This window comes from Myxocyprinus asiaticus, chromosome 13, assembly GCF_019703515.2.
Source record: "Myxocyprinus asiaticus isolate MX2 ecotype Aquarium Trade chromosome 13, UBuf_Myxa_2, whole genome shotgun sequence".
NCBI classification, from domain to species: domain Eukaryota; kingdom Metazoa; phylum Chordata; class Actinopteri; order Cypriniformes; family Catostomidae; genus Myxocyprinus; species Myxocyprinus asiaticus.
The window spans coordinates 15,285,013-15,547,512 of NC_059356.1; the positions used below are offsets into that span (position 1 = coordinate 15,285,013).

General features: G+C 38.9%; 8 protein-coding genes across 11 annotated transcripts in view; 3 read left to right on the forward strand and 5 right to left on the reverse strand.

Annotated features, from left to right (window-relative positions):
- Positions 1-87,148: 87,148 nt before the first annotated feature.
- Positions 87,149-145,670, reverse strand: trip10a (thyroid hormone receptor interactor 10a). Of its 2 annotated transcripts, XM_051714859.1 has the most exons (15): positions 145,399-145,670; positions 123,064-123,179; positions 118,097-118,153; positions 115,343-115,490; positions 114,747-114,809; positions 112,380-112,484; positions 112,067-112,195; positions 108,748-108,894; positions 108,472-108,660; positions 101,597-101,761; positions 93,241-93,350; positions 92,900-93,032; positions 90,859-90,947; positions 88,651-88,775; positions 87,149-88,565 (listed from the first exon to the last, which is right to left on the reverse strand). In XM_051714859.1, the coding sequence occupies exons 1-15, from the start codon at positions 145,420-145,422 to the stop codon at positions 88,414-88,416; spliced, it is 1,752 nt and encodes a 583-aa protein (XP_051570819.1). In that variant the 5' UTR covers positions 145,423-145,670; the 3' UTR covers positions 87,149-88,413. The 2 variants fall into 2 exon arrangements, with proteins under 2 accessions (XP_051570819.1, XP_051570820.1); XM_051714860.1 differs by lacking the exon at positions 101,597-101,761 and having other exon boundaries at positions 145,399-145,667.
- Positions 145,671-145,749: 79 nt separating this feature from the next.
- Positions 145,750-153,144, reverse strand: LOC127450613 (hemicentin-2-like; the record flags this gene model as incomplete). The annotated part of the gene is made up of 10 exons (XM_051714849.1): positions 145,750-148,181; positions 148,417-148,677; positions 148,839-149,066; positions 150,420-150,659; positions 150,888-151,115; positions 151,231-151,470; positions 151,700-151,927; positions 152,043-152,282; positions 152,383-152,706; positions 152,802-153,144. Coding segments are annotated over 10 exons (2,484 nt in total), but the record flags the coding sequence as incomplete, so codon positions are not given.
- angptl6 (angiopoietin-like 6) lies at positions 153,005-173,380 on the reverse strand. Of its 3 annotated transcripts, none has more exons than XM_051713623.1 (9): positions 173,042-173,380; positions 170,197-170,716; positions 169,558-169,695; positions 169,229-169,436; positions 164,406-164,599; positions 158,294-158,564; positions 156,637-158,201; positions 155,365-155,505; positions 153,005-153,062 (listed from the first exon to the last, which is right to left on the reverse strand). In XM_051713623.1, the coding sequence occupies exons 2-7, from the start codon at positions 170,677-170,679 to the stop codon at positions 158,017-158,019; spliced, it is 1,479 nt and encodes a 492-aa protein (XP_051569583.1). In that variant the 5' UTR covers positions 170,680-170,716; positions 173,042-173,380; the 3' UTR covers positions 153,005-153,062; positions 155,365-155,505; positions 156,637-158,016. The 3 variants fall into 3 exon arrangements, with proteins under 3 accessions (XP_051569583.1, XP_051569582.1, XP_051569581.1); XM_051713622.1 differs by lacking the exon at positions 153,005-153,062 and adding an exon at positions 153,105-153,353; XM_051713621.1 differs by lacking the exon at positions 153,005-153,062 and having other exon boundaries at positions 153,105-155,505.
- Positions 173,381-175,297: 1,917 nt separating this feature from the next.
- LOC127449963 (suppressor of SWI4 1 homolog) lies at positions 175,298-194,935 on the forward strand. Its single transcript, XM_051713620.1, has 12 exons — positions 175,298-175,454; positions 175,749-175,919; positions 176,008-176,109; positions 182,767-182,817; positions 183,026-183,196; positions 184,219-184,295; positions 184,472-184,579; positions 184,793-184,916; positions 185,007-185,085; positions 185,188-185,317; positions 191,375-191,535; positions 191,630-194,935. The coding sequence occupies exons 1-12, from the start codon at positions 175,440-175,442 to the stop codon at positions 191,992-191,994; spliced, it is 1,554 nt and encodes a 517-aa protein (XP_051569580.1). The 5' UTR covers positions 175,298-175,439; the 3' UTR covers positions 191,995-194,935.
- On the forward strand, positions 191,892-196,973 carry LOC127449975 (P2Y purinoceptor 11-like). Its single transcript, XM_051713644.1, has 2 exons — positions 191,892-192,027; positions 195,236-196,973. The coding sequence occupies exon 2, from the start codon at positions 195,258-195,260 to the stop codon at positions 196,161-196,163; it is 906 nt and encodes a 301-aa protein (XP_051569604.1). The 5' UTR covers positions 191,892-192,027; positions 195,236-195,257; the 3' UTR covers positions 196,164-196,973.
- Positions 196,974-203,233: 6,260 nt separating this feature from the next.
- On the forward strand, positions 203,234-211,692 carry LOC127449976 (eukaryotic translation initiation factor 3 subunit G). The gene is made up of 10 exons (XM_051713645.1): positions 203,234-203,428; positions 203,522-203,568; positions 206,940-207,028; positions 207,111-207,170; positions 207,267-207,371; positions 210,519-210,708; positions 210,858-210,965; positions 211,070-211,206; positions 211,398-211,504; positions 211,587-211,692. The coding sequence occupies exons 1-10, from the start codon at positions 203,406-203,408 to the stop codon at positions 211,600-211,602; spliced, it is 882 nt and encodes a 293-aa protein (XP_051569605.1). The 5' UTR covers positions 203,234-203,405; the 3' UTR covers positions 211,603-211,692.
- A 1,582-nt stretch (positions 211,693-213,274) lies between these two features.
- On the reverse strand, positions 213,275-234,067 carry LOC127449946 (DNA (cytosine-5)-methyltransferase 1-like). Its single transcript, XM_051713588.1, has 34 exons — positions 233,849-234,067; positions 233,101-233,143; positions 232,616-232,723; positions 232,297-232,534; positions 232,101-232,173; positions 231,826-231,910; positions 231,706-231,740; positions 231,570-231,624; positions 231,412-231,495; positions 230,132-230,241; positions 229,931-230,049; positions 229,715-229,807; positions 229,235-229,386; positions 228,959-229,146; positions 227,864-228,047; positions 227,677-227,774; positions 225,940-226,093; positions 225,592-225,707; positions 225,316-225,514; positions 225,077-225,210; positions 223,821-224,000; positions 223,492-223,716; positions 223,150-223,342; positions 222,959-223,049; positions 222,745-222,876; positions 222,370-222,652; positions 222,134-222,279; positions 221,732-221,894; positions 221,431-221,608; positions 214,694-214,889; positions 214,451-214,614; positions 213,952-214,068; positions 213,755-213,845; positions 213,275-213,658 (listed from the first exon to the last, which is right to left on the reverse strand). The coding sequence occupies exons 1-34, from the start codon at positions 233,893-233,895 to the stop codon at positions 213,621-213,623; spliced, it is 4,512 nt and encodes a 1,503-aa protein (XP_051569548.1). The 5' UTR covers positions 233,896-234,067; the 3' UTR covers positions 213,275-213,620.
- An 11,008-nt stretch (positions 234,068-245,075) lies between these two features.
- The window catches only part of LOC127449968 (sphingosine 1-phosphate receptor 2-like), a 33,501-nt gene continuing 16,076 nt past the window's right edge, over positions 245,076-262,500 (reverse strand). Inside the window, exon 2 of the mRNA XM_051713627.1 lies at positions 245,076-247,346. Within this exon, the coding sequence (XP_051569587.1) occupies positions 246,128-247,240 (1,113 nt within the window). The 5' untranslated portion in view covers positions 247,241-247,346 and the 3' untranslated portion in view covers positions 245,076-246,127. The remainder of the gene's footprint in view (positions 247,347-262,500) is intronic.

Genomic DNA, 262,500 nt, shown 5'->3' on the forward strand with positions numbered 1-262,500 from the left:
TTGAATGTCAGTAACTGTAATCTGATTAAAATAATTTAAAATGTAATGTGTTACACTACTTTTGACTTTAAAAAAATTATTAGATTACAGTAACTAATTACTTTGTAATCGGATACACCCAACACTGTGTGTATATATACAGGTGCATCTCAATAAATTAGAATGTCGTGGAAAAGTTCATTTATTTCAGTAATTCAACTCAAATTGTGAAACTCGTGTATTAAATAAATTCAATGCACACAGACTGAAGTAGTTTAAGTCTTTGGTTCTTTTAATTGTGATGATTTTGGCTCACATTTAACAAAAACCCACCAATTCACTATCTCAAAAAATTAGTATATTTTGACATGCCAATCAGCTAATCAACTCAAAACACCTGCAAAGGTTTCCTGAGCCTTCAAAATGGTCTCTCAGTTTGGTTCACTAGGCTACACAATCATGGGGAAGACTGCTGATCTGACAGTTGTCCAGAAGACAATCACTGACACCCTTCACAAGGAGGGTAAGCCACAAACATTCATTGCCAAAGAAGCTGGCTGTTCACAGAGTGCTTTATCCAAGCATGTTAACAGAAAGTTGAGTGGAAGGAAAAAGTGTGGAAGAAAAAGATGCACAACCAACCGAGAGAACCGCAGCCTTATGATTGTCCAGCAAAATCGATTCAAGAATTTGGGTGAACTTCACAAGGAATGGACTGAGGCTGGGGTCAAGGCATCAAGAGCCACCACACACAGACATGTCAAGGAATTTGGCTACAGTTGTCGTATTCCTCTTGTTAAGCCACTCCTGAACCACAGACAATGTCAGAGGCGTCTTACCTGGGCTAAGGAGAAGAAGAACTGGACTGTTGCCCAGTGTTCCAAAGTCCTCTTTTCAGATGAGAGCAAGTTTTGTATTTCATTTGGAAACCAAGGTCCTAGAGTCTGGAGGAAGGGTGGAGAAGCTCATAGCCCAAGTTGCTTTAAGTCCAGTGTTAAGTTTCCACAGTCTGTGATGATTTGGGGTACAACGTCATCTGCTGGTGTTGGTCCATTGTGTTTTTTGAAAACCAAAGTCACTGCACCCGTTTACCAAGAAATTTTAGAGCACTTCATGCTTCCTTCTGCTGACCAGCTTTTTAAAGATGCTGATTTCATTTTCCAGCAGGATTTGGCACCTGCCCACACTGCCAAAAGCACCAAAAGTTGGTTAAATGACCATGGTGTTGGTGTGCTTGACTGGCCAGCAAACTCACCAGACCTGAACCCCATAGAGAATCTATGGGGTATTGTCAAGAGGAAAATGAGAAACAAGAGACCAAAAAATGCAGATGAGCTGAAGGCCACTGTCAAAGAAACCTGGGCTTCCATACCACCACAGCAGTGCCACAAACTGATCACCTCCATGCCACGCTGAATTGAGGCAGTAATTAAAGCAAAAGGAGCCCCTACCAAGTATTGAGTACATATACAGTAAATGAACATACTTTCCAGAAGGCCAACAATTCACTAAAAATGTTTTTTTTATTGGTCTTATGATGTATTCTAACTTTTTGAGATAGTGAATTGGTGGGTTTTTGTTAAATGTGAGCCAAAATCATCACAATTAAAAGAACCAAAGACTTAAACTACTTCAGTCTGTGTGCATTGAAATTATTTTATACACAAGTTTCACAATTTGAGTTGAATTACTGAAATAAATGAACTTTTCCACGACATTCTAATTTATTGAGATGCACCTGTATATATATATATATATATATATATATATATATATATATATACACACACGCGCTACCATTTTGAAACACGACTGAAATGTTTCTCATGATCTTAAAAATATTTTGATCTGAAGGCGTATGCTTAAATGTTTGAAATGAGTTTTGTAGACAAAAATATAATTGTGCCACCATATAAATTTATTTCATTTTAAAACTAAAATTTAATAAAAATAAAAAAAAGTTTTTGAAATTGATGACTTGGACCAAATAATAAAGAAAAGCAGCCAATAAGTGCCCAACATAGATAGGAACTCCTTCAATACTGTTTAAAAAGCATCCCAAGGTGATACCTCAAGAAGTTGGTTGAGAAAATGTCAGGAGTACATTTCTGCAAATTCTAGGCAAAGGATTTGCAGAAATGCATCTACTTTGAAGATGCTAAAATATAACACAATTTTGATTTATTTTGGATATTGTTTAGTCACAACATAATTCCCATAGTTCCATTTATGTTATTCCATAGTTTTGATGACTTTACTATTATTCTAAAATGTGAGAAAAAATTTTTTTTTAATAAAGAATAAGTGTTTCAAAACTTTTGACCGGTAGTGTATATATATACTGTATACATGTAGATAGATAGATAGATAGATAGATAGATAGATAGATAGATAATTTTTCACTTCTTACTTTTGACTTTACAGTGAAACAGGCGACAGGTTTCATGAGATTCATCTTTACACATTCTGACACACAAATCTTCCCCTGATCCATTACATTATTTTGCACTCGTTGCCAATGAACTAGGAAGCTCTGGTGCATTAAAGACAAAATATCTTCTTTCACAGCCTAAATGTCAATGGTGCACTGCAGTAAGCCCCGATGTACTGAAAGGGGGCTGAGAGAGTTAGAACACCAGAGAGAGGCAATAGATAAAGGTGATAAATGATGCAACTCCAGGGTTCTTCCCAGATACACCACACTAATATACAGTTCAGCAATCCTGAGACTACAAATATGAGACTAAATGCATTGTCACTTACATTTTTACTTTTAGCAGACACTTTTTACCAAAGCCACTCATAATAAAATACACAAGTTTTACTGTTCTTGTCATCCAATTATGAGCACATTAGTTTATAAGTGTGCACGTTATGAATTGACTTTTGATGTTTCCTGGAACTCCTTGTGCTACAAGGATCTACTCCAAAAAATTCTCATTAGCAAAACAACAGAAATCTCTTAACAAATGGCAAAATTAAGAATTAGCACTGGGTTGAAGAGGTTCAGACATATGTTTGAGGCAAGCTGAAAATGGAGAGCCAGCTGCTGCAACAAGGGCTGGTGGGTAACAGCCAACCAGCCAAAAGAAGAGTGTTTGTGCGCAATGCAAGAAAAGATTGACATTATCTGAAAGCAGGATGAGCAGATGAGAAATAACAAGTCCCTGCAGCCTCTCTTGTCTCTAGTCATGATATCAGACTGCCAAAGCTGATGACTCCATGTTTGGTCTCTGTCAAGTGCCTCTCCACCAGGTGCTGACATTTAATCTGAATGAATTAGTCAACACTTTACACAAATAGGTTCTTGTTAGAAAGTGTACAAACAGGTCATGGCCTGAAATGTACTCAAAATGTATGTGTGTGTGTGCAACAGTATATAATGTATTAGTTTCAGTGTTGGGGTTAGGGTTTCCTGTGTTGGGATTTCGGCATTCCATTTTTGCCGACCAGAGTCCGCCTGGGCCTGGCTTAAAAATAACAAATCACGTACCATACTGATTAAAAACGGGATGCATAATTTCATCTTTAAATATGGGACGATCCTGTATTTTATGAGACAGGTTGCAGTATATGATCTGATGTAAGCTATTGCCCCCTTAACTACAATGTAGTTAGCTACTTTTTTTTAGTAGCTTGTAGAAGATGACTATTTCTTCAAAAGGCTAACTTGACTGTAGTTTAAAGCTCATGTGTGTAATTGTTTAAATATTACAATTTTTAAATATTGTTTAAATATAAAAAAAAAAAAGTTTTTTAATTATATCCAGTGTTGGGTAAATTACTAAATTAGTAATCCACTGCAAATTACTGATTTCATCTCTAAAATTGTAATGAGAATACTTATTACTAAATAAAAAAGTAATCCCATAACTACTCACTTTACTTTTACTTGTTACTTTCTAAAACACTTTTCACTGAAACATTTTTGTTTTTCCACTTAACCAGTTCAAAATAATGTCTATATATCCTCGTTCATTGTTGCACACCCTTCAGCTATCAAAGAAACACAAACAGATATACATATGAACATATAAACTGATATTTTAAATGTATTATACATCAATTATTTGTACACATTATTTTATACTAAGGTCCAAAAGAGAGGGGAAGATCGCACACAATGTGTAGAAAGTTGTACAGTTTTTTTAGTTTATTAAGAGGCCCAAAAGTGCAAAAAGTACTCAGTGCAAAGACAAAACTTTATCAATTTACATAATCAACAGTGTCCCATTAACAACAGTACACTTGATTCCATTTATAAAGAGGGAGTATTTATCATATTTGTCCTAATAGAATAGACTTAAAAATATACAAATGTTTGCTAAATGTTATAGACATACTGTATATTGCCTCTTTATATGGTATACTGGCATTCACATATATTACTAAAGTAACAAAGACAAATTATCAAGAATCTACGTGTATATATCAGGAGATAGAGGAGGACACAAATTACATAGAAAATTACATATACAAAAATGATCCATTATATTATTATATCACAACCATATACCAATAATATTCATTATTCATTAAGAATTGTTGTATGCACACAAAACAGTGAGGAATTATATTTGTAGGAAGGTATATATATTGTCATATATAGCTACATTATACTTCAAGAAATGTCAGTTATGTCAATACAAATGTTGATCATGCATAATTCAAAAACATGGGCAAAGTACAACAATCACCCGATATTCAAAAATGTCAACACGTATTTCCAAATGTAAACTGTACATAGTTATATTTGCAAATATACCATGATTCAAATAATAGGCATGTGCAAATAGAGATGCGTCATAATAATCCTATAGAAAACAGCTGAGGGACAAATCTTCATTTATTCCCAGGGGATGTAAAGATTTTAAGTGAAATATCCATCAGGATACTTTCTGTAGGAGTATCCATTCTATATCCCACATATTGTTTGTTGCATGGACAATAAATTAGATAAATGACATTCTCAGAACTACAAATTACAAATTGTTTTATACTGTACACGCCGTCTGTTATACAGCTCCTAAACGAGCTGATTTTTCTGTTGTTATTCTTACAGGCGACGCAATTCAAACATGGGAAAAAACCAATGGATTCATCCAATCGCCCATCATCCTTATTATACCGCATGAAAGTGTCCGCTTTAACCAAAAAATCTCCCATATTCTTAGATCTATAATGTGCAAAGAGCAGAGGATCCTGAAAAAGACTGGAACAAATAGGGTCGCTCTTTAAATCATAGGCCCTACCAATGTTTTTTTTTAATTATTTCTTTCATTTCTTGCCTGTATCAAGAAAAGGTTGTTATACAAACCACAGAGATGTTTCTTCTATTGCTTTTGGGCAAAGGAGGAATGGTACAAACCCTGTAAAGGGCATCATCTAGCCACTTTTTAGCCCCTGAGGCGAAATTGCTTATACTTTTTTATTACCTCTGTCTCAAAATCTAAGTCCATCGTACAGATACGCTTTACTTCCAAAAACTGTGTGTATGGTAAACTCTTTTTCTAAATACGTTGGATGCGAACTCGATGCATGCAAAATACTGTTCTTGTCAGCGGGTTTTTAATGTCGTATATAGCGATCCTAAATGCAAACGGACTCTCGTTTCCAAAAAGGATACTGAATTTGGGTCTATTTCATCCTTAAATTTAATAGAATCAGTCATGTTATTTAGGAAGATCAAAAAGTCCTCAAAGTTTTCTTTAGAACCCCTGAAAATGCAAAAAAACGTCATCAATTTATCTTTTCCACATCATAATGTATTTGGTAAAGGGTTATTATTCCAAATATTTTTTCTTCTAGAAAACCCATAGACAGGCATAGTCTGGGGAGAATTTTGAACCCATCGCAGCTCCCTGTTTCTGGAGATAATAGCGATCCTCAAATAAGAAATAATTCTTAAAAAGAAGCATGGACATCATGTCAAGTATAAAATTAGACAGTGGATTTTTATCAATTCTTGATTCAAGAAAAAACTAGAGAGCTTCCAACCCCATTTCATGCGGGATGTTGGTATATAAAGAAACTACATCTAATGTGACCAGAAAGATATTTGCATCACAACTTTCAAAGTTAACATCTTTTAGCTGATGTATAAAATCACCCGTATCTTTCAAATAAGATGGAAGTTGTTCCACCAAAGGTTTAAGAATTCGATCGACATAATGAGATATGGGTTCCAAAAGACTTTCATTGGAAGCCACTATAGGGTGACCAGGAGGATGAATCAAAGATTTATTAACTTTAGGCAAGACATACATGACAGGAGTTACCGTAAAATCCTTAATAAGATACTTAAATTCCTCTGAGCTAATTAAACCACATGCATAATGCAAAAAAAAGCATCAATCTCTTTTTTGAAAAGTGAATTTGGATTTGAGTCCAAATTCGTGTAACAGATATCATTTGAAAGATATAGTCGTTTTTATCCGTTAGAACCAAACCCCCACCCTTATCGGCAGGTTTCCATATTACATCGTGTTTCTTTTGAAGCTGCATCAAAGTTTGTTGTTCTTTCAATCCACAATACTCGGGCTTGTGCATTAAATGTGCAGCTCACAGCTCATTTGTGTCAGCTGCCGTGCGGTCAACTAAATGTGCTGCTCCTCTGTCTGCCACTCACTGAATAGAGTAGATGCAGAGAGAGGTATTCCTGCGGCAGGAAAGCAAGACCTCGTGCTCGCACGGCAGTACTGGCGACTCTTCTATGGAAAGTAGCTAAGATTTGTCCAAAAAGTCGCTAGATTTGTCATTAGGTGCTTTTTAGAATAAAGTCGCTAAAGGGGACTGAAAAGTTGCTAAATCTTGCGACAAAGTCACTAAATTGGCAACACTCTGTCAGAATTCTCTTAGATCTCACATACTCACTGAGAGTCGCACCATGGAGTTGCAATTTAATTTCCTTGGAGCACAGATATTTTAATTCCCGAGTGAGATCATCCATAGTGGGAGCTGGCATTGTCATAGGTTCCGAATCAGGATTAAGCCCTTTCAGTATTTGGCGTGGATATCTACCGCTTTTGATCTGCTGTTGGTTGACTATACATTATTTTAGAAATTAGTGTAAACCGAGTAATGTACGTATTATTCTAAATTAAAATCAGTAACTGTAATCTGATTACAAGATTTTAAAATGTAATGCATTACACTACATTTTTGTCTAAAAAGAAATTAGATTACAGTAACTAATTACTTTGTAATCAGATTACACCCAACACTGATAACAGTTTATAGGGATAGTCAAAATTTTGAAGGTCCAAAAAGCACATAAAGGCATAATAAAAGTAATCCATAAGATTCCAGTGTTTTAATGCATGTTTTCAGAAGCGATATGATAAGTGTGGGTGAGAAAGAGATCAATTTTGAGTCCTTTTTTACTGTAAATCTCCACTTTCACATTTACTTTTACATTCTTCTTCTTGTGTTTTTGGCAATTCGCATTCTTTGTGCATATTGCCCCCTACTGGGTAGGGAGGAGAATATATCATCAAATCCCATCCAGCCTGACACAGCAACATTAGCTCAACCAATGCTGTGAGTTTTGAGCAGAACTATCCACGACAGACAAAGGGAGTTTTCAAGAATTTGTTTGAAATCTGATTATTTTTGCAATTCCATTTGGTGATACTAGTGGTGCAGAAATTACAGCTTTAACTTCTCTAAATTATGAGTAGCATGTAGCTTGAGATGCTACCGTTTCAAATTGGCTTCCCCAACACTGCATAGTTTCAAGACAACAAACCCATAAAAGAAGATAAAACAAAGACCCGTTTGGCCACTTAAGCTAGTAATATCTTATTCATTTATATTCCAAATTCAAAACTAAGAGGGAAGTCTGTGTACCCAACAGCAAGGTTAGGCATCTCTCAATTGCTTGCTTTTGGCAAAGACACATTGACTCCTGCAAAGCAGTGAGAACTAACAAGGCTGCAGGGTTGGAAAGGGTTCAGGAGTGGAGCTCCAATGCTGTCAGGCCTGATGTTTTCATAAAGCTCACCTCAAAGCCCCAGAAGCCGTTACTCCACCTCCTAAGATCACAAAAACTGGGACTGTATTAATTTTCTGTTAAACTGAATTGAGTCTTGCCTCATCAGAGATTGATTTTTGGTGCGTTCAAGGCAGTCGAGCAAACTACCATAGACTTTAAAAGAGTAAGATGTGTTAATTTTAGCCGTTTTCAGCTAAATTCTCCTTCTCTGTTGAGGTAAATAGAGAAAGAAGTGACCAGAATAGAGCTGTCACCCATTTTCACAGGGGGAACACATTGTTCCCTATCTGTCACTCACTCGATGTTGGTGTCGATGTAGTAACACTAGGGGTCACTCTTGGGAGCCCAAGACACCTCTGGTCTTTGATAAAAGGCCAATGAAAATTGGGGAGTGGTATTTGCATGCCACTCTCCTGGACATACGGGTATAAAAGGAGCTGGTATGCAACCACTCATTCAGATTTTCTCTTCGGAGCCGAGCGGTCATGCTCATTGAGCTGAATACTACTGTTCATTCACCTCTGCTGGATCTGACGGTGCATTTCAGCGGCTTCTCCCCCCTCTGCACTGGTGCACTGCAGAGAACGCCCCTGGGCGCTTCGGCAGAAAAACTAGAGAGTATATTTTCTGAAAGAGCATTTTTCCCGTCTAAAAGAGTATATATTTCTCTAAAAGAGCAAACACACGGAACGTCTTTTTAAAGACGCGTCTTTTTAAAGATGCTTTTCCGATTGTGTGTTATTCCTGGTTGTGCTCGTTAGCTCTCGCCTTCTAACGGTCACGATCACTGTCTTTCGTGTCTGGGCACTGCTCACGCGGAGGCAGCGTTCGTGGATGGTCATGTTCTCATTGCGAGAATATGTCCATGGCAACGTTGCGGTCGCGGCTCCCCTTTGTAAGAAAGCGAGCCACCCCAGAGGCTCCCGCCTCGGTCCTTTTACCCACGGGTATGAGGCCAGCGCGGCTAGCACTGGGGGCGATTTGGGGACACCAATGGGACCACCTCCGCTGGGTATCCCCCCGCGGTCATCCCATTCCCCAGCACGCTCGTCTGCCCCGATCGGGCTTCTGGGTGAGTCCGCCGGCTCGTCTCACGGCGAGTTCGACCTCTTATTCGGAGCCCGCGAAAGTGATGAGCTCTCGAGCGCAGCATTGGAGAGCGGGCTCGTCCATTCAGAAGCCTCAGCTGGGCTCCTCCCTTCGGGGTCGATTGCCTCGACATGCTTTCCCGGGCAGCCGCGAGCGTCGGTTAGAGTGGATTTCACCGCTGTTCCCTGAACCCTCACGGCTCGGCGATTGGTTCCTGGGCTTGTGGTGCCGCTCAAAGCCACGCCCTGCCCCCGTTCCTTTCTTCCCGGAAGTGCATGAAGAGCTGACAAGGTCGCGGGAGTCACTTTTTCCTGCCCGGTCCCGATCTTTTCAGCTTCCCCGCCCTCATTACCCTCGATGGTGTGGCGGCCAAGGGCTATTCGGCAATACCCCGGTGGATAAAGGTGCTCGCGGTGCACCTATGCCCGCAGAGTGCCGCCACCTGGTGCGGGTGCCCAAAGCCCTCTTCCAAGGCCTGTAGGTTTACGTCGTCTCTGACGGCCAAGGCCTACGGTGCCGCTGGACAAGCCGCCTCCGCCCTGCACGCCATGGCTCTCCTGCAAGTCCGCTAAGGCACTAAAGGAACTGCACGAGGGTAGTTCCACCCCGGGACTGATGCAGGAACTATGCTCGGTGACCGACCTCGCTCTCCGAGCGACGGAGGTCACGGCGCAGTCTCTCGGGCGGACGATGGCCACACTAGTGGTCCAGGAGCGCCACCTTTGGCTCAACCTGGTCGAGATGGGTGAGGCCGACAAGACATGGTTCCTTGCTGCCCCCATTTCCCAGGCAGGCCTATTTGGCGACACCGTCGAGAACTTTGCCCAGCAGTTCTCGATGGTAGAGCAGTAGAAGGATGCTAGCCGGCATATCCTGCCCCAGCGCTGCTCAAGATCCCACACCCCGTCTACTCATCGCCAAGGGCGTCCCCCTGCATTGACTGCACCGGCTCTGCCGCAGCCTGCCCCTGTGGCCCGGCCCCGGCGTGGAGCCCACCGCAGGAAGCAGACGCCACCCGTCTCGCGGCCGCCCAGAACCCGTGAAAGGCTTCAAAGCGCCCTTGAGATGGGCGACCCAGGGACAATGAAACCCGCTGCTCTGGAGCTGGTAAGCAGATCTTCATCTTTTTGTTACCTTTTGCATTTAATTGCGCTGCATGCCCAAGTGGCTGCAGTACTCAAGAGCTCAGCAAAAGCGGTTTCCTTGTTCCCTGGGTCACGTATCCGGTGTGTATGGCTGTCATCGCGATCACCGTCCACCACTCCATTTGGCAGGTTTGGCGCTCCAGCGGCGGTCTCCCGCCCCTGAGTGCCCAGCTGTGGCACAAATCCACCCCTGATGTGACAGTCTCCACGGGTCACGAGGACAGGCCTCTTCCTCCCCTGTCCCAGGCTGTTTCGGGGGTGGTCAAGGAGCCAGGTAAGTGCTTCGATGTCCTTAGACTCAGCACGGCCACGACATGGTGTGGCACCTCGAGCTCCGCCCCGCCGCGAGGCCCCACCTGCCGGTACATCCGATGACGTTGTCCCTTTGGTCCCCCTTGCGCGGAACTTGGACACATGGCTTGCGCTTTCCAATCCGTCACGAGGGCTGGTCCAGACTGTCCGACTTGGCTGCGCGATTCACTTCGCTGGGCATCCGCCCAGGTTCCACTTCACCTCGGTGAAAGACGAAAATGCTGCTACCTTGCGCGGAGATCACTACCCTCCTACGGAAGGGCGCGATAGAACCTGTCCCTCCAGCCGAGATGAAGAAGGGTTTTTTTTTCAGCCCCTACTTCATTGTACCGAAAAATGGCGGTGGGTTGAGGCCAATCTTGGACGTGTGAGTTCTGAACTAGGCTTTATACAGACGAAAATGCATTCTGGCTAGCACCCGGCATCAAGATTGGTTCGCGGCGGTAGACCTGAAGGATGCGTACTTCCACGCCTCGATACTTCCTTGACACAGACCCTTCCTGCGGTTCGTGTTCGAGGGTCAGGCGTATCAGTACAAAGTCCTCCCTTTCGGCCTGTCCCTGTCTCCTCGCATCTTTACGAAGGTCGCCGAGGCTGCCCTTGCCCCGTTAAGGAAGGTGAACATTTGCGTTCTCAACTATCTTGACGACTGGCTAATCCTAGCTCACTCTCGAGATGTGTTGTGTGTACACAGGGACCTGGTGCTCTCACACCTCAGCCGACCAGGGCTTCAGGTCAACTGGTAAAAGAGCAAGCTCCTCCCGGTTCAGAGCATCTCTTTTCTCGGTTTGGAGTTGGACTTAGTCTCCTTGACGGCATGCCTTACGAATGAGCGTGCCCAGTCAGTGCTGGCCTGTTTGAAGGTGTTCAAACAGGGAACAGCGGTTCCACTGAAACTCCCTCAGAGGCTCCTGGGGCATATGGCATCCTCGGCGGTGGCCACCCCACCTTCAGCACTGGCTCCAGACTCGAGTCCCGAGACGGCCATAGCACCATGGGACACACCGCGTGGCCATCACGTTGGTCTGTCACCGTCTTTTCAGCCCTTGGACTGACCTCTCGTTCCTACGGGCAGGTGTTCCTCTAGAACTGGTCCCCAGGTGCGTCGTGGTCACGACAGATGCCTCCAAAATGGGCTGAGGTGCCGTTTGCAATGGGCACGCAGCCGCCGGCCTCTGGACGGGTCCGCGACTGCATTGGCACATCAACTGCCTCGAGATGTTGGCAATTCTGCTCGCCCTGCGGAGGTTTCGGCCATTGATCCAGGGTAAGCACGTGTTAGTTCAGACAGACAACACGACAACGGTAGCATATGTCAACTGCCAAGGTGGTTTGCGCTCTCGTTGTATGTCAGTGGTGTTCTTCCCATCGGGAAGACCCCCAGAGATGCGCAGTTGGATCAGTGCTTTCCTTCCTGCAAGAGAGGTTGGAAGGGAGGCTGTCCCCTTCCACCTTGAAGGTGTACGTTGCTGCCATAGCAGCACATCACGATGCAGTCGACGGTAAGTCCTTAAGGAAGCACAACTTGATCATCAGGTTCCTAAGAGGCGCCAGGAGGCTGAATCCCTCCAGGCCGCGCCTCATTCCCTCATCGGACCTCTGTAGTTCTTCAGGGTCTACAGAGAGCCCTTTTTGAGCCTTTGCAGTCAGCCGAGCTTAAGGCACTCTCCTTGAAGACTGCCCTCCTGACTGCGCTCACTTCCATCAAGAGGGTAGGTGACCTGCAAGCGTTCTCTGTCAGCGAAATGTGCCTGGAGTTCGGTCCAGGTTACTCTCACGTGATCCTGAGACCCTGACCAGGCTATGTGCCCAAGGTTCCCACCACCCCTTTAGGGACTAGGTGGTGAACCTGCAAGTGCTGCCCCAGGAGGAGGCAGACCCAGCCCTGTCGTCACTGTGTCCGGTGCGCACTTTACGCATCTACTTGGATCGCACGCAGAGCTTTAGAATCTCTGAGCAGTTCTTTGTCTGCTTTTGGTGCACAGCGGAAAGGAAGCACTGTCTCCATGCAGAGGATCGCCCACTGGCTCGTTGACGCCATAGCTACGGCATATCTCGCCCAAAACATGCCGTCCCCGGTAGGGATACGAGCCCATTCTACGTGGTGTAGCGGCTTCTTAGGCCTTGGCCAGAGGTGCCTCTCTAACAGACATTTGCAGAGCAGCGGGCTGGGCAACACCCAACACCTTTGCAAGGTTCTACAACCTCCGGGTGGAACCGGTTTCGTCCCAGGTAGTGGCATGCAACGCTAGCGGATAAGCCCGGGATAGCCGGCCGGGTGTATCACTTGCACATAGCGCCTTCCACCTCCTTTTGAGCTGAAGATGTGTGCCGTTAATTCCCAGTAGTGTTCACAAAATTTGTTCCCTGGTTGACTTCCTCCGAGCCCTGTGGCAGTCGAGTTTTCGGAGAGACTCGCTGCCGGCCCAGTACACGCGCTAAGAGCCCGGTTCTGGGGTAGGTGCTCCGCATGTGGTGGTTCCCTGTAAGGCTAACCCCATGCGATCTATATCTTCTGCTAATTCGTTTCCCTGCTGGCAACTGCATCAGGGGTAGTTTGTAGTAACTCCTCCCCCATTGGGCAGGATCTACCTTGAAGGCTCTCCACATTGAAAAGTTGAAAAGACCATGTGACATATTCTTCCACTTAAATATCCCCCCTCTCTTGGGGCGAGGTGTGGTCTCCACGGTGTCCTCCCCTTGGGAGGGACACCCCCCGACTAGACCTGGCGGACCAGTCGGATAATCCCCCTTCTTTTTTAGGGAGTGGAAAAAGAGAAGGGGAAAAGAGGCCACGACTGGGTTAAGCCTGTCTCTATCTTTGGGTAGTCGACTTGTCCCCAAAAAGGGCCGTTCGACACTCATAACTGTGTTGGGGGAGGTTACGTGTCGACCTGGTGTGCTGGCTATGAGGCACACAGCAAGTCTGCCCACCACACACCGCCAGTTCACTTAACACAGTTCAGCTTTGTGGCGTTTTGTATAGGGACCCCTAATGTCACTACATTGACACCAATGTTGAGTGAGTGACAGATAGGGAACGTCATGGTTACTGGTGTAACCTCCATTCCCTGATGGAGGGAACGAGACGTTGGTCTCGGGCTCCCAAGAGTGACCCCTCTACATCGACACCAACGTCTCATTCCCTCCATCAGGGAACTGAGGTTACACCAGTAACCATGACAATTTAGATTTTGTTTGCTTTGTTGACAATGTGAAGCACCGAAACACAAACAAACAAGACAGATGAAAAGAGAATCTTGCATTACTGCCTGGACCACAGGCTGAAATAGAGCTGCAAAAAGAACGATCAGAGAGATGATCAGACAAACATAAGAACAGAATGAAAAACATTAGCTTCAACATGAACCTCCTGCCAAACAAGCTCACACAAACACACCAGAGTGTCCTACAAAAAATAAATAAATAAAATAAATAAATACAAGTCTTAAAATAAACATTTATTGGTATCACTGTAAAAACTAAAGGATACCCAAGGAACCTTTTGGGGTTCCTCAGCTTGCCACAATGGCGGAACTCTCTGGAAAACCTCGAGGCACCTTTTCAAAAAGGGCAGTTCTCTGAGGAACTTACAAGGCTTCTAGAGGAACCCTTTCATCAAGCATGGTCTGGAACACCATTTTTGAATTAAAATAGATTAGAGAGTAGAGATTCTCTGAGGAGCAGATTTATTTTTTCAATATTTATTTTAAAAGCCTTATTACTGCTACAATGGTTACTTGTGATTACTATGATTACTAATTTAATAAACAGACTGTAAAACAAAATCATATAAAATCATGTTTATTTTACATTCACATAAAGTAATGTATAACATATAAATGCACATTACATATAATATTACACATTCCATATACAGTTGAAGTCAGAAGTTTACATACACTTAAGTTGAAGTCATTAAAACTCATTTTTTAACCACTCCACAAATTTAACATTAGCAAAATGTAGTCGGTTAGGACATCTACTTTGTGCATCACATGAGTAATGTTTCCAACAATTGTTTACAGACAGATTGTTTCACTTTTAATTGACTATAATCACAATTCCAGTGGGTCAGAAGTTTACATACACTAAGTTAACTGTACCTTTAAGCAGCTTGGAAAATTCCAGAAAATGATGTCAAGCCAATTAGCCAATTAGCCAATTAGCTTCTGAAAGGAGGTGTACTGAATTGGAGGTGCCTCAAACTCAGTGCCTCTTTGCTTGACATCAGGGAAAAATCAAAATTAATCAGCCAAGGCCTCAGAAAACAAATTGTGGACCTCCACAAGTCTGGTTCATCCTTGGGAGCAATTTCCAAACACCTGAAGGTTCCGCGTTCAACTGTACAAACAATAGTACGCAAGTATAAACACCATGGGACCACGCAGCCATCATACCGCTCAGGAAGGAGATGCATTCTGTCTCCTAGAGATGAACGTAGTTTGGTGCTAAAAGTGCAAATCAATCCCAGAACAAAAGCAAAAGACATTGTGAAGATGCTGGATGAAACAGGTAGACAAGTGTCTATATCCACAGTAAAACAAGTCCTATATTGACATAACCTGAAAGGCTGCTCAGCAAGGAAGAAGCTACTGCTCCAAAACTGTCAAAAACCCCCCACCAGACTACAGTTTGCAAGTGCACATGGGGACAAAGATCTTACTTTTTGGAGAAATGCCCTCTGGTCTAATGGACCAAAAATTGAACTGTTTGGCCATAATGACCAATGTTATGTTCGGAGGAAAAAGGGTGAGGCTTGCAAGCTGAAGAACACCATCCCAGCTGTGAAGCATGGGGGTGGCAGCATCATGTTGTGGGGGTGCTTTGCTGCAGGAGGGACTGGTGCACTTCACAAAATAGATGGCATCATGAGGAAGGAAAATTATGTGGATATATTGAAGCAACATCTCAAGACATCAGCCAGGAAGTTAAAGCTCGGTCACAAATGGGTCTTCCAAATGGACAATGACCCCAAGCATACCTCCAAAGCTGTGGCAAAATGGCTTAAGGACAACAAATTCAAGGTATTGGAGTGGCCATCACAAAGCCCTGACATCAATCCGATAGCAAATTTGTAGGCAGAACTGAGAAAGTGTGTGCGAGCAAGGAAGCCTACAAACCTGACTCAGTTACATCAGTTCTGTCTGGAGGAATTGGCCAAAATTCCAGTAACTTATTGTGAGAAGCTTGTGGAAGGCTACCCAAAATATTTGACATAAGGTAAACAATTTAAAGGCAATGCTACCAAATACTAACAAAGTGTATGTAAACTTATGACCCACTGGGAATGATGAAAAAAATAAAAGCTGAAATAAATAATTCTCTACTAATATTCTGACATTTTTCATTCTTTTTTTTCTCCCCTTTTCTCCCCAATTTGGAATGCACAATTCCCAATGTGCTCTAAGTCCTCGTGGTAGCATAGTGACTCGCCTCAATCCGGGTGGCGGAGGATGAATCTCAGTTGCCTCCACATCTGAGACGGTCAATCCGCACATCTTATCATATGTCTTGCTGAGCGCATTACTGCGGAGACGTAGCGCATGTGGAGGCTTCACGCTATTCTCCGCGGCATCCACGCACAACTCACCATGCGCCCCACCGAGAGCGAGAACCATACATTATAGCGACTATAGCAAGGTTACCCCATGTGACTCTACCCTCCCTAGCAACCGGGACAATTTGGTTGCTTAGGAGATATGGATGGAGTCATTCAGCATGCCCTGGAATCGAACTTGCGACTCCAAGGGTGGTAGTCAGTGTCAATACTCGCCGAGCTACCCAGGCCCCGACATTTCACATTCTTAAAATAAAGTAGTGATCCTAACTGACCTAAGACAGAGAATGTTTTATGATTAAATATCAGAAATTGTGAAAAACTGAGTTTAAATGTATTTGGCTAAGATATATGTAAACTTCTGATACACAACGCAAGGTAAAGTAAATCCATCACAACACAAGGCAATAAAACATAACTTTGTACATAGAATACAAAATTTTGTTCATGTGCATGGACTACAGCATTTATAGAGGACACTTGAGGTAATTAAAGAGCCGCAAAACTGCTATAGGTAGCTTTAGGCTTTCCCCCTGAATTCCTAACAGAGACTACAGAAACGTTAATGTGCTTTTGATTGGTTTTCTGTACTTTATATCAAATAGGAAGTAGGCACTCATAATAATGCCTATACCCAGTGTTACGACTTCAAGTTTATCAGCAAGGAGCTTCTCACCATCAACAAAACAGCAATGGTGCTTTCATCCAATGAGTCTCCAGTAATTACCATAGTTGGTGTTGGGGTCTGTGCAGGCTGTTGGATACAAAAAAAGGGGTGGGTAAACATCTTAATGACTAAAATTTTCATTTTCAACTGCACAATATCTGTGACATAAATTGATAACTGGCTTGTTGCCACATAACACTGTTTCCTAACCAGGCGCGATGCAACAAGATTTCATTAACAAGTAGTACACATTCCTTTTTTTAATGACTTATAAGATGATCTGCAGTACAGATGGCATCCTCTTAACAGATATCTTTGTGGACTTGTGGTATTTGTCATATAATATCAATGCTTCTTAACTCCCACAATCATCCATTGTCACATCTCACCATGTTCAGTGTTTAATATACTGTATATAAGGAGCATCATTTTGGTTCAATGAGAAGGGACTAGCCAGTGCAGCATCCAGGGCCGGCCCATCCTACAGGTGATAAAGGCGACCGCCTAGGGCCCCAACGTGCCTGAGGGGGCACCACGAACACTGGCAAAGTAAATGAACAAGTCATAAGATTGAGAAACATTGATGATTTTTATTTTGAAATCCATTGGTTTCTAGAGCGCACACACGAAGAACAACGTGCAACACACTTGGACCTGATCATTTAACATACAAATCACAATAACTGTGAAAACTAAAAGCATCATATTACGTATAAAATGAGCTCTGAATAATCACAAAAAGGCAAATAACTGAAAGTTACAACAAAAAAAGTAATAGCAGTATATCTAAAATCATCAAGAAGTAAAGCTAAGCAGTACACACTAATCTCCATAATATATTCATAACGCAAAGCATTGCTGGGAACTAGAGCGCGTCTTCTTTTCACAGCATTATTAGATAGAAAGGAATTCAGAAACTGCCAATATAAAGACGCAAAAAACTCACATTGAGTGAAAATATGAAAAAAAAAAAAACAAGTGACCAACAAAGTGTGGTTTCGCACTTCGCAGCTGGATAAGACAGAAACTTTTCTCTTGTCGCATCAGATCTAGTTAAGAAACAGTGTAATACATCAATTCATTTAAAATTATTGTTTCAATTGCTTTTATGATTCAATGACAGTGAAAATATGACAATGAAAATATAGTGAATGTGTTCGAGTTTTTCAAAAATTTTGTTTTTCATCCCTAAACTTATCCAAGCATGATATCACTACTTAAAATAAACAAAAACAAAAACAAAATTACCCCATTAATCACATAGATTCCTGAAGGATCCTCATGTAAGAAGTGGAGTAGTAGGAGAATTCCTGCACTGACCATAAATCCTAAATGTGAAGGATCAGATTAAATAGTATAAAGTGTACTCATAAAAAAGTTTTTATCATTACTCTCCTACAGAGAGAGAAATAATTATTTTAGAAAATAAAGTTCTCAAGTAGACACAGTATGGTCCTTCAAATCACAAGACTGACAACAATACAAAAGTAACAACATAACAGGGATGCAAATCTCATGAGAGCACAGATACAAACAAAACAATTATCAAAATATAAATGCACATGCCCATATAGTGACAGCAATCACCCAATATTTTAATGAGGTTCACACATTAAATTTGTTTTTTATTATTATTACTTCACAAAAAGCTGAGTTAACATGTACAAGCTTACACTAACTGTGTAAGGAATGAGGGTTTAAAGGAACAGTTCAACTAAAAATGAAATGTCATATAATTTAGTCACATGACTTTTTGATGTGCATCTTGATTTTCCAATACATATAATAGGAGTTAAATGTGTTTCCATCATAGTTTATGTGCATTTCTTCTTATTAACTTCAAGCAAGCACATTTTTTATGCGCATTTTGGAGATTTTATGTGCATCTTGGTGTTTCTATCCAGCAGTTTTTATGCAATATCCCAAAATACATATTGTACATAACAATACGTTGATGGAAACATAGCTAGTGTAGTGAATTCACCTGAATGAATATTTGTTATATTAGCTCAATTAGCTCAGAAATTCTATGTTTACCAACGCATCCCTTAAGCTATCATGCAGGAGAAAAGCAAACATGACAGACAGGGTTGGGGAGTAACGGAATACATGTAACGGGATTACGTATTTAAAATACAAAATATAAGTAACTGTATTCCACTACAGTTACAATTTAAATAATTGGTATTTAGAATACAGTTACATTCAAAAAGTATTTTGATTACTGAAGAGATTACTTTGCATTTTATTGTCATTTGTTTCATTTAATATTTAGTCCTTTCAGATGGAAAACATTTATACATATAAATGATGTGATCCAAAGTGCATTTGAACAGCGGTGAAACACTTTCTTATGATGTGTTACATTCATACGAGTAGACAGAGAAGTAAGTTTGAAGTAAGTTTGGAGCAGAAGAAATAGAAATAAACCTTGTGTAAATTGTCAGCTTTACGCTAAGCTAAAATGCTATTTCTAGCCATTTTACATGCACGTTACTAGGCACAATCTTATTTTTTTATCAAGAAAATTCACGCTGGATCATAATTTCTTTTTTTCTAGTAAGACCTTTGATATTAGGGCAAAAATCATATTCTTGATAATAATTTTTGTATTGTTTTCCTGTAAAAATATCTAAAAATCCTTAAAACAAGATCAATTTGATTAATCTTGTTTTAGAAACAACACTGCATAAGATATTTAGGTTTTTCAGAGAATTTATTTTTTACATGTGTATTTTGTCTTACTGTACTGGCAGAGTTTTTATAGTCAAAACAAGTGAAAAAATCTACCAGTGTTGAAGAAGTAATCCAAAGTATTTAGAATCCATTACTGACCTTGAGTAATCTAACGGAATACGTTACAAATTAAATTTTACAGCATGTATTCTGTAATCTGTAGTGGAATACAGGTGCATCTCAATAAATTAGAATGTCGTGGAAAAGTTCATTTATTTCAGTAATTCAACTCAAATTGTGAAACTTGTGTATTAAATAAATTCAGTGCACACAGACTGAAGTAGTTTAAGTCTTTGGTTCTTTTAATTGTGATGATTTTTGCTCACATTTAACAAAAACCCACCAATTCACTATCTCAAAAAATTAGAATATGGTGACATGCCAATCAGCTAATCAACTCAAAACACCTGCAAAGGTTTCCTGAGCCTTCAAAATGGTCTCTCAGTTTGGTTCACTAGGCTACACAATCATGGGGAAGACTGCTGATCTGACAGTTGTCCAGAAGACAATAATTGACACCCTTCACAAGGAGGGTAAGCCACAAACATTCATTGCCAAAGAAGCTGGCTGTTCACAGAGTGTTGTATCCAAGCATGTTAACAGAAAGTTGAGTGGAAGGAAAAAGTGTGGAAGAAAAAGATGCACAACCAACCAAGAGAACCGCACCCTTATGAGGATTGTCAAGCAAAATCGATTCAAGAATTTGGGTGAACTTCACAAGGAATGGACTGAGGCTGGGGTCAAGGCATCAAGAGCCACCACACACAGACATGTCAAGGAATTTGGCTACAGTTGTCGTATTCCTCTTGTTAAGCCACTCCTGAACCACAGACAACGTCAGAGGCATCTTACCTGGGCTAAGGAGAAGAACTGGACTGTTGCCCAGTGGTCCAAAGTCCTCTTTTCAGATGAGAGCAAGTTTTGTATTTCATTTGGAAACCAAGGTCCTAGAGTCTGGAGGAAGGGTGGAGAAGCTCATAGCCCAAGTTGCTTGAAGTCCAGTGTTAAGTTTCCACAGTCTGTGATGATTTGGGGTGCAATGTCATCTGCTGGTGTTGGTCCATTGTGTTTTTTGAAAACCAAAGTCACTGCACCTGTTTACCAAGAAATTTTGGAGCACTTCATGCTTCCTTCTGCTGACCAGCTTTTTAAAGATGCTGATTTCATTTTCCAGCAGGATTTGGCACCTGCCCACACTGCCAAAAGCACCAAAAGTTGGTTAAATGACCATGGTGTTGGTGTGCTTGACTGGCCAGTAAACTCACCAGACCTGAACCCCATAGATAATCTATGGGGTATTGTCAAGAGGAAAATGAGAAACAAGAGACCAAAAAATGCAGATGAGCTGAAGGCCACTGTCAAAGAAACCTGGGCTTCCATACCACCTCAGCAGTGCCACAAACTTATCACCTCCATGCCACGCCGAATTGAGGCAGTAATTAAAGCAAAAGGAGCCCCTACCAAGTATTGAGTACATATACAGTAAATGAACATACTTTCCAGAAGGCCAACAATTCACTAAAAATGTTTTTTTTTATTGGTCTTATGATGTATTCTAATTTTTTGAGATAGTGAATTGGTGGGTTTTTGTTAAATGTGAGCCAAAATCATCACAATTAAAAGAACCAAAGACTTAAACTACTTCAGTCTGTGTGCACTGAATTTATTTAATACACAAGTTTCACAATTTGAGTTGAATTACTGAAATAAATGAACTTTTCCATGACATTCTAATTTATTGAGATGCACCTGTACATTTCAAAAGTAACCCTCCCAACCCTGATGACAGATCAACCTGTAATGTTTCACAGTAAGTGGTGTACCGCAAATCTGTTGCCCCCTTCACAAGCCATGTGAAGAGGGGGTTCCCCCTAAAAAATGTACACATGTGCTGAAAGTGCACTGTTGCACTTTGCCAATAGATCCTTAGCTACACCTCTTCTTTGTGCCTCAGCCAGTATTTTTCCACACTGGTCCCAAATGCTGTCAGAATTCTTCTGTCCACGTCAATATTATATTTTCTTTTCATTTCTGAAAAAATCTGTTTTTAACAAAAAAATCACCTTAATAGATTATTAGATTTCATTGGACACAAGATCATATTTGAATGAGCATTAAGTATATTGTTATTGCTCTTATATTATATTAAAATTTGTCGTTATCTCACTATTGCTGGTAATCTCAAGGCAGGGCACTGAGTCAGTATTTCGTGAGTGCCTCTTTCTTTTATAACGATATCTCGCTCTCTTGCAGTTCTCTACATCTTATCCTAGAGCACAGACATGTTAGGGTCGTTTTTCTCGCATTCTATCCTCATCTTTTAATGTGAAGACTTCGGCTAAACTCATCCTCAGCAGTATTCATCTAAGAAATGCAAAACAAAGCAATACTGGTTGGATCAAATGATCACAACTTTAATCACAGTTGATAGCCAGTTTATGCATTATGGTTTAACCCGTTCATCGCCTGAAATGTACATGTATTTGCATAAAATCTCTAAAATAAGGTCTCATTTGACAGAAACCCCCATAATTTTAAGAAATGATTCCAATAAATAACATTTTACATGTTTACAGTTTTATGAGATAACATAATCTTTCATGGGGATGTAATGTCTGTGTAAGATCAGTGATGGCTAATTACACTTTGTTTAAAAAAAAACCCTTTTAGCCTTTTGACATTTGCATATAAATTACTGACCTGGCCTCCGCGTTTACATTTATATGGGTGCTAAATTGCAGATGGTCTTTATCACTATCAAAAGGATGCTAAAACAGGTCTCCTCTGGAGTGTCTCCATCAAGCTTCAAACACATTCCACAGAAAGGGGGGTGACCCCCGTGCCAGGCACCAGAGCAGTTGTCTGTCTCCAGTAATTCCAATACACGTCACACACACACCTAAAGACATTTTCTCTATTTTAGGCCATAGTAAGCAGTTATAAATGTATCTGCTATATGCATGTGTTGTATGTATATTCCCCTATTATATTAACTTAGTTAAAACCCTTTACTTGTATTAGTTAGATGTTAAATGCCTATATTCAAGTGTATGAGTGTATCTCTGCTTTAATATCGTCTGGAGGTTACCTTCTTGGTATCAAAATGATCTTCCCTTTATTTCTCACACAATAATGTACACCATGTGATCGTGAAGTGCATCGAACAATTCTTACTATGTTTTGAATTAAAAGCTGCACTAGCGGTCCAGATCAGCAATAAAATGCGAATGGGCCATAAACGGAGACAAAGGATGTTTCTCCCGCTCAAAATGCATGCCTCTGATTGGCCACTCCACCCACAAAATGGGTGCGGCAATGAACTATCAAAACTCCAGAGCGCAAAGAAATCATCGCTCAAAACTCTTCTTCTTGAGACCAACCCACTCCAAAACTCTCTCTTGAGTTTAACCTTCTGGCAGTGTTTACCTTCAAGTAACTTTGTGGATTTCCTGTGGACTTCTTCAACTCACTCCTAAAGAAATCATCGAGAACCTTGTCTACCGCATCAAGACTCTTATTCAGCAACAAACCAATGCAAGTAACCATTTACAACTGATTAGATGCGCGTTTAAGTTTGAACCCCTTTTAAGGTGAATTGTGCCTCTGATGATTCTCATATAGGTTGTGGTTAACTGACGTGAAATATTGCCATTCTGTGCTCTTCTCTCTCTCTTTTTCTTACTATTCCTTCATTCTATATATGTATGTTTTGCTTAGTTTGTTTGTATGTTAGTTATAGTTTCATTTATTAAATCCCTTATATTCACGATTGATTGTCTCTGTGTTCCGCTCATAATTCAAAGTCACTGAATGTTGCTCCTTGCTACATGCTAAACTACTGCTAGCACTGTATAAGTAGGAAGGCTATTTTCCTTGGCCAGGAAAGTAATCTTCCTAGAATTGATAAATAATTATATTGTCTGCTCGCTGGACGGACAGATCAAGTAATTGTAATATCGATTCTGCTACAGTTAATTCTAAGATCTAATCTAAATATTTATTATTAATTATAACCAGTTATAATTAATTATAAATAATTCCCTTTTAAGCTAATTTGCTACATATATTAATGGTGGAGAACCGCGGGCACATTCAAACTTTGTCTGTGAGAAAACTCAGTATCAATTTATTTGTGTTTTTGTATTATGCGCGCTCAGAGTGAGACAAGCCGCAACGCGGACTCACTCTTTTGATCGGATGGTTAAAGCCACCTCCAGTACTGTATTTTTAACAGCCTCTATTTGTCTAACATTTAGTCACTGTTAATTGTAATTGTAAAAGTAAACTGCAGTTCCTAATATTAAAATCGTTCTGTAAAGACGAAGAAACCTCTTTGCAGTACATTTTAATATTATCAAAATCGCCTGTTGGAACGAAGAAAACTTCCTTCATTGCGATAAAGATGGATTTGAGTGATGCTCCTCTTATCATCTTTTAAAGGCCTTAGGTGATTGTATCGCTAGACTGAAGTTATTTGTGTTGCAAATTTCATTCAACTAGATGATCGTGACTCTCTGGGGTTAACCATTAACGTACGAATGGGTGCCTAATTCAAATCTAATCATATCTAATTGGTATGTAAATGAGAGTTTTAAAAACCTTGATCAAATGATAATTTGTGTAACAACAGCGAAGAAATCCTGTCGTTCATAATTGATAATTTGTGTAATAACAGCGAAGAAATCCTGTTATAATTGATCATTTGTGTAACAGCAGCGAAGAAATCCTGTCGTTCATAATTGATAATTTGTGTAATAACAGCGAAGAAATCCTGTTATAATTGATAACTTGTGTAATAACAGCGAAGAAATCCTGTCGTTCATAATTGATAATTTGTGTAATAACAGCGAAGAAATCCTGTTATAATTGATAACTTGTGTAATAACAGCGAAGAAATCCTGTTCGTTCATAATTGATAATTTGTGTAATAACAGCGAAGAAATCCTGTTATAATTGATAACTTGTGTAATAACAGCGAAGAAATCCTGTCGTTCATAATTGATAACTTGTGTAATAACAGCGAAGAAATCCTGTCGTTCATAATTGATAACTTGTGTAATAACAGCGAAGAAATCCTGTCGTTCATAATTGATAACTTGTGTAACAACAGCGAAGAAATCCTGTTCGTTCATAATTGATAACTTGTGTAATAACAGCGAAGAAATCCTGTTATTATAATTGTTATTGTGTAACAGGCAGCGAAGAAACCCTGCCACACACCTTTGTGCAGTTAATTTGCACAAACTAAAATTCGGTTCGGATCAAATTGCATTGTACTTGTGATCGTTGCAGTAAATCAGCCGCTAGAGCGAGAGCAATCACACTAGACGTGCTCAGATTTAATCACAGTACCTTTGATTAACACTAGAGGGCAGTTTAGTTAAGTGTCTAGCACTTCTCAAATTTCATCTCTACTCTTTTGTTTTCCTCTGAACCTTGGGTGGCTCACCCACGCCACCTTGTGGCCATTCTCAGTAGGTTGGTTTTCCTTGGTTAGCCCTGTCATTGCATTTGAAAAACTTATTCCAATTCTTCCTTGGTTTGTTTTAATTTATTTTATTATCATAACTTTTATTCTTCTCCTTTTATTTTCTTATTTTGATTTTTAAATTTTATTTTTTTTTATTTTATTTTAAAAAATAATGTTTTTATTTAAAAAAATGTTTTTTTTTTTTAATTTCTTGTAATTTTTTTAAATTTTTAATTTTTTTAATTTTTTATTTTTTTAAATTTTTTTTAATTATTGTTATCATTCTGTATTATACAGGCCTCTTTCTCTCTTGCCTTAGCCACCCACTTTAAAATTTAGTTCAAACAGTGTTTGAATTTAAATGTAAAATTAATCTCTGTATTCTAGCCATTTGTGTGCACCTATAGGTAACACTCCCTCTAGTGCTTAGTTGGTGAAGCGACGGTGGCCCCCACGGCGGATCACAGTGAGCTGCCACGGGATCCCGACTGGATCACCTCGATCCATCACTAAGCCTAACCCATAGAATACTGACCCTTCCAACTAGCGAGACCCCAAAATCAGGTTTTTCCTCAACCTTTAAGAGACCTAACCTTTGAGAATCATCAGAGAAAGCCGAGTAATAGATTGACGACCCAAGCTGCCAAAGTCTTTAGATGATCACGCCGTCAACAATCTTTTGTTAGATCCTTTCCGGTGCCCCACAACAATTAGACTCACCTTGCCATTCACGGCTGAGATAACAGGTGCCAAGTCTACCCTCCGTTAACTGTTTGTATCCATCAAACAGACCGAGCATAGAACATAAAAATTACTATAATTGTAGCCTGCTAACGCTATAAGAACTTGCATTGGCCTGTGTGCTGTCCCTCCCCCTCTCTCCCTCTCTCTCTCCCTCTCTCTCTTCACCAGTGAGCCAACATGTCTTGATCATCCAGCCCTGATGCCCACTGGGATCGACTAGAGACCTGGCTGAGTGCCCTGACTAGCACCCTTATTCCTGAAGCCGGCGGGGACCTGCAGAACATGAGCCGGGAACAGCCCGACGACAACCTGAGCACCTTGATGGCCCACGATCCGACACAGGACTACAGCCACAAAGAGCTGGCCAAGATCGTCGGGTCACTGGCCCATAACCTCCTCGGCCAGGCAAAGCTGAGTGAAGCAAGCATCTCCCGCCAGGAACAGGAAGCAGCAGCGCTGAAGCTCCAGGCTGAGGAAGCTCAGAGAAACTGGATGCGCGCTCAGAGTCAACTGGACCAGCTAACCTCGGAGACTCAGCACGAGCACAGGACAGCGGACGAAAAGGACACCAGAGAGGAGCTGAGTAAAAAACTCCAGCAAGCTGAGGCTCTCCTGAGGAGAGCAGAGACTGAACTTAAAGAAAGAGAAGCCAGGGCCAAGGCCTGTGAGGACCACCTGCAAAGTGCCCGGGCTGAAGTCAGTGCCCTGGCCCAACAAAGAGACTGTTTGAAAGAAGAACTTGACACAGTGCACCGAGAGCTTAAACATTCATATAGACTGCAAAGTGACTCTGAAAGGGAAATGCACACCACAGAATTTCCCCTAACCAGTAGACTGATACCTCCTAGACAAGAGAGCCCACTGCTCAAGACATCACCTGCCAGCATCCCAGAACCCCCAGCAGCAGAAAGGGGGTGGGAGCCTTTCCAAAGGCTGTCTTCCAGTCACGGTGTGTCACCTAAAGAATTGGATAAGCTGGCTAGAAACATTCCCACTTTCACTCCAAGCCCTGCAGGAGGCCACGATGTGCACGACTATTTAAAAGACATTGATTTTCACTTGCAAACTGTTGCCAATGTTACCACACGAGACAGACTGTACCTGCTCAGAATCACCGCCAGCCGTGAAGTCCGGAGCTTTCTAGACTGACAGCCAGAAACAGTCAAAGTGGATTACCAACAACTGCAGCAGGCTTTGATTAAAGAATTCTCTGACCCAGAATCAGAGCAAGGGCTGATTACGGCCATGGACCTTAAACAGGGCAGACAGGAAACCACGCAGTCTTTCTACAACAGGCTCAGACAAGCATACTTCGGAGCACGGAATGAGCCAGGAATGGAAGAAGAATTCAATTTCAAAACTCTGTTCCTCCGGAACCTGCACCCAACAGTGAGTCACCATTTGGGGGTTCTGGCTTGCCCACGGACTATGTCCACCCAACAGCTGCGAGACTTAAGCCATAAGGCCTATGCCAAACAAAGAACTGCTTCTGAAAAGATGGGAAAACCCCCCACAATCTATCCTGTCACTAATCAGAGTTCAGAACTTGCCCTAGAGGGCGCCGAGCCTCGCCACAGCAATTGGGTACACCCTGACACTCAGCCTTGCCTTTGTCCTGTTTAACAGAGTCAACGGGGTGCAAAGGTCCATGAACAGGTGCACTGCTGCCTTTTAACCTTCATGATCCACCTGCCATCTAACCATCAGGATCCACCTGCCATCCGGCCTTCACCACCCACCTGCCAATTAACCATCATGATCCACTGATGTCTGATGATGTCTCAATTCAGAGCATCTTCAGACAAAAAGGGGGAGTCTGTAACGTCTGTGTAAGATCAGTGATGGCTAATTACACTTTGTTTGAAAAAAACCTTTTAGCCTTTTGACATTTGCATATAAATTACTGACCTGGTCTCCACGTTTACATTTATATGGGTGCTAAATTGCAGATGGTCTTTATCACTATCAAAAGGATGCTAAAACAGGTCTCCTCTGAAGTGTCTCCATCAAGCTTCAAACACATTCCACAGAGAGGAGGGTGACTCCCCCCGTGCCAGGCACCAGAGCAGTTGTCTGTCTCCAGTAATTCCAATACACGTCACACACACACCTAAAGACATTTTCTCTATTTTAGGCCATAGTAAGCAGTTATAAATGTATCTGCTATATGCATGTGTTGTATGTATATTCCCCTATTATATTAACTTAGTTAAAACCCTTTACTTGTATTAGTTAGACGTTAAATGCCTATATTCAAGTGTATGAGTGTATCTCTGCTTTAATATCGTCTGGAGGTTACCTTCTTGGTATCAAAATGATCTTCCCTTTATTTCTCACACAATAATGTACACCATGTGATCGTGAAATGCATCGAACAATTCTTACTATGTTTTGAATTAAAAGCTGCACTAGCGGTCCAGATCAGCAATAAAATGCGAATGGGCCATAAACGGAGACAAAGGATGTTTCTCCCGCTCAAAATGCATGCCTCTGATTGGCCACTCCACCCACAAAATGGGTGCGGCAATGAACTATCAAAACTCCAGAGCGCAAAGAAATCATCGCTCAAAACTCTTCTTCTTGAGACCAACCCACTCCAAAACTCTCTCTTGAGTTTAACCTTCTGGCAGTGTTTACCTTCAAGTAACTTTGTGGATTTCCTGTGGACTTCTTCAACTCACTCCTAAAGAAATCATCGAGAACCTTGTCTACCGCATCAAGACTCTTATTCAGCAACAAACCAATGCAAGTAACCATTTACAACTGATTAGATGCGCGTTTAAGTTTGAACCCCTTTTAAGGTGAATTGTGCCTCTGATGATTCTCATATAGGTTGTGGTTAACTGACGTGAAATATTGCCATTCTGTGCTCTTCTCTCTCTCTTTTTCTTACTATTCCTTCATTCTATATATGTATGTTTTGCTTAGTTTGTTTGTATGTTAGTTATAGTTTCATTTATTAAATCCCTTATATTCACGATTGATTGTCTCTGTGTTCCGCTCATAATTCAAAGTCACTGAATGTTGCTCCTTGCTACATGCTAAACTACTGCTAGCACTGTATAAGTAGGAAGGCTATTTTCCTTGGCCAGGAAAGTAATCTTCCTAGAATTGATAAATAATTATATTGTCTGCTCGCTGGACGGACAGATCAAGTAATTGTAATATCGATTCTGCTACAGTTAATTCTAAGATCTAATCTAAATATTTATTATTAATTATAACCAGTTATAATTAATTATAAATAATTCCCTTTTAAGCTAATTTGCTACAGCAACTAACAATTATTTTGATAATTGACTAATCTAATGATTATTAGAACGATTATTCGACTATTCGAGTGATTATTGCAACGATTAATCATTAGCTCTTAACCGACTATTCAGCTTGTGCCCGATTTAAAAAGTTGTATTAAACATGCTTACTAACAATAAAGAGGACAAAATCATCTTTTAAAAATACCTTTAAATGACATTCACTGAATTAAAGGAAAAAAATTCTTTTTTTAATACTTGTTTAATTCAGTAAACTAATTCATTGCAAAAAAAGAAAATCCTATTATCATCAAGTGTTTTTGTCTTGTTTTCCATTTAAAATTGTCTAAAAATCCTTAAAACAAGAATCATTTACTTGAGAAGCAACATACAACATATAACATCATGATTATACATCATGATGGCGCTGCGGATGGCCGCCTCAGTGTGGAGCGCTCCTATTGTTTTGTTGTTTTTGTTTGTTTGTCCTGTGTTTAGTAATCTTTTTCCAGTCAGTTTTACCAGCATATACCAGACAATCTTTTCCTGGTTTTTGAATATTCAGATGTTTTGCTGGACATTTTAGTTGGAGGCGCAGCTGTGTTATTCAAGGGACGCAGGTGAGGGAGACAAGCAGGCATGCTGGTCAAGCTCCATAGGCACGGCTTTCAAACAACGCTGCTGAATATTCATCTTGCGAATCTCCGCTCTCTTCCTAACAAAACGGATGAACTACATCTCCTCACCTGCACAAACAAGGACTTTTCAACCTCTGCTGCCTTGTGCTTCACAGAAACCTGGCTGAGTGAAGCCATTCCGGACAGCGCGTTGGATCGCGGAGTTAACGGGGAAAACGAGAGGCGGTGGAACATGCTTTTACATCAGTGAAAGTTGGTGTACAGATGTAACAACGTTAAAGAGGATGTGCTGTCCTAATTTGGAAGTGCTCTTTATTAACTGTAAGACGTTCTACTTGCCGCGGGAGTTTTCCTTGTTTATTCTGGTGAGTGGTTACATCGCGCCAAATGCGTGTTTCAATGCCGCGCTGCAACAGCTGGCTGATCAAATCACAGACTGTAATGTTTAATGTGTGTGTTCATGTATATCATGTCTTTTATTTTGCATTCTAGTTCCTGTTTCATGTCATGTGTTCCCTAGTCATGTGATGTCCTGTTTTCCCTCCATGTTCGTGTCTTGTTTTCATTGGTTTATTGTTTGATTATCTTGTTTAGAGTTCTGTTTGTTCACTGGTTTATGTTCTCCCAAGTCCAAGTATTTAAGCCCTCATGTTTTCCATTGTCCTTTGTTAGGTATTGTTTGTTTGGTAACGGGTCATGCTAAGTTCAAGTCAGGTCAAGTTTATGTTCATGTTAGTTGTTTATATTTTGTTTAGTTCACGTTTATAGTTAGGGTTTTGGATATCACTTATGTAAATAAATTGCACTTGGGTTCATCTTTATCACATCTTCATCGTCTTCGTCATTGCCAGCGCCAGCCATCGTTACAGAAATACCTAACCGACAAATATGAACCCAGCAGTTTAACTCCTCCGCCTACGACAGGGGAACCATCCCCTGGAGGAATACAGTTGTGCTCAAAAGTTTGCATACCCTGGCAGAAATTGTGAAATTTTGGCATTGATTTTGAAAATAATGACTGATCATGCAAAAAAAACCTGTCTTTTATTTAAGGATAGTGATCATATGAAGCCATTTATTATCATATAGTTGTCTGGCTCCTTTTTAAATCATAATAACATAAATCATCAAAATGGCCCTGATCAAAAGTTTACATACCCTGCGACCTGCATAACAAGGTAATGGAACTTTATAAAGATGGAAATGGATATAAAAAGATATCCAAAGCCTTGAAAATGCCAGTCAGTACAGTTCAATCACTTATTAAGAGGTGGAAAATTCGGGGATCTCTTGATACCAAGCCAAGGTCAGGTAGACCAAGAAAGATTTCTGCCAATGTATCCTTGTTACATTGGTTCCGAAACCCAGGAAGGAGTAGGGATGCAAATGTAACAGGGTTTAAAATGGGCAAGGAGGAGGCAGGAACCAGCTGAACAGTCAAAGAAATATTTAATTTAAACAAAAAGACACAAACAAACACACACACGGCAGCTGCATTTGGCCCTCTCTCTCTCCAACTGCCGCATCCGGCTCGGCCTTAACCCTCTCCTCAGCTGATTAGCCTGATTGGGGGCCGGCCGTGCAGACTCACAGCCTGGCACCGCCCTCCTCCTCGTCACACTCCTCCCTCCTTTGCCTCAGGCCGGGGAATCCCTAGCATGACGTACATCCCCCCCTCCTTTCCGGGTGGGGGGTTGCCCTTCCAGCCGTGCCTGCCGGCAGACTTTCCCCGCCTTTCGAGACCTGGGAGAGAGACAAGGGGAGGGAAAAGGGGAGAGGGAAAGTGTGAGGCGGAGTGACAGTGAGAGAGAGAGGAGAGAGAAAAAAAATGCTCACCAGTTCCCCGACACGCCGTCGCCCGATCCTCGACCACTCCTCCACCCTCTGGCAGACGACAGCCGCTCTTCCCTGGGCGGACCGAAGTGATTCCTCCTACCCCTGGCGGATGGAACGCCCCTCTGCGTTCGGGCGGCCGGTAGCGAGCCCCTCCTCCCCTCGTGGATGGCCGCGGCTGCTCCTTTGGGCGGACGGCAGTGATGAAGACTCCACAACAGCGCATCCCTCCTCCTTCCAGGGCTTCGGCACCAATGTAATAATGGTATAAAATGGGTAAGGAGGAGGCGGGAACCGGCTGAACAGTCAAAGTAATATTTAATTTAAACAAAAAGACACAAACATAAACACACACACACATGATAGCTGCATGTGGCTCTCTCTCTCTCCAACTGCCGCATCCGGCTCAGCTTTATCCCTCTCCTCGGCTGATTAGCCCGATTTGGGGCCAGCCGTGCGGACTCACGGCCCGGCCCCGCCCTCCTCCTTGTCACAGTGGGTTCTAGGCAAACTGATTCATTAAGAAATGACATTTGAATCATTATTATTGCTAAAGAGGTACTGTCTTGCAGCTGTTTAAGTTGTCAAGTCATTTTTATTTGTATAGCGCCTTTCACAAGACACCGTTTCAAAGCAGCTTTACAGAAAATCATGCATTTACAGAAAATGAAACTGTAATATCTATAATGTCTTAGAATCATCATTGTGCAGTTTGATAAAATACGATTGTGAATTGTGTTTAAAAATAAGCAATTAAATAATAATTGTATTTAGAAACCCAGTTAGCAAGCTGAAGATGACTGTGGAAAGTAACATAAAACTCCATAAGATGTTGGTTAATGGAGAAAAATAACCTTGGGAGAAACCAGGCTCATGTGTGGGGCCAGTTCCCCTCTGGATAACATCATGAATATAAAATCAAAATCAAATCAAATCACTTTTATTGTCACACAACCATATACACAAGTGCAATAGTGTGTGAAATTCTTGGATGCAGTTCCGAGCAACATAGTAGTTGTGACAGTGATGGGACATATACCAGTTTACAATAAACATCAGATTTACAACACAATTTAAAATCTAATATACACATAATTACACATAACACAATATACAAATAATAACATACAATGTACAGTATACAATACACACAATACAGAATACACATTATACAATTAAAAAGTATATATAGTATATATAAAATGTACAGTAGGTTGTAATGTACTGTATTGACATTCAGGCTGTCGGTTGATAGTAAGTTGCCAGTGTGTTGTTAAGAGAGAATATAATATAATATAATAATAATATAATTTATGACAGTCCGGTGTGAGATATAAGAGTAAGAGTAATAAAGTGCAGTGCTAATCTATTTGATCGTGGGAGATCAAGAGTTCAAATGTCTGATTGCTTGGGGGAAGAAGCTATCATGAATTCGGCTGGTGCGGGTCCTGATGCTGCGATACCGCCTGCTGATGGTAGCAGTGAGAACAGCCCATGGCCCGGGTGGCTGGAGTCTCTGATGATCCTCTGAGCTTTTTTCACACACCGCCTGGTATATATGTCCTGGAGGGTGGGAAGCTCACCTCCAATGATGTGTCTGGCAGTTTGCACCACCCTTTGCAGTGCTTTGCGGATGTGGGCGGTGCTATTGCCGTAACAGGTGGAGATGCAGCCAGTCAGGATGTTCTCTACAGTGCAGGTGTAGAACCATGTGAGGATGTGGCGGTTCATTCCAAACTTCCTCAGCCGTCTCAGGAAGAAGAGGCGCTGATGAGCCTTCTTCACAACGGCCTCAGCGTGGATGGACCATGTGAGTTACTCAGTGATGTGGACACTCAGGAACTTGAAGCTCCACTGGTGTTCCATTGATGGTGATGGGACTGTGTTCTCTATCTCTTCTCCTGAAGTCCACAACAAGCTCCTTTGTCTTACTGATGTTGAGGGAGAGGTTGTGCTCCTGACACCAGTGTGTCAGAGTGTGCACCTCCTCTCTGTAGGCTGTTTCATCATTGTCAGTGATCAGACCTACCACCGTCGTATCATCAGCAAACTTAATGATGGCATTGGAGCTGTGTGTTGCCACACAGTCATGTGTGTACAGGGAATACAGGAGTGGGCTGAGAACACAGCCCTGTGGGGCTATAGTGTTGAGGGTCAGTGATGAGGAGATGTTGCTGCCCATTCTAACCACCTGGCGTCTGCTTGACAGGAAGTCCAGGATCCATCTGCACAGCGAGCTGTATAAGCCCAGAGCCTGCAGTTTCTCATCAAGCTTGGAGGGCACTATGGTGTTGAATGCTGAGCTGTAGTCTACAAACAACATTCTCACATAAGTGTTCTTTTTTCCAGGTAGGAGAGAGCAGTGTGTATTGTAGATGCTATGGCATCATCAGTGGAGCGGTTGTTGCGGTATGCAAATTGCAATGGGTCTAGTGATGGAGGCAGCACAGAGCAGATGTAATCTCTGATTAGTCTCTCAAAGCATATGCTGATGATGGGGGTCTGAGCAACAGGACACCAGTCATTTAAGCAAGTGATTTTGGATTGCTTTGGAACAGGCACAATGGTGGACGTTTTAAAGCATGTGGGAACTACAGACAAAGAGAGGGAAAGGTTGAAAATGTCTGTAAAAACACCAGCCAGTTGGTTCGCGCACACTCTGATGACGCGGCCCAGAATGCCGTCTGGACCCGCGGCTTTGCGGATATTCCGGGGAGGGATTTGTAGCCGTCCCGGAAGGGAGAGTAGCAATGGTCCAAAACCCAGTTCCCTCGTGTGTTAAAACTAATGTGTTGGTGGTATTTTGGTGCGACTGATTTGAAACTGGCTTTATTAAAAATCCCCAGTCACAATGAATGCGGCCTCAGGGTGCGTGGTTTCCTGCTTGCTTATAATCCCGTACAGTTCCTTGAGTGCCCGGTCTGTGTCGGCTTGTGGCGGGATGTACACAGCAGTGATAATGACCGTTGTGAATTCCCTCGGTAGCCAGAATGGTCGACACAGAAGCATGAGAAATTCCAGATCAGGAGGGCAGAAAGACTTGATAGAATGTATGTTCCTCTGATCACACCAGGATTTGTTGATCATAAAACATACACCACCACCTCTACTTTTACCTGAGAGGTCTTTTGCTCTGTCCGCTCGGTGCACAGAGAACCCCGCGGGTTCAATGGCTGAGTCTGGAATCTCAGCAGACATCCAATTTTCTGTAAGGCAGATAATGCAGCAGTCCCTCGTCTCTCGTTGGAAAGAGATCCGCGCTTTCAGCTCGCAGAGCTTGTTGTCCAGAGACTGAACATTTGCCAGTAGAATACTGGGTAGCGGGGTCGATTTGCACGACGTCTTACTCTGATGAGAACGCCGGCTCTGTTTCCCCTTTTCCTTTTGCGTTTTCACGGCCGGCTGCCCAGACAAAGGGCTCCGCTGGTGTGTTTGTAAACAGCGGGTCGGCATTGAGGAATTTGAAGTCCGGTTTACGGTGTGTAATTGCAGAACCAATGTCCAAAATTGTTTGTCTGTCGTAGACAATAAGGCAGACAACATCCAAGACAAAACAACATAAGAATTGTAAACAAAACAAACAAAACACTACAATGTTGTGTCGGAGCTCGCAACACAGCAACCATACTCGGCGCCATATTACTTAATTATGTATAGTGCAAGTCATGGTTTAAAATTATTAAACTAAGTACGTGTTAAGGCTCAGTGTTTAAACAAAGATTTTGTAAGAACTGTAAGATTAATGACTAATGTCTTTGAAGTTCATCTTGGATTAACTGCAGAAGTTCACATCGATGCATTGTCCTTTGTTAGTGGGCTGATGAAGGGTTTTTGTTGGCAATTAATTAATAGTCTATGTATTCCATTATAAATGTGTAGTCCATCGTTAGACCAAGGTGATGCAGGCAGAGATCAGTGAGGTGCATCGCAGTTCAACCGGTTGGTAATTTCGGTGAGGTCTATCCTAAGTCCAAGGTTCAGGCAATGGCATATGATGTATCCCATGTCTTATGGTTGGAGTTGGCATCAGTTCATCCTCTGAAGTCCATCGTAATAGACTGAAGTGATGTTAGGCTGGCACCTGCTGCATTTAGTCGTCATCACTCAGAGACACGTAGTAGCGGAGTTCAACACGAAGCAGGAATGGAGCTGGATCCAGACGTTTCTGACCTCAGGATAACCGGCTGGATCCAGCTCCATTCCTGCTTCATTTACCTCCCTACTTAAGCACACAACAGTCTTGCAGTCTAAAGAGACAATCTGGGATATTACAAACATACCCATGGACAAGAGTGACTAATCTTACAAGAGGAGTCATACACTGTTGTGCTTATTCAAGCATGTGAACCAGGGCAGGGTCAAAAATATTACATTGTAAGAGCAACATCAACAATCCATTTAACAACTGCTCATGGAAAGAAAGCACAGATTTTGTTTCACAGAGCATGAATAAGCAGCATGCTTCTGTGTAGGCATGATTGGTTTATATACAATATTGCCATAGCATTGATGTATAAAACAAAAGCAGTGACTGCAAAAAAAAAAAAACAAAAAAAAAAAAAAGAAACAGGTAGAAAGTTAGCCTCATTCACTATTCACTTTTATTGCATCTTTTATCCATACTGAGGTGATTTCTCCATTTTACTCTATTAATTAGAGTAAATGAGAAAGTGTGCCTCTGTCTCAGCATAACCATTGTCAGTGACCACATACTCTTCTTTCTTTGGATGCCATATTTGTTTCCATCTCCGCCAACAATACACCAGCCCTTCTGGGCTTGGAGTGGCCCGTGACCCATTGGGCCAGTATACAACTCAGAGGGGCCATCCATCACTGGGCCACGGCTGCAGCCTGGGGATAGATTTCCACTCCCACAGCTGAGTCATCAATCAGCACTGGCTCTCCTGCATACTCAAGCAGCCTGGAGAGGCCCAGCAAGGCCAGGCAATGTCACACAAAACTCTAAACCTGCCAAAAGCCTTCACATAAGAGCTATGTATCTATAGGAAGGCTACTGTTCTGTTTGTGTTAATGGGAGCTGTGAATAAAGGGATTATAATTTATATTCTATGGCAGAACAGATGTTGTGGGAAAATGACCAGGACAAACTTTTTGGCAAAAAAACAACATGGTCAAATGACAAAGGGATAGCCAAAAATGAACTCTCTGTTGTCATTTACTTCCTCTCACATTGTTCCTAAACAATAATGGTTTTCATCCATGGAACACAAAAAGGAGGTGTTAGGCAGAATGTTAGGGACTGACAGCTTCAGTCACTATTTACTTTCATTGTATGGGGGAAAAAAAGCAGCGTAAACATTCTTCAAAAATTCTACTCAACGTAACCTTTTATTCTACTGAATACAATGACATTCTAGAAAATTGTATGCTTTCAAAATTATTGTAAGAGTTTGCAGAGGGCCCTTTTCTATTCCAGTATGACAATGCCCTTGTGCACAAAGCAAGATCCATAAAGAAATGGTTTACTGAATCTGGCATGGAAGAACTTGACTGGCCTGCACAAAGCCCAGATCTGAACCCCACTGAACACCCGTTGCACCTTTGGAATGAATTGGAAGGACAACATCACTGATGCTTGTGTTGAGTGAAGAGTCAGCTTGAGCGTTGCCCCCCACGCAGCGGTGTGCTTCCGTCAAGTGTTGTAACTCCAGAATCCTTGTACCAAGGGCGAGCCTTCAAGGTTGGCAAAACAAAGTGTAACGATGCGGTACACTGGCGAGGAGACAAGAGGCAGTTCTTTTTTAATGGATGTCTATGGAGGGCTTCAGTACACTGAATAAACTGTTTTTGTGAGGAAACAGCTAATCACTTAATGAACTGACCACCTGTCCGCTAATCTTCAACATGTTTTACACTAAATTCTTTTGGAGTAAACTATGTGTGGGGTTTACTATGATAAAATTGCTGCTTTTAAGAGAAGACGCGGACAATTTAGCAACAAGTATGTGTCAGTTCTTTCCATTCATTTGTATGGCATCCGCAAACAGTGACTTAAGGCTGAAACATACTTCACACAAGTACACAAAAGCAAACGTGAGCGCTTGGCCATCGCATGGTCCAGTTGTACATACATTACGTGCGCACTTGCATTGCTCTGGCGGTTACAAACCTCAGACCACAAGGGGGCAATAGATTTTTTAGCTGTGACCACGAAACCAGATGTGTTAGATGAGTCGATAATGAGGAGTGGGAAGAGACACGGAGAAAAAACAAGTTCGTTTGAATGGACTGGGGACGAAAAGTTGTATACATATATATATTGAAAATATTAAACTCAAATTGCTGCCTGAGTCCGCCATGACTGTTGTTGATTGAAAGAAGAAAATCCGCTCTAGCGCCCCCTTGTGGCAATGCTGAGAATGCAGCGTGTACTTGCTTTGGGTTATGAATTGAGCGCTGACACATTTCACAATGCAACGACGCATGAAATTGAGTTTGTGTAGCAAGGTGCATCTGTGTTCATGTACTCGCGTAGAGTATGTTTGGGCCTTTACTGTCATAACAAGCTAGCTGACCGTTATGCTGTCTTCTATGGTAGAGTCGCAGAGGTTGGTATCTTAGTATAAAAGAATCTATGAGAACACACCATTAAATTAAAACTATTTCAACTTTGGCCCCGTTGTCGTTGACCTTTTGAAGCATCAGCCAATGATTACCGGGCAATTTGCATATTTGCAAAGTCTGACTTCTTGCACTAATTTAAATTCACCAAAAACACCCTAAGACTTTAACAGGTGCACTCAGTAATTATTTGCTCATTAGAAAAGTATGAAAATGAAATGATGTGTATATGTATGTGTATATAAATATATAAATATATATATATATATATATATATATATATATATATATATATATATATATATATATATATTATACACAAACATACATACATACACAGGCGGCTAAAAATTGGAATAATGTACAGATTTTGCTATTTTTGCTATAAGGAAATTGGTAATTTAATTCACCAAAGTAGCATTTAACTGATCACAAAGTATAGTCAGGACATTACTGATGTAAAAAACAGCACCATCATTATTTGAAAAAGTCATTTTTGATCAAATCTAGACAGGCACCATTTCCAGCAGATATCACTCCAACACCTTATCCTTGAGTAATCACACTAAATTGCTAATTTGGTACTAGAAAATCACTTGCCATTATATCAAACACAGTTGAAAGCTATTTGGTTTGTTAAATGAATCTTAACATTGTCTTTGTGTTTGTTTTTGAGTTGCCACAGTATGCAAGAGACTGGCATGTCTTAAGGTCAAGATTAGGCCTAAAAATGGCACAAAAAAAAGGAAATAGCTTTCTCTAAAAACTCGTCAGTCAATCATTGTTTTGAGGAATGAAGGCTATACAATGCTTGATATTGCCAAAAAACTGAAGATTTCATACAAAGGTGAACATTACAGTCTTCAAAGACAAAGGACAACTAACTCTAACAAGGACAGAAAGAGATGTGGAAGTCCAGATGTACAACTAAACAAGAGGATAAGTACATCAGAGTCGCTAGTTTGAGAAATAGACGCCTCACATGTCCTCAGCTGACAGCTTCATTGAATTCTACCTGATCAACACCAGTTTCATGCACAACAATAAAGAGAAGATTAAGGGGAGGATTTTTTTATGAGAAGTCTTTGAAGTAGTTTAAGAAGTTCTGATTTTTTTTTTTTTTTTTTTTTAAATTGTAATAGTAATTTTTCCAAGTTATTAATGTCCTGACTATACATTGTGAACAGCTGAATGCCCTTTTGGTGAATAAAATGACCAATTTCTTTTCATAAGAGCAAAATCTGTACATTGTTCCAAACTTTTGGCCACCAGTGTATATATATATATATTGAAGAGCAAATCATTTTCTTAAAAATTGTCCTCATATGGTAATTTTTAATAATACCAAGCTACATAGCAATTTTTGTCTGGCCCAGCTCCGGACCACATAATCTGTTTTCCCACGGCCCACATAAAGCAATGAATTACAGCCCTCTGGTGGCCCAGATCTGGATTTTCAGACAAGGGCCACACATGGGCCATAACTGGCCCAAATCTCAGCCGATCAGCAGCTCATAACCAGCCCTGCACTGGGCCAGAACATGTATAATATTAGTACCGAATCTCAGCCTTATGTATACCATATCAACACCAGCCTTTAACCAGAAACCCCATAACTGAGTCACACCTAAGCCTTATCTAACCCAATTTCTGCACAAAATCTCTTCTCAACCATAATATCCCAAAATCATATACATGTAGAATAAACCACAAAACATCTATTGTATGAAAAGTTTTATTTTTTTGTATAAAAAAAAAAAAAAAATCTGGTCTTTTAGACAAATTACAATTTTGTTAATTTTGTGTTTTTTTTTCAGTGCACATACACAAAACATTTACAGTGATCTTAACTAAAAGTAAAATAAACCAACTACATTTAACTAAAATAAATAAAATGAACACCTGCAGCAGGTATGCAATTAATTCAATGTTTTCCAGTTATCACAGCTATACATTTTGCAGAGGGGACAAAAGGAAAGCCTTGCATTAATGCAATAGACATGCACATTCTAACAAATTAAAGGGATCAAAAAACAAATAAAAAACAATACATTTGTATGATCACAGTAGTTATTTTATAGCTGCATTTGTTTCTCTGTGTGTGTGTGTGTGTGTGTGTGTGTGTGTGTGTCTGTGCGCGCGCGCATGCGTGAGAGAGAGAGTCTAGTCAGAATTGTCCTAAACAAGTAAGTTAAAAGTGCCCTGCCCTTCTTTTCTCCTCAACCGCTTCCTCCTTCCTCAATCTCTTTCGGGGGCAAACTGAAGCCATCTCTTTACATTAACTTCAGTCTCCGGTGGTGTTGCAGATCAGACGATTTTTTTTTTCTTCCTCAAAGCAGCTAAGGACACAAAATTAATAAATAAATAAAATACAAATCATTAAACACAGGCATTGATAGATACTATTAAGGGGTGCTTCAGCAGGGTCGAGTGCAGGACGAGCAAAGATCAGGATCTGCTGACCAACTGAACGAGAGGAGACGGCTTGTCATTCTTTTAGTTCAGAATCTTGTTTAACAAAAGAAAGGTGATGGATAAATTATGAGTAAAAGTAACTTATGATATTACAATGACATCAGGACGTAATTGAATTTCGATTAATTTTTGGGCCATATTGTTGTTGTTTTATTTATTTTTTTGTATAGTCATGCATGGCAGTTCACAAAATGAAAGATATGCTTTGTTTTGACTTGTGAGGAAAAACTCTTATAATGCTTACACTGCTAAATTCTCTTGGTAGATTTGTAGACATGCAAATATTAATAAAGTATAATTACACTTGTTTCAGTCATGAACAACTCAGTACGTTGTCAATGGTTTAAATGGAAAGTTAGAAAAATGAAAACGTTCTTATTATTTACTCACCCTCATGTAGTGTTGGGTTCGAGTCCTCCTTAGTCGAGTCCAAGTCAAGTCTGAGTCTTTAAACAATCCAAGTTGAGTCCGTGTCCAAAAAGGGTGGAGCTGAACTCAAGACCGAGTCCATACCAGGCCAAGTCTGAGTCGAGTCCAAATTAATCCGTTCAGGAATATGAATTAAAATTGTAACAGTACACTCAACATCAATATTTTAAGCTTATTTTAAACTTCACAACTAAGAAAAACTGTTTGTCAATATAAATGTAAAAAAAAAACAACTCTGTTGCATTTCATGGATACATTTTATTATTAGTATCCTGCTGAACAGACTTCAAAGTGGTTCCAGAATGAAAGCATATGCTTTAGGTGTATGAAGACAAAACTAAAGAAGGTGAAAGCTGCGTTAGTAATTACAACCAGTTATTACTATTTTGAATTTTAATTTAGTTTTTATTTCTGCTTCATTTTCAATTTGTCAATTCAATTTAATTTAGTTTTTAAAATTATCCCTATCTAAAGAAATAATAGTCTATACTGACATTTCTTTCTTAATCTTTTTATCTATCTGTTGACTGATTTGGGAAATACAGTACATACAAATGAGTCAACACAGTAGTAATTAGCACTCGCTGAGAAATTACGTCTCACAATTTGACAGCAGTTGCTACATCCAAAAATACTGGAAAATTCCCCTGATAATATTAGGGCCATGACGTCACGGACATGATTTTCTAGTTATTTTGCAGGAAACCACACAATGCAGGGCAGTTCTGCATGCTGCTCGTGTACCTAAATCCCTGATGCGTCCGTGTGCGTCTTGCAGCAGCTGCTGCAGAAGATTAAAAAAATAATAATAATTGATATTTGCTTGAGTGGCTGCTGCGTTGGTCTGCAATCAGTCTGAAATCTTTAAATACCAACCAAAGAAAATTTCATTGAGCTCTTCTTTAACCGCAAAAACATGGAGAATAATAATTTTGAGTCATAAATTTAACAGAATTGTACTTCAAAAGTGTCAGAGAAATAGGCTAAAAAAAAAAGACGTGCATAAGTTACCCGGTGGTTTACAATAAAAATTAAATAAACTTTTAAAATAAAAACGTCATAACCAACTAAATTCAACTCGTAACATGAAGTTTAGATGCATACACAAACTCTGTCATCGAATAATACATTTATTTTATAGTCTAGAATTAAATTCTAAACAAAACATTTCACTGCCCAAAATATCCTAATATTTTATTGTGCATGGTTGAATGTTGTAAATGGAGGACAAATGCTGTAAAAGAATGTATTTTAAGCAGCTCATCAATGCATTGAATATAGTCAGTCAATAATAAATAGGTGCTGTTTATCTGTTTAGAGTTGCTGTCTGCTTTAGCAATACCGCTTTTTTTCCTCGACTAATTAAAAAGTTACACAGTTAATTCGTCAAGCTATTATGGACCAGTTCAAGCTGACACAAGATACTACAGAAGCCTACATGTGTAGATACATTACGCCTAAAAAGACTTAATATCCAATATTAATACTATTTTTACGTATTTTTATTTCGATATGCTGTTTTTAGTATCCTGTGAAAGACATTATGTGGGTGATTTGACTCAGTGAAGTTCTTGATTTTAAGTTTTTAACCACAATGAAACCGTAATGTGAGCACCGTTTTGGCTGCACAAACGGCACACGCAATTTTACTAGTTGTCAGGTCCTGTGTCATGTGAAACTGCCTTGTTTAGTTTCTATTACACTGGCTACATGCTCTTCTTTATGTTTTCGTCATGCCAGCCACCTCGGTAGTCGATGTTATACAGTAGAATGTGTAGTAACATTCAAGTGTATTTTTTGACTGGTTGATGAGTGTGCTTGTGCATGTGCGTATGTGTGTGCGTGTGTGTTTGCTTTACCACAGTGAAACAACTCTGGTTACGTCTATGATTTCAGGGGCTAATACAGCTGCATGCAGACAGAGATGTGTTCATTAATTTCTGTTTTGTTATTAAAAAAAAAAAATTATTGCATCTCAAATGTCATGGACTCGGCTGGACTCGGAAAAAAATCCCGAGTCCCAAAGGCTCGAGTCCGAGTAAAAATGTATCCGAGTCCGTGACAAGTCCAAGTCCATAAAAATTGGACTCCAGTCCGAGTCCAAACTTGAGTACCCCAACTCTACCCTCATGCCATCCCAGATGTGTATGACTTACTTTCTTCTGCAGACCACGAATGAACAATTTTGGAAGATTATTTAATCTCTGTAGGTCCATACAATGCAAGTGAATGGTGACCAGAACTCAGAAGGTCTAAAAAGTACATAAAGGCAGCATAAAAGTAATCCATATGTCTCCAGTTGTTAAATCCATGTCTTCAGAAGTGATATGATAGGTATGGGTGAGAAAGATCAACATTTAATTCCTTTTTTACTATAAATCTCCACCTCTGATCAGCCCTGACCAGTATGTGGCTGAATGTGTGGAAGTCACTTCCACACCAGAATGTGAAAGTGTAGAGTTACAGTAAAAATGGACATAAACATTTATCTGTTTCTCACCCACACCTATCATATCGCTTCTGAAGATATGGATTTAACCACTGGAGTCATATGGATTACTTTTATGCTGCCTTCATATCCTTTTTGGACCTTCAAGGTTCTCATCACCATTCACTTGCATTGTATGGACCTAAAGAAAGGCATACACATCTGGGATGGCATGAACGTGAGTAAATAATGAGGGAATTGTAATTTTCAGGTAGACATTCCTTTTAAAGACTCCTTTTACAAAAACAGTCACTTAACGAATCAGTGAATCAATCTTTTTGGTGAATCGAGTCGCAAGTTAACGACAGACTAATCGACATTATCTAAAGTTATTTCACTCTAATAAATAAATGTGACTGGAGTGGTTTGCAGAACAAAGCATATCAGAACATTTTACAGGTTGAATAATTTATTAAATTAACAAATTCATACGTTTTCCTTGGTCTTGCCAAGACATTCTTCCCAGTGGTGACAGACCCTTGAGAGTTAGGAAGAGATGAGTGAAAAATCTGCTGTCCACTAGGCAGTTCTTCTAGTCCGCACACTAAACGAGAGAGAGAGAGAAATCTAATTGACAGTTTATAAACTGATTATAGAAAAACAAACTTATAGCAACTGAAACTTACGCTTTCCTTGGCTTTGGTTTCTTCTTAGCAAAGAAATCACCTTGGAAGTCAGGAACCAATGTGTGTAAGATCATCGGTACACTAGAAAGGTTTTCTGATCTGTATAGAAAGAGAGTGAGAGGCAAATATAATAGACATTTCATAAATTACTTGTAGTTCTTGTGATCTATATACAGAGAGAGAGATAAGCAAATATAATATCAATGTTTTTATATTGTTTACAGGAAATTTAACCCAGAAAAGCTACAGAAACCTACATTTTACTTTGATTAGCTTTTGAGAAGTAATTTTTGACTTCATCTTCCCCAGGAAAAAGGATGTTCTTTGGTCTAATGAAGCACTTTATTTAATTTTGGTTGCATATCATACATATACTCACACAGAAAAAAAAAAATAAAGATAACTTACATTCTTTTTCTTTTGACTTCTATTGGAGAATCCTCTGTCCCAGGGTCTGTGTGTTCAATATCTTTTGGTAGCTTTAACTTTGCTAACCTTGTAATTATTTACAAAAAGAGGACTGTCCCCATACAGTTCATTGTTTTGCACCAGCAACATTTCAGATTAATCAACTTGACAGAACTCTGACATGGCTTTATGATATGTCAAGGTGAGACTTTATTCTACATGTGTGGGACATGCCATGTTTACTAATGAATACACAGAGATATCGCTTGATTTGCTAAACATAAACAGAATCTACAAGACTGCACTAACCTGATGTGTATATTCTAGCATGGTGTGGGATCCATCCTTCTCCAGATTCTTCCTCATTTTTTATTGCCTTGACGAAATCTATTTTGTTTGGTGGACACGTACAGTACATTAATTTGTACATTACATTAAACATTGTTTAATTCTTGTCATCTCATGTTGCTCCTGTTATTATAAGTCCAATTACTCTCCATACCGAAGTCAATTTGTCTCAATTTCAATTTTCATTGACACCAAAAACAGCCCCTGCAGGGAAGTGAAATGAAAGATATACATTAAAAATCACTAAACTGTTTTGTTTTAAGACACTGATCCTTATGAATCATCATTATAATCACAATAACGTCTGGTGTATTACATAGATGCATACTAATCATTTATAAATTTCTGCACTTGTTATTTTTAAATCATGCTGCATTATCAGAACCTGCTAAAAATAAAATAAGCAACTGAACAATAAAGCACTGTAACAGATTACATCACTGGAGATGTGAGATAAAGTTACTCATGTTGAGTGTTGGGTGTAGCAGACTACCGATTACTGTTTCATTATGATTACCTATTGATTACTTTATATATCAGGCACCGCAATAAATTAGTTGCTAATTAATTTGTTTAGTAGGCCTTGTGTGATAGCGTTAAAACACTGAAAGTGGTCTCGTTCCTAATTTACTTAGATTACAGAAATAACAACTTACAAGAAGACACAAGGATAATATCACAGTGCAATGCAGTGTTATCATAGGAACATCTCTTAACTCATAGCACTCATGGAAGAAAAAAAGAGGCACACAGACAGACACACATGCCTGTGTGGTTTGATTCACATTCAGCAGGAACTGCAGTTTAAATGTAAACACCCACCTGCCAACGGTCCGGATAAAGAAAAGAAAGTTAAGTTAAGAAGATCCAATCACATTTTAGATTCAGACATCACCAGTCAGTCAACTCGTGTACGCGCATGCGCTTTAGCTGAACCAGTCAGAATTGTTTGTTTTGTTTTGTTATCTGAGCTAAAGAAGCACAATTTATAACTTTGCAGTCAGATAATACTGTTAATATTTAAATTTGTTCTTTGAATGTAATCTTGACCAACCTTTTCCTATTTTTAATAAATATCAAACATTTTCAATATTTAACAAATGTGAGGGAAAAAATAAATATACATACATGGGTCATGTAGGTGGCATACGAAAGACTTATAACAATGAACAATGTCTTGATTTTTTGATTATCAATTATTCTAACATTTATTAAATTATTATTTCTAAGAAGAAGAATAAAATCTAGGGATCCATTTCAAAAAATATATAAACTTTTCAAATGTGGCCTGATCTGGGTCACACACCTCCCACCAACAATCGGCCCTCATGTTGTTTGCCGTCACATATGCAGAACCGCCATTGCCAGACATGTCCCATCTTTGGCTGACAGGACGCAGGCCATTGCCGACATGAGGCCATCAGTGCCAGATTGAGGCCACACTCGGGCCAAGTCTGTCTGCTATGTGTCAGATTTTGTTTATCAAATTGTTTATTATATTTCCAGGAGTGTTGGTTATTCATGTTTTTTTTTGTTGTTGTTGTTGTTGTTGTTGTTGTTTTTGTTGTTGTTGTTGTTGTTTTTTTGAGACATTACAGACGTTACAGCAGATCTTCTGTAAAGAAATGTTAAAATAAAACGTAGCATTATAAATTCTGAATCTATGTACTGATTAGCATTGTCCCATGTCTGCCACACGTTGAGTGGTGCAAACATCATCTGCACTTTTGACTAGAAGTTTGGAGTGAATGCACTTGGCTGTATAGGAAAGATATAGGATGCTCTCTTGCTCCCTATTCAGTGAATGACTTAACCTCCAATGTGCTGTCTGTCTGCACTGGTCTCAGAACAGTTTGAAATGCACCTTATTTTCATCCTAAATGTATAAAACCTCTGAAAGCAATATTTACCATCTTTTGAATGCACCCTTTGACAGAGGTGTAAAAAAGAACTCAGAAATTATACTTAAGTAAAAGTATGGATACTGAGTGAAAATTGTACTTGAGTGAAATTAAAAATGTATGCACATTAAATTTTACTTAAGTATTAAAAAAGTAAAAATAACTTTTTTATTTTGCAACCTGGTCAATGAATCATGTTACAATTACTACATTTTTGCAAAATGATTTTAACGTGGCCTGTTGTATGTAACACAGCAATTTCCTGGTGAAATGAACACTAGAGGTGCTAAAACAACAATGACTTTTATCCCCTTTCACTCAAATCACGAGTAAAACAGCAGCTCATAAACACTTTTCGTCGTGTTCCACACACAGTGCTATCTTATGACATCTTAACACTTTTACTAGAGCCCATGACTTATTTTAACATTTGCATTACATAATCAACTACATTTACAAGCTTGTCCAAGTGTGATCAAATTGTGTGGTAGCTCAACTGATAGAGTGTTGCATTTGCGACAAAGGACAGGGGTACAAGTCCTGAAGAACATGCGAGTCAACACGTGAGCCCAAAGTGTCATAGAAGCACCACAAAATGACATTAATTGTGTTTTTCATCTCACATTTGCTTTTTATGACACTATCGGTTAGGTTTAAGGTTTAGGGTAGGGAAGTCGGTTTTGTTGATTTAAAACTTAATAGAACATTAACTTTAAAAACCTCTTCTGTTCGGGAGAATATTTCAGTCACTTTTAGTGCCACACAGTAGACAGGAACTGCCCTGAGACATGTAATGAACCACATAATTTTATTTTGCAAAAATGTTGCCACAGTCTGCAATGTTCGTTGCATGGTAAAAGGCACTCACAAATTCTGATGTCAGAGCACCCATCCTTGAGACATAGATAAAGATAAAAAAAATTCAAAGAAAGCTTTAAAGTAAGTTAGTAATGTTGTTGGTTTTGTGAATTGTTTTCTGATATTTGCTACCAAACCTTGCTGTTGAGCATATGGATGAATTCAATAAATTTCATAATCAATATTTACTTAGATTCCATTATTTTTCTGGTTTTATAGTTATTATTATAATTAATAGTTGCCTAACAACAACAACAATAATAATTCAGCAAATAGGGAGTAGAAATTCATAGATATTAGTTAAATATGAAGGCAAGTATCAGTGTATATATATATATATATATATATATATATATATATATATATATATGCAACGTGAATGATAATTTTTGACTTCATAACTGTCCAATCTGTTGAAGTAGCAGGTGTTTAGAATAAAGTTTAGGACAAAAACTGCCAGTGTTTCTCACTTCATGCTCATAGTTTTGAATGAATTCATCACATTCAGTTGGACAGTCACATACAGTCTAGTTGTACAAATATTTCAACGTATAAGAAGCTCAAATCAGATCCGAAATTCCACCTCTGCAGATGGTCAGAACTCCACACAGCCACCGTGCAACACTCCATTTGAAATGACTGACCTCTGGTCTGTCATCTGTCATTTGTCGGATGCAGTGAAATAGTGAATTTAGTCAAGTAAGACAAAAATAAAATTATCTGCGAAAATGTAGTGAGTACTTTTCAAGTTTAAATAAAATTGTAAGGAGTAAAAAGGACTATTTTTTAGTTGAATATGTAATTAAGTAAAAGTACAAATCCCAAAAAATCATACTTAAGTATAATACTTAAGTATTTTTACTCAATTACTTTACACCCCTGCCCATTGATTCAAAATATGATAATGCACAGTAAACATAGGATTTCTAAGGGGAAAATAGCCCATAGTCCTCATCTGCGTCATTGTTTAAAAGCATGCTGTTTCTCTATAAATCTATATAATTTTCAAAATGGCATATCGGATAAAACTAGAGACTCTAGTCTTTTTACTTAAATAGTTTTCAGTGTAAAAACTTTTAGATTTACCAGATGTTGTTTTGTTTTGTTTTCGTTTTACATAAAAGACAAATTCCAGTGTGATCAGCGCCATGTTATTCTGTCACATGACTTGGTGCTTCGAAAGTTTAACCCTTTAATGACAGCCCAGATTGTCCTGAACAGAGATCATTCGGTTTAAATGAAATGAAATTATGTCTAGTGTATAGCGAAGACTAAACATAATGTACGCGCATGAGGACGCGGGGTTGCATGAGGGTATAGTCCAGAGTGATGGTATGGTATTGATAAATAGAGTGTGATCCACCAGACAGTCTGAACAGAATCAGTGCAAGTGGAAATATATAATGTCCAAACAAGAGGGAGACATGAAACAAACCAGCAGTTCTTACGGCAGCTATCACAGATAAACGGTGCGAGATCAAACACATCAAATTTGACCCATAACAATAACCGTGTAATTTTGTACCATAATCATGTTATTTTTAACATGGGGGGGGGGGGGGGTGTGGTATTTTTTTCACCTTATTTACCTCTAAACTACACCATTAATTCTCACATAAACAATTCAGTGAAGATATACAGTTCTCAATGTCATTCATGGAGAAAATATGAAAAAGGTGTCATGCATTATGGGCAGATTGCTGCCATCTGCTGAGCAAAAAAAAAATAATTTTTTTAGTACCCTTCCCCATCTGTTTGACTGCTTCATTAATAGAACGTTGTATGGTCCCTCCTATTGGTCGCCTTTTACTTTTAATGATTTTATGTAGACCTACTGTCCTGGTACGTAATTATGTGCCATCGTGTTAGTTTGACCGGCCCTACCGCTTTAATATTGGGCCATTTGATGGCGATTTGCACGGCCTATACATAACCATAACTAACCACCCCCCTCTTGATCAGCTGTTTGACTGATGGTATGATACCATCTGTGGCTTCCTTGCTTGAGGTAATTTTTGTCTGATACCCATATCTGATCGTTGAGCTCATCAGGGTGATGGGCAGACCTTAGCGCTTGGATGTTCCATATCAGCGTGCCCATTTTGACCTCTATGGTAGAGGGAGTTTGAGTTAGTACATCTGGCCCACACTTGGATAGAATAAATTCATGGGCCAATCCCTAATTGTGTTGGGGATATTTTATGCATTGTCTCAGTGCCGGACGTAGCCCCTGACAAGTAACATATTTCACCAGTGGACTTTAAATGTCCCCATTCTCTTTTCGATAGCACAGTTATTTCAGCTCCCGTATATAGTAACTGACTTATTTCTTCTCCATCAGTGGTGGTGCTTACATAGAAACCGTCTGGTGTCTGTTCTAGCATTCCCCCAAGGGCCCTGAGGAGATGCTGATCTAAAACCTTCTCTTTTCCGGTCTCCTTGAGTCTGACAACGGCCCCTAGGAGAGCTCTCTGGGTGGTCGGCGACAATTTGCTAAACTGGGAGACTGGGCTAGGCTTGTTTGTTTTCTCAGAGTTAGAGGGGTTCTTCTGCTCTTGGTCCCATTCCTTTTTTTGACAGTCTTTTTCTCAATGCCCCTTTTTACCATAGTAACGGCACTTATCCTTATCTGGCCTACACCTATGCCGGGGTCCCTTCTGACCTGTGGATTGGACCCTCAATACTCTAAGGTTGTGCACTTGCGCTAATTGGTCAGCGCGGATATTATCGGTTACTGTTTACAGGTTTATCAGACTAGGGACGGATGCAGTGAGTGCCTTTCACACTTCGGGAAGCAGGTCATCCAGCCACATTCCCATGAATGGGCCCGACGTACCATTCAGAAACCACAGCGCATCAAGTTTGAATCCAACACCTTCGATGTCTGAGTGCTGAATGTACGTCACCCCTAACCTCTCAGAACAATCGGCCATGCCTTCGCATGGTTTTTGTTTGATGGTCTCCACTTTAGACCAGTCTACCTTTTTCTGCATTAAGTCTCTCAAAAAGCCCCATGTTATGCCCCACCTGAATTTTTCCACTTCCGCGGTATACCTGTATCTTCCTAAGTTGATGCTGGAGCAGGCGATCTCTCTGTCCAAAGCTCATCGAACAGTGGACTTCAGATTGTGAGTTAAAACTGCACGACCATCATGTAATGAGAGCAGATCTGGTTGGTACTTTTTTAACCACCAGACATGCTCGGCAGCTGCAGCGCACTCATTTTTAATCTCCTCCAAAAAGGGTGAGCACCCCTGGCCCTGGGCCATCTTTACTGTCCCTACACGATCGGGATCAGGGAGATTTCAGATGCTCAACGTGTCACTGCCCGACGAGTGATGACTCTTTTTCTCCTTCCTATCCTGCCGACTACGCCAAGAATGTTGTATTGTGAGTTAAAAGTAAAAATGACACACCATGAGCCAGGGGTGCAGAAAATGGTATTCGTCTTTATTAAGCTTCACAGACGGAGTGTGTTTCACAGAGTCAAAGTTAAAGTGGAGAGAAAGGGATTGAGCTTCAAGCTTTTCTATGACTACGTGTGTGCATCTTATCTATGGTGTGTTATGTGTGTGTGTGTGTGTGTGTGTGTGTGTGTGTGGGCGGGTTTGGGTGTTTTACGAGGAAATTGTTTTAGGTTACAAACTGGTAATTACAAGGGTATTATGCTATAAATGTGGTTTATGAGGACATTTCTAGTGTCCCCATAATTCAAATCGCTTACAAAACATACTAAACTATCATTTTTTGAAAATGTAAAAATGCAGAACGTTTTTTTTGTGAGGGTTAGGTTTAGGGGTAGGGGTAGGGGATAGAATCTATAGTTTGCACAGTATAAAGATCATTATGTCTATGGAGAGTCCTCATAAGGATAGCCGCACCAACACGTATGTGTGTGTGTGTGTGAGCAAGTGCATTCCGCATTGTGGATGTATTATAGTGTCACCCCTATTTTCCGGTGTGTGTGTGTGTGTTCTGCATTGTGGCTGATTTATTGATTTTATTTGTCAGATAAAATAAAAATGCTTGGTTTTATCATCTCACCCATTCATTTCCTTTGTGGGGTCCAATTTGACCCTGAACTCATGTTTTTGTCACACCAACACCACCACAATACAGCCCAATTTTTGTGTGTGTGCATAGATAGCAAATATAGGAAAAGTCACCAAACCTCATGCCACTGAGATGGAGGTAGCCATGATTTTTAAAGAAGCAAAATTTTGAATTTCTGAGGGGGGCCACATTTTGAGAATGAAATCCCATGCATTTCCCCCATGAATCTCTGTGAATCTATTTTAAAAGTAATTTAGTTCACCTCTCTTTATTGATAGAAACCATAAATCAGCCCCCAATGACAGCCATCAGAAAGCATATCTTGGACGGCCTTTGGACAACAATTAGCTTTTACCTCTGAAATAAATGTTGTCTGTCTTTTTCCTTTTGAAATTAACTTTGCCTTTGACTGTCTGTCCTGCTTCCCTGAGAAAACAAATGACAAATTATAACAAAAACGAGCAGTTAATATTAGCCATTTTGTTTGAAGATTATTTTTGTCTTTCCCCCTTCTGTTGTGTAAGCACTGCTTTTCTACCAAAAAATCAGGAAAATCAAAGACAAAGAGGATTGATACTAGAACATTTTTGGCTAAATACAGTGCATCCAGAAAGTATTCACAGCGCTTCACTTTTTCCACATTTTGTCATGTTACAGCCTTATTCTGAAATGGATTAAATTATTTTTCCTCAAAATTCTACAAACAATTTCCCATAATGACAACGTGAAAAAAGTTTGTTTGAAATCTTTGCAAATTTATTAAAAATAAAAAACCCAAAAAAATCACATGTACATAAGTATTCACAGCCTTTGCCATGACACTCAAAATTGAGCTCAGGTGCATCCTGTTTCCACTGATCATCCTTGAGATGTTTCTACAACTTGATTGGAGTCCACCTGTGGTAAATTCAGTTGATTGGACATGATTTGGAAAGGCACACACCTGTCTATATAAGGTCCCACAGTTAACAGTGCATGTCAGAGCACAAACCAAGCCATGAAGTCCAAGCAATTGTCTGTAGACCTCCGAGACAGGATTGTATCAAGGCACAGATCTGGGGAAGGGTACAGAAAAATTTCTGCAGCATTGAAGGTCCCAATGAGCACAGTGGCCTCCATCATCCAAAAATGGAAGAAGTTTGGAACCACCAGGACTCTTCCTAGAGCTGGCCACCTGGCCAAACTGAGCGATCGGGGGAGAAGGACCTTAGTCAGGGAGGTGACCAAGAACCCGATGGTCACTCTGACAGAGCTCCAGCATTTCTCTGTGGAGAGAGGAGAACCTTCTAGAAGAACAACCATCTCTGCAGCACTCCACCAATCAGGCCTGTATGGTAGAGTGGCCAGACGGAAGCCACTCTTCAGTAAAAGGCACATGACAGCCCGCCTGTAGTTTGCCAAAAGGCACCTGAAGGACTCTTAGACCATGAGAAACAAAGATTGAACTCTTTGGCCTGAATGGCACACGTCATGTCTGGAGGAAACCAGGCACCGCTCATCACCTGGCCAATATCATCCCTACAGTGAAGCATGGTGGTGTTAGCATCATGCTGTGGGGATGTTTTTCAGCTGCAGGAACTGGGAGACTAGTCAGGATTGAGGGAAAGATGAATGCAGCAATGTACAGAGACATCCTTGATGAAAACCTGCTCCAGAGCACTCTGGACCTCAGACTGGGGTGAAGGTTCATCTTCCAACAGGATAACGACCCTAAGCACACAGCCAAGATAACAAAGGAGTGGCTCTGGGACAACTCTGTGAATGTCCTTGAGTGGCCCAGCCAGAGCCCAGACTTGAACCCGATTGAACATCTCTGGAGAGATCTGAAAATGGCTGTGCACCGATGCTCCCCATCCAACCTGATGGAGCTTGAGAGGTCCTGCAAAGAAGAATGGGTGAAACTGCCCAAAAATAGGTGTGCCAAGCTTGTAGCATCATACTCAAAAAGTCTTGAGGCTCTAATTGGTGCCAAAGGTGCTTCAACAAAGTATTGAGCAAAGGCTGTGAATACTTATGTACATGTGATTTTTTTCCGTTTTTTATTTTTAATAAATTTGCAAAGATTTCAAACAAACTTCTTTCACATTGTCATTATGGGGTATTGTTTGTAGAATTTTGAGGAAAATAATGAATTTAATCCATTTTGGAATAAGGCTGTAACATAACAAAATGTGGAAAAAGTGAAGCGCTGTGAATACTTTCCGGATGCACTGTATAATAAACAAATAATTTACTTACATGACTTCTGCTGGTGTGAACTTTGCTACAGAGTGATGATGAGTCAAGTTCAAACATTCAAATGGCTTGCTATTTTCTTGTTTTTAGGAAAAAACTATAAGAAACTGTATGTCAGTTTATGTAGACTATGCACATGAGGCTAATCTCATTTTGTGATTTTATTATCTTGACCTATACTGTAGAGTGGTATTACCATCTGTTGTTCTTTTTTGGCTTTTAATAAAGAGACCTTTTCATAGGAAGTGTACCCACTGCGCTAAAACATCAGTGGTCAAAAATGTGGGGGGGGCACAGCCCCGAGGCTCCCCCGTAGGCCCGACACTTTCCCTAACCCTTACTAACCCCTAAAATTAGAGTTAGGTTCACAAGAGTTCCAAATACAAGCCCTTTAGCCTAGCCCTAAGCCTAAACTTGATCCTATAATCTGATTGGTTGATAGGAAAGTTTCTGCATGAACCAACAAGTATGTTGATCTAGGAACGTGTAGTAACAATAGGCAAAATTAGGGTCACCCATATGATGTTTCTGTACTGCTACAAAAGGCAGCAAAGAAATAGAGTCTCTAAAGCTACAGAGACACCTATCAATAGCTCCAGGAGGGCACCAGGAGCAAACTCTGATGCAATCAGCGTGAAAGAGGATGATCAGGATGCAGACAGTGAAGTTTGCATGTGGCTTTAACACAAATCCAGCCAATAGTAGTTAAATGAAGGAGCTGGTGGTATCACAAGATTAATGATGAAGCAAAACCATTATCACAGAGCTGCTCTGGGCTGCCATGGTGACAAAAGGCCTTTGAGTGTGTGTGTGTGTGTGTGTGTGTGTGTGTGTGTGTGTGTGTGTGTGTGTGTGTGTGTATTTATAATGTTGGCACGACACTGTGTCCCCAAGTGTCAACAGAGGAAATGTGAAAAGTATACAGTTGTCTTTGTCAGATGACACCTGTATACATAAGCCCCCCCCCAACCCAATGGACTGACGGCGAGCACTGCTAGCAATTAAAAAGTTTAATTAATCAGAGCTATTTAAAGACGCCCATTCATCCCCGTCGGCAGGTGCACAGACGAGAGAAAAAAAAACTCCCCCTCTTATTCTGATATTTGATTTCCTTCTGTTTTATACCTCTTTTTCATTCCTTCTTTCAGAGAACTGCAGAAAGCAAGTTTGCATGGCTACTGGTGTAAGCAAATTATGATCAAAATAGCCATCAAACTACTGCAATCCTATGGCTTTATAAAATAACTATGCTAATGATTGAGAGCTCAGTTGGATCACAGGGGATTTGTAATAAGTAGCGTTTTCTACATTTAAAAAACTGACCATCTGCCACTGATTTTCCCTTGAGATCAGTCTGAACACTAAGTGCAGTACCGTTTGTGTCACAGCACATAGTTTGTGCTGTGGACATGAATGATGTCTAAAATCATGTGTCTTGTTGAGGAGATGAGAGCTATTACTTTGTTAGTTGATCTGACTTAAAAAAAATAAAACAATCCGGGTGGTGTATAAAACTGGTGGAAAAAAACCACATACACTTCTATTCAAGGAGGGACCTGAGTCACATATAGAGACGAGAATATAATAAAGACTTTTGGATAAGTAAACAACCACTGTAGCAACCGCATAGCAATGCCAAAACAACTGCCCAGAACACCATAGCAATCACTTAGCAATGTGTTAATAACCACTCAAAACACCTTAGCAATCACACAGAAATGCCCTGGCAACCACCCTCAACACATTAATCTTGATAGCAACCGTTGCATGGGCACACATCACTCAGAATTTTTTCCACAAAAAAATAAATAAATAAATAAATAAATATGTAGAATAAAATGTAAAAATCAAGTTACTACCTCATTACAGGTAGTCAATATTACATAATTCAGTACATGTAGATCTGAATTTCTGCAAGCAACCTGTTGTCATGGAATGCAAAGCAGGACCCAATTGCAGAGTAAAAACAAAAACCAACATAAACTCCCACAAGGGGGAAAAATACACATAAACTACCCCAAAGGGGAAAAATAATCCACGCAGGGGAAACAGGCAACAGGACCAACCGGACTGGGCTACGAGATCCAGGGAAGGAGGAAACAGACAGACTGACAGAACCGACATGAGAGAACCAACAAGACAGGAAACAAGACGAACTGGCACTGGACAGCAAACATGAGGAGTCTAAAATAGGGAGAGAAATCAATAGGTTAACAACATGCTTATTTATATTATGCTCTTACCCAAACCCCATGTCTAAACCTAATCTATCAATAGAGTGTGTAAACATGACAGGAAGCTGTTGTGTGTGATAGAAGCAAGTAATTGTCGTGTATTAGATGAAAACAATGTCCAGTGATGTCATTGCCATTAGTGAAGGTCATAGAAGGTCGTGAAGTGCAGTCGTATGATATCATACGAATTAGCCAAATTTAGAAAAGTACGAATCTTTACAATTTCGCTGTGAGAGTGTGTTGCTCTCAGGTCAAAACAAAGAGTGTGAGTGGTTCATAATTTACTGACTTTCATGACTCTGGGAAGGACCCGTAGTGACTGATGCACTCAAAAGCTGATTTGCACTGTCCTGAGCCTGACACAGCTCACAGAGCGTCTACTTCTATCGCTGCACTCTTTTAACAGAGACTACATAATGAAACTAGTTTTTAAACTTTAATCAGCATTGCCAGGCAGTGAATTATTTGCTAGTTTTGTGGTAACATTCAGAAATGAAAAGAAGGGTGATATACTACAAACATGCAAACATTGGCACTGGAAGAGGCAGATTCACTGGCACTTTGTGCATCTGTTTCGCACAGCTATGTTAAAGGTTAGACATTAATTTATCCCTGATACAAAAACTGTGATTTTACCTTATTCTTTAACTAATTTGACCTAAACCCATGTGATAAACAAGAAGCCTCAATGAAACTTCCAAACCAGCTAAAATGCAAATGTGAAACTCACAAGAGGTCTGTTATCCCAGACAGACACTAGATAGATAGATAGACAGATAGATAGATAGATAGATAGATAGATAGATAGATAGATAGATAGATAGATAGATAAACAATCCACCAGTTTCTAAATTGGAATTAGCACTAGCAACATGAATTTTCTTAAATTTTCCAAACCCTTTACCTTAGCACAAAATTATTGTTAAAACAACTCCAACTCAATACTTCCCCCATTTTCCAACACCCCCCAACTATTTTTCCATTTAAACCCTCAGGAAATTTAGTTTGAAAGTGTTCTATCCACCCCCTCTCAACAGACTTATGTTGTAATGTCATCCACCTAAAACTAGATTGAAGACCTGCAACGTATAGGGCCTGTTCTCCATGTTCAATAAAATGTTCATAAAGTATCATGGAATGGCTTTCCTTTCTTATATTATAGATATGCTGTTTGATTCTATCTTGAAGTTGCTTCCCTGTTTCACCCACATACAACCTAAAACATTACCTACATTTAAGAACATAGGCTATGTTCCTGTCCTCAACTGTAAAATATTATCTAATCGGATAACCTATTTAAGAATATTGATTAAAAATATAATCAAACGTCCTAAAATATTCCTCAGTAGGAGAACTACTACTCTTAAACGTCGAATGGACCAGAAAATCTTTGAGATTTCTATTTCTCCTAAAAGCTGGTTTTACTCTAAATTCTTTATAATTTTCATTTTTCTGTTGTAACTTCTCAAAATGGTCTTATATATATATATACATATATATATATATATATATATATATATATATATATATATATATATATATATATATATATATATATATATATATATATATATATATATATATATATATATATATATATATATATATATATATATATATATATATATAGATTTCTTTTTTTTAATTTATATAAGTTTTGAGAATAAGTAGACACAAATGGAATTAAATTCTTATTAGTTTCCTTTTTCCTATTCAGGTCTAAGGGAGCCATATGCATCACCTCTGATTTTATTGTTCTTAAAAAACTCTTACTATAACCTCTCGGTCGAAGTGCCCTAAACAAAATTCCAATTGCTTCTAACATATGTTCCTCCTTTGAGCATTTGCATGTATACAGTAAATTTATTTTTGTAGCAATGTGTTACATGTAAACGGAAAATTCACATTTGCATGTCCATTTTTACAAATTTCTTACATGTAAAGTCATATATAGTGAACAGAAAATTGCCACAAAATGACATCCATGCAAAAAAATAAAAAAAAAACAGCAACAATGAAAAAACCTACGGAAGTTATGTAAAAAACAATAAATTGTATCTCCTCACATTACGTAACACTACAAGTTCCCATCTTCTTGGTGGACATCCTGTCGTTCTTGTTGGTCTGGCCAGAGATTTAGCAGACATCAAAAACTTTTCATGTCATAGATATTTATGGAATATACATGTATGTCTGACAGATTTTGATAATTGAATGGATAATTTTGCATGTTATGGCTCACACGATGAAAGAATGTTTAGAAGTTGTGAAGAGTATGACAAATTCACTGAGAATCAACTCATCAGTTTTGATCAGAAAGCCATGTGCATTTAGTTATTGTGCAAATTGTAGACAATTGTACTTACTCTTTTGCACACATATGCCAAAACACGTGCAATGCAATTTGCTATTTAATTTGCTTAAATGAATAAGAAATTCAAATCTGGTGTGAACAACAAACTACTTGTTCAGAGATTTGAACTTACTGTTTTGAAAAAATTATCCTCATTCGAGAATTGAGCCAAAGTGAGTGAGAAAAACGTCATGGTTACTGGTGTAACCTCCGTTCCCTGATGGAGGGAACGAGACGTTGGTGTCGATGTAGTGACACTAGGGGTCACTCTTGGGAGCCCGAGACACCTCTGGTCTTTGATAAAAGGCCAATGAAAATTGGCGAGTGGTATTTGCATGCCACTCCCCCGAACATACGGGTATAAAAGGAGCTGGTATGCAACCACTCATTCAGGTTTTACGCTGAGGAGCCGATATAAGGTCCGGCCATTTCAGCGGGTAGTTCAGCGTTGTGGCAGGAGGGACCAACGTCTCGTTCCCTCCATCAGGGAACGGAGGTTACACCAGTAACCATGACGTTCCCTATCTGTCACTCACTCGACGTTGGTGACGATGTAGTGACACTAGGGGTCCCTATACAAAACGCCACAAGGCTGAACTGTATTACGTGAACTGGCGGTGTGTGGTGGGCAGACTTGCTGTGTGCCTCATAGCCAGCACACCAGGTCGACACGTAACCTCCCCCAACACAGTTATGAGTGTCGAACGGCCCTTTTTGGGGACAAGTCGACTACCCAGAGATAGAGACAGGCTTAACCCAGTCATGGCCTCTTTCCCCTTCTCTTTTTCCACTCCCTAAAAAAGAAGGGGGATTATCCGACTGGGCCGCCAGGTCTAGTCGGGGGGTGTCCCTCCCAAGGGGAGGACACCGCGGAGACCACACCTCGCCCCAAGAGAGGGGGGGATATTTAAGAGGAAAAATACATCACATGGTCTTTCCAACCATGTGGAGAGCCTTCAAGGTAGATCCTACCCAATGGGGGAGGAGTTACTACAACATGGAGACTGAGGGGCTCTGCCCAAGGAAGACGCAGTTTGCCAGTAGGGAAACGAACTAGCGGAAGATATAGATCGCATGGGGTTAGCCTTACAGGGAACCGCCACATGCGGAGCACCTACCCCAGAACCGGGCTCTTAGTTAGCGCGTGTACTGGGCCGGCAGCGAGTCTCTCCGAAAACTCGACTGCCACAGGGCTCGGAGGAAGTCAACCAGGGAACAACTTTTGTGAACACTACTGGGAATTAACAGCGCACGTCTTCAGCTCAAAAGGAGGTGGAAGGCGCTATGTGCAAGCGATACACCCAGCCGGCTATCCCGGGCTTATCCGCTTGTGTTGCGTGCCACTACCTGGGACCAAACCGGTTCCACCCAGAGGTTGTAGAACCTTGCAAAGGTGTTGGGTGTTGCCCAGCCCGCTGCTCTGCAATGTCTGTTAGAGAGGCACCTCTGGCCAGGGCCCAAGAAGCTGCTACACCACGGGTAGAATTGGCTCGTAGCCCTACTGGGGGCGGCATGTTTTGGGCGAGACATGCCATAGTTATGGCGTCAATGAGCCAGTGGGCGATCCTCTGCTTGGAGACAGCGCTTCCTTTCTGCTGTGCACCAAAGCAGACAAAGAGCTGCTCAGAGATTCTAAAGCTCTGCATGCGATCCAAATAGATGCGTAAAGCGCGCACCGGACACAGCAACGACAGGGCTAGGTCTGCCTCCTCCTGGGGCAGCGCTTGCAGGTTCACCACCTGGTCTCTAAAAGGAGTGGTGGGAACCTTGGGCACATAGCCCGGTCGGGGGTCTCAGGATCACGTGAGAATAGCCCGGACCGAACTCCAGGCACGTTTCGCTGACAGAGAACGCTTGCAGGTCACCTACCCTCTTGATGGAAGTGAGCGCAGTCAGGAGGGCAGTCTTCAAGGAGAGTGCCTTAAGCCCGGCTGACTGCAAAACTCAAAGGGGGCTCTCTGTAGACCCTGAAAAACTACAGAGGTCCGATGAGGGAACAAGGCGTGGCCTGGAGGGATTCAGCCTCCTGGCGCCTCTTAGGAACCTGATGATCAGATCATGCTTCCCTAAGGACTCACCGTCGACTGCGTCATGGTGTGCTGCTATGGCAGCAATGTACACCTTCAAGGTGGAAGGGGACAGCCTCCCTTCCAACCTCTCTTGCAGGAAGGAAAGCACTGATCTGACTGCGCACCTCTGGGGGTCTTCCTGATGGGAAGAACACCACTTAGCGAACAGACACCACTTAAAGGCATACAGGTGCCTCATAGAGGGAGCCCTAGCCTGAGTGAACGTGTCTACCACCGCAGGTGGGAGACAGCTTAGGTCTTCCACGTCCCATCCAGGGGCCAGACATGGAGATTCCAGAGGTCTGGGCGCGGGTGCCGGATGATGCCCCTTCCCTGAGAAAGAAGGGCCTTTCTCAGGGGAATTTGCCCGGGGGAGCTGTCACGAGGAGCGTGAGGTCCGAGCACCACGTCTGGGCGGGCCAGTAGGGTGCTTACCAGGACGACCTTCTCCTCGTCCTCCCTGACCTTGCACAGGGTCTGTGCAAGCAGGCTCACTGGGGAAAACGCATATTTGCGAATGCCAGGGGACCAGCTGTGTGCCAGCGCGTCTATGCCGAGGAAGGCCTCGGTGAGGGCGTACCAGAGCGGGCAGTGGGAGGATTCTTGGGAGGCGAACAGGTGCACCTGTGCCTGACTGAATCGACTCCAAATCAGCTGGACCACCTGAAGGTGGAGTCTCCACTCTCCCTTGAGGGTAACCTGTTGTTACGGCGCGTCCGCCGAAGTGTTGAGGTTGCCCGGGATGTGAGTGGCTTGCAGCGACTTGGTGCTGCTAACTCCGTTGGAGGAGACGGCGGGCGAGTTATGACATACAGCGGGAGCGCAGACTGCCTTGGCGGTTGACATATGCTACCGCTGCCGTGCTGTCTGTCCGAACTAGCACGTGCTTGCCCTGGATCAACGGCCGGAACCTCCGCAGGGCGAGCAGAATTGCCAGTAACTCGAGGCAGTTGATGTGCCAACGCAGCTGCAGACCCGTCTAGAGGCCGGCGGCTGCGTGCCCGTTGCCAACAGCGCCCCAGCCCATTTTGGAGGCGTCTGTCGTGACCACGACACGCCTGGAGACCAGTTCTAGCGGAACACCTGCTCGTGGAAACGAGAGGTCGGTCCAAGGGCTGAAAAGATGGTGACAGACCAACGTAATGGCCACGCGGTGTGTCCCATGGCGCCATGCCCGTCTCGGGACTCGAGTCTGGAGCCAGTGCTGAAGCGGCCTCATATGCATCAACCCGAGCGGGGTGGCCACCGCCGAGGACGCCATATGCCCCAGGAGCCTCTGAAAATGTTTCAGTGGAACCGCTGTTTTCTGTTTGAACGCCTTCAAACAGGCCAGCACCGACTGGGCGCGCTCGTTCGTAAGGTGCGCCGTCAAGGAGACTGAGTCCAACTCCAAACCGAGAAAAGAGATGCTCTGAACCGGGAGGAGCTTGCTCTTTTCCCAGCTGACCCGAAGCCCTAGTCGGCTGAGGTGTGAGAGCACCAGGTCCCTGTGTGCGCATAACCCGTCTCGAGAGTGAGCTAGGATTAGCCAGTCGTCGAGATAGTTGAGAATGCGAATGCCCACCTCCCTTAACGGGGCAAGGGCAGCCTCTGCGATCTTCGTAAAGATGCAAGGAGACAGGGACAGGCCGAAAGGGAGGACTTGTACCGATACGCCTGACCCTCGAACGCAAACCGCAGGAAGGGTCTGTGTCGAGGAAGGATCGAGACGTGAAAGTACGTATCCTTCGGGTCTACCGCCGCGAACCAATCTTGATGCCGGACGCTCGCTAGAATGCGTCTTTGCGTCAGCATCTTGAACGGGAGTCTGTGTAAGGCCCGGTTCAGTACTCGCAGGTCCAAGATTGGCTGCAACCCACCGCCTTTTTTCGGTACAATGAAGTAGGGGCTGTAAAACCCCTTCTTCATCTCGGCTGGAGGGACAGGTTCTATCGCGTCCTTCCGTAGGAGGGTAGCGATCTCCGCGCAAGGTAGCAGCGTTTCCATCTTTCACCAAGGTGAAGTGGACACCGCTGGACCTGGGCGGATGCCCAGCGAAGTGAATTGTGCAGCCGAGTCGGACGGTCCGGACCAGCCCTCGTGACGGACTGGAAAGCGCAAGCCATGCACCCGAGTTCCGCGCAAGGGGGACCAAAGGGACAATGTCATCCGATGTACCGGCGGGTGGGGCCTCGCGGCGGGGCGGAGCTTGAGGTGCCACACCACATCGTGGCCGTGCTGAGTCCGAGGACATCGAAGCACTTACCTGGCTCCTTGTGACCACCCCCGGAACAGCCTGGGACGGGGGAGGAAGAGGCCTGTCCTCATAACCCGTGGAGACTGTCACATCGGGGGCGGATTTGTGCCACAGCTGGGCGCTGAGGGCGGGAGACCGCCGCTGGAGCGCCAACCTGCCAAATGGAGTGGTGGACGGTGGTCGTGATGCCAGCCGTACACACCGAATATGTGACCCAGGGAACAAGGAAACCACTCTTGCGGAGCTCTTGAGTACTGCAGCCACTTGGGCATGCAGCGCAATTAAATGCAAAAGGTAACAAAAAGAAGATCTGCTTACCAGCTCCAGAGCAGCGGGTTTCGTTGTCCCTGGGTCGCCCGTCTCAGGGGCGCTTCGAAGACCTCCGTGGGTTCTTCGGTGCCGGCTGTGAGGCGGGTGGCGTCGGCTTCCTGCGGTGGGCTCCACGCCGGGGCCGGGCCGGAGGGGCGGGCTGCGGCGGAGCCGGTGCAGTCACCGCAGGGGGACGCCCTCGGCGATGAGTAGATGGGGGGATCTTGAGCCACGCCGGGGCAGGACAAGCCGGCTAGCATCCATCTACTGCTCTACCATCGAGAACTGCTGGGCAAAGTCCTCGACAGTGTCGCCGAATAGGCCCGCCTGGAAAATGGGGGCAGCAAGGAATCGTGTCCTGTCGGCCTCACCCATCTCGACCAGGTTGAGCCAAAGGTGGCGCTCCTGGACCACTAGTGTGGCCATCGTCCGCCCGGGAGACCGCGCCGTGACCACCGTCGCTCGGAGAGCGAGGTCGGTCGCCGAGCGCAGTTCCTGCATCAATCCCGGGGCGGAACTACCCTCGTGCAGTTCCTTTAGCGCCTTGGCAGACTTGCAGGAGAGCCATGGCGTGCAGGGCGGAGGCGGCTTGTCCAGCAGCGCCGTAGGCTTTGACCGTCAGAGACGACGTAAACCTACAGGCCTTGGACGGGGGCTTTGGGCACCCGCGCCGGGTGGCGGCGCTCTGCGGGCATAGGTGCACCGCGCGTGCCTTTATCCACCGGGGGATTGCCGAATAACCCTTGGCCGCCCCACCATCGAGGGTAGTGAGAGCGGGGAAGCTGAAAAGATCGGGACCGGGCAGTAAAAGGTGCCTCCCGCGACCTTGTCAGCTCTTCATGCACTTCCGGGAAGAAAGGAACGGGGCGGGGCGTGGCTTTGAGCGGCGCCGCGAGCCCAGGAACCAATCACAGAGCCGCGAGGATTCAGGAAAGAGCGGTGAAATCCACTCTAACCAACGCTCGCGGCTGTCCGGGAAAGCATGTCGTCATCTCCGCGTCAGCCTGTGACTGGGCGATCGACCCCGAAGGGAGGAGCCCAGCCGAGGCTTCCGACTGGACGAGCCCGCTCTCCGATGCTGCGCTCGAGAGCTCATCACTTTCGCGGGCTCCGAATAAGAGGTCGAACTCGCCGTGAGACGAGCCGGCGGACTCACCCGGAAGCCCGATCGGGGCAGACGAGCGTGCTGGGGAATGGGAGGTCCGCGGGGGGATACCCGGCGGAGGCGGTCCCATTGGGGTCCCCAAATCGCCCCCAGTGCTAGCCGCGCTGGCCTCAAACCCGTGGGTAAAAGGACCGAGGCGGGAGCCTCTGGGGTGGCTCGCTTCCTTACGAAGGCGAGCCGCGACCGCAACGTTGCCATGGACACATTCGCGCAATGAGAATGTGACCATCCACGAACGCTGTCTCCGCGTGAGCAGTGCCCAGACACGAAAGACAGTGATCGTGACCGTTAGAAGGCGAGAGATAACGAGCACAACCAGGAATAACACACAATCGGAAAAGCATCTTTAAAAAGATGCGTCTTTAAAAGACGTTCCTTGTGTGCGCTCTTTTAGAGAAATATATACTCTTTTAGAGGGGAAAAATGCTCTTTCAGAAAATATACTCTCTAGTTTTTCTGCCGAAGCGCCCAGGGGCGTTCTCTGCAGTGCACCAGTGCAGAGGAGGGAGAAGCCGCTGAAATGCGCCGTCAGATCCAGCAGGTGAATGAACAGTAGTATTCAGCTCAATGAGCATGACCGTTCGGCTCCGAAGAGAAAATCTGAATGAGTGGTTGCATACCAGCTCCTTTTATACCCGTATGTTCGGGGGAGTGGCATGCAAATACCACTCGCCAATTTTCATTGGCCTTTTATCAAAGACCAGAGGTGTCTCGGGCTCCCAAGAGTGACCCCTAGTGTCACTACATCGACACCAACGTCGAGTGAGTGACAGATAGGGAACTGTAATTATACCTCTAAAAGTGTGCCTTGGATGGCAACTGCACTGTAAAATGTAACTGAGGATCTTGCTAATAAAATTAAGTGACTATAACTTATTTTGAATAAGTTTGTTGACCTTACTGAGTTTAACTAAGCAATGACAACTTTTTGGCATGGAAAGTTATTAAACTCAACAGATTCAATTAACCTCAGTTTAAAATAATGAGTATTTAGAAATTTTGCAAGTGGACATGTGCAGTTCTACCTGTAGGTGGAGTCGATTTGCATGCTGAGGGGAAAAGCACATGGAGAGGTGAGTTGGCGCTGGTTTGTCATATTTTGTAATTGCTTAATTGGTCATTTTACATTAATCAACCGTGTAACAATCAGATTAAATGATTTAGCGTTACACAGTGACATTGGATGTGGTAGTATTATAATCAACTTGTTGGATTGTGTTAATCGAAATTAGCAGTCTAACATTTGCTAGTCACGTATCTTTGGATACATGTGTTTTCAATCAAGGAACGTTTTTATGTTTTATTTATTGTTATTGTGTGTACAATGTAGACTGGGGAAAAACATTAACGGCACTTAAAATACTGATTTACATTTGAATGTTAGATTAGGTGTGTTGTACAGGGAAAGCTATAGTTTATATAATTTTTTTTTTTTTTTTAGATTACGTTAGATTAAAATGTTTGAACACTACACAATGATTTGAAAAGTATTAATCTATATTGTAAGAATTATGTAGGTTAATTTTATTTTCTTCATTTGCAGAGCTTGTTTTGTGGATTGAGACATGCAATGGAAATGTAAGTATTGTGTTTTTGCCTGTGAAAAGAGAGCTCTCCTATTGAAGCATTATCGTATAAAACATGGAAGCTACACCAGAACTACCCCAATTCCATGCCTCCACACATACTGTTTGTGTTCATTCAAGTCATTTAATGCGTTGAAGGTGCATTTAACAAGAACTCATTCCCAACATGTTGATACAGAACAAACAAGTGGATCAAAAGAAACACCTTTAATATTTCATTGTCCACTCTGTGAATTTAAGGAACCTTGTACAGAATCCCTGTTTTTCTCCCACGTGCGTCAACATCTAAAAAAGAATGAAAAGGTTCAGTGCCCATACAAAGACTGTAGTTTAGAGAGCAGAATTTATTCAACATTTAATGCTCACAAATGTAAAGAACACCAATTCAGCAGTCAGAGGAAGTTAAACCCAACAGTGCAGTTGAATTGAATTTAGCCGCAGATTTACCACAAGATGTTACACAAAATACCTCTTCTTACCATGAGTCAATAGATACTACTGAATTTGGCCAAGATGAATATGAAGAAGAGGACCAGACTCAAAATCTGGATCATTTACAGAATCAACTTTTTCTTATGATGCAAACCATTCTGCATATCTCTGATGCAGCAGTACAAGAAATAATTCAACAAATTAATCAGATCTCTCTTCTCACAAAGCCCCTTTTGTGTAATGCAATACAACAGATTCTAGATCAACATGGAGTCAGTGATAGTGATTCTGTTTTGAAAGATATTGTGAAAGCTGTCGCAGAGAATAATTTGATCTTGAAAATGACCGATTCTGGTGAGTTTCTCTCTACAGTAAATAAAAGAGCATCATATTTTCAGAAAGAATTTCCAATAGTTATGCCAATAGAATATAAACTTGAGAAAGACTCACAATCATTTGCATATGTGCCAATTCTGAATATGTTACTGTTTTTTTTAAACAGAACAGATGTCCTTGAGAAAGTTCTTGCTCCTGTTGACAATGCAAATGGAATCAACTCTTACATAGATAGCACTAACTACCGTGAGAATGATTTTTTGATGGCGGGGAACTTCAGGATATTACTTACCCTGTACACTGATGAGTTTGAGATTGTCAGTCCTCTTGGCACTTCAAAAAAGAAACACAAGATGTTCAGTGTGTATTGGGTTCTTGCTAATCTTCCATCTAAACACCGGTCTTCTCTTCAGGCAATTCAGCTGGCAGTCTTATGCAAAGCTAGTGCAGTAAAACACTATGGATATGAGAAAGTCCTGCACACTCTTGTACAAGATATTATAACTCTGGAGAAACATGGTGTCTTTGTGGAGCAGTTAGGGGAATGTGTAAGGGGAACTGTTCTCAATGTATCTGCTGATAACCTTGGTGCTCATTACTTGGCAGGATTTCAGGAGAGTTTCATTGTCGAACACCCTTGCTGCTTTTGCATGGTGTAAAGGAGTGAAATTCAGCAGAAAGAGGTACTGTCAGGAGGATTTGAACCCAAGAAAAAGTAGAATCATGACAGGCAAGTTGAAGAAGTTTTAAAAGATCAAAATTTGGTGAAACAGTATGGTGTAAAAGGCAGTTTTGTTAGGAATGAGCTAGACCATTTTCACACTGTCAGTGGTTTTCCACCTGACATCATGCATGATAATTTGGAGGGTGTCATACCCATTGAAATGGCAGTGTGCCTCAATGATTTGATCAACAAAAAGTACATCACCCTTGAGTATGTGAACAGAACAATCAAACAGTTTCCATACAAATTCATAGACAAGACTGATCAGCCACAGATCATTCCAGCTGCATTTGCCTCTAGAGGCACGATTGGTGGTAATGGCCATGAAAACTGGGCACTTTTAAGACTTAATTATTGGGTTTGATATCCCAGAGAATGATGCAACATGGGAGATTTTAATGCTTTTGAAAGACATTCTAGAACTGGTGACAACCTTCAGATTCACTGTCGATACTATTGATTTCCTTGGGGCTAAAATTTCAGAGCACAGAGATTTGCTTTTAAAAGAATTTCCACATTTTGTATTGCGTCCCAAGCACCAATACATTGAACACTATCCACAACTAATAAGGATGTTTGGGCCAACTGGGACAATGCATTTTGAAGGCAAGCATAAGTTCTTCAAATAAATCATTTGTGAGAAAAAAATTCAAAAACGTCTCTCAAACTCTGGCAGTCTGACATCAAAGAATGATAGCATACCACGTGGACTCATCTTATTTTTTTACACCTTCTGTCCAGATGGACAAAGTGACATCTACACTGATTTCATCTTTTCCTGAGAGTGTACAGAACTTACTTAAGCAGAATTTTGCTACCCAAAGCACTGTCCTTGTTACATCTTCAGTGTGCATTGATGGCACACAGTCATAAAACCTGACTGAGGCACACACAAAGTCATAAATCTTACTGATAAAACCGCGCCAAAATCAAACAAAGGGAGTCCAAAACAGACTACAAATCCCATGAAGCTTTGCTCACTAAAGGATCAAACTCTCAACTCCTATTGGATGAGGCACATGACAGAACGCCTCTCAAACATGATGTCATCAGGAGTAGAAATACCTCTGAGATTCCGGGATTTGCTTCCAGCAACTTTGCTCGCCGTGTGTAGACGCAGCTCATCGTGCTCTCAAGTGTAGCCTCGTGGCACAAGGAAGTAACATATGACTTGAAACTGTGGCCATACAATCTCCATCTCGCTGGACGGGTTGAGATTACTCTGTGTTCCACCAAATACTCTAAAAGATCTGAAGGAGACCACCGAGCAATCCGCATCTTCATCCGTTTGCCTGCAGAAGTGAAGAAAAAAGATTTCTCTTTCCTCTTCAATCAAGTCGACGTCGCTGATTTCTCCGCCAGCCCGCTGAGAATCAGCAGCCGTACCGCCCGCCAACAGAGCGAGGAAACGGCCTCCCATCATGACCCGAGCCTCGAGGAAACGAGTCGGAGTCAAACGACGGATGAACACACATTCTATCTGCATCCTCATGCGATTCAAGTAATAGGTTTACGTCTGGGCAGAGATAGAATATTATAGTGTGTTATTCTTGTGTATCAAGGTTATTGCTTGTACAGTTACGGACCGCCGAGTCCGCTCATTGCTGCTAATAATACTCCAGGTATTACTGTAATGTACTGTTATCACGAATGAGATCTGCTGTGTTGTAGTCCAACCACATTGGACTGTTGTGTATTTCCGCCATCGCGGGTGAGACCGGCAAACTGAGCTAATCCATTAAAGAACTAAAGACCGCGGGACGGTTTACGAGCCGTCCACTGCGTCTCTGAGTGATAAACTAACAGCTGCTTTCTCTCCCACGATCGCGAAACCGGCTTTGGTGCTGCCACTTTAATCTCTTTCTCTCTCGTACTAACCACACACACACACAACCCCTCACAAACATTCTCGCACACACTTTTGGTTAGTAGATAACTTTGTGATAAAGCTCAGCTTTGTCCGTAAGTTATCGTACAAGCGGAGACACGCGGTAAATGGGCAGACGCCATTGACCGGCTTCTCTCCATCCACATTCGCAGCCATATTCTCTGGCCGGAAATCTCGCGTAACGTACTCTCCACGAGAGTCAATTCCGCCATTTTGTGCACATCCCTCCTTACACACACATACACACCCATTCTCTCTCTCTCACACACACCCTCCTCTCATGTGTTATAGGATTATTTTGGTTACCATATCTAATCATGTCACTGTTTAGTTTGTAGTTGTAAGTCGGAAGTTTATTGACTACATTGTATTGATTATTAATTGATATTACTGCATAAATAAACTTTGTTATATTTCAAAGAGAAGTGTTTTGGTTTGTTTTGCACACACCTGTGTCAAATGCTGACAGGGGATGTCAGTGCTCGGATTCAAGCCTTCATTGTTTCTTTTCGATGGTCGATATTCTTCAGATGTCGATTTTCCTAAGAGAACAATCTAATATTGAGACTGTTATACTATCTGGTTATTAGTCCCTGATTCCAGGGTGGTGCCCCAGCGATATTAATCCTTATTAATATTCAATTGATTTTTGATAATTGATAATTATCTTTGATGATTGTTGAATTTGAAGGATCAATAAGCTAGTGTTAATTTTAATCAATGTTTCATCGATGTTAATAATTAATGATTATCTTTGATAATTGTTGATTTAAAGGATTAAAAAAGCTAACATTGATTCTCATCAATGTTCTATTGATTTTAATAACTGATAATTATCTTTGATAATTATTAATTATTGCTAATAACCAAACCCGCTCCTGAACGTGGTGCACTACATTTAATGGTGCGCCGTGTGAGGTTTCAATGAGTTAGATTCTATTATTTAATTTAAATATTAATTAATAACTAAATAAATAATTATTAATTATTTCTGATAGTAACACTGATCTAAACAACCAGTAGAACCTACACAAGCAACAGACAGCGTGGTACATAGAGCATCTACGTTCCTATGAACTGTACAGCGATGTACCAGAAATGTCAGTTACTAGGCTGTCTGATATGAATGACCCTTTTGCACTGGCAACCTACAAAATTCAGGGCAGGACATTTGTTGCAATGAAACATTTCATCTTGTGCTAAATTGAACATTTAGATGTCAAGTGTCAAATTAATTTATTTTCTCATTGTTAGGTCCACAGGACACAGTGGAGACAAGAATTATACTTAGAGTGATAGTGAATGAAAATGACATCCGAAAAATTATGCTTCATAGGAAACCACAAACCTTGGACTCATTGGTGGAACAACTTGAAGAGAAGCTAGGTCTTCCACACAAGTTTTCTCTTCAGTATGAATATGCTGATTTTAACAATGCACTAATCAACCTCACTGACATTGCAGATTTACCCGAGAGGCCCACCTTAAAGGAAATCTCTCTTATGACAGCTCCTATACCAAGCACAGCTGACACAGACATTAGATCTTTGTCCTCTGAAGAAGGGTCATCTCATGTACGCTAGGCTCAGTGGCCAGAGACATTTGAAATTCCAAATTGTCCGGTAGATACTGAGTACAGATTGCACCAAGGAAACCTTTTATATATGAAAGACAAGAATTTATGCAAGTTCCCAGGGACATGAAGCACAAAATTCTTAAAAAACTTGTTGAGTCTATGTACATCTTCAAAGCATATCCCCATGATGATGATTTCAATGATGTTGCATCTGCACTGGTCAAAAAATATCCATGCCTTACTGAACCAGTCTCCTCCACTGGATGGAACGGCTGGAAGAACAGCCTCAAGTTTAAAATGGGTAATTAGAATAGAACAAACTACGCTGAGCTGGATGCACAGATGTTCTTATAAATATAGGGAAAAGGGGAATCCAAAATACTTTGAGAAGTGTTAAAAGGCCTAAACGATTTTAAATAAATTTTCTACCCAATATTCCTGCTGGTGAGGTTGACTGCAGCATGGAATCTAAATGATTACAACTTGTGGAGGAGATGAAGAAATGTCATCCAAGTTTTACCCTGATATCACAGCACATGGACTCCACTTTTTTCTTGAGAATAAAAGAGTTTGTTGACAAGGAGCCTCCAGAGAAAGAGACTCTGCAAAGATGGCCATCACTCTTCACAGAAAGACAGGTAATTAACAATTAAATTAAAGCGATACTCCACCCAAAAAAGAGAATTCTCTCATCATTTACTCACCCTCATGCCATCCCAGATGTATATGACTTTCTCTCTTCAAATGAACGCAAACAAAGGTTTTTAGAAAAATAATCCATCTCTGTGTCCATATAATGCAAGTGAATGGGTGCCAGAAAGTTGAAGCTCCAAAAAACACATACAGCCACCATGATAGTAATCCATACGACCCCAGTGGATGAATCAATGTCTTCTGGAGTGAAACGATAGGTGTAAGAAAAATAGTAATATTTTAAACTTTTTTAACTATAAACCATCGCTTCCAACTGTCGTACGCGCGTTCACGAGACGATTTCAATTTCAAAGACAATTGAAGAGAAATAAATAATGTTTTGTCTGAGTTCAGTTGTCTTAATTTTTAGTTCAGCTTACTTGAAAAATTAAAGGCAGTCAGTTTCCTAATGTTTTCCTAGTAATGTGAACACTAATAAGAAGCTAACCTAAGTAATGATTTTGAGTCATCAGTACTTACTTATACTTGATTTAGTTAAGTTTTGCCAACTAAAAATTATTACACTACTTTACTTGGAAAGGTTAAGGCAATCTGTCACAGATCCACCTGACCTTCCCACCACAAACACTCAACCTTCCCACTCCCCCGAATACTGATCACCCGCACCTGTGTCCAATCACGGTGTCAATCAACTCCTCTATATAACACTCCACTCTCCCTTCAGTCTTCATCTGGTATCAAAGCAGTATACAGACTCACTTACCTTCTACTTACCTGACTCTTCAGATGCCATTCCAGTGTGCTCCCTCGACGATTCCTCTCCAGCGCTATTCCGCACTTTGTTCCAAGTCTCCTCTTCTGCATCTCTTCCCTTGGTGTTATCCTCCAACCTAAGTAATACTTCTACCGGCAAATACAATAACCTCCATCAAGTACTGTTGTCTGTTCCTCAACCAGTCTGCTCATTCACCACTCACCTGCCATTTGCTGTCTGTGTTTGTGTTTGTTCAAATAAATACCTGCTTTTGGGTTCACCACCATCTTCGAGTCTGGATTACTGTAACAGGATAACAGACCCTCAAGAATCATGAACCCAGCAGGTCCGGATCCCATCCAGTAACCACCTCATCTAACCCCAGTGCCCCGCCGATCTCGAAAAACACTTTCGCAATTTCTTCACTGGTCTATTTTGCCAGTCTCCGGATCGGTGGAGAACTGCAGCGGCTTTTTGCTTCATTGTTCACTCGCCCTAGAGGTGCAGCTGCATCTATTCCCCACAGAGCGGTCTAAGGTGGCATATATCATCAACTTGCTCTCTGGACGAGCACTGCAGTGGGCCCAACCACTTTGGGAGCAAAACAGTCCTGTTACTCAAACTTTTGAGAGCTTCGCTCGACACTTCAGAGAGGTTTTTGGACACCCTGTGGGTGATACTTCCGCTGGTGAACAACTCTGTAATCTTTATTAAGGTAAAGTCTCTGTCCAAGTTTACGCTCTCAAGTTCCGCACCCTAGCAGCCTCCAGTCGATGGAATGAGACTGCTGTATTCACCGCTTACCGTCAGGGTCTCGACCCAATGCTGCGGCTGCATCTCTCTTCATTTGATGACACCATGGGGCTCTAGCGCTTCATCCAAATTTCCGTCACCAACCGAATGAAGCCCTACCTCAATGAAGTGCCCACCTTGCAGTCTCCGCCTGTTCCTGCATGATCACCCTCAATCCAATCTTCAGAATCAGGCGGGGAGCCTATGCAGATGGATGCTTCCCGGCTATCATTGGCAGAGCGCCAACATCAGTTGACCCAGTGGTTGTGCCTGTACTGTGGTGGTAAGGGACACGTCATCTCGGTGTGTCACATTCGTCCTCTGCTGGTGAGTCATGTTACTTACTCTCACTCTAAAGTTTGTTCTTTCCCTTGTCTACCAGTGTGATGCTTACTGCTCCCAACTTTTCCCTTACAGTACTCACACTCCTCGACTCTGGGTCAGCCGGCAACTTCATCTCAGATGTGCTCTGTCACCAACTCCAGCTCTATCCGTGGCCATTTCAGCCCAACCTAAAGATCTACTCCATTATTGGCAAACCCATCGGCAGAGGTGTGATTCGTCATTGTGTGGGTCCCGTGACACTCCAAGTCGGGTGTCTGCACCACGAAACCTTCACCCTCCTGGTTTTGGAGAACTCCACTGCTGACATCGTGTTGGGATGCCCATGGCTCTAACTGCATTCCCCCATCATTTCCTGGTCTTCCGGCGACATCTTGAAGTGGGACTTCCAATGCTTTCCTACCTGTTTCCCCAATCTTCCCATTTGAAGGCACTCGACTATCTCCAAAAAATCTCCTCCTCTCTGTCTTAACTCAACCTCCATAGAGAGACCTATCCGCTCCACCTCTGTGGAAATCCCATCCCGTTACTCCCACTTCCAGGACGTCTTCTGCCCACTCCACGCCTCACAACTTCCTCCTCACCGACCTTGGGACTGTGTGATAGACCTTCTCCCTGGTGAGCCAGTGCCCCATGGCAAAATATGTCCTCTTTCCATCCCTGAACAGAAGGCCATGGAGGAGTACATCAAGGAAGCTCTCAACCAAGGGTATATCCGACCTTCCTCATCCTCTGCTGCTTCGAGTTTTTTCTTCGTGGTGAAGAAGGACAGAGGTCTCTGGCCCTGTATTGATTACCGCTCCCATAACAAGATAACGGTAAAATTCCGATATCCACTTATCCTGGCTGCCTGTTGAGAGGAGCTACCATCTTCACCAAGCTGGACCTGCGCAGCGCGTTTAACCTCATTCGAATCTGGAGGGGAGATGAATGGAAGACCGCCTTTGTAACTCCAACCGGCCACTACGAGTACCGGGTGATGCCATTTGGCCTGGTCAACACCCCCTCCGTGTTCCAGGGCTTCATGAATGAGGTGTTCCGCGAGTACCTCCATCGATTCATCCTCATTTACATCAACGACATTCTGGTGTACTCACGGAAGTTGCACTAGTGTTGGAAAAGCTGAGGGATTAACATCTGTACCTCAAGGCTGAGAAATGTTCCTTTCATCAGTCATCCCTCCAGTTCCTAGGTTACAACATCAGCCCTGAGGGTATCCAGATGGATGAGGGGAAGGTAGAGGCTGTGCGATCCTGGCCCACTCCTAGTACCATCAAGGAACTCCAGCGCTTATTGGGTTTCGCCAACTTCTATCGTCACTTTACCAGGAATTACAGCTCCCTCACAGCCCCCTTAACATCTCTTCTCCGATCCAAACCTAAATCTCTGACCTGGAACTTCGAGGCTCCACTTCTCATCCACCCCGATCCTAGTAAGCATTTTGTGGTTGAAGTAGATGCCTCCACTAACGGCGTAGGAGCCGTGCTTTCTCAGCAGCAGGGGAAACCATCTAAGCTCCATCCATGTGCCTTCTTCTCTCGAAAACTCTCCCCGGCGGAGCAAAATTATGACATCGGAAACCGGGAGCTCCTGGCTGTTAAGTTGGCCCTGGAAGAGTGGTTGCATTGGCTAGAGGGGGCCCAACACCCCTTCCAGGTACTAACAGACCACAAGAACTTCGAGTACCTTCGGGAGGCTCATCGTCTAAATCCTCGCCAAGCACGTTGGGCCCTCTTCTTCACACGCTTCAGTTTCACCATCTCCTATCGTCCGGGGAACAAGAACATCAAGGCAGATGCCCTTTCCCGACTTTATGCTCCAGAGGAATGCCCTGAGAAGTCAGACACCATCCTTCCTCCTCACATAATTGTAAGCCCTATCCAATGGTCCCTGGACGATAGAATCTCTGATGCCACCGCCACTGAACCTGCTCCGGATTTCTCCAGTAAAGCATGAGTATCAGTCAATTTTAAAAAATACTTTAGTAACCAAAGTTTTATTTACCTCATCCAAAAAGAAATCTGTATCCAAAAACTGCAATCTCTCCTCTTGTACCTCATATTTAATTTGAATTGAAGGATGATGACTGTTCAAAATAGATATAAATGTATGGAATTCTTCTATGAGATGATGCCATATACCAAAAATATCAAGATATCTAAGGTATATTAATGGTAAATATTGGCATTTCTGAAAAGCTGTTTCTTCCCACCTCCACATATAAATATATACATACACCGGGGCACGGTATATTTGTAAATAATATTTCCCATTAAATTTGAAATCATTACGAGTAAGACTAAGATATAGTAGGGTCAAAAGGGCCTCCTCCGGACATTTAGAATCCGGATACATTGCAAAAGCCTCCCTAACTGCATTTAATCCTAGTGTAGTATCGATATTTGTGTATAGACTATCTGTATCAATAGAGAAAAGGAGAGAGTTCATAAGTACTTCAATGTTTTTAAGTTGTTTACAAACTCAAATGTATCTTTAAAGTAGCTACTATGTTTTTGACAGACAGACAGAAAGACAGACAGATAGATAGACAGATAGATAGATAAAACAGAACAGAACAGAACAGAAAAAACAATTGATATAATCATTATTCCTTTGAATCAGCTTGATATAAAATGCAAATCCTGGCTAATCTCTATTAAATGTCTTAAATATATTTACAATAGCTGTTCTGGTTGAACTGCAGTACTGAAAGATAATGTTTGTGAAGTTCCTGTCATTAAGTGGGTGGCAAGCACATGTTCTAGGTAGGAGACTAATGTTCTGTGAAAAGAACATTCAAGAGCTCTCTGAAATGTTCAAATGGGCAATTCCATCCCGAGAATATTCCTTTATTGTGATATGAACACAAGGCAGAAATTGCTCCTTTGATAGGCTGTAAACAAACCACTCGCCCATATATACACTGTTGCTGTGTGACAACAGTGTGACACTGAAGTGTAGCCACCACTGTGTGACTTCAAATACATTAAACATTTACATATAAAACACATACACACACACCTCTTCACCACTAACAGCTCACTCAGTGAGTCACACATGCTGACAAGGAAAAGAACAAACAAATTGAATATGCAGAAACAATTTATCAGTTTCCCCCAGAACTGCCTCCGTCATGCACATATTTCTGCTCTATAATATTTGTCATGTTGAATTAAAATTGTTTGTGTTTTATTGAAGATAAAATCAATAGTTGTTTATAGATCATACTTACTAGCACAGTGGTTCTCAACCTTTTTGACTCCAAGGCCCCCATTTGTCAGAGAAAATATTCAAAGTGTGCTGAGGCCCCCTAGTGGGTCCTGACTCCCTGGTCGAGAACCACTGCACTAGCACACCAGAGTAATATATGAAACTCTCAGACTAGACATCTGAACATAATAAACCAAAAAACACCATTAATCAATCCATTAAAAGAATGCAGGTATTCCCTGTCACAGATTTAGCTGTTGAGCCACATTCAAAAACACAAACCTCAGGGCCATATTTAGTCTGCAGTGCAAATAATGTTGCTCCATAATTTACAAATATTGTCACACTGTGGCATCTTTCGCATCCTAATATGCACTGTGAAGTCTTGAAGAGTGGTAAGAAAATCAGATGTTCTGGTGTACGTTGTTTGCTAAGCACAGTATAATCCAGAAAGATGGAACTAATGTTTTATGTATTCTCTGTAAGAAAGTGCTGGTCTTGCTTAAGGGTGGAAGAATGATGGTACCTGTGGTGGGGCAGCCTATCTTAGAGAGGAGCCCATTCCCAAGAAATCCCTTTTTAACCAGAGACCTATCAGATTCAGCCAGGTTCCTGCAGTGTTATGGTAAAACTGACCTTTAATGTGTTTTAGAGAGCAATGTCAAAGCATACAAATTAGGTTGTACACCGCCTGAGGAGAAAACAAAAGAGAGACAACCACAGCATAGCACAACAAAATGAAAACCTAAAGGATATTGTACATATGTTGTAAATATGCTGCATAGCAAGCTGGAAGATCTGTTGCATTTGTACAATTGCACAAAAAACAGCCCATTTATGATGAATATCTTCATGATATCACAAATTATAAACACTAACTTAAAAGGGGTCATGACATGAGGAATCAAATTTTCATTTATATTTTGTCATATAAGAGGTCATTGTACTATAAAAACACACTAAGTTTTAGAAATCAAAGCTTCATCTCCAGTCCAAAAAGAGCATGTATTGTTTCCACCTTGCAAAAATGACTAATTTTAAAATCGGCTACGTTGTGACATCACAGTGTAGTGTCATTTGCATAGTCCTCGTCTCCACAACATACGTAATCGTCGCGGCCGGTCAGTTGACAGGGAGAGAAAGTGGCTGGAATAGTGCAAGTGGTACATTTGTAACTGTTGTTTGATTTTAACCAGCAAAAAGTGTAAAGTTAGGACCCCAGACATTGCTGTGTTACTGGTTGTGGAAAAACGGCTTCTTTGCATAGCCTTCAAAAGGATCCAATGTTTGGAATGACTGGCTAATTTAAATGAAGATCGGATTTGAATGTTTGAAATATTTGGATTCAAAGATTAAATTAATTCTTCTGAGAACCAAGGATTCAATCTTTGCAAAGAAACTTGGAGCATTGCCAACTATATTGGACACGACAGTAATGCCGGTGAGTAACAAGTGTAATTCTAATGTTTCATATGCCTGTGCTTGTTTGATACGTAAGGAATTGTATAGTCAGCCATTTTTAATCACAAAATAAATCAGGATCATGAGTCCAAAGGGGAGTGGATCATGCTTATTACATGGGTACTTACCAGATAAATACATAATTCCTCACAAAATATTGATTTGAGATTAAATGTTTTAAATATGTCAGAAGAACGCGAGCGCAACAAAAAACAATGAAGAAGCCTATATGGTAGTAAGGCTGTCTGCTTTCTCATCTGTCTCATTAATGCCATGATGTCCTGCATTTTGGCTGAAATGAACACATCGAAATGCCTATTTTCCCGTATTTAAGTCCAAATTTATCAGTGGATACCCCCTCCCCCGGTTGACTGGTGAATTATTCGAGGGATATTCCCCTGCCGCAAACACCACTTATTTCCTGGCACCGAAGCCGGGGGATCAAACAGGAATCCTCGGGCTGACCATCCCTTATTGACCTCATGTGCCAGAGAAACTAGTGTGCAGCCATCTTGAAAATGTTGTCTTTGAACTTCTGGTTCAGCGTTTGCTATATACAATAGATATCTATGGTTTTGATATCAAAGTTTTATTAGCTAGCGAAGTGGACTTACAGGTTATAGAGTTGCCAAAAGTTATCATGAGTATTTTAAAGTGTTCAGGGGATGTTATAAAAACTGGAAGCAGAGCAGGGAGATTTTAAAACAACACAACTTCATTCATAAATACACAAGATCTTACCTTCAGGCTGTGCATCTGTGCTCCTGAAAGTCTAACACAAAGTCATTAATAATACATCCGTAATACTGACCATCTTTTCGTGTGAATGAATGTATTTATGAACATTACATTTATATAGCGCTTTTCTGACACTACACTCTAAGCACTTTACACAGTGAACAGGGGACTCCCTCAACCACCACCAGTGTGCAGCATCCATCTGTATGTTGCAACAGCAGTCTGCCAGTACACTCACCAGCTGTTGGTGGAGAGGAAATAGAGTGATAGAGCCAATTAATGGCTGGGGATTATTAGGAGGCCATGATTGATAAGAACCAATGGCAAGAATCTGGCCAGGACACCACACACACCTACTCTTTTCAAGAAGTGTCCTGAGATTGTTAATGACCACAGAGAGTCAACCTCAGTTTAACATCACATCCAAAGGATGGTGCCTTTTTATAGTATAGTATCTCTGTTACTATATTGGAGCATTAGGACTCACACAGACCACAAGGTGAGCACCCCCTGCTAGCCTCCCTAATACCTCTTCCAGCAGCAACCTTAGTTTTCCCCAAGAGCTCTCCCATCCAGGTACTGACCAGGCTCAACCCTGCTTAGCATCAGTGGGCAACCAGTCTTGAGCTCCAGGGTGATATGGCTGCTGGCTGTCATTCACCCATCATGTTATAGTTCATGTAAGCAGATTTTATGAGTGTTAAACCAAAACAGGGGAAAGGGTGCCACTATATTCATACACAGATACACACACACACACACGTGTGTGTGTGTGTGTGTGTGTGTGTATATAGTGTGATGATTTTGTTCAGTTTTCTATTGTTATTTCAGTTGAACAACTGTTGTAGTTTGATTGTGTGCTTTATATAAATTGTGTTCATATCAGTAATTGCCTGGACTAAGTGCTTTAGGTTATTTTGTAAATCAGTTGCAAGTTTTCATTCTTTCATTCTTGGAAAATACAGTTCCACACTTGTAACAGCAAAAGGGCGTTTACTTTTCAGTGATGTTAGCCAATCATAACAGTGGGCATGTCTTAAAGGTGAAGTACACACAAAACAGTGCGCTTCAGATAAAGGGCCAAAGACAGGGTAGAAAAAAGTCATGTATTACAAAATTATGACTGTCTGTGTGCAAACAAACTTTACAAAATGTAAACTAGCTGCGAACTTGCTACAAATTTGCTACTTGTTATTTTCACATGCAAATGAGTTTTTTACATTTACATTTATGCATTTGGCAGATGCTTTTATACAAAGTGACTTACAGTGTGCTTATTACAGGGACAATACCCCTGGAGCAACCTGGAGTTAAGTGCCATGCTCAAGGACACAATGGTGGTAGCTGAGGGGACTGTACCAGTTATGTGCTTTAGCCCACTACACCACCCCCCACTTTTTGATTCACTGTAAATGTATGCCAGAAGTTTGCAGCTCTTCGCCAGTAGTGGTGAACCTCCGGCAAACCTTTGGCAACAATGGACAATTTGCCGCAAGTTTGCCACAAAGCTCACTTGCATGTGAAAATTATCAGTGCCGAATTTGCAGCAAGTTTGCGGCAAATTTGCCATGAGCTCTCGTTTTTCGTAAGGGCGCCTTTAATGGTCAGTAAGGGTTTTGCTCCCAGTAGGATGTGAAAGTCCATTAGTAAAGTTTTACTTCTCTGAAAGGATAAGTGTATATCTGATAAAAATGTATTTGTCTACTTTTAGGAGTACACTAGTGTATAGATAATCTCAAAGCTAACAGACTTGAACTAAAAGCCACATTACTCCCATTTTAATTTAATGGGGTTTTTAATATGAAAAATTCTGAGCCACTGTCTAGTTGTTCTAATTGATAGCACTGCATAGCAATGCAACTTACTGCATATTTCACATAAAAAGGATATAGTTCCAATGTGATGACAGTTATTTTTACTGCTAAATTTGTAAAATGTGAATCTACAAGATTGTTAACCTGACAGCATGTTAACAATGCTATTTGTAAGGGAGAGAAATGCATGTATCCTTGTTCATACATACATTTATTAACCAATACATTATGCCTGTCTCCCTTTATTATGGCTGATGAAAGTGAAATTGCTACAGTATAGTAGCCTTCCAGTCTCTTCCTGAACATAGGTTTTAATGTCAGCATGGTAACAACAGCTGCTTTATTCAATAAGCCAGCAATTATCTGCTTTTTAAAGTCTATAATGTGGAGACAAATTCCAATTAAGTGTGTTCTACCACATCATAAATGACAAAAGAGGTGCATAATTGGGTTAATTGCACAGAGCACCAATTAGCTCTAACTGAAGTAACCATAGTTATATTGAAGGTTACTGGTTTAGCGCTGTTAAATGTATCTATGGAGTGTATCTTTAACAATGTCTTCTTTCAATTAAATAGCTGGAGGTGTAATTGAACCTTAGTGCTAAAAATTTTAAACGTGCAATAGGTACCTCAAAAAATTATTTATTAAGGTATATCAAATATAAGGTTTTTGCCGATAGTGTGCAATTCCATGTAAGAAAAATTATATGTGAATGTCAGATGTCTAATGAAATATGCTGTTGGCATGTAAACTGGTCCTCAGGGTTGTGTCAACCAGAAAGTACAGAACTGAAGCAACAGGACCAAAAACCCAAGACACCAGTCCTCCACTGTGTTTTGCATCAATCTAAATTGGTCCACCCATAAAAGTTTTAGCTGTCACAAATCACATACATCTTCATTATTCTCTGCCACTTTGTAGTGTAAATAGTGTGAATAGTGTGTTTACACTGAAAAATGCAACGAGAAGAGGACTACAAGTACACAGATGATACTTCTTCAACTGAAATAACAGAGCGTGGAATGTTGGACACTTCATGCACTCAGCAGTTGAGGCTTCTCCTATGTAGTGGAAGGTACCTGACAAAACAATTAAATTAATGGTTAATGTGGCACCTACCAAAACCTTTGTAGACAGCACCTTGCAAATGTGAATTGAATGCATGACCATCCCCCCATGTTGTCAATATGTACATTATTTAATTGAGATATAACTGTTGGATTGAGGTTGGCTAACATGCTAAAGCAAGCAGCAACACGTCACATTTGTTTGAAATGTCACTTCCTTCATCTAACAAATTCATACACTACATAGCCAAGTGCACAGTGTGTGTTAAATAGTGTATAGTGCGTCAGTTGAGACACATCTCAATAGCATCATTTACACACCTAATGCACGGTATGCTCTTCATTTTGATGCTTTGGTGCTAAAAAAGCTTTGCCAAATAGGAATATCTGCAAATTCTGGAGATTTCCAAATGGTGGTGGAATCTCCAAATGAGGGCGCAGTAACTCCATAAGTGGACTGGGCCAGCTCCAAAAGGGGGCGAAACTCCCACACATGGTTAGGGTTAGGAAAAGGATAGGTTAGGCGCTCTGTATATCTTTGCTGGCAGTTTGGAGCTCCCACCCCTTTTTGGAGCTTGGCCTGCAGCTATATCCGTCTCTATTAAGTGAAAAATAGAGAAAGAAATATGAAATTGCAAAACGTGTCCGTTCTTTCCGACTTAAATCACTTGAACGCTTATCACATCGTATCCACAATCTCCGATCTCGTAAGTACAAACTTCCCAGGAGGACTTAAATGCATCATATGTCCCAAAACTACTGTACTTTCTTACTATCTACTCAAAAGTATGTACTGTCCAATCACCAGCCAAATACATACTTGTAGTGTGTAGCATAAGTATGTGAATTGGGAAGAAATCCTCATTTATGATCGGTCGCACACTGTGGCCAATTTACCTGATGATGTATTGCATTTATCCTTGATTACTTTTGTAGTACACTGTCAGGCCAAAAAAAAAAAAACGTTATGCTCAGCAACGTTATGCGGCAATAAAATAAAGTCAGCTGATCTGAATGTACTGAATGACCAGGTTATTCCATCAATGGATTTTTTCTTCACTGACAGCACGGGCATATTCCAGGATGACAATGCCAAGATTCATTGGGGTCAAATTGTGAAAGAGTGGTTCAGGAAGCATGAGGAATAATTTTCACACATGAATTGGCCACCACAGAGTCCTGACCTAAACCCCATTAAAAGTCTTTGGGATGTGATGGAGAAGACTTTACAGAGTGGTTCGACTCTCCCGTCGTCAATACCGCCTTTAGCTTTGATTATGGCGCGCATTCATTGTGGCATTGTTTCAACAACCTTATGCAACAATCACAACATTTATTTCAGTCCAGAGTTGCATTCAGTTTTGGCCGAGGTCTTGTATTGACAACGGGAGAGTCGAACCACTCCGTAAAGTCTTAATGTGGTTAAGGTCAGGACTTTACCACATGTGGTGACCAGTTCATATGTGAAAATTATTCCTCATGCTCCCTGAACCACTCTTACACAATTTGAGCCCGATGAATCTTGGCATTGTTGTCCTTGAATATGCATTTTTTTTTTTTATTTTTTTATTTTTTTGGCCAGACAATGTATATTGTGGTAGGGTAAGATGGGGGATTCACACTTATCTCTATTCATAGCATTGCTATTATGACATGCCTTCAATTAAAAATATGGGTGTCTTTATATGTTTATATTCATAGGCCTGCACAGTATGTAATTCATAGAATGTTTACCTTTCAGATGAATCTCTTTGACTGGGATTCTGTGATTTGATTTGCCAGTCATTCTTCAGTTATTCAATTATTCAACTTAATTGAGAAAATAAACAACTACATAAAATATTTGATTTTATATTTTACTTCAAACATCAAAATACATTACTAAAAATGATATCAGATATATATGATATATTTTATACATTCGGTAAAAATTGGATGACCCCTGGGGCAAGTTTATTCTGGGGGTGGGCCCTTGCCCCTTCATAATTTTTTTGTGTGTGTGCTATGACAACTAAATTAGCAAATGTTGCTATTTATTTCCCTTGATAATATATTTTGGATGATGCATAATCATCATGTACATGCTAAACGTTTACAGTTTAAAAGTAAATGCACAATGTTCTTTGTGGGGGGGGGGGGGGCATCTTACCCTATATTAAGCATTGTAGTAGGCTACTGGCTAAATATTTAGCACAAAATTCAGATTTACATTGTATATCTACATTTGTTGAGTCTCACGGGTATTCTTGTTATATTTATTTTCGACATATTTACTTAAAATGTACATTTAAAACAAAAATGATTTATGAAAATATTAGAGAGCTGCAGCTGGGAGAATTTGCTCCAGCTCGCTTCACATTTGCATCTGTTTAGATTTGGCGCCCTCTAGACAAGCGCAGATGCCGAACAGGTGGAAGCAGCTCAATGACTCTCTCATACAGCAGTAGTATAGTAAGAGAATTATTTATATAAAGCAAAATATTTCTCTTCCAAATAAGTAAATAAGTAGAACATTACTCAGAGCAGGTTTTGCTCTCTATCAATGAATGTTCAACCATCTAGACGCTTTAGATATTTCGACACAAATGTGCATTGAAAATGTATTGTTTCTGTCTGTTCGTTGATTCGTACATGTGTGTGTATAGTCGTATGCTTATTTTTAAAAGATTACAATTCACGCCATTTAATTAGAAACAGCAGTAAGCATGATTTTTCGCTTTTCTGATTGCGAACAGCAGGAGAGAGCTGAAGTGATGGAGTCACAGGCTACAAAATCAAAGCAGAGCCCTTAAGAATACTAATACAACAACTGGAGGGTTCTGTGAGTCTATTAAGAGTTTAATGTCAAATACAGATCATTTTGATTCGAGCATTTTACAATATGTGGCTTTTGTGCAGCTGTTTGCACTTCACACTTGGAAACTGGAGCGCCTTTCAAAAGACAACAATGCTGGTGGTTTGTCAGTTATCTCCAACATCTTTGGCTTGCTCTTTCTAGTTTGTCAGAAGAAAGACATGTATCGGTTTTTGCTGTTTTGTGAACGCAGACAGCAGCATTGTTCTTTCGAATCCGTTTCTATTGTTTGAGCGACAATACGTTCCAGTTTCCATTTGTTGTGCAATAGTGCCACCTGTTGGGTGTCTGGTTCATGCCTGGCCTAAAGCGGCTTTAACAACTGCGCCAAAAGCAAAGATAAAAAAATTAGAGAGTTTATTATTAATAACGATCAGAATAAAACATTATTCCACCAATAATAATATAGTTAATTAGCCTAACTGTAGGTCGTTTACGGCTGTCAATCAACGCAGCGACTTAATTCAAGATGATGTCCGGTCACAGGAGTGCGTACTAAAACGTCTTCTAGTACTCAGTCATCACATAAGAATTTAGAGTAGAAAACTATCGATTTTATATTCAATTTAAACCGTATTTTACATGGCATGGTTTCTGTCATTATTAGCACAAACTTTTACTTAATATATGTGCTCCAGAGAGATTGTTTTGTTATACTTTTTTAACTCTTTGAAATTAAATTCTATAAAGCAGAGATGACCATTTGTGCTCATTAAAAATGTGTTCCAATTTCAACCTATTACCAGCAGGTGGTACTTGTGAGCTGTGGAAACAGTTGTATAGTGATCATGTGATATTGATAGTAATATGAAATCAGTTTCAACTTAGTCTGGAAAAAACAAAAATGAAAATTCTCTCTTCATTTACTCACCCTCATGCCATCCCAGATGTGTATGACTTTCCTCCTGCTGAACACAAAGATTTTTAGAAGAATATTTAAGCTCTGTCGGTCCACACAATGCAAGTGAATGGTGACCAAAAACACAAAGGCAGCATAAAAGTGATCCATAAGACTCCAGTGGGTAAATCCATGTCTTCTAAAGCAATATAATAGGTGTGGGTAAGAAACAGATCAATAATTAATACAATTAAGCAATAATTTTTTACTATAAATCTCCAACTTTGAGCAGCCCTGACCAGTAGGTGGCAATATGCACGAAGAATGTTAATTGCATTTACATTAAAAAGGACTTAAATGTTGATCTGTTTCTCACCCACACATATTATATCACTTATGAAGACTTTAGGGCTTTTCACACTGTGCTTAACCCCAGGTTATCTTCATTCTAAACCCCACTTTTAACTCCGGGAAAAGCAACATTTCACACTTGTAATTTTGAAAGCGGGTTAGCACCGCTTTTTACCCAAGTTATGAAACCCTGCTCCTGAGCAGCGTTAGCCCCGCATTTGCATTTTTCTGGTAGAGATCAGAATTCACGCTTTCCTCAATTATTGCAAGTCGCCCTGGCCCTGAAGCAGCAAAGCATCCCCACACCATCACACTACCACTATCATACTTGACCGTAGGTATGATGTTCTTTTTGTGGAATTCTGCGTTTTATTTACGTCAAATGTAACGGGACTCCTGTCTTCCAAACAGTTCCACTTTCAACTCATCAGCCCACAGAACATTCTCCCAAAAGGTTTGAGGATCATCAATGTGTTTTGGCAAAATCCAGAGAAGCCTTAATGTTCTTCTGGGTTAGCAGTGGTTTTTGCCACACTTCCATGGATGCCATTTCTGGCCAGTGTCTTTCTGATAGTGGAGTCATGAACAGTGATCTTTATTGACGCGAGAGAGGCCTGCAGTTCCTTGGATGTTGTCCTTGGCTTTTTTGTGACATCCTGGATGAGTCGTCGCTGTGCTCTTGGAGGAATTTTGGAAGGTCGGCCACTTCTGGGAAGGATCACTACTGTGCCAAATTTTCTCCATTTGGAGATAATGACTCACTGTGGTTCTTTGGAATCCCAGAAATAGCTTTGTAACCCTTCCCAGACTGATGTGTTTTAATCACCTTTTTTCTCATAATTTCTGAAATTTCTTTCGACCTTGGCATAGTGTGCTACAGGCTGAGACCTTTTAGCCAACTTCATGCTGCTGAAAAAGTTATATTTAAGTGTTGATTTGATTGAAAAGGGCTGGCAGTAATCAGGCCTGGGTGTGTCTAGTCCAGCTGAACACCATTATGAATGCAGTTACATAGATTTGGGGATTTAGTAACTAAGGGGGCAAATACTTTTTTCACACAGGCCCAGTTGGTATTGGAAAACATTTTTATTTAATTTTATAATGAATTGTTTTATTAATTGTAATTAATTATAATTCATTTTATTTTTTTATCACACATTATATGTTTTGCACATTTACAGTGAAATTCTTTTTTTTTTTTTCATATATCCCAGCTAAGCTGGGGTCAGAGTGCAGGGTCAGCCATGATACGGCACCCCTGGAGCAGATAGGGTCAAGGGCCTTGCTCAAGGGCCCAACAGTGGCATCTTGGCAGTACTGGGGCTTGAACCCCCAACCTTCTGATCAGTAACCCAGAGCCTTAACCGCTGAGTGCCTTTGATTTATGTTAGATTTTGTTTGAATTTTTTAAACAATTTAGGATAAGATATACACAAAAACAGAAGACATCAGGATGGGGCAAATACTTTTCCACAGTACTGTATATCTCTTTCCATAGTAGAGTAGAACAAAACACACGAGAAAAGACATGACATCATGTCAACTTGAAAATGTGCTGGACATTTATTAAGACAATAAAATAGTGGGTTCTGAATATGGTACAAAAAACAAGATTGAAGGCACCTTGACTTAGCCAAATATTAACAGTTCTGCCTTAGGATCCATCAAAGACAAACACAATGGAGAACATAGAAGCTTGTTTCCTTAGAAATCTACTCTTAACTATACTATCTTTATTCCTCAAGAATAAAAAGCTAATAAGACAATAGTGGTGTTATGCTAAAATATATTATTTCATATATGAAAATCCTAACTTTGTTTCTGTTGTCTAAAATAATCTTGTCATTTTGTCTTAGTAACAAGTACATTGTGCATCTTGTTAATCTATATGAAATAGCAAACGTGTGCAGTTTACCTCTTATATAAATGTGATTATCAATTAATATACAAACGTATTTATATCCTCAATAAATTATATTCTTTCAACAAACTATTTATGTACTATATACTTTTAGATTTGAGAACTGTGGCTTTATTCTGTAGATTCTGAGAAGGTTCTGATTGTCATAATTTTGTACTGCTGAGTATGTCATCGTGTGTATTTGTGGAACAGTCTTATATGGAAAAAAAAAAGACAATTATGACAACTACTTAATATTACTTGGGTGGAATTGTTCATGATTTTCATTTCACAAAAATGTTAGGTCTTATCAACTCATAGATGTGGTATTCAAACCATTGTTACTGCACACATACGGAAGCATTTTCAAGACTTGCTGTCGTAAAATGTTTTTGGCCATTCCGAAAAAATACTTCGTTAAATTGCTGCTTTTTTGCTATATTTCTGTCAGCAGAGATGGTCGGGATTTTTGCTCCTGTACAGACCCGAAATCATGTTATCTAGGTGCAGATGGAAGATATTTGTGGAGGCCATATTGAGTGGATCATTCAGACAAAATATAAAAAAAGCAGTTTTTTGATCCACAGACAGAATGCTATCAAAAGTCACCATGTAGTTAGCCACCACAGGAACTGATGTGTCTGTTAAGCTATAGTTGCTCAAGTACATGGCACCCTGCTACATCTTTTCCATGCATGTTAAATAACAGCTCATTTACTCAAATAAAGCACACCCTGAGAAATTCGCTTATCCTTAGGGGAAGGGTGTAGTGCAGTATTTCCTCCTAAATTCTCGTTCTGAGAGCAGCAGCAAGCCATGTTGGGCCGTAATGAGTGGTAATGTGAAGCTACTCATAGTGTTTGGTATAGTGCATCTCTGCTGCAGTGAGTGAAGGTAAAGGAGGTCATTTATTTAGGGTGATGGTAGCATAAGAAGTCGGTATGTAGCCCTCGTCTCCGTTGTTCCTGCGCACTCGAGTCCATCCGTCACCCTTATCCTCCTCTACTACAGCGAGAACCTCCCCTTCCTGCATGGATATGGTCCCCTCACTGGAGCCTTTAGACAGAGAATGGAGGTGAGTGTAAGAGAAAATGGGGTGGGTACAATATTCATAAGTACATAAGGATCTGTATAACTATACCTGGGAAATTGTAGAGTGCTGTGCATTGACCAATAGGTATAGGAAGTTCATCTTCCTCAAAGTCGTCATCAAATTCTGTGTAGATGGCCTGGGAAGGGTCAGTGTCATCTGAGAGGGCTACCGGACTAAAAAGAAAGACCAGTAAACAGTGACCATATTTACATGCACATGAAAATTCAGATTAATATTGGAATTTGGTCATATTCTGACTATGCATGCATAAATGTAAAAAAAAAAAAGTTTTTTTTTTAAATGTATCCTATAATTCTTGTTTCTAGAATTCGGAGTTAGACAGCTGGCATAGTAATCAGAATTATGTGTCATGTAAACTCGTCGTTCGGATTATCCACACTGAAAATCCTAATCAGTTGACTACTTGATTGAGTAAACTCATTCCCTCTATTGAATTGAGTAATGGTGTCTCCAAAATTTGTTTAATTTAGTTCACTTAACTTGGTGATTAAATAGTATGAACTTAACTCTTTAAGTTAAAGTAACTAGATGCAAGTAGACCTAACTCAGATTTGCAATTTAAAATGTTGTTTCTACTTAATTTGAATTGAATGGACTCAAATTTAGTTAATAAAATAACACATCTTAAATAAAGATTAACTAATTATAGGTCAATCATTAAATAAACTTTTTATTAAATAAAAGGGATAGTTCACCCAAAAATGAAAATTCTCTCATAATTTATTCACCCTCATGCCATCCCAGATGTGTATGACTTTCTTCCATCTGCTGAATTCAAATGAAGATTTTTAGAAGATTTTCTCAGCTCTTCTGGTTCATACAATGCAAGTGAATGGGTGTCAAAACTGTGAAGCTCCAAAAATCACATAAGTCAGCATAAAAGTGAACCATAAGACTCCAGTGGTTAAATTAATGTCTTCTGAAGTGATATGATAGGTGTGGGTAAGAAACAGATCAATATTTAAGTCCTTTTTTAATATAAATTCTTCTCACTGCTCAGTCAATCTCCACTTTAACTTTCACGTTCTTCTTCTTCTGTTTTTGGTGATTTACATTCTTCCAGCATACCGCCCCCTAGTGGTCAGGGAGAAGAATTTCTAGCAAAAATAGGACTTAAATATTGATCTTTTTCTCACCAACACCTATCATATCACTTCTTAAGATATGGATTAAACCACTGGAGTCTTATGGATTACTTTTATGCTGCCTTTATGTGCTTTCTGGAGCATCAACATTTTGGTACCCATTCACTTGCATTGTATGGACATAAAGAGATATTAAGGTAATCTTCTTAATCTTCTTCTAAAAATCTTCATTTGTGTTCTGTAAAAGAAAGTCTTGCACATCTGGGATAGCACGAGGGTGAGTAAATGATGAGAATTTTAATTGTGGGTGAACTATCTCTGTAATTCTCCACAGAAATGCACAGACACATACTTTAGTTGCACATGCACATCGAGAACTAAGAACTGATCAAACACAGATCACCTTAATGGTAACATCACATGAAACAACTATTTGCAACAAAACAACATAATACTACAAAAGAGCTAAAACCTCTAAGAATTCTTAATAACAACTATTTAAATGCCCCCATACTGTATGTTCCCATTGACCAAAGAAAAATGACTAAATAATTCTAGCGCAAGGCATTATGGGTATTCCCCAAAGCCTCAACTTGTTGTACTCAACAGTTTGAGTTATTAAAACTTAAAATCTTAAGTCTATAGATTTTTAACAAAAACAAGTTCAAGGAACATAAGCTATTTGAGTTATGAGCCAAAAACTTGTCATTTCAAGTAATGTTTAATTAAGACAATTTGATTTTTTTTTTTTTTGATTTTAAGGTGAAAACATTCTTTTTTACAAACCAATACAAATCTTTATACAACAGGTGAAAGCAACTTAAGATTCTCATGACCTACATTTTGCAGTTCATTGCTCTCTTATGTGCTGTTGTCAAAGAGAGGAATGAGAATTATTGAGGTGTTTAGATTACTGTGCAGAATTACTAAAAATAGCGAGCATCTCCAGTATTTATTTCCACAAGACAAACAAGTGAAATGAGTGTGCATGTCTTATTGTATTTGGAATATTTGTATGTATACAGGAATGTTACAATGCCAGTAAAACATTTATACCTCTTTTAGGAACAAAGGATTTACCAGAACCCGGACCTTAATCAGAAAAAGATGTGCATGCAAATGTGGTTACTTTGTTTAAAAGAAAACTTACCTGTTGTGGTTAGGGGCACCGTTATTGTTCAGAGAGTGAGTCGAGTATCGTATTGAGTCTCCTCTGCCCCCTGCTTCTGTGAGCCAGGACTACAACAAACAAAGTTGTGTGTTGTGTTTACATGTACAGTTCTGCTGATATGGTTACATAACCATCAAATAAGCATAAAAAAAAAAAAAACACAAAAAAAACAAGAGCGACCTTAACATTGTTCATTTATTACCTTTTTTTTTTAGTAATGCCCTGATGAAGCATGATCTGACATAAGAGACATTTATTCCACAAGACAAAATAACTGAATTTACCACTACACACTACCACTACAAACCTGTTTGAAAGTTTACATATCCAGGATTTTTCCTGCACTGAAAATTTTTCGGCAGCCACCGAATCAAATTTTAAGAGATAAAGCACCAAGCAAGATGGATAAGTGCTAAATCAGTATGCTTCTCATGTGGTACGCGGATGTGCACGGGGTGATTGAAGACTGGTATCACTTGCATGTCACGCGATCCACCAAGAGTCTCTCGCGCAAGTGATGAGCTCTTCTCTATCCTACTGCTGTAAACTGGAGCACGTGTGCGCGTGTCATCCTGGCGTTCCTCAATATGCGACCTCCGGTAACAGGATAGCGCAGAGCAGATCACATATGTGAATAAACTGGGCTTCCCTCGATATCATAGCACATAACAAACCTCATGCGACCTATTTGAATTCTACATGAAAATTTACTATTTTAAAGCGCTATGGAGCAATTCAACCATTTAAAACAACTACAGCACTGACATTCTGAACAGCACTGATGAGGTGCACCAGCCTCAATTACAAGACTTTTCACATCTACACAACACCCTTACTAACATTTACCACAGTAAACCTTAATAGATTCTTTCATTACAACTGTGGTAGATGTATTAAAGTTTAGACACGTGTTTAGGCTATTGTTTTTTCATAACAGTTTATTTTTTAAGAAAGACTACCTAACTAACAACTGAGAAGCAATCCATGGTCTTAACTATGGTAAACACAAGGGCAAGTAGGTTACAATGTAGAATATAAATGATGAAGAAAGTCATGTGTATTGGAATATATTTCCTGTTCTGATGGTGTTTGATATTAGGAAACAAACTGGCCTGGTTTGGCTTCAAATATTCCTAGAATCACAAGGATTCCTAAATTATTAAGAGTCTGATAAAAAGAAAAACAATATCTGAACAAACATATTTACTATAGAAGCACAGTCCCAAATCAATAAAGTGGTTTACTCGTGAATTTTATAACTTGCCCTATAGAAATAAGGTAAGTTAGTTTGATTTCCCATTGCACCTTGAAATACAAAAAACTCTGTTGAGTTCAGAAGTTTCTAGATACTCAGATGATCAAAAATAAATAATATTCATTATAAACATGAAATGCAACAACTTCTTAAATATTCATTGCAATTAGAAAAAACTCAAAATGATCGCAAAATCGCAATGAACGTGTTCATCGACGACTCAAGCCGTGTTTATTTAAAAATCGCAGTTACAGTAAGGTACTTACAATGGAAGTGCCAGTCCAAAAACTACACACATTAAAAATACACACATTTTCAAGTACACAGGCACAGGACGTAAATATTATGTGTGTTAACATGACTATAGTGTGATAAAATCTTTATTCTACATGATTATAGTGTGAGAAATCTGCTTGTTGCTTATGCCACAAATGGGGTCGAGCTTAACTTGTATTGAACCTATAATATTCCTTGAACATCATGTGTTACATCCGAGCATAAATGACTGTTTGCATCCTTTTTTTGTGATAGTTTTAACCAGATATTTTGTGTAATTTCAATTATTATATTTATATTATGGAATGTATTAAAATACTTGTTATGCAGCTTCTTATTTAGGGCAGTACTAAATAAAAAAAACTATTAAGTCTTAATTTAAAAAAATATCAGATTATGCAAGGTGCATGTAAACTTATGAGAAAAGGGGTATGTAAACTTAAGAGCACAACTGTATATAAAGATTTACAGAGACTGTGAAACTGAAACCTCATATTTGCCGAGTTCTCCTCTCAGTCTCTCCATGTTTTGTGATGTCTGAGTGATCTGAGGGGCCAAACTGGCAGGATCACCCATCTGAGGGTTTTTTTCATACACATCTTTCATCTTTCCCAGAGCCTCACTGCATGGAAAAATAAATATATTCAAGACAGAGAGAGATAAAGACAAACAGACTGAGACAGTTACACATGACACTCAACACCACTGATTGCTCAAAGACCTGAAGAGATCAGTAAACAAAGCCCAGACACTCCAGTAACCCTGAGGATTCAGCTGTGGCTGGTTGTCATAGTGATGGCTGTCGGAGAGATGGTAGCTGTGTGGCTCACCTCTGATCCATTTCCTTCTGCAGCTCTTTGCTGATGTCATCGATCTTCTGCTGCAAGCGTTTCCTGCGCTGCTCAGGTGGGAGATGGGTAAAGCCCTCAGAGTCCACAGGCTGAGGAGATGGGCAAAGAGATGATGTCATTCACATAAAACACACTCAGACACACCTCCAACACCACAAGCTAAGCAGACATAGACGTGAACCTGAGAACCCATGGTGCAAGAGCTCAGTTCTGCAGTAGGAAAAGCTGCAATGAAGCAACTGATCACCAAGGTAATTATACTGCCAGTTACAATTGTTCTACTTAAACACAACAAGCATGTTACATAGCTGCATAGTTTAAAGATTTCTTGAGAGGTACAGTACCAGTCAAAAGTGAATGCATGTTTCTCATGATCTTCAAGGAATGTTCTGGGTTCAATACAAGTTAAGCTCAATCAACAGCATTTCAAAATGTTAAAAGGTGCTGTAAGTGATATTATCATGGAAAAGTATGCAAAAAAAGTCCTACTCCCTTAAAGATTTGAGTGAAATAAGTGTCCTGAGATATCTCAGATATCTCTGTGACAGCTGTAGACTATGTAAACAGCGGACACTGACGCTTTTCACCGGTCAATCACTGTGCTCGTTCTCATAGTGTTGTATATAAAATTATCTTTGGAGGGCGGGGATTTGGAATAAGGGGGCATGGCTAATTCAATGGCTCAGTCATGTGAAGCTTCAGAATGGCAAAATCGCTTACAGCACCTTCAATTACCAAAAAATTATTAACTCATTACAGTAATCACAGTAAGGCACTTATAATGGAACTGAATGGGGCCAGTCCATAAATGTTCAAATACATACAGTTTCAAAAGTATTGCCACAAGTAGGGCTGCAACTAACAATTATTTTAATAATTGATTAATCTAACGATTACTGGAACGATTATTCAACTATTCGGCAATTATTGCAAAGATTAATAATTAGCTCTTAACCGATTATTCAGCTTGTGCCCTGACTTAAAAGGTTGTATTAAACATGCTTACTCACAATAAAGAGGACAAAATCATCTTTTAAACATACCTATAAATGACATTCACTGAATTAAAGGGGGAAAAATACTTTTTATGAAGTTTAATTCAGTAAAGAAATTCACTGCACAAAATCCTATTGTTATCAAGTGTTTGTCTTGTTTTCCATTTAAAATTGTCTAAAAATCCTTAACAAGATACACTTACTTGAGAAGCAACATATAAGATATTTAGACTTGCTTAAAGAGAATGTATCTTAAATATAAGTGGATTTTGTATATAAGTGGATTTTTTCACTTTGTTATAATTCTGCAAGTGCAGTAAAGACAAAATATACTTATTCAAGATCTATTCTCTAAAAGCAAGTCTAAATATCGTATATGCTGCTTCTCAGCTGAATGCATCTTTTTTTTTTAAAGGATTTTTAGATATTTTAAAATATTTGTATTTTTAATATTATATTCAGCATTCTCGGATAACAGTTTTTTCTTCTGCAGTGTTGCTCCTAAAGTAAATGTACATTGTTTTAAAGGAGTTTTAGATATTTATTTTGGAAAACAAGCCAAAACAAAAACAAATCAAAAACGTATTTTATTGCAGTGTATAATGGGGCGAAGACTCTCACCTTTCTGTTCACTTCAATCCAACTTTAACTCACAAAAAACAAAACTCTCTCATTAATAAAGCTGTGTATTGCCAATTTTTTTTTCACAATAAAAAAGCACAGTCACACATATATTATGATTAAATAAGTCGTGAGCCATCACGTTATAATCCAGCTGCAGCAAGCGTGCAGAGATGAGCGTCCCCGTGACAGAGTGTGCATCAGCCGGGTGCAGTTTCAATCTCTCCCCCTTAGATCGGGACACTTCGCACAACTCATAGAAGAGGTGCTTACCGCACAGAGAAATGCCAATTTGGGAGTTTGTAGTTATTTACATGACCTGCTTCTGTATTATTTGAACTTTATTAAAGCTATAACACATTAAATATAACTGCATTAAAGATGTAACGCTGTTTCTTTAATGATGCTCAACATGCAAGTCTTGCTTCAACGGAGCGGCAGCTCCAGCTCCACTTATTCCACAATGAGAGTGCTTCTGTATTTACTTATTTTGTGTTTTTGTATTATAATTCCCTCATACTTTGCGATCTACATCACCTAAAGCTGTCTGGAAAGTTTAGAGTGCATCTGGACTGTGAACTGTGTAATTCTTCCTCTCCTCAGTCAGGTGTGATCTGCAGTGCTTCTCTCACGTGTCATCATTAGAGTTTAATATGATCTCATGTTCATGACATCAAACGACTATTCGACAACTAAAATTATTGTCGATAACGTCGACTAAAATGATATATGTGTTAAAATGATTTTTGTGTTATAAAATCACTTACTCTCCTTATCTTCGTTGTCATGACAATGAAAAGCCAGTGAACCCTGGAATCTGGTAAACGCCGTAACGCTAGTCATTCTCTGATTTTATCACACTAAAAATCATGTTGCTGATGACTGAGCTTAAGTAGTACTGAACCTGAAACATTCTTTCAAAAACATAAAAACCTTTTGATCTAAAGGCTTATGCTTAAAACACTTTTATGCTGAAATTAGGTTATTGAGGGCTGAGTATACTTCGGTTTTCAGCGTTGCTGATCGTTCCTCGCACAGTATGCATGACGCAAATTTCGGCACCAGCACAGTCTGCAGGGCCTGACCGCATGCGGCCAAGATTTTCTCGACTCGTGGACGTGGTCCTCGTCTGTGCGGATCGTCAGTGCCGGCCATCAACTGTACTAAAAAGAGTATCACAAGCATCTGTTCGCTTGCGGTCAGAAGAGTATACTCAAAGTCATTGCATGCCCAGATTTCTACTACTCGGGCCTGACTCAAGATACAAGTTGTTTTTGCACTCATTTCTGTACAAAAAGCAAACCGGGTGGCTGCATCTTTAAATTGGTTGAGAGAATGCCAAGAGTGTACGAAGCTGTTGTAAGGCAAAGGGAGGCTATTTTGAAGATGCTAAAATATAAGATAGTTTTGATTTGTTTAATATTTCATGGTTACTGCATAATCCCATACTTCTGTTTGTACAATTTCATACAGTAGTTTTCATGACTCACAATTAACTAAAGTGTGGAAAATAGTAACAAATAATGAATAAAAAAAAAAAAAAAAAGTATATTTTGTCTTTACTGCACTTGCAGAAGTATAACCAAGTGAAAAAATACACTTATATACAAAATACATTTCTATTTAAGATACATTCTCTTAAAGCAAGTCTTAATATCTTATATGTTGCTTTTCAAGTAAATGTATCTTGTTTTAAGGATTTTTAGACAATTTTAAATGGAAAACAAGACAAAAACACTTGATAACAATAGGATTTTGTGCAGTGAATTTCTTTACTGAATTAAACTTCATAAAGTATTTTTTTTTTCTTTAATTCAGTGAATGTCATTTAGAGGTATTTTTAAAAGATGATTTTGTCCTCTTTATTGTTAGTAAGCATGTTTAATACAACCTTTTAAGTCAGGACACAAGCTGAATAATCGGTTAAGAGCTAATGATTAATCGTTGCAACAATCACCGAATAGTCGAATAATCGTTATAATAATTGTTAGATTAATCGATAATCAAAATAATCGTTAGTTGCAGTTCTAATGAGTAGGTGTTAAAACATTTGCCTGGTACTGTATCTTACAGAGAATTTCTTCATATAGGCAATAAATGAAATTAACAGCAACCCTCAATTACAATTTAGATCTTGTGCATAGATTTTCAATGCAGCTTTAAAGCATGTCCAATACAGTACACCATAACAGCCTGGCTTAAGCATCAATCAACAAATTCTTTGTTTATATGCCTCTGTGTTGCAGTTTCTCACCATGGAACAGCTTGTCATTGCTTAACAACCAAGATGTATAGTGTACTGTAAATAAACCCAGAGGTTGCTGTGCTTTCAGCTGAGAATGGCCACCTCTACATTAGACATTTATAGAAAATTCAAATCACAAGATCATGACACATGAGAGTTAATATGGGAAAATCAGTGTAGAGGTGGTCATATGTGACCCAAAACAGATTAATTAAAAAGAGCCAGTGAAACATGTATACGGCACACATGGCCCACACCACGTTAAAATTGACTACCGTGAGCTTCTCTGGAGTAAACTGAGGAAGAGAGAGAAACAGACGGTTTAAGCTGGTGTCACACTAGCCAAGTTTTCCACTGACTTGTAGTTGTAAGCCTTATTTACATTGACTTGATGTATTTGTTCTAGTGATCTGAGAGGCCAGAAAATCAATCAGCTTAGATAGAAAGAGACTGATTAACACACAAAGCAACCAATAACATTTTTTAGTGTGCCTTTAGTGGCAGGCTTATATGACATACTTTAAACCACAATAATAGGCTAACATGGACTCAAAGCTGAAAAAGCAATTCTGCTCATTTATATTTAGTTTATACCTCAGACAAGGCTTTCTTTTAAAGATTTAATGCCACTAAAGCCTGGTGCACACTATACAATTTTTACAGTCCTTTACAATTGTAAAACTGTATGATATGATCCCAGAGATCTTGGGTATAAGTCATGGCACCCTGCATCATTATGTCAGAAGGTATGATACACATCGTAGTCAAGATTTTGGTCCCAATTGTCCCAATTAACAGTGTTGACTGGGTGTTTGATCTCATCTGGCTGTCGTAGGAGCAGTCTCACTGCACTGCAAAATTTCTGGCACTGCCAAGATTCATCACAAAGGCAATGAAGAAAATGGACATTTTTTTTGACAGTCAAAGGAATAGACTGTTTGTGAACATGTCACACTAAACGATCAAAGACTGACAATTTTGTACAGATTCGTAAAGTGTGAACCTGGTTTAAAAAAGACAGTATTCCGGGTTTAATTTAAGTTGAGCTCAAAAGACAGCATTTGTAGCATAATCTTGATTTCCACAAAAATTCACTGAAGTCGTCTCTCATTTATTTAAAAATTGCAGATACAGTAAGGCACTTACAATGGAAGTAAATGGGGACAGTCCAGAAACGTTAAAATACACAGTTTCAAAAGCATAGCCACATGGAGTATACATTATATATGTAAACATGATTTTAGTGTAATAAAACTGCTTCCTAACCTTATCAGTGTAAAGTTCTATCCAACATTACAACTTTGTTGCCATTACGATGCAATGCTGGTAAACCCTATTAGCAATTGTTTCACACTTTAATTATATAGAACAGAGATTTTATCACACTAGTCATATTAACATGTATAATGTTTATGTCTAGAGGCTGCACTTTTGAAACGGTGTGCATTTTAACCTGGCAAAGCTTGTCAAATCCAGTGATGAGTTTATTCTCAAAGGTGCTAACTGTAGCAAACCGGCACCTTGGAAACATGACTTTGTTTCCAGGAGTCTGGTGCATTCAGATTCACAGATGTAGCATAAAGTCAGGCAATCAGATTTCTACTGCCAATTTTCAACTAGATCTTGCCATTTGTGTGTGCAAAAATTTTGTTATCCATGGTGTTTTTCTGGGGTTCACGTAAACTTAAGAAGGCAGAGACAGAGCGGTCTATTTTTATTGAATGCAAGTCTTGTCTGCTTCAGTGAAAACAAGTGCCCCCTGCACACATAGCATACATTTTCTAATGCGAGCCACTTGGGTACAAATACACACATTCACAAGACAAGTCACTGCATTCTAACTCAGTTATGAAAACTTGTTACATTTGTGTGGTGCTTCCCTTCTTATTTTGGTGAACTTTACATTTATTTGCTGTCAGTATGGGACGTTCAAGAGAATCGTTAAGAAATGTCAGGAGAAGCGGTTTAATTTTCACTCCACTTCTTCATCGGCAAGTATGACAAACTTGCTGATATACTGGGGCAAGTTTCAGCAACAACACTAGTTTTTTTTCTTTAGTGATGAGAATATGCTCTTTGCTACTTCTATGGCTCTACAAATTCCAAGAAATTTAGCTGTTGTTGAGCAAAGCACCAAAATCCAATGAAAAGGAATGAGAAATAAGCAAGTAAAGATTGTAATATAACAGTTTTGAATCGCAATACACTAAACAAATCGCAATAATAACGTATAACAACCCAGATATCAATACTAATTTGTATCGCCAGGTCCCTGCTGATTTCCACCTTTACTCGGTAGGTGTGACATCCAGTGTTTCCCATTATTACACTTCACATAATAACATAAATGATCTCTAACACTGTGTTTTGCACCATTGCTTCGGCAAAGCATCTTTCACTCCCAGTCAGTCAGCCGCCCCCCACACACAATGCTTGCATACACGCACGCATTGGAACCAATTATCTAACATTAACATTATTACCAGCGGCTCTGACAATGTAACTATTTTCGGCATCTGAGGAGCAAGCTCAACACAGGTAACCACTTTTGCTTCATTTCTTTGATGGCACACAGGGCTCGACATTAACGCTTGTCTGGGACAAGTGGATTTTTGAAGGGGCAAGTGAAAGAATTTTACTTGCCCGACTGGACAAGCTGACTGATTAAAACTGACTGAAAAAAAATAAATAACCAGCTATATTTGTGATAGCTTAGGCCTGTGTCACTTATTAGAAAGTTCATATTCTTATTCTGCTGTTGAAAGAAATGAAGAGCGCATAATTTTATAATTCACTAGCGATCTAGTAAAAGCTACGCCCTGGCGGCATATGTGTGTGTGCTGAAAATGCTCGCACTAATGCGCACCTGAACGGTCAAATACATTTCAAAATTGGTGAGTTATTCATGTAAAACACAGAGAGTGATGTCTAAAGTGAACGTAAACAGCAGAGAAAAAAGCGGATTTGTATTAAAATGTTGGACTTGTAAGTATAAATGTAAGCTAATAGACCTGCTGCCATCTAGTGAGTCATTATAACAATCAAACAACCACAACAATAAAACAAGACAACACTCACTGCTATTGACTGGATAACTTTAGTGGCTTTAAAAAGTATTCATGTATTATAATCAAACAGTAAAGACAAGTAGTAGTTTTATGTTGCATTTCATTCTGAATGTTTACTTGAATGCTTGATAGCCTACTGCTGTTAAAAACTTTTAAAGCTGTTAAATAAAGCACTTAATTTTCTTAATTTGTATTATTTTTAATCTATTTCTATTCATTGCTGTTTTATATAGTTATTTTATTACTGACTGTTTAATAGTCTTGAATAATTAAAAACTTGAAACCATTCTTCCATAATTAACATATTAGTTAGTGTTATTATTTGTTGTGGTTTTGAAGCTGGTATTGAGAATCATCATATTTCACTACCGACTATTGATATATTAGTATTGTGATAATGTATAGCCTTTATTGTACATGGTAGATCTTGCTGCAATAACATGATGAAAAAGTAGATCTTATTCCATAGAAGTGTGAGCACCCCTGCTGTAAATGACGGCGTTGGAGGCTTTTCTTTATTTGACAAACATACATAACATTAAATAATTATCATATGACAACAGCCTCCTCCCCCACCAAGTGCAGTTTACTTTTCTGTCGCAGAGAATTGAGTTGATTGCATAGGTACACTATTAGGTTGGGCATCGGTCATAATTTTAGAAAAATATACAACATGTTTTTGACGTTACTTCAGCATGTAACTTAAATGTCCTTTTTTCTCTCCGGACAAGTAAGTGAATGACCAATTTATTTGTCCGGAGGAAAAGCGCATGTCAATGCTTAATGTCGAGCCTTGGCTCAAATGTATGCTTTAGTCGATTTTATAATTTGACCATTTGTGAACTGTGTTAAACTCCATCTCGTTTATGCTTTGTGGGTGTGACTTTTTTGCCGTGTCATCACCATTCATATCTATATATGTCATAATGTGTTTATGATTAAATTACTACTAGAGCACAACATTTTTACAAGTGCACAAAGTCTAGGTCTAGCCTCTTAATTTTGCTCTCAAAGTGCAGATTAATGCATTTAACTTTAAAATGTACAAAATCCGAGGGCCGAGGTCCACATACCACAGTCTCACAAAATCCTGTGGGAAACACTAGACATCCCTTACAAAAAGGGATGTTTTGAGTCGACTAGTGTGACGCCAGTCTTAGCTAAACCTCAAGAAGTGCCGTTTAAAAGAGTGTGGCAGGAACAGGTGAAGAGCTGGTGTTCTTGTGGATTAGGATCATAGGATGAGTGGTGAAAAGCAATGATTTCTACTAATTAATGACCATTCAAGTGCACATGACCGTTAATTAGACCCGGATCAATCTAGGCTTTTCAAATGGCAGCTGAATTACTTAAAGAGATGTGCCGGCATCAGCACACAGGTTTAGTCTGACTCCTGACCTACTCACCGTTCTTTTGAGGGTCCGGAAGGAAGAGATTCTGGGTTTGACTGTCTTATTGATTTCCTTCAAATAGTACGACAGGGGGTCCCGGCCAAACTTGGGGGAGGGGGGTCCGTTAGCGGGCGAGGGGGTGGGGGGTGTCGAGAAAGGACTGAGTGAGGACGAGGGGAGCTGGGACAGACACCAGGCACAAACACAGAGGGACACAGGGTCAGGACAGCAGGAGAGGGGACAGAGGGGGAAAAAACAAACAAAAAAGACATATGACAAGGGAAAAGAAAGAGACACCATCAAACACCTCAAAGCAACATCAAAACGAGGACAAAAATGGATCAACCTTCAGCAAGAGCCAGTAGAAGCAAGACAAAGAATACCCAGCCCACCAACAGCCCAAAATCCAAAGCAAAAGTCCCCAAACCAGCAATGCAATCAGCCAGATGAAGATGCAAACAATGGCTCCATAAGCAAACACTCAAGTCCTGACCTTCCACAATTGATAATGTTGCCTTTAAGTCATGTTGGAATGATTGTATTTTCGAGATAAGTACACTTCAATGGCACCAAGATGTTGTAATTACCAATGGGAAACTCTGGATTTTTTGGAGCCTGAACTTTCCAAGTTGGGGGCATGTCAATAAAATAATAATAATGGAAGCTAATTGCTATTAGTCATAATTAAGTTTTCACGGTGAATGTTTCAACATGAATGTACAATTTAATTTTGTACACGTTGCTGATGAAAAATAGCTATAAAGCTAGCCCAAAAATAATGCTCATTTAGTAGATTTATGAGGCAGCAGGCATGTGTAACAAAACCATCACTCTCTGTTGCAGCACAAGAATGATAAAATACATAAAGCAGAGGTGCCCAAACATTTTCTTATGAAGGGCCAAAAGTAAACATTGCATATATTAAACTGTATTATTTTAAAATTAAATATGAATACTACAAAACACAGAGAACTCTAATATTTAAATCATCAATTGTCCTATTATACTTGCACAATGCACATAATTGATTTCAATATAATTTGTATGTATGTTGTGTCTCTCTCATTTGTGAGTCACTTTGGATAAAATGTCTGCTAAACGAGTAAATGTAAGCGTCTCTTAAAACATGGTTACTGTCTCTTTAAGAACAGCGTTCTGTGCAGTTTTGGAGAGATGAAGATACAATGGCATGATGTAATACTATCAAGTATTATATTGTTTTGTTTTGTGACAAAGAGGATATTAAAGATATTTCTTATCATAGACCTAGGCTACACACTGTCCTGGATTTCACTCAGTAGTACCATTTATTGGGACTGCCAAATGTAATAGGATTATTGAATTAAACAATGCTGTGAAATGTTTTTTGCACAGTTAATGCATTTAGCCTGCCTACTTTTATTTGACATTTTTCCTGTTGTGATATCAAAAACTTGAATTGTACTTTTGCTTCTTTTCATAAGAGGCGATTATGCTGAATGCATTACATTATGAAAGGAAATAAAAGCTACGAAGCACATTTCTGCAATTTAAAAAATTGAGAAGCCTATTCATTTCGTTGACTACAACATATGATTATGATTAAGAACCTGCCGAAATATGGCATTGTATTTTATGGTTATTAAAAACTTGCAGCTATCTGTTTTAGGCAGATAGTTGCAAGTAAACGAGATATCCTCACGTTTGACAAACGAATTACTGTATGATGCACACAGATGTTATACACACCCCAAAACGGGTTTTAGTCAGAATAAGATGATGAAATATGAAGAATTAGTTTACTGCATTACCGTTTTTGTCTAGCTGGCAGGGCAGAAAAGGGATTTTTAAGAGTACTGGTCTGTTCACTTATAGTGCTTGTCGTAATGTTGTGAGGTGTTTGGAGTGAATGGAACCGTTGTTTATATTGAAATGCTCCCTCACCTGACTTTATTAAGCCCGCTTCATGGGTGCGCTTCAGTGGGCACGTTCATGCGGATATCCACAATATTTTCAGCGAGTCCACTGTATTTTGACAGGTGGGCAGAACTTCCGGTTGGCTAGCGGAAGTATTGTTTTGTGTACAGTCGTAGCAGTTAGCTAGCGTTTCTTACTGTGAGATTCTTGCTTTTAAAACACTGTAAAATGATTCTGAAAATTTCTCGGACAATGTGTGTCGTTAATCACTTTCGAGCGCAACTAAAGTTTGGGCTAAAACAATAATGTTATGAGCAAAAACCACCCGCAAAAATACCGCTCCACCCAATGCTTCTCTGTCCACCCGGCTGCCTACAGAAGGACTGACTTTAGAACATCTGTTTGGGAAAAACCATGGAATAATTTGTTTATGTGCTCTTTTCACTTTATTGACAACAAGTCAACAGCAGAGAATACTTAGGATAAGATCCTCCGTTATGGCTCGGCTGTGATAGACGTTCAGAAACGGAGTGCCGTGAACTATAAATATAACAACAAAATAGCATAATTCTGGCAACAGGTGCATGTGTGCGCGCGTGTGTGAAACTTTAAATGCATGTTCATTTCTATTCAGCATTGGTCTTTGCAGATGCTCTGCATGTTTTGAAGACATTACTCAGTTAAAAAAAAAAAACTGTTATTTATTCCTTCCAGATACGTTTGGTTAAATGAATTGTGTTAATGCGTTTCATTCTGTGATGCTCAGTGGGTGAATTCTATACTGGAAGACCATAATTATGAGATGTGACAATGGTAGTGAGATGTTTTATGATGTTTAAAATTGTAATTTGATTTCCCTTTGCCCTGCATTACTCCTTGCTTTGCAGGATGGCCATGTCTTCCCTTAAGGGAAAGAAAAAAACAAATTGATTTGCAATATATATATATATATATGTGGACATTATTATTCAGTAAAAATGAAAATTATTTGTAAAGTGCTTTTAATAATACATATTGTTTCAAAGTTGTTGTACAGAGAATATTGATCTTTTGTGAACAGTGTTTATAATGTATGTCCAAATACATGTATTTATTTATATTACATGTGGTTCTTTCAGTATGGCACAGTTTAAGGTGTGACTGCTAGTGCATCTTTATTGCTTGACAAGAAAAATAATGTCAATCTGTCTCTGAACAGGGTCAGTCGTTCTGGCAACACCAAACATTTCATATCGGTTTAGGCTAGCAGTAAGATACGGAGATTATGTGCGTAACCTAACAGTTATAATGCTAGAATGAGAATACTACACACTCATCTCTCGCAAAATAATTGTATTTTATCTAAACTATAACAGCAGCATGAGCGTATCATCTCGCGAGTCTGTAATGAATGAGAATCCTGCTGTCTCTGTAAGTACACAAGCTCGATAGAACGGACTCTTCGGGTATGACTACAATCAATATCTGATTTAAAATAAACAATTATCTACAGTCCTCATTAAAATATGTCCAACCTTTACAGCTATGAATAACACTGACAGGCTTTGGAGCTTTTCAGGTTAGCATGTTCATAGTTTCTTCATCACTACACAAAGGCTGAACAAATGACTAAAATGCTTCTAAATCATGATATTTTCATCCTCCCACCGATCATTAATAACAGATGGACGGGGAAGAACAATATTACATCGCTTTAATTATGTTTTCGATTGTTTACAAGTTTCTGTCATCTTTAAAGTTGTGCTGGTAAATAAGTTTACCTTTGTTTATACTCTTGGCCGGAAGTCCCACCCACATTGCGCACAAAGCATCATGGGACTCAGGAATTTTGTGGATAGTGCGCGATCAAGCCATATTTCATTTCAGATGACTGTACGCACTGTTCTGCGAGTCCACCTAATTATCTGACATTTCTTGGCACTGCTTCAGTTCACGCTCCATTTTAAACCAACTAGGTTCTGTCTGGTGGTATTGAATGCCCACCTCCGACTTTGGAGCTGGCCAATCATAGTGAATATTCTGGGGTGGCACATGGGATGGCCAATGGAGCGAACTTTCATACGCATATACATTTTTACAAAATAAATCACTTATACTCTCTACTTTTCAAACAAGCTATAGTTTTTGTAATGCAAAAATAAAACAAAAAATGTTAAAACAAAAAGATGAATTAAAAAATGAAGATCTGCATCAAAGACATATTTATTTTTTTATTCATTTTTTCCCCCCTCGTCACCTATGGCAAGGCGAGCCAAATCAAAGGTCATCATGGGCCAACTTTGGGCACCTCTGACATAAAGCATCAATTAAACACCTATCGCTTATTCTATTATTTTCATTTTGTTGTATTAGTGCTCAGTAGTTTTCAGTCTTTGGGAGTAATAAATATCACACATCACATCGTATGACTTCCAAACTCATAAGCAGGAACTTCACAAGATGACTTGAAGGCAGCATGATCATGGACAATGTGTCTCCAAAACAGAGCTGTTATATTAAAACTGATGATGAGGATTACAATCATGGAGCCACTCTATGCCCAATTATCATTCAGAGGTTTTACAGTGTATGACTATATTGCAACAAATTAGTCTGAAGGTAAAATAATGCAGATTGCTGTTTTGAGAACACAGATTTGTTGTGACATATTAGCTCTGTTCCAAAACCTAGTAATCTACCTCGCTGCCTACACAGGCAGCTACCTTTTAAGGCATGCCAACTGAAATGGAACCTCCTAATTTACTGCATAACTCCCACACAAATAGTACTCAAAGCGAACAAGAGAACCAGCTAACGTTTACAGTCGATTCCAATGGAGTCTGACGTTAGCTTCTTGCTTAGCTAACAACTTGTTACTTTAATAAGCTCAAAAAAAGCCCTCCAAGCACATGAGAGGCTCAATTATCGCTCACAGGATGATTAGAAAAAGAGTCTGATGTTAGCATGTTGCTAAGCTAACAAGTTAACAGTTAAAAATGTTGTCTAGGAAGGCAGCTCACTGGGTTTTGGAACCAAGCAAATGTTTCACCCTGATCCGAGAGAAAATTGAAGACTTGAATAACAAAATGGTGTCGGACAATCTGCTATAAGTTCTGTGTTTTAATGAATGACAGACTGAGCTTGGTGCTAAAAGTAAGCATTTCTTCTCAAAACGGTTTTAGCTTCTGTGGTATTGTGACTGTTTCAGCCGGAAAGGGAACATGCACTATGAGGAAAAAATGAAGCAACTGGGAATGAAGGATGTTTGATCTAAACTTAAGGGTAGAGGGAGCAAAGCAGATTTGCACTACAATCTTTTCAAAAACATGACAAAAAAATCTATAGCATTTGCTAACTCACAAGCAAGGTCCAAAATTAAAAATAAAAAAAAATTTGGTTGCCCAAAGTTTGTTTTCCTTTTGAACTTCATGTGGTTATCAATAAGTGGAATGTTAAAAAAAAAAAAAAAAAAAAAAATGGTGGCATTTAACTTTTGCTCAAATCTAGCCTGAGCTCATGGCTGATTGGTTCATGTTGGCTGCATGTCATCATCTGATGTTTATTTAAGACATTTCCAGTGCAGAAAGCCTAAAGCCATTGCGCCACATTACCTCACAAAATTATTATTTGCAAGGGAACACAAATAATATAGAAATGTGGGAAATATTTCTAACAAAAATAATGCATGACACAATTTCATGGTCGATAGGAAATATTTATGGAAGGTAAATTCTCTCAATTCACCCACTTTGGCAAGTGTGGCAAAAAAAATAATAATTTGGACCCTTCTCACAAGGTAAAGAATTGATTCAGACAAAGACTAGGACACGGAAATGAAACAGAAAAAGACTGGGCAGTAAAGACGGCAAACAAGCTCAAGCAGGCTGGCAGAGGAAATGCAGAGGCGAAGGTGAGAAAGGCCAAGTGTTGAAAAAGCAGGAAGTGAGGTTATTAGAGGGGCAGGAAGTGATGTTCTTAATTTGAAGGTGAAGTGTTCTTAAAAAATCCACTCATCCCTCAGCCCTAAGAGGACTTCTTAAAACAAACAGATATCCACTGATTTCGATGTGGAGCTCTGCATCATCACATGACTGAGGAGAAGGGAATGTTTTGCCTCCAACCCTCATTTTAAGAGTATTTTCTTTAACAAGTTAACCAGATGCAACCGAGCATCTTTCCTGATAGCAGACAGTGCACAATGGTATCATTGTGAATGGGACTGAATGATATATTATAAAGTGTATAATAGCAGTAGTGTGTGTGTGTTAAGGCCCATGGCGGAGAGCAGTGTCAGTGTAGTGCCTTAAGAAAAAGCACAAACGCAGCAGAATGCTGCCAGTAAGAGTACTGGTCACACGCTGAGCAAAACAACAGAGCTGGGGGTTTCTCTATCCCCATTCACAGCCAGAGAGCCATGCAGAAGATGCCTACTGGAAAAATGTGTTGATCTGTTTGGGATGTTTAAGAGATCAAGAGTTGAGTTGAGGAAGGGTGGGGGTGGATGCATCTTTCTTGGGAAATGAAGGGTGCAAAAGACCTCAGATCTAAGGCCGTCCCTACCGGGACCTCTCTACCTACAGACCTTCTCCAGCCAAACCTGTTACGTATTAGTATATACTGTAACTAGCCTTTACATGAACACAAATTTTCTGTAGGAGGATCGTACCCTGCTGGAAAATACAGCTAAAACCAGCTTCTGACGGTAGCTGGTTTTACAAGGATTCTTGATGGTCAAATGTGGTCTTTTATAATCATTTGCTGGTCCAAGCAGGTTAAGGTGATTGATAAGGTGCACTACCAGCCGTTGAGGCTGATGTCAACCTGGTGAGAGCTAGTAAACCACCACCAACAAGGTAGTGGGGACCTCGTTGAGTTGGTTAACCAATGGTCAGCTTGACCACCTTAGGCTGGCATCACCTGTTTTTTTCAGCAGGGTGTGCAAAAGAACTTTCCATCTCCACAAGTAACAACTGGAACTTCAGAAGCGGTAACCTTCATGGTGTGTTGAAGCCTACCTTGCTCTTCTTAGAGAACAACCGGAAGGTTTTGTTCTTGTTCTTGCCCAGCAGCTCTAGGGGACCTTTAGGAGTGCCCAGGCTGCTGTCTGAGGAGGCTCGGTTGATTCCCTGACTGTAGTCCTCAAACTCCAGATCTCCTGGTCTCTCGAAGCCAGACTTATGCTGCTCTATGAGAACCACTGAGTCCTGAATAACACAAATCATTTTTACTCTTGCAGAGGGTCAACTTTACTCTAAGTTTTTGCTATAATGAGAGTATGACGGCAGACTCACGTTTCTTTCATTGACATTCGTGCCAGCTCGGGTGATGCCCTCGAGACACTTTCCAATGATCGGCATGACGTGGCGCTCCGTGTCTGCAAATAGGATGTAGCCTTGGGCCAGCTTTTTGATACGCCGTTCATCCATGTCTTGCAGCTTCTGCAGTGTACAAACACAAACATATAGATCAGAGTTTCTAAATTCTGGTCCTGAAGTTTTCCAGCGATGCACATTTTGGAAATCTCCCTTATCTAACATGCCTGATTCTACTTATAAGTTTATTAGCAGATACACTGGATGCATCTTTTTGCTAATGCAGCTGCCTTGCTCCCTCACTGCCCAGTGAATCAATAGCCACTTTCACATGAAACCCATTAAATTGCAGTAAAATTGCTGAATTGTCTTTTCTGGTAAATCTACCACATCTGCCATTTACATACCATGGTTTTCTGTCTTTTTTCCGTTTTGCTACCATTCACACATCAGCACCAAAATGCAGGTAAATGTGATGTCATCTGTTGGAAATTATCTTTAAACTGTCAAGCTGTTATGCCGATCATCTGACTTATGGTCCTGCGTATACCTCATTCCCAAAGGAGGCTAGTTATTTTATCTTAAGTAACGGAATCACTGACTGTTCCTGTAAGCTGTCGACAAATTTCTTTATCCGCTCGGATGAAGAGAAGCTATCTGTTCAATTTGACGAGATTTTTAGACTCCCAAGTCACAGACATTAAATAGTGCTGCACTATTCCGTCATCTCTCAAAACTTTGTCATTGGCCCAAGTAGACTTCTTATGTCAGCACGTCCTGACCACATATGTACTAAAACTATATTAATCTATCGGCTTTGTTTATACATAGCATCAAAACTGAACTTTTCCAGAAATGTTATACCTTCTAATTCTGGAAAATTGCCAGAGCTGATTTACTGGCATTTCCCAACAGGCCCTGTTCACACATGACATCCAACTAGAAAAAAGTGTATTAATAAAAACAAAATGTGTGAAAGCAACTAATGACTTCACAGGCATCATTTTAAAATGAAGGTACCCCCTAAGGGGCCGTTCACAACAAACGCATTTTTGAATTCTTCTGCGCTGTTTTGCATTTGGTTTTCTATGTATATATGCCCTAGACAGAAGTCTTTGACTGTTGCACCACATCTTTCTGTTTTTTCAGCATCTTTCCAATGAGCGCGACGTTCTTCTTTCAGAAGCTATGTAAAGAAAATACTTAAAGTCCCGAGACAGCTGCGTTCTGTTCTATTGGTTGCGCTGTCTAGCTTTTTTTAAGGTGCTATATGTAAGATTGACAACAAGCGTTTGAAATGGGTACTGCAGTCCAAATTCAAAATATTGGAGAGTTGCCTGCCCCACCCAGACTCGAAGCTCATGCGGGTTGCCAGAATACTGACACGCAAATTAGCCAACTCAGCATCCGTTTTAAAGGATTTCTGGGCTTTAAGCAGTCTCCATCTTCCAAAGGCATCTCCAATATTTATCCTTGGACTGAAAACTGCCTCCTTAATAGAAAAATAGCATTTATTTAAACCAGATTGTTGAAATGACCTGTTTGGAATTTGTAGAACTTGTAGTCATAATCAGATATATTTGGTCCTTGTGACGTTACCTCTTCAGCAAGACATCAACACCTATTTTTTGTCATTGCACCCTTGGCGCCGCCCACTAGGGCTCACAGTCAGTCACGCAGGTGAAGAGGAGGGAAACGGGTCTGTCATGAGAGATTCATCTACAGCAAAGAGGCCTTACACAGGACACCTTCATGTGTCTATCTAGATTTAAATGTTTTTCTACATCCTACACTAGGTGTAGAAATGGCTTTGACCATTAATAATGCATCTCATGCCTCTTTTAAAAGATGCAATGTCAAGTTATAACTCTAAAAAGGAGACCTCCATTCTGTTGTCTTGCTGTTTTGAAGGCATCCTGGACCATTTCTGTGCTATATTTAATAGTTCATCTTTTGTAAACATGCACTATATGGACGTCTTTGTTTGTTTGTTTTAATGTGTTTCTGGCGAAGTGCGCCGCATTTTAAGAGCGGTACAAGCGCAACTTTTAAAAACGCATCTCACTCTGCTGTTGTCACTGACTAGGAGAAACACATGCCATTATGTGTGTAAACAAACACAGAAGATGTGTTAGATGTCGCTGCTGTGAAGACCAGCATCTCTGATTTGGCCAGTTGAAGCCAGTTGAAGCACCCAAAATCTCCATGGATTGTTTGTTTTCGGGCTCATTTCAGCGTGGATTGCTTGTGAACCAGTTACAACATGATTCAAGCTTTGCAAAGGAACTGTTATTGAAAGATGTGGCAGTTAAACACTACCAGACCTGTGAGTAAACAGTTTCATTCACGAATGTTTCAAATGTCATGACTGTTTGATATTTGCTGTGCTTGAAGGAACATTTTGATACATTCAGATGAAATATGTTGGGTGTACATTGTGTGTTAACCATGAAATTTAGTTTTATAAATTATAATGTGAAGCTTGTTCATTTTCTTCCAATTGAGTTTCAAATATGGCTGAATTTGAGGGGCTTAGTTAGCCGAAGTTAGCCAATCAGTACAGTGGACGTTTCCATTTAAGTCTTAAAGGGCCAGATAGCTTAAAACAGAGTGTTTCAGACAGAGGGTCAGAGACAAGGTGGATAATTATAATATTTTATTAAACTACTAATGTTCTGGGGGGGGGGGGGCCTCTTTACTGACATTATAAGTGGACCTCAGGGAAGATAATAAAACTATAAAAAAAACAAAAAAAAAAACAATATCATGTCTAATGATCTAAAACAAATTCAGTTAAGATTTAGACAATAAACAGGCAAATATTTAGTTACTATGAATCGTATTTCTCAGTAGAAATTGAGTCATAACAAAAACGAATCACTGCTTTTACCTGCTACATCAGACGCCATTTTTATTCTTACAACAAATTGCTGAACCGGATGCACAGGATTTTGGAATATCATAGGCAGTGAAGGAAACATCAATGCTACCTTCAAAAACTGACCAAATATCTAAAAAGACAGGATGTAATGCAAACATTGGATTCTGACATCCCTTGATGCCTTCATACCTGTGTATACGACCTGCAAAGGCAGCATTTGTTATGTAAAATTGGTGAGTCATATCATGAAAACATTCAAAATAAGCAATGCTAGTGTTCTTCAGGACCAGGTTTAGAAACACTGATATAGATATATATATATATAGATATAAAACTGTATGCACTCACAAAAATTGCATGAGATACTTCACATAGAAAACCGTAAACTGAGAAGACATACTGAGACTTGCTGCTTACGTTGAAAATAAGGGGCATTTCTGTGAAGTAGAATTGATTCTGTTCCTTGTTGTACTTCTGCAGTTGGGCAGCGTAGTCGTTCTTACACTCCTCTGCTATATGCGTGCGCATATGCGCCTGCTGTTTGGCCTACAGTTACACATACAGATAAAGACTTACCAGTTTAGTGAAATCAGACACTGGCACAAAACGAGGAACAAGGAAACAACAACAATGCATTTAGATATGATGAAAATGAGATGGCATGTTTTGAGGATGTGCAGCATGCAAGGGTGTGGCAACATTTGGGAAATATTACAAAGCATATTCATACCTTCTCCACATCAGCTTTGGTGGCATTGAGATCCTGATCAGTTTTCTCTGCATATTGTGCGGCCTTCTCTGCTTCTCTCCATTCCCTCTCGAACCGCTTTTTACTCTACCACAACAATAACGGTCACCACATGAATAAAAACTAACCCTCTTGGTCACTTACACAATGTTTTTACTTTCTGAAATTAAAGATAACATAAAATGACATTAGTAACAAATTTAACTTCCTCATTACTATTTCTAGGTGATTCTTGATTTTATTAGTTAATATTCTTTTTTCCCCCCACAGAAGAAAAGCCATTTCATAGGCTGAAAAGATTATTACATTTTAACAAAAGATTATGAAAAAAAAAAAATGTTGGGGTAGGAATATACAATGTAATGATGGCTATATCAGTTTCTGCAATATTAGCATTTTTATGTATTATCGGTATCAGTCTAATTAATTATCAGCACTGACAAGCCAATAATTATTGCAAGCAGTTTTTTTTTTAGTTTTTTTTTTTTTTGTTTTTTTTATTTAACCAGTATATTGTAATTCTTTGCTATGTTTGCAAACATTGAACATTCTACATTGGAACTTTAGTGTGAACAATGGAAAAAAAAGGGCAAAACAGTACAGATTATAATAGCAGTTATATGTAATAACTAGGTCCTCATCAAATCTGTGCCTGCAAACAAACAGCTCTGCAGATTTCAACAGAATTTGATAGCACATTTTTCTACACATCCTTTGTCCTTTGCATGTTATGAAATATTTTGTATAATTTGATTGTGCTTTCAGCTAAGAGTATAGCACTCTCAGCTCCGTTTAACACATTTTACCAAGTTTAAATCCATTCCAAAGATTTTGTTTGGGCCTGGTCATAAATGAATTGTCGGCAACTAATTTTTAGCCTTCTGACATAAGACTTCATTACATCTGTTGATAAAAATTAAGAGCATTTTAATGTCAAGTGTTTTTAGAAGTCTACTTAGGCAAATAATAACCCTATAGAACTTTAACTGCTGTACATATATATTTCAAGATGTAAAGACTCAATTAAAAATTAAGAGTATTTCAGGCATTTTAATTAGCATAGCAACAGATCCAGTGAAAATATGTGCAGCAATGAAATGCTCAAGAAATTTACTGAAGGTTTAGTGATTGTCTGTACATTTTTACATGCCATTAAACAATTCCAACAATAAGAGTAAAAAAAGACTACAAGTAACAAATCTGTACTTTTCATTTACCAGGAATGTAAATGTCATGGATACCGATGATATGGTTTTTGTCTATTTAAGAGGATCGGGCTTGAGTGCATAATACAATATTAAAGGCACTCTGTGCAGTTTGTTTAGTTGAGTTAAATCTTTTGAGAGCAGTCCCCTTATTTTTGTACTGTGTTGTGTCGTGCAGTTGCATCTGTACTGATTTACTTTAAGTATTCTTTTATTTTGTGACTATAAAGAATTTTGTTATTATCATTCTGCACTGCAGTGAATGAGAATTTCAGAGATAAACTGATTGAGACTACAGTCAGTGTTGAACTTGTGATGATCTGCAACCTGAAGTACGTTCGTCCGTTCAGCTAATAGATTCTGTTCTCACTGGATCTTCCGTGATCCTTCCCCCGCGATTAAGTGAAGTGTCTATGTGATAGCGCAACAGCCAATGTTTTGTTTCTCACAGCCCACTCTCTCATTTGTTTGGGTGTGAGACGACAAGATACGGTAGAGACTGTGTCCACTATAATACGCAATTCTGATCCCTTGCATGTCAGATGACACGAACGGCTGGCAACTGTTACGCAACAAATGACTGAAAGGTTCTAAATCATCATGCAGACCTGCCAGCCCAATTTTTGAGCAGCCCACCAGGAATTCTCCCGATTAGCAACTCCGGCCCTGGTATCTGCGCAAATTTCTATATCGGTGCATCCATAAGACATTCCTAAGCAAATGTAATAAATTAAATAGGATAAAATTTGACTTTAAAGGTAGACTTTTTAACACATCTTCATAGCTGAAATATTTTGGCTGCGGTACCTTTAAGAGAATATTTAAATGCATCTCTCTGTTTACACTCCTGACCCTCACCCGACTCAACACCATAGTCACAGAAACAATCAGTAAACAATCGCTTTAAATCCCCCAAACAAGCCCGCACACAAACCTGCTCTGACCCGAGACAATGCAGACAAAAGAGCACTCTTTGCTTAGTCAGCGATTAAATAACAAAGAGATGTAACTTAAGCCTCTCGCAGGGATGTAAACTCATCAAGCGTGGTCTGATCTGTCTGCTCAGTGACATACGCAAAGACACACTGGGACATTCCACCTACAGCAGGGCCTCCATCGCGACCCGTCACAGGGAGAGACTTACATTGTCGAGCTGCTTGTAGGTGCCCTCCAGAGATTGCTGTGCTTTTTTGGCTTCTGAAAGATTCTGCATATTCAGAAGAGAGAGAGAGAGAGAGAGAGAGAGAGAGAGAGAGAAGTGGGGGGGAAGAGATCAGTAACAATCAATAAGCATGTTTACATGTGCTTAAGTTTAATACTTTGAGTTAGGGGTTTGTTCAGATCCCTAACTCAAACTATGAGCAATAGGAATAATAGTAAGTGATATTTGCCTTAGCGAGCACTACAAATAAAACAGTGTACCTTCAATGCACACTGATAAACAAAAGAGACAGCTGAGGTTATAAGATGAGCATCTACTGTTGTTCGTGAAGATAAACAGCAGTGGGCTCAACCCAAAGCATTCCACAGTGTGGCACAATTCAAAAACAGACTTCCTCCCAAAGAGACTCTAATGTTTCTTCCTAAACATACACAGAGTCACATGCTCTCCAGCGCTTCTTCACACCCACAATCCCCCTCTCTGTGTCCTTCCCTCCTTCCTCCCCAGCACTCTGTCCCACTGCATGCTTTATTTTAAGCCTGGCCCAGTTTCCCAGTCTGACTCTCTCGTTCTCTCACCATCTTGCGCTCCTGTTTGAGTTCCTGCAGGTACTTGGTGAGCTCAATGCAGATGTTGATCATCATGTTCTCAGCAATTAGCTCCCTCTGGCCCGCATAGTCATTCATCTCATTCAGGATGTCCAGAAAGGCCTGGTGATTAGAGAACCTAAAGAAAGTATGATATGTATGATTATATAATGCAACAGACAACAGGCACAGGAGTAAATGACTTGACAGTGTCCTGCAGTGTGACATACTATGCTCCATGTAAAACTATTTTTAAGGTGATGTAATTTTTCTGATATTAAAATACTTTCTCTTATTACAGCTTAATATGCAGAGGCAACTATAAGCAAGCAAAAAAATAAAAAATAAACTACAAAGTAAGCCATTCATAGGTTGCATTTTCCAAAAAGTTAAACACTGTGGCGTTTTCAAAACATTGCTGTTTGTTTAATCATTACAACCAGCCTGACACAGCAACATTGGCTCAAACAATGGTGCGAGTTTGAGGCAGGACAACTGTTTGTTCGACCAATGGCAGATGGGGTATGTGTTCGGGAAATCTGTTTTTGCAATTTTTGCAATTCCAGAGACTCTAGTGGCACAGAAAATACGTGCTTTCAATTTTATAGTTCTTGTATAACATGCAGTTTTATGTCTTTATATTCAATGAGAGACTACAAGGAATATATTTTATAAAAACAATAATTTGTCACACCACAGGACTCTTTAAATGAGCTACAAAATTAAAAAGTAAAAGGTGGTTAAAACCATCTTTAAGGAATGTTCCAGGTTCAGTACAAGTTAAGTTCAATCGACAGCATTTGTGGCATAATGTCAATTACCACAAAAAATTATTTCAACTCGTTCCTTTTCTTAGTTACAGTGAGGCACTTACATTGGAAGTGAATGTGGCCAATTTTTGGAGGGTTTAAAAGGCAGAAATGTGAAGCTTATACTTTTATAAAAGCACTTACATTAATTCTTCTGTAAAAACTTGTGTATTATTTGAGCTGTAAAGTTGTTTAAATCATAATTTATACAGTCATTTTAGGGTTTGTTGACATTATATCATCATGGCAATGAAGATGTAAATCTGGCTATAACTTTACAAAGAAAAGGTTAGTAAATGATTTTATCACACTAAAATCATGTTAACACGCATATTGTTTATGTTTTGTGGCTATACTTTTGAAACAGCGAGTATTTAAAAGTTTACGGATTGGACCCATTCACTTCACTTGTAAGTGCCTCACTGTAACCCAGATTTTTGCTGCTTAATTTTTTTTCTTTTTAAAGGAGGGATGACTAGAATTTTTGTGGACTCGACTATTATGCTACAAATGCTTTCGATTGAGCTTAACGGGATAGTTCACCCAAAAATGAAAATTCTCTCATCACTTATCCTCATGGCATCCCAGATGTTTATGACTTTCTTTCTTCTACAAGCATCTCCTCCACTCACTTACTTGCAATCAAACCGATTCAAAAAGCTCTCCTTGTTGACCGTTCCAAGATGGCGCCACAGTTGACAGATCCAAACCAGCCGAATGAGTCATCTATGTATGACTATCTATGCTCCTCTGTTGTAAACAAAACTGCTCTTCCGAATTCATTCGTATTTCACTGATCAGTTCTTGCGTGAACTTGCCAAAGCGCTTGATCTTGACCCTCATACATTTTTTGTAAAAAAACTTTTAAATATTGATCTATTTGTTACACACACACCAAGCATTTAGCTTCAGAAGACTTTAATTAATCCACTGGAGTCTTATGGATTACTTTTATAATGGCTATATGTACTTTTTGGAGCTTCAAAAATTTGGCACCCATTCACCAACAGAGCTGAAATATTCTTCCAAAAATCTTCATTTGTGTTCAGCCGAAGAAAGAAAGTCATAAACATCTGGGATGGCATGAGGGGGAGTAAATGATGAGAGAATTTTCATTTTTGGGTGAACTAATCCTTTAACTTGTATTAAACCCGGAATATTCCTTTTAAAGAAATTGTGACCAATATGGCACCTAAAAATACACACTTTTATTGTTTGTACACACTTTTCTGTTTTAAAAAAGTTTATATGTCTATGTTATGTTATTTATCAACAACCTGCATGAAACTTTCTTAATAGATATACCTGGCATTTCTGTGTAACATCCACAAATGTACATAATTCCTAAAAAAAAATTAATAAAATAAATAAAACAATATTTCATTAAAATAGAACCTTATCCACTTCTGAAACTAAATGTCTTTTTGTAACCAACTTAATATTAACCAATAATATCATAGCCATTTTTCACAATCTAATCAAATCCTGATGGATAAAATCAAGTTCCGCCCTACAGTATTGCCACTGGAAATTTTCACTTGTAAATACACCACATTACAAAAGCTCAATGTGTTGCATATGTCACTTCATGTTGTCTTTTATCCTGTCTTGTTCAAACAGTGTCTCATTTCCATGAGTGACTTCATTAGTTTTGCTTTCCAGAGGGAGAATATAAGGAGTCATTTGCAGGTCTATGCGCCTGTTTGTTGAGCTCACATGCTTTTGTTTGGAATCAGCAACAGCCCCACAGGTACTGCTACTCAGTCACTGTAGCAACGACAGACGTAGCTCACCATACTACAGTGAACTGATTGAAGTGACTGGGGATTTCACAGCTTTCTTCTCTGATATCACATTGATCAGGTTGGATAGTTCATTTGTCATCACAGCTGTGAAAAAAAATAAAAATCACACAGCATACAGCTTTTGAAATTACCTGCATTCCTGCTCTTCTTTGCTGCCTCGTTTAGGGCTGTATTTCTTGGTTAAATTCCTAGAAGATAAATAAAAAAAGATCTGATTTTGAAAAACATTGCCTGACAGATCAACTGCATCAACTGTTTCAAATGGCAAAAGGTTGCATAACCTCTGCCATGCTGGAGAGAGAAAACTCCACCAGTCCATCTAAAGCAGATGGCTCTGGAGCATTTGCATGAGATATTGCATGCAGAATATTTATTCTTTCCGAAACCACAGACATCAGGGTATTTTAGAAGTGTCATAGGAAAATGTGCATGGATTTCAAGATAAACTGCAATCACTTTACGCTACAATACATTTTCCATAAGCTGTATCATTTTTGATCCATATTCCATCTACAGTTGTATGCATTATTCTGTATTATGGTTTCAAGGCCACTAAACCTGCAATTTATTTTAAAAGGTGTCTTCATTAAATGATATAAACTACAACATGGACAATTAAAGGTAACGGTATTGTAAAGTTCTCAATATAAGGTAAAAAATAATGCTGGCTGTTGTGTTTGAACTGATCCAGGTTTTTCTCAAGCACTTTATATTGTCAAGTGTTTATTTACCCATGTAAAAGAGAAAGACACAATTGTATTTTCTTTTGGCAAGGATAATTAGAAAAGTAAACAAGCACATCTTTTTTTATGATTCGAGAAGAGAGAAATTGAGTCCTGCGTTTTGGACCATATATTCCGGAGAGACAAATAAAAACTTTAACGGATTGTATATATTTTTAATTGAAGAGTGTAATGTAAAATTAGGCTCTTAATGTCACCAGTTCTGTTGTATTTAGCCAGATATTCCAATAAATTTTTTCTTACAATAAATCCCAGATACAGTAGGCTTATATGATCATGTTTAATATTTCCTGCATAATTAATCAGCACAGTAGGCCTATACACTTTCTAATAGGTCAGTTACGTGAAACAGCTGTGTGTATATGCAGTAGACACACCCATCTCTGTGTTTTTTTACAGACATTGCCTATCCTGTGCGAATTGATGGTAAACATTACGTAGCCTTTTTCCATGACATGGTTCGGGTTCCTGGGCTGGTGCGAATTCTCGAACTGTTCCGTGCATTTCCACTGCAGAAAAGGCCGTTCCGGGGCCGAAAACCTGGTTTGACACCAGCCCCAAAAGCTTGCTGGTCTCTACACAGGAACCGATTTCGTCAGGGGATGGAGGGCGGGATAATGTTTCTTCACCATGGTAAAGCTTTCCCAAACAACAAGAGTAGCTACCGTCTGCAACAAGGAGTACTTCTTCGCACTATAACAACAATAAAAAAAAATTTAAAAAAAAAATAAATAAATAAAAATGATCAGACATCAAAAGCGTTCAGGTAACACAACGAAACGAGTGCTGTATTTGTGATATGGTATTTACGAAGATCCGAGATATACTAGAGAGATCGCAAAGGAAAAAATTACTCTTAAGAGAATGAAGATACAGCACGAAATGATGCACGCCTTCAATCGGACAACTGACCAAATCATAATCAAACTGAAAAACACAGGGACCATAAGAAGGACATAAGCAAAAGCGACAGTTGACAGAGCAACAATGTTCTGGACTTGGACACTGACCAACCTGCTAACTGGGGCACTGCATTCAGCCAGTAACGCTCGTGGTAAACAGTGAATCGCCCATGTCCTCTGCTGCTGATCTCAGTAACTTATTATATTTGCCAACTTTTTTTAGCTTTCCTTACACTGTTGTCATCTTATTTTGTGCATTGTTTTGTTCTGTAAGGGGATTTTTGACCAGCTACTCACTAAGTTTGGAAGATCGCGGTTATATGTTAAGTAAACGGTGGGATTCTCAATTAATATTATTACATGCTACAGCAAAAATCCAAATACAACCATCTGCTATACCATTGTTAATAATGATTCCACTGTAACAGTTTGCAGAATTTAGCAAGTTAAGCCATAGTTCATACAATATAATGCAATTCCATTACCTGTCATCTTTAGCGTAGATGTCATCTCTGACAATCTTGTTGAGCAATGTAATAACGATGGATTGCATTAATCCGTATGTTTAAATATGTCCTCAAAAACAAGAGTAAAAGCTGTATACAAACACACTGTGACACGCCATGTTTGTTTATGTTTGAGGTAGTTACGTGAAACTACCGCGTAGACAGTAACCTGTTACGTCACCATTCGGCTCTCAGGTCAGTGGAAAAGCACGGCCAGTTTACAATAGGCTCCAGATTGCCCCGGCCGTGAACCAGCGGAGCACAGGCTTGGCACGAGAACCATCGCAATTTCGGTGGAAAAGGGCTAATAGACGTCAGCAGTAATAAATATTTTACAGACATATGTCCGGAAAACTAATCCCATCTGAATAGGGCTTCAGAGGTATGTTTATATTTACAACATATTTAATTATTTTTTAGATATATTTGAGGTGTTGTGTTTATAGGCCCTATTTAAAATATGTCATTTTGTTTATAAATCTTTTCCACATTGCTGAAGCTACATAATTTCTCCCCAATTTGGAATGCCCAATTCCCAATGCACTCTAAGTCCTCATGGTGGCGTAGTGACTCGCCTCAATCCAGGTGGCGGACGACGAATCTCAATTGCCTCCACGTCTGAGAATGTCAATCCGCGCATATTATCACGTGGCTTGTTGAGCGCGTTACTGCGGAGACATAGCGCGTGTGGAGAATTCACGCTATTCTCCACGGCATCCACGCACAGCTCACCACACTGTTACGAGAGCGAGAACCACATTATAGCGACCACGAGGAGGTTACCCCATGTGACTCTACCCTCCCTAGCAACCGGGCCAATTTGGTTGCTTAGGAAGCCTGACTGGAGTCACTCAGCACGCCCTGGATTCGAACTCACGACTGCAGGGGTGGTAGTCATCGATTTTCATTTATGCTTAAACTTTTACTCACTTTTGCACATATTCTGGCCAACATTTTGTTTACAAAAAAGGGTAGTCAACAAGACATTTCAAGCATTGTCAACAGTGTCCTGCAGTGTGACATACAGCAGATTTCAAGCATTTTCATGCTTTCAACTAGGGCCCCACAAACCGGCCCTCTTTCCTATTATATACAGTACAGTGGGGTCCAAATGTCTGAGACCATACTGAAAATATGGATTTTTTCTTTTTTTTTTTTAAACCTGGAAAATTAGGATTTTAAAAATGTTTTAAATTAAGAAAAGTTTATTATATAAAATAATTTGTTTAAATTATATATATATATGATTCTGCGCCATTTCTGGGTCACTAATCAAACTTATTAAATTTGTGACTGATGCTAATTTTTTTGTACAAAAAGGTCAAATTTCCTTGCTTACACTAAAGCACACAAGATGCCCTTTGGAACATTCTCAAATCATGCTGGACAATGAAGGCTCTAAAGATCTGTTTGTTGAGTGTCTGTGTGGCTTTAAGAGATCAAACGTACTTGTGTTATACTTCAATTATGTTGTTTCCTTATATCTTTCATAATTTTTTCTTATATATTTACTCATTTCTTTATCTCTAAATTTTACTTATTACTTTTTATATTGTTTCTTGCTCTTGCTATGTATTATTTTTTTCTGTTCAATCTTATGTGCTGTTTTGTCTTTACAAGTCAAAGATAAAGAGTTGTCTCTATTTCAAGGTCTTCAATGCCATTGGACGATGTCATGAAGCAGTAGTTTTCCCATTGTCTCTGCTTGGTTTAATAACACTTGTTGAGTTTGGCCTGCTCAGGCGAAGTCAGACTGAGCAGTGAGACATACAGTGCACAACTAAGATTATTCACTAAACTCTGATTATTTTTATTGTCACTTCATCTCCTGCCTTCTGCTATTCCCATGCTGCTGCATGGGCTGGTAGATAATTGACATGGCAAGTTGTTGATGTTGACTGGTTTTAGAAAAAAAAAAAAAAAAGAAAAAAAAAACTCTGGATATTTGGATGTCTTCTGATGGAAAGAAAGGTCTAATGGGATACTGGATCAAATTCAGCACAAACTTAGTCTATGTCAGCTCGAATGCATGCCGTCATTCAAGGAAAAGGGGGCCATACCAAATACAAAGAAATTCAGAAATATTCTAAATCCTATTTTCACTCGAATTGTTAAACTGATAATATAATTTTTAATGAAAAAAAGCAATAAATTAGAAAAATATAAAATAGAAGCAGTGGAAAACCATTGTATATCAAGATATTTGGACAAAGAGCCATTCAAAATCTGGACACTTAAAGACGACTTAAAAATATTTTTGTTCTAAAAGCGAATGCTCAAATGCTAGTTTTGTAGACAAACTGTGCCTATGAAAAAGGGCAGCTACTTTAAATATGCTAAACTATAAGACTTGTCACATTTTGTCACAACATAAATGGAAGTGGGAATTTTCATAGTTTGAATGGCAACACTGAAGTTAATAAAATGTGCCAAAATAAAACCAAACTTTATGATTTTGGTTCCTCTTCTTTCCTATTTTTGCACAAGAGAAGTAAAGTAGAGATTGATGCGAGTACTGAGCTCCACACTTTCACTCTATCCATCCACATCACAAGTGTCATATGCTCGTCTGCTCCCACTTCCTCTCTTCACTCTCTTTCTCTCTAGTGGGTGAAACATAGCACATTATGGCAGAGTTGCCAAACATTCACAGAGGAGCGTGAGAATAAAGCGAGCATCAAGGCCTAGTCATGAATGAGCCAAAGAAAAGAGGAGCAGGCGAAGATGTGTGTATCCTATGGGTTGAGGCCAAGGCTGATGCTCTGAGGTACGACATGTTCAGTTCTGCTCAAAACTGGTCATGAGACCCCTATATTTCACAATCAGCCACAGCTCTGTACAGATACACAAACTGCAGGCCTGCTCAAATGCACGCATACACACATTCAGTACACACTCCGGCAAAAGCACACAAACTTACTGGAAAGACTATACTGAAATCACTTACCGTAGTTGCTTTGCGTAATTTTGTTCAATCTCTGTGCGCTCCTTTACAAACTTCACATATTTCTCCACCAGGTCCAGCCCAGATTGTGTGTGTTTTTCAATGATGTCACATTGGTCCTGTAAGAATGAGATCAGGTAAACAAAAAACCAAGGCACAACTCCATCTTGCCCTCAAACTGACAAGCATTAATTTATGAGACAATGTTTGTAAAATTGACTTGTTGGTCTTAAAGGGATGGTTCTGTCATCATTTCCTCACCCTAATGGTTTTTTTTTTTTTTTTCAAAAGCTTTCTTTCTTCTGTGGAACCCAAAAGAAAATGTTAGGCAATCTTTTTCCATGCAATCTTTTCCCTAACATCTCATTTTGTATTCCATGGAAGAAAATCATACAGGTTTGGATCATAAGGGAAAAATCTTCATTTTTGGGTGAACTATTCCTTTAAAAAAGCCCTGTATAGGGGGTCTGGGTAGCTCAGTGGTAAAATACGCTGGCTACCACCCCTGGAGTTCGCTAGTTCGAATCCCAGGGCCTGCTGAGTGACTCCAGCCAGGTCTCCTAAGCAACCAAATTGGCCCGGTTGCTAGGGAGGGTAGAGTCACATGAAGTAACCTCCTCGTGGTCGCTATAATGTGGTTCGTTCTCGGTGGGGCGCGTGGTGAGTTGAGCGTGGTTGCCGCGGTGGATGGCGTGAAGCCTCCACACGCGCTATGTCTCCGTGGCAACGCGCTCAACAAGCCACATGATAAGATGCGTGGGTTGACGGTCTCAGACGCGGAGGCAACTGGGATCCGTCCTCCGCCACCTGGACTGATGCAAATCACTACGTGACCACAAGGACTTAAAAAGCACACTAGGAATTGGGCATTCCAAATTGGGAGAAAAAGGGGAAAAATCCACACAAAAAAAGAAGAAAAAAAAGAAAAAGAAAGCCCTGTATAATTAGGTTGGTTTAGCATCATGTACACCAGACAGCTATCTGACACACTTCTTAGTAATATATGGATGGTAAGCACAGCCCTTCAATAGTGACAGACATGATAGACCTTCTCTTAAAACTAACTTTTCTGAGCCAGGAAATGTGATTTGTAGGGGATGTATGAAGTCTGTTCTTCTTAAATTCACACAGGTGCCCTAGCAGAGTAACCACAGGAAGTAGAAAATTGTGTATCAAATTTAAATGGCTCCAGATTATTAGGTTATCAGTAATAACACATCATATGTAAACATAAAAATCATTTGTTAATTAATTGAAATTTGTAATTATTCAACTGCAACTAATCAACTAAGCTTCTAATAAAAATAATTTTTGATCCAGAAAAATGCAGGACCCCATTAGTTGTCTTTTTAACACTGAAAGAACAGAATAATAAAAAATACATAAATAAAAAGCCAAGAACCTGCAACATGGCACTTGTGATACACTTTAGCTGTATTGAAGCACTTTCTTAAATAAAAAAATAATGCAATGGTATGTTGTATTGATAGACCATGAATTGTTATGTGTATATATAAACACACTCTATATATTATTATTTTTAAAGATATGGTTACAATTTCATTACATTGATATAAAATTGTTAAAGCTTCATAAATTCATTTGATTAGAAACTTTCATTAAAATGTATAATACAATTGGATCAACCCTTAAGAATTCAGAAACATTACACTGAAAAACACAAAATTAAAAGAAAAAACATTCATAGGGCCCTGTGGGGATTAATAGAAAAAGAAGCTCAGATTAACTCACCCTTTAGCATTTTCAAAGCAATGCACACACAGCTTTAACACATTTTAGCTTTGTATTTATTAATTTGTGACATAAAAGTCATCATTTATATTTAGTTTTATTTTAACATCATGTGAATCACCCTAATTTAGTCTCTACATCTCCAATCTGCCCAACAGCTTGGGCAGTGGACAGCTGCGCACAATCTTCTCTCCATCTGGACAGATTGATCCAGTGATTATGGTGAATGGCCGCAGCAAGGGCTTTGGGTTTGTAGCTTTCTTCACCATGGCACGGTGTCTTCCATTAGGGTGAGAATCTCCACCTGATCAAATCAGCCACCCTGCTGGGCACTCTTAGATTTCAGTTTTCCCAGGTACTGCTCACAGAGCTCCAGCCCATACAACATCAGGCTATAGTTCCTCAATGTAAGCAGCTGCTCCCTGTTCTTCAGGACATGGTTGAGTGGACACCAGTGACAACAGTGCAGAGCACATCAGCAGCCCAGCAAATTTTGTGAGTCATAGAACCATCACACACCCATGGACTCCAGAAACTGGCCTTAATGCACATGACACCCTGGACCCTGCATATCAGTCCTGAGGACACAAGTGGTGATCCATCAGCCTGTGTGAGAGCAGCTCAGCAGGACAGTCACACCAGTCAGCAGTCTCTTGTCTTAGAGATCCAGGTTCAGGGCCAGGCAGAGGGAGACAGAGTGTTGCTTTAGCTTCTCTCAGCAGGAGGTGTTAATCACTTGACTGTCGGGACTCCCTGCTGAGTTAATGGCTTCAAAGACTGAAAAAAGACATCAGTTTTGTTTGAAAAAATAAATCTGTCAATGAGGCGGGGTCTTGTGTTCTTGTCAAGAGACCAATGAGCTTCTTTTACTGAAGAACAGACGTCAAGCTGATGTGAATGTTTTCATCGTGCTCAAATTCTGTCACCAAGCTTTTTTCTTGCACTAAAATGAGCCACAACAGTCTGTTTTTTATTGGATGCATTTCTTTACTGAGCACATTTTTAAAAAAAAGCAGACATAATGCATAATGCTAGATTGGCAATAACAACCCACATAAGAGAACATCAGATCAATTCTATATGAATGTATGGCCAAAACTTGAAAATGTTGATGAAATACCTATTATTAAACGCATATTATTAATGTTTTTTTTTTTTTTACGTTAACATGTTAGTTCCAATTAAGTGTTAGGTAAGATAAATACGGGGAAAAAAGAAACTGGCCCCAGTTCAGTTTTCATCCGAATAACCGAAGAGCCCTGCCTAGAGTATAAAACCAAAGTTTGTTTACTTATTTTTAAACAAAGATATGTTGCAAGCAAAAACAGTCTCAGAGTATGTTTTATTTCTCAAAAAAATCAAGTTTAATACTAACAAGGTGAGTACATGCATTTTTTCCACTTCAAGCACTGGTCATACCATGACAGCCTATTAAAAGAAAAACATTTCTGCTACCCAGATCTTTGCACAATGTGACAATGAATGTGTAAAACCTACATTTAATACTTGGGTCTTATATTATTTTATATAACGTAAACATAACTTTTATATTTGTATATATATCTTTAAATTATATAAATAGATATTGTAGTCTACATTTATATAACATTATGTATAAATATGCATAACTCACAGGTTTGTACTTTGGTTTTATTTTAGTTCATGGTGCTTTTATATACTTTTGAATAGTTCATTTTCTACCAAATGACACATGTCTGTTGCCCAACTCTTTGCACAACGTGACAGTAAATGTGTGAAGAAAAAAGGATGCAATTTCTTTTTGCTATGCGTTCTCAATAGGACATGTCTTGAACAAACAACCAAACATAGCAGACGCTGCAGACTCAAGAGTAATACTGAAAAATACTTGCGTATTCAAAAGCTTCAGGTTGATTGGCAGTGAAAATGGGGTGTGACAGTGAAGCGTTGAGAAAAGTCAAAGGCAGTTGTTAAGTGTGACACCTTCCCTCTGTTTTTAATTGGTAAGTGTGACAGGCTCACTGACTAGGAGGGCAATATCAGTGAAAACAGTCACTAGGTGTGATAACCCCCACCCAAATTTAGTCTAGTGTGAAGCCAGCTTAAAGAAGCAATATGTAAAAATTTTCATGTAATATTCAACTTTTTTTTTTTGCCAATGTGTGAACTGCTTGTATCGCAACTTAAAAAAAATGAGTCCTTCCCGGACTTCCTAGGTTGCCTTTTAAAGCCTGTAGACTGATTTTCATGCGAAGGGAGCGGGTCACTTTTGCCGGGAAAATCCAAAGGATGTGACGTTTATGCGAGCTGCCGAGAGCCTTGCCTCAGACAGTAATAGCTTCCATTCCGCTATTCAACAGCATCAACAGACAGTCTACAACACTAGGTAACGTTATCTTAGAGATGGAATCCAGCAAACGTCCGGCTCCCAGCACAACACTGACTCCTATACAAACTCAGAGTAAGTAAAAAAAAAAAATGTATCTACTGAATTCCGTCTGGCTAAGTGGGAATGTGATCGTGGTTGAGCAAAAAATACAGTGAACATCGGCAGGGCATTTGATTCCTGGAGGGACCTTTGTTCGGTTTTGGGGATCAAAACAGACCCTGAATTGTTACTGCTGTGATTATTTATGCTGCCTTACATTCAACTCCAAGTTTCCAACTTTGTAATGGGAAAGTGCAATTGAACGGCACTTCATGCAAGTCTTCGAACTTGGAAACTTTTGCAGAAATCTTCCACTGCGATTTTGCAGAGATGCAGGTGTGTGACGTCATGCAAACATGTCGGCAGTCGACACCCAGGGAGATTTACAGCCAATGATAAATAGATGTCGACCGATAGTGGGTTTTGCCGATACGATAACTAAGGTGGGACAGCAGGACGACAGCCACCAGTTTTCAAAATCTATAGTATGAATAAAAACTTTCCACACAAATGTAAAATAGGGCTGAACATATAAATCCGACCGCTCATACACTGGAAACTCCACAGACATTGAGAATCATTCACGTTGTAGCAGATGACAATGCGGAGCACTAATCCACTGTAAAGCGCATATTACATTATACCATTAAATAACAGCATTTGCACTTTAACCTCAACTCAACTTTATTCATACAGCATTTAAAACAACAGAGTTGGTCGAAGTGCTTCACAGTAATAAGATTTATAACAAAACATTTCAAAATTACCACATACACAATCACCAGTAATCAAAAATAAAAACACTCCAAAACTGTGTCCTACATTTCATTAGTCAGATTCAAAGGCCAGTGTAAAGAGATGAGATTTCAGACGTGACTTAAAAGTCTTCAATGATCACACTGGGCTGTGTCGCAAACTGTTTATCTGGAAAAGTGAAGCTTCCGGCAAAAAACACACGTTACAATAAAAGCACGATTCAAAATGAAAGCTAGATCCCTGAAATTAAAGAAGTGACAGATATATATTACAATTTTATAGTAAAATGTAATATTCACTATAGTAGTAGTAATAATAATAATAATTATTACTATTAAGCAATATATCACAAGCAAGACTGCTGCTGAATAAAGGTTTGGCAAAAAATAAACTTTTATAAAATATTTTTACTTGTTAAAGAAAGGATTAACTGATAAGACCATTTTAAAGATTAAATTAAATTAAACTTTGAAACAGGGAGTTCTGGAAAATAATAATAATAATTACACTATTAAAATCATTAAATTATTAAAAATAACTAAACTGGTATGTTCAATAGCACATTATCATATTAGCTTATTTTTGCTGTGGTATCGAAATTGGTATTGAGAACTATGAAATTTCACTGGTATTGGTACAGACTACTGACATTTTGGTACCGTGACAACACTATGACAATGTACTAGAAAGAGAGAGATAAAAGATAAAACTTTATAGTCCAAAAAATATAAAATGGAAAACAGGCTGTTCCTGTGCGTGATTAAAGCTGGGTAAAAAAAAAATTATTTGTCAAAACTTTGCTAACGCTGTCCTACCAGTGTTCTGCCGCTATTCAAAAGAGAGAAACAATCGTACTAAAATTACCTCAGGAATTATAAAACAGCTCCAATTTAAATGTGCAATTATATCTAATATAGTTGCCAAAAGGCTATATCCATATTTTGATGATGAATTACAGAGAAGTGCTGATCTACAGATGTCTTCTCCAAAGATCCCTCAGTTATGTTCATGGTTTTTATAGGGATATTGTTTGGTTCCTTGGTCCATTGGGTCAGTTTGCATTCTCACCACAAGCGAACCGCTCCAGAGTTCGTTTGCAATCGGTCTGAGACTACCTCGTTCAGGCGGTCTCGGACCGGTTTTGATCCGAGTACGATTGCCGTGTTCATATATGCCTAAATGAACTGAACCAAGGGAAAAAAAACGCACCAGGTTCCAAAACAAACGCTCAGTTCGAGAGACAGAGAGAGAGCAGGACAGAAAGGCCTAGTGTGGCTTACTATTCCTGAACACCAAAGGAGACCCATCTGGACTATTTAGATTTATTTTTGTATATAAACATGCACAAGAAAGACATCTTTGATCGTTGTCATGTATCTCACAGCACATTAAAAAGACAAGGTGTCAAGTTACAACCCTGAAAAGGAGATTCATTTAGCTGCTCTGCCTCATGTTGTTTTGAGCACAAACAGGTCCTGGATGCATTCTTGTGCCCATATGCCCTGTTTTTAATTGTTGGTGTATGTAAACATGCACTAGATGGAGGTCTTTGACCGTTCTGATGTGTTTCTGGCGATGTAAGCAATCAGCGCACCTATGTGTGTGCTAGGGTTGCTCCGATACCAAAATTTTAGCTTCGGTACGATGCAAGCCCTGGTTCCTCAGTATCGATACTAACACAGCAATAAATGTAAAAAAAAAAAAAAAAAAAGATTTTTGATGAAATTACACAGAAAATTACTTGTCTAAAAGAATTGCATAAAGTCTAGATACAAATTGTCTTTTCTTTTTTCTTTTTCTGGATTCCATGTTAAATGTTTTAATTAAATGTTATGATCAAATTGTGTTTAATCAAAAAAATACTGTACATCTTTATTCAAATGAAAATATTAATAATTTTCAACAATATAGAGCCAATAATAATATTTCAACAACAATAATAATAATAATAATAATAATAATAATAATAATAATAATTGAAGTTTGAAGGAGATGCTGAGGCCAAAACAGAGCATTTCAGACAGAGGGCCAGAGACAGTGTGGAAAATGATCATATATTACTAAATTGACTGTTTTGGTACAAAAAAAAAAATTACTAACTTATCTCAGGGAAGATAATAAAATTATTATTTTTTAAATAAATAAAAAAAAAAATAGCATTTCATGACCCCTTTAAGTGCTAATAACTCAATTGAGTACAAAATTTAGGCTATAAGGAATACCCACAATGCTTGAATTATTTAATTATGTTTCCTTGGTCAAAGGGAACATATGAGGGCATTTAAATAGTTGTTATTAAGAATTCATAAAGTTTTTAGCTCTTTTGTAGTATTGGTTATGTTTTGTTGCAAATGGTTCTTTTGTGTGATGTCACTAGGTCAAGTTGGACCCTGTTAACACTTTCTCAGTTCTCCTTGTGCATGTGCAACTGAACTACAGGCAAATATGCATTTCTGTGGAGAAATAAGTTTATTCAATGGTTGAGGTAGAATCAGTATCAGAATCTTCATTATTTAATCTGTGTTACTATATGAAATAAATTTGAGTCCATTCAATTAAAATCAAGTTGAAACAACAACATCTAAATAGCAAATCTGAGTTAAGTCTACTTGCATCTAGTTACCTTATCGAGTGTACACAATCAATTGAGTTGAGTAGAGTCAACTTATTAGGGTTTTCAGTGCAGTGTTGTAGTACTCAAGTACGGACTCTGTCTCATACATGGTCTTGGACTCAAAACCATATTTGTATGGTCTTGGTCCTTTCATGGACTCGGGAGCAATTGGACTTGGTCTTGACTTGAGTCATTTGGTCTTGCCTCTGACAAGTGTGGACTCTATCCCTATATCAGTAAAGTGTTTGTAGAACAGCATTCTTCCACCTCAGAAATATTGCTAAGTTACGACACATGCTCTCTGTTTCTGATGCAGAAAAATGAATTCATGGTTTCATGACCTCAAGACTAGATTATTGTAATGCATTACTGGGAGGATGTCCTGCAGGTTCAATAAATAAACTTCAATTGGTTCAAAATGCAGCAGCTAGAGTGCTGACTAGAACCAAGAAATATGATCATATTAGCCCCATTTGTCATCGCTACATTGGCATCCTGTTAAATTTCGTATTAAATACATTGTTAATTACTTACAAAGCTTTGAATGGTCTAGCTCTACAGCACTTAAGCGACCTTCTATCACGCTATAATCCATCACGTTCACTACGATCGCAAAATTCTGGCCTGTTAATAATACCTACAATATCAAAATCCATAAAAGGAAGGAGATCCTTTTCCTATTTGGCTCCTAAACTATGGAATAGTCTTCCTAGCAGTGTTTGGGACTCAGACACTGTGGCAGGGAGGAGGGTGGGGCCGGGTCGTGATGCTGCACACTCAGCCCCTAATCAGGCTAATCAAGCCCTCAAGAGGGATAAAGGCGACCAGAGGCGGCAGTTAGAGAGAGAGTTACAAGCAGCTGCCCTGCATGTGTTTATGTTTGTGTCTTTTTGTTTTATTAAAAGATTATTTATATTGTCAAGCCGGTTCTCGCCGCCTCCTTTCCCTTTTACCCCGTGTTACAGACATTCTCTCAGTTTAAGTCAAGACTGAAGACCCATGGTTATCCCTTAACCCATAGTTATGCTGCATTAGCCAGATCTGCCGGAACCGGAAACACTTCTCATATTCTATAACTCTGCTTTAATGTGAATGGCATCCCAAGGTTACCAGAGCCTGCCAGACCCAGCTTCGGTCCTGCCTGATGTCTGACTGCCATTGCAACGTGTTGCTGAGTGATGACGACTATCTGCAGCCTGTGCCAGCCAAACATCACTTAAGTCTACCTTGATGGACTCCACAGAGGATGAACCGATGCCAACTTTAAGACATGGGATACTTCACTGGCCACTGCCTGAACCTTGAACTCAGGATGGACTTCACCGAAGTTAACTGCCACAAGCTTTCAGGTGGACTGTGATGCTCCTCACTGGCTGTTACTTGTATCATCTTGTATCATTTTTACTCATTAATCTTACAGTTCATAATGTACAAATCAATTTGTTTAAACATACTGTAGCCCCCTAACATTTACTTAGTTAACTCATTTAAACCATGACTTGTACTACACATAAATAAGTAATATTGGCATTATATTCATGCCGTTTAGCCAGAACGGTACTGGCCCCCAAAGTGAGCCTTGTTTTTCCCCAAGGATTTTTTTGTTCCTTGTTCCTTTTTGTCACCTTTGGCTTGCTCACTGGGGGTGTAAATACAAATATTAATTAATTATTTAGGCACAATCTACAATCATGTTTTTATCAAACTGCACAATGATGACTAAGACATTACAGCTTTTTTTTTCTGTTATAGCATAATTTCCTGTAAAGCTGCTTTGAAACTGTCTGTTGTGAAAAGCGCTATGCAAATAAAAATGACATGACTTGACTTGACTGTGCTGAATCAGAAATATCGATGACCAATTAACAAATGAGTCATTCTTTTGAGTCAGTTCTTTTCCATGAATTGGCCAAACAGTTTAGCAAAAATCATTTGCAGCAGTTTCTCTCTCGGTAAAACAGCATCAGGATATTTAAGAACATGGATGAAGTGGGTATTTACCTTCAAACAATTGAAACAACTGGCTACCTTTTTTGAGAGGCAACTAGGGCTGTCACGATTATGAAATTTGGCTGATGATTAATTGTCAAACAAATAACTGTGATTGTGACTATTAATTATCTGTTTTAGGGCTATGACGATTAATTGTCTTTTTAGGGCTTTCACGATTAATTGTCGTATAAATTGTCATATTTCTTAAGGTGCATGTGTGCTTCATGCACCTTAAGAAGTCCTTTTAACATACTTCAAATATTTAAATCAAGTAATAAAATGGGGATATCTGATTCCTTTAAAGGCTTTAAAACTTATTAAATGACATGAAAAAATAATGGTTTTAAATATAGTATACAAAATACTAGAGCCCGACTGATATGGGATTTTTGAGACCGATACCGATTTTAGAGAGGAAAAATTCACCGATTACCGATATATTAAATTTTTGAGCTGGAATGAAAACAGACCTTTTCTATGTGGATTGTGCATCGATTTTGCACCAATATGACTATGCAAAGGTACTCAGAAGGCTGCTTTCGTAAACAAATATTTTTATCAAAGAATATTTGACAATATTATTATTATACATTGTCAACAAATTCTAGAAATGATCACTGAGAAAATAAAGAATAAATAAAAATACAATAAATAGCTTAATAAACATCAGTACTGTTAGCATAAGTCAATTGCTGACCACTTAAAGAATAAATAAAATAAAAATCAGTACTGTATGTTTAGTATCAGTCGATTGCTGATAATTTAAATAAAGAATAAATTAAATACAATAAATAGCTTAATTAACATCAGTACTGTATGTTTAGTATAAGTCAATTGCTGACCATTAAAAATAAAAAATAAATAAAAATAAATAACTAAATAAACATCAGTACTGTTTAGTATCAGTCAAATGCTGACCATTTAAATAAAGAATAAATAAAAATACAATAAATAGCTTAATAAACATCAGTACTGTTTAGTATCAGTCAAATGGCTGACCATTAAAATAAAGAATAAATAAAAATACAATAAATAGCTAAATAAACATCAGTAGTCTAGTACATAAATGAATAAATAGCTAAATAAACATCAGTACTGTTTAGTATCAGTCAAATGCTGACCATTTAAATAAAGAATAAATAAAAATACAATAAATAGCTTAATAAACATCAGTACTGTCTAGTATCAGTCAATTGCTGACCATTAAAATAAAGAATAAATAAAAATAAAATGGCTAAATAAACATCAGTACTGTATGTTTAGTATCAGTCAATGGCTGACCGTTTAAATAAAGAATAAATAAAAATAAAATAAATAACTAAACATCAGTACTGTCTAGTATCAGTCAAATGCTGACTATTAAAATAAAGAATAAATAACTAAATAAACATCAGTACTGTTTAGTATCAGTCAATGGCTGACCGTTTAAATAAAGAATAAAAATAAAATAAATAACTAAATAAACATCAGTACTGTTTAGTACCAGTCAATGGCTGACCGTTTAAATAAAGAATAAATAAAAATAAAATAAATAACTAAAACATCAGTACTGTTTAGTATCAGTCAATGGCTGACCGTTTAAATAAAGAATAAATAAAAATAAAATAAATAGTTAAAGAAACATACTAAACAGTACTGATGTTTATTTAGCTATTTATTTTTATTTATTTGAACGGGCAGCCATTGACTGATACTAAACATATAGTACTTATGTTTATTTAGCTATTTATTTGTATATTTATTTATTCTTTATTTTAATAGTCAGCATTTGACTGATACTAAACAGTACTGATCAGTCAAATGCTGACTATTAAAATAAAGAATAAATAAAAATAAAATAAATAGCTAAATAAACATCAGGGGCCAGTTGCACGAGCTATACGTACGTTACAACTTAACCTAGTTGTGGCATAAATGGGCACTAAGTCACAATTTACGCTCTACTAAATATTTGACCGTTGCACCATCAAACTTAGGTAGAATGTAACCCTACGTATAAACTAAATATTTACGGCAGCCTCCGACCAGGAGTAACTGATGGAATAAAAAAGCAGACTCATTTAATGACATCAATGAGCTCATGTTTTGGTTGACAGGCTTCAATCCTTTCGACATGTATGATGATGTTGGCATTTACACTCATTTACATTTATGAGAGAGAGAGAAAAAAAAACGTACTTTTAAGCGGCTCTTCAGCATGAAACCGATCTAACGGTGCCATTTTTAGGGTGCGTCACCCGGTGTCAAGTTTCAACACATTCAAAATATACAGGATATTAAAATGAATAAATGTCTATTTTTCCAGCCTGTTATATTAGTATTTGTCACCCCTCATTTATTTTAGATACAGTTCCTATATATTATTATTTACACAGGGCAAATATACTATTTATTAAATCTACTTTTATTACATATCCTATTTTAATGTCTGGAAAACCAGACTTTTAAATATTACATTTTATAAATGCAACGACTGGAATTGTTCAGTTGAAGGGGGTACCAAACTGTGAATCCTGAACAAAACAGTTTGGTGAATACATGTTTACACGCTGACAAGGTATGAAAGTAGCTACGTGGTTAGCTAGTTAGCTGTAAGCTCGTTGCTACGGAGAGTAAAAGATGGACTTTATTTACTTTCCAGCATTGCGTCTCACCAACTAGGTAATAACATAGCATGAAATCAACACTCAACAGACACAATCCACCACTGCACCGTTGTCTGCTGAGCTGCAATAGATGCTCTGATGTTTACCTTTCAATCTGCTGCATTACTGACTACACTGACAAACTATAGCTGGCTAACATAAACAGATGTGATAAACATGAGTAACATGGTTGTCAGGGACAGGGTTAACATTATATTAGTTATATAAAATGATGGGGTCATTTTTTATTAACATTCCAGTATGTATTTCACAAACTAGTTAGCAATTTAACGAGAAGAGACCACTCAAATCCACACGGTTTAACTCCGCCCTGTTTGCAGAGCCACCGTCAGCTCAGAGTCAGCTCTGTAAACAATGGAGTCTCTGCTGGACAAACTATGCTATGACACCAATTCTAAAGCACTGTTTTCTGCATTATAAAAAGTTTTTATATCGGCGCATATCGGTAAAATTATCGGCCGACCGATATATCGGCACTACAAAATACAGTATTTTTTAATACTTAAAATATGTCTCTCTTTTTGGTAAACTTTAGATTGTCAATTTTACATTTACACTGTTGTTTTTGGAACTCATCTATTTTATATTATATATATATTTTTTTAAATATATATTTTAATAATATATATATATATTTATGATATTGTATTATATTATGCTATACTATATTATGCAATATTAAAATAATTATATTCTGATTTCTACACTTCCACACATTATTTTAATGCTCTTTGATTAAACCTGTGAGCCCTAATTCTCATGAAGCAAAAACTTTGAGATTTCGTTTTATCATTTTATCACTCCACAGAAATAGAGTGCCTCTCAGTCACTGCGTGTATGAAAACACTATGACCAGGAATATTTGTCATTAAACGATCGTTTAAAGTGAACCCGGAGCGCTTTGCGTTCACTATCAGAGTTTATATTTCTTCGTTTATATTTTCGTGGGAGTTTGACGCGAGCCTCTGCTGACGTTGCGTGCATCAGAAAACTTGAGAAGAGCTTCATGTACTCTTCCGGACAGGATCTGTTCTGGGCTGCGTTTACCAAAAGCATCGTAAGCCTAAGTAGATCGTAGAAACCACTGCCGCCAATGGTCTCTACGCTCAACTCAAGCTTGCGATGCTTTTGGGAAATGCAGCCCAGGTGTTGACGTCTGCGCTGCAGCTCAGTGACGCTCGGAGTTCAACTGAATGACACACGAGCGCGCCATTGATGGCATTTATATATTCCCTTAAAATTCCCTTATTTGGGCATTAAAAAGTGATTGAAATTTAAAGTGCACAATAATCGATTAGACCAAATATGCGCGATCAGACGATTATTTAATAATCGCAACAGGCCTAGAGGCAACTTTGATAAACTTTAACTGGTACTGTGTCATGTGAATAAGGGTCCGTTTACACTACGCATTTTTGCATCCATCCATGCTTTGTTTTTCCATGTAAACATTTGCTAAACGGGCATCTTTGACCATTGCGCAGATTAGCACTGTGTTTTCAGTGTCCCACACAGGAGCGCCACAATAAAGTGAATGGTTTGGTTTTGTTGTTTTTTTTTTATTGTTGGTGTTGTTTTGGTTTTTCCATAGCAAACTCATATGGCTTTCTTCTTATGCAGAACACAAACAAAGACATTTTAATTGAGACATGATGTCTGTTTGTCCATACAATGCAAGGGAATCGTGACTATATTTGCACACTCAAAAAAACGTGCAAAGGCAGTGTAAAGGTTTTCCATAAGACTCCAGTGTTTTAATCTATGTCTTCTTGGCTGGGGTTGAGGGACTTATTTGCTAAAAAATGGGGCAAATATTTAGTTTTTTGGGGGGGAATCTCAGACAGGGGATGTGGAGAGTGTAGTTTAATCATGTATGTTTATTATTTTATTTATTTGTGTGTGTGTGTGTGTATATATATATATATAAATAATATATTTTATTTTATGTAAGTGTATGCATGTGTATCTGTGTATGTATGTATATGTATGTGTATGTATGTATGTATGTATGTATATGTATGTGTGTGTGTGTATATATATTTATTTTTTTTGGATTGTGTGTGTGTTATGTGGGACCACAGGGGTGTTCGTTAGGGGTCAGGGTGGGATTGTATTAGTAGGGTTTAAATGTAAAATGCTGATTCATTATATAAGTGTTGAGTTTTGTTTCACTGTCATATGCACATGAATCAATAAAAATGTTAATTACAAAAACAAATCTATGTCTTCTTAAGTGACCAAAAGGTTTTTTGTGAGAACAGACTATAATATATAACTAATTTTTCACTGTGCATTACACTTCCTAATGCTTGACGCATGCGCAGATGCTAGGAATTGTAACCAAGCTTTAAGTCATAATCACCAAGGAGACTGCTGATGTCAAGATTTCTTGTAAAAGGTTAGGTTAGTTATATTTTGGTCTGTTCTCTCCCAAAATCAATTGGATCGCTTCAGAAGACATTGATTAAACCACTGGAGTCTTATGGATTGCATTTATGTACTTTTTGGAGCATGAAAATTTGGTTAACATTCACTTGAATTGTATGGAGAAATAGACATCATATCTCAACTATAATATCTCCGTTTGTGTTCTGTGGAAGAAAGTCATACAGATTTGAGATGACATAAGTGTGAGTAAAGGTTGATAGAATTATAATTTTTGGGTGAACTATCCACTGTAGTGGACTCCATGCATCTAAGGGTTAATAATATATTGGCTTAGAGCAGATGAGTTGCTGTATCTGCCAACACACACTAAACTAAAAGATTCCCTGCCTGTCCACAACCCTTGACCCCCAGTAATGTTATCTGTGGGAGGCACGGGGTTTCTCAGGGCTGTAAACTCATCCTGCTACAAGCGTTTGAGTAGACAGGACACAGGAAGTGGAAGTCTTACCCACTTCCTGTTGTATTTCAGCAGAGCTCAACAAATATGAACATCAAATTGTATTCTACTGCACACCCAAGACTAAACACAGACCGAAAGGGGACTAATTTGTCAAACATTTGTCAGCATTTTCTCTAAAAACAACTCTCAAACAAAAAGTATGGTTTGGATCTCTTTTTATTATTGTTTTTTTATTTCCCAGTTCATTATTGGAAGGAGTGGTGTGTCACATTTCAAGTATAGGCCTAACCATTTAAAAGTGATGATAACAAAAAACGCCTCCCACCCCCTCAGTGCTACCTCCATCAGCCTGGTTGTTGACATTTGTTTTGAAGTGAGAAGGAGGGAGGTGCCTTTGGGATGACATTCCTAACAAGCCGGGCCATGTCTTGGACTCCTCCTCTCTCCTCAGAATGGAGACCATTAATATAGAACAAGAAAAGAATTCCCTACCCCCTCACAACCTACTCACTGGCAAATATAGAGCACTTTTCAACTTCCAAGCATTCAAAACAAAAGCCAAGGTGGTTGTTTATGTTGAGGGCAATGGCAATCTAGAAATATTTATGTCTGAATGCATTTTTTAATGTTGATAGCCAATTTGAACACATAGCACATCAATTTGATGCATAACAGGAATGCAGTAGATTTGCCACGGTATTATAATTTTCACGCTGGTGCGGTGTTCAATTACCTCTGTTTGGGCGCTAGGTGGTACTATTTGGTAATTTTCGTTAAGCAATAGCCTACACAATAATGCAAGGCAGCTTGATTTCAAACTTTGAACTTTATTTTTTTAACTAAAATTTCAAATGAAACTGAAAAAACTGAAGTACAATTAAAATGTGTGTTGTCCAACATTTTGAAAGATGGCTTTTCAACAGTTGTGAAGGGCAACATCTCTTTGGCAATGAACCAGCTTCTCTAAATCATGGGCTACCAGTCGGATATTTCGTTGTCCGGGTAAATACATCACTTATTGTGGGTTGTTGCGGGTTTAATGTTGGTATTTTATTACCTTTCATCCCAGGACCCAGTTTAGCTGCTTCGGAAGAGTAATTATTTTGAATGTGTGAATAAATTCATTTTGTTCCTCCTAGGGCTGGGCGATATGCAAGAAATATGTTCACGATATTTTTATTCTAAAAAAATATAAATCACAATTTCCAATTACATAGTCAACCCCGAGGCTGAGGGATCGGTGAATATTCTTGCTTTAGTGATTTTGCGTTGAAAATTAAATTCATTTATTTAAAAAACGAAAAACTTAAACCAAACCAAAGACATTTCTAAATTCAAAATGCACTTCAAACGAAATGAAAAAGCAATTAAAATAACGAAGTGGTTAAAAATAAAAAAATAAAAAGAATTAAAAAAAAAACATATATAACCACATTTCCATTTACCGTCAGGCAAGTATACGTCTATGACAACAATGGAAAATGACTAATACATATTAAGATCTAAAAACAATTCTAAATGTAAACATAATAATTATAATGATGATAATAATCACTGAAATATAAATCATGGTTCAAGGTGAACGTGTTTTTGTATTATTTTATGATTTAATCACAGATGTATAGGCTATATATAAAGTGAGCCTGCAGAGTTGCGCTCACAACGAACTGCTCTGTGGAAATAAAGTGAACTGAACTCAAAGCAAATCCTGAGCTGAGATGTCTGAGGTCATTTACAGCATTCTTTTTTTTTTTCTCCCCTTTTTCTCCCCAATTTGGAATGCCCAGTTCCCAATGTGCTCTAAGTCCTCGTGGTGGCGTAGTGACTCGCCTCAATCCGGGTGGCGGAGGACGAATTTCAGTTGCCTCAGCGTCTGAGACCGTCAATCTGCGCATCTTATCACATGGCTTGTTGAGCGCGTTACCACGGAGACATAATGCGTGTGGAGGCTTCACGCCATCCACCGCGGCATCCGCACACAACTCACCACGTGCCCCACCGAGAGCGAGAACCACATTATAGCGACCACGAGGAGGTTACACCATGTGACTCTATCCTCCCTAGCAACCGGGCCAATTTGGTTGCTCAGGAGACCTGGCTGGAGTCACTCAGCACACCCTGGGATTTGAACTGGCTAACAGGTGTGGTAGTCAGCGTCTTTACTCACTGAGCTACCCAGGCCCCCCATTTACAGCATTCTTATAGACGACAGAATCAGAATTTGTCTCCAAGAGATGAATGTAGTTTGGTGTGAAAAGTGCAAATCAATCCCAGAACAACAGCAAAGGACCTTGTAAAGATGCTGGAAAAAACAGGTGGACAAGTATCTATATCCACAGTAAAACAAGTCCTATATCGACATAACCTGAAAGGCTGCTCAGCAAGGAAGAAGCCACAGCTCAAAACTGCCATAAAAAAGCCAGACTACAGTTTGCAAGTGCACATGGGGACAAAGATCTTACTTTTTGGAGAAATGACCTCTGGTCTAATGAAACAAAAACTGAACTGTTTGGCCATAATGACCATCGTTATGTTTGGAGGAAAAAGGGTGAGGCTTGCAAGCCGAAAAACACCATCCCAACCATGAAGCATGGGGGTGGCAGCATCATGTTGGGGGGGGTGCTTTGATGCAGGAGGGACTGGTGCACTTCACAAAATAGATGGCATCATGAGGAAGGAAAATTATGTGGATATATTGAAGCAACATCTCAAGACATCAGCCAGAAAGTTAAAGCTCGGTCGAAAATGGGTCTTCCAAATGGACAATGACCCCAAGCATACCTTCAAAGTTGTGGCAAAATGGTTTAAGGACATCAAAGTCAAGGTACTGGAGTGGCCATTACAAAGCCCTGACCTCAATCAGATAAAAAATTTGTGGGCAGAACAGAAAAAGTGTGAGCAAGCAAGGAGGCTACAAACCTGACTCAGTTACACCAGTTCTGTCTGGATTAATGGGCCAACGTTCCAGCAAATTATTGTGAGAAGCTTGTGGAAGGCTGCCCAAAACATTTGACCCAGATTAAACAATTTAAAGGCAATGCTACCAAATACTAACAAAGTGTATGTACATTTCTGACCCACTGGGAATGTGATGAAAGAAATAAAATAAAAATAATTCTCTCTACTATTATTCTGATATTTCACATTCTTAAAATAGTGATCCTGACCTAAGACAGGGAATGTTTTCTATGATTAAATGTCAGGAATTGTGAAAAACTGAGTTTACATGTATTTGACTAAGGTGTATGTAAACTTCTGACTTCATCTGAGCTTCGGACACATTTTTTTAAAAGATATGATGGTAAAAACAGCTGTTTTTAATTTTTGTGTTGGGGCCAGTGAAAATTTTGGCAGGTCAAAGAATGAAAAAATATCCTTAGCATTGAGCCCTGGTTGATGACAATGTGCAAAATGAAAAGACGGATGTCAAACTGTAACAGATTTTTATACAATAGAAAAACATTTCTTTCCTAATTTCTTCACTTTCACAAATTATTTTAATGCTCTGATTAAACCCACGAGCCCTTATTTGTCATGAAGCAAAACCTTTGAGATTTCATTTCAGAAATGCATGTTACTGCGTATCATTAACACTGCGTGTATGAACCAGTAACATTTGCCATTAACACGATCATTTTAAAGTGAAACCGGAGCACTTTGCATTCACTATCAAAGTTTATACTTGTTCGTTTATATTTTCGCAAGCATTTGGCGCGAACCTCTCAAGCGCTTCACACTCGCTCTTCAGGACAGGAGCTGGTTGATGTCCGCAGTGCAGCTCAGTGACACTCGGACTCAGAGCTGAAACTTTGAATGACACCCAAACGCACCGTTCATGCAATTAATACTTAACATTATCAGCTTAACGTTTTCTTATTTGGCCATTAAAATATGATTGGAATTTGAATGCTCAATAATCACGGTTGTCTCAAATAACCGCAGTTAGATCAAATAACCACAAACAGACAATTATTTAATAACCGTGAAAGGCCTAGTCCTTGTTGTGAAAATCTGAGCTCCTGAAATAATAGCATGAATACTTAAGTATTAGCTACTCTTTAAGGCCAGAGTATACTTTTTTGAAAATCATGTCACAATGCAAAAATCTTAAAGGGATAGTTCACCCAAAAATGAAAATTCTCTCATTATTTACTCACCCTCATGATATCCCAGGTGTGTATGACTTTCTTCAGAACAACACATTTGAAGGAAAAAAGAAAAATATCTCAGCTCAGTAGGTCCTTAAAATGCAAGTTAATGGAGATTTCTCTTTTGAAGCTCCAAAAATCACAGACAGTGAGCATAAACATCATCCACATGACACCAGCTGTTAAATTAATGTCTTCTAAAGGGACACAATCACTTTTGGTGCGAAAAAAGATAAATATTTAAGTACTTTTTAACTTTAATCAATCGCTTCAGGTAAGCTTCAAGAGAGGGTGGAGTCCAAGCGGTCTCTCGTGTGACGTATTCCGTTGCCATGATACAGACGTAATCTCACGTTGTCCATTCAGTTGAGACATCCAGGATGAGCACAAAAACGCACCATTGTGAGTAAAGAAACAGATAAATACAGATCTAAACCAAAAACAACCAAGCTTCTGTACAGCGTTCCTCCTTCTCACTTGTAAACAGTGCTGCTCTTCCGTCTGTGATGCACGTGCCTCAGTTCTTGCTCATTTCAAAAGCCAATGTGATTACATAATACACGCGAACTGTTAAAAAGTAGTTAAATAGTGATCTTTTTCTCACCAAACATAATCGTGTCACTTTAGAAGACATTAATTTAACAACTGGAGTCGTATGGATGATGTTTATGCTGACTGTCTGTGATTTTTGGAGCATCAAATGAGAAATCGTCATTCACTTGCATTTTAAGGACCTACTGAGCTAAGATATTTTTCTTCAAATATATTCTGGTGAAGAAAGAAAGTCATAGACACCTGGGATATCATGAGGGTGAGTAAATAATTTTTGGGTGAACTATCCCTTTAATATTTTTAAAAAATAATGCAAAGTATAATTTCTTTTTTCCATTTTGTGTCTAGGTGAAATATAACCCAGACATATGTTGACAGATTCACCCGAAAATAAACTGTAAATGCAGTTCATGCTTTAAAACAGCATCCACTAGACTTTCATCAGTTGCATCAGCAGTGACTTCAAACAACCTCCAGAATGGATTCACACCAACAGCTATCATCACAATCTCTGAACCAGCAGAGATCCTCTTTGATAACAACCACTCAAGCTATTAAACCAAGTCTAGACATAATATACAGCAGGGTTTCTGTTATCAATAGCATTGTATTCAGCCTGGTCTTGACCCCTCCCCCTTGTACTTTTCCCCTGTCACTGACTCCTCCTCCCCACAGTGCAATGCAAACCAACTTTCCCAGCTTGAGCACCAGTCTACAGCCTCCCTCTGAGAGGAGAGTCCAGGCAGAGCCAAATGCCACTGTCCTTCCTCATTCTGTAATGACTTAATAAGGAGCCTGCTGTGCTGCATTCATCAAAAAGTTCAAGAAGAATTCATACAAACACTTACATACACAAAAATCTGTCACACTCTCACCAAGTGGCAGATGGAAATCGTGAGCTGCCAAAAATAATTAGCAGATTAACAGCAAAGGAGTGGACAGATGCCACAGGCCTGTCTATAACCCTGACTAACCTGACCAAAACCAATTAGGTTAGACATTGCTTAAAGTGAAGGTAAAACCAAGCCTAGACTTACGAGAAAGCCCTGGCCCTATTCCCTCTCCTGATTTACACAGTGTGTGACTCATTCAAAACTTTCAACCACAGGCATGCACACACTTTCCACCTGGGTAAGGGACAACCAGAAGCCCTAGAAACACAAGCCCATACCAGTCCCTTTCAACTTTCACTTCTGTCTACAACAGAGCCGAAACCCATAAAAATTGCATTTCCCGATCACCAACAGCCCTAAGAAAACATGTAAATTAAACATTACAATGTGGCACAGGAGTTCATACAAAAATGGAAAACTTTAGTGAAGCAGAACACCAAGATAAACACAGCAACATGGACCGGATGATGTGTTTTGTATTAAATGAGGGCAAAACTAATTAGGCTGGTGCAGTAGCCTAGAAGATGGAAAGGGGACACAGGACAGAGGCCTAGGGGGAGCAACAGCAATGAGGTCAGAAAATCCCCACCCACTTCAGCGCAACGCTTCAGTTACATACGGCATGCATGTAGGGAGTAAAATATCCGGCTGTGGTGAAAAAGATGGGAACCTTTGTAAAGGGGACATTGCATGGTGGTCAGGCAAATGGGAGCACTAATTCAATACAAGCTGGATGCAATCAGAAACAAGCTGCAACTATTTCTCTAACCCGATTCTACTTTTGTGAAAGTGCATGAGTGGGTAACAAACACTTTTTAAAAAAAAACACTGTTGTGTAATCACTGGTTATATATGTATCTATCCAGAACAAAATTCCCAAAATATGACTGTTTAGGGGAATACACCTTTTCAAATGATAAACAATTCAAGCAAACCCAACTGCTGTCTGTCACTAAATTTAAAAGTGCCAATCAAGGTGCTAGACATCAATTCACAAGATCTTCTATCAGGTATCACATTTGACTTCATAGAGACTGCTTGTGAAACTCAATTAATCAGTAGTAAACATAAAAACCAAACAGTAACATACATTATTAATGGTAAACCAGCAGCTTGCAATGCAATGAGCATGACCAATATACAGCTTTTTGAAGCCTAAGGGCAATATCAAAGCACATTTCCAAAGCAGCCTGGTAGTCAAGAAAAGCCTTTACTAAACATAACATTGCTTTGTAATATGTAATCAAAAGTTATGTCTGTCATCGTGAATAAACAATTATCCTGCAAACTAATGGCTAAACTGCAGCATAGAAGGGTAAAATTCGCTGATAATAATTATTTTACAGTTCGCTATTATAAACAGAGTGTAGATGGAGACTAGGGCCGCCGAAACTGATTATATGAAGTCAACAGCGATACTGTTGTTGTTGTTGTTGTGATACTACTTAACTTCGTTTTAGCGTAAATGTTTACATTAATCGTAGCAATTCGTCGAATTAAAGATGACAACTGAGAATTTTGAAGAATTGGGTCAGCAATATTGTTATTGTTCATATATGTCTTCTGCTATGTTCCGAGTAAATTTTCATAAATAAATCACAATTCTTTACGCGTATGTATTCCGCTCGAGCTCATCAATCACGTTCAATCGGCGCGTGAGCACAAGAATATAACATAAAATAGCGGGATGAGTCTCTCCTCCGAACTTACCCAAAGCTCAGTGCCCCAGTCCATGTTCAGCTCTCCTGCTCCACTCTACAAGGCGGAAAAGTTATCCCAACTTAAAAGAGTAACATATGTTCAACAACGGATCAAAAAAAGCGAGTCATTTCTTTTTTTCCACTTTCGCGCGCGACACATAAACAGCAGGCAGGTCGCCAGCGCAAGCTACTTGTGCGCGTGCACAACTAATTTTCGTTGCAAAGCGAAAAGGATCAACTGGATTTCATTGCGGCGTCACTCCCAGATCCGTAATTCTTAAAGGAGCCGCCGGATCGTGTTTCCACTAGCCCTCACAGGTTATTCCAATATGCAAGAGGAAAAACTTCTTCAAAAACAGAGGAGGGGGCAGGACCTTTATTAAATCATTAACACCACATGTTAACAACTTTAACAATACTCGTCCTGAAAACAAAATATTGCAAATGTGCATTATTTTCACGTATTTATTGATTATTCAGGACAAAAACGACACATTTAGCTTTTTTTATACACCTGAACTGAAAAGTCATATACTGTAACATGACAATTTTTTTACACTTGCATGCTGTACACTATGAAGCATGTTTGAGGATTCTGAAAAATAAACCTTTGAAATAGGGTAGGGTGGATTAGGGTAATGTGGGACACTTTTTGCAATTCTGAATTGTGTACCATATTTCCATATGAAGCCAAAATATATCAACACCTTTTATCATTATGAAATCCCCAAGATGTCCCTTTATTATATCAGAAGACAATTTTCAGATATTGTACTCAAAGGGAAAATGGCACATATATTAGTGTTCCTCGTGCCAAATTGTTTAAGAATTTGTGGATTTTCTAATCTGGGACAGCTCGCGCTGAAATCTGGGACGCCATTGTAATCTGTAATACATTGCATTTAGGAATCAATTTATAGATGGATAAGAAAATTAATTTGTTCTATGCACGGAATTAAAAAGAAATGTGCCATCTTATATTTGATATCAGTGTGACTAAAAGCTACTTCTTTGACTTAGCTATCTAGGTAGCTAGTTAGCTAAACCATAAGCTAGCTAACTGGCAAATCATGACAAGGTTTTGAATCCTGATCTTAAAACAAATAATATTGCTGCATTATAAGCCCAAATATTGAACAAAAATACATGTAGGGCATTTAACTTTCATAATGCATATTTTCTCAATTGAATAATGTAGTCCCACATGTCAAAACATGCTGTCCCACTTTCGAAACAACCTTTTCCAAAGTGGTACGACAAAGATTGCTTCAATTAGAAAATATTTTAACACATTTTCACAATTTTATTGCATCATTTTATGTACAAATACATCACAAACATAATTTGATAACAATTTAGAACATTGTTTTATTTATAACCAATTTATATCCTTAAAATTAATTTTGTCTAAATCCTATGTCATTGACCTTTGAGTGGACTTCACAAGGGGTACTTCCTTTTTGACTATTTTCCCGCCCACATTAATGACATCACTTCCGCAATGTCACGTGATTTCAACCACTTGACACCCCTGCTTGGATTCAACACCAATGTTCACTTTAATGTTGTAAAAGAAGAGATAAATGCACTGGAGCTTAGGTGTCCCACATTAGTCAGTGTCCCACATTACCCTAATCCACCCTATGTATGTATTTATGTTGCCATGCAATGTGATTTTTAATATAATGTTTTTTGTTCAATGCAGGTAATTTGATGAAGTCAAAAGCTTATATTTCCCCATTATTTTCAATGACCCTGTCTACACTGGAAGCGCCATTGTGGCGTGTCACAGTGCCAACAGTTGCTGGCGCGCTTCAGAGATACTCTAGCCACTTTATTATCCCATCTGTCTGAAATTAAATGCTTTTGCTTGCCATATCATTCATCATTCTGCCATGAATTTTATTCATTTCATATTTAAATAACTTCAGACTGTTGCATTAAAGCCAGCTTGTGATGTTTCTGGTCTCTGGAATACTAAATTAAGTACTTTTGTTTCTATCCACATATACACTTTTTAGCAACAATAACATTACAAGAATAATAAAATGTTTATACCAGTGGATTTCCATTGAAAATAAAGTATGATACAGGTTATTCGCTGATTTAAAGGTGCACATTTTTTGTCATCTTGGATTTACACTGACACCTAGGGGCCTGGATGCAGTATCATTCAAACTCAATAGTTTTCAGCTATCGATGCTGTTCTAGAAATTTACTATTCACACTCAGCCATGATTCATTTAATCCACGAGTGACAATGTCCAATAACAGGGCAGTTACACTGAGATTAAGCAAGTAGTATTCGGCTGGTCATGTGATCCTAACATGGCAGCCCCCATGGGGGACCCTCTCCATATAGAATAAAAAAAGCTTTTATAAGGTTACTGATATAACTGGTGTCTTCAACTCAAGTGAGTGGCCATGATTTTATACGTATGTTTCAATATGGCTATTCATTTGTTTGGGAGAAAAAATACTGAGTGCACCTTTAACTGTTGCTGGAGTGTACTGGAGCTCACAACTGATTGTTTAGTGCTGTCTGTTCATCGTTTAGACGGTTCACTTCGACGCTTTCAGTATAGACAGCCTCAAGCCGTTGCGTCGTTTCGCGTCACGACGCGTCCAGTGTAGACAATCCTCAATTCCTTAACAGACTCATTTCATTCTCTGCCTGTATTTGATGATGTCCACTTGATTTCATCTTTCTCCACATATAGAGACAGAATAAGATGATCAAAATAAGCAGTACAAGTGCGACTCCAATTACAACAGTGTAGATGGGAAAGTTGCCTAAAAAGGATAACAGAAAAAGGATTGTTTAGTTAATGAAGAAATTGTATAAAACTGTAAATAACTAGCATAAGAGGTTTTTTTGTGTTAGAGCATGGTAGAAAATCACTGTACAGTAACAGGCTATAGCACCAAATTAAAAGATTGTAACTTGTAATATAGCACCACATTAAAAGCTTGAAACAATATTTAATGGGGAATATAAATCCCCATAATATCAGCTTAATTTCACAACCTTTTATCTTCACAATAAAGTTCTTCTCCTGACGTCCAAATCTATTCGTGGCAATACATTTATAAACTCCAGCACTGGTAGACGTGGCTTTCTGAATGTTGAAAGTGATGTGACGATGGCGCCTCTCAGTGGAGATGCTTTTATTGTTAAAGCTCCACCACATTTCAGGTTCTGGGTTACCAGTGGAGCTGCACTCGAGGGTTATACTGCTGTCTTCTACCACCACAAATGTTTCTGGCGTGGTCTCAAGCACTGGGGCATCTGTTGGAAGACCGAAATTGATTTAGGTCAAAATTCAAAAGCATAAAATGTTGTCAGAATTGAACAGTGCACAATAAAGCCTTTTTAGAAATTTAGTTTTTTTCAATAGAAAAGTTTGTCAAGAAGTTTGTCAAGTCTGTCTCTATAGGTCAGCGACTTACAAAGGATGTTGATGGTGAAATTACGATACACAGTTCCATATTTGTTACTTGCAGTTAAATTATACCAGCCACTATCATGCCTTGTGAGAAAATATGAGGGCAGGATAAGTTTTCCATCTTTGTAGACGGAGACATCAGGCTTTGGGAATCCATCAGCTAAGCAAGGAAGTTTAAAGAAGTTTTTCTCGTTTATTTGGTAGCTTTCGCTGCAGTTCAGCTCTGGAGGATCTAAGTTATGGAAAACAGTCATCAGTATAAATTCTGACAACATAAATGAAGATCATAAAGATGACATCAGATTAGCTGCCGGTTGCAAGAAATCTCTTAAATTAAGGAAACTGTAAAATAAAAATCATTTTCTATGAGTATTTTTGTCTCGTTTTCCTGGAAAACTATCTATACATTCTTAAAACAAGACAAATTAACTTTAAGCAAAATGACATATGATATTTTGGCATGTTTTCAGATTATTCATACAATAAAATTTTGTAATGTTTATGCTTAAAATGAGAAATAAAAAGCTGGTTGCTAATGGGGAAATAAAATAAAAACTTGATTCAAAGGGAAAACAAGTTTATTTTTCTTACACCATTGCTTATATATATATATATATATATATATATATATATATATATATATATATATATATATATATATATATATATCCCACATAAACTCCACAACATTTTTTTGTAACACTTTACAATAAGGTTCAGTTTGTTAATATTAATTAACAACATTAGATAACATTAAATAACAATGAAGAATACCTTTACAGCATTTATTAATCTTAGTTAATGTAATTTTCAAAATATGCTAATACATTTTAAAAATTGAAAGTTGCATTTTTTAAAGGGATAGTTCACCCCAAAATTAAAATTCTCTCATCATTTACTCACTCTCATGCCATCCCAGATGTGAATGACTTTCTTTCTTCTGCTGAACACAAATGAAGATTTTTTTTATTTCAGCTCTTTTGCTCCTCGCAATGCAAATGAATGCTGACCAGAACTCAGAGGGACCAAAAATGACATAAATTGTGGCATAAAAGTAATCCATAAGACTCCAGTGGTCTTCTGAAGTGGTATGTTAGGTGTGGGTGAGAAACAGATCAATATTTAAGTCCTTTTTACTGTCAATCTCCACCTTTGACCAGCCCTAACCAGTTGGTGGCTGAATGTGAAAATGAAAGTCCCTTCCACACCAGAATGTGGAAGTGAAAGTTAAAGTGTAGATTTACAGTTAAAAAAGGACTTAAATATTGATCTGTTTCTCACCCACACCTAACATATCACTTCAGAAGACATGTATTAACCACTGGAGGCTTATGGATAACTTTAATGCCTCCATTTATGTCATTTTTGGTCCCTCTGAGTTCTGGTCACCATTCACTTGCATTGCGAGGAGCAAAAGAGATTAAATATTCTTCTAAAAATCTTCATTTGTGTTCAGCAGAAGAAAGACAGTCATACACATCTGGGATGGCATGAGGGTGAGAGAATTAAAATTTTTGGGTGAACTATCCCTTTGACATTAGTTAATGCACTATGAGCTTACTCATTAAAAAAGGGTCGCACTTACACTCTACTGTGATGTTTACGATACAGAAGGAGGAACCATGTTCATTACGGGCAGTGATATTATACTGCCCAGAGTCATATTTGTCAAGAAGCATGGAGACATTGACAGATGATGATCCACGGCTCCAAGAGATGTTAGGGGGAGGGTTACCCACAACAGAAAATGAATTTGAGGGATAGGAACTCAATGAGCTACATATCTTTGGTGACCAGTCTTTACAAAAATGTATTTGTGGCTTATCTGAAAAAGAGACACATTGACATTGATACTAAGTAGTAAAAAGTACTGAAAAGTGAATTTTGAGAAATAAGAATGCTGACAGAGTGCAACAATGTATTAAAGCCTTGGTCAGAGTTCTGTCGTTAATCTCTCAAGATATTTCATTTTACCTCACAGAAAGTGTCAAAGGAAAAGGTTGTCAAAGAAAAAAAAATCTAAGATTCTTTGCTCAAAAGATGAGCAACTTACACAGGATGTTGATGGTGAAATTATCATGCACCGCTCCATATTTGTTACTTGCAGTTAAATGATACCAGCCAACATCATTCCATGTGGGATAATACGGAAGCTGGATAACTTTTCCATCTTTGTATAGGAAGACATCAGGCTTCGGGAGTCCATCAATTAAACAAGGAGGTTTGAAGAGTGTTTTCTCTTTTATTTGGTGGCTTTTACTGCAGTTCAGCTCTGAAAGATCTATGTTGGGGAAAACAGTCATCAACTTCAATACGGTCCACACTTTGGTACCTTAAAGAAGATGACAAATGATCAGGTTTTAACAGAGCAGTTACTAAAGAACTGGCATACTTACACTCTACTGTGATGTTTACGATACAGAAGGAGGAACCATGTTCATTATGGGCAGTGATATTATACTGGCCAGAGTCATATTTGTCAAGAAGCATGGAGACATTGACAGATGATGATCCACGGCTCCAAGAGATGTTAGGGGGAGGGTTACCCACAACAGAAAATGAATTTGAGGGATAGGAACTCATTGAGCTCCATATCATTGGTGACCAGTCTTTGCAAAAATGTATTTGTGGCTTATCTGAAAAAGAGACACATTGACATTAATACTAAGTAGTAAAAAGTACTGAAAAGTGTATTTTGAGAAACAAGAATGCTGACAGAGCGCAACAATGTATTAAAGCCTTGGTTAGTGTTCTGTCGTTAATCTCTAAAGAGATTTCATTTTACCTCACAGAAAATATATAAGGAAAAGTTTGTCAAAGAAAAAAAAAATCTAAGATTCTTTGCTCAAAAGATGAGCAACTTACACAGGATGTTGATGGTGAAATTATCATGCACCGCTCCATATTTGTTACTTGCAGTTAAATGATACCAGCCACCATCATTCCATGTGGGATAATACGGAAGCTGGATAACTTTTCCATCTTTGTATAGGAAGACATCAGGCTTTGGGAATCCATCTATTAAACAAGGAGGTTTAAAGAGTGTTTTCTCTTTTATTTGGTGGCTTTTACTGCAGTTCAGCTCTGGAAGATCTATGTTGGGGAAAACAGTCATCAACTTCAATACGGTCCACACTTCGGTACCTTAAAGAAAATGACTAAAGATCAGGTTTTAACAGAGCAGTTACTAAAGAACTGGCATACTTACACTCTACTGTGATGTTTACGATACAGAAAGAGGAACCATGTTCATTATGGGCAGTGATATTATACTGGCCAGAGTCATATTTGTCAAGAAGCATGGAGACATTGACAGATGATGATCCACGGCTCCAAGAGATGTTAGGGGGAGGGTTACCCACAACAGAAAATGAATTTGAGGGATAGGAACCCAATGAGCTCCATATATTTGGTGACCAGTCTTTGCAAAAGTTGATTTGTGGCTTATCTAAAAAAGAGACACATTGACATTACTACTGCTCTGGAAGTTTATGTATGTTGAGAGCTTTTTGCTCTTTTAAGTGTATTGGGACATTTTGATCACTAACAATGAACTGCAATGTTCAGAGATTCTGATGCCACTCTAGGGGGAGGTTGAGGTCCTTCTGGTCCCAGTTCCAGTTCTGCTTCACACCTGTATTGAACTCCATCATCAGTTCTGTTTGGAGTGATGAAGAGTGTAGCAGTGACATTCACTGGAGTCTCAGTGGTGTCATCAAATTTAATGAGATTCACCAGAGTCTGTCCTTTGTACCATTTCACACTGAGATTACTAACAGGAGCCACATCCTGAATGTCACACTGGAGCTCATACTGATTGCCTTCTATGACAGTGTTATCTATTGTGCTGATGGACACATTGCCTGGAGTCTCTGTGAAGAATGATTTAAAGACTCTCAATCAATACAGCAATCAATGCAGATATTGATATATCAGTGAATGGAAAGCAGAAAAGTATGAAACTCACTGTAAATAATGATTGGTATGGGTATTAGACACTGTTCTCCATTATAGTTTATGTAGCAGATTGGCTCTATATCCCATTGCCTCAGGTTTGACACTCTCCAGGTGACCAGACTGTCAATGGTCAAGGGTACTCCTCCCTCACTGGATTCCAGGCCCATCCCATCATGAGGGACAGAAGTACTGCAGTTAACTGAAACAGAATCGCCGTATCTCACGACTTTTGACGGACTGAGCTGATAAGGGGGACACTGAACGTCTGTAACTGTAAATACATTGAAAAGCAAGCTAGAGCATAGAGTAATACAAGTATAATTTACAATTTGACAATGATTTGGGATGCTTTGTCAGGGCATTGTTATGCAGTTGCTGAAGTGTTATGAATGGTTGCTTGGGCGTTGCAAGGGTGTTCTCCCTGGTTGCTAGGTGGTTGCTTCATGGCCCAAATCAAAACAGCTCATCCCAAAGTCTCTGTGATATTCATAGCTGTTGGAAGTAGGGGTGCTGGGGGAGCTGCAGCACCCCCTGTCAGCATTCCAGCTCACCCTGTGAAGTGCTGTCAAAACAGCATATGCATGAAAAATTGATGACAATTCATTAATGTTATTTGAAAACCGCCGTATTCTGTGTTAATCTCGTTAACGAAACTAATGACGAAAATGTATCGGGGTATTTTTATTTCATAAATAATAACAAAGATGACAAGAAAAAGAAGATTATGACAAAATTTGTATGATTTTCATTGAAACTTTTTTGACTCTTTACGAAAATGTGAGGAGAAAAAAGAATATTGAAAGACATTAACAGTGCACTAACAATGTTTTCAAAAAGAATAATCAAGAAAGATTTTATTAAATAATCCAGGCATAGTGTTGGGGATTTCCCCACTCGAACTGTGTGAATTGAGCTGATCACTGATCAACTGTCTAAAACACGGAAAATTAATAACAGTCCCTAAAATGATTAACACCACCATAACTTCTAAAAAGATAATGCTAATACTAGCTAATAATGTATACTCTTTAAATGCTTTTATTTCAGGAGCACAGGTTTTCACAGAGACAGTTTTATATGTTATATGATCATTAATTTAAATCTGTTTGTAGAATTGTTTCAATAAAAGTTTATAAATTGTTCGAAATTGATAAATAATTGGTTAAAGTTTTTTATATTTGACTGAAACATTTTTATAGTGGGTTTATAGCATTATAGGTTATTATAACGCAGGTGTGATTTTATGTCTCCAGCATATTTTTGCCAGAAGCTTCACTGTTCTGGATAAACAGTTTGCGACACAGCCCAGTGTGATCACTGAAGACTTTTAAGTCACGTCTGAAATCTCATCTCTTTACACTGGCCTTTGTGTCTGACAAATGATATCTATGACACAGTTTTGGAGTGTTTGAATTTTTACAACTTTTTTGTATTAAATGCTATATAAATAAAGTTGAGTTGAGGTTAAATTGTAAATGCTGTTATTTAATGTTATAATGTAATATGCGCTTTACAGTGGATTAGTGCTCCGCTTTGTCATCTGATACAACGTGAATGATTCTCAATGTCCGTAGAGTTTCCAATGTAGGAGCGGTCGGATTTATACATTCATTTAAAGTACGCTTCTCATCCACACGAAGATTGCAGCCTTTAGGGGTTTAATAAATCACACTAGGACATATCACGATTTTAATTTGATTAATTGTCTATTTCAGTGTAAAACAAGTAACAGAGCACATGTTCAGAATAAGCCTGTGAGCATTTTAAATCTGTTGTGTTTCAGTCATACTGCACGCTGGTACCGGAGAGAGTTGGTGCTCGGTACTACCGGTACTGCAGAAACACTGGTATCTTGACATCTTTTTATTTTACTATCAACTTGGTATTGATTTGAAGTACCGGTACTTTTGACAACACTAGTTACATGAATGCTATACTCAAGAGGATGTATAACTGTTTCTCTCAAACTAACCAGAATTGAACGCTTTGTTGCTGCTATTGCAAAAATAAAAATAAATAAAAATAATAATAATTCCCAGAGGTTGTTAACCGATGGTATATGCTTATGTTTAAGCCATAATGTTTAATTCAACTTCATTTTTTTAAAATCGTGTTTAGTAGCAGAATTTCTGGTGAAGAACTACACTACTCATGATCCTGAGCAAAATAAATGATCCACCAATCAGACAATCCAAAGTGTGACAAACTGAAGCTGCAGCAACCCCCAGTTTCATGACTCACTGTGAATGATGCAATCCAGACAGTCTCTCTTCACTTTCAGACTGCTTGTTTCTTTGCAAATATCTGAATATTTTGCAATAAAATATATTGATTCTATGATATACAGTATGATCAATCAAATAGTTTTAAATCTTTCCATCATTTTTTATTTGATTACATCATTCGCAGTGCTTCATGGGATTGTAGTTCATGGCCCCATGAATAACGTTAAGTACACAGTCTTGTACCACAGTCTTTTTGTCTGATTTACAAATACTTTTTTCTTCAGATCAAACTATGTAATCTTGTGATCAGGGTCAGTACTAGGATGAGATCTGTGGGGGAGCACTGACCTTTGGGAAGTGGGGGGGTCACAAGAAGTTCTGTCAGAACTTTCTAGGAGTCACAAGAAACTTCCCCTTAGACCTGACCGTGCGTGTGATACACCTCGGAGCTGGTTGGTTTGCTTCATTGCTAGAATGCTTTTTGGAAGACTTTATAGAAAAAATGAATGCGCAGTGAACATGAATGATAGTGATACATCTATTATTACTTTTCTAAGCTATTAAATTTAACTTCTTTGCAACTGCCTGGCTACTACCTGGAAACCATATATAACACCCCTGCATCATGGCAGCAAGTTATGCACAGGCAAGCACTGCTTACATTTTCTTCAGGAAAACTCTAAAAATAATGATGTATGATATTTTGATGTATAACTATCAAAATCTTAGTGCCTTATTTTATTGGTTGACCCTGTTAAGGCCTGTAGACTCCACAATACATGAACACAGAAGAGCTGGACAAGAAAAGAAGGCTTTGAACTCAAAGGGAAACGCTGAAGTGTATTTAAGTGCTTATCTTCTGTTTTGCATCATTGTCTAATTAATGGCTTCCTGGTCCAAATTGCTGTTCTTCAGAGTATCTATAAAACTTCTCTAACATGAAATGATTTCATTGATACTGTATGTTCTCACACTATTGAAGTATTAAAGAAAAAGAAGACTTTTAGGCACTGGAAGTGCGAAACCCACTTAATGCTTAGGTTCTTGTTCAGAATCATGAACCACTCCCTCTAAAAATGTTTCAAAAGTCCCAAAGTAGCTTTTGGTGTTCCACATGCTCATTTCAGAGAATGTATTTTTATATGTGTTGCTATGTTAAACCCATGCATAACAGAAATCTGTTATGACCTCCTTAGAAGTTTGAAAAACAGGAAGCTTTTAGTCTTTACAAATATTAATGAAAAAGTTAGATGTCTCTGGCATTAGACATGAAATCTGTGAAGGAAAGTCACCTCTTAAACAAAATCTGGTGGAACAACTTGTCTGCAAAGTCCCACAACTTTAAAGCAACCAGTTCTGTATGTAAATGTGCATGCAGGTTTAATCACATCACCAACAACCTGAGCATCCAAACCAAAGCAGCTTCAGTTTTAGAAGAAATACAGAGGGCTTGCTTTACAAAAAAGTGTAATGAAGCACAACTCTGTGGAGGACTTGTATACTGCTATGACATTCCCTTTCAAAGGCAGCCACCAAGATCCTCAGAACAACAAGTATATGGATTCACAGAAAGATGCTCAAAAAAAGAAACGATAGCTGTACAAAATGGAGAGAACTTACCACCATGTGCAAGGGTGACTAGCAAGAGACCTATCAGCTGTTGAGACAGGAGCATTATGAGCAGCGCACAAATGAAGAGCAATGATGTTAATGATGGATGATGGATGCGTCTCTTTTGACGAACAAGAGCTGATTGTGAAAAGGATTTATTTTCAAGTAATTGCGATAAGCATGATGTTTAATGCCTGAGATGATGGCAAACAATTGAACAGGAAATCCTGCCCATGCTATCACATTTTGAAGAGGAAAACCACTTAAACGGAACAGAAAATGTGTGAAGCAAAGTTCTTAAAAATAACATAGCAAACACTTCTGCATTATCAATATGTTGTACTTTAAAAGAGTAAAACAGTAAAAACCTGTAGCCAATAATTCTGAATGATAAACACTTTAGTAATAACTAAAAAGTAAACATTATGTACGTTAATGCAATACAATACAGTAATATCAAATATAACAAAATACAATAGCGCATGAGATCATTCAAATAATGGTCTTTGCACCAACAATTTTAAGGAAACTTAAAGGGTTGGTTCACCTAAAAATGTAAATTCTATCGTCATTTACTCACACTCATGCCATCCCAGATGAGTATGACTTTCTTTCTTCTGCTGAACTCAAATGAAGATTTTTAGAAGAATATCTCAGCTCTGTAGGTCCATAAGCAAGTGAATGGTGTGCCAAAATTTTTAAGCTCCAAAATCCATTTAAAGGCAGCTTAAAAGTAATCCATGTGACTCCAGTTGTTAAATCAATGTCTTCAGACACAATATGATAGGTGTGGATGAGAAACAGATCAATATTTAAGTCTTTTTTTTACTATAAATTCTCCTCCCTGCTCAGTCAATCTCCACTTTAGCTTTCACTTTCACATTCTTTTTCTTCTGTTTTTGATGATTCACATTCTTTGTTCATATCGCCCCCTAGTGGACAAGGAGAAGAATTTATGATAAAAAAAATGACTTAAAAATGTATCTGTTTCTCACCCACACCTATCATATCACTTCTGAAGACATGGATTAAACCAATTGAGATTACTTTTATGCGGATGTGGATTTTGGCACCCATTCACTTGCATTGTATGGACCTACAGAGCTGAAATATTCTTCTAAAAATCTTCATGTTCTGCAGAAGAAAGAAATTCATACACATCTGTAATGGCATGAGGGTCAGTAAATGATGAAAGTATTTTCATTTTGGGTGAACTATCCCTTTAAAGACTTGATCTCCGATTGCTAGAGAGCCAATAAATATCTCCTGAAGCTCATTAAAGACGATTAGTGCTAATTATCTTGTTTTTATCATTGCATTGTTCTATACAAAACTCATTATAAGTACTCTACGTCCTCAGAGTGGTCTGCAGATTTGTCTCTGTTCATGTTATACAGGTTTGATCATCATGGCAACTCTCTTCAGGGAGTACGAGCCTCCGTGGAACTCCGCCCAGTAAACGCCATCCTGGTATCGACTTCGGTAATGGCCGCCTCTGTACCAAACTCCATTCAAGTTAGAGTGGGCACACATGTGATACCACCAGCCACCCTTCTGGTAATGAGCACAGTTACCTATGGAAGATAGAGCACAGATTGGACTATTGTTTTTTTAAGGACAGATCAGAGATTTTGTCAAAGTACAAACAGACTTAAGGTTTAATTACCTGAGTAAGCATCCTTATCACGATCCAGAGTGGTGAAAGCTTTATTGTTGTGCCATGAGAGAGAGTCTCCTGCGTTGCCTTGGTAATGGCCTAACCGTAGACGATACCAGTCACTCTCCGGTTCCACCCGAAAGCTGTTGTATTCCGCAAACACTTGACGTCCTTGCCAGTCCTCCATGGAGACGCGCAGCTTGTAGGTGGCCTGAGAGGTGAGCCAGTACAGGTGCTCCAGACCCAGCCAGTATTCTCCATCCAGATTCCCAAAGCCTTGCTGTGGACAGTCAATAGTTATGTAATTAACATACATTTATTCTAAAATAAGCCTTTATTTAGTATTTTAAAAAGTATATTGGTGGGTATTCATTAAACAATTGCGCTACTTTTATGCATGGTATTTCAGCGACCTGCATCTTGAAGATGCACTCAGTAATTTTTCTTTATTAAAAACGTTTTACTCCTAATGAAATGAATAGTCATTTTGAAACATATGTGTAAAACAAGAGCACTCACATGAGAAGACTCCTGTCATATCAGTAACCTTATAAAGCTGTGTTATTCTACATGGAGAGGGTCCCCTCATGGGGGCTGCCATGTTAGGATTACATAACCAGCTGAAAACTACACACTTAATCTTAGTAACCACCCTGTTATTGGACACTTTCACTTAGCGATTAAATTAATCATGGCTGAATGTAAATAGTGATTATCTACAATGGCACCTTAACTGAAAACTATTGTATTTGAATTATGGTGCATCCACACCACTAGATGTCAGTGTAAGTCCAAGAAGACATATTCAAAAAGTTACTGGGTGCACTCTTAAAGAGATAGTTCACCCAAAAATGAAAATTCAGTCATTGTTTACTGGTCCCTGTGTTGTTATGTTTCTCACCCACACCTATTATATTGCGTCTGAAGATATGGATTTAAACTCTGGAGACTTATGGATTACTTTCATGTGTCCTTTATGTGATTTTCGGAACTACAAAGTTCTGATCACCATTCACTTGCATTAAATGGACCCACAGAGCTGAGATATTTTTCTAAAAATCTTTGTTTGTGTTCTGCTGAAGAAAGAAAGTCAAATCTGTGATGACATGAAGGTGAGAAAATGATAAGAGAATTTTCATTTTTGAACAATCCCTTAAACACAAAGTAAGAAATTGTGTGTGTGTGGGGGGGGGGGATTTGTGCTCAGTGATGACACAATACAATAGCAGTTTCTGGTGACCACCTCTTCAAGCTTCTTAAAGGATGCAAAAGTATAATTCGGAAGTCTAATAAATTATTGTATGCGACTCCTGCCTTGTTCTGAAGGCATATAATAAGGTTTGGTGAGAAACAAGACGAAATCTAATGTATAATTTTTGGCCAATTTAAAAAAAATATATATATATTTTTATTTTTTTTATTAACAGTTTTTAATGATTCCAGTCACAGATTGAATAAACATGACAGAAAATACGGAATCAAATTATATGAACTTAAAACCCTTCCATCCAAACATACATTTGAATGCATGCACACATTTAACATTGTCTATCTCCCTCCATTGTCTCCCCCCCGAGAGCCCTCCAAAACATCCAAATAACTGCCCCATTTTTTATTAAATAAACCCATGTTGCCCAGCCTTCTATATATCATCCCCTAAAATGCCGCCACCCTGCCCAACTCCGTGCACCACTCCCGAAACGAGGGCGATCCAGCCGACTTCCATCCCCTAAGGATGACCTGTCTTCTGATCATAACACCAGCCAGGACCCAATTTTTATGTACCCATCCCCTATATTAATAACCGTTCCATTGAGTCTGGGGCAAAATGAAATTTGAGTGCCCAATACATCACACATAAAACTCTGAACCCTCAACCAAAATTCTTGGATCTTCACACACCACCAGTCAGTTGGCCTATGTAACTTATTGAAATGTAATATGTGACGCTTACCATTCTAAATGAAGGACTTCGCTATGCTATCAAATTGCTTGAAATAAGAGAGGGGGACATCAGTTAGCAGTTAGTTGAATTTTGAAGTTAGTTCATTTTAATAACATTAACCTTCCCAATCATAGATAAATGTAATGAAGCCCACCTGCCCACATCGCTCAAAAACCTTATTATTAAGGGGTCAAAATTAACTCACACAAATTTGCTGGGAATAAAATGCCCAAATACTTAATGCCCTGCTTGGGCCACTGGAAGGCGCCCGGCTAAAAAAGTAAGCTGTCAGATCCAAAGCTTTGGATTTAGACCAATTGACTCTGTATCCTGAGAACTTAGAAAAGGAATGAATAATTCTGTCGAGGCAAAGCATAGATCTAGTAGGCTCAGAGACGAATAATAAAATATCATCTGTGTAAAGCAAAAGCTTATGCGCCATACCTCCCACTACCACCCCTGGAAAATCATCTTCCTTTCTTTTCACGGCTGATAATGGTCCCAGGGCAAGACAGAACAATAATGGGGAAAGAGGGCAACCCTGCCGAGTGCCCCTATCCAGAGTAAAATAATCTGAAATTAATCCATTCGTTTGTACCGCCACTACCGGGTGTCTATAAAGTAACTTAATCCATCCAATAAAAGTATTCCCAAACCCGTATATTTCCAGAATCTTAAAAAGATAATCCCATTCTACCATATCAAATGCCTTTTCGGCATCAAGTGAGATGGCAGCGACCGGAGTCATGATGCCATAATGTCATCATACTTAATCGGTTAGCCAAAATTTTTAACAATATTTTTACGTCTAGCTGGTTCAGGGAAATTGGACGGTAACTCTTACACTTGCTTGGATCTTTGTCCTTTTTAAGAATCAGACTGATCTGGGCTTGTGTCATGGTTGGCAGAAGCTTTCCATTCTTTAATGATTCCATATTAACTTCTAACAAAAGTGGAGCCAGTTCTGTAGCATAAGGTCTAAAAAATTCAGCGGCAAAGCCATCTGGCCCAAGAGCCTTGCCTGTAGGCAGGGCCTTAATTACCTCGTCAAGCTCCTCCAAGGTTATCTCATAATCAAGAGAATTGTTTTGCTCATTCGTCAGTTTAAGAAGTTCTAATGGATCCACAAAGTTTCTAATATCTTCATCAGTAGACGAAGACGTGGAACTATAAAGATCAACATAGAACTTTTTAAAAGCATTATTAATATCAATGACCGAGATAAATATTTCACCACAAGCAGATTTCACTGAGGGAATGGTAGAAAAGGACTCTCTCTGCTTTATATATCTAGCCAGAAGTTTTCCTGCTTTGCCCCCCAACTCAAAATATGACTGTCTTGCTCTGAATAACCAAAACTCCAACTTCCGTGACAAAATAGTATTATATCTGTATTTCAATCGGGTCAATTCTCTGAGGCCATCAGATGACATTCGGCACTTCAGCTCTGCCTCGGCACTTTTAATATTCCCTTCCAACTCCACGAGTTCTTGTGCTGTGGATTTTTTGGTGAATGAGGCATACTGAATGATCCGAACCCTAAGAACCACCTTAAGTGCCTCCCAAGCCACGCCCACAGAGGATACTGAGGACCAGTCGGTCTCCATGATTTCAGCTTTTAACATTTGTTGTAATTCAGGATTTTGGAAAAATGGGATACATTATAGCACCAACTATATGATTTAATTTTCTCTGTAAGTGGCAACATCTCTAAACTCACCAGGGCGTGAGCTGAGACTAAGATATTTCCAATTGAGCAATCAGCAACAGATGAAATGAGGGACTCGGATATAAAAAATACCTATTTTATAATAAATCTTATGGACTGATGAAATAATGTATAGTCCCTAACAGATGGGTTCAAAAGTCTCCAAATATCTGTAAGACCAAGGTTTTTACACATCCTGTGAAGTGTCAATGTTGCTCTAAGGGGCTTACACACTTTTGCTTCACTGTGACCAAGAATTGAGTCCATAGAAAGATTAAAGTCTCCTCCCAATATTATATCATGAGGGGTGCCAGCGGCTTGCAACATCCCTTCAAGATCTATAAAAAAGCCCTGATCATCAGCATTAGGTGCGTAAATATTAGCCAAAATCAAACTTTGCCCCTGAATTTCTGCTAAAACTATAATGACTCTTCCTAATTTATCTTTAATCTGTCTGAAACATTTGAATTGTTGATGCTTACTTATCAGTGTAGTGACTCCCCTTCTCTTACTTGAGCCAGCACTAAAGAAAACATGCCCACCCCATATCTTCCCAAATTTTTCAGCTTCCTGCGGGGAAAGATGTGTTTCTTGAAGAAACACTTTATCACATTTCTTACGTTTAAGAAAAGAAATAACCTTCCTTCTTTTTATGGGGTGCCCCAACCCATTCACATTCCATGTGGAGAGAGCCAATCCACTCATACTAACATTTGACATTTTGACATTAGAAAAAATGGATTGTGTGTCAAAAATAAAATTAGGAAGACCACATTCCAACATTTGTGCAACAATCAAACCCCAAACTCCCCACCGAACCAAACAAACAGAAAAAAGAAAAACATGCGCATTAACCCTGCGCACGACAGCGCCAACTGGCGTCAATCCCTCTAAACTCAAACAGTCCATCTACGCCTACAAGAGCACCCGCGATAACTTTGCCGTCGGATCACTCATGTCTGGTGTTTCTATACAAATTTTGTGAGACAGAATTACACAACAGAGAAAATCTATAAAACAAACTCCAGCAAATAGGCAGAATAAACACAAAGAACATGTAGATTCATCCATATAACTGTCCTGAAGGTGTGTTCCTCCACAAAACAAGCTCCAGCCACTAGCGGAACCAGCACAAAAAAAAACAAAAAAAAAGTTGTTCAGTTTCCTTGGACAGTCAAACAAATGTTCAGTGAGCCGGCTATTCGACTGCTACATGAGTGCAACAAATGACCCAATCACTCCAATGTCCCACAAGAAATACTCCACAAAACAAACTCCAACCAATAGGAGGCATAAGCACAAAGAACGTGCAGATTCATCCACAACACTGTTCCGAAGGAGTGATACTACACAAAACAAACTTCGCTCAGTTTCCTTGGACGGTCAAGTGAATGTTCAGTGAGTCAGGCTCACTTGGCTGCAACGTGAGTACCACAAAATAACTTACTCAGTCCATTGACTTTATGAAGGACATAGCTTGCTGGGGACATGTAAATATTTTACGGCCATCCTTAGCATCTATTCTCAATTTGGTCAGGAACATCAGTGCAAAAGCAACCTTCCGTCGATGTAAGAGTTTCTTGCATTCCTTGAATCAATCACGTTTCTCTCTTTTCTAATTCGCAAAGTCTGGGAGAAAGAAAATGCTGTGGTTCTTCCAAGAAAGCCTTCCTTTACTCCTCGCCTCGCATAACACGAGATCATTATCAGATGATCTCAGAAATTTAGCCAGAATTGATTAGGGCCTGTCTCCCTCAGCGTTTCGCCGAGCCGGAACCTGGTTCCCTGGCTCAAGGCCTCCAGAGGGGTGTCAGCTTGAGCACGTAAGTGTCTTTTAATGTCTCCAGAACCCGAGGATTTTGAATTCTTTGACATAATGTCTTTCTAGAACAGTTAAGGATCAGGGTGTATCGAATCTCACCGGTTTATGACATAAAAAGTATTAAAACTAGCAAAGTGTGCAGAGCTCGCTGTTCACACATCCGAACCTTGCATGGCATCCATGAGACTCATTTAATGTATAATTTAGTGAAAATGCTCACTGACCGTTGCTGTCCTGTGCGCATTCATGAGAGTTCACAAGAGCAACAGAATACACAGCCCCGCTCGCGAGATGGGGTGTTAAAGCGAGAAACCACTTTGTTTTGCTTCAATCGGACACCAGTGTAAAACAGAGGACACAACAAAGCTGCACACAAACCAGAGAACTGAACTTACAAAACATGTCTGAAGAGTTTGAAGTTGAAGAATATGCATTTCTATGCCCAACCTTATTTTCTTTTTAAAAGCATTTAAAAAGCATTAAAATTTAAAAATTGCATTTCAAAGCATTACCTCGCCAAAGTGATGTAAGTGATACTTCATTTTGGACAGGGCTATTAACAAAGACTGGATAATAATTAATAGGTGTGTAAGCATCATGATGCTCTTAACTTAATAATGTAATGTAGCCTAAAGATTATATCCACCTTGTACTGCTCCCAGGTCCTGAAGAAGTTCACAGAGCCATCCTGTCTCCTCTGGATGATGGTCCACCCACCCTGAGCTCTGCTTTGGTCACACCAAGCCTGCAGCAGACGGTTGGTGTTGCGTGGACGCACCAGATAGATGCCACTGGTCATCTCTCCTGACTCCAGCACATGCTGACAGTCCTGCCACGGCCCTTCAAAAGGAGACATTGTGCTCTTTTTGTGATGTATCTAACTGATTTAACAAAAGTTTTAAAATAGGTCTACAACTTTAAAGGAAAATAGGAAGTTAAATTCTATATTTTTCTATTTTCAGAGTGTTTTAGAACTGTGTCGGCCAGAGATTGTGTTGACTGTTGAGTGTCTGAGACATCTTGTATTGCTAAATAGGTGACCTCTATAATGAGCAGACAGTATGGAGGAGTGGTGGAGATGGTAATGAAGTGCCACAGTCCTGTTTGATGTGAAAGCAGCAAAGTCGTGAGCTGTGTATTCTCAGCTCATCTCTCAACATTTGCTTATCAGTTCACCATGAAGGAATTCCCACAAAGGCAAAAAATTCCAAGTATTGCACATCACTGGTAGCCTCAACATGCACATAAATGGCTACATACAAGAGATTTGTATTTTTTTTAAATAAATCTAATTTTTATTAATACAGACTAATGCTAACCCTACCTGTAAAAGAAATGTTTCTGTACAAAAAGTCATTTTTTATCAAATCTAGACAGGCCCCATTTCCAGCAGCCATCACTCCAACACGTTATCCTTGAGTAATCATGATAAATTGATAATTTGTTACTAGAAAAATCACTTGCCATTATATCAAACACAGTTGATAGTTATTTGGTTTGTTCAATGAAGCTTAACATTGTCTTTGTGGGTTTATTTTATATTTTTTTTTGTTTGTTTTTTTTGAGTTGCCACAGTATGCAATAGACTGGCATGTCTTAAGGGCAGTATTAGGTCAAAAATGGCAAAAAAGAAACAGCTTTCTCTAGAAACTCGTCAGTCAATCATTGTTTTGAGGAATGAAGGCTATACAATGCTTGAAATTGCCAAAAAACTGAAGATTTCATACAAAGGTGTACACTACAGTCTTCAAAGACAAAGGACAACTGGATCTAACAAGGACAGAAAGAGCTGTGGAAGCCCAGATGTACAACTAAACAAGAGGATAAGTACATCAGAGTCTCTAGTTTGAGAAATAGTCACATCTCACATGTCCTCAGCTGACAGCTTCATTGAATTCTACATGCTCAACACCAGTTTCATGTACAATAGTAAAGAGAAGACTCAGGGCTGCAGGCCTTATGGGAAGAATTGCAATGAAAAAGCCACTTTTGAAACAGAAAACAAAAGAAAAGGTTAGAGTGGGCAAAGAAACACAGACATTGGACAACAGATAATTGGAAAAGAGTGTTATGGATCTTAACCCCATTGAGATTTTGTGGGATCAGCTAGACTGTAAGGTGTGTGAGAAGAGCCCGACAAGACAGCCACATCTATGGCAAGTGCTACAGGAAGTGTGGGGTGAAATGTCACCTGAGTATCTGGACAAACTGACAGCTAGAATGCCAAGGATCTATAAAGCTGTCATTGCTGCACGTGGAGGATTTTTTGATGAGAACTCTTTGAAGTAATTTTTCACATTATTAATGTCCTGACTATACACTGTGATCAGCTGAATGCCACTTTGGTGAATAAAAGTACCAATTTCTTTCCATAAGAGCAAAATCTGAACATTATTCCAAACTTTTGGCCGCCAGTGAATATATATATATATATATATATATATATATATATATATATATATATATATATATATATATAGTATATCTGTATATACTGTACCTGTATATATATATATATACAGTATATAATTATGATTATATATTATATTATTCATGTGATTATCTAATCAGCCAATCATGTGGCAGCAGTGTAATGTAAAAAATCATGCAGATATGGGTCAGGAGCTTCACATCAACCATCAGAATGGGGAAAAATGTGATCTCAGTGATTTCGACAGTGGCATGATTGTTGGTGCCAAACGGGCTGGTTTGAGTATTTCTGTAACTGCTGATCTCCTGGGATTTTCACGTGCAACAGTCTCTAGATCAGGGGTCGGGAACCTTTTTTCACTAAAGAGCCAATTGTTTCATTTTTGGTTGATACGGTTTTTCAAAAGAGCCAAAACACAAACTAATAATTTACTATTTTCAAAAAAGTTTTTCAATTACATAAATTGTTTATTATGCACATAGACTACTCAAAAACACAAACAAATATGCAACAATTAATAGGTAACATGTTGCAATATAGAATTGAGTTCACGTGTTTGTGCTGTCTCCATAAAATTACTTCATTTTACAATTGTTCATGAAAAAGTTTACTTCCCTTTTGGGCTGGGCGATATGTAAAAAATATTTTAAGGATAACTGCCTTAAAAAATATTGTGATATCCGATTATATCATCAACCTCCCTGCCAAGGGTCAGTGAATATTTTTGCTTTATTGATTTTGCTTTAAAAATTTAATTCATTTATTGTAACACCAAAAACTTAAAAGACATTTCTAAATTCAAATTGCACTTTAAACAATTAAAATAATAAAGTGATAAAAAAATCTTATATATAACCACCTCCCCAAATCCAAACATTTACCGTCTCCAACAGCTCCATTTGCTAACACGCAAGCATCCGTCAATTGACAGTTGAATTAACAGTTGAAAACTTACTAATAGCCTACAAATTAAGAACTAAACACAATTATAAAGATAATAATAATAATAATTATCATCAAAATAAGTAAGCCTAATAAATTCCAATGTGTTCCCAAAAAATGCTGCCAAATGTGTGTTCTTATCGAATGTGTTTGTATTGTGCTTAGGTAATACAGTTAATGCTACCTAAAGAAAATGAAATAAAACTCAATTTTATGTTCAAAGTGTCTTGTATTATTTCATGATTTAATCACTTTCATCTTTGTTTAATGCAAATATACAGTATATATTGTATGTTACTAAACCTGCAGAGTTGTGTTCACAATGCGTAAGAGCAAACTGCCCCCCTCCAGGTACCACTTCTGTCAGATAAGAACAGGAAACTGAGGCTGCAGTGGGCACAGGCTCACCAAAACTGAACAGTAGACGATTGGAAAAACATCACCTGGTCTGACAAATCTGGATTTCTGCTGAGGTACACAGATGGTAGGCCCACTGCAGCCTCAGTTTTATGTTATTGGCAGACAGAAGTGGAACCCAGCGTGGTCTTCTGCTGTTGTAGCCCATCCGCCTCAATGTTTGACATGTTGTGCATTCTGAGATGCTATTCTGCTCACTACAATTGTACAGAGGGGTTATCTGAGTTACTGTAGCCTTTCTGTCAGTTTGAACCTCTGACCTCTTTCATTAACAAGCCGTTTTCACCCAAAGAACTGCTGCTTGCTGGATATTTTATGTTTTTCGCACCATTCTCTTTACAATAGAGACTGTTGTGTGAGAAAATCCCAGGAGATCAGCAGTTACATAAATACTCAAACCAGCCCATCTGGCACCAACAATCATGCCACGGCCTAAATCACTGAGATCAAATTTTTTCCCCATTCTGATGGTTGATGTGAACATTAACTGAAGCTCCTGACCCATATCTGTATGATTTTATACATTACACTGCTGCCATACTATTGTCTGATTAGAGAATTGCATGAATAAGATGTACAGGTATACCTAATAAAATGGCTGGTGAGTGTATATAGAAGCATACTCTTCATTCGTAATTATTTTCATTAAGGAATAATTTTTTCCTTTGAAAACGTCCCCAAAAGGGAGGTTATGTCTGATTAACTTCTGAGGACATTTTCAGCAATTTTGTCCCTAAAGCAGGGGTCCCCAATCTAACAACCTTATTGGAAGCCAAACCCATATTACCTAATTTATTTACTTTTAAGTACAAGATTGAAAGCAATGTTAACCTGTCAGTACATATAATGAATTTCACAAGATCTCCACATGTTGCTATTTGTTTATTTTTGTAAAAAAAAAATTATGAGCATGTGTTTACTATTTAAAAAAAAAAAATACTTAAAAATGTACTTCATTTAATTCAGCATTGGTATTTCAGTCACATCTCAAGAGCCCATTCCATTACTAACTTCTCGATTGGGAAGCCCTGCCCTATAGCATAGCAAAGTTCAACACACACAATGATCTTCTGTACAATGTTTTATTTTTTATTTTATTTTTTGTACACAAATATTTTCTGTTTGAATATCTAACTGCAAAACCTTCTTCCTTTCCAAAATTTGCTATGTGTGTGCTGAACATTTTTGCAGCATCCATGTAACAGTAGCTGTAATTTGGGACTGGCCACTTTGTTAAATGAGTAGATGAACCCGTGTCCCATAATCTCACACCCTAGTTGGGGAGGCAAAAGTCTTTGCACTGTAATTCCAGAGTTGTGTCACAAAGCTTTTATCTAGATGGTAATTAGTTGGCCTGTGTAGTAGTGTGCACATATACAGTATGTGTGTGTGCTAATGCTAATACACAGCTGTCAGCTCGTGTGAAGAGTAACAGGGTCACTGCCTCTGATAAGACATTGTTTGGAATTCTCACAGATAAAGCTTCCACATTACAGGTCACTGACACTCAGCCTTCTGAACTGCTAAACATCACATAGGAAACACTGATAGTTTCATATGACCCATTTTTGAGATTCTCACTCTCTTGCTTCTGTTCATTATTCACTGCACCCTTAGCAAGCACCACTAACATTTTCTTTAGAAAATGTAAAAATCTAGTTAAAAATGTATTATGCTACCTGGAGATGTAGTCACAGGGTAACTGAAGAACGGTGTGTCTGTGGGGGAGCTGGGGGAGTCATCAAAGATCTGCAGCGACTCTTGCCATCTCTGTTCCTGCGGCAAAGGGGCACTTTGGTCTCTTTGGACATTGCTTGTGATGTGTTTGGGCTCTGAGTTCACATTCACCAGTCCATTTGACTGTTGAACCGGAAGTGATGTAGCCACCTGTAAAGATGATCAGATGTTTTTGTTGTTTGTTTTTTTGTTTTTTTTGCACCAAGCTAATGGGAGATGCACCAGTGGGTTTATGCGATATCGCATATGAAAGTCCTCACATGGCTCTCACCTGCTGTGCTTTGGTAGAGTCCTTGAGTTGGCACTGTTTCTCCAGATGTGTTATTAACTGGCTCTGGTTGCTCACTAGCGAAGTGAGCATGTCATACTTCTTTTCCAGGTCTCTGTAACTACTTGACACCTGCAGCACCTGATGGGATTTACCATTGCAGGTTTTAAGAAGTTTTGAATGATCGAAGGATTAGAGAACTAGAAAACCTAATGAGTGAAACAATATACTGTATATAAGAAACTTTCTATGATTGCTTTTATAATTTTCATAATCCACAAAGAAATGTAATTGCTTGGAGGTTGCTTTTTAAAAGCTTAGACGTTTTATTGGAGATCTCAGTTATGTTGCATTTAAGTATCAACTTTTCTTAGAAAATTCCTAAAATTCCTTAGGAGATCGAAACAGAAGCAAATGAGACAATTGTTGTTAACATACAATATGCGTGTAGAGCTATAAAATGAATGTGGACAGCATAGGTTCATAGCTCAGGAGAAAAATCTGAGAAGCTCCTAAGCACATACCTAAGCAAAAATCTCCATTTGCTTTCCATTTAGTCTTACTGCTATCTAGGAGAAACAACTGAGATATTAATGAGATCCCATTTGCTATTTTTCTTCCCTTGGAAAATCCCTGCTTTACCTGGGATGTTGCATTAAGCACCAAACTCTCAAGACGCCGTTGCTCCAAAGCCTGATCCTTCTTCTGGATAATCTCGTTCAGCAGTTGGGCATAGAGTTGGGTGATGCGGGCATTCATGCTGACACTCTCCCTGCGCAGAACTCTCATCTCATTGGCCAGTGCCCCTTCCTGCTCCAGTTGCCCACGTATTCTGTCCAGTTGTTCTTGTTGCCGGTCTAACAGCGCTCGCAGGGCTGCCGTCTCAGACCGGTTGGCACGGGCTGACTCGGTGCTCACGCAGACGGCCCCCGTTAACTTCTGCTGGGGCACAATGAAGGTGTAGGAACAGCGGCTTGGCTTGTTCTCTGGCGTTCGAAATGGCCTTTTTTGACCGACATCACTCTTGGAGGTGTCTGTATTAGAGGGTTCCTTGCGACAATCTACAGAGTTCATCTCAACGAAAAACAGCAGGATGGTCAAGGCACAAGTCACTGGAATCTCCATTAGTGTGTCTTATTGTCCAATAAACTATCCAGGCAACCTAAGCAAACAAACAAATTAATAATCAATCTATATATGGGACAAAATCTAAGCTAACTTTAAGTGTAGATTTGGGACTTAAAAAGACTTTTATAAAAAGATGACCCTGGTCCCCTGGAATGGATTCTACTACACTGCCATGCAAAGGCAAAATGCAGTAACTACACATGACGAAAACGAAATAAAATCTTATTGATTATGATCTGTCGTTTGAGAGATGGGTTTGCAGTGTGAAAATGCAGTTACAACAAAATCTACATAAAACCCAAAACTTTGAAGCTTTTTTTATGTCAGCTATGTTTTGTCTTTGTTGGGCAGTACAGCTTTTCTATTCGTCAGCTTACCAGAACTATTTTGGTTATTTCTAGCATCTACTCCTTAGTAATTTAAAGTTCAGTCTGGATCTGACTTGCGAAAGCAGAATACAAACCTGTGTCAGACATGCTTTATTTTCCACTGTGCTAAAACATGATAGACAACGTAACTGTCTTAACACTGTCACCCCCCTCACATTAACACTCTGCCTTGAACAGAACTGAAGATGCCTGCATTTTTTTTTATTTTTATGGATGCCAGATGTTCCTGCTTAACCCTGGGGGGGGTAAAACAGTTTTTCCTTTTCACAGTCAACAGAAAACAGCCTGAGCCAACTGATAATTTCATCCAACTGTCTAAATCAACTGTTAAAGTCAACACTGATGAAAAGCAACAGATTTTGTACACACCATAAATTTAATAGGCAATTAACACTCTAAACATTGTAAATGACAACTACTAAAAAACTATTGAATTAGAGTTGATGAAAAATGTAATACAGAACTATTTAAAAGTAATTGAAAAAGTATTTTGAAATATTGAAAGGAAGCAAAAGTATCTAAAGTAACTGTGAATCACTTTTGGACAGTTTTCACTTAAAGTGATAGTTCACCCAAAAATAAAATGTTCTCATCATTTACTCCCCTTCATGCCATCCTAGATGTGTATGACTTTCTTTCATCTGCTGAACTCAAAAGAAGATTTTTAGAAATATATCTCAGCTCTGTAGGTCCATACAATGAAAGTGAATGGGTGCCAAAATTTTGAAGCTACATAGTGCACATAAAGGCAGCATAAAAGTAATCTATAAAACTCCAGTGGTTAAATCTATGTCTTCTGAAACGATATGATAGGTGTGGGTAAGAAACAGATCAATACTTAAGTCCGTTTTTACCATACATTCTCCTCCCTGCCCAGTAGGGGGCGATATGCACAAAGAATACAAATCACCAAAAACAAAAGAAGGGCATAAGTATTGAACTGTTTCTCATCCACACCTATCATATCACTTCAGAAGACATGGATTTAACCACTGGAGACTTATGGATTACTTTATGTAGTGTTTATGTACATTTTGGAGCTTCAAGGTTTTGGTACCTATTCACTTGCATTGTATGGACCAACAGAGCTGAAATATTCTTCTAAAAATCTTAATTTGTGTTCAGCAGAAGAAAGAAAGACATACACATCTTGTATGGCATGAGGGTGAGTAAATGATGAGAGAATTTTTACATTTTTGGGTGAACTATCACTTTAAGGAAACATTTGCATTGGACAAAAAAGTTTAACCAACACATTCTCATTACAATACAGAATAATCTGTAGTTGGTGAAATAATTCTATATGGTGAAATCATAAAATATCGTACAACTTGTAGGAAAAGGTATGACTTTTATTCCCATAGAGACCATCCTATCAACTAACAGAATTTCAAATTGATACAATAGAGGCATCAAATTTTAGCTACCCAGCTATCTAATATAATATTTTAAGAAAAGAAAAGTCTGTGAACAAATTTGTTTATTCATTCAATATTTATTGATGTAATACAAATGATGTATTTCAATAGCCTGCAGTACAATTCCCTCATTCCAAAACCTGATGTTTTCTTTCTTCTGTGGTACACAAAAGTTATTTTCCTATTAAAATCATAGTTTAGGGTTTGTGTAAGGGGTTACATTTTATGGTTAGGTTCAGATTTAGGTTTGGGTTAGGGGATAAACATAGGAAAAATCTTTAGCATTGTTTGTTGGTTTGTTTATTTTTGTATTACTAAAAGCCATACGTTTTTGTACGTGAGCCAGCTTACTTGTAAGCTTTCTTACAATTTCTCCATCTCGTACTAATTATTAAGACTTGACATTAGACCGGGCTGGTTTAACCAATAATAATATTAGGAGGAAAACAATTTACATTTCAGTAAAAATGTTTTTAAAGAAAACATGGAAAAAGTAACCTAAACCATGATTCTAAGGGAACAAATCATAATATACACAATCATGTTTCTTACCTTCACCAGATGATCTTCTCTTCTGGATTTGGTGTGTTCAGCTCATTAACATGTCTTTAGACTAGATATTCAACGCTAAGCTTCTGATCTGCGTTCTTTGTAACCAGGAGAGTATAATTTAAACAACAACAACAACAAAAATCACTATGAAGGCACTTATTGCCTTTGCATCAATAATTAAGCACCATGACCGTAGTGCAGTGAATGTCTGCTCCATGCTCTGGCTGATATTCAGTGGAGGTGTTCAAAGGCAGAGAGCAGTGGAGGAATGGGAGACACCCAGACTGACAGTAAACTTTTAAAAAGACTTAAAAAAAAAAAAAAAACAGCTCGGTGAAACAAAGAAGAGTGTAATTACAAACCAACCTAATGAGAGTATCTCCCCTCCTCTCTGCTCCTAAACTGGCCTGACCCCCACATATAGCAGCCTACTCTTATCTCCCCTTGCCTTCACTCCTGTCCATTGGTGCAGTCTGACCATGATTGTGTACATCTGGAGAGACAGCATATATATATATAGTGTATTATGGGTAAGAGTATTTACAGTATTTAGATCACCGTTGCACACTGTGTCATTTCTGTAATGTAGTCAGTGGGTGTTTGAATATGAAACTGTAAAATGAAATATGGAGTGTCAGTTTGCAAATAGCATCTGCCACACAGGGCAACTATTTGCACCCCAATAGTCTGGTGGATCCAGAGAAATACACGACAAACTAACCAAGACATGTTGCTGCAGTGGCGTGGGGAGTAAAGATGGTGTGTGATTGCGTAGTGTTGTCCTAGTGTCTGCGGTTTGAATCCGCCTTCTGTCCCACTCTTTGTCCCATCCGATTTCCTGTTTCCACTCTTAATATTTCCTTTAATACTACATAAAATAATAGATAAAAATGAATATACATTTTGATTTTGTAATAACCATGTTTTTTGGCAGAAGCCATAGTTTTAATGGAATTAACTATGGTGTTGGTACAGGAATATGATGGTAATATAGTTTCCATGGTTAATTTTGTGGTTACTGTAAATTTACAAAAAATACCATGGTGAAAACATACTAAAGTAAAACCAAGGTTATTTTTTCTAAGGTAAGGTTAAGGTTAGGAGTAGAGGTTAATTTAGCGTGTCTGTGGGACTCTAAATAAACACAATAAACACACTGCAAGGATGCCAATATTGTGTGTTAGTTTTTAAATATGGGTGCAAATAGGATCTGACACTATGTGCACCAGGGTGCAATTAGTATCTACCATTATTTGCACCAGGGTTGGGGTGCAAATAATATCTGCCACTATTTGCACTGGGGTGTAAATAGCAAATACCATTATTTGTACCAGGGTGCAAATAGCATCTGCCAATTAAATATTATTTAAACTGTAAGAATATTACGCATGCAAGAAAGTAACTACAAACATTGAATCCTTTTGTCATACATACCAGATGGAGGGTTTCTGTGAAGAATTTTGCGGTGGCCCAGGGGTGCACAACACAAATTTAGCAAAGCTGAAACCCAGCTAAATTAAAGGTGCACTCAGTAAGTTTTTGCTAATTAAAAAGGTTTTACACATAAAGACATGAATAGCATTTTTTTTTAAATATGTTGAAAATGATGTACATTCACATTATGACATGAAGAACTCCAGTCATATCAGTAACCCAATAAAAGCTGTTTGATTTTACATAGAGCAGGTCACCCCCTCATGGGCGCTGCCATGTTGACAGCACATGACACTGTGTCATGCAACTGAACTGACTGAGTTACTACCACTAATAATGACAATAATTATAACATGTATACTTTATATGGTGCTTTCAGCCAATGCTCAACCAGAAAAATTACATGTAAACAAAACAAGCAAACTAAACAATAAAACAACAAACATATAGTATATACTTACTACAAACATAAGGGTAGGAGTAAGAGCCAGCTAAAAACATACTGAGTGCACATTTAAGACAGAACACAATGAAATTGTGTTGTGGTTTAATTTAATTTTGCTTTGGCTTTTGTATAATGTTCTGGCTTAATTTCGTTGTGTTGTGGTTTCATTTAGCTGTGCTGTGGTTTATTTCCGTTGTGTTTTCATCTTTTATTTGCTTTGCTAATTGTGTTGTGCTGTGCACCCCATGGCCACCGTAACAGGGGAAAACAGTACAGAAATGAGGCGCAGTAATACACCCACTGCAAGAGGAGGCGCTGTAGAAACACTGACGTGAAATAGAGAGCATGCAAGCGTCTGATGATGCGCATGCGCAAGATCTCCACATGGCATTCAAGATGGGAGCATCGTGAATGAAATATGCGTGACACTTTAGCTAAGGATTCTGTAAATAATTCTATTGAAAGACAACAGTGATTTATCTTATTTTAAGTTGTACGGAGTTGTGGCGTCCTTTAAATATGGGAAAGTCAAAGGTATGAGTTTAATTTTCTATAATGATCAATAACTAGTTTATCATGGCCGTCTTTTTAATCTTTGCAACATCTGTATACGTGAAATTACAGTTTCAAAATATAATATGAAAATATAAATTTGCGAGGCAGTGTACATTAGAAATCTACTGAGAGACTAGAAAAACATTAAAGGCTATCAACATGTTGACCATAGGCACGCGTAGTCTGTTTTAAAGTGCACGGAAATTAGTTACTACAAGACGATGTTAAATCACATGTATGTGTTGTTGAGTGTTTTCTATTTTCATCTTAAAGACTAAAAACCAGAAGAAGTCGCGTGTAACTGCCAGTCAGGTGGCAGAGGAGACTTACGGCAGTGTGCCGCACACATTCGTGTTTCACCGCGGACAGATCGGGAAGAATGTCGGTCAGCTGGTGATGGACATGAGACGAGTCATGGAGCCTTTCACAGCGAAATCTTTAAAGGTACACTTCACCATGAACTTTTAAATAATGCTGTTATTTCAGTCTTTTGTGTGTGTGTGTGTCTTAAGCCTATGAAAATGTCTTTCAGGTGCGGAAGAAAAACGTCTTGAAAGATTTTGTTACAGTGGCCGGACCATTAGGGGTGACGCACTTCTCAATATTTTCTAAAACAGAAAGCGGTGTAAATATGGTGAGTAATTATAAGAATAATTTCTCAACATGAAAGAATTCCTTCTGTGATACATTTAAGGTGAAGTGTGTAACTATTTCAGTGTTGAAATACTTATGTTATCCCGTCTTAATACGCAGAGACAACTGTAAATCATTTGTAGGTTAATTTTCTGCAAAATTTTCAACAAAAATGTCTCTCTTTGTATTGAGCAACCTGTCCATACTGACACAATAACATTGACTTGACCAATGGCGTGAGTTGGGGTCGGGAATATCTTTTTTTAATTTAATTTTATTTATTTATTTATATTAATCAATTATTGAACAAATGTAAGAACAATACAACATAACATCAAGAAATATAAAAAAGAACATAGATGATAGCCAGGGGAAAGAAAATTAAATTATAATCCAAATAAAGTGATGTATAAATAAAAAATATAAAAAAATAATAATAATAAAACAGATAACAGAAAACCAAGTAAGCAAATGGATAAATAAATACATACATAAATATAAAGTAATAATTTTACAGGGGAATCCTGAAAAAGGCACAACAAGTTAGCGTTTTCCTCGCCTTAGTATTTTCCGATACTGAGAGCGTTTCAAAATATTGTTGCAACTCTCTAATAAACACCTTAAAATGCGGCTTATTATTGGAGAATTTACATTTGTGAATATGGTATTTGGCTAGGAGAAGTAAAAGATGTATAAGATAAAACTCTTTCTCAGTATTTTTATCTGTATCCACAAAACCAAACAAAACATCTTTCCAAAACAAAGAAAATTGAGAGTACACAAAATCAATTACAAACTTGCAAAAACTATTCCAAAATACTTTAGTATAATTACAGTACCAAAATAAATGTACAATCATTTCATCTTGTATATTACAAAAGATGCATATTGTGTAAATATCAGGTTTGAATTTTTTTAGGTAACTATTCACCAGGTAGAATCTGTGAATTAATTTGAAAGATACTTCTCTGACTTTGTTCACAATAAGGTATTTATGTGGCAAAAGACAAACTTTTTTCCAATTTGCAATATTTGTAAAATTACTCCAATAGGCAATAACATATGGTTTGGAAACAACTTCTTCTTTCTGAAAAAGAGCACGAATCAGTTTGTTACTTGAATGTGAAACGAGACAAGCTTTACCTACTGTTGTTCGGAGTGGATCACAAAGAGGTGGTACGGTACATAGAGTTCTATCAAGACCTTTAAACAGTGTAATGACTCCTGAAGGAGCAGCATCAAAGACAATTGCAAATTCTTTGGGTGAAACAGGAAAGTTAAACTTCTGTAAAAACTCATAATATGACAGAAGAAGACCACTTTCATCAAAAAGATCACGTACTAAAATTATTTCGTTATTATACCAGCTCTGAAAAAATAAAGACTTGTTTTTATAGAGTATATTACGATTGTTCCATATAAAAAAAAAAAAGAATGTGGAGAGAAATTGTGCTTATAAATAAGAGACCAAGCAAGAAGCATTTGCTTGTGGAATGCCGAGAGTTTAACAGGTAGTTTTTCAATATTATAATTACACAGAGAAAGAAAATTTAAGCCACCCAGCTGTGAAAAAACATAATTAGGGATATAATTCCAAATCGATGAGGGACATTTTAAGAAGTGTTTCATCCAGTCGACTTTAAAAGTGTAATTTAGAGTATTGAAATCTAGAAAATGTAGTCCTCCGTTTTCATACGCGTTCATCACAACTGTTTTCTTAATATAATGGGTATGATTCCTCCAAACAAAGTCAAATTATCTATCATTTTACAAATTTTATTTTCCAAATGTAAAGCCAAAGCTGCATACGTCAATCTAGATAAACCTTCAGCTTTAGTAAGTAATACCCTTCCTTTTAAAGAAATATTTATTTGAAGCCACTGGTTAGGTTTTTTACGGGTTTTTTCTATAATTGGAATAATATTATTATTACAGCGTGTAGACTCATTTTTGGTTATAACAATTCCTAAATAAACTACTTTTTCCTTAACCGGAATATTACAAATTGAGGAAATGGTACAATCCATAATAGACAATAGTTCACATTTAGAAATATTCAGGTGTAAACCAGATGCTTTGGAAAACTTATCTATTATTCCTAAGGCTACTGCAACTTGATCACTATTTTTTAAGAAGAGAGTAGTGTCATCCGCCAACTGACTGATGATCACTTCCCTCCCAGCAATAGAGATACCTGTAAGATTACTTTGCTTAATATGGTCTGCTAACAGCTGCGCAGCCAATAAAAATAAATAAGGAGAAATGGGACAACCTTTACGTATACCCCTTTAAATATCAAATCTAGATGAAGTCCCATGCTTCAGTTTAATTGAGCTGTTAGCATTACAATATAAAGTTCTAATTGCATTACAAAAAAAAGGATCGAAACCAAACCTTTTAAGACTAAGGAAAATAAAATTGTGTTCAAGAGTATCAAATGCTTTGAAGAAATCCAGAAATAAAATATAACTTAGATCAAAAATCAGATGGGAGTAATCAAGAATATCCAAAACTAGTCTAATATTATTGGCAATATGTCTATTCTTCATGAATCCTTATTGTGTTTGGTCAATAATTGAGTCTAGTACAGTTTTAATTCTCTCGGCAAAAATCGCAGCAAGTATCTTATAATCATTATTTAATAGACATATTGGACGCCAATTATCAATAAATAACAGATCTTTCTTTGACTTTGGAACAAGTGTGATAAGACCTTGATTCATACTAGATGGCAGCTGACCATTGGGCATACTCTCATTGAATACATGCAGTAAGAAAGGCGCCATCTGCTGGGCAAAAGATTTATAAAACTCTGCTATTAACCCATCTGTTCCAGGGGATTTATTATTTTTTAAATGGTTAATGGAATCCAGTATTTCTTTAATAGTTATGGATTTGTCACAAAAAAACGTATCTTCTGTTAAAATATTCTTAGAATCTTTAAAAGAAGAAAAAGAGGATGTTAATTGTTCTGAGTAATTTGAAGTGTATAACTTACTGTAAAACACAGAGCAAAATTTGGAAATTAACTTAGAGTCAGAGGTAATCGTACCATTAATATCAAGTTGATGTATAGTATTGTGATTTGCACGCTGTTTTTCCAGTCGGAAGAAAAAAGCGGAATTTTGCTCGCCCTCCTCAAGCCATTTCTTCCTAGAGCGAACGAATGCACCCTCAGCTTTCCTTCTGTAAATCTCGTCTAATTTGTTCTGTGATTCTGTTAAATTTAGCTGATCTTCTTCTGTAAAATTTTCTATGTCCTTCTCTATAATGGAGGAAATATGTGCTATAATATTATCTTCCTATCTTTGAATAACTCCCACTTTTTGCAAAAAGATTGTTCTACAGTTGCTTTCTTCAGAAAATATTCAATTAAATGGTTAAGTTTTGTTTTAACATGTTCGTTTTTTTAGATATAAGCTATTAAGTTTCCAGTAAGATGTTCTGGCTATTTCTCTCTCAAGTGCACATATATTAATTTGTATTAAAATTGCTTTATGATCTGTCAACGGGGTGGGATGAGTAGAAACAGAAATGTCCTCTTGGTTTAAATCCTTTGAAACTAAACAGTAATCAATGCGTGAACAGTTACTAAGATTCTTGGTAGACCAAGTAAATCCCGGATCATTGGGAAATTTTTGCCTCCAAGTATCTTCTAGTCCATATCTATCTATTAATGATTTTATCTTTGTAGTTACCGAGGAATCTCTACCAGGAGGCCAGCGATCAATTTGATTATTAAGAGTAATATTAAAATCTCCTCCAATTAAAATATGCGCACTAGGAAATGTAGTCAACCAGTGTTTAATTTTATGCTCTATCAAATCAAGCAGCCGGGCATTCTGTGCATTGGAGTTGTACCCATAAATATTGATAATCAAAAATGTCATGTTAATAATAGATATCACGTGAATGAGAAAGTGGCCAATACTGTCACATTCTGAGTGCAAGATATTGCCATTAAAACGGTTTAACAAGGTAATAACACCAGCAGAACGCTCAGAACAATTGGAAAAACAAATATCATTCCCCCATTGGGATCTCCAAAACTTAGAGTCTTCAGGTACAGAGTGCGATTCCTGAAAAAAGCAAAAATCAGTTTTAAATTGTTTAACAAACAAAAAAAGTGCTTTAAGTTTTAAATTTAGCCGTAATCCCCTGGCATTTAAAGACCATATAGATAAAGACATATACAGTCAACTTGAAAAAAACAAAAAAAAAGAACCAAATGTCACTTATGTAAAAATGTATCCATTAATGGACCGAACGCAGCACCATATCGTTAGTAAAGACAAGTAGAGTCAAAAAGGAAAAAAAAACCCGAGCAAAGGAGTCTTTCTAGCTGTAGCCTATGCATGACATGAAGAAACCAAATAGACCACAAATGGTGTAGAATTTAAGTCATATCATTTCCGTCAGCTTTAACATCCCGCTGATCATCCTCTATCTGTTGGAGATGAAGCTCAACGCCCCTGATGAAGGCCCGTGCCCCGACGAAGTAGGCTGATTTTTCCTCACTACGTGCCTTTTGAATTGTAGGCCAAAACGTGGCTCTAATTTCCTTAACAGCTTGAGGGAGATCTTCAGCAAACCTTAGGCCCTTTTCACGTAGGAACGTGTTGTTCTTCGCTGCAGCCCAAATAGCATCCCGGTGTGTTCTCGACAGAAAGCGAAGTATGATCCCTCTTGGTCTCACGACCCCTGGCTTCCTCTTTCCCAGACGGTGTATGATGTAAATCACCTCCGTCAGCTTGCTCTGTTCTTGAGGCAGAATGGTTTGGCAGATCTTGATGGTCTCCGTTTTAATATCTTCTACTGACTCTGGTAACCCGTGTAATTTCAAGTTCCACCTTCTTGTGTAATTTTCCAGCTCTGTTACTCTGTCTTTAAGCTGAGCAACCACCTCCTCTTCTTTCTTCAAACATTTCTCGACTTTCTCAATCTGTTTCTTCGCATCCTTTATTTCTTTGCATACAAAATCAATTGTCAGCTTTAAGCCCTCTTTTCATAGTTTTCACCTACCATATTTTCTATGGCATCTGATCTCGTGTTGATCAATTTCGAGAGAGTATCAACAATGTCCGAATTGGATGGGGAAACTCCACATTCATCTTTAAGGAGAGCTTTTTTGGATGCAGGAGGCTTGCATGGTGTCGCTGGATATGAGGGAAATTCCTCTTCTGAAAGCATCAGAGACAACTGACCGACCGGGTTAGCATAGTCATGACAGCTAGATATGAGGGGGTTCGTCAAACCTGTTGCAACTGCCTGTTTAGCAGCCTTCATCGTCCTTTTTTTTTTTTTTTTTTTTTTTTTTTTCTCGTGTAGACATATGGATGATAAAATATGGCTTACAGATCACATTCTACAGTCTTATCCTCAATATTAATATTTCAGTGCAAGCGCTCAGTAAAACATGTGCGGCCATCTTGGAAAACCCCGGGAATATCTGTTTGTTCATTTCCACGAACCGGTTCTTTCGGGCAGTTTGTTTCGATTAACCGGTTCAAAAAAACGATTCGGCTGTTTTTTTAAAAAAAAAAAATTATACGTAATGATGTCACTGTGTAACTCTAACATCCTGTGTCAAAGTATTACTCTCAAACATTCAAAATAAAGCCATATGTGATTACTTTATATCCAATGAAGTTATAATAATAAGGGTGTTTGTCATCAGTGTTTCTTTCTGTGATCCTGCATGTTGAATACGACTGACAAATATTGATTACATATTGAATAAGTTTCCTACATTGAAGTTTTGCACCTAAAGCACCCAATACAGTCACTGATGCACAAACGCAGATATGTGTGTCTAAAGCATATAAAGAGAATAAACTAGCCTTAATCAACTCACCAGAAACCATGATTCAGCGGATAACAACTTTAAAATATAATCTGGAATCTCAAGAAGACAACACACTACTATATGCATACTATACTCTGTATAATTATCTGTAATGTAGATTCTGAAGAGCAGTACTAAATAAAAAAAAATCTCTTATATTTATATAAATTATGAAAGGGGTGTTATCTATGAGACAAAAGGGAATGCAAATTTATCTTCTCAACTATATATACTGTTATTAAACCTTTGATTAATGAGTTATCAGCTGTCTTCTGCTTTCTATCTTGTTTCTGAATTGCAATCCAAAAGGAGCAATTCTGTGATTTCGTGACTAAAAACAGCCATTTGGCTCCTTAATATTTCAGTTAAGGAGCCAATGGCTCCTAAGTCAATTTTTTAGTATGGAGCCCTGCGTCAGGGCAATAAGCGTCACTTTGAAGTTTGAACTCCACATGAAAAGCGCTGTAGAGAACGGCCGAGTTCGGAATAGCATACTACCCATACATTTCTTACTGCTGCTGCCATATCTATGTAGCGTGGTATGGTAGTATGCCATTCCAAACACGGCCAACATCTTGTTCTGCTTTTAGTGCTGGCACTGCCTACGTAAAGCAAGTTATGCTTACGTATGCCAATTGATTTGGTTTTTAATTAAGCAAACTGTATAAATTACATTATTTTTCCTTCCAGCAAGACTTACAGAAAGTTGTCTTAATTTATTGCCTCATCAATGATTTACACATCAAGGATTGACGTGATTGAAATTAAGCAGACAATCTCAGGCTCAACTAATCAAAATTATTCTTTTCACAGAGACTTGCACGACTTCCCAAAGGTCCAACGCTTTACTTTCGTGTTGCCAAGGTGATATGACTACACTAATTTTACCCTGTATTTGATTAGTTTTCTCATATCTGAGGGCGTTCGGACACAAATGATGACATTTTAGTTTTTTGACTGTAGAGTGATGTCTTTTCAAAGTAAACGCACTGATGTGTCTAGTTTCTCTTTGATCATGAGAGGATGCTCTTCTAACATGTTGTTCTGAAAGCAAATTGTGTTCTTGTTGCAGTACACCCTCATCAAAGATGTGGTTTCATCTTTAAAGAGGCACAGGATGCATGAACAGCAGTTTTCCCATCACCCATTACTAGTGCTAAATAATTTTGGCACAGAGGGAATGCAGATCAAGCTGATGGCCACCATGTTCCAGAACATGTTCCCCTCAATCAACGTACACAAGGTAACTCACTCCAACAGTTGGGAACTATTAGCCTCAAGTGGTCCAGTCACAAGCTGTTTACACCTTGTATTAACATGCATCTCTTGTGACTACTTGTCTTTAAATTTTGTCCAGGGGATGATCACTAGTCACTGATTAACTTGTCTATGATGTATTAGCATTTACACAACGAACTCATGCATTTCTGATCAGCTGAGGTGGGTGTTAAAGAAATTGTTCAACCAAAAATAAAAATTCTCCCATCATTTACTCACCCTTATGCCATCCCAGATGTGAATGACTTTCTTTTATCTGATGAACTCAGATGAAGATTTTTAGAAGAATTTCTCAGCTCTTTTGGTCCATACAATGCAAGTGAATGGGTGCCAAAATTTTGAACCTCCAAAAATCATATAAAGGCAGCATAAATGTAATCCATATGACTCCGGTAGTTAATGTCTTCAGAAGTGATATGATAGGTGTGGGAATTTGTCAGTTTTTACTATAAATTCTCCTCCCTTCTTGTGTTCTTGGGGATTCACATTCTTCATGCATATCGCCCCCTAGTGGGCAGAGAGAAGAATTTCTAGCAAAAGACTTAAATATTGATCTGTTTCTCAACCATATATATCATATCACTTTTGAAAATATGGATTAAAGCACTGGAGTCGTATGGATTACTTTTATGCTGCCTTTGTGTTTTTTGCAGCGTCAATTTTGGCACCCATTCACTTGCATTGTATGGCCCATCATAGCTGTAATATTCTTCTAAAAATCTTAATTTGTGTTTCACATCTGGGATGGCATGAGTGTGAGTAAATTATGAGAGAATTTTCATTTTTGGGTGAAGTATCACTTTAATACCAGGTGTAACAGTGACTTGGAACAATAAAATGTTTCTCTACATTTGATGCAAGAATAGTCTTCTAAAACTGTAATGAGTGAAAAAAGCTGATGTTCACATGCTCTTGCTTTTGTTTTTCCTTGTTATACATTAGGGTTCTTGAATGTTTGCCTGGTCTTAACATTCTTGTCTCTTGTAGATCAGCCTCAACAGCATAAAGAGATGTGTGCTGTTAAATTACGATCCAGTGTCTCAAGAAGTGGAGTTTCGTCATTAGTAAGTAAACTCTCCTTGTTTTCTTGTCCTGGAAATAAAGGCACATGATGAAAGTTTAAAACATGATTATACTGTGATTGTTTTCAAAGTAAACGCACTGATGCACCCTAAATTCTAAGCTTTATGTCGTGAGATTGATTGGAACTTCTCTAGTAACACTCGTTTCCCTCCTGCAGTAGCTTGAAGGTGGTGCCCGTAGGCATGAGTCGAGGGGTGAAGAAGCTCATGCAGGAGAAGTTTCCCAACATGAGCAAGCTGGAGGACATCAGTGAGCTCCTTATGAAGTTAGTTCTTCATGAACTGGAGACCATTAACAATGTCTGATGCATATGATGAAACTTATTGTAATTGATGGAACAGTGATGTTTCAAAGTAAACGCTCTGATGCACCAGATTCTGTCTTCATACTTAAGAAGTTATGTTGATTTGTAATTTATACCTAGTTTATTTTAAGTGATTTTACGAGCTACATGTTTTGCCCATTGTATTCTCTTCAGAGGAGTCAACCTTTCAGAGAGCGAGGCTGAGCAGGATGGCGATCACAACATCACAGAGTTGCCTCAGGTGTATTCGGGCCGTGGGAACATGGCTTCTCAACAGAGTGCAGTTCGGCTTACTGAGGTGAGGAAACTCTTAAGCAAAATTATCACTATTGATTCTTGCCATGTCTTTATGAGAACTGAAAAATTGTGGATGCATGTTTTGTTGAAGATTGGCCCCAGAATGACTCTGCAGCTGATGAAGATTTTAGAAGGCATGGGAGATGGCAATGTGCTTTATCATTCTATTTGTAAGTATAGCTTTGTGTAGAGACCATTTGAAGAAAGAAAATCTGTATGTGTTCTAGTGATTATTATTGAGAGGTAGCCCAAAATGTGCTTTCTCTTTGCAGTCACAAAGTCTGAGGAGGAGCTACAAGAAATGCTGAACAGGAAGGAGGCCCGTCTGAAAGAGAAGGCAGAGCGGAAGAAAAAGCAAGAACAGAATATCGCCCTGAAGAAAGAAAAACGGGATGAGAACAAGTAAGTTCAAATTCCCACTAACCACCTACAACACCCTAGCATTAGGGATGTTGCGGTGGCAATTTTTAACCATCGAGGTAGACCGATATATCGGTTTAAGGAATAATCTGTGCTGATAGTTGCTTTTTGAAACTATCGGTTATCTCCTCTATGTTCTTTTGTACAACTTTGTTCTACAGTGTAACAGCGGCCTCTAAAGGTTATTTTGATTTCGATAAATCAAGTGTTCTAAATTGAAGCAAGGGCTTGAAATAAAAAAATGCAACTATATGGACACATGGCCTGTCAGCCCATACATTGTTTTCGAGCATATCTTATGAATAAAAAAAAAATCCTCATCTGGAGAAATGTATTAGAGGTAGACCGATATATCAGTTTTACCAATAAATCTATGCCGATAGTTGCCGGCAGTTTTTTTTTTCATCATTTCAAAATAAGAGTCCCCAGTGAGTTTCAGGCTTGATTATATTTAAACGTTATGCCTAATCTAAAAAAAAAAAAATTCTGGTTATTTTGGGGATTTTGGTTGAACAATAAACTGTATCTGGGATTTTATTCATTTAGGACTCTGTCTTTGCCCGTCATAGGAAGGAAAGGAGAATTTTTTTTCACATTCTATAAATCAATTAAAAAAAAATTATCAGCCTATAAACCAGTTATCGGCCTGTCCCACCACCTTATTTATTGGTATCTGCAAAATCCACTATCGGTTGACCTCTGATACATATACCGGTATTCAAAATCCTTAATCTGGTGAATGTATAGGATATAAAAAGCTTAATTTGGTTAATACTTAACTATAGAGCATTTTAACCAGAGGTTGCTCTGATGGACTGAGTTGTAAAATTTCCATCATGGTCTGTTTTATTCATCATACTTCTGATTTATAAGTACTACATTCAGGGGCGTAGCATCCATTAAAATGACATCTACATGAAAGTGAGGGGTTCTTGTGTGAAAGGTTCTACCTGTCAATCAACCGCTGCACTAAAATAAGATTTTAATCTTTACCGTTTACATGCAGCTTTTAAAGGAAATAAACTTCAGATCAGAATTTGCAAACGCGCATACAATCATGTATAATTTCCTGGAACTTTTCCAGTGTGATATCACAAAGTGTCACAGATGAGAAGCACAGATCTCTGAAGCTCTGTTACAGGGACTCATGTAAAATAACTGACAATTCTGCTCAAAACAATGTTTGCACTTAGATTAAATGCAAGTAACTGGCATAAACGATGCATTGCTTTTCACGCTTTAATTTGATACTTTTTGCGCTTTATTATTGTAAATTAACACTAATTATGCAGAAACAGAATAACGTAATGACCGATGAATGCAGTCATTAATACAGAGACCCTCTCCTCGAAATCTGAACACAATTAGTCAAAAGAGACACATATTACTAAGTGTTAATGGTGATGGCACCTGTTAATAGACATCTTAATACTATAACAGTGTGTGAGAGAGAGTGAAATCAGAACTGATGCTGTCAAAATGACAGACAACATTTGAAATTATCTGTCAAAGTTTCAAAAAAAATCGGTAAATGATGGAGAATTTTTGGTTAACACAACCTCTAATTGTAACTAAGCCAAGTCTTCATCTTTCAAAATAAGAGTCCCAAAATAGTTTGTGTATTCTTGTTATTAAACTGCATGTGAAATATTATTTCTTTTATTTTTAAAAACTCTTATAGCATCTATGTCTGTGCCTGTTGCAGTAAGGAAAGACTAAAGGGGGTTGCACACCGGACCCGTCTGACGGACGACATGGCATGTTCTAAAATTCAAAACAACTGTTTTCAATGAAGGTACGCACACCACTGCTGCCACTCGGCATCTGTCGGCGGCACCCAGTTACAACTCCGGAGGCTGTACAAATTTCTGCCACGCCATGGAGTGCAATTCGCATATTTTCTATTAAATTCAACCCAAATCATTATCAAAGGACATAGATTATTTACTTTAGCATTCTTCATTCTTGAACAAAGGAAAAACGTTGGTAACTTGTGTGTGTACTGTCTGCAACCTGAACCACATCGACGTGCCCCATGTTTGATACCTGTGCCGTGACGTGGCGTGGCGCTTCTCGTCCGGTGTGCAACTGCCTTAAGAACGGTTTAAATTCTAGGTGGAGTAAATCATTTTAATCCAATACACCTTTTGTCAAATTCCACAAATATCTCTTCATGGCCGCTAGCTCTGTGTGTGTGCTGGAAGAAAATCTGGTGTTTGTACAAAGCCCTGGCTCTGTAAATGGGAAAATAAACAAAGTAGATCGGACCGATCCACACAACACTATTGCGCGTGCATGAATTTCGGGGGTGGAGCTTCTGAAGGAACTCTGAAGGGAGGGGTGTGTTTGTTTGGCTGTTGAGTTCAAATATCAACAGTCTTTCTCAGGAATCGCTCCAATTACTCCACCTTTAATTGGTTTTAAAGCTGTCGGCCAATTAATCGGTTATCAGCCTTTTCCACCACCTTAGATATTGGTATCAGCAAAATCCACTACTGGTTGACCTCTAGTGGTGTTGAAGTGGTGTTTGGCAGTGTTGAGTGTAATCTGATTACAAAGTAATCCATTACTGTTGTCTGATTACTGTTTAAGTTGAAAAAGTAGTGTAACATTACATGTTCAATTCTTGTAATCAGATTGCAGTTTCTGACTTTCAATTAAGTTATAAGTACATACTATGGTTACACATTTTAAAAATAATATATAGTATACATTTCAAACAAATTGTTAATGTGTACATGACAGGTGAAGGGTATGTGCCTCCTAACGAGTCGTTGTAAGGGAGAAATGTGTTGCTGAGTAGAGATCAGCCAATAGTGGATTTTGCAGATACTGAAAACTAAGGTGTTGGAAAAGGCAGATAATATATATACTGTGTGTGTGTGTGTGTATGTATGTGTGTGTGTGTGTGTGTGTGTGTGTGTGTGTATATATATATATATATATATATATATATATATTTATTCAATGTCAACAAAAAATCGTAGTCTTTCCTTACTGTGACGGGCACAGTGGACAGTTTTTCCACACAATTGTGAACTAAAACTGAAATAAAATCAATTCGTAGTGGAACTGTACCCATTCTGATTAAATTCCAAGCTTTTTTTTTTTTTTCCACCAGGGACACGACAGTAGGAACTTTTTTTAAATAAGCTTTGATATAAGCATGTGACACTGTTGTAGCGGCGATGCCTGAACTTAATGTGACCACAGCCTTGTTGACTCCATCAAAACAAAAACAATGGAGGACTCTATGAAAGATTTCGTATTAATTTTAATTGTCATGTTTTGTTGTGGAAAACTTTACGTGGACAAGATGTGCTCAGATTTTTTAGGAGATGGAAAAGAACAGGAGAGCAGAGAAGAGACGGCTTTAACACTACCTTCATCTGTAGTCAACTGCATTTTGTTTGTTGCTTTTTCTTACCTGGCATGATCCTAAGTATGTGTGCTTCCAACAAACAATGCCACTTGAAAGTATTGTGTATGGAGTTTTCTAACACTGATTTCAACTTAGCAGTTCAGTCAACGCTGTGATTCATAGGGTAGTACTATGTACACATAACGAATGTAAAAAAAAGGTTCACTAATAGCCTTGAGGTAAAATAAAAACATCTTTATTAGTGCATAATACAAACAGAGGTGCCTTTTAAAAGTTGCAAACGAGGTAAGCAAAACATTTATAGCACTGAACAAGCAAACTATATACATAATACAATATACAATAATTACATGATAATCATGGAACGTACCTGGAACATGATTTTATAATCCTTTATTGTCTTGTTTAATTTTTATTTAATTTCAATCTACATAGTTTATTGTCATTAACACCTAACTTCATTGGGCAATCAGATTATATGTACATCTCCTTTCTGGTAGACATTTCAAACTTGCACTCTGTTTAAATTGGACCCGAGTGTTGCGTAATTTTTTTAATCATCTCATTATAATCAGTGAAGCTGTCTAGCACAAGTACATATTGAATTAATAAATAGTCTCAACTGTTGAGCTGTGCTGCACCTATGTGCACGGCTGTTTTGTCTGTAGTGTGTATTACACGTGGTTTCAGAGTGGTTCTGTGCTCCATACACAAACTCTTATCTACTGCCCTGGGTGACTGATCTGCTCTGCATTCGGTTCAATGTGCTAACATGCGCCGAGCGCATAAAGCGCCTCAGATTTACTTTAATTGCATATTTGCGTAATTTCACATACCTCCTATGTTTGGCCGCTACAATTTACTATACACGTTTAAAATAACCCAATGCAGGTTTTTGTTGACAGCAAGGCATTTGAGAGCATTTCACTGCAATGAATAACTTTTGTCAACTCAACTACAAAACAACCTAAACTCCCATCCCTTCAGTTTTCAAAATAAAGGCTTGAGGGTTTAACCAGACTGCATAATAAAGAAATTATTAAATAAATTACTATTGAGTAATAATGAATTATTCTAGTAATAATGATCATTATTATCATAATTATATTATGCAATAATTTCTTAACTTAAAGGGATAGTTCAACCAAAAATTAAAATTCTCTCATTTACTCACTCATGCCATCCCAGATGTATATGACTTTCTTCTGCTGAAAACAAATGAAGATTTTTAGAAGAATATTTCAGCTCTGTAGGTCCATACAATTCAAGTAAATGGGTGCCAAAATGTCCAAGTTCACTCAGAAGCTCCAAAATCAACAAAGGGAGCATATAAGTAATCCATATGGCTTCAGTGGTTAAATCCATATCTTCAGAAGTGATATGATAGGTGTGGGTGAGAAACCGATCAGTTTTTAAGTAATTTTCCCTGCCCAGTAGGGGCGTTAGGTATGAAGAACGTGAATTACCATTAACACAAGAAGAAGAAGAATGTGAAAGTTAAAGTGGAGATTGACTGAGCAGGGAGGACAATTTTTTAGTAAAAAGGACTTAAATATTGATCTGTTTCTCACCCACACCTATCATATCACTTCAGAATATATGGATGTAACCACCAGAGTCAACTGGAGTACTTTTATTTTGCCCGTATATACATTTTGGAGCTTTGAAGTTCTGGTCACCATTCACTTGCATTGTATGGACCTACAGAGCTGAGATATATTTCTAAAAATTGTGTTCAGCAGAAGAAAGAAAGTCAGACACATCTGGGATGGCATGAGGGTGAGGAAATGATGAGAGAATTTTCATTTTTGGGTGAACTATCCCCTTAACATAATTATTATTATTGCAATAATATAATATTGAAGTTGACTGGGTTTAAAAAAATGTTTTTTTTTTTGTTTTTTTTTTCCCCAAAGCAGACAGATTTTTGTTTTTTTGATAATTTACCCAACACTTGTGGGTTGGGGGAATGGGCCAAATTACATATTTTGTGGATCTGTATCACTGAACATGGAATAGACATTAAACTCTTTGTTGCATATCACACAGTAACGAAGACAAAACTTGCATAGATTGCACTGGCTTTGAAATTTGTCGGTTATTGCATTATATATCTTGCCATATACGTCAGTGACGTAAACGGCAGTGACAGATTATACTAGAATGTATAGAATATTCAACATGACTAAATATCAGTAAAAAAAATAGTGAAGTCATACAGAAGTTAAATAACAAATAAAAATCAGCATGTTGCAGTAACAATTTTGGTCAGTTAACATGCTGGAAAACAAAGATCTGACCACGTTACAGTATGTACAAACACACTGTTGACAAAAGTATGACAAGAAATAACACTGAAAGTTATTACCAATGCACTTACAATGTTTTAGAAGAAGAAAAACCTTGTGGAATAAAACCTTGATAATTCCAAACAATCCAATCATGACATTTTGGGGATTACCACTGTCCTTAGCTCAAAGAGCTAAACACTGGTAAACTGCAGCGCTTTAAATGTGGATTAATCACTCAAATGTAAAATTACTAATTTTGATAAGTTAGTTATTAGCATTCTGGCAGATCCCCTTGATGCACTTATGTCTTGATGCATTCCTATGATCTGGTCTTAAAAAAAATATATATATTTTTTTTTCTTCAAGGCAAAAGAGCTTGGATGGCATCAAGAGAAAACGACAGCAGGAAGGGCAGGTGTCTGATGAAGAAGTGGAGGATCCTGGGAAACAGGACCAGGCTGCAGCCGAGGAATCAGAGGATGAAGCAGAATATTACAGACAGGCTGTAGGAGAGGAACCAGATGAAGGTGCTGCTTAATACCCAATGGGTTTCACACCAAAATTGTTTCCTGTTGTAATTTGCCTTGTTGGCAATTATGTTCTTTGTCTCCATCCTCTCAGATATGTTTCCTGGGTCAAAAAGGAAGCGTGGCCCTGGCAAGTCATCCAGACCCTTCAAAAAGAGGAAGCTGTCACCAGACAAGCAGAATTTCAAGTCGCTTGACAGAGGAAAGAAAGCTGGCCCTGGGGGTAAACAGTTTGGAGATAGAAAAGCGGTAGAGGGAAGAAGCAAGTTTAGGAAGAGTGAAGGAGTTAAGAAGTTTGGAAATAAAGGGGAACGAGGAAATAGGTTTAAAGGGCAGAAAATCGGGGCAGTAGGCAAGAAATTTGGTGGACAGAAAGCTTTTAAAGGTAGACAGAAAGGCGCTGGAGAAAAAAAGGACTTAAAACGCAAGAAAGGAAATGAAAACAGGAATCGGAAGTGAGAGTGGGCACCTCTTATAGGACATCAGCACAAGGTGGGACTGTTGCTTCACACTTGACTTGATTTCACACATTTGTCTTCAGTCTCTACCCAGAAAAAGTGCACCCTTTGCACGAGAAGGGAAATAAAGTTTGTTACAGTTTAAGGGTGGCAGTCGGAGTAATAAAGTGAAGCAGAATTATTTGGTAAGTTTTAAATGTTTAAATGTTAAAACTTGTGTGTCGACTTAATAAATCCACATCAACTGTAGATATCAAGTTGAAAAAGTTGAAGGTATTTTGTGTTTGAATCTTATTTGCTCAGATGTTAAAAGATGTGATTGTTTTCAATTGTAAACCCATGTATGACATGGATATCTTTAAACTTGCCTTACATTGACACATGTATAAACTCCTAAAAGAAATACAATTGTAGTACTAACAAAAAATGTCTAACTCAATATAATACACAGCCCTGAAATTTGTAATTTCTTCTTTTTCCTTAATTTCAGCTTATTTCTTTTTTTTTTTCACTTCAAATGACCAAATTTATGTTGATTACCTTCAGGTATTTTGCCAACTACTGTGCTATTATATCTTTTATGCCAAGTTTGAAATAAATTTGTGGCATAATCTTTATGCATGATACACAGAAATTGAGTGCAGATTAGTTAAATTTATCATCTAATTATATAGTCATCAGGCAGTATTGCAAATTTTTTTTTTAAATTGCACAATTTACCAACCCAAAGAAGCTTATGTCCAGCAGACCAGCGGAAATGCCTGATAGCCACAATTCTCAGTTAAACAATGCAAATTTTGCAGCAACATCTAAACTGTACTCTGTTTCCAACTTTTAATCTTCCTGCATTCCAACTGTACATTTAGGACAATATAAAATGCTTCTCAGCAATTGGATATTTACTGTTTGAGATGATAAAACAGACTGTCCAAGATACTATGGCAATCTGAATTGACTTCGAATATCTGAAATTAGCAATTTACTCAAATGAAAACAAAATTACAGATATCAAAATTTAGCATTTTTACATTTTACTTATTGTTGATATCAGGAATGGGTAAGTATTGATATAAAAATAATAATTTTTACTAGTAACAAGTACAGTTAGAATGTGAATTTAGAATGTTATCTAAGAAATTATAGATATCTGTAATTGCATTTTGAACAGGAGTGAAAGACATTGTGAAAATGCAGTTACATCTGTGAACAATTATGGCTTTTACTACACTGTAAACCCTAATGCTCAAAATAATTGTTTTGAGTAGGGAAAAATTAAATCATACAAATTAGTTCAAATAAATTAACGATGAGTATTTAGAATGTTCTCTTTCTTTTGAGTTCACAAAATTTACACCTTTTAAGTAACCAGAATTGTTTAATGTTTTGAGTTTAATGAACTTGTCTCTTTAAATTTACAGGAATTTAAATTTAAATGAAACTAGAGATTTATATTTTCCAGCATGCTTTACGTGGCACTCGACAGGGAGAGTAAATGTTAAAATTAAGTGTTATATAGTGTGTCTGTGCAAGATGAATGTAAAGGGAGATACTTGTTAGTATTTAATGTTTTGTTGTGTTTAGAAGAGTTTCTGTCATGTTTTAAGTTTTTGGGGGGTTACCATTATGATGAATAGTGGAGCTTGAGATTAGTTTGAGGACAGGAACATAATTAGATCGTTCTACAATATATTGGTGTTCTTGTTGAGCAATTCTATGCTAATCAACGCATGGTTTAACGTTCAATGTACTAGTTTGTTTTAGCTAGTACTAGCTAGCTAGGTTACCTCTACTTGACATATTTAAGTTGAGCCTACTTGGTGATTTTAAGTTCAGCCAAAGAGTAACATTTAAAGTACCATTGAAATGCATGAGTTGTTTACTCAATATTTCAAGTTAAGAAAAAAAATCAACACGCATGAGTAGTACAAAATCAAAATCTGACAGTTCTGCTTAGCAATTTCCTCAAATGAATTCCTCAAATACAAAAACTTGTCATTTACTAACTTAAAAAATTTGAGTTCAGCTAACTTGTTGGGGTTTACAGTGCAGTTGAAATTGTAATATTAAGAATTAAGAAGTATTAAGAATTAAGCGAGTACTGACGCTGGCTACCACCCCTGAAGTCGCGAGTTCGAATCCAGGGTGTGCCGAGTGTCTCCAGCCAGGTCTCCTAAGCAACCAAATTGGCTCGGTTGCTAGGGAGGGTAGAGTCACATGGGGTAACCTCCTCATGGTCGTGATTAGTGATTCTCACTCTCAATGGGGTGCGTGGTGAGCTGTACGTGGATCGCGGAGACTAGCGTGAGCCTCCACATGCTCTGAGTCTCCGCGGTGTCATGCACAACGAGCCACGTGATAAAATTTGCGGATTGACTGTCTCAGAACTGAGACTTGTCCTCCGCCACCCGGATTGAGGTGAGTAACTGCATCACCACAAGGACTTATTAAGTAGTGGGAATTGGGCATTTGGGTATTTGAATGGGTATTTGAGTACTGATGTCATTTTTACTCATGCAAACCTAATTACTGATATCAAAAAATAGCATTTTCACTAGTAGTAATTCCACTGCTGATATCAAGAATTATCATTTTATCTACTGAAATTTGAATTGCAGATATCTATTAATTCATCCTATACATAAAGGTGAACTTTTTTGTTTTATGTATGTCATATTGGACTTGCAATGATTTGTTGCTTCCATGTCTCTAGGTGTCAAACGCAATAGTTTTCAGTTACTAATGTCATTGTAGAAATTCACTATTCACAGTCGGTCATAACTAAATTAATCCATGAGTGAAAGTAACGGTGGTTAATGAGATTAAGCGAGTAGTATTCGGTTGATCATGTGATCCTAACTTGGCTACCCCCGTGTGCGGACCTATGTAGAATAAAACAACTTTTATAAGGTTACTGATATGATTGGAGTCTTTTTTTTTTTTTACATATTTATTCAAATTACTATTAATTTCTATAGAAGTTAAGCTTTTTTATGAGGAAAAAAATTACTTTGTGCACCTTTGAATGTCAAAAGGCTTGCAGTAGGGATGCAGCAATGTGTTTACAGGATACTGACTGCTAAAATATTTAAGGTAAAATAAAATAAACTTAATTGCAAATTAACAGTGGTTTACTAACTTATTTTCTGACATCATCTGCTTCAATGTGAAAGAAACCACCTTTGAGAAACATCCAAATAATGAGTATCAAAAGTGATGGTACAAACACTGTTTTTGCTTTCAAGGGACCAGAGCACATCGGGGACAATGAACAACAGCTCATTCTGCGATTCTACGTTTCAAACCCATCTCCTACCCCCCATGTATAGTATTGAAATGTGTGTGGCTTTGGCAGGAAACGTATTTGCCCTGTGGCTCCTGGCAACACGAGAGAGGCAGAATTGGCACACTGGAGTAGTGTTCTCCTGTAACCTGGCCATCAGTGATGTGCTTTACATCTTAACATTGCCTTTGTTAATCATTTACTATGCCAAGACGAAGCACTGGGTCTTTGGATGTATTGCATGCAAAATTGAACGCTTCCTCTTCAACTGCAACCTCTATGTCAGCATTTTCTTCATCATGTGCATCAGTGTCAACAGATACCTCGCCATCATTCACCCTTTCTTCACCCGGAGCTATGTACACCCTAAGCAAGCAAAGATCATAAGTATGCTGACGTGGCTCATCGTGATAATTGCTTCATCGCCGGTCCTCAAATTTGCAGGAACTTCCCAAAATCAACAAAACAACACTCATTGTGTGTCAAACTATGATGAAAAGCTGGAATCGGCCCATTTTAAGTACAAGATATTTGTAATGGTTGTAGGATGCATGGTTCCTTTGGTAGTTACCTTTACATCTTATTTGGGTGTGATTTGGACTGTTTTGAAAAATAAAAATATAACCACTCTGGAGAAGAGGAAAGTAGCTCTGATGGTTGCTCTGGTCTGCATCCTTTATGCCATTTCATTTGTACCCTATCATGCTCTGCAAACATATCAAGTGTATCTGAGGATGATAAAAATTAAGAAATGCTGGGTACATGATTCCTATCAAGTGTCAAAAGGGCTGGCCACCCTGAACATGTGCACACATCCTCTTCTGTACATGGCTGTTTTTGATAGCATACGGACAGCTTGCTGTGGAAGGAACTCAGATGACAAACCTTAATAGCACATATCTTGCCAGAAACATGCAGTGGTTTCCTGGGTGTAGATTAAGCATAGGGTTTGTGTTAAAGTTAGAACCCTGTTTTTGCATTGATGCAGTGTAGATACCTTCCTAGATGTCATTTTTGTGGTCACAAGTAGGCTAAATATTGAAAAACTGTATATGGCAGTTACAATTGTCTAATGAAATGAGCTTGAAACAAGCTTAAAGCTGCAAAAAAAAAATAAAAAAAAAAAAATAATAAAGATATGCGAGAAATAAAGTGGGCTTAGTTTTTCCTTTGTTATCTGAACATAACAGGTGTTATGATGAAATACATGCAATGTGAACTTGGATGGCAGGTGTTTCATTATGTATGAATAAGATGAGCCACCCCTGTACTAGTGATTTGCAGAGTTTTTATTAATGAAATGACAGAGAACGTATTAGTGTTGTGTCGAAATCACACTGTCTACCAGATTTTGACTCCCCGCTACCCTATTGGCCATTATCCTTAAAGCCCATCCCTACACCAACCCCTAAACATAAGGATACTAGGGAGTCAAAATTCGGCACTTCACATTTGTTAACATTAATTGACATCATTTGTTAACATGAAATAACAATGAACAACACTTTTGCAGCACTTATTAATCTTGATTAATGTTAATTTCAACACATTCTAATACATTTTTAAAATAAAAAAATCGTATATTGACATTAGTTAATACACTGAACTGACATGAACTAACAATAAACAACTGTATTTTTATTAAAGGAATAGTTCACCCAAAAATGAAAATTCTCATTTGCTCACCCTCATACCATCCCAGATGTGTATGACTTTCTTCTGCAGAACTCAAAAGAAGATTGTTTGAATATTTCAGCTCTGTATGTCCATACAATGCAAGTGAATGGTGACCAAAACTTTGAAGCTCCAAAAAGTAAATAAAGGCAACATTAAAGTAATCCATACGACTCTAGTGGTTTGATCCATGTCTTCTGAAGCAGACCAAAATGTAACTTTTTCACTACATCTTGCCATTGCAGTCTCTAGGCACAATTACAATTTCAAGCACGATTACACTTCCTAGTGCTTGAAGAATGCGCAGATCGCTGAATGAAATCATGATTGCCAAGGAGACTGCTGATGTCAAGATTTATAGTGATAAAGGAGTTAGATTTTTGCGACATTGATTTAATCACTGGAGTTTGGTGACTTGATCTGCTTTTTGGACCTTCTGAGTTCTGGTCACCATTCACTTGCATTGTATGGACCAACAGAGCTGAAATATTCTTCAAAAAATCTTCATATGTGTTCAGCAGAAGAAAGAAAGTCATTCACATCTGGGATGGAATGAGGGTGAGTAAATGATGGGAGAATTTTCATTTTGGGTGAACTATCCCTTTAACTAACATGAACAAATAGTAATAAATGTTGTAAAATATATATTGAACATTGTTTGTTCATGATACCAAATGCCTTAATTATTGAATGGAACCTTATTGTAAAGTGTCCCTATTATGTCAGATTTTACTGAAATAGATGCCATTAAATATCACGCCCCTCTCACTCTCTGCTCGGATTCAGTGTTGCCATCTACTTTCAATGAAAAGTATCTAAAACCTTCTCAAAAAGTCACTAAATATGGGGCCTGGGTAGCTCAGCAAGTAAAGACGCTGACTACCACCCTTGGAGTCACGAGTTCGAATCCAGGGCGTGCTGAGTGACTCCAGCCAGGTTTCCTAAGCAAACAAATTGGCCCGGTTGCTAAGGAGGGTAGAGTCACATGGGGTAACCTCCTCGTGGTCGCTATAATGTGTGGTTCTCGCTCTCGGTGGGGCGCATGGTGAGTTGTGCGTGGATGCTGCAGAGAATAGTGTTAAGCCTCCACACGTGCTACATCTCCGCAGTAATGTGCTCAACAAGCCACGTGATAAAATGCGCGGATTGACGGTCTCAGACACGGAGGCAACTGAGATTCATCCTCCGCCACCTGGGTTGAGGCGAGTCACTACGCCACCACGAAGACTTAGAGCGCATTGGGAATTGGGCATTCCAAACTGGGGAGAAAAGGGGAGGAATTTTGACTCACTGAACAATGTAAACAAAATTAGCCATGGGCCTCAAGGTAGGTGGCGCTCCAGATCACACTTACCGATGACGTGGAGCAATGACAGTAAGAAGTTGTTTAGCAGCTGATAAGAATTTTTCCTAAAAGTTCGCCCCAGCGAGCTCTGTGGATCGCTGATCTTAGCGCTGTATCGTTTCTTTACTTTATTATTTAATAGTAGCTTAAATAGTTTACACTTATCACAGAGTCCCTTCCACTTTTAAAAACTCCAAGCTGGAGTGGAAATTGTGCTGCAAATCATATAACAAAGTATACTTCTGCACAATCTCTAAGAGACGGACTTCAAAGTTATCCATTTTAACTAGAGTAACCTAGTTAACAGCTCCTCAGCTGGCACCTGTGATTGTAAATAAAAAAACATAAGGTCCAAACCCCACCCATGATTAGCCTAATTTTAACCAATCATCAATGATCTTTGACCATTACTGAGTTCTCCTAAATCAAGAATTTCAGAAGTTGCGTTCCAATTGACCGTTAAGGCCTTGATATACTTCCAGAGAAGTTCCTTTTCGTTCTTCATTCAAAAAGAAGTTTTGAAACAGCCAAGCAACAGTATACTGTTTCCGAACATTCAGACACCCACCACACCAATGTGGGAGGCGTTTAGAAGTACATTTAAATATGAGGACGCCACATGTAAAACCTTAACCAGTGTGTTAAACTAAAATGTGATATCAATGACTATATGCTTCATTCTATGAGTAGACTTCACATGAGGTCATTAAAAGAAACGGTTTTAACCACTTGATGATTATATAAAGTAATATATTTGCAGATGGCTTTTGCTGCAGATGGCACATGAGTGAATGGGCACTTGAGAGTTTTTGAGAAGATTTGATTCCTTAAATAGACTAATTAAACAAAAAGAAATCGCATGACATGGTCTTGGAAAATGTCTCTAAGCGAACAATCGTACAGATGTAGGTAAGTTGCACCAGGTTGCTAATAACTACATGCCCGTGTGTTCATGTTGACTCACTAAACAACATAAACAGAACTTGTTGTCGGCATCAAGGTAGGTGGAGCTCTAGGTCCCACCTACCGATGACGTGGACCAATAGCAGTAAGAAGGTGTTTTGCTGTCGAATAGAACTTTTCCTAAAAGTTTGCCTCAGCGAGCTGTTACGAACCACCAAAAATAACACCTTCTTTTTGGACAGATTTTGTTCAAAATGACGTCATACCCATTCGTTGTTCGATTTCATAGGAAGTATATCGAGGCCTTTAGGGTCCTCCGAAGTGGACTTCACACGGTATTCAGCCATCTTAAGGGAGATTCCAATCCGAAGGGAGCGTTTATGTTCAGTTGGAAGGGCACTTCAAATGGCATAGGGAATAAGTGAACATCCATACATCACTTCACAGGAAGTGGAGAGGGATATTTACCCACCAGCCTTTGCGAACCAGTAGAGTACTGACATAGTTTGTCTAAAATAAATGCTAAAATCAAATAGCCTAAACAAACAGGGTTTGAGATTCTGTCATTTTCATTAAGCCTCTTATTCTGGAATTTTTTGTTGGTTGGCATTCAACAAAAGGTGCATTACCACTACCAACTGGTAAAGAGTGTGGGTCGGGATCAGCTGATTCTTCTTATACAGTTGTGACCTAAATTATATACTCTTACTTCTGTCGCTTTCAAAAAATGTATTAAAAATGAAAAACAATCTTCCCATGAATTCCTTCTCAAAATGCTTATCAATTCAAAGTTCATCTTACTTTTCTTAAGTTTAGACATTAATGTATTTCTTTCATTACAATATTTGGGACATATCATCATTACATGCGCTATTGTTACTTCCTGATTGCAAACTTCACACTTTCCTGTATCATGTTCCCTATTCTGTGCAATGTATTATTAAGTTCTGTTTGTCCAAACCTAAGTCTAGAGATTATGGTTTCTTATCTTCTATTTCTTCCTGTCATCTTAACTATCCCTACATTTCTTTGAATGTTATAAAACCATCTTCCTGTTCTATCCTCCTCCCATTGTTTTTGCCATCTACTCCTCATTTTTTGTTTAATTATACTGTTCATTTCGGTCTTACTATATTGAACTTTTATGTCTATAACTCTTTTCTTTGTGGCTTCTTTTGCATTCTCATCTGCTATTTAATATCCTTTATTCCTACATGAGCTGGAATCCATAAAAATGCTACACTGAGTCCCATCATCTGAATCCTATATAATGTTTGTAATATCTCAATCAACACATCTGCTCTACTTTCAGTATGACTCACTTTTAATGTTGTTAACGAGGAACTTGAGTCAGAACATATAAGAGCCCTCAGTGATATTATTTCCTCAACTCACTGCAATGCCATTAAAACTGCCACTATTTCTCCTGTAAACACTGAAAGATTGTCTGATATTCTTTTATTGATCTGAATATTAAACTCTTGAACTGTGAATGCCACACCTACTTTGTTCTCTATGATTTTTGATGCATCAGAGTATATATGGGTAGTAGTTATCCTGTATATATTTATTTGTTATTTCTGCATTTGATTAAATCCTTACTTTCCTTATCTAACAATGTCATATCTACAATAGGCTGTGGAAACAAACATTGAGGAATAGCTGACCATGGCACTGTTGGGCTAATGGAATTCTAATTTATTTCTATCTCTTCTGTTATTTTCCATCCAAAACTCTTTATTTCCAGTTTTTCTTTTTCCCATCATGGTTTTAAAACGATTTGTGTTGGATGTTTTTGATTGTGCCCCTGTATATTAACCAAATACTTTAACGATAGTTGTATTCTTCAAAGTTGTAATGGCATTTCTCCCATTTCAATCTGTAGTGCTGCAGTTGGTGTTGATCTAAAAGCTTCTGTACATAATCTATGTGCCTGAATTGAATTTTGTCTAACTCCAATGTACTATTAGCTGCCAACTGAAAAACTATACACCCATAGTCCAACACTGGTCATATGAATCCAATGTAAATACTTTTGAGGGCTGAGCTCTCAGCCCCCCAACCCCTTCCCTCAAAACACATAATTAAATTCAGTACTCTTTTACACTTATCCACAATCTTCCCAATGTGTATTTTAAATGTGAGTTTTTCATCAAACTATATCCCCAAAAACTTAAAACACCACTCTTTTCACCTCTTGACCATATAACTTTAATTTTAGCTCCTTGCTAATCTTCTGTTTTGAGATAATTAATCCTCATTCACCTCAGGTGTGCTTTATATGGGTTGTGCTCGAGTGCAAAGCGCAGGAGATGTGACTGTTTCAACCATTATCATGACAGTTGGTTATGTAACAGTTAAAATAACACACATATTATAAAATAACCACATAACATTTTTTTTTATTTATTTTTAAAACAAAAATTTTATTAATTAGCAACAGTCATTTAACTTACGGTTACTAAAGAAATATATTCATTTAAATGTATAACAATAAATTTAGTATACGTGTGTATAATAAAGTATACACACATGATTGTATTATATAAATGTATATATATATGGATGTATTTGTAAGGTTATTTATTGTACATTTATGGTGCAGTGAGATCCAGCAGATGGAAATTACTTCAGTAAATCAGATGAATTGTAGAAGGATTAACAACTTAAATTTGTAAAAATTAATAAATGAAATTAAAATAAATATAAAGATGAATATTGAATAAATGTAAGACACAGGAATAAAATATTTGATTATAAATGCTGAGTAAATAAATCTAAAGATATACCCATGGACTAAGTCCTGGAACAAAACTAATAATACAGAAGATTGTCTCGTCTAAGGAACTAAGTAAATAAGAAAAAGTCAAAGGATAGATCTGAGTCTGGAGTCAGGTGCGGAGAGCAAAGAGTGAGAGAATAGTCTGCCACCCAAAGATTCGTTAGGATCTTTAATTCCCTATTTGTACGTGCACAAAGCACCTACTTTCTAGGTACCAGAGTTCTGCATAATGTTAGGCAATAACTCAGGGTGGGTGTCAGGTCAGGCGCTCTGACCTATTGAGGTGCGAAAGCTTTGGTTAAGTCGAAAAGTCCAAAATAGCCCCCATTGCATGTTTGTTCTAGCTAGGTAATGTAAATTACTGAGCTCAGCCAGATGAGTAAAGAAAATAAAGAATATAATCCAGACACTAAGGTCTACCTGACACCGACTCTGAGGTATCTGGAGGTCACAGAGTTGGCACAAACTCTCATTTAATATCATACAAAGAGAACGACGTAATATTCCAGCATACATGTTGAATATAATTGAGTACATTGATAGTATGAATGTAGGCCTGTAGAGAAATGGGTTCATGAACGTGGATAAACGACTATGACTGCATAACTAATTTTAATTGATTTCAAGCATAATTTTATATAAGCAAAAGTATAAAATAAAGAAAATCATCTGGCCACAGGCATCAATTTATGTATTTTTTTTACACGAGTATTATCTTTATTATTATTATTATATCTATTATCGTCTAGAAGCCCTCTACTGCTTCGCCGTCAACTACATGAGTCAGTGGGTGGGATCTTCATGGCAACGAGAAGACTCTCTGCTCCCCTGCAGTGTTCCAGCGAACATCAATCTGCCTCGCCGCTTGACGCTTCACAGGTGAATGGGTGTGTGTGTGTGTATATATATATATATATATATATATATATATATATATATATATATATATATATAGGACACTCCCCATATGCGTTAGCAAACGCAATGTCTCGTTCCCTTCGTCTCAGGGAACCAAAGTTATGTACATTTTCCTTTGCAGAAAATATTTGCCTATTAGAAGAATGCAATGCTTTAAAATCAATTATAATGAACAAATTTAGTGATTTTAACTCAGATCATATAAAACTTAAGGAATTGTGTTACCAATGTAGAAGTCAGCTGAAGCTCCACTGGCTCAGCTGACAGTTATTTTCCATGGCAACATAAAATGTAAACAAAAGTTAGCCTATGGGTCTGCTGTCTTACATTTCGGTCTTAGTTAAGACCAACATTTTAGACAACTAACTTGTAAGACTAGTCTAAAACAGTTTTATACAGCCTGCCCTGTGCAGTCCGCCGCGCGCACAGGGGTCGCTGTAGCACCGCGTGCCTCTCAGCGCCTCAGGCCCGGGAAACGCTTCCTCTCGAGGCTGCAGACATCCGGTAAAGATGCCTTCGATCGAATACGACGAGTAAGTTTTCATCTTAATGAAAACATATTGTTTTTTTTTAATTTATGTGTTATATTGGTGTTTGGGAAACTAATGGCGTGTATTTTTCCACAGCTCAAAGCCGAGTTGGGCCGATCAGGTGGAAGAGGAGGGAGATGAAGGTACGAGGCCGCAGCCAGCGCTCATATATCACACACATCCACGTGTCTAAACACTTTAAACAAATACACCAATTACATAAACTGATATTAACAGCTATAGGAGAACATTCGTTAAGAAACTTAAAACACAGTGTCGTGTGGAAGATACAGTCAGTGCACAGGACATCAGTCTGTCTGAAGTCAGCTGGCTCTTCGTGCTGTTGCTACTACACTGTAACTTACTGTACTATCATAATGTGACTGCCAATAGAGATTAAAGTCAGAGAAAGAAACGTTTATATTGTTGGAAAAAACTGATGCGGTTTCCGTTTCTCAGTGTGTCAGATGATATAATGGATAACGGGCAAGTGTTGCAGATGGGTATTTTACAAAAAACATGTTTCAACAAAATTTCAGGTTAAAACCTACATAAATGTTAAAGGAATAGTTCACCCAAAAATGAAAATCCTTTCATCATTTACTCACGACATGCCATGACACAAATGAAGATTTTTAGAAGAATATTTCAGCTCTGTTGGTCCATACAATGCAAGTGAATGGTGACCAGAACTCTGAAGCTCCAAAAATCACATAAAGGCAGCATAAAAATAATCCATAAGACTCCAGTGGTTAAATCAATCAGTCTTCTGAAGCGATCCAACCGTGGATGAGAAAAGACCAAAATATAACTCATTTTTCACTATTAATCTTGACATCAGCAGTCTCGTTGGCATCATGATTTTAAGCATTACTACACTTTGAAGAAAAAAAGTCATACACATACCTACAGTCAAGCATGGTGGTGGTATTGTGATGGTGTGGGGATGCTTTGCTGCTTCAGGGCCAGGGCGACTTGCAGTAATTGAGGAAAACATGAATTCTGATCTCTACCAGAAAATCCTAAAGGAGAACAGCTGGTCATGAGTTGAAGCTAAAGTGCAACTGGATTATGCAGCAAGACAATGATCCAAAGCATAGGAGTAAGTCCACCTCTGAATGTCTCAAAAGAAGCTAAATTAAAGTTTTGGAGTGGCCTAGTCAAAGTTCTGACTTGAACCTGATTGAGATGCTGTGGAAGTTCATGCTCGAAAATCCTCCAATGTGGCTGAACAAAAGCAGTTCTCCAAAGAAGAGTGGGCCAAGATTCCACCACTGCGTTGTGAAAGACTGATCTGTAGTTATCGGATGCGTTTGGTTGCAGTTGTTGCTGCTAAAGGTGGCGCAACCAGCTGTTAAGTTTAAGGGGGCAGTTAGCTTTTCACATGGGTGATGTAGGTGTTGGATAACTCTTTTGGTTCAGTAAAAGAAATATAAATTTGAAAACTGTGTTTACTCAGGTTGCCTTTGTTTTGTTATCTTGTTTGAAGATCTAAAACAATTTAGTAGGAAAAATACACAAAAACAGAAGAAATCAGGAAGGGGGCAAATACTTTTTCACAGCACTGTGCATAGTCCAGCAGTTTCACTTTTTTTTTTTTTTTTTTTTTTTATATATACAAAAAATCAGTGTTGTCTCCCATTTAATTTGAGGTGATAAGAACTGCAGGCATAATAATCTTATATGCTGGATTGATAAAGCCTTGTCTGAAAGTTTGGACAAGTTTTAAATGTTTAAAATTTGATGGATATACAGACATTATAGTAAAACAAATGACCAGCTAGATCGATAGTCAGAGAGACAATCACAAAGATTGTCAGATAAAGCGTCAGAGAAAGAGAGAGTGTAACTAGAAGCAGATTAAAGGGCTTGTGTGGGTTTGTTTACATTTGAATTTTTGACTGTTTGAGTATGAATTAACGAGCATTCTTATGGTCCATTTGTGCATTCCGTCAGTGTAAGTCTATGGGATTTTTCCAATTTATGATCGTCTGCAGTGTGAAAACTATAAATCTGGTCAGTTAGAAAAGATAAAGCTCACAGTTCCAGAACAGTCTGAAGGTCTGTACCAAGTTTGATGGGTGTAGTCAAAGTCTTTCTAGCAAGTCAGTCCACTGTTGGCCATCTTTGGAGTGCTCTCTGGAGCGTGTTTCCAGTCATGCCAGTGCAGCTCCTATCTACTTGAATGGGGAAAGAGTTGGTCTTTGTTTAGGGATTTTGAAGAAACCCAGTGGAAAGTATTCAACATTTCTGGAAAGCACAGTGGGAAAATCACGGACTTAAAACAATATGTTTTTCATTTCAGTTTGCTCTTTGCAGAAACAGTATTTTTTTAGTTCCGGTTTAGTAGTTCCGCAGCCTCCTTTTCAAAAGGTTACCGCTTAGAACAGAATAAAAGAACGGTTAATAACTTTCTTTTTAAAATGACAGCGCACTGTGCTGTGGTGGATTTATCAGCATAGAAATCATAACAAGCAGTTAATTAACAGTTAAGTTTAATTTTATTTACAGATCTGCTTCTCAGTCAAAACCCGGCAGCATCTGATCTGCATTAATGCATGATATCTAACAATAATTCATTGAAGACTTGGAAACAATTGAGAAATATACCTCTAATAATGTTTTCCTTGTATCTGGATTAGCCGTGCATATATACTGTATGTAGTAATTATACATAGTTGTTAAAAAGGTCACCCACATCGGGCAATTAGGCAAAGAAATGTGTGATGCAGCAGTTTCCTTCAGGATCAAAGCTCGTGTTTCATTTTTTCGGGCAACATGAAGTGGTGTGGTTCCAGAAATTTACTGTGATAAACCCTTTGGCCTTTGGTTAAACATTTTTAAAGAGCATTTAAAAATAACGTTTTCACTCCAGAACAATCGAAAATCCGGTTTTCGGTTATGTTCTGCTAAAAATGTAGTTTGATTTTCGTTCCTTGAACCGTATTTAGTCTCTCCTATTAACTATAAACATTTATACACACCAGTGTTAAATATTGACTGCTCTTGACGTTTGCGTATATGCACTCAAGTACATTGGGGGAATCCCAAAGCTTTATGTGATGGAAACCCCAATTCTGCAGCACTATTCCACTGCAGGTCGCAATGGAAAGTTCAGGAAACACAGCAACAGCACTGGAATATTTAGAAATTAAGTGAAGCAACAGAGAATAAAATAGCGAAGTCTTCCTCAGATGTCATGTTTGTTGCTGTGACCGAGCCGCATGTATACGGCAGTAAAGAGTACGCCTCATATACAGTTCATGTAATGGGGGACGCAGGTTTATCACAATAAGACGCTTTCTGGTTTCCAAGTAAATGTAGTCAGTGTTGGCTTTGTCAAGCCTACATAATGGTGTAGAATCATATTAGATGAAGTGTAGCAGGTCACACTGCTGTCATAACTTGACATGTCACGATAACTACCCAGCTATAGTTTCTCTCTAATCAGTCTGTGCATCTTAAACATTTCTGCTCTCTACAAACCTGAGCTCAAAATTCATTTCTTTAATAGGTTCACTCCCTTCACCAAAAGAGACAGTCAAAGGTAATATTAAGACTGTCACAGAATACAAGATTGATGAAGATGGCAAGAAGTATAAGGTGAGCAGGGGTTTATTTTTCTTTACCTTGAAAAAGTTTCAGAAAATGCAGGTCTATATTTTTATTTTATTTTTTGGACCAGATTGTCAGGACTTTCAAAATTGAGACACGGAAGGCCTCCAAAGCAGTTGCCAGGAGGAAGGTATAATGTCTTTATGTCCCAGTGACTTTATTTTATCTTTTTTATTCTTTTCTTGCCATCTAGACAAATAGTATATATATATTTTTTTTTCAACAGAACTGGAAGAAATTTGGCAATTCTGAGTTTGACCCACCAGGTCCCAATGTTGCCACCACGACAGTGAGTGATGATGTCTTCATGACCTTCATCTCCAATAAAGAGGTATGACAAATATGATATGATAATAGGCTCAAACTTTTGCATTATTTCACAGTATAAAAACTTGCATATATGTTATTGATTATTAGATATATCAATGTTTGGTTTGCGCTGCATAATGTTCTATGATTGAATTAAGTGTGTCATTGTTTTTTTATATTTGAGCATGCACAGAGCTGAGTCAAGTACTAGGTGTGCCGGTACTTGTAAATGTAATTTCTTTACTCATTTATACACATGAGACACAAAACTCTGGGAATGTTATTTTACATGTTTTTGTTGAACAGTGTCATTGTACTTAAAGGGATAGTTCACCCATTTTCTCACCCTCATGCCGTCACAGATATGTATGATTTTTAGAAGAATTTTTTAGCTCTGTAGGTCCATACAATGCAAGTGAATATGTTTGCTTTCCAAAAATCACATAAAGGTAGCATTTAAGTAATCCTTATTACTCCAGTGGTTTAATCCATACCTTCAGAAGAGATATGAAAGGTGTGCGTGAGAAACAGATCAATTTTTAAGTCCTTTTTGCTAGAAATTCTTCTCTCTGCCCAGTACGGGCAATATGCATGAAGAACGTGAATCACCAAAAACAGAAGGAAAATAATGTTAAAGTGGAGATTGACTGGGCAGGGAGGACAATTTAAAGTAAAAGGGACTTAAATATTGATCTGTCTCTCATCCACACTTAGCATATCACTTCTGAAGATATTAATTAACCACTGGAGTCTTATGAATTACTTTTATGCTGATTTGTGTGATTTTTTTTTTTTTTTTTTTTTTTTTTTTTGGAGCTTAAATATCTTGGCACCCATTCACTTGCATATGGACCTACAGAGCAGAGATATTCTTCTAAAAATCTTCTTTTGAGTTCAGCAGATGAAAGTCATACACATTTGGGGTGACATAAGGGTGAGTAAATTATAAGATCATTAAAATTTTTGGGTGAACTATCCCTTTAATTTGTGACATGCAGATATTGTGTACCACCAGCAGGGTTTCCGTGGGTCCTTAAAAAGTCTAAAATTTAAGGCCAGAAAAAGTCTTAAATATCTTAAATTACAAGAAGTCTTAAATTTTGTTTGCTGAGGTCTTAAATTTTGGGTCGTGAATAGAGGAGACGCTTAAAACAGTCAAAATCATCTCCCCCTCTCGTGCAACCGTCATTTAGCAGCTGACGCTTGAGTTTAGTGTGAGCATGCGCAGGGAAGGGCATTTTTTACTGAACTTACGATGTTACACATGTATAAACCTTCATAAACCCGTTAATCAGAAATGCAAATGGTGTTATTTTGCATCTCTGTAAGCGAGCGATGTGCTAACACTTTCGCTCCTGCTTATAATTGACAAATCTGTCAACGGTAAAATTAGCAAGCGCGCAAGGTTGGAGCGGTCTTGACACCTTTGAAATCGTTGCGCTTCCTTATTTTACATCACCTTTGACAAAAATTGTAAAGCTAACAACTGCTCAGCTGCAGAGTTACACCTGTTACATCTCCACCTCTCGAGCTCCATCTGACATATTCAGATGGCAGAGAAAATACCTGTATCAGTCAATTTAAAAACAAATTGTAATATACAAGACAATAATATAATTATAAAATTATAATATACATAATATGAAAATAAATTATATATTTAGTATAATCTGTTTTCAGTTATGTAGCACAATTCTTTCATAATTAACATTTTCAATACATAGTCAACTTTAAACGGCCATTTTCAAGGTAACTGACAAGATATTTCACACACAAATGAAAATTGTCATCACTTACCTTCACGCTGTTGCAAACCTGCATGACTTTATTTCAGTGGATATCAAAAGGAGATATTAGGGAGTTTCAGTCACCATTCAGTTACATTGAATGAAAAACAAGGTGCAGTGACAGTGAATGGTGACTGAGACTAAAGGTTTTGTTTAACATCTTTTTTGTTCCACGGCAGAGAAAAATTCATACAGACTCAAGGGTGGCAGATGTTTCATTTTTAAATGAACCGCCCTTTAGCTACCTGTTAAAGTATTTGGTAAAGGTATCTGCCAAGAACAGGTATAAATGTTATTCAGCACTTGCTAGACCTTATTCAAAGCAGCGCCATATTTAATTTTTGACGAATGACAATGAGGCTGTGAGGGATAGATGTACAGTCACTTCAATGGGCTGTACTGCAGTTTAAAGTGTGTTTTGGATCGTTCCGCAGACAAAACATTGGAAAAATATATTTTTGGAAAATCAGATGGGATATTGGAGCTTTTTACTGATTTATACCGTCCATGCCATTGAAGAGATGGTGAGTCTATCCCTCACAGCTTCATTTCCATTCCCATTAAATATCAAACATGGCATAACTATGAATAAGGTCTATAGGACAATCCTTGTTTACAGAAATGTCAGCACATGCGCAGTAAGTGGTGGCAGAAAGCCACTTAGTGATACAATTACTATAATAAAATGAGTTGTTAATAAACATGTAATCATATTCGCAATACATTTTTGACTTGAAATGATCTCTAGTCCAGTCAGCTCTGTTGATAGCTTGAAGCTACAGCAGTCAACGAGAGCCCTTGGAATCATTTTTCAACAATGTAATCCGATAAAAGGTTACTTTTTACTCATGGTTTTTGCCACCACTTCTGTGTTTGACATAAGCGGTGACATTGCCCAAGCATTGGATTATTTTGTCAAAAGAGAAGGGTCACAATATAGGCTACATACTTTAGGCTACTTGCATTCTTAATGAATTCATTTAGAGTTTTAATGTTGTATTAACTTGTTGTATAAAGCTATGAAAATATCTACAGTAAACAAATGTGTTTTCATGCTCAGCTCAAATATTTAATTGGCTAGCCCTTTTTGAGTGGAATCTTTGTAAACGAATTTCAGATAAATTCCATATCCATTAATCACAAATAACTGTTCAAATTCATTGTTCAAGGTGTAGTAACCCTGCTGGTTACTATACTGATTTTTCATTTGCTTGCTTGCATCTCTCTAAAATAACCGGTCTGGTTCTTATGGTTATGTGGGGAAGGCATCAGTTTGCTTATTTTAGCTGTTCTGGGTACTGCTGACATTTTAGACCTCAGAGAGTTTTACTTCCCTGTTGTACCAATGCAAACAGGAAGTGATTTGCCCGAATGTTTTACAGGACTTGAATGCCCAAGACCAAGATGAGGATCCCATGAACAAACTGAAAGGACAGAAGATCGTGTCCTGCCGTATTTGCAAAGGGGATCACTGGACCACCCGCTGTCCATACAAGGACACGCTCGGTCCAATGCAGAAGGAACTGGCTGAGCAGTTGGGCCTGTCAACGGGAGAAAAAGAGAAAGGGGCAGGTGTGTTAACACAGGGCTGACTGAGACCTTCATGATTACCTGTTAAAGGGATAGTTCACCCAAAAATGAACATTTGGTGACTGTCATCATTTACTCACCCTTGTGTAATTCTAAACCCATATGATGTTCTTTCATTCTTTGATATCTAGAGCCTGAACCTGCTCAGCCAGTCCAGAGCAAGACTGGGAAATATGTTCCCCCCAGCCTGCGGGACGGTGCTACGCGCAGAGGAGAGTCAATGCAGCCTAACCGCAGAGGTGCGTGTTTGGAATTATTGGCAATTGCATGCCATTTTCAAACAATTAACTCAGTCCAGACTTGGTTCTTGCAGAGTGGTAATATGTTGGTCATTTCTCTGCAGCTGATGATAATGCTACAATCCGTGTGACCAACCTGTCCGAGGACACCAGAGAGACAGATCTGCAGGAGCTGTTCAGACCTTTCGGTTCCATCTCTAGGATCTATCTGGCCAAGGACAAGAACACAGGCCAGTCTAAGGTGAGAGATGTGAAACATGAGCATTCATCAAATGACACACAAAGAGAAGTGAAAGCGTCAAGTTGACTCATCCACTTGAACGGTCAAGTTGAGAACAAAAAGGAACATTAGCTTGAATAGATTTGAGATGATGTGAATTTTTATTTGAAAGGTACGTCACATCTGTATAACCTATTTTTCCTTCACTCCAGGGCTTTGCCTTCATCAGTTTCCACCGCCGTGAGGACGCTGCCAGAGCCATTGCTGGTGTGTCAGGATTTGGATACGATCATCTCATTCTCAACGTGGAATGGGCCAAGTGAGTTCTTCAGGAACTGAGTCTGGATAAAGCACCTGTTAGTGTTTGCTCTGATCTAATCATGATTTTCTTTTTCCTGCAGACCCTCAAACAACTGAGAGAGTTGCATAAATATTCCAGGAGGTCTGAATTGTTCTCCCAATTGTCCAAGGCAGTGATCCAAATAAATGCAGATGATGATAAATCCATTTGTCCTGTCTGTCTTCATATCCTTCAGTATTCGGTTCCTTTTTTTAATTAGCTTGTTTTCTAAGTACTAAGTAACTGTTTTTAACTTGTTCTTAATGCTGAACTAGGAAATAATGCAGCTGTGCTGTTTTGCTAAAGGTTCTTCAAGGAATATTCCGGGTACAATACAAGTTAAGCTCAATCGACAGCATTTGTGACAATGTTGATTACCACAATTCATTTACTTGTCCCTCCTTTAAAAAAAAAAAAAGCAAAAATCAAGGTTACAGTGAGGCACTTACAATGGAAGTGAATGGGTGTCAGTTTCAAAAGTATAGTCACAAGACAAATATGCATGTTAACATGATTTGTGTGATCACAAACCTTTTTTGTCAAGTTATAGCAAATTTTACAACTTTGTTACCATGACGATGTAATGCCACAATCCCTGAAACCACCGTTCAAATGATTTAACCAACGTTACAGCTCAAATACTACATTTATACAGTTTTAACTGAAGAATTCATGTAAGTGCATTTATAAAATTATAAGCTTCACATTTTTGCCTTTAAACCCTCCAAAAATTGGCCACTTCCATTGTAATTGCCTCACTGTAACCATTTTCCTTTTTTTTTTTAAAGGAGGAACAAGTCTATTTTTTGTGGTACAAAATGCTTTCGATTGAGTTTAACTTGTATTGAAACCAGAGTATTCCTTTAAGGGTGAAAAAAAGAACAAGATGGGTATTGTTCACAGCCAGTCTCAAAATGCAGTCAATTTTATGAATGTGCATTAAGTGCTTCAAGCTGCCAAAATGGACCTTGGTTTATTTCAACAGCATCGTTGGAATGCTGTGAAACACTACAATTTGTCCCTCAGCTCAGTCTGAATGAATAAATGGGACATGCATTTAAAATAATACACTTACAATGCAAGATTAGAGAGCAGCCATACAAAGAACTGAACTATTTAACTGGTGTGTTCTAGTCAAATCCATATAACCAGGTTAAAAAAAAAAAAAAAAAAAACCTTTTTGCCCGGTACCCATGTGAGAAACACATTATCAGAACTACCTCAAAATACTAGTCCCACTTCAAAATTTAAACTAAATTTACAGTTATAAAAATTAAATAATTTTTACAGGTTCATTCATAAAGGATTTTAAATATCCAAGCATAACATTTCTATTTTAAACTTTCTGGCCTGTTAAAATAGCATTAAGTATAAAATCTCACTTGTAGAGGAGCAAGTTGAAATTGGCTCTGGTGATGTCAGATGCAATTCATAGACTACAAACTAAAAATAAGCTAGAGTATTCCAATTTTAAAACCAAAATTAGACCACTTACAATTCATTGAGATACAATTCCAAACATGCATGAGTGTCAATTTAGTAATTTACAGGATAAAGCTTGTACATTATGCAGATTTGTCAGAATTTCAGTCATGTAAATTAGAAAACTTTTAGACCACTATAATTTACATTTCCAACTCATTTCAGTGTTAACACTTACCAGAAAACAAGAAAAATCTAATATTGGAAGGGTGCAGCAAACACCCACGCTTATTAAAAAGTGAGAAAAATAAAAACCCTTCAGGACCATTTATAACATTTTCAAATCCATGGAACACCACAACAGGAAAATAAGGGTGCAAGTCCATTTCAAAACAAGGAAAACATTTGATAAGAGCTTTATTTGAAATATTACAACATATAAAAACTACATAGAATTTATACCACCATCTCAGAGTGGATATTGCAAATACACTGTTAAAATCACATTTATAAATTGATAAACATCACAATGGCACTGCACAGACGGTCCATAGTAATGCCACAAAAGTGGCTGGGCTCCAAACCAGCTTATGAATAAAAATGGAATGAGTTTACTGGGCTGAGACATTGGACATTCAAGCAAAATGCAATGTTGAATGGAGAAAGATGGCTTTTAGTCACAAACTTCCACCTCCTTCTGCTTCACAGGCTCTGAGAGAAAGAGGAAGAAAAGCAAGAGATAAAGCCTTATTCTTACAGTGATGGTTCAACCAGCACTTCACCAAATACACAGTAAAAGTGATTCACCTGTAGCATTCTCCCTCATCCTCTCCAGGAGACATCTCTTGATTTCTAGGCCAATGGCTTTGGAGAGGGGTGGAGGCACAGCATTTCCAACCTGAGTAAATACAAAGCCAAGGCGTTATAGAAGTTGGTGCTACATGTAGGTCATGCATCTCAAAACAGACAGTCAAAAGAAAAAGATTCTAATACAGGCATCCTACCTGTCTGTGTTTGTCTAGAATGTTGCCAAAGAAGCGATAGGTGTCTGGGAATCCCTGGGAGCGGGCACATTCCCTGACACTCACCACACGGTGCTGCTCAGGGTGAAGCACACGTCCCTAGGAAAAGCAATGCCTTGATTAAACAGTAGTATTTATAATATAGTTAAACTTTACTAATGAAGACAATGGGGGTGGGGAGGCGCATCACTGTTAAAACTAGGTACAACGCAACAAGTCCAGCATCAAGTAATGTCATCACAGCAACAACCCACCGCTAATCACAAGAAATGTTTAAGGATGTGCTATGAGTGAGAATTTGGACCAATGAGATTACTGTAGATGGGACTACAAAAATGTCCCTGCTGCACAATACTTTAGTCATGGCAAGTTAGCACCAAGAAAAAAAGGCCTTGATATGGAAGACGTGATTAATTACTTGTGGTGCATCTTGCAGTGCTCAGTTATAATATAGTGCAAGTCTTCAGGGTTGTGACAATACCTGCTTTCCCATGGGCTCAGGATTGGTAACCGTTGTGCTGAAGAATCCGTCCCATTCCAGCCGGCCGTATAGGCCAGCCCAGTGGTTGTGGCGGTTGCCCGTGTGAGGCAGACACCAGGGAACCAGTGTGTTGAACTGCCTGTCTGCAGGGTCACATGGTTTTCCTAGTATAAGGAGAAAGCCAAGTGTGAAGTCAGGACTATCTGACTTAACTCAAACTATTCTTCACGTGGTAGAACATACCCTCAGCACAGGAACACACTCCTCTCAGAGCACCAGTACCACTACGGCCATTCTTTTTGTCAGGGTGGGTGTAGCGAAGCTTCTTTGTGGTAGTGCCATCCCGCAACCGCACCTCAATATTAGGCAGATCCCTCCAATCAGACCCAGGAGCCAAAGGAATATGACGCATGCGGGCTGCCACCAGGGCACTCATGTCCTAGAACAGCACAAAGCCAATTTAAAAAAATAAATAATTTTACTTCCATTCCTATGGCTTAAAGGGATAGTTCACCCAAAAATGAAAATTCTCTCATTTACTCGCCTTCATGCCATTCCAGATGTGCATGACTTTCTTCAACAAAACAAAGATTAAGAAAATCTCAGCTCTGTAGGTCCACAAAATGGAAGTGAATGGTGACCAAAACTCACATAAAGGCATCATAAAAGTAATCCATAGGACTCCATTGGTTTAGTCCATGTCTTCAGAAGTTATCCACTGGGATGAATGAGAACAGACCAAAATGCAACTCCTTTCTCGATATCAATTTTGACAACAGCAATCTCTTTGGTGATCATGATTTCAAGCTCGATTACACTTCCTATAGTGCCATCTAGCGCTCTGCGTGTGCGTCAAGCAATAGGTAGTGTAACAGAGCTTGAAATCATGGTGCCTAGACACTGCAAATGGCAAGATGTAAAGTGAAAAAGGTTATATTTTGGCATGTTCTCATTCAAAAATGAAAATAGCCTTAATTGCTTACATGGTTTTCAACTTTTACCTACCTACCATTTTATCTCATGTCTGTAAAATACAAACAAAAAATGGCTGTTAAGAAATCTGACTGGCTAGTAAAAATGTTTTCATCTACCAGTCACCTTGGCTGGTGGGCTAAAAGTTCATTTTGGACCCTGTCCTCATGCCATGCCAGATATGTATGACTTCTGCTGAACACAAATGAAGATTTTTAGAAGAATATCTGTGCTCTGTAGGTCATTTTAAAATACAGTGGATGGTGACAAATCTTGAAGCTCCAAAGAGCACAAAGGCAGCATAAAAGTAATCACATGACTCCAATGGTGTAATCCATGTCTTCAGAAGCCATCTTATCAAGGCAGAAACTGTTTATAAAGGGTTTAAGTTTTTAAACAAATACATAGTTTAAGAATTTTAAAAAGGGTAAAACTACATAAGATGTTTCAAATGGACGTGATAATTCAAAAACTTTCCCTGGTAAAACAAACAAATCCCACAAACAGCTTGGTGAATAAAATAGTCTACTTGCATTAAAAGCAGGGCAGACTATTAACAAACTCAGCAAAAAAAGAAACGTCTTCTCACTTTCAACTGCTTTTATTTCAGCAAACTTAACATGTGTAAATATTTGTATGAACATGAAAAGATTCAACAACCAAGACAAACTGAACAAGTTTCACAGACATGTGACTAACAGAAATGGAATAATGTGTCCCTGAATAAAGGGGGAACTTGCAAGTTCCCGGACATTTCTGGGGGGAATGGCCCTAGCCCTCACCCTCCGATCCAACAGGTCCCAGACGTGCTCAATGGGATTGAGATCCGGGCTCGTCGCTGGCCATGGCGGAACACTGACATACCTGTCTTGCAGGAAATCACGCACAGAACAAGCAGTATGGCTGGTGGCATTGTCATGCTGGAGGGTCATGTCAGGAAGGGTACCACATGAGGGAGGAGGATGTCTTCCCTGTAATGCACAGCATTGAGATAGTCATTGCAGGCAACAAGCTCAGTCCGATGATGCTGTGACACACCGTCCCAGACCATGACGGACCCTCCACCTCCAAATAGATCCCGCTCCAGAGTACAGGCTTCGGTGCAATGCTCATTCCTTCGACGATAAACACGAGTCGGACCATCACCCCTGGTGAGACAAAACCGCGACTCGTCAGTGAAGAGCACTTTTTGCCAGTCCTGTCTGGTCCAGCGAAGGTGGGATGGGCCCATAGGCGTTGTTGTTGCCGGTGATGTCTGGTAAGGACCTGCCATACAACAGGCCTATAAGCCCTCAGTCCAGCCTCTCTCAGTCTATTGCAGACAGTCTGAGCACTGATGGAGGGATTGTGTGTTCCTGGTGTAAATCGGGCAGTTGTTGTTGCCATCCTGTACCTGTCCCGCAGGTGTGATATTCGGATGTACTGATCCCGTGCAGGTGTTGTTACACGTGGTCTTTCACTGCGAGGACAATCAGCTGTCCTTCCTGTCTCTCTGTTGCGCTGTCTTAGGCATCTCACAGTACAGACATTGCAATTTATTGCTCTGGCCACATCTGCAGTCCTCATGCCTCCATGCAGCATACCTAAGGCACGTTCACGCAGATGAGCAGGGACCCTGGGCATCTTTCTTTTGGTGTTTTTCAGAGTCAGTAGAAAGGTCTCTTTAGTGTCCAAAGTTTTTATAACTGTGACCTTAATTGCCTACCATCTGTAAGCTGTTAGTGTCTTAACAACCGTTCCACAGGTGCATGTTCATTAATTGAACAAGCATGGAAAACATTGTTTAAATCCCTTACAATAAAGATCTGTAAAGTTATTTGGATTTTTACAAAATTCTTTAAAATACAGTGTCCTGAAAAAGGATGTTTCTTTTTTTGCCGAGTTTGAGACAAGGGAGTCCTGCAGTAATGACATTGTGGTTCCTCGCCTTTCAGATTAAAATACATGAGTCTTGAGTGGCCTATATGATACCTGATGTACACCACTTGATTGTGTCTTGTTTCAAAGGAAAGTAAAAGTTTGCTGGAGATAGTAGGGTATATTTCATGTAATTGTAGTTAACATGCATCCCATTCTACTTGCCACTTGCTTAAGATATACAGGGTTTCTGCAGGTTCGAAGGAATGAAATTTAAGACTGACTTTAAGGCCAAATAAAAAAATAAAAATGTAAGACCACTTTTGCAATTATATAAAAAAAAATTAAATTAGCTGGTAAATACAAAACCACTGACACTACTTGGATGTTGAAGGTTTATACATGCATAACATCGAAAGTTCAGTAAAAATGCGCTTCCCTGCGCGTGCTCACACTAAACTCAAGCTTCAGCTGCACGAGAGGGGGAGATGATTTTGACTCATGCAGATTCTGCCGTTTTAAGCGTCTCCTTTAGTCACGGCCCAAAATTTAAGACCTCAGCAAACTAAATTTAAGACTTCTTGTAATTTAAGACTTTTTATGGCCTTAAATTTTAAAAAGTACATTTAAGACTTTAAGGACCCGCAGAAACCCTGATATAAGTGTTCAGAGTAGGCCAGAGGTCTGGAGGAGGAATTTGACATTGTCATTTCCATACTGAGAGCTTCTTTAGCAGCAATGTCAGCTTGTTCATTTCCTGACAAACCAGTATGACCTAGAACCCAGCAGAAGATGATACTGAAGTACTGTCTCTGTAAAAGATCTACTTTAGTTTGTATGCAATCCACTAAAGGGTGATCAGTTTCAATTGCTTGAAGACAAGATAGAGTCTGTAAAGATTATAAAATTCTGTTCTATGTGTTCCAGGGCAAACAAAGCACAGGCCTCAGCTGTTGGGGAAAAGTGCAAGACATAATGCTGGTGTTCAATCACTACTGCTGCAGCTACACAGTTGCATGAGACAAATAAACAATACTGTATGCATGTTTAAAAGTGAACTGCATTTAAGGAATTGTATTGTTTTATGAAATATTTATTTGCCAGATAATCCAATTAGAATAATTTCAGATTATTCACTTACTACTAAAAACTAAACTTTTAAGTACATGTTGTCATATGAACAACCAGCAAGTAACTCTCATGAGCCTAAAGTACACACAACACAGTAGCAACTCTTGGTTTACTTGAGTCAATTAACCTTTTCATGAGTAGGGTCCAATTCCTCTGCAGTGCCCCCTGGAGTGAATTTTTTTTGGACATGACACTGCACAGCTGGTAGGGGGGGGGCAGAGTGTAGACCAGTATTTTTGTATTGATTTGATTTTTCCAAAAAAAAAAAAAAAAAAAAAAAAAAAACCTATATGCACTTTGACTTTAGACATTGTACGTGAATGTGTGTGACAAGTGCAAATGTAAACAGACTTGGCTGCCTGCGTCGGATAGTCGTGCTCGATCAGCACGTTTTCACTGCGAGTATACAAGTTTTAAACTGTTATCGTGGTGCTTTTGTGATAGTCTGGCCTGAAAAGACTGTTGAGTTGCCGTTTGTGTTAATGAAAACTGCAGCTACACCTAATCAGTAGACATGGCTGTGTGCATGGGAAGATCACGTTTAGATGATGGCTGTGCATATACAAGTCGTGAACTGTTATCGTGGTACTTGTGACAATTTGGCTGAAATAAACATGATGTGCTTGAGGACTCTAGTAGCGGTTGTCAAACAAACAGCTACTCAATGTAAACAAATAGCAGCATGCATCGGAAGATCATGTTTGATGTTTTGACTGTGTATAAAAGCTGTAAACTTTTTAATCGTGGTACTTGGTGACGAGTTGGATGTATATAAAATAAGCTTATTCTGTAGTTTAAAAGACTGTATAAGTAGCTGTTTGAGTGAATATAAATAAGACGCTTGACCAGTGCAGCCTGTGTCGGCGCGAAAGCCTGTTTGAATCTTGCAGCTTGTAACATAACTGGCTGTTGCAGAAACAAATTTGATGCTACTTTGTCTTAAATGAAGACAAAACTGAAGTAATGGTTTAGGCTTTTCCAGGACTTCTGCCATTTAAGCGCAGCTAGGTCTGCTCTCCTCCAATACACATATGCATGTCAAAAATCTGGGGGTCATTTGACAAATTAGTGCAGTTACTAAGGAAAGTTTTTCAGTTGAGGTCTATTGCTAAATTAAAGCATTTTCTCTCTGGCAAAGACCTTGAAACTGTGATTCATGCTCTCATTACTTCACAGCTGGATTATTGTAACTCTCTGTATGCTGGTCTGCCTCAGTCTGCTTTATCTCATTTACAGATGGTTCAAAATGCCACAGCTAGATTTTTAACTGCTCTTAATTGGCTTCCTGTCAAAGCTAGAATTGATTTTAAAATTCTTATCCATGTGTACAAGGCCCTGTCTGGTCTTGCTCCTCATATTATTGACCTTCTGCACCCATATTTGCCTCCTAAAATGCTTAGACCTTGTATTCAACTTTTCAGTTCCATGCTGTCGTTGCAAGTCTAAGGGAGATCGAGCGTCTCTGTCGCCCCAAACTCTGGAACAGTCTCCCTTCACACTTAAGGTCTGCCCCATCTTTAGCCATTTTAAATCTTTTGATAGCATTTAAGGTCAAGGTGTCTAGTTCTCTGATTTTATATTGTTTGTTTTTATATATTTGTGTACTCCATTACACTTTTGTATCCAATTGTACAGCACTTTGGTTCAACTTTTGTTGTTTTTAAAATGTGCTTTAAATAGTTGACTTGACTCTGTTAGGTCCAGTTATTAACAGTCACATGTGATGCGGTACGTATGAAAGGGTTAATTCAGTCAGCTCCAACAGATTCATAAGTCTCTTTAATTCACTAAAGTAATTTGTTTGTGAATCAATTACACTGTCACTTATGTCTCGTGCTGTAGATTCAAAAGAAATGTCTCAAAAGACTAGTTTCTTTGGGAATCGGTCTACTGGTAGCACTTTGCTACTGAATCTACAGCGCAAGATGAGTGTTGCTGTGGCGCTTGACAGTAACAGGAAACATTCTAGTCTGGTTTCCTGTCCGCATCACCGGAATAAAAGCATGTTCAAGAACTGTTAATGAAACAGAATGTCATGAAAATCATTCGTTTTTATTATAATGCAATTACCGGAGGACTTGTGTGTGTGGTTGTGGGTTAAAAAATAAAAACAAAAAAAAAATTCCAAGAGTGGTCTTCCCTTCATCCCGATGGCATGTACGCTCCTGAACACTGCTTTCATCTTGTATCGAGATGTAGACCTACTGCTAACAGTACATGCCCACTGGTATTTTCTACTATTAGCTTTCAGTACACGAGCAATGATGTCATCTTAAATATGCGCAATTACAGTTGGAAAAATGGCAACTTCATTTTCAAATGCCCAAAGTATACAAACACTGTTGATTAATTAATGTTTGCTTACCCAGCTACAGAACTGCCACAAAGAATGCATGCAATCATCATTTGAAGTCTGGATTAAAAGCACTGAATCCAACTTTGCTCACCACACACCAGTGGACACATCATTTGAGACTATTGATGAGCAGTAGAACTACGAGCTAAGAGCCGTTCTATATAAACTCCCGTGATACTGACTATACTGTAGGCTTACAGAGCCCCCTTGAAGACAAAACTAGAACGAGTTTAAAATTTTACAAGCTGATAGAAAGCAAAAACCTCCCACCAGAGTGGCCTGTGATGCCGCGAAATTCACCGGCCACACAGAAAATTTACCCGCATTGGTGTTAATTCCGGACCCTGCATGAGGATGAGTAAATGAGAACTTTCATTTTGGTTGAACTACCCCTAAATTTAGTATTGCAAAAGAGAAGACAATGTAGTTTTGACCATATCTGACCCAAACCCTAAAATAATATCCTGAGCGTCTCACAAGAAATTACGATTCTTATTTATAAAGAAAGTGGAACTTGTATTAGAAGCAGTCTTGCAAGTTCCCACATGTGCAGGAAGCAACAGAGAACCAAGATTCTCATCTCTTGACCCATTTTGCAAATTTCCAACAGAATTGTCAATTTTAAGAAATACACCTCCAAGACCAAATCAGAAGAGGGACTGACCTTACAAATGTGGTCCCTGAGGATGGGCTGGTACTGAGAGCCACGAATATGCCTCTGGAACCAGGACTGCGGCTCACCGTTGTAGGAAATCTCCAGTGCAGCAGCTCCGTTACGGATCTCTGGGAGGTCAGACATGGTGTCTCGCACTGTGATGGTGCGATAAATGCCCCCATTTCCACTGGAAAAGGATTAGATAATTTAAAGATTGCGATATTTACCAAGCAGATCTTCAAAACACACATGACATTACAAAGGCCACAAAGAGCAGAAAACCATTTGTTCAGTGTTCACATAAGCTTACCGAGTGACGTTGCTGACAAATTTTTTCTCATCAACCACCACACTAAGAGAGCATGCACGAGGAGCAAACACATGCAGGGGTTCGGGGTAGCGGGGCAGCTTTTCTCCAGGAGCAGCAGCCAGAATGATCGCCCTGCGTCGTGTCTGGGCCACACCATACTGCCCTGCCTGTGGAGGTCCAAAATAAGAGGCATTGACACCCAAGAATCAGACACTGAGCTTTGATGATTAGTTCCCTCAAGTGCAAATGACTTTAAAGTCCCATTTGGATTAGTTGTTTTCCCCCTCCATTTACTGAAGTCATATTACTGAATGTCACATTCAAATTATGGAGACGGCTGCATGCGCACAAGTTAGTAAAGTTTAAAATAAATCATTAAAAATGCAACGGTTCCATTTCAACTTGCCTGTAGAACACCGAATGTGCACTGATAGCCCATGCGCACCAGACAGCGCAGAGTGAGCTTCAGGACCATGGAGCGCTTAAATGACACAAAGTTCCTCACATTCTCCAGCAGGAAGAATTTGGGTCTGTAGTAGTCACAGTAACTGAAAAGAGACAAACATATTGGTGAACATTCTGCATTTCTAGCTGCAAGCATTAATTATACGCAAAAATTAATTTACTGTTCTGCTGACCTCAAATAAGAAACCACCAGAGAGTTCTTGAACTTTGAGTATGTGCGTGAGTTAAAGCGGTTCATTCCACTGAAGCCTTGGCAGGGCGGCCCACCGCAGAGCATCTCCACGTCACCCTTCTGTGGCAACTTCTGTCCAAGGGAGTTGGTCTTCTCTCCGGACATCACTAGCTTGAGCAGGACATTACAATCTTCTGTGAAGACTGTGGTGCCTGGATTGTTCAACCTGAACGCCTGAGCAGCAGGGTCCCACATTTCTATGGCCCAATTAGTTTCTGAGATGCCTGTTGGGGGAATGAGAAAAAAATAAATAAACAAAGTCCCTTGTCCAAGCTTTAAAAGCAACAGCATTAACAGCACTGAGTAATAGCCATACCCGCTTGATGGAAACCTTCAGACAAACCACCACAGCCAGAGAACACATCCAGCGAGCGCAGTTTGGGGACCGTAGGCTCTTGAGGCTCTGGATCCAGTGACTCCTGTGAAGCTGCTTTACCCTTCCCTTTACCTGCAGGGAGACAATGCTGTAACAAAATACAAACACTCTTCTCCAAACACCAAGTCAAATGTTATAATTCAATCACAAATACCTTTGCCCTTTCCTTTCCCCTTGCCCTTATTTACAGCTGATCGGGCATGATTGGGAGGATCCTCAAAGCTCTTAGTCTTGGCATTGTAAGCCTGTAAGAGAAAATACATTAAAAAAAAAACCTTTAAATGAAACTTGTCATGTACACCCCTGTTTCTTAAGTTTCAAATTTGCTCGTCCCCCAACCCTCACCTCCAAGAAATAAAAACGATCAGGTCCTCTGTTTGAATAGTCCTGCACACTTTCCACCAGATCCTCAGCATACTCTACACGACAGCGGCCCAGCACCTCTGCCATGTTCACAGTCACTTCCTCATCACTCCAGTACAGCTGGTTTATGTCAGAGTGGTAGGCGCCCTTTGGTCCTTTATGAGTGTTCTCTGGTCTGAAAGTCATTGTGTGGACAGGTCAGTTTAACGTACAGATTTGCTGTAGAGCAATTGAAAGTTCAATTCCCAGACTGAAGACAACATTTAAAAAAAAAAAAAAAGATTTGCCTAATCTCATGCCAGTAAGAGTGAAAGCAGGAGTCACCTGTAAAATTTATAGAGGCGCAACTTGATCTCACTTGTGTCTGGCTTTCCATTACTGCGCTTGCTGCAGAATATTTCTTTGATGCGCCCAATTCGGAAGGGCTCTGGAGCATCCAGGTTTGAGCCCTTGATGTAATCAGAGGACTTTCTGTAGTATTCTGGGTAAAGATCTTCATCAACATCATCCTTCCTGTGAGAACGCTTCACTGGGCTCACAACCCTCACCCTAAGGGAGAACAATTTAAATCATTAAATCAACTCAAGGCATAACATGTTTGTCATCAAGACGTGCAAAACCTCAAACCAAGCATGAACATCTGGGAAAATTACCCAAAATTAAAGGCCTCTGGTGGCAGGTAGACACTGTCTCCAACTCTGTACTGCTCCCCCTTCAGGGTTGTCAATGCATAGAACACTTTAGAGTCACTCTCCTCATCCTCCATTAGTTCATAGGCATGAGGTGCGTCCTGTTCCTCTCGTTCCTTAATCCTTGTGCAGCTGGCACAGAACCTTCAGAAACATCAACACTGCTTGTTTACATGCACGGCAAGATGATAAAATAAAGCCTCGACACTTTGTAGCATCCGTGTACGAAATCCACTTGTATTAGATTTCTAGCACCAAAAATTGTGTAAAACAAAATTGACAACCATTTTCCAGCCACTGACTATTTAGAACAAGCTGTTTTTGCTACTGTACCTCTTCCATATGTATATGATCTTATGACTAGTTAACTTTAACTGGCGTAGCTCACAAGGTCTATGCAAAAGTTCCTGCTAATTATCATCCTGACATCAATAACAGCTTGTGAACGGTTATGTTATGAAATGTTATCATGGGTTCTGTCTACATTGCACACCGAACCATAAATCTCAAGAGAAAAGGAAAATCATAGAACCCTGTTTACACATGGTATTAAGATGCATCTCAGGTGATCTGATCACATGTGGTCAGGTGAGACACATTCCTGTTTACACCTGGTCAATTAAATGCATCTCCTGGATTGAGGTCTTTGATTTCATGACGGCACATCAAATCACGGTTAATGTGTAACTGCACAATAAACTGCAAAAATTCGTAAGACAAAGCACAAATAAAACAAACGCTGTTTCTTCCAGATGCATCTGAAATTTAATCCAAGCACAAAAACAACTTGAGCAGAACTGTTATTTTTGTGAAGTTACCTGTATTAAAGGAGCTTCAGAAGTTCGAGCTTGTCATCTGTCACTGCACGTTGAAGATCTGTGAAGTGCTCACGCTTACGCATTCGCTTTTTAAAATTTTCTAATCGGACATTTCCTTTTCAAGCTGCTCATAACAGGCAAAGTTTGAACTCATTTTAGCACAGTGGTTGATTGACAGGTGAGGGGTTGTGCTTCACTGCTGTCTGGAATGCATTCAGGACAGATTAGGGTTTACCCCTTAAACGCAATGTGGTCACATGCATTTTTGACTACCATCATTTGTGGTTTTGTGATTTGATCGCAAAAATGTTTTTGACCCCATTTAGCACTGACCATCTTAATACCAGGTGTAAACAGGGTATTAGCCTCCCATGATATGTCCCCCAAAAGCAATCAACTCACTTGTACTTGCAGTCCTCAGAAGGCATGACATTGGGAGGTGTCTCAAAGCGGGCACATTCACCTTCATACCAGAGCTGATAAAAGAAGCTTTTGCCATCATCGTCAATCACCTTAATGTCATCATCCATTCCACCCTGTAATCATGCAAACATTAAAACTCTATTCAGTTCAATCCAGGGCTTAGTGTTTGATGTTCTCAAAGAACAGATGCATAATTCTAGCAGAGGAGGTATCTGTACCTCCATGAACCAGTTTTCAGAGGGAGCCTTGTAGAGAACATTGACTTTGCCATGGACGAAACTCAGCTGCATGTCTTCACAATCGTCCACGAGGAAGAGCTCCAGAGGGTCAGATGATTCACCAAGAACAGTGTCAGTGCCACGACAGAACCAGTGAGCGTGGAACATCTTCTCGCTGTCCTCCCACAGTGCTGTAATCCTAAAATTGAAGGAAAACTTCAGCAATTGAAGCAATATACACAATGAAATGAGGATTCCTTATCTGTTGAAGGTTACCTGGCCAAATAGAGAGGATGAGACGGGTCATCAGGGCTGACAGACACGCAGTCGCCCACCTCCAGCACCTCATTCCCCACACGCGTTCTCATGTAGTATTGCCTTTTTCCCTCAGTCTGAAAGAACAAGAGCAAATCTTTCAGTGGGCAACCAGTGATTTAATGGGAGAAAATAAGATCTAGCCTACACAACTGAATTTTAAATAACGCTTTACAAAATTAACTGACAAAATACTTAAACTTGCACTAATCTACAATTGCGGTAGATTATGGAACTGACAATACATTGGTCCCATTAATAAATATTTTAAATCTTCAAAGTGGACATCACTGCATTATGAGCACATACCCTTATAGGCTCTCCCACCCAGCTGATTTTATTCTTGGTCTCTTTCTTCTTCTTGGCCTGAGACATTTTCTTTTTCTCTTTAAGAAGTGGCAAGACCTCTTCCTCATCCAGATTCTCATCATCCTCCGCTTCCTTCACTGCCAGGTTGGGACATCTGGACAAGGGACAAGACACCCATTCAGCTTTAAAGTAGGCAAGAAATAAAAAATACAAAATTCTTAATGAATGTTACTGGTCATATTGTGAACAACCCATCCATGCATATTTTGTATGGCCCTTTCAAAAGCCCGTCATGCACACAAACCTGGTGTCTAAGCTGAAAACTTAAATGTTAGGATGGTTTTTTCGGCTGTTTCCCTACCCAAAACTACTCCGGTTATGGGCCTGCTAGCTTGAATTTGTAAATTTGCGGTTGTTCCTTCAAGCATTTCACACCTGAATGCTTCCAGAGGTGCTCACTTCTGAATAAAACGGAGTCAGATGCATTGAAAGTGGCTGGAACTTATGTTTAATACAGGCAGTTTAATGCAGGCAGTTTTCAGAGGTATATTGTGGACATAAAGCACAAGTGTTTCTTATTCTTTATATTTAGTGTCTCTTTTACGTTTGTTTCTCATTCATCTGCATTGAAATTGCACAAATAGCTCCAACAATGCTGTAAGCAAAGACCACGATGCACTGTGTGCCTTTGTGGGCTGGTTACATTATTCATGTCAGCTAGATCATTCGGTTCTGAAGTCAGCGGAAGAGCAGGTCATCGAGATCGGTTCTCCGTTTCCCCAGGTAACCGGCTCTGACATGAGCAGCATGGTGGAAAGGGGTGTGTGCGCTACAATATAAACTAAATTTTATTGGCATTTAGGGACGAGCCATTCAACATGTCCCTCCCCCACTTCCTGTTTCAAGATGAAATACATAAACACCAAATAGAACTGCGCTCAAGGCACTTTCCTACAACTTCAATCTAGCAATCAAATTCAAGGCCATGGAGCAGGATAAATACAGGCAGGAAATAAAAGGCCTCAGTAACTCAATGAGGCAATAAATAAAATACTGTTCACACTATACGAGAAATCAGCTTGCAGAATAAGAGATTCTGATCTTTATTACCATTAGTCATTGTACTGAGTGAGCTCAGCTCTGAATAATACTAGCACATGAAGTATTGCACAAGTATCAGCAGGGGCATATGTGCCCAGTCTAACCTTTCACTTCCTACATTACGGTGCCTGTTTTAGACAACAGCGAATGCTTGAAACAGCACAAATTTACCTCATGGCCTTAATGTTACATAAGCTTTATTTAAAATTTCAGCTTGTGTTGTTAAAGGCTCGTCTAGAGAGCCTAATTTTAGCTGATGTATTCCATAAAAAGTGCAGCCGTTTAGGGCAGTCAGCTCCCCCCCAAGTCTTAATCTTTATGGTTGTATGAAAAGGTGCCAAATCTTTGGTCACTGTAATATTACACTAATATATTAGTTACAAAAACCTTTGTTCAGCAAGTTGCAATTATGATTGCAGAGTATGCATTCTTGCAGTATTTGTCTGGTAAGTGCATCTGATATCAACACGAGTTTCAAAACAGATGGACCTTCTACAAAAAGGAGACGAAAGTCTCAAGAGAGAGAGAGAAAAAAAAAAAAAAAAAAAAAAAAAAGACTCATTTCACAATACTTACATTTGCTTGGGCAAACATGGTCTACAGAGAAGCAAGTACGACTGGACAGATTAAGCATACCTTCTCTTCTGACAGGCCTGTTTACTTCTGCCACTGCCTCCAAACTTGATCATATCTTTACAGGCTGAACATTTGCCACAGTCTGGTGCTTGACACACCTGGAGTAAGAGAAGAAAAAGTAAATGCACATAATGACTTACAAATTACAGCTTCACTGGGTTACAAACCAAAGAAATTCTCAACTCACCTCACAGACACCACAGCGCTGCCTCTTCACTCCACCTCCCTCCTTATTGTTCTGGTCAATCTGATCAGAGAAGAAAGTGTCAAAGATCTGGTAGACCAGTTTAGTGGTGGTGGCTTTAGTTGGGCCCTTGCTGTCCTTCTCTATCTTGGTGGGATGACGGATGGCCTGTCTTCTGGCCGCTCTCCTAAAGATGGAAATACCAAAGATATCTTGAGCCACAAATACAAACAGAACAGTTCACAAACAGCCAAACTGAAATTAAGCCATGCATGTATATGTTTGAGGTCACAGGAGATGGAGTGGATCGATATTTGGTCAAGGCTGGGTGATGACAGTTTCTGCATAAACTCAAGTACTAGATCAATTCAATACAGAACAAGGACATTGTTCCTTCAGACACATTTTAGCTTCTCCAAATGGGCCACTTAAATTCAAACAATGGGAGCCCAAACATTGGTTATCCAGAGCCATGCAAAGCAAGCAAGGAAAAAAAAAAAGAGAATGTTTTTGTTCACCCACGCCTTTGAACCAGTGATATAGCCACTGACAGCCTATTCAAGTATAAGAGGGAAGGGGTGGGGAGCCACGCACTTGAAATATCAGGTTTTAGGCTACATACCAATACAGCTGCCGGCTGCTTTAGGTAAAGGTTAGAGGAACATTAGAAACATGAGATCAGAGAACAAGCACAAAGATCATAGGTTTCTGACCTCTTTCTTTCATCATTAAGTGTTACATAATGCTTCATATTCAGAATAATTGGGCAATTAGATCTTGGACTGATATTTGGAATTTTGAAGATCAGCACTGGCAAGCTTTAGCTCCTCCTTGTGCTTGTTCCAGAAAATCTTACAAGATCACTGGCACGGCATAATACTGTACATTTAATCAACCATTGGCAGGTCCAAAGAGAATCTCGGCACAAACAAATACAGTTTTGCTTACTCCATTTCACATAATCTCTTGCAAGTTTATACAGTAAATTAAACAGATTTCCTGTTTCTAGATTACCATTAAAATGGTCAACTACTCAAAAGCACACTAAAACAGTCAAGTGAAAAAGGCATCACAAGAGCTTTACCAAACTAAACCAACCTCTTGCCCAAAGTAACACCAGCCAGCTTGATCAAGTCTCGCATGCAGGGAGTAACGATGATGGGCTGCTCATCAGAGTCTCCAGCCTCATCGTAGCTCTCCACCTGCTCCACCACAAACTGGGCATGGCGCAGCAGTGTGTCCTCGGTGAAGCGGTTAAAGTTCAGCCCAGCAGGTGGAACTGTAGTCTAAAAACATGGAGGAAAAATGGTCAGAACGGCCACTGATATGACAGAGACAAACAAAAACAGAGCCACAACACTTGAATAAACTTACCTCAATTTTATTCAGCAGGTCCTCATATGTAGCATCCTGGTTCTTTTGCAGAAATTCAACCACAATCTTGCTCATGTAGATCTTCTCTTGCATCAGAGCAAAAATGGGGGAATACTCCTCACTGGGATCCATTAGGATATAGTCAGCAAAGGCTGTGTGGAGAAGACATGATTAATTGTAGGAAAGCACCAACACTGAAATTCCGGCTAATATTAATAAGTTGATAATTAAACTATGGCTGATAATCAATAAATAGCTAATATTATAGACAGTTGAAAAAAACTAAAATCAATATTTTTGTGCTGAAAGAATATAAATGCACATAATAGAACTAAGAACTAGGAATTTAGAGCTGAAATAAGTAACATTAGTAAAGTAGGCAGGATTTTTTTTTTCTATGTAAGTGAAATGAACACGACTGATATTTATGCATCAACACACGGCACTGTTGTTACATCAGGGGATGACTTAAAACATTACCTGTAGTGAAACCAATCAATGCTTTCTCGCCACCATCAAACCCAGTGATCCACCAAGCATTGATGGGTCCAAGCTTTTTGGCAGGAACACCACCTGGAGAGAGAGAGAGAGAGAGAGAGAGAGAGAGGTTAGTCTAAAATGGGTGATGTCAAGCTGCTCAAATCAAAACCAAAAGATAACAACCGCAGTCATTATTGGAACAGTCTAGGAACACACCATCCATGCACGGGTTGTCATCATAGATGGGTTTAACGGCACAACTGAAGTACAGTTCCACATTTTTCTCGATGAGGCCAGAGTCAAAAGGACACAGGTGTCCATGCTTGTCATAAACGCTGTGAATGAGAATGATAACATGGATTAGTCAGATTGACCAAAAAATAAATAAATAAAATTTGAGGTCTCTCTCCATATTACCTGAAATTAGTAATCTTGTGCTGGGGCAGGTCTTCATAACTCTCAAAACCATCCTCATTAGCATCAAAAAGGGAGAGACGCTCATCGGTTAACATCTCTGGTTCATCCAGCTACCAGACAGTCATATACAATATTACAAAGTGCTTTAAGAGTGCCAAATATTTATGTACAACATTAAAATGAAATATACAGGTATGTGAGCAGAGGACAAGGAAAAAACAATAAAATAAATAAAAAAAGGGGAACATTGTACCAAGCAAAGACTGTGGCATAACCTTACATTAGGATCATTGTACATTACACAAAACAACTGACAGGTATTCAGGCAACCAAAGCAGGCCAATAAAACAAATTCACCAAGTTACCCAACATACTGTGTAACAGTCAGCACATTGTTAAAAATTATTAACAAGTAAGCAAAGTCTAAAACAAAAAAGCTACGCTTGTGCATTATGATCTACTACAAAAATAAAAGGACAGCTGTTCCAATAAGAAAGTTATAATAACAGTTATGTTAATAAAAATATAGAAAAGCAGGCCTATGAGAAACATGAACATAATATATAAACTTAAAACATTAGATCCTTTTACAGAAGGAAAGATTAAGCAATTTAACAGCTGGCACTTTTTAGAAAAGTAGTCTCCTCGAACTGCCAAAGTGAAGAAACAGGTTGGCTTAGTCCGGTGAAAGACAGGGCCTGGCTCACCTGAAGCAATAAATCCCAGCACCTTAAAAAGCCTGCTCGGCTGGATTGCAGGCATGCATGGGTTTAAAGAGGCCGAGTGTGAGAACTCATACAGATACGTGCAAGCCAACGTTTCGGAAAATCACTTCCCGCACCAACACTGACGTGATTTACATTAATTCTTAGCTAGTACGTGAGGACATTTTTCTGTGCATCGTGAGTAAAAGGGGGAGGCAGCATGCAAGCACTGAAATAGCAGCAGTGCCATACAAGGGAATGGTTGAATGACATTTATTTGGGTGAACAGCGCTTATCGAGAATGAAAATCCCCAGTTATGTGCAATCAGTTAAGCCCCGTTGAGATATTGAACACCCCTCACACTTTCTTTTTACACACATTTTTAGGTTGGAAAAACCATAACTCCGGATTAATTTGGTTTAACTAAATAAAAAATAAAAAAAGGCATCCCTGAATATATCGGGGGCAAAGTGTGCTTCTGTTTGTAGAGGTTCCTTGAATTATACAACTACAGTGACATTACTGAAATATTGGTCATGGCAACATCAGACGAACACTGCTAAAACCAAACTCACCGCATCATCAGGATCTCCCTGGAAGAACTTGAGGTCTGAATCATCCAGATACTGCCTGCAGTCTGAACATTTTGGTGGAGGGGTCTAAAACACAGATTAATTAGATTAATTTAGTGCATTACAATTTAAGCAGAACAAATTGGAGTGTAATGAGTCACCTTGGCTGTGGACACAGGCTTGAGTTTGTCATCAGTGGAGTTCTCAGTGTCAGGCCTGGAAAAAAAAAGGGGAAATTAAACACCTGGTTGAAGAAAAAGAAAAAAAAATTTTTAATTGCACTTTAACAAAACTCACTTATTTTCTGTTTTAAGGCGTTTCTCTTCATGGACCTTGAAAAGAAGGGGGGTGGTGGAGGATATGACAACCATTGTCTTCTTCCAATTAAAATAACCTTCAATGGGAAATTAATCTTACCTCCTCTAGAATGTCGTCCTCTGTTTTAACTTCTGCATCACCATTCGTGGTTTCGCCATTAAGTTCATCAGACTTGCGTTTTGGGCTATTAGGGAGGAAAGAGACCAGAATTATAAATTGCAGTGACAACAGCTTAATACAATTAAATACGGTCTCATACACTTCTCATTTTCCTTTGTAATTCAGTTTAAGCAAGAAACTGCCATTTCAGACATTACACATGCCACATAAAACGGATGTGGGCAAAAAATTCAGACATTGAATTGTTAACTTACACTCTAGAAAACATGGACATAATAGTTGGCTGTTTCCCAGAGTTACGTGTAACCCTGCTACTGGCTGGAGATTCTGTGGGAAGAAATGTGTTTATATGAGACATTCTACTTTAGATTCAATACTCAATACAATGTTGAGATGCATCTATTGTAATGGATGCAGGGGAATTAAAAGCTGTAAATCTGTGCAACTCACTCTTGGGATCAGAGTCTGCTTTACTGCGACGGCCACCCTTTCCCCTTGGGGCGCTGGGAGACTTCATTGCATCCCCATCCTCCTGAGTATCCATGGCTCCGTCCTGCTCGGTATCGTCTTTATGAGATCCATTTTCGGAGAATACATTTGAATGTCCATTCTGCCCCACATTATCATCCTCCTTGCCAACTCCCAGAGCTTTCTTCAGAACTGCCTTCACCTCTGATGTGTACACCTCCTACACAAAAGACAATCTCATTTGAGAATTTTGTTTCAGAAGAAAAATAAAAAAAAATGTCAAAAGAGAAGAGTAACTCACAGTGGAAAGTTCTGAGCTCTTGAACTTATCCTCAAGGATTTTGAGCTGGTCCCGAGTATCAGCGAGCAGGAACTCCTGTAGTAACCTGAGCTTTTCCTTTACACACTCCTAGACAGTGACAAATTGTTAGCAAAAGAGATCACACAAGTTTCAGAAATATTAACGTATTGACAAGGATAACAAATTTGTAAACGAGGTCAGTTTTAGAAGTGTGGAAACACTTGATTTAATGCAGGTTCATGCTTAATTATATCTGAAGACAAATCTGTGCCTAAAATGAACCTTTATAGAACCAAATGTAAACCATTTTTAAATGGACAAGTTGGCTACTTTCAATTCCTTACTCTGACCTAATAAATGCTCAGCATATTACTGTAACTCATTGTGGGAGATATTTTTTGACTGGTACTGCAAGTAAAAAGTGCATATTTTTACATACAGTGCATCTCATGAACGATTAATATGGCTGAAAAAAAAAAGCTCACCTCGTCTGACAAACTGTCTCCGCCTTCCTCCAACACCTGAAGCCTGGGAACAAAAAGGTAAACAGTTTATCAACAACGCACTAAGTGCCCACTCACATTTGTGAGATCATAATGACTAAACACGATTTAAACAAAAGTAAAACAAACAAAAAAATTCTTGATAGTTCAGTTTGATCACCACTTGACAGGGATCATGCTAGCACAGAGGCTATCACTGAATTACTCAAGTAAACAAGCAAGCTCACATGCAAAGGAAGCCGGTGTTTTTGTATTATAAAAAACACTGCTTTAGTTTATACCTGCGTGAGTACACCACATTAAATCAAGTAGTATTTATGACGGACGAGCAATCATGATTTACTGGATTGGATGAAGTGATTGAGTAGCGGGAGAAGAAGGTGAGCAGTGGCTTCTCTTGGACACATGTGTATTTGGCGCCAAATGCATTCAGACTGACAACTGCGAGTCCGCTCACATTTCTCGCATCAAAACAACCAGTCGCTGCTTATTTTACCCGCTAAATGTGAGCTGATGGCGGGTTGAGCATTTGTAGCACAGCTACATGCTAGCGAGAGATATAGCCGAATTGTTTTTTAATCGAATCGACTTCTCCAAAGAGCTCATAATGCGGCGGCGGTTATGTGACATGAGCAGTGTTTTAACAACTCGCGAGCAAAGCACGCGAACAAACAAAACATCTCATTCAGTATGTCATTATTGTTGCATTAAGGCAAATACAGCACCGTACCGTTCCTTGACATCCTCTGGCAGAGACAATGAGGTCCTGGTAGGCATTTCAAGTTAGAACCGGGTGAAATAAAACTAAAATTTTAAAATACGATTTAAAACAACAACAGATAAAAGCGTTATTAAGATCTGACAGTGCCAACTGCGGCGCGCGCTGGAGGAGCTCAACGGTCTTTATGAATCGTCGCTTGCAGCTGGAAAATACGCGCGGGCCGCCTTTTCGCGCGGAAACGCGGGTGAGTTGGGCGCTATCACTCAGTGAAAGAACGGGGGTGAAATGTGTCAAATAACTTATCAGTTTCCATTTTGGCTACAAATAATTCAAATATGATATTGTAGATACATGTAACACATAATATTGGTATGGAATATATATGTTATCAGTGAAATAATGTCAAATGTTAAGTCGTTTTCAAGATTATTTGTCATGTGCACCCCCTCTTCAGCTTCTGAAACTCTAACAATTTGGGTCGTACCACATTTCGCTTTGCCTCAGGGAAGCAAATTCGCTCTTCAGTAAATAAATATTTAATACTGCCGGTGACGAATAGAAATCTTCTCCGACCAGCCGACTGGTAAATTTAATCTCTTTTAATTAAATTTCCATATTTTGTATTTGTTTCATACGCAATGAACTGTCTTAAAAAAATCCAAATAACTGAAGAAAAAAGTCAGTTGATTGATTCCAATAAACAGCAATCATACATAACATCAATACATGCATACAGTTTTAAAATGAATAACCGAATTATTCAGTGCTGTGAATTGAAAGTACCACTAAATACATACATTGGACAATAATATATGTCGTGGTTGAAAACAGCTCAAGGAAATAAACTAAATAAGGTTCTTCCACAGTAGGTTTTTATGCGAAAGAAAGTGCTTTATTTGAGTGCTCAATATAGCTACACAGACAGTCAACAAGAGTGGTGTCAAATAAATGAATAAAACAAATCTCAGGTAACCGCTGTAGCCAGAGAATTTGCCTTAAAACCCAGAACTCAAAATAAAGGATTATAAACTATAATAACCTGATATATTCATTCAAGCCCTATGGTCATAATCATGTAATCATGTCCCCCAGATTTATCTTATGGATAGAGTGTATCCTATATTTATCCTATGGATAGAGGCAAGTGCATATGTTAGAAGTCTTTTCTTTAGCTGACCACAAGATGACACTCTTGTACAGCAGTTGTAGGTAATCATTTGTGTGTGGGTCTTCTACGAAAAAAAAAAAAAAAAGTTATCTTTATTGTTGCAGATGAATCTGTTTGCCTTAAATTACTTGGCACCAAGTCATTTAAGTTTAAATCTTTTTGAAGAGTTTCTTCAACTTCCGGCACTTTAAGCACTGTAGATTTTTAGAAAATCTTGTTAAAACATTTCTCACACTCTTTTAATATGAATTTGTCTACTTACAATGTCCATGAGTATTTATTTACACCACAGAAGAAAAAAGTCATGAAAATTCCCTCCACAGTGTCATTTTATAGCACATGTAAAATTCTGTATTGTGTTTAATGGAATTTTGTGGTGGAAATTAAATTTGTAACATTTTAAAAATAAAATGCCAGACTCATTTGTCTTGCTAAGGGTAATTTCATGGTTAACATTTTATGTATCCTATTTACAATTGCATAACATTTTCACTCTTTTTGTGTAATTTGACAAAATTGGAGCTTGATTGAAAGTGGTGCCCATAAGTGATATTTACCTAGAATTTTATTTTTCTTCAAACATCACTAACTATATTTCATCTCAATCACTGACACTTTTGTTGACTTAAGTAGACTAACTTTTGGGGGAAAAAAATTAAAAAAGGACAAATTGTTTGGTGTGGTGGAAATTACGCCACAATTGTGGGACAGTTACTGTATAATCTTTGGAATAATTGGATAGAAATCATTTTCACACAAATACTGACATGGTTTATGTTTATTTCACTTGTTGTTTAGATTACCTTAGTCTTAAACATTAATTTGTACTTTTATAAAGGATTTTTATAGTTTAATATTCAAAGTCTGTGTCTGGGACAAGCCTAAACAGTCAAATCTATACATACAGTTGAAGTCAGAAGTTTACATACACTTAGGTTGAAGTCATTAAAACTCATTTTTTAACCACTCCACAGATTTCATATTAGCAAACTATAGTTTTGGCAAGTCGTTTAGGACATCTACTTTGTGCATGACACAAGTAATTTTTTCCAACAATTGTTTACAGACAGATTGTTTCACTTTTAATTGACTAAATCACAATTCCAGTGGGTCATTAAGTTTACATACATTAAGTTAACTGTGCCTTTAAGCAGCTTGGAAAATTCCAGAAAATGATGTCAAGCCTTTAGGCAATTAGCTTCTGATAGCCTATTTGGAGTCAGTTGGAGGTGTACCTGTGGATGGATTTTAAGGCCTACCTTCAAACTCAGTGTCTCTTTGCTTGACATCATTGGAAAATCAAAAGCAATCAGCCAAGACCTCAGGAAAAATAATTGTGGACCTCCACAAGTCTGGTTCATCCTTGGGAGCAATTTCCAAATGCCTGAAGGTACCACGTTCATCTGTACAAACAATAGTACGCAAGTAATAAACACCATGGGACCATGCAGCCATCATACCACTCAGGAAGGAGACACATTCTGTCTCTTAGAGATGAACGTAGTTTGGGGCGAAAAGTGCAAATCAATCCCAGAACAACAGCAAAGGACCTTGTGAAAATGCTGGAGGAAAGAGGTAGACAAGTATCTATATCCACAGTAAAAGGATTCCTATATCGACATAACCTGAATGGCTGCTCTGCAAGGAAGAAGCCAGTGCTCCAAAACAACCATAAAAAAGCCAGACTACAGTTTGCAAGTGCACATGGGGACAAAGATCTTACTTTTGGAGAAATGTCTTCTGGTCTAATGAAACAAACATTTAACTGTTTGGCCATAATGACCATCGTTATGTTTGGAGGAAAAAGGGTGAGGCTTGCAAGCACCATCACCATCCCAGTCTTGAAGAATGGGGGTGGCAGCATCATCAGGACTGTTGCACTTCACAAAATAGATGGCATGATGAGGAAGGAAAATTCCTGTTGAAGCAACATATCAAGACATCAGCCAGGAAGTTAAAGCTAGGTCACAAATGGGTCTTCCAAATGGACAACGACCCCAAGCGTACCTCTAAAGTTGTGGCAAAATGGCTTAAGGACAACAAAGTCAAGGTATTGGAGTGGCCATCACAAAGCCCTGACTTCAATCTGTTAGAAAATTTGTGGGCAGAACTGAAAAAGCATGAGCGATCAAGGAGGCCTACAAACCTGACTCAATTACACCAGTTCTGTCTGGAGGAATGGGCCAAAATTCTAGCAACGTATTGTGAGAAGCTTGTGGAAGGCTACCCAAAACATTTGACCCAAGTTAAACAATTTAAAGGCAATGCTACCAAATACTGACAATGTGCATGTACACTTCTGACCCACTGGGAATGTGATTGACATTTCACATTCTTAAAATAAATTAGTGATCCTAACTGACCCAAGACAGGCAATGCTTTCTACAATTAAATGTCAGGACTTGTGAAAAACTGAGTTTAAATGTATTTGGCTAAGGTAAAGTGTATTTTTATAATGGATTTTCTTCGTTTAATATTGAAAGTCGGGGTCTGGGACAAGGCTAAAACAGTAGCCTAAAATCTACACATAAAAGGCATTTCAAAAAAACTAAAAATAAATGATGAACGCTTGGTAAAACGCTTCTAAGTCAGTTTTACGTAATGTGTGTTAAAAACAACTTTATTTAAAAGTTCGGTTTGTTTAAAAAATAATAATAATAAAAAAAATCAACCCCTTGGACATGAAAGTTCCCGAAGTTGAAGAAGCACCCAAACATAAAATTATAGTTCTTATATTTGGGCATATATGTACATATTAAAATTATGATTTGGGAAAATATGTTACATAAAAACTGACATTTTTGTAGTATTTTGAAAATATGTTGCTAATACACTATGTACTAGTACAGTATTTGACTATCTATCAGTGAAAACCATACATGAACATATGGATAATGTGTTTTCTATTATTAGACTCGATAAAAGGTTGATAAAAACGGGCCTTTGTCATTAGTTAAAATTTGAATTTTAAAATAAATTAAATGGAAAGCAGTAATACTAATTGACAATATTACTGTTTTGACTGCTACCTTTTTGAACAGAAACATCAATTTCTATCAAAAACAAAGTCTAAGTCATTCTAAACTTTTGAATGGTTGTGTATGTGTAAGCAGTTTCTCCTGACCTTACATATGGAGCAATGGGCAAACAGAAATATACAGTATAAAGTTTGAAGTCTTTTTTCTTTTCTTTTCAGCTGACCACAAGATGACGCTCTTGTACAGCAGTCATTCTCAGAATAAATGTGTTCTCATGTATGCCGAGTGGGAGTATTAGAGGATGGACATTAATCACACAGATTGTTCTTAAAGCAACTTTATATGTGGTGCAGCTGTTTCACCACAGCTGATGTCACTTCCTGCGAACTGTTGGAAACATTTCCAGCTGTGTTGTCTCCCAGGGCGGGTCACTGTTCCCACCCAGGAATTCTGGATGTTTGAGAACAACCAGGCCAGATAATCTTTAAACCAAGTCAGAAAAGGTTCAGAATCTTTTTCTGAACAAAGAGCACCCCCCTGTATGTGGTCATGCAGTCCCAGTGACTGGCCTTCCAAGCACTCCTTTCCCACAATGTCATTTCTATTGATCTCTTGTCATACCATCCCTCCCCGCCAAGCCCACCCCTCCCAAATTACACAACTGCTTGGCTAAATATCTGCACTCCCACAAAGTTTTGGAAATGGCACTTATTGGACAGTCACTGTAACAAGGTCTCTTGACTTTCTTCTCAAGGAGGAAGCAAGGGCCGGGTAAATGTTGAACATAAGTCTTTATTTTCACCCACATTTCATTGTAATATAAACGGATCTCTCTCCCCTCCGGCATCTGGACTCCCTTTTTATCCCTCTCCAGCTCTCACTGTAACACAGAACAGCTGTTAGAGATAATTTGCCACAGGTGTCAATTCTTACCTTTCTTCCTCTCCCGGTCTCGCTCTCCACAGATGTCACTCGGCCACCCCCCCTCCCTCCACACACACTTCTAGAGAGGAAATCCGCCACAGCCATCTGTGCCCCCGGCCAGTGGACCACCTCAAACTTAAAAGGCTGGAGAGCTAGATCATGTGATGGAGCCAGAGGGTGAGAACTGCCCACTTGATGGCCAAACACTCCTCTATCGTGCTGTACTTAGTCTCCCTCAGTGAGAGTTTGCGACTAATGTACAGCACAGGGTGCTCCTCGCCCTCCACCATCTGGGATAGTACCGCTCCAATGCCCTGTCTGATGCGTCCATCTGCAAAATAAAAGGGAGAGAGAAGTCAGGAGAGTGCAATAATGGCCCGCCGCAAAGTGCAGCTTTCACCCACGTGAATGCCTGCTGACACAGCTCCATCCACTGGACCTGATCTGGTGCCCCCTTTTTAGTCAGATCAGTCAGCGGGCTGATGACGGTCAAATTATTAGGCACAAACATGCGATAATAGCCAGCCAGCCCCAGGAACTGTCTCACCTCCGATTTTGGTCTTATGTCTTGGGCAGGCCGCAATCGCTGCGGTTTTATCAATTTGGGTCCGCACCTGCCCGTGACCCAAGTGGAAGCCCAGATACCATATTTTCACCCACCCAATTGCACACTTCTTTGGGTTTGCCGTGAGTCCCATCCATCTCAACCACCTCAGGACAGCCCTCAGATGCTGCAGGTGCCGCTGCCAATCATTATTGTAAATAATGATGTCGTCCAGATAGGCAGCGGCGTAAGCAGCGTGCGGTTTGAGGAATCAGCCCATGAGCCGCTGAAACGTAGCCAGGGCCCCGAACAAACTGAACGGAAGCATCACAAATTGGTGTAATCCGAATGGTGTGGAAAATGCCATCTTTTCACGGGACATGGGAGTTAAGGGGATCTGTCAGTAACCCTTCATTAAATCCAGTGTCGAATAAAAGCGAGCCGTGCCTAGCCGATCAGGCAGCTCATCAATCCGAGGCATCGGGTATGCATCATATTAAGACACCGCATTGCCATTTCTAAAATTCACACAGAACCGGACCCAGTCACATTGGGATTCTTTGATTACCCCCATATCCAGCATGGCCTTTAATTCTTCCTGAACCACTTTTTTTTGTGCTCGGGTAATTGGTAGGGACAACTATGTACCACTACCACTGGGGTTGTCTCAATATGGTGCTCTATGAGATTCGTACAACCGGGAAGAGACGAGAACACGTTGGAAAATTCTCCTTGCAACCTCTGTGTCTTGGGATGGTAAGAGCTGGTCTCCACAAGTGACTGGGGTGACTCGATCAGTGGCTTTTAAATTCACCTCTAGTCCGAGCTCCTCCCTCTCTGGAACCACCGTCGCCAGAGTCACAGGGATCGCCTCTCTCCACAGTTTTATGAGGCTGAGGTGGTAAATCTGACGTGCTCCACCTCTATCCATTCGTTTCACCTCATAATCGATTTCCCCAACTCGCAGTGTGACCTCAAAAGGGTCCTTGCCACTAGGCGAGTAATTTAGAGCTCGATGTGAAGAGCAATACAAGGACTTTATCTCCTGGTGTAAATTCCCATAGTAGAGTACCCCTATTATACAGCCGGGTTTGACGTTCTTGAGCCTGGAGCAAATTCTCCTGTGTTAATTGCACCAGTGTGTGGAGTTTTGCTCCCAGGTCAAGAATGTATTGAATTTCGTTTTTGCCCCCCCTCCTAATTTTCCCATAGGACGTTGAGCACGCCGCACGGTTGACGCCCGTACAATAATTTGAATGGGGAGAACCCTGTGGAGGCTTGCCACTTGTCCCAATTTCGAGCATCTTTGTGTGCGAACTTACGAATCATATTCTTTAGGGTCTGATTAAATCGTTCAACCAAGCTGTCTGTTTGGGGATGGTAAACGCTGGTCCGCATCGATTTAATCCCCAATAATTCATACAGTTCGCGTAGTGACATAAACGTTGTGCCCTGATCAGTGAGGATTTCTTTCGGAATCCCCACTCGGGAGATAATTCTGAAGAGTGCCTCTGCAACACTTCGCACGAAAATGTTGTGCAGAGGCACTGCTTCCGGATATCACGTTGCATAATCCACCAGAACCAACACAAAGCAATGCCCGCATGCCATCCATTCTAATGGCCGACAAGGTCCATACCAATTTTTTCGAAGAGGACCTCGATCAATGGAAGGGGGCACAATGGTGCTCTTGGGGTAGCCGGCGGATTCACCAGCTGACACACACGGCATGCCGCACACCACCTGCGAACATCCCCGCGAATGCCCGGCCAATAGAAACGGGCCATTAGATGGTTCATTGTCTTTTCTTGCCCTAAGTGACCCACCATCGGATTATAATGAGCCATCTGGAATAACATTTCAAAACGGCTCTGCGGTATTTACAATTGGGTTGTATCCTCCTTTGAGCGTCCTGCGTCATTCGATATGACCGATCCTTGATAACTGAAAAATATGGATATGCGAGTGCAATGTCTGGCTGGAGGCATTGAACATCAATCACTTTCACTTGATAAAAGGCATGCCAAAGGGTCTCGTCTCGCATCTGCTCCAGAGGGAAATCCCCTGTAGGGAATCCTCTAAGGGCTCCGGAAGCCGAGACTTCCCCCTCCCTTGTGTCCTCCTGACGTGGAACTGACGTAGACAGCCCTGAAACCGCCTCTCCAGCAAGAAAATCGCACACCACCCACCGATACGTTTTGTTGCAGGACCCATCCACACACATTCCCCTTAATAAAGTAGTAAATGCCGGACAATTTGTACCCAAGATTAGTGGATGGGAGAGGCAGGGACTAACCGCAGCCTCAACACTATGTTTTTGTCCCCGAAATTGAATAATGACCATCACTACAGGGTAATTTTGAATATCCCCATGCACACACCTTACCTTCACCCGCCAGCTTGTATCCAAAGCCTCGGATTGAACAAAGCTTTCGTGATTCCCAGCTGTGTTGTCTCCCAGGGCGGGTCACTGTTCCCACCCAGGAATTCTGGATGTTTGAGAACAACCAGGCCAGATAATTTTTAAACCAAGTCAGGAAAGGTTCAGAATCTTTTTCTGAACCAAGAGCACCCCCCTGTATGTGGTCATGCAGTCCCAGTGACTGGCCTTCCAAGCACTCCTTTCCCACAACGTCATTTCTATTGATCTCTTGTCATACCATCCCTCCCGCCACCCCCCACCCCTCCCAATTTGATTAGACCCCTTTATACTCACAGGTGTCCGGTACACTCCTGCTCGATCGGGGGCGGCTTGTGGCTCGTCGGGGACCCGGACCAGTGTCTCCACCTCCATCACGGGGCATCAGTCCTGGAAATGCCCAGGTTCCCCGCAGCTCCAGCAGACCTACCCAGACTTCACACCCGCACCCGTGGCAGCGGAATCTCCAGCTTGTGGGGGAGAGCAGAGCGGAGAGGGTTAAGGAAAACCGGTGGGTTTTGGGGTAGGAATTCACATTTCTGGGGAACAGGAACAGGATGAGAGAAAGGAGAGGAGGAGGGAGGAGAGAGAGAAGAAGAGGGCTCGCCGGCCCCCGAATACGGCCTCATATGGTCCTCAGCCAGCTGGATTGCCTCATCCAGCGACACAGGGTGGTGGCACTGGACCCATTCCGCCATCCCACCAGGTCGACTACGGCCCAGCGTCGTGTTCTGCTGCCAGCAGCCACCACCAGTAGGAGTCACGGAGCTGTTGGGCAAAGGCAAGCATCAACGAGCAGAAGCGCAGGCGGTGCTTCTCTGTGCTGCCGCTGACCCGTTGTAAGATGGTATGTTTCAAGTCCTAATACCCCAGGAGGTTGGCGACGGGTAGTTGTTGGGCTGCCAATTTCGCTTCTCCCGACAGCAGGCGGACCACCCACTGGGATTCTGGCCATCCCGCTGCTTCCGTCGCACGCTCAAACAGCTCCACGAATGCCTCCGGGATGTCCTCTGGCCCCAACTTGGCGAGCGTAAAGTGGGTCATAGCAGGGGCAGCGGTCAAGGTCATGCCAGTGGACCTACTGGTCCTCTGCTTGACCTTGAAGGTTAACCTGGAATCGCTGCTCCTGTTCCTGCCGCAGCTCTAGCAGAGCTTGATGTTGCATTTGGTAGATGCTGGCGAGGGTCTTGATCGAGGACTACATGACGGCATAACTTAGTCCAAATTCCTGGGTTTTGGCACCACTGTGACAATATCTCTGACTTTCTTTTCAAGGAGGAAGCGAGGGTGGGGTAAATGTTCTACACAAGTCTTTATTTTCACACACTTTTCAGAGTAACATAAATTTGCTTTCCAGCTTAATAATTACACACACACACAAGAACTCGGCTGCGTGCTCCTCTCTCTTTCCCCTCTGGCAGTCTGGACTCCTTTTTTACCACTCTCCAGCCCTCACTGTTACACAGAACAGTTTATTTTCCCACAGGTGTCAATTCTTACCGTTCTTCCTCTCCCAGCCTCGCTCTCCACAGACGTTGCTCGGCCACGCCCACATCACCACAGTCACAAATCAAGGCCAGCAGTTCTAGATAATTTCATTTGCAAATAGCTTTTCATGTCATGGCGAGTTTTACCCTAACCATGTTCGTGCATGTTTGTATTCAGTTTCCCTTTTTTCATTGTGCGTCTAGATTTCTGTCATTTGCTGGAGAAAGTTCCTGCGTAGGACTGAAATTTAAACCAAAAATTGCTTAGTGGAATTAATACTTTGTCATGCACATTTGTTGACACCACAACCACTACTTCATAAGTTATACTTTTAAAACTTCTAAAAGTTTACATATAAACATAAAAGGTGATGGTAGGCAGAATGACAGCCTCAATCATTGTATGGAAAAAAGATGCAATGAAAGTGAATGATGACCGAGGCTGTCATTCTGCCTAACATCACCTTTTGTGTTCCACGGAAGAAAGTATGGGACTGAAACATAAGGGTGAGTAAATGATGACAGAACTTTCATTTTAGGGTTAATTATCCTTTTTAAAACTATAAAATAGAGCATGAAGATCAAGCAACAAGCTTTTTTGTATTTAATTTATTTTTATAAAAAAAGGAAATGAACCAAAGTTTACGTACCTACATTAGTGTTTGGGATTGTACCGATTTAGAACAGGTAGCTTGTTACTAAACACAAGGCTATTGCACACAAGACATTCTAGTCGTATACACATTACATACAAACTGTAAATAGATACATACTTTCATATATTCATAAAAAAAAAAAAAAAAAAATCAAACATTGTACCACAGGATAGGCATTGATTTACATTGAACAGAGTGATAGGGATGCTCACAGACTTGAAAATGTCTTCATGCAACGTTTTATGCAAAAAAAATCATTTACATTTTTTTTTTTTTTTTTTTTAACAGAATACAATAGGCCGGTATTGGAAGAGCTGCCAAAGTGCCTTCTCCGTTAAAATGTATTTGATCAACAGAGGAAACTAAAATATGTTGGGATCAAACAGTGAATGGATAGGACTGTGTGAGTAAAAGTGTTTGGTTGATGACATTAACATGCGAGACATTAAGGTTAATTCTTAACAGGATAAAGCAAAGGAAACGCTGTGGTTGCAGGAAGCTTTAAGTTTTAGATCTTTAAAAGATTCAATAACTTGTGACCCACAAAAGCAGAACATCCATCCCCCATGTCTCATAATGAATATACCATAGAGTAAGGAAGGCTTGCTCAATTTGTTTTAATCTCAGTTTCCTGTCTTATCAATGGCTAGGCTGTATCTCAGCAATTTCAGTTAACCTTAAACATCATTAAGACTTCACAGTAAGAGTGCCCCTTCTTTTTGCTGAATGTTCAATACAACACGAAAATAATGTTGTTCGTTCGGTAATACTGTTGATCAGAGATATTTTGCTCTTAACACTTCATTCTTATCAGTTCTGTTTGTCAAGAGGGCACAAAATACAGCATACACTGCTGCAGCGATGCTACAACATTGTCATGCCAACAGGCCTGGCGTTTACACCTGCTGAGAAACATTTCAGTATGAGATCATTTCAAGAATTCAGTATTCACTTACTGATTGTGCGTTCATCTTTGGAAACATTAGGAATGTTAAATCAAAGAAAATTTAAACAGTAAGAGACAGTGAGATCAGTATGCCAAGAGATGGACAAAGAGTAGTAACATTGAAAATTGTACACAAGTTTAAAATACATATTAGTTTTTACACAGGTTAGACTTTCATGCAATACAATGAAGCAGAATACTTTGTGTCTGTAATCAAAGGGCATTATGTGTATCAAGTAGATAAATACATTAGAAGTTCTGCAAGCATGCATGGTGGTTTGGCTCACATGGAGTGCATTGTCAATCCTTATTTTAATCTGTTCATCAAAGTGGTAGCCTACTTGTGGATACATTTTGTACGTTGCATGTTTGTTGTATGTGACTTCTGATAGATTGTTCGGCATACCAGAAATATACAATCCCAAACTGTCTAGAAGTCTACAAAGTGCATTATCTTCAACTTTGATTTATTAAGAGAAGGAAATTACATTTTTATTCTTGTTATCCAAAAACATTCCCATTTGGATTTGGCTTTTAGTTTGCATACATGTGAAAAAAAAATAATATTAATAATAATAATAATATTATATATATATATATATATATATATATATATATATATATATATATTCAAGGTTTTAATATCTTTAAATGTAAAATATGTGGTGGATAAACAGTTGTTAAGTGAGTTTCATTCTGGAATGGTCATGAACCTTTGCAAGCATAGAAACAACAAAGGACACAAGGATGTCTGGTACCACAGCTGTGATATTTGCTCATAGTCCATAGGTAATGATTGTGATTCTTGTTTCTTAAAGCATCCACGAGGTCTCTGAATACTTCTGTGTTGTCTCTTGCCTCCAAGAGGATTCCTCAGTTCAGTTCTCTGTTCTCTTCAGCATTACTCCCCTCCCATCTTCAAAAACCTTCAGACACAGGTAGTGCAGTCCTGCATGATGGGAGTTGATTGATGTTCATGTTTGTTGCTGCAGTACTCCATTGAACTCGAGCTCTAAATAGTCCATAGGTAATGACTGTGATTGTTGTTTCTTAAATCATCCATGAGGTCTCCGAACACTTCTGTGTTGTCTCTTGCCTCCAAGAGTATTCTTCAGTTCAGTTCTCGGTTCTCTTCAGCTTAACTTCCCTCCCATCTTCAAAAACCTTCAGACACAGGTAGTGCAATCCTGCATGATGGGAGTTGACTGATGTTCATGTTTGTTGGTGCAGTGCTCCATTGAACTCGAGCTCTTGAGTGGCACCATGCAGCGGTGTGGAGGTCTGCCACAGTTGAGCAGCCCCCAGCAGCACAGAACCCTGAGGAACTCCTTCCTCATGTCCTTACTCCGCAACATGTAGATTAAGGGGTTCAGTGCAGAGTTCAGGGTGGCAATGCCAAAGAAGATGCCGGCATTATTGAGGATAGGGCATTTTTTCATTGTACATGAAGTGTCCAGGAGAAGGATGGTGAATGCAGGCAGCCAACACACGATGAACACACCAAGCACAATGGTGACCGTCTTCAGGAGAGCGTATGCTGGAGAATTGGTGGCCTCTTGGTGACTGGTGCGCACAATAAGGTAGATGCGAACATAAAGGATCACAATGGACAGTAGAATGATGCTAATGATGGTGACAACAAACAAGATGTAGTATCTGGAGTTGAGAGGCAGGACAGAGGAGCAGTCCCCTAGGTTATTGATACAGTTCCAACCAATAATGGGAAGACCTCCCACAAAGATGGACATAGCCCAGCACGTGCCAATCAGAAGAAACATTCGGCAGGTTTTGTTGGAGCCGTAGACCTTGACCTTGGTGATGGCAATGTAGCGCTCTATAGCGATGGCCAGCAGGCTGAAAACTGAGGCACCCAGTGCAATGAAAGCAGTGCCCTCTCGTATAAACCACTGAACAGGCGTCAGCTGAAATGTCTGAGACCCTGACAGGAAGATGTTGGCAATATAAGCAGACCCAGCCAGTAGGTCGGAGAAGGCCAAGTTCCCGATAAAGAAGAACATGGCTGAATGAAACTTTTTATTGCGGAGCACGGCAATGAGCACCAAGAGGTTTTCCAAGATGATGATACTGCAGATGATTACAAATAAAATGTTCAGGGAGCTAAGGCTCTCTTTTTTTTCCATGCGCTCATTTAATTCATCCTTGGTCATCTGTTTGGCAATGAGATAATGGACCTTTATGAGAGTCTTGTTTGAGTACTGGGAGTACTTGCTCATGGTGACGGTTTTGCAAAGCCCTGCAAACTTATGGCCAGCAGTCATTCAGAGGGCAGCTTGTCTGAGCTTTTCTGGGCCAGCAGGGGCAGAGGAAATGAGACGCCCGGCCCAAAGTCACGTCTCAGCAGCCCAGGAATCTCTTCAGTGTCACCTGAAAACAAATAAAAAACACAACAGAATAATTAGACTACTGTCAGGCCATCAAAGGTGAAAAAGGACTATCATACAAAATGTAATATAGGCTACTTAAGAGACGAAGTGTGTAATTTCTGCCAAAAGCACTACCAAACAGAATCACAATCTGTTTGTTTGTGTGGGCCAACTTGTCCAGACATAACAATATTGGCTAAACCAATGGTTAAGTTTGGGGCTGGGCTACCTGTGCAAACAATAGAAGATGAAGAGTGTTTGAAACTTTTTAGAAAACAGCCCTTAATTGTGCAATTCTGTTTGGTGCTGCTAGAAATTACACACTTCACCTTAAGGGCTATCCTTACATGTTGAAAATCAAAAATAACTCAAGCGGAGTTCTGGAATTTCCCCTTTGAGCAAACGCTCACTGTGCTAGAACTGTCCTTCAGCTACAAACTGTTCGTGCCCTATAAACTAAGATTAGGAAGAGAAGTGCATCAACAGTTTTCTACACCCACACCTAACTGCAGGAAGAACTGTAAGTTTAGGTCTGCTACTCTCTACTCTGACTTACAAAGCATTTAATGTCATGTCAAGGAAAGTGTAAAACATCACCTTGAAATCCTGTCTATCACACTTTACATGAATCACCAAGGACAGCAACACAGATCAATAGAGCATGAACAGAGTTATTTTCACCAGCCAGCAGGGCAATATACTTTCCCCTTATCTAAAATCCCTTTTCAACTGGTAATGAGTAAATACACACAAGGGAAATGCTGAGATTGACGTTTTTGCTTATTCTAGAATGTTCATCCTACTGCAGCTTAAGATAGTGATATTGTTGTCTCATCAGGACAGCCACAAACCAGGGATTCATTTCGGTTCTTTCCAAGCAAAAACTTTTTCTCATTCCGGTTCAGCAGTTCCGCAGCCTCCTTTTCAAAAGTTTACCAGTTAGAAAAAAATAAAAGAACGGTTAATAACTTTCTTTTTAAAATGACAGCGCACTGTGCTGTGGTGGATTTATCAGCATAGAAATCATAACAAGCAGTTAATTAACAGTTAAGTTTAATTTTATTTACAGATCTGCTTCTCAGTCAAAACCCGGCAGCATCTGATCTGCATTAATGCATGATATCTAACAATAATTAATTGAAGACTTGGAAACAATTGAGAAATATACCTCTAATAATGTTTTCCTTGTATCTGGATTAGCCGTGCATATATACTGTATGTAGTAATTATACATAGTTGTTAAAAAGGTCACCCACATCGGGCAATTAGGCAAAGAAATGTGTGATGCAGCAGTTTCCTTCAGGATCAAAGCTCGTGTTTCATTTTTTCGGGCAACATGAAGTGGTGTGGTTCCAAAAATTTACTGTGATAAACCCTTTGGCCTCATTAAAAAAAAATTATCAGAACAAAATTAACACCAGCATTTAAAAATAACATTTCACTCTGGAACAATTAAAAATCACTTTGTTATGGTTTTCATAAGTTTTTGTTGTTTGTTTTTGTTCCTTGAACCATTTTTAGTCCCTGCCACAAACCAACAATGTCTACTGGTATGAAATCAATTGTTATACATTTAATAAAGCCTCTGCCAACTGGTTAACTTTGGAAATAGACTGAGCAAATGCCATTCGGACTGTTGCGATGAATCTTTTTTTTTTACTAAACTGTCAAAATCAAATGCAAACAAGCTTTTGGTTCAATTAAAAAGGGCAAACATCAAGAGATATAAACATTTGATATCTTGGATTTCTCCTCAATATCTAAATTGGATAACTACTATACACTTTGTTCGATAAGAGACAAAAAAGTGTCTGAACTGTGGCCTAGAAAAGGCTTAAAAAAAAAAAAAAAAAAGGAAAGATTACAAGTAAAAATGTAAAGTGCAGCTAAAGTGTGGTATAAGTACAGTTTAATGTCCTTGGGTATGTGAGAAGTCTCATTTAACTACATACTGTAGACTAAAAGGCCAAAGAATACAGTGCGTCGGTTTTCCGCGTGCTGGTCCATCAAATTTCATCATTAGCACAGTACATACGGACTGTCCACGTGCAGACAAGTTTTTGTACACGCATTTTAGACATTTTTGCACAAAGCTGTAGTGGGCATGCGTCGAATGCTCCGTACGGTAAGAGTATACTTTTGGAAAACTGAGCGCTTGACTGTGCGCGATATGGAACATCGCACGAAAAAAGTATACTGTAGTCTTAACTTGCATTTCTGGCTAAAAGATCTCTAGGTTGCTGGTTACACCTACTAATGAGATATGATTGGAAGGTTGCCCCGCTAAGTGGAAGGTCTTAGTTGCTCCTGACCAAATGACTCCACTGCCCAAGACTGATCAGCACAGTCAGAGAAAAGCTGCCAAAGCTTCAACCCTGAAAGGAGCAAATCCCCAATCAGGCCACAGTGACTGCAGAGAACAAGCAGCCATGTGGAATTGCATCTGAAGACAAAGGCAGGAATCCGAGACATCTGCATGACGCACACACCTCATACACTTCACCATCACCGTTTGCTGCAGAGTTTTAACATACTTGCATACATACGGACAGATGCAGTCTTATGTAAACATACCAGGAAATAAGTCTCAGTCACCAATAAGAAGACAATAAGGTGTAGCTACGCAGACAGTACCCCAAATCTGCTGCCAAATGCCAACAATATCCAGCAAGGCCATTTCCTTGAGCAGACACAAAGAACAATGGATTTCTTGTCCAGGTTATGTTTAATTTGGTACTCCAATGGTGCACTGGTCCAAAATTACACCATACAACTATGAGATCTATTGTAGTCATTTCATTCAAACGATTTAAATACAGAGCAAGAATAAAGTCCCTTGGCTGTTGTTCTGTTCCACAGTACACGGGTCATATTTCTCACATTGAAAACAACCATCATCTCTGCGACAATCTAAAACTTGACTTTACCATCAAAATCTGAGAGTTGCCTTCTCAGAAAAGGAAGGACACATTTTGAGACAGTTCTATGAACATCCACCCACTGAAATTTCACTCTCACAATGTGTTAGAGTGGGTAGTTTCGTTGTTGACAACTTGTGCTTGTGACTTCACTGTGTTGTCTGGAAAGTCTCTCACATGCACTCAAGGCCTCTGTGTTACCATGGAGACCTTCGCTGTCTTTCATTTAGGGATTTGACAGGATGTGAAACCTGATGGTCTGGTTTGTCGGCAGTGCTGTCTCCAGCCTGCCCCATTTCATCATTACCCCCCCCGCCCTGTCCTTCATCACAGTTTGGAGGGGACGTCTGATCCTCCTCTCTGTAAAAGAGTAGGGCTGATGTTCGTGAACAAATGAATGCACTGTTGGCATTCAGCCTATCTTTTGTCTCTACTTTTACAGAAAAACATATTCATCACACTAAAAGATAAATCTAGAGAGATACTAATAAGTAGGGCATGTATTTATGCATAATATGAATGCAGCTCCAGTGGTGGACAGTTCAGTCTTCCTATACAATTTGCTCTGAGCAAAATATATACAACATTATTACAGGCCAGAGGAAGCGTTCTTGGTGTCAGAAAACTAACATCCTGTGAGACTTCATAGCTTAGTGCCAAGACAGCAAGTGTGGGAAAGGTTTGCAGAGCAGAGGAAGTTTATTTCGGATTCTTACAGGTGTAATACATGTGGCAGGAAATGAGCTGAAGCAAAGCAACAAGCAGCTTTGTGCATCAAATTTTCAATCTGGCGCAGAAACCAAATGTCGGTTTGCTATACAAAACAGCCTATAGCTACAAGAAAGAACAGTTAAATATCAATTACAATAAACAATTTGCTTTTGTTTAGGCAATTACAGAGTAAAGGTAGACCGATATATCGGTTTAATCAATTAATCGTTAACGACAGTTGCTTTTTGAACTATTAGATATCTGAAAGAATATGACAATAGTTGCCGATAGGGCTGGGGAAAAAAATCAATTCTGTTACAAATCGCGATTCTTGAGCCAAACGATTTTAAAATTGTCTCCCTAATGAAAAATATATTTTTTTATTTAATGTTTATTAAATTGGCTTTTAATAAATGTTTATCTTATTGCTACAATGATTAATAGATAAATATAGGAAACTATATTTGTGCAGAGTTCCATATAACAGGTTTTCTCTCTGAAAAGTTTTGTCTCTATAATTATTTACGTTTAGTCCTTTAATGCACCGCTTGTTCACTGTCGGACATCAAAATCCTCTGCTGTGATCAATGTTCCTGTTATTATGCATAATACAAGTTTATTTGAGAGGTGTTGTGGAGAGTATTTGTCAGAAGTCATTCTGCAGATTCTGTCTGACACTGCTTTAATAAATAGTTTAGCTGTAAAAAAGGCTTATCAAACTGCTGGATGCTTTAACAGCCGGGGTATCCATGCGCAGTGGCGGGTAATTTTGTACATTTACCCGCTACAGTCGACAAAAAATGCCTCTAATCACAAAGACGCATGCTTGAGGAAAAACACCTGATTATATTTTGAAGAACAAACTAAAGAAATGCTGGCAATGTGTGTGTCTGATTTGCTTTATTATTCAGAAGTTCAACTGCACTTTTGCGCCAGCGTGCACAAGGGCGATCACGTCTCGCAGAACACATGCAAATGGTGAGTTCTCACTTTTTTTTTTACCTCTTTCAGTCATCTGGGAGCAGTCTGAAAGAATGGTTTTGTCTATGAGAAGGCTGCACAGAATCGTATGCATATGCAATACATTAAATGACACTGGGACTACAGGTGAATTGTCATGTGTGCAATATAATTCAGTACAGCCCCAGAAATGCTTCTTGAACAAGTTTACTCTTTAGTCTCCATTTGTATGTTGCAAAATTATCATAATGATAATAGTAATAGCCTATGGTAATATACGTTATATTTTATATTCTAAAAATAACAAAATTAGTTTGATAATTTGATATATTGTATATATTTATTTGTTGAATATAAATGGACATACATTTCCTTTGTACTAACTAGTCACCTAGCTCAGACAAGGCACTGACTGGTCGATTGGTACTTTAAAATGGGTAGTTTTGAACATATCTGCCTTTTACTTGCTAATTATATATTACACAGTGAAAACAATTGTCATTTTAGACACAACTGTTCTTCAATAGACATTTCTTTCTGAGAAAAACAGCTAAAATCTTTTTTTAGCTTTTTATGCAATTTTTATATCAAAACATCAAATCGCAATACTTAGAGAAATGCAATATTGAAATACATATCGAATCTGCTTGGAAATATTGTAATATTGAATTGGGAGGTCTGTGGCAATTCCCAGCCCTAGTTGCCAATATTTTATTTTAATTTTTTCCAAACATTTTTTATTCCTTATCAGTAAACCTCATCTGGTGAAATATATACACAAAACTCTTTATCTGGTGAATCTATAGGTTTTAAAATGCTTCATTTGGTAAACACCCACATATAAAGTATCGTAACAGAGCCAAATCTCTGTAATTTCAAAATAAGAGTTTCGGGCTTGTTTAAAGTAAAAAGTCCTGTGTTATGCACCAAATGTTAATTTCTCTGGTTGTTGTTATTAGAATTTTGGTTGCACAATAAACTGCTTTTGGGATTTTATTAATTTTGCAGCATCAATGTCTGTGCCCTTCATAGTAAGGAAAGAATATAATATTTTTATAATATACAGATAGATTTTTTTTTTTTTAAACTATCAGCCGATTAATTGGTTATCGGCCTTTTCCACCCCCTTAGTTATCATATCCACAAAATCCACTATCGGTCGACCTCTAGAATTGAGTCATCACAAAGGCCAAAGTATGCTTGCATTTTCCGCCTGCTGGCAGCACAGTACATGCAGACTGTCTGCACTCAGTCTAGTTTTTGCAGACACATGGACATTAGGCATCTTTGCTCCGCGGAGCCGTATGCGCCTGGTATTGACTGTGCTAAAAAAGTATCATAAAGCAGTCATAGTGTGCAAGCATCGAACACGTCCGTTTTGGCATTTCTATGGAAATGAAAATGGAAGTTAAAGCCACTGTGGCTCTTTTATTAAATGTAATAAATTCCTTCTTGCATTTTAGAGTGCGCAGACAAAACGCTCTGACGAACTTCATGTTTGCTAGTGTTCAGTGGCAGATGCCTTATATCTGGGAGCCAAAGCGTGCCAGATTGTTTTGTGAGGTCATAGCCAAACCTTTTGATGCATTTTAGAATATAAATAGAATATTAGAATATTAATGAATTATGTATTCACATAGCTCGTTGAGGTAACGTCACATGACATTTTATATGTGTATCTAATCTATACAGTATTTCTATCCACCACTAGTGAGCGCCTACGTTTTTAATGCGAGATTGGAGATTTGGATATTTTATTCACTTTTTTGCGCTTCCATGCAGCATTTTTAATGCGATATCCCAAAATGTGCATAATATTTTTTTTTATGGAAACCCAGCTACTGTTACGGTACACAAGACAACCATATGATTTCTATTCAAGCCATCAAGTTTGACTGTCTCCCACTGCAAAGTTACTGAAACCTGAACTGAGGACCCCAGTCTTGGGCACTGCCCCACCCACAACCGTGACAGCTCGACAAAGGCCCCAGGTGTTGTTTACACTTCCCAGCAATACCTGATAAGCCCCAATTAGTGGGATCTCAGCAACCAAATTTCCCCAAAATGCACCTGTTACCAAACACCAGTTGGACACCAGTTACCTCGTTCTCCAGAAAATCTCAACTCTTTGCAGCTTGCATGCATAACCGTCACCCAACCACACACACAGCCTAACTGACAAATGTTCCACTTCAGTTTATTACTGCTGATTCTTATATTTGCCGTCGGAATGTATGCTTAAATCAGTCTTACAGTCACTACAGAGGTCTAAAGTTATTTGTCCCGACGACATTAGCGGATAAGGCCAAATTGATAATATTAGCAAATGAGGCTAAGTCTGTTTTTCTCTCTCTCTTTAAAAATTATCCCCCAGCATTCTAGCAGATAACATGCCGTTTACTGGCATATTATTTATCACGCTTACTTTACGGCACCTATTTAGCGCAGTGCGAAGTTTGGCAGATGGCTCTTTAGCTGCGGTCTATCATGAATGGATGGGCAAAGTTCCATTTATGCACTAATGATGATTTTAGCGATCTGTAAAGTGCTTCAGGCATTGACACACTACCAATTCAACATCCTGTCCCTGACGTGATAAGCATTAACAAGAATATGATCATGTTCTCCTTACCTCTACCACAACTGCACCATCACCCAGAGCTTATCCTCAGGGAGTTTCGTAAAACACATCAGATTAATGCAAAACATAATGAACCCTAAATCAAGCAAACATGCTAAAAAGTAGTTATAGGAAACCTTTAAAGAGATAGTTCAAACCCATATGACTTTCCTCCATGAAAAGGAAAAAAACATTTTTGTACTTTAAAAAATGTTTTTTTCAGGTTTTTATGCATTACAGAGGCACTGTAACAAGTAATATCAAATTATCAGTTCATAGCACATGGTTGTTACACTTATTATACCTTGGCCTGGAGAACTGTACAATTGCATCATACATAATTGTATTGACTGTCTAGCTAGGACTGTGCTCCATAATAGCAGATCTAAGAGGGTAAAACAGAGTACACATAGGCATGGGGGGAGGGAAAAGGGAGGGAGGAAAATTCCATCTGTTGGCAAGGCCAGAAAAGTAATGAGTCAAAGCCAGTGAAGGTGATACAACACAGAATGTCCGCTGGTTCCAAGACCACAAAGCTCTATTCAACACTTATTCCACCCTGCTGCTGAGCTAGGTATGATGCAAACTTAGTTGACTACTTCCATGATGGGCAAAAACATACTTCTAAAAAGTATATATAGAATTAAATAAACTTTTAACATATAACAACTTCAAGCAGCACCATTTTAAATAAATTTTTCAGGTTAAAAACAAGTTCAGCTTAATCAACAGTATCTATGGCAAGTTGTCGATTACTACAGAAAGTAATGTAGATTAATTACATTTTTTTTTAAGTGTGTACAGAAATGCACTTACAATTGAAGTCAACGGGGCAACTGTTGCACGCACTTACAGTTGAAGTCAATGGGGCAATCGTTGTATACAATTACAACGTAAGTCAATGGGGCAACGTTGCATGCATTTACAATGGGAGTCAATGGGGCAACTGCAAGTATGATTTTTGTGTTTTTACAAATGCATACAAATGACATTTATCGTTATTGAAGCTACATGCTACAGATACAGTAGATAACAGCTTAACTTGTTTTTAACCCAGAAAATCCTTTAAAAGCCAAAACAAGTCAAAATGAAATAGGTTTAAATTGTTTGTTGTTGAAGCAAAGTTTGTGGGTATTATAAACATTCATCCACAAACACACCAAGAAAACCACTCATCAGATTCTATTGCTCAGATTGCACATTGGCCAATAATACAACATCAACCGCAAGTTGCTGAGCTGCATCTGACATGGCACGCATCACTGTTGTGCTCTCATGAGTCAAGACACATGTGGCCATGCCGAAGCAAGCCTTGACACAAATGCATTCAGACCAGCCTTGTGCACTACCATGTTTTAGTGCAGTGGTTCCCAACCTTTTTGTCTTATTTACTCACAGTTGATCAGAACAGCTCAGGTACCCGTTCATCGAAACCAAACCAAATACTTTAACTCCTATTACATTGGACATTAAGCATTATCATTAATTTTATTGAAGTGGAAATGATTACGATGATTTACAGACTCGCCATTTAGCAACACCTATAAATGGGACACCTGAGCTTGTTTGTCTTAACAAGTTTTAACAGATCTGGGGGCAACTATAGAGAAACTTTCCCTGAGTAGGACCTAACGTTAATTCATTTATATGAAATCCAGAAGGGATGTTTAACAAAAGTCAAGTCATTTGCAATCTTTGTAGAGTGGAATTAATCTGTCATTGAGCTCAAGAAGTATTAAATTACCCTCAAGTCTTATTCACACAAATTGGCAAAGCTTTCATATACTATTTTGTGTTCTTTCCTTAAAGCGATAGTTCATTAGTCACAGTCACCATTCATTTTCATTGCATTTTTTTCCCCATACAATGAAACTGAATGGTGACACGGCTGTCATTCTGCACCACATCTCTTTTGTGTTCCAGGCAAGAAAAGAATGTCATACAGGACAGATTATGAAAAACATGAGGGTAAGTAAATTATGACAGTTTCCATTTTTTGGTGAAATGTCTGACACTAACAAAATTCATAAGATTAATTGCAGTTAGTTATTTTAACCAGATGAGAAGAGTCATAATTTCTGTTTATAGGTTTAATGACAACCTTTCAAAGTTGCAACTGGAACCTGCCGAAGTACCCTGGTTGGGAATTATAGTGTGCTGGTGCCGTCACTCTGCAAAAAAAAAGCCAGGGGCCTTCTCTCACTCTCTCACACAAGCACAGAGCTCTCACCATTACGACGGTCCATCGATCAGCAGTACGAAAGCGACACGCTTCCTAGAACTGATGAGTATTTCTAAAGATAGCATCAGTGTCCACAGACAGACACAGTACTCCTACAACACTGAAAATCAGGTTATGATGTAACAGATTATGCTGTAACCAAAGTGCAGAAGTTAGTAATTACATTTTGTGTCGTGTCCTAGTAGAGTATTCAGATAGAAACCACATTAAAAGGTGTGTGCGTGCCTGCGAGCATGTTTTGCAGAAAGTTTAAGGAACCAGTCCTCAGTCCGCAGAGATTTTACTCTTCTGACTCATCTGAATGTAGAGCATAATCTACTGTCTGTCCTCAGCAGCAGTCTGTCCCAGCCTCCCTTGCGATAATCTCCTCTCTTATCTTTGGGTCATGGATGAGCACCATGTAGATAGTCTCGGACATAAACGCGGAAACAAAATAACAACACAGCAATGACACTATTATCTGTGTTTGTCATCTGAAAAACAAACAAACATATAGAGACATAGACAAAATGATGAAATACAGACATACACATTTCGTTATGTCTCAATAAGACATTAACCTTGAAAGTGCACCATCCTGTGATATTTCCATGTTACTGCTACAGTGGTGTGCTGTGAAAAACAGCTCTAAGATTAAACCACAGATAAGACGCTGCATTAAGCTGCAATGCTAACTCGTGATGGCATTTCACAGATGCCACTTAACTTCTTCAGAATGGCAAAAAAAAGGCAGGCACCTCATGACAGGTGCTTTTAAACAGCTCTCCAGAGCTCTGCTGTTCAATTGGGCTGCAACTAATGATTATTTTGATAATTGACTAATCTAATGGTTATTGGAACGATTACTCGACTATTTGTCTATTATTGCAACGATAAATCATTAGCTCTTAACCGACTATTCATCTTGTGCCTCGATTTAAAAGGTTGTATTAAACATGAATACAACAATAAAGTGGACAAAATCATCTTTTAAAAATACCTCTAAATGACATTCACTGAATTACAAGGAAAGAAATACTTGGATTTTTATTAAATTTAATTCATAATAAAAAAAATCACTGCAAAAATTCCTATTATCATCAAGTGTTTTTGTCTTGTTCTCCATTTTAAAATGATCTAAAAATCATATAAGATATGATAGAAACATAAGATATTTAGACTTGCTTTCAGAGAATGTATCTTGAGTATAAATGTATTTTGTATATAAGTGTATTTTTTCATTTGTTCATATTTCTGCAAGTGCCTTAAAGACAAAATATACACTTGTATTCAATATATATTCTTTGAAAACAAGTCTAAATATCTTATATGTTGCTTTTCAGGTAAATGCATCTTCAAGGTTCAAGGATTTTTTTTATATTTTAAAATATGAAATATACAGTACTGTGAAAAAGTCTTAGGCACATAAGATGCATTTGTCTTAAGACGGTTATTTATATCTTCAATTTTAGTGTGTCAACAGGAAATATAAATGTTAGACTCTCAAACATTACTTTTGCAAATAGAACAGATTAGAATAGAAGAACAGGGAGCCCTGCAAGAGATGTCATGGCCCCCACAAAGCCCCCCACTGAACATCATGTCTGTCTGAGATTACATGAAGAGACCAAAGAAATTGAGATAGCCTAAATAGATAGAAGAACTGTGTTGAATTCTCCAAGAAGCTTGGAACATCTTATCTGCCAACAACCAAGACAAAATGTGCCCAGGTGTACCTAGGAGAATTGGGGCTGTTTTAAACGCAAAGGTGGTCACACTGAATATTGATTTAGCTTTTTTATGTTTATTGAACTTTGTATGGCATTAAGTGATAAATGAAAACTATTTATTTCATTATTTTTGAAGACATCCTCACTATGCAACATTTTTCACAAGTGCCTAAAACTTTTGCACAGTACTGTATATTAAATATTATATTCAACATTTTCTGACATTTTTTTTCTTCTGCAGTATAGCTCCTAAAGTAAATGCATAAGGAGTTTTAGATATTTATATTGGAAAACAAACCAAAAAAAGACAAATCAATAACCAAAACAAATATTATTATTTTTTTGCATTGTATAATGGGCTAAGACTACACTCTCTCACCTTTTTGTTCACTTCGATCCATCTTTAAATCACAAAAAAATAAACTCTTTCTTCTTAATAGAGCTTCAATCGCCGATTTGAATATATTATGATTCACTACGTCGTGAGCCATCACGTTATAATCTAGCTGCAGCAAGCGTGCGCGAGGGATGAGCGTCTCTGCGCAAAAGGAGTTTGAAACTCTATCGGTCTGTTTTTCACACGACTCATATAAGTGGCTCTGACTGCACAGAGAAATGCCAGTTTCGGAGTTTGAGCTTATTTACATAACCCGCTTGCTTATTATTTGAACTTTAACAAAGGATGCATTAAACATTTAACGCCGGGCTGTTTCATTTTTAGACACTTTGACAGGCAAGTTTTGCCCAAGCGGAACGTCAGATCCGGTTTCGATTTATTTCACTTCATCTGTATTTACTTATTTGGTGTTTCTGCATTATAATTCACTCATTCTTTGCAATCTACATCACCTGAAGCTGTTTGGAAAGTTTAGAGTGCATCTGGACTGTGAGCAGTGTAATTCTTCCTCTCCTCAGTCAGGTGTGATCTGCAGTGCTTCTCTCACGTGTGCTAGGGAGATTTAGGTGGTTGCGTGGGCGTCTCTGTGTGGTTGTTAAGGTGTTTTGAGTGGTTGTTAGCTAGGGTTGTGCCGATACAATCATTTGTAAAACTTTGTAATGGGACTAGGCAATCTGGCCAAAAATGTTTTCACAATATTTTCTCATATTGTTTAATATCAATATTTATTTTATACCATTAAAGGGGAATAAAATGCATTCCAAATGTTTTTAGACCTCAAGAATGTATGTATACATAACCTGTTTATTTAAAAGTAAACTCCACAGCTTAAGAAACATTTTAATTTGAAGTGTTTTTGGATTTTTCCCCTTTTTCTCCCAATTTGGAATGCCCAATTCCCAATGCGCTTTTAAGTCCTTGTGGTTGCGTAGTGATTCGCCTCAGTCCGGGTGGCGGAGGACGAATCCCAGTTACCTCCACGTCTGAGACCGCCAACCTGTGTATCTTATCACGTGGCTTGTTGAGCGCGTTGCCACGGAGACATAGCGCGTGTGGAGGCTTCACGCCATCCACCGCGGCATCCACGCTCAACTCACCACGTGCCCCACCGAGAATGAACCACATTATAGCGACCACGAGGAGGTTACCCCATGTGACTCTACCCTCCCTAGCAACCGGGCCAATTTGGTCGCTTAGGAGACCTGGCTGGAGTCACTCAGCTCACCCTGGGATTCGAACTAGCGAACTCCAGGGGTGGTAGCCAGCGTATTTTACCACTGAGCTACCCAGGCCCCCTACGAAACACAATTTCACAATTTCATCGTCTTCAGCTGACGTTTGACACTCTACATGGTCATTAACTTTTAAGTGGTTTCTGGTTTTGGACCGATGCGTGTCAAGTAGGTAACCTGTACATAACATAATTGCTGTAGCCCAAGGCTACGTCTACATTAATCCAGATACATTTGAAAACGGCACTTTTGTTTTCAAAACATTCTCTGTCATTTTCACACGTCTTCCAAAAGTTGATCGTCCACACTGAAACTTATCAAAAAGCTTAAATTCTCTTATTGCGCGTGTGAAAATTTGCTGTTGCATGTATGGTCTGAAGCGCAATTGTCCTCGTGTCCATCGCCGGACACCAATTCCGATTAAATTCCCATCGCCTTTGAAGGAAAAAAAAAAGGTTAAAGTATAATTTATCTTTAACAACCCTGTGATTCAGTTAGCTGACTGCTTGCATTTTTGGCGACACACACCTGATCGTCGATGTCGAACATGGGCTGAATATTGAAAATTGCTCAAAAGTTTATCATCGATAAAGAATTCTTTCCATAAATATAGTGATAAACATTTAAAAATTTAAATATAATTTTATCGTCCAGTTCTACTTCGCAATATATCAAAATTCTATTCTGAAAATGTAATACTGTAGATGTACTGTACATGTGCTTCATTGTGCACAAAGTTTACAAATGTTTATATTTAAGGATTTTAAAGAATTTACTGGTGGATTTCTCTTTTGCGCAACTTAATTGTCATTACTAAACTGTGTACTAATATCATAAGAATTTCTATTTTCATAAGAATTTATCCTTAGATCAACAATAATAATTTTTTTATTTGGGAATTTGGTTGGTGTTTCAGTAACGAGACAAATTGTTTATTTTTTAACAAATTTGGTGAGTAATGTTTAATATCTTTAGAGCCTCTACTAAATGTTGACATGAGTTTGTTTGTTGCGGTAATGAGAAATGTACTTGACCTGCTCCAGTGTGTGATCTGAATGCAATCGGTACTTTGTAAAAATCACCCCTGTATCAATGCCTGTGTAATCATTATCACGACCAACAGTTAAATAATGAAGAAGTAGGTTGTCTAAATAAGCACAAACTCTAAGAGTGGCTTGTCTCAGTGTGGTCAGAAACACTCATTTAAGCGCAAGAGAGACTGAAACTGAACCTGCAGATTCACTCGTTCTCTCATGGAGATGCGGTGTCTGTTTCAATCCCAATCCAATTATAATACCGTGATGCACTGTGATATATTGAATCGCAACATATTGCAATATCTATCGTGTTGTGAGTAGGTTGGTGACTCCCAGCCCTATTGTTGCTAGGGTCTTCTTGGTGGTTGCTAGGTGGTTACTCACTTGCCTGAGTCAAAAAACAGCAACATTTGAGGTATTATTCATGTCCGTAGCACAAACGTTATAATTGCCTCTCATTGAGCACCATTAATTGGCCTCTCATTTCAATAGACTCAGTTGATCCTTAAAAAAACAACCTGAAGTCGATGTACATGTCTTTACGTCTCCTAATTAATCAAGCTAATTAAGCTTTTGTTCTGACTTCATGTAAAACACAGTTGCCCTTTCATCGCCAAAAGGCAGTGGCAGGGTGCCACGCAGACTGCGTTCTGCTACAGTAATCCAGCAGGATTTGCAAAGTTTGGTATGTGTTCACCCTCAGCTACATGGGGGAGAGGAGGAAAGTGAGGTGGGAGAGAAAGCTCTGCTATTCCACCATTCAGTTTAGCCGCAGTATTTCCTCTCAGAACATTAGTCAATGTTGCGTGGCTTAAAACTATTCTTCACTGCACTGTCTTTTCCTCCCCTGCGAGGCACACATAAACAAAAGGCCATTTGAGCTTGTGGTGGCTCATGTTTTATATTTGTCATCTCTGTTTATTTGCTGGTGCACTTCATGTGGGCAAAGGCGACAGGAAATGAAGAGATGTGTAAAAAGGACCAGAGTGGAGAAACCCCCCTGTTTCTGGCAAGTTCTAGGAGGGTTGGGGATAGGGCTTAGCGATATATATCGTTTTTTGATACAATTTGAGAAATATGGAAAAGGTGTTTTCTGAGCGAGTGAAATGACCAAAGAGCGGCGTTATATAAATCTACATCTGTATCCTTTAATATGCATATTTAACGTGCAAGCCAAACGAATCACTAAACCCAACTGTTGAAGCCTATACTTTTATTTTCTTTCCTTAAAAATAAACTGAATGCATTAACTAGACAGATATGACTCGCACTTAAAAGTTTTAAAATATAACAGGCGTATATACACTGGAAATCAAGTGTGCAAATGAT

Coding starts and splice junctions, on each gene's coding strand:
- trip10a (XM_051714859.1), bottom strand. CDS start 145,422: ATGGACTGGGGCACTGAGCTTTGG. Junction 112,196..112,379: donor CCAAAGCTGATGTGGAGAAG/GTATGAATATGC, acceptor GTGTAACTGTAG/GCCAAACAGCAGGCGCATAT. Junction 101,762..108,471: donor TGTTCTCTAAGAAGAGCAAG/GTAGGCTTCAAC, acceptor TGTCTGTCCCAG/CTCCCCTCGTCCTCACTCAG.
- angptl6 (XM_051713623.1), bottom strand. CDS start 170,679: ATGGAGATTCCAGTGACTTGTGCCTTGACCATCCTGCTGTTTTTCGTT. Junction 169,696..170,196: donor TGCTTAATGCAACATCCCAG/GTAAAGCAGGGA, acceptor AAATCCCATCAG/GTGCTGCAGGTGTCAAGTAG. Junction 169,437..169,557: donor ACTCTACCAAAGCACAGCAG/GTGAGAGCCATG, acceptor TCATCTTTACAG/GTGGCTACATCACTTCCGGT.
- LOC127449963 (XM_051713620.1), top strand. Junction 184,580..184,792: donor ATCAGTGAGCTCCTTATGAA/GTTAGTTCTTCA, acceptor TATTCTCTTCAG/AGGAGTCAACCTTTCAGAGA. Junction 191,536..191,629: donor AGGAGAGGAACCAGATGAAG/GTGCTGCTTAAT, acceptor CCATCCTCTCAG/ATATGTTTCCTGGGTCAAAA.
- LOC127449975 (XM_051713644.1), top strand. CDS start 195,258: ATGAACAACAGCTCATTCTGCGATTCTACGTTTCAAACCCATCTCCTA.
- LOC127449976 (XM_051713645.1), top strand. CDS start 203,406: ATGCCTTCGATCGAATACGACGA. Junction 210,709..210,857: donor AGAAAAAGAGAAAGGGGCAG/GTGTGTTAACAC, acceptor TTTGATATCTAG/AGCCTGAACCTGCTCAGCCA. Junction 211,207..211,397: donor AGAACACAGGCCAGTCTAAG/GTGAGAGATGTG, acceptor CCTTCACTCCAG/GGCTTTGCCTTCATCAGTTT.
- LOC127449946 (XM_051713588.1), bottom strand. CDS start 233,895: ATGCCTACCAGGACCTCATTGTCTCTGCCAGAGGATGTCAAGGAACG. Junction 231,496..231,569: donor AGCCTGTGTCCACAGCCAAG/GTGACTCATTAC, acceptor TCTGTGTTTTAG/ACCCCTCCACCAAAATGTTC. Junction 223,717..223,820: donor CCAGAGGCCTTTAATTTTGG/GTAATTTTCCCA, acceptor GTTCTCCCTTAG/GGTGAGGGTTGTGAGCCCAG.